This window comes from Silurus meridionalis, chromosome 27, assembly GCF_014805685.1.
Source record: "Silurus meridionalis isolate SWU-2019-XX chromosome 27, ASM1480568v1, whole genome shotgun sequence".
NCBI classification, from domain to species: Eukaryota; Metazoa; Chordata; class Actinopteri; order Siluriformes; family Siluridae; genus Silurus; species Silurus meridionalis.
The window spans coordinates 13,999,498-14,272,347 of NC_060910.1; the positions used below are offsets into that span (position 1 = coordinate 13,999,498).

Consider the following 272,850-nt stretch of genomic DNA (forward strand, 5'->3'; position numbering starts at 1 on the left):
GGGGCCCCTGCTGGCGGCTCGGCCCGCGGCCCGCGCCGGACGGAGAGCCGCCTGCATAGCGCACCGGCAGGTCGTCTTCGAAACGGGCCATTGTAGAAACGCACAGGTCTGAGCGCAGGAACGAGACTCGGTTTCAGACTGGGCATGCAGAAGGAGCATCACAACGCGCGGTGTAGTCCAAGCCACGAGGTTGCATCAGGATGAGGTCCGGCTACAGCATCCGACAGAGCAGCAAGCATCAGTCAGAAGATTGGAGCGAGAAGAAAAAGGCCCTGGGATTATTCCAGATAAAAACCCACTGTGCGCATCTCTTCTTTTACATCCATAAACACACACAAACACACACACACACACACGCACGCACACGCACACACACACAAATCAGGTGCCTACAGATCTGAAGTTTATCTTGTCATGTTGCACGATCCTTTCACATACACGCTCTCCTGGTGCTCATTTCCCTCAAAGATCTCAATGTGGTGTCCAACTGCAAAATAAATAAATAATAACAATAATAAAAACAAGCACACACAAGCGCGCGCGTCTCCGATCGTGTTACTGTTCTGGTGATGCAGGCGAGTCCGATTATTATTTTTTTATTTTTTTAAGATCCGGTACTGTTTGGAGATGTTTAGAGATGGAGATGCGTGGAGAAGGTTCTTCAGGTTCCGACTTCTATCCTCCTTCCCAGAATTGGTGCTCCTGCAGAAGATCTCCCGCACCTGATTCTATTTTCGGAGGAAAATGAAAGAAAGAAAGAATCGGAATAACAGAGAGCGACACTTGGAGCTCAGGCTGGAAGAAGAAGAAAAGAACCTGAAGCGCGTTAATGCAGCCGCTGCTGGTTCCAGAGTGGGTCACGTGACGCCACGGCAGTGGCCCCGCCTGTGTTTCAGTCTCCATGGCACCGGGAGGGGAAAAACCGGCAAAACACGGAAGTCCAAACGTGTTCCCACTGGATACCGAGAGCACTACATAGGCAGCGGAAGTCATTACCTCATACCCTGTGTAGTGCACTTCTAGAGGGAGAGAGGAGACGTTTGGGACTGCATTGACTGATGAGGGGGTCTCAAATTTGGGGAAAATCAAGGGATAGTGAGGAAATGTGGTTTATTATGCAGGGTTATGAATTTTCTGGAGGCAGATATTTGTTCAGATTATTTCGGAAGGCTTTCTAACACTTAGAGATGAAGCTGTAGGTTGATATAAACGTGATCTTTCAGGTTTTTCAGTATAAACAAGCTTGCTTTTCTGTTTACCTGTTTGTAAGAGCAGAGGAAAAGAGATGCAGGTGATGAGGAGAACATGAGTGCACACAGGAAGTAACTTGTCCTATGGATAATCCACAACATGAAACATCATTTAATCAAATGTAGATATTATTTCTTAATGAATCAGAAAATGGCATAACTGACACTAACTTTATTGTAACTGTAAAAAATGTATTCGGTGCCACCAAAGATGACGATGATTCAGTTTTGGAGTTTGGTTTCCTTCAAGATTTTATCCTCAGAACATCTCGGGGAGTTTTTCCAGGCCACAGTCACTACTGGGGAACAAACTTATAGGCACTAAACTCATACATTCCATTTTATAACCTCGTAATCTCTATAAAGCTGAATTGAAAATGTGTTAACTAAGAATGTAACAGCGATTATGTTTTGTGTCATTGATTATTTTCCTGACAACAACCCCCTAAGTGTGTTATTCCTAACATGACAACTGGCAACCCTACAATGTCTATTCAGCAGCTTTATTTCCACAATTGTTTAAATTACTGTTATAAACCTATTTAGAGCCCCAAAAGAATCAATGCAATAAAATAAAAGGAAACCTGCCACTAAAATTCAGGTGAATGAAGTCATAATCGCATGCTTTCATTTATGATATAAATTGTGATTATTGGTGCATGTTGAAAACTGTTTTAACTTTGTAGCCCAGAAGGCTATTAAGATTTGCAATGATGCTTTAACTGGGACACACACCACTGACCATGCGTTTACAGCATTCCTGTGGAAATATCATGTTTAGTTTTGATTCGGGATAAAAGTTAGCAATATAGATTTTAAAAGTGTGCATCAGATAGAAGTTGGCATTTGTATTGCAATGCATCTTTCTTAGCGTATTTGCATTGGTGAAAACCAATTTATTTATATATAATCGTTTTTAGATGCTCTTTATTTGTATTATTTAGAAAGCGACCAATAATTTGTGACCAATATTTAATATATAGACCGATTTCTCCTCGCCAAACTGTTTCTCGAGCACGTTCTCTCAGCACCACCGATGCTACGTGAATGTGACGCATCGCAACACTACAGAGACAGAATACAGATTAACATGGCAGAGGTAGAGCTGTAACTTCCCAAAGACAGAACAGGAAAAGAAATTTTATTTTTTTACTTCTTGCACTATAAAGGCTACAAAAGTTTGTGAAAGGGGCCATGTGTTAGAAGTCAGAAGGCACTTAAGTAAATTTATGATTTGCTGTCTGTCTGAACCACAAAAAATAATAATAATCTGTACCATATTGAATTGCATAGCATATTTTTTTTACTGCTTTGTATCGCATTGAATAAGATTGTGTTGAATCAAATTGAAATCAGATCGCAGTGCATGTATCGTTGGCTGTGCAGTGAGATGCGAATCGCATCGGCCTTATTTATGAGGATGAGCATTCCTATTGCAAAATAACTCATCAGAATTGTGTGGTCCACACATAATAGTGTGGACCACACCACCGGGAGGATGCAAGGAATACGGCAAAACTGCGGTGTTGTCATTTTCTTTGCTTGGATAGACACAGAAACGTTATTGATCACTAAAAGAAGAGAACCTTAAAATCCAACAGCTCAGCAATCGACTTTTCAGCCTGCATTAAAACAGTAAATGGTTTAGGTGTGGAGCAGGTCTGTGTTATGTCGTCTTTGTTTTTATTTTTTGGAAAGTGTGCAGGATTTGATGCAGCTGGAGGCAGTGCACTCGGCCAAGCACTGATTGAAAGTGTCTGAACACTCGATCTGGCTGTTTGCCTCATGGGAACAGAATTGCAGGAAACAGTGTGTTAATTGCGCAGTTTTCTTTTGTAAACCTCATGTTCTAGATGAGTATAGGATTTAGTGCTGGCAATGCAGGACTCACCGAAATGATTTCTCTCTAATACAACATCGCTCTCAAACACTGATGTATCCTTGCTTTCATAACGTCAGCTGTTCCTGTAATTCATCTGAAAGCCTTATCTGATCATTCTGCTCAGTTCCTGTTCAGGTAAGTGTTCGAGTGTCTAAACAGTTTCACCTATTAAGAATCTGGCATGTAACCAGCTGTTAATGCACGGAAAGCTAAAACACATCCAGGAGAATAATCTGGAACAGTGCATGGTTATTTTGCAGCTGTTTAATTTCACCAATCGGTGCTTTTCGCATTGCTCAGCAATTTTCTTAGTCACCGAAACAGAAACTAATTAAACGCTACAACGTTAAAAATACAGAAGTCATATCCAAGGAATAGCAGTATTACATGGAAATGGAATTTTTGTTCCAATGAAACAAGGAGTAAAACTGAAGGAATACAACAACGTCAAGCATATAATAGAAAATATCTACAAAAAATGCTTTAATCGGCATGTTTTTCATAATTGCAAACAGCACTGAAATAAAATTGGGATGAGTAAAACAAAAATCTTAAAATGGAGGCAAATCCTCTGCCTCAGGGGCTTAAAAATCAACACTAATAAAATATATACTGCACGTTCGTATTTTTCCTTTTATGATGTCAAAAAAGTTATTGTTTTTCTAGCCATTCAAAATGTAGCAAAATTTTTTCACTTTAAAAAAATTAGCCTTTTTTTTTCTTCCATAAAACATCCTCTTTGTAGATTTAAATAACAATAAGAAAATACCCCGTGGTAGAATGCTACCAAAAAAACACATGAACTGGAAGTGGTACATGAACAGTTCATGTTTGCAGTGTCCTCACAGAGGCAGGTCAGGTTTGGCTTGCTGCTTGTCCTGTGTTGGCTGAGCGAATGTGCCGAGTGCTGGCTACCTGAGAGGAACTCCGGACAGGAGGCGTTTGAGCCGAGCTGTCCACATGGCCGTGTCCCAAACCTGCCCCCGAGTGCCTACAATTAGGAGAACTGCACTGACAACTGAAGTACTTCTTTTTAATCTCCCAGTACTGATCGCCGTAATCAAACCTTGGGTTAAGAGAAACAAGAAATAAGAACAGGGAAGTGTGAATATAAATTATATATATATAGTGATAGAGAGATAAAAAACCCTTACCCCAGCTCGTCTCCAGCTCGTATGGGTTTGCAGGAGAACAGTGCGATTCGTGGGAAGCGCAGGTCCTGGTGTTTGGTGAACACTCGCACAGGAAACAGATTGGGCTCACACAGGTGGTTCATAAACCTACTGACATTGCCATAAAATTGGGCATCGATGCAGTAGACCTCGCCAACCTGAGAGGGGAAAATAAAAACCAACAAATTAAAAGCATTTATTCCATCCAATTGGATGTAGCTGAGAATCTACAGCACAGCCTGCTGGCCAGATGCGGCTCAAAGCTCCAGCACCTGTTTACCATCAATGGTACACAACTGACCTTATTATCCAGGTTGAACATGTAGGAGTCGTTGTCTCGAACGTTTGCTTCGCCGTCTGAAATGATCTCGCCGGCGAACCTGCACACACAGCAACACAAAAAATAAGATTTGGTCCAAACAGCAGGAAATGAATTACAGATGAATAATTGATAATAACTATTATGGTTCTCTTTCTGTGCTCCATTTCATATTCAATTAAAATCCCTTTTCTGGAGAGGAGATTATTTAAAAGTAGTACTCCAGAATTTGAAATCCAACCTCTATCAACAGGAATGTATCTCCAGAGCATGTGATCAACAAAATACACATTTTCCATCCACTGAGAACAGAACAGCTCTAAATCTGTATAACTAATTATTTAACAGATCAAATTAATGCGAATGGCATTGACTGGGTTGCCTTCACCGCCTCAAGACCTTTTTTTTTTTTATTAAAGATGTATGCCTTGAATAAGTGACTAATTTTTGGATCAATTCCAAAATGTAATCATTTATCTTGTGGTAGCAAAAAAGGTCAACAAATATCCATAATTTAATTACTTACTTTTAAGATAAAAATCCAATAAATGAACTGATAGAAGAACAGCAAAATAAATAAATAAATAAATAAACAGTGTCATGGAATAAAAACTATTTAAGACATCTGTTTGGATCAATTTCAAAAATCCTCTGCTGGCAACTTCTTAATTGCTACCAAACCTTCACACATTTAACCACTGTTTTAAGATTTTGCTAATGATGACATGAACACACTCACAGCCCGGGAAACATTATGTCCTCTACCACCTAGTGGTGAAGAACTAAATAATACGAGACTGAATAATTAAAAGTCCATTGCTTCCTAAACAGGTTCGGTATAAAGTGCAATCAGAAAGTATTCAGACACCCTTCACTTTTCTTGTTGCAGCCTGATATGACAAGGTTTAAATAGAATGTTCTTCCTCGTCAATCCACACTCAGAACCTTAAATGACTAATTAAAAACAGCATTCTAGAAATGTCTCTTTTTATATTATATATATATATATATATATATATATATATATATATATATATATATATATATATATATAAAGAACTATAACATGTACATAAGTATTTAAAACCTTTGCAGCAATACTTAGTAATTAACTCGGGTGTCTCCCATTTCTCTTGATCACTGCTGAGATGTTTCTACACCTTTACTAGAGTCTACCTGTGGAAAGGTTTATTGATTGGGCATAATTTGGAAAGGCACAAACAATGAATTTCAGAACATAAACTAAGCCATGAGGTCAAAGAAACTGCCTGCAAAGCTCAGAAACAGGACTGTTGTAAGGCACAGATCTTGGGAAGGTAAAAAGAAAACTCTACTGAAGATTCCCAAAAGCACTGGAGGTAGAAGGGCCTTAGTTGGAAAGGTGACAGAGAACCCTTTGGTCACTCTAACTGAGCTCTGGAGATTCTGTGCGGAGCTGGAACACAGTTCCAGAAGGACAATCATCACTGCAGCCCTCCACCCGTCTGGGCTTTATAGCAGACTGGTTAGACAGAAGCCTCTCCTTAAGGCAAAACCCATGGAAGTCTGTTTGGAGTTTGCCAACAGGCACCTGAAGGACTCTCAGACTGTATGGAACAAGATTCTCCAGTCTGATAAAACCATGATTGAACTGTTTGGCCTCAATTCTAAATGTTATGTCTGGAGGCAATCAAGCACTGCTCATTATCTGCACAAAAGTAAAGCATGGTGGTGGCAACATTATGCTGAGGGGGTGTTTTTCTGTTGCAGGGACTTAGCAACTGGTCAGGGTTGGAAAGCTGAACGGAGCAAGTACAGAGTTATCCTCAATAAAAACCTGTTCCACAGTGCCCAGAACCTCTGTCTGAGACGAAGGTTCACCTTCCTACATGACAACTGTGTGTGGATAAATAAGGGAAAAAAACAATTCTAAACAATTATAGCATCAATTGTAGACTGCAACAAAACTGAAAAAAGTGTCTGGGATCTGATGGGGTCTCTCTCTATATAAATATATATTCTTCTAAACAACAGCATTATTGTGTAGGTCTGCTGATGTACAAACATGAGAGAATCTTAATAAATCTTACTAAAAAGAGATTGTCATTCTAAACTTAAAAAGTTTGAAGTTTGGATCATGAGTTTATCAGTAAAGGATTTTCCATTTATTTTCAAATTTTCAAGTATTTTTTTTCCTGGTCGGAGTAGCAAAGAATCTGGAACTGAGGCTGGAACACAAGCATTTACAACAAGGGGGATTTTAGCATAGTTCATCCACCCACCAAGTTATTTTAGGAGGTGGAAGGAAACTAGTACCTGGAGCAAACCAACATTGACAGAACGAGGACATGTGAAACTTCACAGTCAGTAACCTGAACTCAAGATAAAACATGAGCTGTGAAGCAACAATGCTTCCTTCTGCACCACTGTGCCACACACTAGATGTTTTTCACGTTTTATGAATGGTGGAAATGCATGAAGTGCCTTTTGACCTTTAGTGCCTTTGAAAGTTTTAGCTTGAAAATGTGTTTGATTTATTTTTACAGGTTATTAACAGATGCTACAGAAGAGATTTCCGTCATTAAAGACTTCCGAAGGATGTGATCACTTTAAAAACCTTACTCGCATATGAAGGCTCCTTTAGGAACATCCTGCAGAGCTCTCACACCCCAGCCCATTTTAGCCGTGCGAAAGACTTGCAGTCGTGCCCTAACGACACACAAACACAAAGTCAGGAATTGGACTGTAATAAAAACCCGTTTATAATACACACATACACAGAAATATCATTGCAGGCAAACGTGACGAGCAAACACATTGTTACCGCAATCGGTTTTGCACCACTCTGTTCCGGCACGTTCTCCAGCACGCGCAGGCATGATTGCATTCAAACAGAAAGGGTGGGTCTTCTCTACAGAACTCCTGCAGCAGACGACCTTCCTGCACACACCACAGATGATTGGAATAACAACCTCGACGTGGCGATCATGCAAAAAAAACGCTTTCTCTCATCACACAGAGGAATAGAGCAGCTGGACACTGACTGGTTCTGTCATATAGAGATCATTTCTAATAATTAGGCAGTTAGTACCAGGAAAAAAAGATCTCATCTCACCCTGTCGTACCAGCAGCGTATACTAAGCTGGCCACAGATGCAGCTGCTGGATGAGCAGTCGTCTTTACATGTGCAGTGCTTTGACCCAGACACAGAAACACACAGAAAAAATGTAAAAAGCATAATTAAAGACTGCATTAATATACCTGTGCATGTTTGTGTCTGATTTTCTCACCTGTAAGTGTGTGATATTTTCATCGATGTTCACCTGAGCGGTGAAACAGTTTTCAGGGACATATTTGAAGCTTGGACAAGGCTCCTGGTCCACTCCGTTCACACAGGTCACAGGGATGTCTTCATAACCCCGAGACAAATCTCTGTGTGACGAGACATTAAACAAACACCTGAAGACACTGCAAAAGACTCTGCCTGTGAAACATCTGAAATCTGCAAGAATGCTATTTTTGCAATATAATTTTAAACTATATTATTATTCTTTTTGCCCTTGTTACTGTATTACATTTGCTTTCAAGTTTTTTTTGTTTTTTTACCTATTGTGTCTTAATATAAGCAAAAAAAAGAAGAAGAAAATATTTGTCTTTTTGGTGGATTTCTTTTATTCTGCCTTCTTTCCTTCCTCTTCCCTTCTTGAATTTTTTCTTCTTCACATTTTTATTTATTTTTCCTTTCTTTCTCGTTGTTTTCGTCTTTTCTACACCCCATGTTGCCTTCCTTTATTTATATCCCTTTTTTCCCCCCTTTTATCCCCTCAAACATAACATTTCCGCCAGATCTTTTGTCTGTACAATTGAAACATGATAGAGTGAGATTGCTATTCCTAGAGCTACCTGCAGAGAAGCTGCTCTCCCTGTCTGTCTCTGCCATTACGGGCATCAGTGAGCTTTTTGCTGGTGTTAAGGATGCTCCACATCTTGGAGTTGATGCTACAGCAGTCTAAAGGGGTTTCTCCATCTTTGTTCTTCAGGTTCACATCTGCTCCTCGGGACAGAAAGAGCCTGTGTACAGAGCAGTTCATTACGACAATAAAATACTGCAAAAAAATCTGCAGGTCTGAAAAAGTACAAGACGTCGAATATCAGACTAATCAGTTGTAATAAAAAGAAATGCCTGATAGCGGATAATCTGAAAACAATAATAATGATGTGTCTCCATCTGAGTGGGACAAACCCCACAGCTCCACACTCACATGACACAATCCAACTGGTTCTGTCTGACAGCAATGTGCAAAGGCGTGTCCCCGTGTATGTTCATAGTATGCAGGTCTGATCTGTTCTCCAGCAGAAGTTGAGCGATGTCTGTACAGCCAGCAAATGCTGCCCAGTGCAAACAGATATTCTCCTCCTAGAAATAATTAAAGCACCAATAATGTATAATAGGCTGTATATGATACGTTAATAAGCTCTTTTTAGTCTCCAAAACGTTATAAACTCTTTAGAATAAGGAAATGAAATACAATTACATCATGAGAACACAACTGCACTGCCTACCCTGACATTTCATCTGCACTGAAAAGTCCTTCTCTTACTCTCTGACCTACAAGAATACCTCAAATGTGGCAGAGCTGATCAGCTCCGCTGTAAATCTATGGTGGTCCTAATTTGAGACCCATAAAATCTAAACAGGGGGAAAAAAATGGCCAGACTGATTTTATGATTTAACTATCTGTCTAACATTGCAGGATTGAAATCCTTCAGCCTCAGCCCTGCTCTTCAAAACCAGCACCCACCTTATCTCTCATATGGATATCGGCTCCACGGGCAATCAACAGCTTTGCCTGCTCTGTGTGCAAATTTTCAGTTGCCCAGGTGATGGGGGTCCAACCGCCGTCATCCTGAGAAGTTCACATATAACAACTTACGATCTGTTACACAGGTCAGAGCTATTTTTAAGTCCCTCTCTCAAGTGCCTCTCTCAAGTGCTCTGACACCTGTCTCAGGTCAATATCAGAGTGAGTGTGAGTGTGTGTGTGTGTGTGTGTGCGTGTGATATATATAAGAGCTGCACACATGAAGTGCACATATCACTGCATACCTTACAGTTAACATCTACAGAGGCAGCAGATAGGAGATGCTGCAGAATACCGATGTGGCCTCCTCGAGTCACCATGTGGAGACAAGTAGAGCCCCTTATATCCTGGGAGAAGACAGTAAAATGAGAGTTTGATACAGCACAAATCAGCTACACAATGGAATGTGTCTTCTTACCTTGTGTGATGTTGAGGCTCCGGCCTTCAGTAGGTACTCTACTGTCTCCATGTGGTTGTTCTCACACGCGTCCATCAGAGGAGTGCGCTGCTGGTCATCACACGTGTCCAGGTTTGCCCCCGCCTCAAAGGAACACACACAGAAGTGCACTCAGCCAACACTTATTCAGAACGAATGACTGGGTTGACAGGTTAATGTTGGCAGCCTCGTGAAGCTTTATGGTACCTGGACCAGGATGTGGCAGATCTCTTTGTAGCCTTCAGCAGCAGCTGCATGGAGTGGGGTACGCCTCCTCTCACTCTCCATTTGCAAGTTAGGGTCCGTTCCTTCCACTTATAGGCACAAAATCGACAAATGATTTCATCAGTGTTTCACGTGGGCAATAACGACGCTATGTAGCTCAGGCAGTGTCTGAAATTATTCTAGGTGATTATTCATACAACCCCTTACCCAGCATGTGCATGACTTGTTGAAGCTCTCCTCTTTTAGCGGAGAAGAACAGCTGCTTTGGGGGAAGCTTTGATCTTTTATATCTTAGAGAACAGAAAAAAAATTTAATGCACATAATCAAAAAATCTCCAAAAATCTCATGTACCGCAGATGAAAATCTTTAAATAATGAATAATAAAGTATTCGCTTGCAACTCTTGCATCTCTGTAACTCTCTCTACATGTCCCACTTTCCTAATGTGACCCAGTGGAATTACATGATCATTACCTACTAGATCATAATAAGTTCTATGCCCTAAAGATATTTAATCACAATAACCTGTGCTCTAAAATTTTGAGCAATTTATATACAGCTTACTTTCCATCCTCCAGTGCTTCCAGAACCGTCTCCAGTGACTCTACAGCATGTTCCACAGGTGTATCATCAGGTGAAGAGACCTGTCCTGGCTTTCTACAAAATATAAATCAAATAATACTATATAAAAGCAATAAAAATCATAGACAACTCATAGAAGAATAATCTCCAGTTAAAACAGGAATGTTACAGCTGCCAGCCTACTCTGCCAAAGCGAAGTCGTCTTTATCTCCAGGTAAAGCAGCTGCAGTGACTGCAGTAATTGGAGAGGCTTTGGGGATGGTGACCTCTTTGGCCTGGCTAGCCTCCTCACCGCAGTGAGGGCAGAAGAGCTGACCACGAATCGTCGGCGCACAGCTCTGGTGGAACCGGTGAGAGATGTGCCCATCTGGCTGGCATTCCATAAACGTTCCCTGCGAAAGAAAATTAAAAAAATACAGCCATTAATAATTAGAAACATTTCCACATCAACTTCATTGAATTGTCTTTCAGATTATGTATTTCTGCTATATGAAACACTCTATATTTAGTCCCAGAGGACTGACTGTTCCTGCCCCTTTTCCCTCTATGGATCTTCCCACTCCGTCCAGGCCTGCCTCTGGATAGTGTTCTCTTCGATTGGAGGCCACTCTGTGCAGCTGGGGACGGTTTCTCATCAACACCTTGGGTGGTTCCATGGAGTAAAAATAGGAGCTTTGAGGATGGATTGACTGTAGTTAATGTCAACAGTCTGCTACACTGACTCAGGACTACAGTTTGCTTCTGATAACCATCACTGTACCTCTCAGGGAGTTTTTCCTTGCCACAGTTACCACCGGCTTGCTCATCAGGGACAAACTTACTTATAAAGAACATATTAATTTTTTATCACCACATTATCTGTGTAAAGCTGCTTTGAGACAATGTTCATTGTTAAAAATGCTATACAAATAAAAATGAATTGATTTGAATTGAATTGACTGGCTGTCACAAATGCCTTCAATAAAGACACAAAGATTTTCACAAAAATCTTTTTTTTTCTAACGCTTGTTCAATGACGCATTATCGGATCAGACAGTAGGCTTCCAGTGTACATTAGAAACATGCATTCTTATATTTATTTTCTAAAAGAGTGCACCAAACAGAGTGTGAACCGTATATGTGCACCAGTCTCTATACTACTGTCGCTATACTCTAAGAAAATAGCTTCCGCTTGCACAGCACTGACATTCCAGTAACCTGGAAAAATGGAAATCTGTCATTTTCCATCAGTATAAATCCTGCTGTAAGATTAAACAGGACACTGCTGAGTTTCTGTGTATAGAGTATAGAGACACTATTTTTAGGTGGTACCGAGTTAGTACGATAGTACAACACCAATAAGCTGCCAAAATAATCTTTAAAACTTGTTGGCTGGGTAAAGACAAAGAAATACTTATACATTTTTAATGTCTTGAGTGGCTGCTCGCACAGAAACCATTAATCACTCCTGTTAATCAAATAAAGTCAATGCTGAACATGCTACGTTTAACAAGGTGAGATAATTAGAGGGTCTCTGGCAAAGGAGCTTTACATTACAACCAAAAATAATTAAGGTCAGGTACAGGGTCTTTATCAGCATCAGACACTTCTGACCTTTTATTGGTGGTGCCTTTAACAATAATGTAATGAAGATCTTTTGAAAGAAGACAGAAAACACTAAATATTCTTCTCCACTAATGACAGCCGAGGCTGTACTCACAGCTCTGCAGAAGACACCACAGCCTGGGCAGCTCTGATGTTTGACCATGCCGGCCCGGTGATCCTCACACAGCACCAGCAGTGGGATCCGCAAAGACGGGCGCATCATCTCCTGCTTCTGGATTGGTCTTCGACATAAACTCAGCTACGTGTGGAGAAAGAGAGAGAGGAATTGTTACGATTTGTAGCAGACAGGAAGAAAAAAAACAAAAAAAAGTAAATAGAAACATTTGCACTCAGGTAAAAAATTGAGAGACACTGAGAGGAAGTGATAGCTGATAGTGAAGTGTTAGACAAAGAGAGCAATACCTTCCCATCTACACCTTCTACAGCCATGCACTTTCCCTCTGCCAGCGTTACTACGTCCTGGTTCCTGGGTGTTTCCATGCGGCAGCTGCACAGAGGCGGCTCCATGGTCTCGTCTGACTCCATATTTTCCTTATCCTCAGGCAAACCTGGAAAACAGCAGCTATTTCTCAGTTCTTCAGCAAGATACAGGCACAAGAGTTATTGTTAAAAGGCTTCAGGAAAATGCAGGTGCATAAGGGGACTCCTGTGGAACCCAAAACATATTATATACATATATAAATAAATATATTTATATTTAGTTTAAAGATAAAGTGTGTGTTAAGAGTTTAGAAATAGTACTTTACACTAGAGCAGCACAGAACTGTGTATTAATCATTGCATTTCATTTAGTCAATCTTTGTTTTGTGATGTAAACACTGCCAGCACTGATTTTGTTTACTAAATACAATACACCAAGAGAGAACCTACCAAGTGCCCTACATTTGGGATTTATCCATATTTAAGTTGTATTTTATTGTCTGTAAAAGTTTACATTTAAATGTCTCAGTTATTATGTAATATATACACACCAGAAGCGTGCACTTGACACAAAAACACCAACATCTTTCTGTTTCTTGGTGACAATAGTTGCACAAGAAGTATGAGGTAAAATGAGTCACAGATTGTATTATTTTTTGGCAGAAAGAATTCAACACTGATGTAAAGAGCAGTGTAAGTGCCTTTACTGAGTACCTGTGTGTATAGCAGTGAAGACACTCTCCTCTGCCAGCGTGTGTAGAGGAAGCTCTGTATATTCTTCTTGGATGTTTTCTGGAGATTTGACACCTTCACTCTCGTTCTGGAATTCAGCCGAACCTTCTTCAGCCGCTCTTCCACTCAGCTTCTCGCTGCTGTCCATGTTTGTTCTGGGTTTGAAAGCCTCCTCTAAGGGCAGCTGTACCCCTCTGACTTCACGTGACACCGGTTTCTAATGACAGGATACGATAATCCTTATTAAGACTTAATATTCAGATGGAGTAGAATATTCATAATTTTACAACACCATATATAGAACGAAACAAAAATAGCTTTCTACAGTACCTATTCAACACTACACACTAAACTAAATAAGTTGGTACATGGTGTGAAATGGTGTGACCCATGCAACGAATTGCAAATCTCATAAACCTAGATTTTATTCATTATAGAACATAGAAAACATATAAATGGTTCAACTGAGGAAATGCATCAAGAATATTCTCAAAGCTCATTTAGAACGCACAGTGGAAAAGTGTAAAAGGAAACGCCGGCGTTTCTGGATCACGTTCACGCATACCTTCTTCTTTGCATGATAAAGATAAACCTGCATTTGTGGGACGACATGGCAAACTGTTTACAGAGAATGATTTCTGGAGTATTTATCGAGGTGTGAATGAGCCCATTCTGTGATTTCTTTTACCGAATTATGTCTGTTTTAAATGCAGTGCCGTCTGAGGAAAAATCACGAGCCTCCATTGTTGATTTTTGCCCATTTGTCCCCGTGTGGGCAGAGATTCTCCAGATTCCTGAAAACTTTTGATGATCTCATGTACTGTAAATGATGGGATATTTAACTGTTTTGCAATTTTATGCTGAACATTTTTCTGAAATAGTTTTTTGTCTTTTCCAGATTGATGAAGCTCTGCCCCTTTTTTACATCTGGGAGACTCTGCCTCTCTCAGGTACACTATTTATACACAATCATCTTACTGACCTGCTGTCAATTAACCTCATTAGTTGCAAAATATTTGTAAACTGTTTAATCTTTATAACGTACTTTTCCAGCCTTTTGTTGCCCCGGCCCAACTTTTTTAATACGTGTTGTTTTTCCCTTAAAATGGTACATTTCCTCAGTGTAAACATTTGATATTCTATGTACGATTGTGGGTTTATGAGATTTGCAGTTCATTGCATTCTGTTTTTATTTACATTTTACACAGTGACCCATCTTCTTTGTACTATATAAAGTGAATAATAAGCATGGTTGTGATGTAATCAGTTAAAGCCACTCACTTGGCTGTTTGAGGTAGGTAAGAGGAGGTTCTGCTGAGCTGACACTTTGGTTTTCTTTTTGGGAACAAAGCTGTACAAGCCCATCTTCCTCTTCTTCTTTTTCTTCTTTGTGACTGCGTATAAACAAAAGAACAGAGAAGAGTAGTGTCGGTTTATGCTCCAGTTGACATTGGATGGCGGAGAAATCAATACAAGGAGGAGAGAAACACTGACCTGTTTGCGTTTTTGCGGAGCCTTTCGGTCTCTGAGGGAGCTTCAACTGAGTAGACGACATGAACTTCAACTCTGTGTCTTTCACTTTAGTGCTTTTTTCTGCGTTCGGGTTCTTGACATGTGAACACAAAAAGGTAGAGCAAGACAATTGGATGTTAAAGCTGTTGCCAACACACTGGTGATTTTTTCTCTCTTGCTAAATAATGATACTATCATAGAAAAAAAAAAACTGTGATGTATATTGTATCTAACCTTCAGATCATCCACAACAGGAGCAGGACTGGCCATGGTCTTCCACGCTAAGCGTGACTGCACCAGCGTAGACCCTTTATTCCCCTCTGCAGAGCTTTTTGAGCTAGTATCTCTCTCTGTTCGCCAAGATGTCCTGGAAGAGCTCTGAAGAGACTTAACTGCATGAGTCTGAGTTGGTGCAACATCAGAATCTGAACTCTCAGTCTTCTCAAGTGAGCTTGTTGCAGTGTCTGACACCTTACTGGTGTGAGAGGATGTGGTTTTTGCTGCAGTCTTTCCAGAAAGCAAATGAAGGCCTGTTTCTGTGTCTTTCTGTGTTCTTTCTGACTCCGAGGCTCCACCCTTGGGCTTGAGTTTCTTTTTCCTTCCTCGCTTTGATGCATCACCAGGCTTGTCCACACCTAGACAATTATATTCATTTAACAAATCCACAGTAACGTATTTATGTCTTTTAACCCTAAATGTATTCATTCGTAGAGCTCTACACTGACACCGTGCCGTCTCGACTGAAGGACAGCGTCTACTCTATGCTTTAAAAATGCTCTCAAAGTAATCATTAACAGAAATGCGTTTATATTCGATTACTTTAACTGAAGTTGTCTCTCTAACTTCATAGCAATACTGTAAACTTGACAGTACAGCAAAACCCAAAAAATGTAGCTTGAGACAGGAATGAGAAACAACAGTAGCTGCTGTACCACCGCGATGTTCTTGGTGTATCTGGAGTGGAAAAAAAAACCTCCTAAAAAAAAATGTTTCCGAGCTTCAACAGCAGCAATCCGGTTCTCTTCTGACCTCTCAACAACAAGGTGTTTCTGCACAGGTGCCTCTCACTGGATGCTTCGTTTGTAAACTCTAATGAATGTTGAGCATTCAAATCCTAAAAGACCTGCGGTTTCTGAAATACTAACACAGCGCAAACAACTATACCAAGATAAAACATCAAGATTTTCCTCATTCTGATATCTGTTGGAAACAGACCTGCATCTACATGATCCTTCTGCCCTGCACTGCTGCCACATGTGGATCTGATTGGATCATTTTATGATGTAGATCATATTGGTTGGTAAGGGCATGCCTGAAGCGTAAGAACTGAATAATAAATTATGGGGTTGATCAGTGATTTTTTTTTTTTTTTTTTTGATTAAAAGTAAATATGTTCTTTGTAAGTAAGTTTGTCCCTGATGAGCAACTGTGGCAAGGAAAAACTCCCCGTGACGGCATAATTATGATATTTTAATGATTTTTATAATATTATTATGTAATTATAATGTTTTTTCCATCTATCATCACCCTACTGAACTCTACCCTACACTGCTAGGACACTAATGGACCATAAAACTTACTGATCTCACTGCCGGTAATCATCAATTCTGCTTCACTTTGTACATTTTCGTCTCTGGATAATTATAACTGCGTATTATTGTGATTCATAGAATATCTTTTGCATATGTACATATGTTTTGCATACGCACCGTGTATACCTTTTGTACAGGTGAACACACAAAGTGCATATTTTATATTGTAAATGCAAATATATCCCATATCTCTTTACACAAATTCTCTTAAAATAAACTTCTCTTCAATAGATCATATGTTTCGGATTCACTGAACAGTGATTCGATTCACTGATTCGCATCGGATACATATTTTATTTTTTATTTTTTAAATTTGCAAAAATATATATATTTTTTAGGGATGCACCGAAATGAAAATTCTTGTCCGAAACCGAAAACCGAAAAAGAGGAAAGCAAGGCCGAAAACCGAAAACCGAAACACCGAAAGAAATTGTGCTAATTATTATTACCAGTGCATTTATGTCTATGACTGTGTACTAAACTTACTAAAATCAAGGCATTTCATTTGCATAAATTAATATTAAATTTTCAAAGAATAAATCAATTACAAATTATGAAAATATTTATTTATAGCACGTTGCAGCAATGCACAGGATAAAATAAATTAAAATTTAGTCTTAAATGTTTAACTTTAATGCACTCATGTGTACATTAAATAATAATGTACAGGCCCTCTGGCCTGCTGAAAGGTTGTAAATTAAATATGTTCTTTCATAAAAACAAAGTGCATTCAGAACAAGTGCAACTGCTTAAAGATACAATACAACACTATCACTGGGAAACTTCCTGCCTTTTTAAAAACCTCCACCACAGACGGTGGCTGAATATTTGGTGCATCCCTAATATTATTTTTTTTTTTACATATAATAATTAGTAGTTTCATTCTTTAATTCTTTCATTCTTTAAAAAGCGAAACACATGACTATTGCAGCACTACCACAACCTGTAGGCGTGTCCCGAGAGCCACATAGAATACAGATTAACATGGCAGAGGTAGAGCTGTGACTTCCTAGAGACAGAACAGGAAAAATAGGTTTTAATTTAATCTTCTTTTTTGAATTACAAAGGCTTGTTTTTAAAAGGGGCCATGAGTTAAAAATCAGATGGCACTTAAGTACATTTATGAATTGCTGTCTGTCCATACCAAAGACATAAAAGCCAGCAATCGGTACTGATGAATCGAATTCCACTGAATTGAATCAATCAGAAATCAGATCGCACTGAATCGTAAAACAGGGGTGAATCGTATCGCATCAGTAGCTGCTTTATGTGCATTTCATCCATCTAAACAGTCTACTACTATGACCTGGGACTGCAGTTTTGATTTATTCACCCATCACTTAACAAGTGCACCACAACAATGATGGAACTGAAATGAATTGACATTCGGTGTCACCCAGATGATAATGGAGTCGAATTTGGAGTTGGGTTCTTTTTAAGGTTTCTTCCTCATTGTCCCTCAGGTTGTTTTTTCTTTCCACTGTAAGCCACTGGCTCATTCATTAGATATAAACTTATATTAACTAAGATCAAAATGCATATTTTATAACCAATTTCTCTCTTTAAAGTCGTTTTGGGACAAAGTATATTGTTAAAAGTGCTATAAAAATAAATTGCTTTGTGAGCATTGCATATGAAAATATAGACACATTGCCCTAAGTTCATGTTATGATTTGTGCTCTTATAATAATAATAATAATAATAATAATAATAATAATAATAATGATAATAATGATAGAACTTACCAGGTTTTTTGGATTTGGCCATGGCTCTCAGAAGTCCAGTCAGAGGAGATGGAGATGGTGCTGAAGTTTTCCAGTTTTGCAGACTGGCTGAACAACTGCGATCAGATTGAGCTCTCAGATCCTCAGTTACCTCCTGTTTCCTAACTGACACAAGTACATTTATTAGCGTTTATAGTTACCGCTTTAAAACATCACTGCATCATAACACACAATTAAACCAGATCATAGGTGACAATTGTGCAAGCGCACAAAACCACACAGGGACTGATGCTAATATTGCAAAAAAGAGAAGTGGAGAAGGTGAGAAGTCCTCCTGTGAGCCCACCGCACGACCACCAGCTAGGCTAAGCTAACGCTAGCGAAAACACCATTCATCAAAAAACACCGCGGTCTGACAGAACCAGTGCGGCTTTTAAAGCCTAAAACGAGTCCGAGGTGTTAAAGAAAACCTCGAAATGGTCAAAGAGGTTCCTACCTGTCAGAATAAAAGAGGCTTCATGCTCAGGAGGTTAAAAACAAAGAAAGTTTAGAGGCAGCGCTTGACTCACTTCCTCTGGCTCTAGAGGAGCCTGGAGCTCTAGAGCCGCAATAGTGATCTCGAGCGACTCCTGGTGGCTGCTTCCTTAAACACCTCGAGTCGCCTACTTTTTATTTCTGTTGCAAATCGATACATTTGAAATCGAATAAAATGTATAAAAGTACAAATATTAGTGTGAACACAATTTATTATTGTTAATATTGTCTGTAAGTAATGTGTTTGTACAAGTGGCAACAAATCTCTGATTTGGCATCTGTATCAGCATCAGGAACCCTGAGAGGAACCAGAACCAGATTCACAGGTTGGTCTTCAAAGTGACCACGGATTGTAGATCATTACATACAGTATCTCACATAAGTGAGTACCACATTTTATCAACCATTTTATTATATCTTCTCAAGGGACAATACCATAGAACTGAAACTGCCCTCTGAAAAGAACTCAACATACAGCCATTATTGTCTAAATAGCCTGCAACAAAAGTAAGTACACCCTAAGTGAACATATCAAAACTGTGTCCAAAGTGTCAAAATATTGTGTGAGCACCACTGTTATCCAGCACTGCCTCAATCCTCCAGGGCATTTAATTCTGCACAGGTTGTTGCTGGGATCCTCATCCACTCCTCCATAACGACATCACGGAGCTGTAAGACACATGGAGCTTCACTTTCTGCTTGACGATGCCCCACACGTGCTCAGTAGGGATCAGGTCTGGAGACATTCTTGACCACTCTATTACCTTCACCTTCCTCAGCAAGGCAGTTGTTATCTTGGCGGTGTGTTTTGAGTTGTTATTATGTTAGAAAACTGCCGTTCGGCCAAGTTTCCGAAGGGGCCCTTCCCTACATGAATCAGGTTCTGCTTCAGAATGTCACATTACATGTTGGAATCCATGTTTCCTTCAACAAACCGCAGCTCTACAGCAGGAGCAGCACTCATGCAGCCCCAGATCATGATGCTACCAGTAGGCAAGACACATTTTTCTTGGTTCTCCTTACCAGGGCGTTGCCACACACACCATCTGAGCCAAATGAGTTTATCTTTCTCTCATCAGACCACAGGACATGGTTCCAGATATTTATGCTCCAGGAAACAGGTTGTCTCCAGCAAACTGTTTGAGGGTTTTTTGTGAGCAGCTTCGGAAGAGGCGTTCTTCTGGGAGAACGGCCTGCAAACCAACTGGTTGCAGTGTTTGACTAAGGAATGTTAAAAAATAAAATCCATATAGTTGCCCTCTGCAGGTATTCTTTATCTGACCTCAGCCCAATATGCTATATATATATATATATATATATATATATATATATATATATATATATATATATATATATATATATATATGCTTCATGCTTTATTAACAAGTACAGACTGCAACCTATCTGCTGTTATATAAACTTCATCACCTCTAACCTATTCATGAGTAGAAGTCAAAGATGATGAACAAGTACTACAGAGCATTTCCAGTGCAGTAGTGTTACTGAATGAAACTGAAGGGCTAATGATAAAAAAACAATCCATGCGGTAGTATAAGTGTGTAAACTTCCTCCACTGCTACTTAAGAGACCGATCGATTTCCATGTAATGTCTGTTAGTGTCTTCCTCGAGGTTATCATCAGTGGCAGCTTCTTGTTGTGCATGGTGCCCTCATACCACATCAGTTACTGCTGTGAGGAAAATTGTGCATACCCCAAACATTTGTTTAGCAGTGGTCCAGATTTTACACTTAATTGATAAATGATAGCGCTTTTACTCACTTATTGTAACTCTAAACCATAAAGCACTTCAGGCAGCATATTTTGGAGCTGGTTGTCAAACTAAATGAGAGGGATCATAAACTGCAAACTAAACTGAGTATATCTATATAGTGTGGTTACTGAATCAGAGTGGATTTTCATGAACTTGTCCCGGTTTTAAACCAATATAATGGAAGATATGATATCAAAGTTTGGAAAACAACTAGGTATAGTTTTGCCAATTCTCAACTATCCAAATTCCTATTCTCGGCTAACCGAAATTAAACTTGACATGGTCTTCTGCTACTGTATCTACATCAGGGTTACATTATGAGAAGCCTCTTTGTGAAACACTTTAAATACTGATCTCCTTAAACCAGACTATTATCCTCTGACCTTAATAAGGCAAATAAAAAATCTTCCAGCCTCAGTATTTCGTGTAAAACCAGGAAATCAGGAGTTTCAGAAATACTCAAACCTTTACTGCAATAACTGTACTCCATGTTCTTAAAAAAAGCAACAAAGATGGTGTACAAAACTGTTTTATTACAACATAAAATTATTTTGAAAATATTCTGTGATAAAAATGAAAGTAATGTTTGTATAGAAGGAAATATACTAGTTCTTTTTTTTAAAACAATCATCTTCAATAGAAGCACTGAGGAAAAAAAATGCAAATGAAAATGCCAGTTCCTTAATTTCTTAAGAGTTTTTGTAGCGAATTAAAAAACGTTTTCGATCAACCTGTAAAATCTATAAAAAAAAAAAAAGGAACCACGCATGAAAAGATTTTCTGTAATGACCGGCTTGAATGGATGAAATAGTAATCACATTTATATACAATTATTAATTATTATGAAACTAATTTAAAACAAGTGGGCTATACACAGATGTATACATGAATACAAATGAACACAATATCTCCCATGAACAAGAAGAAGAAGAATTAACAAAAAAAACAATCCAAACACGTAGGATAAGTAAATGTGAGATGCCACTCCAAGCGTCACAAAAAGATCTTTTAGTATGTTTGTTTGCTCTGATCATGGTTTTCCGGTGTAACTACAAAGTCCAAAAAGTGCATTAAATGTGGTTATGGATGAACATTAGTCCCAAAATAAATCATCGGCTGCTATTCAGTACAGAGCAGAAACCACTTATGTGGTGAGAAAGCTATCTTCATAAGCTGGTGGAGGATCTGAAAGAGAAAACCAACCAAATAAAGCAACTCTCACACACAACACTATACAACCAAACTGAAATACCACAGTATTTTCAGCTAAATGTCTAAAAGTAATTTTGTTGTAATTATGCTCATGGAAATCAACAGAATTATTACTAAGTAGTTTACACGATATTCTTTTGGATTTTTTTTCTAACTAAAACTCGTTAATTATTTACTTTCATTTCTGCTAAACCTATGATTAGCATTGTTTCTTTATTCTCTAAAAATAGACATGTATATGTATGTGAAAGCTATGTATATGTACAAGGAAATGTATATATTTTTAACATTTACAGCATATTTGCACTCTATAAATCATACAACAGCCTGTGGGCCTCACCATGCGGTTGTGCTGAGCTTCTGTAATCTGGAGGCAGGATGAACGGGCAGGAGGTGGGCATGGGTGGGCCGTTTCCTTCAGAGAAGTAGGGGATGGTAGCCCCTGTGGAGAGGGAGAACTGATGCGCTGACGGGTTGCTGATACACTGGGGGAACACAAGGCCCGGGGCATAGCTGAAGGCGCTGGGAGACATGGGGCCCTGTTGCTGAGAGTGGAGCTTTGTAGGAATCTCTTCGCTCTGACGATTCCCAGCATCTATCATGTCTGGGTCTGCTGGGGGCGCGCTCGGAGTGACAATCATGCTGCGAGGACGTGGTCGGGGGACGGGGCGAGGAGGCAGACTGGGGGAGGTGGATGGTGGAGAAGAGGCAGCGGGGGCGTTGAATGAACCTGGAGATGCTGGGTTAATTCGTGGTGCTGGGGTGGGAGCCGTCTTGGAGGCTTTGGCGACTTTAGGAGGAGGACGGAGACTTGGATCAACCGCAATGTTCCCAATATGAATTGGCATCGTCAGTAAAATTTCCGGATACTTCAAAGAGACCTGGTACATAATATATTTTTATTATTATTTTTAAATATATATTTTATATAGAATGGAAAGAATACGTGCTTTGAGAATGTTGATGGAGAAGTATAGAGAAGGTCAGACGGAGTTGCATTGTGTGTTTGAGAAAAACATTGCATTGCATTGTGAAAGAAAGCATACGACAGGGTACTGAGAAAGAAGTTGTGGTATTGTATGAGGAAGTCAGGTTTGTCAGAGAAGTATGTGAGGGTGGTGCAGGACATGTATGAGGACAATGTGACAGCAGTGAAGTGTGCAGTAAAAAAGATTCAAGGTGGAGGTTGGGCTGCATCAAGGATCGGGTCTGAGCCCTTTCCTGTTTGCACTGGTGATGGACAGGTTGACGGACGAGGTCAGACAGGAGTCTCCATGGACTGTGATGTTTGGGAATGATATTGTGATTTGTGGTGAGGTTTATGGATGTGGTGAGGAAAAACATGAAGGTAGTTGGTTTGAAAAAGGCATATGTAGAAGACAAGGGGGTATGGAGACGGATGATCCGCTGTGGTGACCCCTAATAGAAGAAACGAAAAGAAGAAGTAGAAGATTGTAATTTGTGGTGAGACTAGGGAGCAGGTTGAGAAGAGCCTGGAGAGAGGGAGAATGAAAGTCAGTAGGAGTAAGACCAGAGTACATTTGTGTGAATGAGAGAGAGGGCAGTGGAGTGGTGCAGTTGCAGGGAGAAGAGGTGAAGAAGGTGGAGGAGTTCAGGTACCTGGGGTCAACAGTGCAAAGTAATGGAGAGTGTGTTAGAGAAGTAAAGAAAAGAGTGCAGGCAGGGTGGAGTGGGTGGAGAAGAGTGTAAGGAGTGATTTGTGATAGAAGAGTATATGCAAGAGTGAAAGGGAAAGTTTATAGGACTGTGGTGAGACCTGCGATGTTGTATGGTTTAGAGACAGTGGCATTGACTAAAGGACATGAGGTGGAGGTGGAGGTAGCAGAGCTGAAGATGCTGAAATTTTAATTGGGAGGGACAGGATTAAAAACAAGTTTATTAAAGGGACAGCGCATGTAGGACGTTTTGGAGACAAGGTGAGGGAGACGCGATTGAGATGGTATGGACATGTGCAGAGTAGGGACATGGGGTATATAGAAGGAAGAATGCTGGATGGAGCCACCAGGAAGAAGGAAAAGAGGAAGACCAGGAAGGAGGTTAATGGATGTGGTGAAGGAAGACATGCAAGTGGTTTGAAAAAGGCAGATGTAGAGGACAGAGTAGTATGGAGACGGATGATCTGCTGTGGCGACTCCTAATGGGAGCAGCCGAACGAAGAATAGAAAGAATTAAGCTGCCACACTCACTTGGATGTAATAGCTGATCTCGATAAGATTACACCCTGACAGAGACGACTGTGGAAGAGGAGGAACGATAATCTGTTCTTTCCACGCAGCCTGTTTGCCTGCCTTCACTCCAGCTCCCTCCACCTCCGCGATCGTTCTTAATTCATGAGTCGGCTTTTTCGTTTGATAAGTCACTCTCTGCAGGACACAAGTAGAGGAAGATGATACAGCTTTCAAGAACAGGACAAACAAGTATTGTTACAAGTTTATTGATAAATAATTGATAAATAATTACCTGCATTAAACAAGCCACCACATGGCCTGTGTTCTTCCCCGATTGGTTGTCGATCTCTGTGGACACTTTAATGATCTCCCCTGCAGTATAGCCACGCTGATTCGTTTTAGCATCCAGGACAACTGTCCCATTCTTCATCAGCATATATGTGAAATTCTTAGTAATTTTTGCAGAGTTTAGTTCCTGTTAAATCAATAATAATACAAATAAGTATTTATATAGCATCTTATATATAATAAAAAGGCAAATGAAGCAAATAACAATAATAATAATAAATTGAAGCAGGGCCACTCAAATTTGTTATTGGAAAACAACATGCAATCATGTGAAAGCTTTTTTTTTTTTAAAGCATAAAAAAGTTGCAATGGATTTCAAATTGACAATGAAATTCAGATGCTGATTAACTTTTTCAATTGATCTTATGCTAGGGAATCACAGGAATGTAGGACTAGTAACATGTAATGGTAATTTTATCACATGTTCTTAAATTTGATTAGAAACTGATGCCTGTCACAGATTTAGACCAAAGGTAGCACAGACATTAAATGTTTTGAGAATAATTTCTTGAAATGTTCTGAAGATCAAGACAAATGACAAAAGTATTACTGACCTACAGCCTATCAACCAATTTCACAAATTTCCCAGTCTGTTATGAGAGAACATTTTTGAATATGAAAGTTCCACTGATAACATTGTGTTAGACAGTTCTCAAGACCATGTGAGACCAATTTAGTGAAGATTGCACAAAATTTGAGTGAGGAGTGTAGTAGCAGTTGGATATAAGCATTTTTAACACAATATTGTAAACTTTTGACCAGTCGGTAGCAGTGCCACAAAATGTGTTGTATAGTCTAAGACAAATGCCTACCAAGGTCCTGAAAATTCCTACCAAGATTTATGTCAGTGTGCAAGGTCCTTGCTCAGATACAGCCTCAGGACCTGTTTGGCTTTGTAGTTACATTTGTTGGCACGTTACGGGCAAATAGTTTGGAATATCATTGTAATAATAGTTTTAGTATTTAATGCTTCCTAGACATATTTTGTAAGACAAAATACAAGATTACAAGAAATGTAATTAGTCATTTCATAGAGAAACTGATGTACTACCACTTTCACCTTTGGTCAAAATTTTCCTTTGCAAAATTAGTTGGTTCCCAGGCATATTTCCCAATGTTTTACCCTATTGTTTTATCAGCCACCGCAGACCCCTTCGCTAGTTAAAGAAAAGGCAAATGTAGAAAAACAATTGTGTGCCTGCACACATTTGGTGCTTCTCCTAATAATAATAACAATAATAATTACTAATCTATAAAAAACAACACTAAAAACCAAGTACTGTAAAAAAAAATAAAAATACAATTTCTACAATACAATTAGCTAAATGTCTGCATGATTGTCCATTCTGTAGATAAATAAAAGCAGAGGTGTGGTTCAGCACATCCTTCATTGTTGATTTTGGGTGTGTCTGCTATTCTGGAACTGACTGGATGTATATTTAGGGACATGTAGAGACAAACACAAGCTGATCTATTCAGTACTTTAAAACTGACATGAAGTCAAAATAATATAAAGGTCATTTCAAGAGAATTAGTGTAACATAGTCTCAACACTTAGATCCTGGATGATTAGTTTCTTTTGCACCCCAATAAACAGTGAGTTACAATAATCAATAAGAAAAGGGAAAAGCAAAGTGTACAGAAATCTCACACACTCACATAGATGTCAGGCACTTCATTAAGATTAATGTTGTTCAGCATGTAGAAGGGCTTCTCTGCTTTGTAGTCTTTTGAGAAGCGAGGCGTGTCGATGAACGCTCGGATTTTGTACATAATCTTTCCATATGGCCCTTCGAATGATGTTGGAGCTGTGGCTGGAAAAAAGTAATTAACAGTAAGAAGAAATATTATTAAAACAAAAGGACAAGTCTCAGAAAGCACATCATTGTATATTTGGTACCAAAGTTATTTATATAGAATCATTTTCTAATATTTTGAATATTATAATTAATATATATTAATATACGGTACATATATATTAATATACGGTATATATATTAATATATATGAAATTTTTTAGGGATTCTTTAGTGTCGGTGCTTAAGAGCCTGTTTTCTGCTACACGAAACTCTTCCGGACCGATGACACTGTGCTTTTCTTAACAATGTGAAATTTGTGTAATTTTTTTGGCCTATTTATAGCTGCTATAATGCATGTAACAGGAGGAACTTGTTCAACAGACAATATAGAAGATAAAATGTAGCTTAAAATGATGGAAAAACAGAACATGCTTCTCTTTAATAAAAAAAGAGCCTACATGCTGCAATAAAATTTTACTAAGAGGGAAAAAAAGCACTACAGGAATTGCTTATATAACTGTACAAGAATAACTAATGAACTATAAACCTCAATTTGATCAATGTAAAATTATGTACTATTGTTTTTTCTTATGTATGAATCATATGATTAATAATTTTATTACATTTACTGCAGAGGTCCCCCGATCAACGGGTCATAGCCCAGAACATGGCCGTGGAAGAGTCGCAAAAACACACACACGTGCATCTCACCAGCCGGTCACCAAGAACATTTTCAAAACCATACTGGTATGTGGTTTACAAAAAGTTGGAGACCCCTGATTTACAGCAATTAGCACATGCCTTTATCCCGAGCATATTCCAGTGAGTCCCCTTAGCAAAAAACCACATCGTCATGCTAGTTCACTTGTTCATGTATAAAGAACACCAGAACATTCTATAAAGCTCATTTTATTATTGCTATTATATGAATAATATACAAAAAATGAGCCCATACAAACCCACAAATTAAGAAAGATTAAACTAATTGTTTACTTGAGAATAGTGCTGTATAAACGGAGGAGTAAACTTTTGCGCATAGCCGTAAACAAGTGCCTCAGCTGATGGGAGATCATGATCGTACTTGTAAATGTTAGGATGTGACTAAGAATGAAATGTGAATTACAATTTGGTTCTCTTTGCTATAGCGTCTTCTAAAACCACGTCACTGGGCATGAGACAAATAAAGCGGTTTTAAAATAGCAGTTTCCTGTGTGACCTGCTCAACATGCTTGATTACCTGGATAGAGTGTAGCATTGTTCTCCAATGTAATCATTTCAGACCATTTTCGTCACATCACTTTACTTAATTCAAAGCTAATTCACCTTTTGTGTATAATTTGACCTTTCCAGATGCGAATTATTTTTTCTGGAATAAAAATGAGTTCAAATGACTTCCACTTTTGCCTTTCAAATATATTTCATATGGTTTGGCTTCAGCAAACCATATTAATACACAATGTCAATATAAAATGGATCACATTGCCCCATGTTCTTAATTAATACACCATAACCATACACCTTTACATCCCACTGAAACCCCCTGTACATTAGGATGCTGATATTTATGATATTTGTTCGTCCATTTTCCCTTGAAATTTATTGCCACAGTCTGAGATGCGTGTACTTTTAGTTTTCTGAAATATCAAAATGTGATTTCAAAGTTTTATTGCATTTCTTCCAAAAAAAGATTTTTGGTTTTTGATTGTAAACAGAGTCGCCTTGTTCCTTTACACATTTCCTGAACTTTGAAGTAGCACAGAAGAGGAAGTTGGTTGACGTGACGTACAAATACTGCTTTTTACTGTTAGACTGGATGTTTCTGTGTGTCATGCTGTTTAGAATGAGGAGTCGATTTCTATGAGCTAAATATTTGATAAAATCTTAATTGCATGACAAAGTAATTCTGCTGAAATACATCTGAAGGAAATCTACACACTATGCTTCATCAATGTTTTATTACTTTGAAAAACATTTAAACACAATTGATGTTTTTTATGCTAGCAAAAACTGATTTAGCGCCATGACCTGGCATAAACATTAGCATCTGAACGAAGTTACGTGCCTGTTATCTGGTTTGACGGGTTGAGCTGGATCATGACTAGCTTTATTAAACAATTAACATGTATTTACTTTGCTTCTTAGACAGTTTTTTGTTAACTACTTTAACTCAGAGGGGACACACATCACTATATCTTGATTTCGTAGCTTGTGGTGTTTTTTTTTACTATGAGCCCTCATTTCAGTTATTTTTTTCTCCATTCAGAACTGGTGGCTGCTTAAACACTTGTTAAATTTGGTTCCCCTTTTTTTGTGAGCCAGGACATAAGTGGGGAAATGATTGGGTAATATTGATCATTTTACAATGAAGAATCACTTTTAATCTAGTTAAATACTGTCTTTTTTTTTTACTGACATTTAGCTCAAACAGTGTCAAATCCACCAATCTGCATTCTTCCTATTCCTAATAGACATGTGTCTTCCTTTCACTTTCCTCTAGGACTAAACCTACAGGAAGTATAGTGCTCCATCTTTCCGAATATCAAGTTACATTTTTTTGCTCATATACAGCAATCGCGATCACCTCCTACTTTCCAGAGTGCGATTATGTGACACAAATTGGAAGGAGATACTCAAATTGGGTGCGGATACTTCCTGCTTCAGGTGAAAAGCATTGTCACTACTGCAGAACTGGGTAGCACAGCTTATACAGTTAGTTTTGCAGTAGGAACTAAAGAACATTTAATAATAACTGAGGAGGAAGATGAAACTTTTGTGTGTTAAAGGCAAAAGTAAAGATTATTAGGACCATGCCTCATCAAAGTTCAGTGAACCGCTGTTGCTACGGTAAATAAACACAGCTGACGTGTGTCTGTGTGTAAGAATGTGGAGAAACAGGTGTGTGTGTGTGTGCGTGTGTGTGTGTGTGTGTGCGTGTGTTTTGTAGAGTCTTACCGGGTATAAGGAACTTAAAAGGGAAAATGTGTTCACCCTGTTTCAGAGTGCCTGGGAAATAAAACACACACACATCAGATGCCACAGCTGAGTGCAACATGAGATTGCTACAACTTGCTGTAACAAGTTATTAACAGAACACTTGATTATGAACCATGTGTTCCAGTGAAAGCATTTTTAACCAAGACAATTTCTGAATTAGAGGTTGCGGTCTTCAAATGTAAATGTAGAAATCTCTTATTTCTATCTGTTTCAACAGGAAGCTACTGCTAAGAAGCTGCACATGTCGACTAAAATGCTCCTAACATTCCTTACTAGCATTATATCTGACTAGACAAGTGCTCATATTTAAGCCTTTTAATGGCCTTTTTCACATTTGTGCACAATTATGCAAACTGAAACACTCCTTCTAAGACTTAATTATCCATTAGCAATTGTTATGCAACATGGCAACATACTGCTAAAAACGCTAGTAGTACAACTTTACTGGCTGTGGAATCTGAAATAAAAAAAACATTAATAAACTGATACAAATTGAAAACAAAGTGAAACTGAAACCCTGAAAAAAGGTTCACAAAATTCTTTTTTAAATAAGACCAAAATCAAAGAGAAACCGAGGAGCAGAAACCCAGAAACAGAAAACCGAAACAGAAAACAAGGCAATGAGGATCGACACCAAAATAGATAAATGAAAGAACAATCTGAAGGAAAGTATAAATCAATATAAAATGCACAGATAAAGAACAAAATTAAAACAAACTGAAAAGAACAAATGAAGGAAAAACACCAATAAATTTAATTAGATAAAAAAAATGAAAAAGTAAAAAAAAAAGAGAACTTTAAGAAACAAAAAAAACCACAATGAAATTGTTAAACCAAAATACAAATTATATTCGAAATACTATTACAGAAAAAACATTTGAGAGCAAAATTGAAAAAAAATATTACTAGGATTTCTTTTCTAATAGAACATGGTGGTGACTGCAGTGTGGTGATAATATAAGAAGGTGGTATTGTTTTTATTTCAAGACATCCGGAAATGAAGAGAGTTAAGTGTGTGAGAGAATGAATCGTACCTTTATCAGCCACAGTCAGAGAGCTATTGAAGTACTGCTCCTCCTCGACCCAGTCCGTGTCGTTCACTTTGTTGGACACACCGCAGGAGCCATGGCAGTTCACCTTAATTGCTGAACAACAGAAGGAAACAGACAATAATGACTGACTGCTTACAGACAATAAAGCAGCTTTTCACCACACACCATTAATGCCATAAGACACTGGGGCTTGCATAGAATCATGAAGATTGGAGGGGTAAACATAGAAAGAGCACCATGTTGGTGCAAAGGGACATGATCACATGACCATGGTGTTAAGGGAATTAGGATGAGTGCATCACCAAAAACGATCTTCCAATGATGTAATCTAAAACAGCATTGAAAACAATGACTTCATCTTTTGGAACTACAATCCCATGAGCATCTCTCTCTCCGTCTCTATATTGGGATTGTGCTACACTTTGCTCATGTCTTAAAAACAAAATGGATGCTGTTGCAAAAGAATCATGCATTGTCGCTTATTTTTGTCTGGTATTTTGAACTATAGTATCAATTGTTACCTTACAGCATTAAAGTCATCAAACGTAGGCCTACTAAACATTTGGAGCTTCACACATGTGGGTTCTCCAGTTTCTTTCCACATCTCATAAACATGCTGGTACCTCCAATGGAAAATCCAGTATGAATAAGTGTGTGAACGAGAGTATGATGCACTATGGTAGACTGAAGCTCCATTCAAGGTGTACTGCATCCAAATAGGTCATGATGCAAAAGACATTGTGTTTGAATTTCCATTTTGTGGCCTTTAAATGCTAATGGAGAGCCAATAGGACCTGAAAATGCTGACAGAGAGGCAGCAGAACCTAACAATACTGATTAAGAACCAGCAGGACCGGACAATACTTACAGAGAGTCAGCAAAACCTGGCAACACTGATGGAGAGTCAACAGGACCTGACAGTGCTGACAGAGAACTACTAGGATCTTACAGTGCTGATGGAGACCCAGCAGGATCTGACAGTGCTGAAGGAAAACCAGCAGGATCTGACAGTGCTGTAGGATCTAACAGTGCTGATGGAGAACCAGCAGGACCTGACAGTGCAGGGGTGAGAACAAGCAGGATCTGACAGTGCCGAGTGAAACCCGGCAGGACCTGACAGTGCTGAGTGAAACCCAGCAGGACCTGACAGTGCTGAGTGAAACCCAACAGGACCTGACAGTGCTGAGTGAAACCCAACAGGACCTGACAGTGCTGAGTGAAACCCAGCAGGATCTGACAGTGCTGATGGAGAACCAGCAGAACCCGATAGTGCTGACAGAGTCAGCAAAACCCTCCACTGTGCAAGCTGATCCACGAAATCTGAGCTGACTGGAGTTACCCAACCTAATCGCAATTATGCAAGATGATCACAGTTAGAATTTCATTCATGGTTACTGGAGTTATCCGTAACAGTCTCTGTTGTTTGTGACTATTTTAACCATTTTGATCCATTTACCCTTGTACATATCAGAGTTATTTGAATTGTACCCCTATTTTTTAAAATTCTTTCCTCTGTAAATATAACAAACATATTTTATTTCAAATGGTGTATTTTATTAAAGATTATTTTTTTCAGCTTCAGAAAGCTTTTTATCCTGGTCATGGTCACCAGGTTTGAACATGGGCTGTGAAACTGGAAGTAACACCTGATTGGTTTTCAAGGAAGCAGTAGGAAAAATGAAGACCACCAAAAAAGCCTAGAACAATCCAATTCAAATGAAACTCTTTTAGCTCTGAAGTTAATAGAACTGTACGTTGTCTATAGACACAACTTTTTTTTGTTTACTTCTAGCAAACACTTAGAGTTTGATGAGTATCGCCCACGTTTGCCAATTCTCTGATTAGTCATCATGAGGTAAACTAAAGAACGTAGTTGGTAATATTTCTCAATATATAGGCTGCATGAACTTCCCTATTATATTTAATACATTGTTCATAAGCACCTAGATGCCTGTGCACACAGTAACCAGGCTAAAACATTGACCTTGTTCCTTTACATTGAGCAGGTTTAATTTTCACTCGTTCTGTCACGGTAGGAATGTCAACAAGCCAGTCCTGCTAAACGCCCCGCCCCCGAGCTGGTTTCCCTTCAACTTCTCACAACAACAAAAAGATAACACTGAGTCATGTGAATATTAGGGCTTAGGTGGTGTCCCAAACACTTTTTCTTTAAATAAGATACCTCTATAAAGCATAGGAACACCAGACTGAGCCGTTATTTCCATACAATAGAGATGCACTTTAGTCAAGCGACAGGTGCAACAACGGCAGCATTGTGTGAGGCTCAGGAGTTGCTCGCTCGCTTCTTTTCTCGGTCCGGGTTTGATTTTCCCCTACGTGTTACCGGTATAATTTTTATGCAAGTACAATTACAATTTTCTTTGCCAATTGCAGAAATCTGCATTTGCTTTACAGGGAGTGCAGAATTATTAGGCAAATGAGTATTTTGACCACATCATCCTCGTTATGCATGTTGTCTTACTCCAAGCTGTATAGGCTGGAAAGCCTACTACCAATTAAGCATATTAGGTGATGTGCATCTCTGTAATGAGAAGGGGTGTGGTCTAATGACATCAACACCCTATATCAGGTGTGCATAATTATTAGGCAACTTCCTTTCCTTTGGCAAAATGGGTCAAAAGAAGGACTTGACAGGCTCAGAAAAGTCAAAAATAGTGAGATATATTGCAGAGGGATGCAGCAGTCTTAAAATAGCCAAGCTTCTGAAGCGTGATCATCGAACAATCAAGCGTTTCATTCAAAATAGTCGACAGGGTCGCAAGAAGCGTGTGGAAAAACCAAGGCGCAAAATAACTGCCCGTGAACTGAGAAAAGTCAAGCGTGCAGCTGCCAAGATGCCACTTGCCACCAGTTTGGCCATATTTCAGAGCTGCAACATCACTGAGTGCCCAAAAGCACAAGGTGTGCAATACTCAGAGACATGGCCAAGGTAAGAAAGGCAGAAAGTCGACCACCACTGAACAAGACACACAAGCTGAAACGTCAAGACTGGGCCAAGAAATATCTCAAGACTGATTTTCTAAGGTTTTATGGACTGATGAAATGAGAGTGAGTCTTGATGGGCCAGATGGATGGGCCCGTGGCTGGATTGGTAAAGGGCAGAGAGCTCCAGTCCGACTCAGACGCCAGCAAGGTGGAGGTGGAGTACTGGTTTGGGCTGGTATCATCAAAGATGAGCTTGTGGGGCCTTTTCGGGTTGAGGATGGAGTCAAGCTGAACTCCCAGTCCTACTGCCAGTTTCTGGAAGACACCTTCTTCAAGCAGTGGTACAGGAAGAAGTCTGCATCCTTCAAGAAAAACATGATTTTCATGCAGGACAATGCTCCATCACACACGCCCAAGTACTCCACAGCGTGGCTGGCAAGAAAGGGTATAAAGAAGAAAATCTAATGATATGGCCTCCTTGTTCACCTGATCTGAACCCCATTGAGAACCTGTGGTCCATCATCAAATGTGCGATTTACAAGGAGGAAAACAGTACACCTCTCTGAACAGTGTCTGGGAGGCTGTGGTTGCTGCTGCACGCAATGTTGATGGTGAACAGATCAAAACACTGACAGAATCCATGGATGGCAGGCTTTTGAGTGTCCTTGCAAAGAAAGGTGGCTATATTGGTCACTGATTTGTTTTGTTTGGTTTTGAATGTCAGAAATGTATATTTGTGAATGTTGAGATGTTATATTGGTTTCACTGGTAAAAATAAATAATTGAAATGGGTATGAATTTGTTTTTTGTTAAGTTGCCTAATAATTATGCACAGTAATAGTCACCTGCACACACAGATATCCCCTAAAATAGCTAAAACTAAAACTACTTCCAAAAATATTCAGCTTTGATATTAATGAGTTTTTTGTGTTCATTGAGAACATGGTTGTTGTTCAAATTAAATCCTCAAATAAAATTAATCCTCAAAAATACAACTTGCCTAATAATTCTGCACTCCCTGTATAATGTGCACTAGAGCTGAATGATAAAGGTATATAATATATATTTATATTCAGATAAACAGACATACAGTACAGATTTACTGTCCTCTAAAAATAACTCAACATACAACCATTATGGTCTAAATAACTGGCAACAAAAGTGAGTACACCCTAAGTAAACATGTCAACATGTCTTAAGTGTGAATATTTTGTGTGAGTATCATTGTTATCTTGCACTGCATTAATCCTCCTGGGCATAGAATTCACCAGAGCTGCACAGATTGTTGCTGGGATCCTCTTCCACTCCTCCATAATGACATAATGGAGCTGCTGGATGTTAGACACATGACGCTTCTCCACTATCTGCTTGAGGATGCCCCACAGCTGCTTAATAGGGTTCAGGTCTGGAGACATACTTGGCCACTCCATCACCTTCACCTCACCTTAGCAAGGCAGTTCTCATCTTGGCGGTGTGTTTGGCGCTGTTATGTTGGAAAACAGCGGTTCGGCCCAGTTTCTGAAGTGAGGGCATCATATTCTGCTTCAAAATGTCACAGTCAATGTTGAAATCTATGTTTCCCTTAATGAACTGCAGCTCCCCAGTAGCAGCAGCACTCATGCAGCCCCAGACCATGATGCACCACCAAGCTTGACTGTAGGCAAGATACAATTTTCTTTTCTCCTCACCAGGAATAAACACACAAGCTGGACACCATCTGGGCCAAATGAGTTTATCTTAGTCTCATCAGACCACAGGAATTCCAGTAATTCATGCTCTTGGACAGGTTGTCTTTAGGAAACTGCAGGTTTTCTTGTGAGCAGCTTCAGAAGATGCTTCCTTCTGAGAAGTCTGCATCCTTCAAGAAAAACATGATTTTCATGCAGGACAATGCTCCATCACACACGTCCAAGTACTCCACAGCGTGGCTGGCAAGAAAGGGTATAAAAGAAGAAAATCTAATGATATGGCCTCCTTGTTCACCTGATCTGAACCCCATTGAGAACCTGTGGTCCATCATCAAATGTGCGATTTACAAGGAGGAAAACAGTACACCTCTCTGAACAGTGTCTGGGAGGCTGTGGTTGCTGCTGCACGCAATGTTGATGGTGAACAGATCAAAACACTGACAGAATCCATGGATGGCAGGCTTTTGAGTGTCCTTGCAAAGAAAGGTGGCTATATTGGTCACTGATTTGTTTTGTTTGGTTTTGAATGTCAGAAATGTATATTTGTGAATGTTGAGATGTTATATTGGTTTCACTGGTAAAAATAAATAATTGAAATGGGTATGAATTTGTTTTTTGTTAAGTTGCCTAATAATTATGCACAGTAATAGTCACCTGCACACACAGATATCCCCTAAAATAGCTAAAACTAAAACTACTTCCAAAAATATTCAGCTTTGATATTAATGAGTTTTTTGTGTTCATTGAGAACATGGTTGTTGTTCAAATTAAATCCTCAAATAAAATTAATCCTCAAAAATACAACTTGCCTAATAATTCTGCACTCCCTGTATAATGTGCACTAGAGCTGAATGATAAAGGTATATAATATATATTTATATTCAGATAAACAGACATACAGTACAGATTTACTGTCCTCTAAAAATAACTCAACATACAACCATTATGGTCTAAATAACTGGCAACAAAAGTGAGTACACCCTAAGTAAACATGTCAACATGTCTTAAGTGTGAATATTTTGTGTGAGTATCATTGTTATCTTGCACTGCATTAATCCTCCTGGGCATAGAATTCACCAGAGCTGCACAGATTGTTGCTGGGATCCTCTTCCACTCCTCCATAATGACATAATGGAGCTGCTGGATGTTAGACACATGACGCTTCTCCACTATCTGCTTGAGGATGCCCCACAGCTGCTTAATAGGGTTCAGGTCTGGAGACATACTTGGCCACTCCATCACCTTCACCTCACCTTAGCAAGGCAGTTCTCATCTTGGCGGTGTGTTTGGCGCTGTTATGTTGGAAAACAGCGGTTCGGCCCAGTTTCTGAAGTGAGGGCATCATATTCTGCTTCAAAATGTCACAGTCAATGTTGAAATCTATGTTTCCTTAATGAACTGCAGCTCCCCAGTAGCAGCAGCACTCATGCAGCCCCAGACCATGATGCACCACCAAGCTTGACTGTAGGCAAGATACAATTTTCTTTTTTCTCCTCACCAGGGAATAAACACACAAGCTGGACACCATCTGGGCCAAATGAGTTTATCTTAGTCTCATCAGACCACAGGAATTCCAGTAATTCATGCTCTTGGACAGGTTGTCTTTAGGAAACTGCAGGTTTTCTTGTGAGCAGCTTCAGAAGATGCTTCCTTCTGAGAAGTCTGCATCCTTCAAGAAAAACATGATTTTCATGCAGGACAATGCTCCATCACACACGTCCAAGTACTCCACAGCGTGGCTGGCAAGAAAGGGTATAAAGAAGAAAATCTAATGATATGGCCTCCTTGTTCACCTGATCTGAACCCCATTGAGAACCTGTGGTCCATCATCAAATGTGCGATTTACAAGGAGGGAAAACAGTACACCTCTCTGAACAGTGTCTGGGAGGCTGTGGTTGCTGCTGCACGCAATGTTGATGGTGAACAGATCAAAACACTGACAGAATCCATGGATGGCAGGCTTTTGAGTGTCCTTGCAAAGAAAGGTGGCTATATTGGTCACTGATTTGTTTTTGTTTGGTTTTTGAATGTCAGAAATGTATATTTGTGAATGTTGAGATGTTATATTGGTTTCACTGGTAAAATAAATAATTGAAATGGGTATGAATTTGTTTTTGTTAAGTTGCCTAATAATTATGCACAGTAATAGTCACCTGCACACACAGATATCCCCCTAAAATAGCTAAAACTAAAAACTACTTCCAAAAATATTCAGCTTTGATATTAATGAGTTTTTTGTGTTCATTGAGAACATGGTTGTTGTTCAAATTAATCCTCAAATAAAATTAATCCTCAAAAATACAACTTGCCTAATAATTCTGCACTCCCTGTATAATGTGCACTAGAGCTGAATGATAAAGGTATATAATATATATTTATATTCAGATAAACAGACATACAGTACAGATTTACTGTCCTCTAAAAATAACTCAACATACAACCATTATGGTCTAAATAACTGGCAACAAAAGTGAGTACACCCTAAGTAAACATGTCAACATGTCTTAAGTGTGAATATTTTGTGTGAGTATCATTGTTATCTTGCACTGCATTAATCCTCCTGGGCATAGAATTCACCAGAGCTGCACAGATTGTTGCTGGGATCCTCTTCCACTCCTCCATAATGACATAATGGAGCTGCTGGATGTTAGACACATGACGCTTCTCCACTATCTGCTTGAGGATGCCCACAGCTGCTTAATAGGGTTCAGGTCTGGAGACATACTTGGCCACTCCATCACCTTCACCTCACCTTAGCAAGGCAGTTCTCATCTTGGCGGTGTGTTTGGCGCTGTTATGTTGGAAAACAGCGGTTCGGCCCAGTTTCTGAAGTGAGGGCATCATATTCTGCTTCAAAATGTCACAGTCAATGTTGAAATCTATGTTTCCCTTAATGAACTGCAGCTCCCCAGTAGCAGCAGCACTCATGCAGCCCCAGACCATGATGCACCACCAAGCTTGACTGTAGGCAAGATACAATTTTCTTTTTTCTCCTCACCAGGGAATAAACACACAAGCTGGACACCATCTGGGCCAAATGAGTTTATCTTAGTCTCATCAGACCACAGGAATTCCAGTAATTCATGCTCTTGGACAGGTTGTCTTTAGGAAACTGCAGGTTTTCTTGTGAGCAGCTTCAGAAGATGCTTCCTTCTGGGACGACGGCCTGCAAACTGACTTGTTGCAGTGTGTGGCAAATGGTCTGATTACTGACGAGCAGACCTTTCACTTCTGCAACATCTAAAGCAATGCTGCAGCACTCATACGTCTGGTTTTTGAAGCAACTTCTGCACCTGATGCACAGCACGAGGACTCAACTTCTTTGATGGACCCTTGCGAGGCCTGTTCCAAGTGAAACTCAGTTTCAGGGTGGTACCTTTCTTCTTATAGCCTCAGCATCTTTGTGGAGAGCAACAATTCTAATTCTCAAATCCTTAGAGAGCCTTTGTCATTAGGTGCCATGTTAAACACCCAGTGGTCAGAATTGTACTCAAAGCACCAAATTTTAACTGCTCTTATACAAGGTACACAAATTGGTATGGTTCTGTCAAGCAGACAAAAACATGACCATGATGAATAGGACTTGTGGCTTTGCACGATTACACAATGTACAGCTGTTATCACTTAGGGTGTAGTCACTTTTGTTGGCAGTTATTTAGACATTAATGGCTGTATGCTGAGTTATTTTCAGAGGACAGTAAATCTGTACTGCTGTACAAGCTGCACACTGATTACTCTGTACTCTGAAATATATCTAAGTTTAATTTCTAAAGTATTGTCCCTTGAGAAGATATAATGAAATGGTTGCTGAAATGTCAAAGGTGTTATCAATTTTGTGAGATACTATATATATATATATATATATATATATATATATATATATATATAGAGAGAGAGAGAGAGAGAGAGAGAGAGAGAGAGAGAGAGAGAGAGAGAGAGAGAGAGAGAAATAAACGTTTTTTATTATTCATCTTAACTATGAAACCTTTTACAGCGTATAAAATTATACCGTGTGTGTATCGTATTAAACAGAGAGTAGGCTCTGACACAATGCGGCGATACTTTTGCCACCATTAACAGTGTTAAATAAACAAAATGTCCTGGAGTGGGTTCTTCCTCAACAATAACAGTATTTATTTTTTAACACATACTATTTTTCTCCCATTCGAAGTAATGTTACATGTTGTGAAACAAGCACAATGCAAGTTTGTTCCTGTTATAAACAGTCCTGCTTGAGGATACTAAGGTATTACAATTCAGCTCGTCATGAACCGCAAAGTCAGGAACAATAACTGAAACTATAGGAACAATAACGGGTTAATGAACTTACTCAACAGGACCAATCACAATCGAGAAATCTACAACAATGTGGTGGAACAGTGCATGTTACAATACTGAAATAAAGATTCATCTTATCACATGGTCTCATCAGAACCAGATAACAATCTGAAGAAATCATATGATATGATATGAGCAAGACCTCCTAGCGTTTGTTTCAGAATGTCCAATAAAAACTGCCTGCTCAGTGAAAGAGCAGTGTGAACTTTTTAACTGCAAAATGTGAGATAAAGTGACCATTTCAATCACAAAAAAACAGAGAGAGGGGATAAACACAAAAATTACACATCCCACACCAAACCAATGTAATTTAGTATGTAATTTAGTAAAACGAGATTAGTGGTGTTAACAGTATTCAAGAGATATCACTACACTGTGTCTCTCTACACTGTGTGATTGCAATCCAAGTCATGCTTTCTTGGGTTTCAAAACTACAGGGAGGACGCATGTCAACAAAAACATGTTCTCCAAATAGCACGACACACAACATTTGGGATGCTTCAAGAGATTTATAAAAGCAGACAAGCAGGTGTGCTGTAGTTACAAGATGAATGATTAACCATCCGGACTGGTTTCTGAATACATATGAGCCACCTGGAAAAAAACAATAAAGGCAAAACAACACAAAGGCTAGACTCAGAGATCTCAGAGATTTTAGAAAGTAACAAATACACTTCAATATAGAAATTTGTAAAGAGATCAAGAATGTTTTTGTCATTAATAGTGTTAGTATTAATAAAAGCTTAGAGCTGACTCTGCGGTTTCATAACAGTGTTAAGGTTTTATAAGGGACACTGTGAGAGTTCACATTTCTGTTTAAGCTCTAAATATAAAATGATGTTATGGTAGTTAGACACAGCTTGAATTCATGTTTTAATAACTAGACTAAATGACAGATACTCTGGATCAACAGATCTAGATCAGATTTGTTCAAGTTTGTTTGTTTGTTTGTTTGTTGCCTTATTTCCAGGCCCAATACAGACCACAATGTATGCAGCTTATCAATTAACATGTTTATTTGTTTTGTGGCATAATATCAACTTGTATCCTTTAACAGTAGTGTCTTTAACAACTATAAAGGCAACTTAGATACCAGGATTATACTGTATGGTATATGGGAAACACAATGCCATGGCTCAAAACAACTCTATAACCTCACCTTTACACTGGATGGGTTGAGCAGTGGAGATTTTCACCGTCCCGGAAATCGACTCTCCTGGACTATAAACCACTTTGTTGTCTTTTAGAGTGATCTGAAATTCCTGAAGCTTCCCCATATTCCTTTTTTACTTTCCACCTCGTTCGGGTGGCTGAAACAAACTGATCCACAAACACACACTCACACACGCTCACGGCCAGAGTGGGAACAGGAAATTCCACCTGCGCACTCGACTCTCGGCGTGACGTCACATCAAAAGGGCGTTCTACACCTATCACCTGGACAACTTCCGCTCCACTAGAGGCGCCCGAGTACTAGATATTAGATTGGAGGCTAAACTCCATTATGAAGTGTATATAGTAATACAAGTTGGGTGAAAAGTAACTAGGTATTAAAAATTGGTAATGAAGTCCATATTTCTAATACAAATTGAAACAAATAGTACATGTATTTTATTACATAGGAAAATGAAAGCAAATCTGTAATTCTCAACGTGGCGTCAGCGGAATAAAATGCACAGTCGGTCTTCTGAAGAAAGTCATTTGGAATATTGCTGAAAACCTTCTGAATCCGTGCCTCTAAGTGTGCAAGGCTTTTTCCTGTACACCTCCTCCTTTGCGTAGCCCCGCAGGAAAAAGTCACATGGAGTGAAATCTGGACTTCTTGGAGGCTATTCATGAGGTCCGGGTCATCCCAGCCAACGTCCTGGACAATTCTGGTCTAACCACCACACACGAGCAAAATGCTCGAAAATGAATGAAAATGAGGTTGCCTAGTTACTTGTAGCAAACACAGTGCCATCCAGGTTTTTGGTCATGCTCAGAATATGGTAACAAAACAAATCTGGCTTTCAATTTATGAATCATGACAAAGTTTATATATATTTATAAATTACGGTTCGGTATAATTTCGGTACATTTGGGGAAGACACTTTTTATTATAATGATTAAAATGAGTGATCAATTAAATTGCCACAAATTAAGTTGATTAAATAAAATTTAATAAGTAGAAACAAATGGGGTCTAACATTTGTTAGACCCCATTTGGGTAATTTGCCTGTGATTAAGGTAAGAGTGCCTGTGTTTGTGTGTGTGTGTTAATTTTTAATATTTAATTTTCTAAAGATATATTTCACTTAACAGTTCCACTATTTTCCAAATATTTTAACAAATGTCTTTATTCCTTCCATCCTTCATTCATTAACTCCCTCGTTATGTGGAATTATGAGGATTTACTCCTGATAATTCTCCTTATAGCGCTAGCGTTAGCCGCAGGCCACTTCCTGATTAACGATTAACTAGCACTATGAATGCTTTAGCGTCTTCAAACAAACAAATCTTTTTTCTGGTAAGGAGTGAGTTGCCACAGTGACACTGCACTGTTTTGTATTTTTTAAAGTTTCATAATAATTTAAAAAAGAGCTTAAAATGCAAGTCAGACAATAAATAAACTTGTGATCCACCACTTAATACTTTCCTGAAGGAACTTAAACTATGTTCCACGTGTAAAAGGATTGGACCGAAAGCCCTGTACCAGAAAATGTCCTGTACCATTACACCCTTAATAAATATATCTATATTATATTGTGTAGGGCATTGGGCTTGGATGAGGGGCCTCCATAACCCTAACAAACCTATACACTAGTTCACCAATCAAGACGGGCAGTAAGAAAAGGCTCTTCATCCATTGGATATAAACAACTGTCACTCACCTGAAGTGGAACCAGTTAATATCTGTAATATCTATAATCCGAGTTCCAACCATCTAAATGCATTTCGGTGTTGCCAAAATGAATATATCCCTCAGAGGTTGCTAAGCGAGAAGCTAAACAAGCATGCAAAGAAACCGCAGCTTGTGATGCAGCTATGTGAGCTGTCCAGTGGTGGACACAAAAGTACACAAAACATGTACTTGAGAAAAAGTACAAAAACATTTCCCTTTAAATGTAATTAAGTATCCAAGTACTATGATTAATTATGTCTATAATGTTTATTAAACAAATTCATTAAGTGAACATTTGATCTGTTAACTGGTTGCATATTTTACATTTATTGCGAAACTCAGCTGAGGTACAGTTAATTATGTAAACAATGTTTGATAGCAACAGCTTTTCTCAGGTCGAGTTACGCAATAAATCTGACATTTGCAACCAGTTAACAGATTAAATATTTACATACTTAATCCCTGTGTCCTCCCAGATGAAGGTTATTTTTAAAGTAACCAACAGTTTAATGTTTAACAATTTGCAAATCAATTCATAATTGTATCTTAATTAAGTTTCTTAGTTTCTTGGTGTTTGGTAACAAGGGGCCTCAGCAACACTGACTCAATGACAAACAGATTTGTGTGTATATACCGTAATTTCCGGACTATATAAGCCGCACCCACTGAATTTGACAAAGATTTTTATTTTAAACATAAAAAACCTACATTGAAACTAATGAACTTTACACAGGCTTTAATGAAAGACAGTGTCTGTTACACGGTGTAACGGGTGAAATATGTTGCGCTTCCTTTAGGAGCATAGCGGTATTTTGGGAACTGCCTGGCACTTTTTTTTTGCCGCTATTACTGCATGTGTGGAGACCGAGGAATATGTCGTTATTATTTTCTGATGCTCATTTCTAAATTTCTTTGACAAACTCGTAACGCTGTTGCCAAGAAAAATAAAAAAGCACGAGTTTTGGAAACCTGTCTGTGCTTATATGATTTCTGTTGTAACTGGAGTTAGTGAGCTCTCCCTTCACCCAGACTCAACACGTTACAACGGCTTGTATCTAAACAGTAGCCGACCAAGAAAGTCATTGTTCACTGTCTTCCTCCTTCCTTTCACAACTATTTCTCTCTGGAGTTTATCTTTTGGCATCGTCGTGCGTTTAAAAAAACGGTTTTTCTCCCGATGTCGTGCAGCTCAGAACACAGGTGAGGTGCGTTTTTTCGTTTCCGTTCGGAAATTTCATTGGTCTAATGTTATGGGGTTCAGTTTTTGGCTTGAAGTTTGTGAAACCGGAAAAACCCAGGAAAAATTCATAAATAAGCCGCCGTTGTTTAAGCCGGGGTTCAAAACGTGGGAAAAAGTAGCGGCTTATAGTCCAAAAATACGGTGTGTGTGTGTGTGTGTGTGTGTGTGTGTGTGTGTGTGTGTGTATATATATATATATATATATATATATATATATATATATATATATATATATATATATATATATATATATATTAATATATACAGTTAATATACTGAATATATTAATGTTGTATTAATAATAGTTTTACTGTATTTCCCATTTTTTTTATTTACAAAAATAGTATATTACTTTAGTAAATAAAGTGTCCTTCATATGTGTGGTTGAGGTCATACTCAGAAGATGGTAACAGAACCAAAAACCTGTTCGTCAATTTATTAATCATGACAAAGTTTTTAAGTCTTCAAGTGAACCCACATTATTTGACTGTTTATTAGTAATATATATTGTTTGTTTTGTTTTCTTTAAATCTGCTGGAAAAATTGCTTGTCCCAAAAACTGGCTGTACTTCAGAAGATGTTTGTGTAAATATATTTAAAAACTATTCCATTAATAAATGAAAAACAAAACACATTTGAACACTTATTAAACCATTTTATGGAGAAAATTTTAAAATAATGTTTAAAAAAGTAAGATACAACCTAGTTACATAAGTGTGTACAACTTAACATTCTTAGGAGAGGTGTGTCATTTCTTTATATACACTGTAAGTATGAGGTCTTTCAAATATGTTTATTGGTAAAATAAATAAAATTAAACTGATAAATGAAACTTAGTAAATAGGTAAACATTTTTAAATAACCCCTGCATTTTAAAAACTTGCATTGTGAAAGCATATAAACTGGGATAAGTGCTTCCACGTTAGAAGAATGAGCAATGTTCAGCTGTCAACCTCTCGCTTCACTTAAATGATTAATAAACACATTTTACTCTACACTCTATTAATTATCACTTCTTAACTCAGGTAACCAGCGTTTGGCAAACAGGAGATGATATAAGAATCAAACTCAGGATTCTTCCCAATGAAAACACGTTGCATTACAGGTGCATCATTTTTCCCCCTTTAAATCTTAATGATTTACTATTACTATCAATGAATTACTATTGAGCTTCCTCCAGGTTCTTTGAGTTCCTCCCACCTCTCAAAAAAATGGATTAACTAGAGGATTGTCTAGAATAAATTACCCCTGGTGTGAATGAGTGTGAAGCGTGTGTGCTTAGTGCCCTGTAATTGACACGTATCCTACCTTATGACCAACGTTTCCTTTTAATCAGCACTGACTCCACCTCGAACATAAACATTATACAGCAGTTTCTGATAAAGAAATATTTATATTTAAAGACATGCTCCATGTCAAATAAGGCTCTAAATAAGTGCTTTATTTAAGGACAGTGCATTTGTTTGGTAAAATGTATATGCCAAGACTGTAAGTTTACTTGAGGTAAAATCATTACTTAAATATATTATTTTTTTATAGTATTTAACCAGAGTCTATTTCTCAAACCAAAAAAAAAGGGTGACAAAAAACGAAACTTGACTGCCAGTGTACATCGTATACATCATTTCACACTGCACTTATGCACATGCATATTAGTAAACTGCATACATCATATTTTTAGAGTCTTTAGTTATTCTTAAAAACTTAATAGTATTCTGCTTAAATACCTTCCGAAGATAAGCACCCCAAATTAAACTACTGAAGAAAACCAACTAAACAGCAATAAAACAGCAAAACAAAAACATTTCACTAATGTATAACAAATATGGAGAAGTATAGTTAGGATATATTTTACACTTTTGTTCCTCTCTGACGGCTGCACAGAAAATACTTGAAAGGAAATTGACTTAACAAATTGACAGTTAATAGATTGCAATCAAACATGCCTTGTTTTGTAACTATGAAATCCTATGATTGCACTCTAGAAGATACGGTATAGACAGCATTCCTGTTTGCACTGTAACTTGTTGTCTCTGATTCAGTCCTGTTCTCTTGTTCCTGTTGACCTCTGCCTATTTTCACCGAACTTCTGAAAGCTTTATTAAAATTGTATGAGCCAAAGAAATAGACAAGGGGGTCCAAGCAACAGTTGATTCCTGCCAGGACATATGAGACGTAGTACGCCATTTCCACTCGTAGCAAAAACTGACAGTTTTTAGGAAAGTACTTTTTAATGATAACTGCAACAGTACGGGTAACATTAAGAGGGAAGAAGCAGAGCCCAAAGATAACCAGACACATTCCAATCATCCTTATTGACTTTGTCTTGATTGACTGACCTTGAAGCGAATTGACGTTCACCTGCGCTACTGATCGAACCAGAAAGCTGTAGCAGATCACTGACACAGTGAAAGGCAAAAGAAAGCCAAAAACAAAGAGTACAAAGTTAATAGTAAAGTACACACTGGTATGTTTGCTTTGATGTATGGAAAGGCATTGCTTGTGTCCGTCTTCATCGGTAACAGGCAGCAGAATCCCATACAAGATGCCACCAGCTAATAGAAAACACCACACTCCAAAACATAGCTTCTTCACGAATTCCTTCCGTTTCATCCGTGATGATCTTTTGAAGTGAACCACGACCACATAGCGGTGAATGCTGATAAGTGTGAGAAAGAATATACTGCCGTAGAAGTGAGCAATGATTAAGGCTATCTTCATCTTGCACAGAAAGGTGCCAAACTCCCAGTTGTTCCCGTTGATAAAGTAGACAGCCATCATTGGGGTTGCAGGAGCGGCGAGGGCATCACTTATTGCCAAGTTGAACTGCAAAACCGTGCCAGCATGCCATTTAGAAATCCGGAAGATAAAGACCCAGAGGCTAAAGCCATTAAGAACAAGTCCTATCAGGAAGACCACGCATAGGATGATTGTTAAGCTGATGTGCAGGGTTTGTGGTGGACAGGACATGGTAGTTTGTTCCTTCATCTTCGAGAGACTAAAATAAATATGCACATGAAACTGTGTGCTCATCTGGTGATACAGCAACTGCTAAATGGTGCAGAAAAAATGAGGAAGAAGAACATGGGCAGTTCTTCTTTTTTTCTCGCTTTTTTTTTTTTTGTGTGGATCAGACAAGCTAAAGCATTATTACATCGATTCCCATTAAAAACATTACATTCTGAAAATACTACAAAATTCTTTACAAGAGCAGGGTCCATTAGGCTCAGTCAGGTAGGCTTATTAAAAAAGTGTTAGAGTGAATTAGAGCCCAACATTATCATTGTTATATTTAATATTTAGCTTTTTTACTTACAGTCACTGCACTGTTTAAATATGTACAATCACAAAACTGGGAAAAAAAAGGCAGCTTTTTACTGCTAACAATGTTCACATTGAACCTAAAGTGTTCTGTCAAAGATCTCCCGCTCTAACAAATACCTGTAACTGAGCAAATGAGGTCGGCTATAGCAGCACAAATACTAGAATTGAAATTGGTATAGAGAAGACCATCTTTTTTTCGATTCTCATGTGCAAGTGAAAATGTGATATCACTATCGTCACTTCAGCTGCCCAAACGTCGACTTAGTGACGGCTGCAACCCACATATGCATAAATTAAACTTCCTTTGTTGGTTAGACTGTTTCATTACAGTGTCTCCAAAGCACTAAAAGAGTATTTGCAACATAATAATTTATTCATTTAGCCAGACTGTGTAAAATAATAAGCGTTTTAATATAATTATAAGAATGTAACATAAGAATATAATTTAATATAATAATGTTTAATAGTTCTGCAAAACACACTATATGAAATGTACATATATGAAAGTAAAATATATACAAAATACCACAATTAATCAATACAGTGATTTTAAAAATAAACTTTGTAAAAGAAACATTAGGAAAAAGGGTTGTGTTAGCATCCTGATGGATATCAGCTTACTTAGCTTAAGTTTTTTCACATACCAAAGTATAAGGACTGCATTTCATAATGAAGGTTTAGTAATTTGTACTGTCTCTTAGGTTTCAAGTATTCCTGCTCTATAAATCAGAATCTGCTGTTATATTTTCCTCTTTTATTCCTCACAAAATAATGGCAGCTTCATCTGTTAGCTAGCATCTGGCTTTTCTAATGAAAAGCAAAATACTTTTTACCTCAGTAACATTTAGGGGAAAACTGTCACTGCTTGATTCCATGCAGTCCTCAGAAGTGTGTGTCTTTTGTCCTTTCATTATAATTCGTTCACCTCAGATAGGGAATTGATTAATTATTAAAAATGTAAACCAGAAGCTGCATATAGTATTTGAAAAAATGCTCTATAGCTAGAAGTCTAAATAAATGTTTTTTTTTTTTTAAATCCCCAATCATGTGGCCTATTTAAAATTCATAAATCATCATAATGTTATCTGCACAGGACTGAGCTCTGGAAAAACTATATTTATTTTCATATATATCTGTTTATTTGTCGACCATCTGTCCTTTCTCTCACCATTCCTTCTTCATTCCTTTCTTCCTTTCTCCATTCCTCACTCTTTTCCTTCCTACCTTCCTTGATTCATCTACCATTGTTAATTTTTGCCTATATTTACCTCTTACCTCACCCCCATGTTTCTTTTTAATTATTTGATTGTCTTTCCATTTTTTCTTTTAATATCACATATTTGTTTAATCACTCTTGGCTGTAACACTGTCTCAATTGAAAGTCCCCTGAGAAGAAAAAAATCAGCTGATGTGTTTAAACAATTCCACATTACTTACAGGTTTCATAAATCACACTTTTAACATCACAACATTTAAAATTTAAGATCAATCCTGATTTTATGAACATTTTAGTAATGATGCCCCATGGGTGTACCTTAAGCCATGAAGGTACACTCTCAGGTAAAACTTGTGTACCAAAAGTTTTAAGGCAGAACCCATGCTGTCCCACCTGAGAGAAGTTAAAAATGGGTGGTGGTCGTATTTCCTCTTTTAATCGTCCTAGGAGTGGGGACAACTTGTGTGGTCAGAGCGCTGTCATTCTCAACGTCCTTATCGGTTGTTTGCATCCTGACTCCAATTTTCCTCAGGGAGCTGCGAAAGGCTGCCATGAAGTTCTGTGACGCAAAGCAGTAGATCAGTGGATCAAGACAGCAGTTGGCTGAAGACAGTATCCAGGAGAGGTAGTATGATGTTTCCACTTTTGAAAGCAGATGGCAGTGTTCAGAGGAGTTGATCTTCTTGAGGACCACCAATACAGTACGTATCACGTTAATAGGCATAAAACACAGTCCGAAAATCAGCAAACAAATGGCCACCATTTTGCGTGACTTACTCTTCATGAGCCTGCCTTTGTGATGGCAGAGGTTGATGCCTGACACAGACTTTGCCAAGCGGATGTAGCAAACCAGCGATACTATGAATGGGATCAGGAACCCGGGCAAGAGGAGAGCGAAGTTAATAACAAAATACTTCTCGGTATGTTCTTCCTGGTAAATGCTGAGACATAGTGTGCGATTCCCTACTATGCTTGTGTCCAGAAGAGAACTACACACCACGCCTTGAATCAGCAACACGACCCAAACTCCTACGCAAAGCTTTTTTACAAAGTCCTTTTGTTTCATGCGGAATTCCTGACTATGGTAGACTACGGACACATAACGGTGGATACTTATGAGAGTAAGAAAGTAAATACTACCATAAAAGTGGGTGGTCAATAGAATGATCATGAATCGGCATATCAGACTTCCAAAAAGCCAGCGTCCCAGCGCAAAGTAAACTGTTAAAAAGGGTGCTAGAGGGCATAAAAGGAGATCGCTGATGGCCAGGTGGAACTGGAGCACCGTTCCTGACTTCCACTCTGAGGTGCGGTACTTGAAGACCCACATGCTGAAGATGTTCAGGAGAAGTCCAAGCATAGGGACCAGGCAAATCAGCACAGAGATAGAGACAGGCTGGGACTCCACAGTACATGCTTCGTAGGAACTATTTGTGTAGTTCATTTGGAGATTAAAACTGATTGAAAGAAACGTAACAAAACTAGATGTTATGCTCTTAATTTACACATTTACATGTATTTGTGTAGATATTGATTTTAAATTATTTGCAGCATGTATTTTTTTTGTCTATAAACAAATCTTAGAAATGCTCTAAACTAAATTTGGACTAAAAATATAACAAGATTTTTACTTACATTCTCTCAGGGCTTTGAAGACGTAAGGAAAGAGCAAGCCAATTCACCGCTCTCACTAATCAAACTTACCTCAAGCGTTGTGCGATTTTCTGAGACTTCCTGTCTGCTTTCATATTCATAAATAGCTTTCAGAGGATGTTCTAAAGAAGTCAAGCTGACAGAAGGAGCCTTGCACTGTGAACATTCAGTATATAGATGCTCCTGCCCCTTTTAAAACTATATATGTAAATCTGACTCTATATGTATTTTTCATGATGCCTGACTCACGACATGAAGACATGAAGAATTTTCAATTTCAAGAATTATGTCTCTCAGTTTGCCCTTGTCTTGCCTGTAACCTGACACAAAACCAGGTATTAAGATAATGCTCAGCATTTTTCAATGTTGGCATCGGAGTGCAGGTAACCAGTCAAACCATGTACTTTCCCATGATATCAGGCCTTATTCTACTCTTCATATTACACTCAGTTTCCAATACAATGTTTATTATTTTCTTTGTTTCTCTTTTAAAAAATAGTTTTATTTTAATGTAATGGTGTAATAATATTTGAGTCAGATTTGTACTATTAACTGAATAATTCATTATTTTATTAAAAAAGATAAAAATAATAACACCCCTCGTGTTATGCACTTCCCATTGCACAGCACCTTAAAAAAAAATTTTTTTTAAACATCGAGCCCTTTATTGTGTTTAAGACACACATGCATAAACATTTTGTGTATAATCAACAAACAAACTTATAAAAGTATAAAGATTTACTTTTAAATACACAAATATGCTCAACTTTATTTTCATTGAAACATTTACATGCTCTTGGCATCCAGACAGTTCGTTTCTCCAGTCATTCAGCTGAAATACTTTGCCTCTTGTCAAACTTGCCAAAGGTTTTCTTCACTAGTTGGAGATTTCTTTCTGGCCTTGTGTTCTAGTTCATCTCTGAGCAGTTCAATAGGATTTAGGTGCAGTGACTGGGCAGGTTATTCCATGGTAGATAACACTCCAGCCGACTGTTTGCTCTCTAATTAATGCTTGCAGAGCTTGTTTTAGCTCATTGCCTTTTTGTATGGTGAAGATTCCAATTGACTGCAGTCCAGATTCAATTGCATAGTGTTGAAGTATAAAATGGTAAAGCTCTGCCACCTGGAATAAGTCTAAACCTTCCCTGATCCAAAACAATCCTAAGCCACTGAGATTCCTCCTCAATGTTTGACTGCAGTTTGGTATGACTGCAGTCTGCTCTCCATCTTACAAAAGTTCTTCTGTTAGAGCCAAAAATGGCAAATTTGGATTTGTCTGTCCACAAAACCTTCCTCCAGTCATTCACTATCCAGTTCTTCTGTGGTTTTCCATTTGACCTAATTTATGTATATAAACAAAAGAAACAATTAAAGACTATAAACATGTACAGAACTCAATACTTGATCGGGACTCCCTTTGCATGAATTACTACAGCAATGCGGTGTGGCATGGAGGAGATCGGTCTGGGTCACTGCTGATGTGTTACGGAACCCCAGGTTGCTCTGATAGCAGCCCTTAGCTTTTCTACATTGTTTGGTCTGGCGTCTCATATCTTCCTCTTTACAATACCCCATAGATTCTTCATGGGGTTTAGGTCAGACTAGTTTGCTGGCCAATCAAGCACATGGATACCATGCTCCTTAAACCAGGTATTAGTATTTTTTTTCCTGTTGGAAAATGAAATCAGCATTTCCATAAAGCTGGTCAGAGGAGGGAAGCATTCAGTTGCTCTAAAACCTCCTGGTAGATGGCTGTGCTGACCTTGGACTTGGTAAAAACACAATTGACCAACACCAGCAGATGACATGATGATCCCCAAACCACCACTGACTGGGTAAACTTTACACCTCAAGCAACTTACATTTCTCTGTTTCTCCAGACTCTGGGACCTTGATTTCTAAATTAATTGCTAAATTTTCTTTCATCTGAAAAGCCCACTGAGCAACAGTCCAGTTTTTGTCCTTTGCCCAGGTAAGACACCTCTGGTGTTGTCTCTGGTTCAGAAGTGGCTTGACACAAGGAATGCATCAGTTGTAGCCCATGGATACGTCTCTGTGTGAAGGCTCTTGAAGCACTGACTCCAGCTGCAGTCCACTCTTTCTGAAACTCCCACAAATTCTTGAATAGGCTCCAGTTTCACCTTTTTCTACTGCATTTTTACTTCCATTCAACTTTCCATTATTGTGCTTGGAATGTGCTATATAATATACGAGTTTCACGTTTTTTATTGAATTACTAAAATAAATCAACTTTTAAATGATATTCTAATTTATTGAGATGCACCTGTAGTTGTTTTTTTTTTGTTTTTTTTACCCAATTTGGTAATCTGCCAGGTCCCACCGAGCAGCCAGCTCTCCACAATCATACCACAAGTTAAAGCAGAAGGCTGATACTATAGTTTACTAAAATACGTGAATCCAGTCAACCACATCTTTTCAAACAGGTGCTTATTCTGTGTCACAGAGTAACATAATCTTCACATGAGCCTCTACATAAATACATTTTGCTAGTCTTACAGATATCAGCAATGGAAAAAGAGAGAGAGAGAGAGAGAGAGAGAGAGAACATGCTGTCCTTTGTAACCGACCAACAAGGACAAATTTACTCCGTTTGCTTCCCTTCAGTGCCAAGTCCTCAAATATGTGGGGTGGGGGGGTTTCCTTGTGGTTGCTATGTTTACTCGTGTTTATGTTGAAATGTTCTCATGGGTAAAAACAGCAGTGCTGTGAATATACGTTAAATTGCTTGCCTTCCACCTCCAGTGCAATCTGACGTGCAGCCTGACCAGTCATATCAACTCTGTAAACAACCTGTTGCTATTTTGTGGTTAATAATGTTGCACTGTGGATCATGATCCAGTCCTGAGGATCGGGAGGAAGGGGAGAGGATAGAACATTGCATTTTTTATGGTTGTTGATATTTTAGGTTTTTTAGCAAAGGTTAAATCGTATCTTTATTTATTTATATATTGTAGGAGTTCAAACCACACAATGAGACATCATTCATATTCTAACACCCAGTCATGATTTCCGGAATAAGGTGCGAGATCGGCAAAATTTCCCTTCAAAGTATCAGAAGTGTCCAGGGGAATGCCCATGAATGACTGCCTTGTGTAAGGACAAATAAATACATTTCAGTTTCTAATAAAACTTTCTAAATTCCTGTTTTCGATTCCTGTTTATTTACCAATGGGTAGTTCCTAATTTAGCTAAGAACAATACAAAAGAAGAACTTTTGTTTACATATTCAAACTTTTTTTTTAATTAAATGTACATGCTTTATTAGGATTAAATGAAGGCAAACACTGGACATTTAGAAATTTGAATTACTGTATAGCAAAATTTGATGATATATATTTTTGTAGGGGTGTAACAGTACACATATTCGGTGCATGTGTAAATCTTTTGCAATATTCTTTACGTGCGGAACATGATTAAAAAAATATGTTTCCTCACGATCGTATTAAAAGGCAAACTACGTTTGTTTAGTCTACAATTTGCACTTTCAGAGTAAAAAGAAAAAAAAGAAGAAAATAAATAAATAAATAAATTTCCCAAACCAACTTTAAGCGCAGTGTCACTGTAGCTGCTCACTCAATACCGGAAACACAGTTTATAGTGCGCACGTGTTCTGTACATGCGCAAAATCGCTGCCACATGTCATAGCAAAAACGTTTTTATGATGATCTGGTGATATGGATTCTTTAGTGTTTTATGTCCGGCTTCAAGAATTTATCTTAAAAAGAGAAAATCCTGATAATTCCACATATTAAGGGAGTGAATGAATGAAGGATTGAAGGAATGAAGACATTTGTTAAAGTATTCTGAAAAAAGTAAAACATATCTTTAGAAAATTATATATTACACATACAACACATTCACAAAAAGTTATATAAACATTTGTATTACCCAAATGGGGTCTAACAAATGTGAATTATTTAATATTTGCATTTATTTGATTTTATTCCATCAATTTAATTTGTGCCGATATAATCAATACACTAAAAGTGTAGTGTAATTAGATTTATTCTATTTTATTTTTTATATATTTTTTTTATTTAAACCTTCTTCTTTCGGCTTCTCCTATTAGTGGTCGCCACAGCGGATCATCCTGCTCCATACCCCCCTGTCCTGTACATCTGCCTCTTCCACCCCAACCACCCACGTCCTCCCCCACCACATCCACAAACCTCCGCCATGGCCTTCCTCTTTTCATCCTTCTGATTCCTGACTCGCATATTTGATTTGACACGTTTTACACTGGGATGCTCTTCCTAACGCAACCCTTCCCATTTATCCGGGCTTGGGACCGGCAGTAAGAGTGCACTGGCTTGTGCAACACTAATGGCTGGGCTATATTTTTTTTATTTAAACCAAGCAGGCAAAAAAAAAATTTTAAATGGTAAAACGTTGATGTTCACTAATGTAAATAATAAAGTGCATTAATAAAAAAAAAAAAAGCAATTTTATGTTTTGTATTTCTTCCCCATAACCTGTACCCTTATTTTGTCTACTGTAGCATGCCAACAAAAAAAACGTTTGCTTTAAAGCCTGAGAGAGTGATGCATAATCTAAAACTCAGGAATTCTGGGTTTTGTAATGATTCCTGACTGCACATCCTAACAGGAGAGGACAACGCAAGAGAAGACAAAAGACAGCATGTTTGTCTGTGGTGACCTGTGAGAATCAACTCCACTTTAAAATTAGAGGAAGAAAATTAAAGCACAAACAATGCAGCACAGTTCCTCAGTTCTAGTCACCAGGGTGACCTTCTGTGGCAGAGATTTCAGATTAACAATTTTCTGTTAATATTCTGTAATAATGAACAAAACTGGAAAACATAATTAAGATAATTTTACATTTTTATTTATTTACAACTGGGCTTGGCTACAAACAATCCATACACCATACAGTCAGTCACAACGGTACTGTACATATACATAATCACTTTTAACTGATACAACAATGAAACCAAACCACATGTTAAAATACTCAGTCATAACAAAAGCTCTAGTCCTCAGCGGTGCCATTCTGGACCACGTGTTTTTTTAAAACGACCTCAGGATAAGAAAAAAAGCGAAACGAACAAATTACGCTACTGAAATGCAGCTGCTTCTCCGTCAGTCTCTGCAGGACTGTGAGGATCAGAGAGGAGTGGTGGGCGTGGAGGGGACGCTGACTGGGTGCAGTCCCAGGTCCAGGCTCGGAGCTTCCTCGGGTTCAGGTGGACTTTGTTTAGACGCCTCGATCTTTTCCAGCAACTGTGTGTAGAGCTCTTTTAACGGCTCACTGCTCTGTGGACATAAAATAGAGCAGGATTACAATGATGATGGGAAAAGCCGTTTTTGACTTGTGTGCTTGCACTATAGACTCCTACAAAAAAACTTTAAACAATCAGGAATTAACAAGCAAATTTGGGCTTATTTTTATTCTAATTAATAAGAATGTTCCTTTCAGACACAGCAAGTGTTGCAGCTCAAATCACAGCAAGCGCATCAGCTCACACACCACTTTTTCTTTTTTTTTACACTACTCCATCTCCACCTCAGTCATTAGCGCTGTTTCGTTTTGTCTTTGACATCGCGTACAGGACCATTTTTTAAATAGCAACATTACAATAAACAAAATGTATTAAACCTTTTATTCAAGGACCTATATTTGTTTTAATATTTTCCAGGCCTTGAATCCATGTGTCTGATTTCAAGTACTTTTCAAGAAGTGTGGGAGCCCTGATTAGACAAACAAAAATCCTTTTTTTTTTAATGACGATTGCAAAATAAATATAAAAGCATGAACAATATACTGTATGCAATGTTTCTCTAGACATTGTATCATTTTAGTATTAGCTACAAAAAGCTTTGACTTTGTCAGGAGGAGGAAAGAAAACAGAGATATTACTTAATATGCAAAAACACCAAACACATGTAAAGCATAAACTTACCCTACTTCCACATGTAATAATAATAATAATAATAATAATAATAATAATAATATAAATGCATTATTACGGGCTTGTCTAATGGAGCTGTACCTGCTTGGGTGGCTCGAGTGTTTTCATCAGTGCTTCCATGGAGGATGAGTGCACTTTCTGGTGAAGATGGTTCAACAAGCGTAGTGTGTGTCTGTGCACATTCTCCTTGCTGAAAATAGTGTTATACAGATGTTGTGAGTTAATTAAGAACATGACGACCGTAAGAGTCTCAGTCTCAGAAAGCTTTTATTCTTTCTTGAAAAGCTAATTTGCTTATAAATGTACATGGTCCTGGACAGAAAATAAGCAAATGTGCTTATAATAAGTGTTTACAAATATAGTCTATATTATCCTACATGGAACAGTTTACTAAAAATTTTTATTAAAAAGAAAGTAAGCAAATTCTCATTACCGTAATTTCTGGACTATTAAGCGCACCCAAATATAAGCCACGCCCACTGAATTTTACAAAGATTTTTATATTAAACATAAATAAGCCGCACCTGTCTATAAGCTGCAGGTGTCTACACTGAAACTAATGAACTTTACACAGGCTTTAACGAAAGACAGTGTCTGTTACACGGCTTGTATCTAAACAGTAGCCTACCAAGAAAGTCATTGGGGGAAACAAAAGTCTGAAAAAAGTAAATGTTAATAAAAGTAAACAGTTGAAGAAATATTTTGCAACTAATGAGGTTAACTGAGGCATATTGGAAAACTGTTCGGTGGTCAGACTAATCAAAATTTGTATTTCTTTCTGGAAACCATGGACACCACATTCTCTGGACTAAAGAGGAGAGGGACCATCTGGCTTTTTATCATCGCTCTGTTCAAAAAGCCGCATCTCTATGGGAGTGCATTAGTGCCTGTGGAATGGGCAGCATTTGGAAAGGCTCCTTCGATGCTCAATGGCTGAAAACATATTTTCAGGGAAGTTCTTGCATATTTGAGCAAAACAATTCTAACTGCATACTGCATCTATTACAATAGCATGACTCTGTAGTAGAAGAGTCTGGGTGTGGAACTGGCCTGCCTGCAGTCCAGACCTTTCATCATTCGAAAACATTTGGTGCATCATGAAACGAAAAATAAAAACAACAAAGGACATCCAGAAGTGTTGAGCAGCTAGAATCTTGTATCAGTCAAATATGGGACAACATTCCTCTTCTAAAACATAAGCAACGAGTCTCCTCAGTTCCCACATGTACAGTATACAGAGAAAAGACGTGACGCTACACAGAGATAAACATGGTCTTGCTCAGACTTTTTTTACAGAATGTCCCAACATTTTTGTAATTGGGGTTGTAAAATAACCGACGTGACGGCACAGATACATAAATGTGGCTGCCACAGGGCCCAGATAGAGACCGCGGGTCTGAGTTGGTAAACCCTGATATGAGTCACCACTATATATTAAGTCAACCGCTATAAATGTGTAAAGGAAGTACTGCAGCAGAGCAAAGCCCAGGCTTGTTCACTAGAAAACTGACCTGGAGGAGGATGTGAGCAGGAAGTTGTCAAAGACAGACGTGCAGAACTCCTCGTTGCCGAACTCATCAGATAGAAGAGTCACATGGCCGGTAAGGAGATGAAGAAAAATGTCTCCAAATGCCATATCATTGTATGTCTCAACTGCAGGGATGGAGAGAGATACACACACATTACACGTTGGACCACTTCAGGGAACCATAGCAGTGATTTCATAGCAGTGTGTAAATATATAAAATACACATTTACTGTACTTGTCTGTATATTTAATAGGTGGTAACAATAAATCACACCGGCAATGTGCAGGAACATTTTTTTACTATACTCGATTACTTATAAATGGGTTCATATACATTTATTTGGGAATTATTTACTTCCTCCTTTTCTTTTTCCCAGTAAAAGAGGTGTGGTCTCTGAGTATGTCAGTCCCTCTAAAGAAGGTGTGGTCTCTGAGTATGTCAGTCCCTCTAAAGAAGGTGTGGTCTCTGAGTCTGTTAGTCCCTGTGAAGGAGGTGTGGTCTATGTGTCTGTCAGTCCCTGTGAAGGAGGTGTGGTCTATCTGTCTGTCAGTCCCTATATCTCTATATCTTATATCTCTAACATACAGTATTGTAACAAATACAGAGCATGTACCAGTAGCCATCTTACCCAGAGCAGGAAGCAACCTCTGTAGAGCATTCTTATTCCTCTGCTTAGCGATATGGAGAACATAATACAGACCCATCTCACACGCAACTCTGTTTTCCTGCAGATATCTGAGAAGATCACAACAAAAGTAATAACTGGGTAATAGACGTGTAAATGTGGGTACACACTGTGGACATAGTGTCTCTTTGGAAGGTGTGTGGAATTACCTGGTGAAGGTGTCAGGGAGGGTATTGGGGTAAGTGAGGGAGCTCTTCTCTTCACTGGGGAGCTTCTGTTCTACAGTGAATGTGTAATCGTCCACCACTATGGACATCATTGCTGGCAGGAAACGTGTAACAACTTCCAATTCCTAACAAACGATACGTGACAAACAAACAAAACAAATAATGCGTTTATTTCAGATTTCCATCACACACACACACACACACACACACACACACACACACACACACACACACACACACACACACACACAGTTTTTCCCTGCAGTGACTGCGGCGGCTTATAAGCAGGAACCGCTCCACATTTTTATACAACACAGCTGCCAGATATGGTAATATTATTAACATTATTAACTGAAGAACTTACCAGGCGTGGCTCTTTGAACACTTGACTGTCAATCATGTCCCAGGCTCCCTGACCGAGACAGAGCATCCTGAGGAGTAGCAGTAGGTCTGGACTCTCCTGTTCATACACAAAAACTGCTTTAATACTCTGATATAGGGGTGCAGTGGTATACGCATTCGTACTGATCTGGTTTGGTACAGGACTCACAAGTGTACCGAATGCAATGTTTGTGTTACGTGCGAAACGAACATATTAGGTGGTGAACGGCAAGTTTTGTTTAGTCTCGTGCGTGAAATCGACATTTCCTGTCAATGTTTTTGCCACAGTCTATAGATTTATTTGCGTTTTATGTACAGCTCATGTATCGAGGGAGTGAGGGAATGAAGGAAGGATGGAGGGAAGGATTTCATTTATGAATAAATAAATATTTTGTGTTTCTTAAATGAAGACGTTGGTTAAAATATGTTGAAATAAGTAGAACAGTTGAGTAGAACATATCTTGAGAAAATTAAATATTAAAAACGTAAAAAACGCACACACACACATACACATCTGTATTTCCCAAATGGGGTCTAACAAATGTAAACTATTTAAATAAAATTCACTAAATAGGAAGATTTAATTTGTACCTATTTAAAACATTACTCAATTTAAATCAATATAATAAAAGTGTATTGCATTAATTTCATTTGAATAAATAAGGCCTATTTATTCGAGTTTGATCTCCCTGAAGAACATCTGTATAAACGTTCTAAATATATCAAAGGATCTCTTAGGCACAGACACAGGCTCGTTTTCAACCACCACCATTATTATTATACTCTGTTCAGAAACTCGTACTCTGGGCAGGGCATCCTGGCTGAGCAGCTCCTGCAGGTTCCTCACTGTGCTCAGGACAAGTGTGTTACTTGCAAACGGATCACACAGGATCATAGAGAGGTCCCTGTGAGAGACAGCCGTACACAGAATGACCACAGTGCTGGAAAACGTTTTTGTGTACATCAAGAGCAAATTGCTTTGTTGCTTTTATTGAACTGGTCGTACCCCAGCACTTGCTCCTGGCCTTTCTTCATACTGTCCAAGAAACCCTGCAGCTCTCGGGCACGCTTGGCATCAACAAACTTTTCTCTGATGCAGGCGTCCAAGCACCAGGTGAACTGCAAATAAAATCACATGCATTCTTTTACATTCTGGTGTACTGTTTTTAAACCTGCTTTTTTACACAAACAATTATTGGTCCAATTGAAGTTTTTAAGCACTGAAAATACATCGACCAATTATTATATTCTCTTTTTTTTCCCTTTCTTTTTTGCGCTAAAATAGCATGTGGACCAAACAATACATCTCATAATAAATTGGATCAATAAATAAAAATAGTTATTAATTTTAAAATGAAGTAACCACCACGATAAACGGGGGATTACTGTATATTCCTTTATGACTCATGGAAACGTCATGAACCAGATCGGCCACAAGGTGGCAGTTCAGTGCAGTGTTTTGAATTTTCTAAGGTCCCAAAAAATTCTCTTGGCATCTGCAAACAACAAAGCCTTGATCTGCATATGCAAAAATGATCTCTGCAGTAAGGAAGAATAATAACCCAGTAAGTACCACTACAACCAGAGGTGGACATCAGCTGCTCACCTTGTGGCAGGGGTCGACGGAGCAGATCTCGCTGACGTCCAGATCGTGCAGGGACATGAGGAGCTCGGCGCGCAGGGTGCAGTAGTGCACGTTCCGTGTGCGCAGGAAAAGTGTCCTGAGGAATTGCAGCACCATGTCGTACAGCTTGACGTTCTTCCCGATCATCTGGGTGAGCTTTTGTACAACCTGTTACGAGCAACAAATTCGCATTTATCCCCAACCCATTCTCCGTTTCAACTCTTTAACGTATCAAAAAACGATGCGTTTAATGAGCGTGGCGGCGTGTACCTCTCCCTGTCGCCGGGTTTTAGGAGAAGGGCTGAAGAAGTTATGCAGGAAGGAGAGGTCGCTGCTGAAGAGCGCAGACTCTTTCTCCACAATGTACTGCTTGAGCAAAGGAGAGACCTCATCACCAAACAGAGCCTGGTTATCTTGCCAGATCTGCCTCTTTACCTCCACGGCACAGACTTTATACAGCTCCTTATCAGCCATCACCTGCTTCAGCTTCTTCTCTGGAACCTGCACGAACAGGACAAAAGAAATGAGACGGAAGTGACAGACCCACTTTACATCGTTAATACCAGAAAACATGACACCATTCGTCTCTCACCTTTGGTAAATGTTTCATAACCTGCATGACCACCGGCTGAATGGACGGCATTTTGACCAGCGGAAAGCTCTTGTCTAGAAGTTCCTCCAGCTTGTGGTATCTAAGTCGGATTGAATATACACAGTGTTCCAGATTAATATACACATGCCATTTTTGTTCGTGTTTCCAAAACAGTCAGTGTGTGTGAAGATTTGTGTTGTTTTTTTATCCCCAATGTGGATGTTATAACACGTGTAAAAGAACTGACGACATCAACAGCTGTATTGACAGTCTTAGACCATCCAGCGTAACATGCCATTAATCAGTGAACAAAACAGTGTAAAATTGGTCTTTATGTGTTTCTGAGCCACTGTAAATCTTTCTCTTTGTGCGCTTTGGTTAGAAGTGGATGAAATACAACTGTATGCACATCTGCCAGCCTCTGAAGGATCCTGCATCGAGAGCTTCTTGGGACTCCAGAGACACCAGAAGCTTCAAATATCTGTTTGCTGCTAAGCAGTGGCTTTATTTTTTGTAGCCACCCGTATAATACTATTAACTTGTCTGACAGAAATCTTTCTTAATAATAATAATAATAATAATAATAATAATAATATATCTTGAGAATATAAGAATAATAATCGTGTGATAGTTTGATGATCTCTGTTCGGTTTCTGCGATATATCGAAACGATTCCTCGAGTAATGCCAATAAAAAAATGTATTGAGGCAAATTATTGAACCACACACGGAGCATTGTGTTTCCTCACGGACCGTTATTACTGATGCACCACTCGCTAAACTCAGAGACAGAAAGTTTCCAAAGTTTGGGATCATTTCAACTAAAACATAATGAAAATTAAATGTCATGCCAGTGCACTATTTCAGGTTTGTCTTGTAAAGATCTAGAAGTGTAAATCTTGTTTGAAAAATAAATACAATAAAAAAGAACCACAGGATAATGTTTCATCGCAGATGTCGTGTTCTTACCTGTCCTCATCTTTGCCTTCAGCAATGACAGCAACTCGCTCCATCAGCTTCTCCCGGAGCTCGTCAAACACAGACTGGTGAAACTCCAGGCGAGGAGTGCCGTGAAGATCAAGGAAAGGAAGCGCAGACTGCAGCGTCGGTAACAATATACCATTCTCCGTCTGCACAGAACCATATCAGCTGCTGTGGTCAAGCAGAACCTTACATAATGAGTTTTATCCTTCTGATAGTATTAAATCGGGGACTAAATTAATCCACCTCGAAATACCATCATCATCATCACACTACGCCTTTAGGAACCATCAACATTAGAGAGAATCGCATACAGTTAAAATGAGCTCCATTAATAAAGCAAAAAACTCAATCAACACGATTCAACAAGTCTCCTTTCACTGTAGCCACAGCTGCACCCCTGAAGCTGGACTGCAGCCCACATACGTCATCTCTAGCAGAAGCATCAATATCAATCTCAGAATATGACCTCGGGTTTTTCATGTATTTTTCATGGGGAAGTAAAAAGTAAAGTATAAATGTACACTTTTTTGACCGTTTTGGCCGACCTTTCCTCACAATGTCCAGCTTTTCTTGAAAAACTCTTCTTAAAAATGGCCTTGTAAGTGTATCGGAGACCAAATCAATCTAATTTTCAGCCACATAGAATCAAAAAGCTGCTATTAAATCCACACAAACATATGCGAGTGACCTCTCTATCAATCCAGTCGAACGACATGAAAATGCCAACGTTATTGCGTGCCTGCTGGATGGCCTCGCCAACTCACATTCTGATTGGTTAAAGCAACAGCTTCAAGCAACATGTACTTTACACTACAGGCGCTCGAAGTGCTGATTCTGAAGGCCTCATGGCAGATTTCTCTGACTGGTAACACGTGAAGTGCTGAAATCTGATAGAAACTCAAACAGAAGCTCACACTACTTGGAGCAGAGCAACCAAGAGAAAAGCTATGAAATGAAGTGACTACTGGGAATAAATTTAAACGTATTCATGATAAACCTGATTAAAACGTAAGTCAGTGATTCTGATAGTGTTTAGGTCAGCAGAGTAGGTCTTGCTGGCCCTGATGGTCCGTCGTCGCAAATGTCAGTCAACCTAATCCATGCTCGGAAACACAAACATTTGTTAAAGGATATACAGTAAGTAACATTTTTCAGCATGTTTTCTTTATGCTTCAGTATATTAATCACTGTTCTCAAGGCTACTATTATTAAAAAAAATATTTAGTGCTCTCGTCTTCTTCTTCTTCCAGTCGCCACAGCAGATCATCCATCTCCACACCCCCGTCTTCTACATCTGCCTCTTTCACACCAACTACCTGCATGTCTTCCTTCACCACATCCATCCATACCCCATGTCCCTCCTCTGCACATGTCCAAACCATCTCAATCTCACCTTGTCTCCAAAACGTTCTACATGTAATAAATTTATTTCTAATACTGTCCATCGTCATCAATCGTAACAGAAATCTCAGCATCTTCAGCTCTGCTACCTCCAGCTCCACCTCCTGTCTTTTACTCAATGCCACTGTCTCTAAACCATACAACATCGCAGGTCTCACCACAGTCCTATAAACTTTCCCTTTCATTCTCACAGATAGTATATGCTTTGATATACATTATTTACAATAGTTAAACATATGCAATGTTAAGCAAAATAAAGCTTGTCAGTAAAATGAGATTAGACTTTGGATCAGATTTATAATGTTTAAGTAGGTTCTAGATTTTGAATAATCCCGCCCATATTCTCTAAGCCCCGCCCCTATAATCAGCAAATATCGAGTGATTGACAGGAGGCGCATCCAAACCAATACCAGTATACACAGACGGGATTTCTCACTGGTTTAACACACGTTTCTGAAATCCACGTCTTGATACACTAAAAAAACATCTTTCAGGTTAAAATAAAAGAAATTGATTACTGCACCTTTAACGTGTTCCGTTTAAATGAGCCAGTCTGATCAACGCATCAGTTTCACATCTCTCACACACACGCACTTTTTTGTGTGGAAAGCAAATCACTTATAAGGAAAAAGTCTCACCGTATTCCCACAATGGAACCAGTGTGCTAATAACAGTTACCTGAAACTGGTCAATAGCTTTCAGAGGCTCAGTGCAGTTCGTCAAAGTTTCCTTCAGATCTTCGCCATTGGAAATCCCGAGCTCAGGCAACCCGGCAAACATCTTGCGCTGACTGTAGTTCTGCTCTCCTGCAATACTTTTACTCTACACGCTGATGCGCGTTGGAAAAAATGAAATAAAATAAAAACGACACTCGCTGAAAGTGTATTATTTTTAGAGCGCTTTGCATTTACACGCTTCCTGAGCGCGCAACAAAACCGACCGTGTAGCTCTGACCTGCCAGCTCAATAGTTCCGCATGCAAAAGGTTCCTACATACCCAGTAATCGTGCACCCTCCACATTCTGTTCTGCTGTATTTACTGTACTGTACTGTACTGTCATGTAGACATTTTATAAATATAATTATAGTGTAAGAGTAAACACACACACAAAACACGTAGAAAATACAGTTTTATTTAAATTCCAATTTTTCTTCACCATCATAGTTGTGTATAAAATGCACACATTATAAAAAATACTCTCTAAACATTTCATTTAAAAACTGTTAACTAAAACCAAATCCACAAAACTATTTATGTTAAAATGACCCTGAATGTATTTATTAAAGACAAACAAACAAAAAACATTATTTATTTTTCTTCGTATTTTAATGGCCCGTTCCGGGTTTGTTTTCTACTGAGCTCATTCTTTATGCTACATTTGTTTTAAATTTCATAGTTTCAGTGTACTTTTCGTTTACCCGACCTACTGAAATATTGACGACACTTCAGGGGTCAAAAACAGCCCTTTACCACCGTCCTGTCTATTCAGTGCATAAAAACCAAAAATAAAAACATTTTAAACAGTCAGAATTATATCCCAGCAGCATTTCCTTTCTTCTTGCGACACATAATCACCAGTAGAAAGACGACTGCTAGGATGAGTAGGAGCGCAAAGAGGAAAACAAGCATGCTCCAGGCTCCTGGATGAAGAGCCTTTCTCAGGGATACGCTCTCAGATGGCACAAGGTTGCTCAGGTTCAGGATGTAACCAAGAGCCCAACCAACTGAAGTGTCCCCTGCCTAGAAACACAGCAATCAGTGAGTTACAATCAGAGAAGAAATACACAATAAATCATCATAACACAACAGTTAAGAACTTTAATAGACTGATGAATTCTATACATTTTAAAAATCAATCAATTTCATAATTCATGTTCTTTTAGTGCAGTAGGAAGCTCAGTATTTATGATGTTGAACTCCTGATCAAAAGGTTGTGAGTTTATATCCCAGCACCACCACGCTGTCACTGCTGGGCCCTTGAACTGGGCCCTTAAGCAAGGCCCTTAACTCTCATCTGCTCAGTTCTATAAATGAGCTCTATTCTAGAGGTCCGATTGCTGAAATTATTGCACAAATCCATAACAATAGTTTTTCCAGGTGACATTATACATTATGAGAGCGACCTCTAGAGGCAAATTACTGCCATTGTGTGGTGTTTATTTGTACTGTTCTCATATATAATTAATATATATTATATATATATATACACTGTATATATATAATTTTGGATGTAAATGTTTTTATTTATTTGGTGTTTCTTTTTCTTTGTCTTTTATTTTCTACAATATTTATTAATATAATGAATATATTAATTTTTGTATAAAGTTAGTACTATTTTACATTGAGTGTTATGTATGTTTGTTTTAATCCATTATTAATTTTAACAATCTGTTGATGAATCGGCAAGTACGGTCCAACCAAGCTGTGGGTGTCAGTAAAATCCACTATCGTTTGACCTCTATTCTATTCTATTCTATTCTATTCTATTCTATTCTATTCTATTCTATTCTATTCCTCTGGTCTGGAAACCTGTACTCAGAGCTTACCTTCTTCTGGAAGGAGATGTGGGAGAAAGCTTCGGGGTCAAATTTGTAACCTTTCAGAAATAGCACCTGCATGAAGACCGTGGCTGCGCAGTAGTCGTGCAGTCGGGTTTTTTGATCTGGAACTATTTTCAGCATCTTTAATACAGAGAGACAATACAGTGCATGGATCAAGAACATTGTATACTTAATGTACAGAAAATGCAACTCCATTGTACACCTAAACAGCAGGTGTTACATATTGTAAACGTAAACACTAGAATGTAATACAAGATATTTTTCTCATCTTTGAGCGATAGCAACATGCTTGTAATTGTCATGCTCTTTGAGATCTATATTCTCCAGACTCCTTATAGTTCCTAAAATAACCAAACCTTCACTAAAGGTGGTAGAGCATTCTCACCTTTAGCTAGAACTTTGAAATAGCCTTCCTGACAGTGTTGAGGCTCAGGCACATTCTCCCAGTTTAAACGCAGCAGTTTAAAGAAGTATCTTTTTAGCGAGATCTACACATATACACATAACACTTATCATAACCTTGTGCTCCAACACATACGATTAAATGCACATTGTCGATTTTGTGCCTGTTAAAATTATGAACGCAGCTACACTAATGCCTCTCATTTCTTCTTTCTCTACCATCCCGAGGCATCCGGAGATTGGGGCAGCTCCAGTTGTTCGCCACCTCATTAAGTTAGAAAATGCCGACCCCCCGCATGGATCCTGAGGCATCTAGAGGTTGCGCCAGCTCCAGTTGTGTACCACCTCATGAACATTTCAAAGATGCTATAGTCTATAGTCACCCCAGGCTGCTCATCAGGGATAAATACACATACATTTGAATATAAGTGAATATTGTTCTATAATTGTATGTTCTATCATTTTGTTCTATAAATGTCCATTGTAAAAGGTGCTAGAGAGATAAACTCCAATTGAACTGAATTAATTGTATAGTAATGTGTATAGAGTGAAAAGTCTTTTTTGGCACTTACCCTGAGAGCAGGTGGATTGAGTTTACAAAGAATCTGCCATTGTTTTTTTTATGTCAAACCAAACAGAAAAACATTTGCAAATATTTTGCAAAGAACCCAAATATTTTGTTATAGTTGACAGCAGGACACATTTTGGAATCAAATAGATTTTGGTGTGTAAGAAATAAAATATATTTAAATGGTTGGAATGCTTATTGAAAACCTGCTCTGAATCATGTAATAGAGAAGAAGCATGTTTTTGGCATGTCGATAAATGCACAAAATTGTACAAGAACCTCAAAAAGAATCACGAGGCACCGCCGCTATCTGGACAATTATGTTCTGACATTAAAAGGTCCTACTCATTCCTTATATACCAAAATAAAACAATCAGTTTAAAATGTGAGCTACATTCAACAAAAGAAAAAACATTTGCATACTTTGAATGAAATTTGCATTGATTTCTTTGTCATGGAAATGTCAATATAACCTTGTACTACATTTACTAGCATTATAATACTAATACTACAATGCAGATGCTGTACTAAACTTCTGCTTGCTTTCCTTTACAGGTCTGAGAAATGTGAATGTTAAATATGTAGATGGATAGCCTTAAATAGCAGGGGACAGAATTAGCACAGAAGAGTCGAACCTCATGGAAGCTCATGTTGCAGACGGTGAAGGCGGCCTGGTCTAGGAGCTTGGGGGAAGTGATGGTTATGCCTGTGGCCTGTTGCAGGAAGTTGTAAATGTAGTAGAAAGCAGAAAATGCCTGATGCAAATGAGAGAGAGAGAGAGAGAGAGAGAGAGAGAGAGAGAGAGAGAGAGAGAGAGAGAGAGAACATACGTTACTCTGTTTTACAGATTTTCTACAAAAACAGAAATCCATGCAATTCATAGAATTTGCTTTTTGGCTTAAATATGACAGCAACTAAGTTCACATCAAGTCATTTTTAGTAGCATACTCAAAATCCTTTGTATCCTTCTCTGAGCCGCTCCAGGTAAATTATTTGAATGTGCTTTGAAACTGTGTACACAGGATTATTTTATTAAAGTTCAAACAGGATCCGACTTTCAATTTGTTTGCTGTGAAACAAGTTCATTTGGGATCACAAAATTAATACTGTGGAAAAAAAGAACTCACAGTATTTAGTCATCGCAGATTTAATGCCAGTTTAGGTCCTGTTTGTACATGCCGCCATTTGATCAATGTGTAATAGGTGACTGACAGGCTTCATACTGTCCAGATGATTTCCATTTTGTTTATTTAATTTTTACATTTTTATACCGTTTAAATTTTCATAACATTGTAATAGATGCACAGCAATTACAAACTTATAAGAACATTTATATGGTCTTTATAAATGTGCTTCATTAATAAAGCTCCATACTGCTAAAGCTTAATGATTACCACATATAGTATATAAATATGTATATATGCAGTTTTGACACAATGTAAACCACATAGTCTGTATTTGAAGTGAATATTTCGACAAACATTAATGTGGTGAGTGCTGGAGTGCATTTAATGCCACCTTTTGTTACAGGGCAGTTCGGAGGCAGCTACAGGAACAGCACAAGAGATAAACTATATACAGCTCTCATAGGTACCCTTGTTTTGTTCCCTTGCAGCTACAAGACCTGCACTGTGGTGTTCATGATGAGACACGTTGGTACACAAATAATCCACTGTTTCACACTTTATTTGCTCAACAAACATAATACACCATCTGGTTCTTTTTTTTTTTAAACTGAACTGCATATGTTCCTGTTTGTACAGTATGTGTGAAAGAGCTATATACTCTACTAAAAGCATCTGCCAAAATCATCAAACCTACCATAAATTTGCCAGCAACATTGGGCTGGAAGACACCGTTAAAAGAGCAATTGGTGTAGTTGCAGGACTGGAAAGAGAAGATTTGCGTCATGTTCCCCAGGCAGTGCTGGTAGTTCCCAGAGCCTACAAACTGAAGCTCTTTGCCACGGTTAATCGATTTGTTGACATTGGTGCACGGAGAATCTAACTTATCCAGTGTTATAGACACATTGTAATCCATTGGATAGCAAGGGTTGATCAGGGGTTTATCTGTTCCCTGGGACTGAAAGAGAAAAAGAGATAGATGATAGATGAGACTGATTACAGAAACATAAAATACAGTCTATTCAGTGATCATCAGGAACGTCTTGATCATGATAGAAGTCAGAAAGTTTACAGTGACTTAAGAACCGCCCTTTACAACCAATAATGAGCAGAAAAAAACACCTCAGAACACATGAGCCTGAAGCTGATAGGCCACGAATGAAGGAACCATATCAGGTTACAACTAATAGTTTAGGATTTTCCTTGTTTGGTTCAATTTCTGTTTAAGTCACAGTGACCACGTTCTGTGATGAACATGTGTCAGACAGTGGGATGGCTACGTGCAAGATTGCTATGAGAGCCAGGAAGCCCAAGATTCCAGACCAAAGGGTTCACAAAGGAGTAACACCATTATTTTGTTCACATGGAATTGCCCCGATAGTGGGCCTGTGAGGACACTCAAGAACAGGAAGCATGATTTTGCTTGTTTTCTGAACTGTGCTACTGCCAAATCATACAAGCAAACTAAAAATGCTGAAACTACTGTTTCAGCTGCAATGGGATTAAACCTGTAAATATATTTGTGAAAATATGTTTTATTTTCTCACTGGTTTTAAACTTGCTCTGTTTTCTTGTAACAATTGTAACATAACAATTTGCATGTAACACACAACATTTACAAAGCCGCTAATATAAGTCTCAATGATAAGTGTGATTACTGTGGTTTGGTTTGTCAGGCCAGTTTAGTCATGCAATCCCCAAGTTAGTTTAGTTTGGGGAGGATTTGACTTTATAATAAACTAGAAAAATGTTGATTTGTTCAGAAAAAACTAATGTTGCATTCTTGCACGGTTAAGGAATCTATAAAATCTATATTTTTTTGATGGAACTAGAGTTACTGTTTGACCTTTCAGGGTGAATTAGTGAAGTGAAAAACACAATCATATCTCTACTGATAAATTAACAGTTTCACTTTTTAATACATTCTTGAAGGCAGTTGAAAGATGTAGTAATGTAATGTAATGCATTCGTTCAGGATTAGAAGGCAACAAAAAACAATGTTAAAAGACAGATAGTTGGTGAGATGTCTGCATGCAAGACAAGAAACCACAACGCTTGCTTCAGATCACGGTACAGTCGTCTCATGGCACTAATGTCTTTGCTAACTTGAGCCAAATGTCAGATATAATCTATAGTGTCAGAAATTTAAATAAAAATGTGTCGAGTTTATTTTTCCAAGGAATTTTATTTTTATTGTTAGAAAGATTTTTTTTCCCTTTCAGCTTTTTGTCGTTTTTTCTTTCGTTCTCTATGGTTTCTTACAATACCATAAATGTTTTTTGTAAAATGTGACCACAGACTCTGAGCCTTATATTTATATTAAATGGTATATACTGCGCAAACCAGCCTCTTTTATTCATCTCTGATTAATCATATACCACATGATCTCTAGTCTAGTTTTAGGCTTGACCATCTGAATCCATTTAATGCACTATTCCCTAAAAAGAATGACTTTGTGCTTATGAAAGAAATCTATTGAGCTGTATTATGCAATACACAAAAAGATTGAAGCAATAATTGTAGCGAGATCAAACTCCTAAAAGACTGCTGGATCTGAAGAAGAGCTGAAAACATATAAAAATCAGATTGCAGCTACTTCTGTCATTTAAGGTACAGTATATAAATATCCCCTGTATAACCGCTGCACTTTTTCTTCTGCAATTTAATTGAAATGGCGGAATTCAATATTAAAAACCATTCCTGTGAACTCAGATAGCCAGTATGTAATACTGATTTAACTTGTTTACTGGATGCCACAGATCGCTATGGCAGAGCCTGTTTACCTTAACCAGCTGAGCCAGGAGTTTGAGCAGCATCTGGTCCCTGCCGTAGCACAGGAAGCTTTGAGTGTAGATGCTGTAGTTTCTGCCGTACAGCCGCAGAGTCATCAGGTTGTCCTTGTTCTCCACTTTGTCCTTGGTTTCGAAGGTAATCTGAGTAGAGGCACCACCAAAATCTAGTGCACCAACCGTCTCTTTGCCAGGGGAGAACCAGTGGCCCACAAACCCATACTGATAACAGATAAAGGGCAAAGGAACAACAGTGAAGCAGAGCAGGCAATACATTTATAATAGGGTTTCAAAAATATGTTTAAAACACATCTAATGAGTTTTAAACAGATACAAATTTTAGGTTAAAATAAGTGCCAAATTAGCAGGAAATGGCGATGCACAAGTGGTCAGACATGCAGCTCACAGAACAAAGAAAGTATATTTATTAATATACACCATCCTGGTCAGGCTGCGTTTATAGGACTGTGGTGAGACCTGCTATGTTGTGTGGATTAGAGACAGTGGCATTGAGTAAAAGACAGGAGGTGGAGCTGGAGGTAGCAGAGCTGAAGATGTTAAGGTTTTCGTTGGGAGTGACGAGGATGGACAAGATTAGAAATTAGTTTATTAGAGGGACAGCGCATGTTGGATGTTTTGGTAACAAGGTGAGGGAGGCGAGATTGAGATGGTTTGGACATGTGCAGAGGAGGAACATGAGTTTTATTGGTAAGAGAATGCTGAGGATGGAGCCACCAGGAAGGAGGAAGGAGGAAGGAGGAGGAGGTTCATGGATGTGTTGAGGGAAGACATGCAGGTAGTTGGTGTGAAAGAGGCAGATGTAGAGGACAGGGGGGTATGGAGACGGATGATCCGCTGTGGCGACCCCTAATGGGAGCAGCAGAAAGAAGATGATGATCCTGGTCAGGTTGCAGTGCTTTAAAATTAGGTTTTAGGAAAACTAGTTATTTTGTTTTATTTGTTGTCTATGAAAAAGAAAAAGAAAAAAAAATTAATTGACACCAGGTGAAGTGTTCGCTGAAGTTAAGTGTCTGACCAGGAAATTACACATATGATGACAGTGCTAATGTTTCCACTTCCGCTGTTTTTCTCAGCATATCTATTGCAAAACAGCATTGTTTTTATTGCAAAGCAGCAAAGTGATACAACTTCATGCCAAATACACTAAATTATTGAACTACAAAAATGTTGACAAATTGAACACACAAATATACAAGCATTGCTGTACATTCCAATTAGAGTTTACAGTTATTATGACATAGGAGTAATGTCATTAAAATGATAATTTACAAACTGTGGTGTAACCATGCTTAATATGACTATTATTTCTTCAATTTTATTTTTTATTCCTTCGATTTAGATTTTCGCTTTCAAACTCTTCCAACTCTTTCAAACATGTTTATACTGTATCTTATATTATCGATTATCAATTTATTAAGTCTTTATGAAGCACTATGAGCGGCACGATGAGATACAAAAAGAAAAAAGTGTAAGCGGTGATGATGATGATGATGATGATGATGCTGCTGCTGAAAATATCGATTATTAGTCTGATTACCTTGATAAAGTTCTCTAACAGGTAGTTAACAGTGACCCAGCCATATGCACCTTCCTCTTGTCCTGTCAGTATGGTTGCCCCTTTAAAATGAAAAGGATAGCTCTTCATCTTCTCTTGTACTTCCTTTAATATCTTTTCTGACTCTTTGGGTTGAGAAATGCTGTACACAAAACAGACAACAATCATTTCTGGAAAGCATTTACTCGCTGGAAAAGACCTGATTAAATCTTCTGGAATAGATGACTCACTTTAGTAATCTCATGCCAGCAGTAGCTCCAAGATATAAGGGTGTGGCTTTATGTCTTGTATCGGGGATGACCTTCATAGCTTGCTCCATGCAGTGCTCCAGACTATGAGCAGCTCCTCCTCTCTGACTGGCATAGCTCGATATTCCTAATCCTAAATAAACAGTTTCAAAATAAACCCAAACTTATTGCTTCATTTTAATTCATGATTTAAACTGAAACTTAAGTTCTCTTTCCAAAGATGCGAGAGTGCAGTGATAAAGGGAACAGAAGTTGATTTTTGACATGCCATATGTTTCCTCAAATCATCTCTTAGCAACAATCATCATAATAGAATCATTAAATCGAGCTTCTTTGTCATGTGGTTGTGCCATCGAGTCAACGTGGGTGATGGGGAACCTGAACTGAAAGTGTTGTTGGTCAAGTCTTTTTGAGAATACTAAACAAAAAATAAGGACCTTTTCCTTTAAAGAACCTGGAAAAAAAATGAAGTGAAAACAAGATGAAATTAGATGTTCTGTGACCTGTGAATATGACCTCGACTGACTGAGGAAGTTTATGAATGAACATCTGTTGAGGTTTTAAACAGTGTAATTTCATTAGAATTAGGTACACTAAAAGTTCGAGTTCAATATTTAGGAACCTTTCATTTAGTCAAGCTTTCTTTATAAACCTACCAAATCATCGCAATGCCTCCATAATGTTAGATTGTGTTCTAAGAACATCTTTAATAATAAAAATAAATAAATAAATAAAAAAGTACAAACCTGAATTGTTAGTTATGTAGTTGAACCGGAGCAAAATAAAAAACATTGTGTTCCACTTACTGTATATCGCTTCAAATGTAAAAAGGTTTAAAATAAGGATAATATTAATTGTAATAATAATCAGATGTAGAAAATCTAAATGCAGTTTTTGCTGGAAAAATCCAATGTCAAATTTTTCAAGTTCAGATTCAAATTCTTCAAAATCTTTTGCAAAAAAAAAAAAAAAAAAAAAGAAATAAGCACATGGAAGCGAGCCATGGCAATTTCAGCGCTAGATAAGCACGTTGACTAAGTGTTTGTAGAAACCTTTGTAGCATTCTATGTCAAATTTGTGTTTCAATTTCAACATACATTATTGGGATTCTAAAACTGAGATGAGATTTCTCTAATATTTACTAAAATATATGGTATATTAGGTTTGAAGGACTGAAATGAGATTCAGCTCAGTCTCCCACCTGTTTGTAGCCCAAAACTGCTTCATTTGTAAAATAAAAAAAAAAAAGAAAAGAAAAGAAAAGAAAAATAACCCCTATAACTGTTTCCACATCAGGCAAACGCATCTCAATCTCAGCTTCACTGAAATACCATTTTTCCACACTGTCTCAAATGTATATACTTTTGAACTCAAATCACTGCTCGTACAACATTTTATGAATTTTTTTTAAATGTCATTCCTGTGTGTAAAATTCTTAAATGAATAGGAGTTATTATTTCTTTCTCCCTGGCACATCTGTGCAAGCTTGTACATGCACACATTCTCTTGTACTCACCTTGCACATGGCACTCGTCATGCTGGCTGACGATGCCAGTGTCGTTCTGTTTGTCTGCAGGCCATTTGTAGATAAACATGGCTGTATGGGAGGATCCAGCATCCAGGACGATACCATACTGCAAAACACGTGGAAGGTTGAATTTGGTATCAGTCAAACAACTTCGAAGCCCGATAACTTTACAGAATGCCAAAACTGAGCAGGGGCCGGGGTTTGTGAAGATACAAATCTTTTACTGTTAGAAAGACAATTTGGATAGTTTTGGACCCTCCGACAAAACAATCTTGTTATTTGTGCACATTATTTGAATTACAGAACAAATCTCAATGTTCGCTTTTGTTTTGGGAAAAAAAGTTAATTTGCCTCAAGGGCAAGGCTGAAGCACAGGGGCTTTTCTCCTTGTTTCTGGCAAGATCACATGTACAAGACAATACATGCAACTAGAGCAGCATTCCCGTTTCAGACCTGCACTCCACCCTTCTGTTTAGATTGTGTACGGCTTCACTCTATCTGCTGTGTCTTCACACTGACAACTGAGGAGAGCGAAGGCTTTATATTGAGCACCAAAATTCAGGGCAAAAGAATCAAAAATAAGTTTCAAATTGAACTAAAAAATATAACTTAACAGTGGGACTGTGTGTGAATGTGTTTGGCTAAGATTTTCCATTTCTATATCCATAGCTACTGATAAACGCTCCTGCGAATGTTACGGAAACACAAACAACCAGATAGATTTAACAAGATTATGTCACCATGGATTAAGTTGTCTCAAAACAACTTGCACCACTCCCTTTTGCTCCACTCACCCTGTTATTGGACCTGCTTTCATTTCCTATAATGCTGTGTCCGTTCCTGAAGGTAATAACTGGTAAGGTCTACCACTTTGCAGCACTTTGTATGAGTTCAGTCTTCAGTGTGATTTTGCACACACCAAAGCCAGAGGCAACACATTCCATCTTCTAACTCAAGCAGAATGGCAAGCACTTTCCTTATTTTCTTTTTTAAATAAAGAGATAAATAAATACAGTACAATAAATGGGGGTGACAGTCGTATCATTTCCTTTATTCTCATGAACTGTTCATCTTAAATTAAATGAAACACAATACATGTCTATCAAACAACACTAAAAAGAATGACACAAATCACTAGTGAACATTACACTGATCAGAGATCTTTTGCATAAAGATGTACTGTATTACACACATCCTACAATTTAAGCTGGCTTTTTACCATTCCAGGTTTGTCTCATCACACCCTTCTTCTTCTTTCTGCTGCTCCCATTAAGGGTCGCCACAGCGGATCATCCGTCTCCATACCCCCCTGTCCTCTACACCTTCCTCTTTCAACCCAACTACCTGCATGTCTTCCTTCACCACATCCATCCTTTTCCTCCTTTCTGGAGGTTCCATCCTCAGCTTTCACCTACTGATATACTCCATGTCCCTCCTCTGCACATGTCCAAAATATGTCTTGCTATTATCTAACCTCATAAATAAATATGCAAAGCTCACACTATGCATTTGCACCAGAGCTCAGCTGCAAAGCATTTGATAATCATGAGGAATCATATTTCCCTTTATTTTAACTGGGTCACAACACCATTTTAGATTGACACTTAATGCTCTTAACTGAATGCAACAAAGCCACATCAATGGGCACACATGCGGGTTCAACTTCCTTGCCTTTTTGAATGTAATGTTTGCACTCTTTATTTACAGCAAAATATATATATTTTTTACCTCAGTATTTGTTAAACCTTAATCACATTGCATTGTAACTACAAAATAAAAAAATTTTCAAGTTTCACTCTAGCTAAGGTTTTGTCTCATATTTGCTCACATTTATTTTTACGCTCAAAGAAACACCTATTAGTGTAGTGTAATCTTTCTGTTGTGACTGGAAAATCATATTTCAGTGTTAATCAGACTATTAAAAACTATAAAGCTGGTGTAATCATTAAGAACCCAGGATTTTGTTGTTAAATTACTTCAGAGAGGATTAATTACAAGCTTAATAAATATTGTCAGACCTCCTCCTTCACTTTCTTCACATCCTGATTAGATTCCCCCCTGATTAGGATTCCAAAGTGAGATGAAAACTAATCATGATGAATATATTAATAGACATTATAGAAACTGCTCTATCTTTACAACTTAACCTATCAATCAATAACACCATAGATCAGACGTGATTTAAAAATGACTTCTGTTTAACTCAAGGTTGAAATTACTAGTCCACTTTTGTGGTAAAGGACTATTTCAGATAATTGGGATCCAGAATGTGACTGAGCTGCAACAGACTGTTCAGAGGGGCATCACATTACATCATATCACTCCACCTCACTCTTTTGAGATTTACATATCTAGAATCTGAATTTGAATCACTTTGACGTGTTTTGAATACATTTCACATTTCTTTACCGCCCATGCAAATGGCACTCTGTCTTTTGGAAGGAGTGATGAATGGGGTTAGGGAAGAGTAAAGGAAGCTGCTCAAGCAAAAACATCAGGCCAAAACCAACGCCCTAAACCGCATGCAACCTTCTAACAGTGTGTGTACACTTCAGTGTAATCGTGTGAAATATTTTGGATGTAGTCCATTACTCAATTAGTCACTGAACAGCAGCAACCAGTGCTGTAAAAAAATACTTGTGCCAGTAATACAACCCCCCCCCATGCGCATATATACCAGGTCTTATGGTAATATGATTGAACAGTCAAACAAGCGAATCTTTTATTTTAATAATTTTAAGCCAAGATTTTTAACCCTTGGAAGGGATAAAAAAACAAATTTTTCTCTCTCTATTTTTGTGTATGTGTGCTTAAATAATTCAATCCTTTCCCCAAATGTTTACAGCAAACCTCATTCATATACAATCTATTTCAAGATGCAAAACGATTAGTATTTACTATTATTTGGTGCTAATAGGTTGATCCATTATTTTAGGATTACAGTTACAGTATATTATGTTGATACGCATACATTTCTACAATACAAATAAAAAAAGACGAGGAAATAGATATTATATTATATCGCCCTGCTCGTTTATATTACCGTAAATGTGGATATATAGGCGCAATAAAAGTTAATGAGTTAATCATTAAAATCACGAAAAGCTCGTCATCAGTTCGGCTTTAAAGAAAGTTCGTATCAAATAAAAGCACGTTTATACATTTAGAATAATCTAAACGAGGGTAAATGTGATGAGTGAAGATGTTTTTCTTTTTACCATGTACTGAGCAGGTTCCTTCACGTCCTCGGTGTTGATGGAGAGCAGAAGAATGCCAACAGTCGCCAGCAGTAATATGGCAACTGGGACGCCAATGCGGCATGACTGGTGTTGATTCGCCATGATAGCTGCCGTGTGCTGGTGTGTATGTGTGTGAGAGAAGGAGAGAGTGTGAGTATGCGTTTGCGTGTGTGTATGTGTTTTTCACTCGGAAGTTGAGTTCACCTGTTGCAGAGAATCGCGCCGGAGTGTGTGTGTGTGTGTGTGTGTGTGAGAGTGTGTGTGTGTGATAAGATTTGCTTGAGTGCGATCCATAAAAGTGGGCATGGCCCTCATGTGGAATGACATACTGATGTTTTGCAAGGTCAGCAGAAGTGTCCTCACGAGCACTGTGTCCCAGCTGCTGCAGTTAATAACACCCCCCCCATCAAAGACTCAATGGATGTCCAAAAGTTGGTTTCATGTTTTCCTTTAACGTTGACTTTTAGATCAGATTAAAGAGACATGAAGAAAGAAAGGTGGATTCATAAAAGAATTGGGTCATGTATATAAACACCACCTGCACAAGACAAAAAACCTTAGGATGAACTTATTGAATCACTGAGACAATAAGAAACCAAAACCAAATTGACACTGTTGTAAAATCGCTTTATGTTGAATCACTTGAAAAGCTATTCAGCCTTTAATTTCCTCTTCACTGCATGCTTTATCTTGTTGGTATTGTGGAGCATGGTTAGAGTAAAAAAATCTATTGAACTTGAAAGCTTTAGGCTAAATGTATTTTTATTTTTGTCATTTTTAGGGGATGTGCATTTATGCTTAACCTTCTTGTAAGTGTGAGCAGGTGCTGCATTAGCACACAACACTGTAAAACCTGTTGCATTCTAACTAGGAAATGGCTGGTAGCTCTGGAGATACAGTAGAACCACAGGATGGAGAACTTGTAGCTCTTCTCAGACTCACAAAAAATAATGATGTAATCATTCAAGTCAATTCTGCTTTAATTGTATAGTGCATTTAATAAAGGACATTGTCTCAAAGCAGGTTTACAGAGATAAAGAGGTTATAAGGTTGGAATGTGTATGTTAGTGCCTATAAGTTTGTGCATAATGAGCGAGCCATTGGAGACTGTGGCAACTACCTGAGATGTTATGAGGAAGAAATCTTGAGAGTAACCAGACTCAAAAGGGAACCCCCTATCATCTGGTTATTTTGGCAAATAATCAGTTAACATATACTTGATGGACATTCGGTGCGAATGTCAATCAAGTATATGTTAACTGATTATTTGCCAAAATTAAAATAAGGTATAAGCACACACTTTTATAGAAATCTAATCAACAATGCTGATGTCAATACAATAACTAGTGTATTTACATTACAGCACTGTGACACTTGCGAACATGACAGTTTCAAGAATGTCAGCATACATTATATCGGTTTGTAGTTACAGGTAATGCTTTGGAATGTTAGTGAAGACAAGAGAGTTCCTTATATTGATTACATTAATACAGCGGAAAACATTTTGAAGACATTCTAGAGTTGAACAACGTACAGTTAAATCTTTAACTCTGACTGTTACGAAGCAATGATCGATACTGGACACTCCTTCTAAAAATGCTAAATAATCATCAGACAGGAAACTGTCAAATATCAATTATTGGACACTTTCTGATCTGTTTATGTGTAGTATCTGCCATTTAATAATAATAACTGCCTGTAGAACTACAACTGGGGGCATTTAGTACATTTAAAAGCATCTGATAGTTCGGAACTGGGCTCACTATGTACAAAGCATGGTTCTTCAATTTGGCCTTCTGGTGGAGGGGTTAATAATCTTATTTAGGACCCTTCATGTTGGAATTTAAAATAAGAGATGGTTTCCAAGTGGAATTCCTATAAAAAGCTAATAGACCTTATCTACTGAAAGAGCCCTTGAGGTAAGTCCCTTTTTCCAATATGTGGATGTTATTTGGATAAAAGCATCCACCAAATAAATGAATGTAAATAATTGAATATGCTTACAATACAGTTTCTTCTCAGGTCTCTTCCTTGTTTTAGTGGATTTTCCTGATTTGGACTGATATGGACTGCTGCAGTAATCCTAAAACCCTTTCTTTGTTCATCCCGGGTCTCTTATTGACAATTCACAGAAGCTGAACTTTAATTTCTAAGCCGGTATAAAGTACTGATTTATAAGCAGACTATTGTGTGTTACTCTAGAAAAGGTCTGGATTTATTTTGTGTCTGGTTCCACTGAAAGTGTCTTCATGTGATTCCAGAGAATTTGCCTTGCTATTGACTCTTCCTTGCTAAGTAAGCATGTAAATATAAATCTCCAGATTTCTATAAAAGTCTTTTGAGATGATATCTGTTCTTACTGCTATGTAAATTGGCTGATGCTTGAGAACAAGTAGTACAAAACATTTTTTTCTAAATCTTTAATCAAAACTTTTATGCTGAAAATTATTGTGTGATTGGTGCATTTTTCAATATGGTATATCTCAAAGAGAACATTGTTTCTGTCAGCCATCTCTAAGTTAAATAGAAGGCCTTTTTTCATCCGTGATAAAGTGGACATACTCTGATCCATCCTGCTGGTCCTGGCACACTCTTGTGACTATGAAGCACTGATAGTTCCACAACAGTAGCAGCACCATGACAAACAGAGCCAACAAAACCAGAGCCACCACCAGGAGGCGCTGTGTGTCCAGCTGGGAACCTACATGTTTGTATCTCCAGAGCCATGTTTTAAGCGGTGACTCAGAGGGTGGAGGTGGTGAAGTCACAGAGACGTCTCCAGTGTGAGCTGAACTCTGTGGCTTGTACATGGTTCAGGTTTTACCAGCTCACCTGCTGAGAAATCAAGAGATTAGGTCTATAAAGCAGAGGTCTGAAAATAGACTGAAAAACCACATTGTAAGTATGTGTGTGTGCATCGAGCACCAGATTGCAGCACCTGTAAGAATGTAATATGCATGCAGTCCTAATATGGATTGAAAATTGTGTCAAACGTTCTTTATCAAGCATGATAAGGAACTTAAGTACCCAGATAAAGAACGAAGAATGTGGTTTACAGCAGTCTCACTTTTTTACTTCTTAAGTCATGGATGGCCAAGGTGCACTAATGTACTGAAGGGTTAGGTTTAGCATGTCTTGTTAGATCCTATAGAAGAGCTACTATACAAATTGCTCTAAAAGTTAGTGGAGATGCAATAATCCACCTTTTAATAATATCATTATGATGCCACAGCTACAAAAAAACAATATTATAGAGGAACGTAGTATAACAAAGTGCTGCATTACAGACTGTTATCTCATGCAGTGAGAATGAATGCCATTACTAATGCAAGAAACCCAATTAAACCACAATTCAACCAGTCTCCTTTCATTGTAGCCACAGCTGCACCACCTACATACATCATCTCTAGCAAAAGCTTTAATATTCTTCTTCTTCTTTCTGCTGCTCCCATTAGGGGTCGCCACAGCGGATCATCCATCTCTTTATACCCCCCCCTGTCCTCTACATCTGCCTCTTTCAAACCAACTACCTGCATGTCTTTCCTTACCACATCATTTTCCTCATCTGCACATGCCCAAACCATCTCAATCGGGCCTTTCTCACTTTGTCCCTAAAACGTCCTACATGCACGGTCCCACTAATAAGCTCATTTCTAATCCTGTCCATCCTCATCACTTCTAATGAAAATCTCAACATCTTCAACTCTGCTACCTCCAGCTCCGCCTCCTGCCTTTTACTCAATGCCACTGTCTCTAAACCATACAACATCGGAGGTCTCACCACAGTCCTATAAACTCTCCCAGATACTCTTCTATCGCAAATCACTCCTGCTATCACTCTTCTCCACCCACTCCACCCTGCCTGCACACTATTCTTCACGTCTCTAACACACTCTCCATTACTTTGCACTGTTGACCCCAGGTACCTAAAGTCCTCCACCTTCTTTCATTCTCCCTCTCTCCAGTGCGTACCTCCACTTCTCCAGGCTCTTCTCAACCTGCTCCCTACTCTCACCACAAATCACATCTGCAAACATCATAGTCCACGGAGACTCCTGTCTGACCTAGTCCAACCTGCAAACAGGAAAGGGCTTAGGGCTGATTCTTGATGCAATTCAGCCTCCACCTTGATCCAGCCTCCAGCCATCCGGCCTCCAGCCCCTGTCGTTCCTACTGCACACTTCACTGCTGTCACACTGTCCTTATACATGTCCTGCACCACCCTCACATACTTCTCTGACATACCTGACTTCATCATACAATACCACAACTCCTCTCTTGGCACCCTGTCATACGCTTTCTCTAAATCCACCAACACACAATGCAACATTTTCAAAGCAAATAATGCATCCTGTAGTCCTCTTCTCTCAGTCTGGCTTCCACTACTCTTTCTCATAACATGGTGTGACTGATCAACTTTATTCCCCTGTAGTTACTGCAGGTCTGCACATCTCCCTTATTCTTAAAGATCAGTACCAGCACACTCCTTCCTCATTCCTCAAGTCCAACCGACTTTCCACTCTTCATTTAATGGTGTTTTTAGAAACATGTCATGTACACCACAATCCTGATGTTCTACTGCCAGTTCACCATGACTAGTGTTGATGAGATGCATCATAGTAGTTCATTGCTTAAATGCATAAGATATGCAAAAAGAGCTGAACCACAAAATTATATAGAAAATATTTACTGTTAAATAATATAAAGATATACATTTTTATGCTTTTGGACACTAATTAGTTGTGTCATGCAGTATTTTAGACATGAAATCTTTACACATTGCAAGTGTTATTTATTTATAGTTGCCAGAATTTAAATATGATTTAAATGTGCATGCATTATTGAATAATTAAACCATCTCCAATCTGGATTTGTAGGCACTTAAGAGTTAAATAACAAGCTTTAAAAGAAAGAGGTTAAATGTGTTATAGAAATGGGTAGAATTTATTTAATTATTAATAGGCCCCTGACTGCAAAACGTTTTTGTCCCTGCTAAAATGAGAAATCTTGCATACTGCACTGATGTAAGAGTTTCTCATCTCCCAATGGTCTAAAAATACACACGGAAATGAAAATGTCACAATACCCTACCATTATGCATCCACACAGCCATGCTGTGAGAGAATGCACTTGTTCATATTCTATATATGAAGTAACTTTTATGCCTGAAATCATTTGTAGTCACTGCGTTTCACCTTTTGCATGGCAGCACATCCGTTGCCCGAGGAACGGCTCGGTCCTCTCGAGTGTCACTTTGACGACTCGGTCAGCGTGCACGAATCAGCCATATTGTCGTGACATGAGAAGTGTGCACAGCTTGTGCTGTCACTTCACACTGCTGATTTATTTCACAGCTTCATCCATCTGCACTGAACATATGAAAGCCAGCAGGAGAAATAATGAAGTCCTACCTCTCTGCTTGTCTTCACACACAGATAGAGACGATTCCTGTTTCTGTTTCTGCAGGGTGGGGAAGTGGCTTAGGACGTGTCCGCTGTCTGAGCAGATTTGGTCTGGTGCATTTGGACTCTTCCACAGGTCAAATCAAACAGACACAGGCACACAGACTCTAACTCCACCCTTTAATTGCCTTTGACTACTAAGCTCTGACACACACCGACCCTTAATAATGTTTTTTATACAAATCATACTTGTAAACCTTTAATCATGTGTACATTTTATAATAATATTTAACAATTAACTAAAAAGACAGACAGTACAGATGCTGGGCCTTCGGAAACAGCGAATAGCTTCGAGTCATCTGCTCAGATCAACACTTCCTGACTGACAGCACTATACAAAAGTGTTATGTCTTATTGTTCAAAACTCTTTCGACAACACAATGTTCCCAAGATAGACACGGTGTTGAGGGATGTAGATGATTGCTCCCTGCAATGTATTGTGATTTCAGAATTCAAGTCATGTTGCAAAGACATTTTTGCTAAAATGGTATCAACCTTTTATCATTTTAAGCCAGAATAAAGCAATTGTATGCTCATTACTGTCCCTGTTTAAACTAATTACTTATTCAATCTCTTTATGTACATTAGCAGTAAAAGGTTTCGACACATTTTCTCTTTCAGCGTTTTTTTTTATTATTTTCAACATTGTACATTAATACTGAAGTAAAACTATTAAAGAACACGTATAAAATTGTGTAGTAACCAAAAAAACCAAACAACCCAGAATATGTATAATATTTTAGATTGGCCAAAGTAGCTACATTTAGCTTTGATGACTGCTTATCACACACATGCCATTCTCTATTCAGATTCACAAGGCAGTCAAATGGAATGGGTTATCAATTTATAGCTGTGCCTTGTCAAGAGGCAATTTGTGACATATCTTGCCTACTTAATGTGCCATCAGCTCTCTTGTGTAGAGAATTTGTCAATAACCCTATTAGTATTATTGAAAATGTACCAATCCATATTATGGCAAGAAATGATGCAGTCACCAAAACCATCAAACGCTATGGCAAAACAGGTTCCCATGAGGATTGTCCTAGGAAAGGAAGACCGAGAGCTACCTCTACTGCAAAGGATAAGGTAATTAGAATTACTAGCTTCAGAATTTGCTAATTTACATAATTGCTTCTTGAGTTCAAGTGACAGACATATTTCAACATTAACAGTTCAGTTTATCCAAGCTGTAATCAAAGATTACATTATATTTGTACATTTTTACAATAATTACATGAAATTTAGATACTTTGGATAATCTAAAAAAATAAAACTTATTCTGGGTTGTGAAACACCTTTTTTACTACAAAATTCTACATATGTTCTTTCATAGGTTGAAGGACTTTAGTAGTAATGAGCAATGTTGAGAATTATTAAAAAATAAAATCACTGAAGGAGAATGTGTCCAAACCTTTGATTGGTACTGTACATTTTATAATTTATTAGTTACTGTATTTGTATTATTATTTTTTTCCTTTGGAGCTCTATACACCCAGATATGCAAAGAAACTTAACCTACATATTTAAAAGAAAACAAATTCAGTTCTGAAGTTTAAAGTTTGCATTTTTTTTATGAGTTATTGTAAACTTTCTGTCTGCCATGACAATAAACCATAACCTCCTCTGCACCATTCTATTTCAGGAGCTAACTAACACTAATATTTTCTATTCTGTGCATTCAAATGAGATGGAAATGTGATTATGGAATTGCTTTCTTTTTTTTTTTAAACAAAGGCATCCCATAATATACAGTTTATAATACATTTTAAAAGCATATATTTCCTCACAGTCATTTTAGTCTCTTTAAGGTCTGCAGCACTGAGAGTTCTATTTTTGTCCTGCTTTATTATCTGTGCTTTCAGCGTTGATCGTTTTAAATTGTTTAAATCATTTATATAAATGAAGGCATCCCTTGAGGAATTGTGGTTAGGCCTCGGTGGTCTCACAAAAACAGTCCCAGGTTTGAATCCCAGCTACCCGAGCTAGTGGGGTTGCACAATGCACTTTATTTCCAGTGCCAGTCTGATGACTGTATAAATTGAGCAGTTGTGCCAGAAAGGACTTCAGACATAAAATATGTGCTAAATGGATGCTAAGTGGATAAATTATCTAAACCATGAAGATTTTCCAGCTGAAGAAAAATGCACATAAAAATGTGTTAAATGTAGGAATCATTAAAAATCTTTTCTTGAAAAAAGTGCGTTTATGTAAAAATTGTATAGTCTTAGTTTAGTATTTATTTAGCATTTAAACTTATTACAACTGGACTAACTTTTTTTAGCTTAATGTATAGTGTTATTTTCTGATTATATTTGAAGACACACACATGTGCTCTGTCTTACTCCTACTGACTTTCATTCTCCCTCTCTTCAGTGCGTACCTCCACTTCTCCAGGCTCTTCTCATCCTGCTCCCTACTCTCACCACAAATCACAATATCATCCGCAAACATCATAGTACACGGAGACTCCTGTCTGACCTCGTCCAAACTGCAAACAGGAAAGGGCTTAGGGCCAATCCTTGATGCAATCCAGCCTCTACCTTGAAACAGTCTGTCGTTTCTACTGCACACTTCACTGCTGTCACACTGTCCTCATACATGTCCTGCAAAACCCTCACATACTTCTCTGACATACCTGACTTCATCATACAATACCACAACTCCTCTCTCGGCACCTTGTCATACGCTTTCTCTAAATCCACCAATACACAATGCAATATTTTCAAAGCAAATAATGCATCCTGTAGTCCTCTTCTCTCAGCCTGGCTTCCACTACTCTTTCCCATAACATGGTGTGACTGATCAACTTTATTCCCCTGTAGTTACTGCAGGTCTGCACATCTCCCTTATTCTTAAAGATCAGTACCAGCACACTCCTTCCTTATTCCTCAGGCATCTTCTCACTTTTCAAAATCTTGTTGAACAATCTGGTTAAAAACTCCACTGCATCTCTCCCAAACATCACCATGCTTCTGCTGGTATGTCATCCGGTCCAACCGACTTTCCACTCTTCATTTAATGGTGTTTTTAGAAACATGTCATGTACACCACAATCCTAATTTTTATGTTTTACTGTCAGTTCACCATGACTAGTGTTGATGAGATGCATCATAGTAGTTCATTGCTTAAATGAAAATAAATAATATAAAGATATACATTTTTATGCTTTTGGACACTAATTAGTTGTGTTATGCAGTATTTTAGACATGAAATCTTTACACATTGCAAGTGATATTTATTTATAGTTGCCAGAATTTAAATATGATTTAAATGTGCATGCATTATTGAATAATTAAACCATCTCCAATCTGGATTTGTAGGCATTTGTAGGATTATGTTTGAAGACAAAGATAAAGTAAAGATATAATATACTCAAAATGGCAAAAGAATACTTGACTTGAAGTAATAGTACGTGTGAACATCTACTGTATATAAAGCCCAAAAATTGTGTAGATCTAAATAAGTGTAGGAATTAAGGGTTAATAAATCTGCCCACTTTATATTCCCATCATGCTTCTCTGCTGTATATCTGTACTTTAAATATTTGCCTGTTGCAGTTGAGCAGTCACACACACCTGCCAGAAATTCTATAAGAACCTCAGTATGAATTAAATATAGCATTGATTTCCTTACATAATGAAACAACAAACCTATTCCCACAGCAAAGTGTGGTAAAAGGTGAATCGACTGGTTTACAACAATAATTCAAACAGCAACATATATATGTATATTTATGTATAGAGAGAAAGAGAGTTCGTTTATTGGCACATAAGAGTATAATTTATGAACATATACAGTATATTTTTTATCATCTCACAGAGTAAGACTGGCCTTCAAAAGCACATTTGGTGATTAAAAAAACAAGAAGACCTGGCTGTATCTATTCAAATAATTTAGAGATCCACAAAATCACAATGTTTGTGTCAGATTAGACATGTTACATAGCTGTTTGTTAACACATTATTTACCAAATCTGTAGTGCATCCTCATGGATTTCCACTACATTCACAATAAATATAATTTCTCCTTATGTAATAAATCAGGAAAAGCATTTTAATCCATTGCTTGTACTCCATTTTTTCTGACTAAACTCAAAAGATTGAAGCATCGCAGGGATTTCACAGTACAAGCTTGGCAACGATCTGACGTACAAGCGTCCACTTGGTACAGTCTCTACACTTTATAACCTCAGCAAAGCAAATCATAACAAATAAATGAAACACTTTATGTAATATTTCCAGCTTTCAAAATATATTTTCACATCAAAGCCCTCGGGAAAGATTGTTTTAGAAAAAAAAGTGCTATACGGTGTCCTAGCATTTCCATTCACTGTGTGTACTAGTACGAAGTCACGAAAATACGTATGATCATCCTGTAGTTGATCATTCAGCCCAGAAAACAAAAGCTGAAACCAATTAAAGGAACGTAGAAATTAAATATTACTTTCAGTGCCATCGATATCAATAAACATCCATTATACAACACTGATTACATAAATACACGATCCTGTTTGTAAAATGAAAGTTTCCATTTGGGTAGAAAGACGTCACACAACACTACAGAAATAATTACAGAGCATTTTAGGCGGAATGAGAATAATAAAAACTCTTCACTCAAAACACCCTGTAATAATCGCTGCAGGATTCGATCTATCCCACTTTTTTTGGGTGCCTTTCATTTGTTTGTCGAGTCTCAAACCTTTTAAAAAAAATAAATAAATACAAAGATCTGCTACATTTTGCACTTTCTGAAAAGACTCGATCACTTATTGTTTCAAAAGCATGTGGAAAAAAGTGTAAATAGAATAAAAAATAAACCAGAGAAAAAGTAAATTGATCCACAGTTTTGTTGGCTTAACAGATCCAGATTTTTTTTTTTTTTTTTTGGGAAAATGCAATGGACAGAGTGAAGACAGAAGTGTCCCAGGACCCCATTAATACCTACAGCATTATTTACAGTAGTGCATAAAGAAAAGCCCCACCCTGAAAGAATTATATTAGCAATATTCTAGTGCTAGTTTGTTGGTTCGTGCTGTATATTTGTTATCTTTGCGGCGAATTAGGTGTCGTTGTGCAGAGACAATAATCTAAAGATACATACAGATGATAAATGATAATGATCAGGTTTATAGGAAAAAAGGAAGAGCTTTTCTCCAGCATTTTCCACATTTACTTTCATATTAATGAGAAATCGAACAAAGAAGTGGTAGATTCCAGAATAAAATGCAGTTATATGTGTCTCAGCTCAGCCAGTTAAATGGAACGATGAGCATTGACATGTTTATTATCATGAAAAAGCCGGAGAGACTTATGAACTAAAGCATTGCTCTTTTTAAGTCTGGAATTTGAAGGGTTAAATCCCACTACAGCTCTATTAGCAGGTAGTCAAACTGGGTGGTAAAAAAGAAAATTCAATTGAATTACATGAAAATGTCGACAAAATATAACTCATGACAAAGCGTTATTGAAGATCGTGTTCATTATTAAGGAAAATAAATTGTCCATTGTGGATTTATCCTTTAATCTATTCTACATGTACCATTAATCTATTGCCTAGTCTAGTAACAATACGAAGAGCAATTAGAGGTATATTTTACATTGGCAATATACAAAAAATATCCTTGCAAATGAAACATGAAATTTAGTCAAAGTTCGAGTTAAAATCAGCTACATATATTTTAAATATGCGAAGAAGTGGAGGTAGAGAGAGACCACTGAATGATTCAAATGTAAGTATGGTAGCAAAGCCTAAGATAAAGAAGACTAACATTATAATAGGTTTATAAATAACTTCAGGTTCGAGCATGCTTCAATGAGGATAGAACGTGTGGGAAAATCAAGCTGGGTATTTCCATGTGTGGGGAATGTGAGGGCGTATTGCGGCAGTACATTTCATCTCTGAGGGCTTTTTATTTTTTATTTGGCAGTTTCTTTCATGTGTCACAGTCATGTCCTGGGCATGTTCACAGAGGCCTGGGGAGAAGGATGGAGCAGGAGGATAGAGGAGGGTACAGGACTGTGTGTTTTGTGTGTTGGTTTATTTATTTATTTATTTATTGTTCCAATGAGCATGTGGTTTGCTTAGACAGTGTTGTTGCTGTTGTTGTTGATCAAAAGGGATCAGTGGGTCTGGCACAATTTCAGTCGACCTCCACCAGCCATCTCTTCCTTTTCTAGTCTCCCTGTCGCACTCTCATTATGTCAAGCAATTGGTTTTTTCATGCTCTCGTGTCTCGGTTCACACCACCGTGCTGACAGAGGGGTCGGACAGGTTGAGCTGGCCGGTGATGTCCGTAGGATATGGCTACAGATGAAGGGGAGAAAAAAAGACGACAGAAATAATAATTTTTCATATTAATGTTCATTTGTAAATAATTTCACTCGACCATTTGGTAATCATTTTTTCCATTAGTGAGACAAATCCCACTTCCACCACAGGCTGTGTTTGCCCCAGATTATATGTGAAATTACTGAATGGCAGACATTCTAATGGCATTTTTTGGACTTCTCATTGTAGAGCTTTTTAAAGTGCATTGTTTTATGAATGCAGTCAACATCTACAAGAGCACATGAATTCATTAGTCTCTCGAAATGTCTCTCAGAGGAATGGCATAATGCAACTGCTCATGTCTTCCAGCCCTTAACTAATAAATGTACCTAATTTAGAAGGTTGATCACCATAGTAACTGTCCAAATTAAATCAGAAACACAGAGCACTGAAATGTCATTTACAGCCAACATTATTACAATATAACCTTTTGGATTATTGGTTTCACATTTCCCCTGACAACTAAGTACACGATTATGTAATACAGTTAAAGATATTTGAAAATGGTTGCTAAGAATTTATGGTTTAAAGATGAAAATGGGTTTTAACTTTTAGAATGAGGCTGAAAAGTTCTACCTTGGTTTTCATTAGACTATGTATTTAACTACATAGCTTTGGATTTATGCGAGCATGGATGTTTCCTGTCCTGCCATACCCTGTCATTGTGAGTTCCAGTACATGCTTTGTAAGCTCTATGTGGACCATGGCTTTTAAGAACATGGATCTGTCTCCATAAGCGCAGTAGTTCAGTAGTCAGGGCACTGATAAGGGAGTCTTCCACTTGAAAAGATCTCAGTGCACTGGTCCCTAAAAAATCCACACTGCACTACATAAACCAGAGATACACACTATGTTCCTTTACTGGAAATGGTGACACATTTTCTTAAACCTCTCAACTCAAAAATCTATAAATTTATTTCAGTGGTTTGTTCTCCACACTGTAGCCCTCAAATGATTACTTACATTAATGATTATTCTCTCCCGTTATCACATCATATTGTGAGCCACCGTTCGACCCAGTGGCAGAATTCATGTACATTTACATTTACATCTATTCATTTGGCAGACGCTTTTGTACAAATTGACTTTCAATATGGCAATAATCACGAGAAGTGCCCATTTTTACAAGGTTTTAGTCATCGTTCATAATGGTAAAAGCTAGGACAGGAAAGGATGTAGGATAAGGATAAGAGACAGTTAGATGCTCACGGAAAGGATGTTTTCACTAGTTTCTTGAAGATTGTGAGGAATTCGGCTGTGCGGAAATGATAGGAGCTAGGAGGTTGATTAAGACCCACCCAGAGTCAGGATCTATTTTTGGTTAATCTGAATGGCTTTACTAATTTTAGGTGTTTAATTATAGATTTGGAATTTTAATAAAGTGTTCTGAAAAGGGTTTTGGATAAAGGATGGTTGACTTGATTCAGAACCCAACCAATGAACTTTCCATATTTACCTTTTAATAGTATAGATTTAATCTCTTGTTTCTATTTTCTATATAAGTTTTTATTTACAACCATTTTTACAAGATTTAAGTGCTCAGTACAGATAAGGTTTCCTCAAGCTTTCTATGTGTAGGTATGCGTTGTAGTTACATTAAAGACTATTATGCATTTCTGATAGGGAAACACAGTGTTGTAAGGTTTTAAAAAGAAACTTTCACATGTGACAAATTGAGAATTCATCTTGGACCCTTAAATATTTTTTTTTTTCCTCGGCATGTTGTAGAGTGGAGGTAAATTGGGGCAGGGCAGCATGGGGTGGTGGGTGGCCTCACTGATGTTTGTAGTGTGAGCATTCCCAATCACAGCCTACAGCGCCACCTGTCTACAGACAGGTGAACATCACGAGTCTACTTCTACAACAACCACAAGAGTCATGCTGGTAAAGACGAAAGAGGCAGTGTGGCATGTGGCATAGACACCGACATTTACAAGTCCATTTAAATCCATTTATAAGAAAGAAACACACTGATATAAAAGAAAAAGGATGATTAGGACTGAAATGGGTAAACATCAGTCTAAAAAGACTTTAGTTGTTTTGTACTGTTTGTCTTTCCGATGACTCTTTCCTGCATTCTGTGTGTGACGTTCAACGAATCTACAATCCTTAATATTTCTAGAAGCAGGATAAGCCTTAAATATAAGAAGTAGATTTCTGCCTGGTCCTCATTTCCTATTCCTTAAATCCAGATGGTTGAACTTATTTGACTGTATTCTTTAAAAAGATTTGAGAGGTTTCAAAACCGACAACAAAAGAGACATGAAGACCATTCCTATATGTTGGATGTTTCAAATGCAAAGAAAAAATTAAATGAAGCTGGTATCAAATTCAGGAAAAAAAACAATGCTCCAAGATGTTGAACGTAAGAACCAGAACATCAAATCCTAAAAACGGAAGACAGTGTCACCTAAAAAGCAAAAGAATAAAGCAAGAGAAAAGTGGAAAACGTGATGATCATTATTGTGAGATCTGTTGTATTCTGAACCTGTAGAAAGATACAAAGTTTGGAGTAAATATAACGGGATGTCTATCAGCTGGGAGGCATCTGTGGAAAGAATTGAAGGGCGAGCTTGAAAAAGTTGAAAAAAACATCTAAAGGTTAAAAACAGACCCTGCTTAGGAAATAACCAAGGTGATTTTAAAGCTTTTAGTTTCCTCTAGCTTATCTTTCTTTAATTAAACATGGAATGTGTGACATTGACCACATAAAAATGGGAGAATACAAGGGCGGTGGAAAATAAACATAGAAATACGCTTCGGTTAACAAGATTGAGCAGTGAAAGGGAAGACAAGGCACACATATAAAGAAAGGACGTAAATTAAAACAAAAAATGTGAGAGCATCAACTTAAAGTCCCATCCAGGTTAGGCACGGGAGAAAGTCCAGCACAAGACTTAAAAGGAGAGTCTAGCTTAGCCCGGTGCAAGAAGGGCTAACTTACGAGGTGAAAACCCACAACCCCTAAACTCACACACTTCCTACGACTCTACTCACTATGGTCCCTGATTGGGCTTTCCCAAACAAATGTCTGGATGGAGCACTGATGGCTGACTGACAGACATGTGGCCATGACCGTAACTCTGTAATGTGTGAGGGGTGAAGAGAGAGAGAGAGTCTGTGATGAGAAAGTTTTTTTTTTCTTTTTGCGAAAAGGGATGGAAAAGATGACAGGAAGAGAGGAAGCAAAAGTAGAAGCCAGAGGAACAGGAAAGTGGAAAGATAGATAGAGAGATAGAATCAGAAATGGTTAAAAAGTACAGGGCAGGGTGTCGTTTCTTCATCTCCTTACCGTGTCTTTGGAGGACCTACGTCTCTTGATGTTGGAGGCCAGGTTGGTACTGATGGACCTAAAAGAGGCTTTCTTTTTGGGCTCAGGCTCTGCTCTACCACTTTTCCTATCCTAAAATAAATATACAGTATATTGTTGAACAATTATCGGCGTCCAATCTACTACTATTATCCTACTTATATTACTAACCTAATACTACTACTAATGCCACTACAGCCAAGTGTTTTTATTTTCTCTCTTTTTTGCCGTCATGTAAGAAACATGGTGTTTCCTGCTCACTCAGCATCTCCATCCTGACATAGTGCTTTCATGCAGCCTTAGGCTTCTACAAAGCAAAAATGACACTTATAAGCACTATATTAATATTTAAAATCTACACGTACCATAAAATCCTCAGGCTCTCGAGGGGGAAAGACCAATACTGAGGATGGCATGATTCAAAATTAGAGCCCTCCAGAGTTATTTCTTAGCAATGGTAAGCAAAAAGCATTAGCAAAGCAAATGAGCAAAATGAGAAGCAATAAAGACAGAAAAAAGCAGCTTTTGTTTTTTTTAAAGGGAGGAGTGTTTTATTTAATGGAGAAGAGTGAGGGGAGGAATGGACAACCAATTGTGAAAACAAAAAGAATCTAAATTGAAACTCAAGTCTGTCCCAATGCATTATACCCGACTTTGAGTATAATGACTAAGAGAAGGCTAAGGAGAGATTTGTGAGGGCTCATAATTGGGCAAAGATAATACCAAGAAGGGGAAGTGACTTTAACCAGAGGACATGCAGTACATGGAACCGAAAGGAAATGCGAAATGAATGACATGACCGTTGACCTCTTCCGGTACTGTTAGGAATGTCCTTTACAGACTGCAGACCTGTTTTGGTGGCCTACTAGAACCTCATTCCATCTACTTTCAACTGAAAAGCTGCAATTGCACTTTATTTTACAGCATTTGAGAATAACCAGCATGCCAGTCATTATTATTATCCCAATAGGATTACATGATTGACCTTGTGTTTCCGATTATAGGAATCTCTATAAAGCAAGCTAAAATAAATCCTGTAGAATAAAGTGCACTTTATTATAAAGTATTTATAACAATATAACATTTGAAGGATGTTTCTGACTCTGAAGGTCATACTTGTTTTCTCTCAGACAGAATTTCATCACAATTCATCACAGTGCAACCAAGATGACATTTCAAGTCTTTTTTCAGTAGGTCAGTGGAAGAACTTGGAAGAAGCATGACTGTGTTGGTTCTTTCATGCGTCTGGGCTTTTATCTGCTGCTTTTGAAACCCCTCTGATGAGCCAGTGTCTCAGCGCCGGAGAGCTGACTCAGAGCGCATGGGTTCTCGAGCTGCACCTGGTATGCGCTGTTTGAAGTGCAAATGCCAAGGGCAGATCGGAGCAATCATGCATTCAGAAAGCCACGGCATGAGCGAGGCAAGCTGTTTCATACCACACCATGGGATGTGTTTTGGACTTTTTGGGGTTTGAGGGCAGATTTTCATTTCTTTTCTTTTATTGCCTCAAAAAACCACCACATATTCCAATCATCTCATGTACTGGTTTGGTTCATATAGTGTTGTATTTATATGAATCCACAAATTGTCTTATTTGGGATTTTTACTGGGTCTTTTTCTTCTTTATTTAACTCATAAACCACAAAGAAAAGGAATCCAGAAAATCCTGATTTTCTTAAGGACAAACAATAGTGTGATTATACACCCTCAACAGTGCTAGTCCCGTGTCTCCATGTGGGTAGAATGTGTAGGCATCTTAACCATAGTGTCCTTGTAGGCGTAAAGAGCCTTCAGGTCAAAACATGTGTAACCCAAGAAAGAAAATCAAATACAAATATTTATGCCTTAAAATCCTTGAGATAAAATTGTTTGCTTTGTTGCTGTGCAAAATTTGTAATCTTTGCCTGATGTATAATAAATAGATAATTGCTATAAAACAAAAATTAAAACAATTTTAAAGTACCCCTAAACATGTTTAAACCGTTTCATGATTCTGGTGATAGATAGCAAAGTCATATTTTTACATTTCATGCTAACAACCTTTTTTTCAAAATGCCTCTAAAATTTTTTATTAAGCATCACTTTATAATCTTGCAAAAAACAACCAACCAACCAATCAGACAAAAAAACTATAGATTTGAACCCCATAAACCTGCAAGGAACGCCAGCTAGACCAAAGCCATGGCTGTTATGCTAACAGTAGATATTAGTTGTTAATACTTTTATAAAAAATCTCTGAAAATAAGAGGATGCTGAGGTTCAGGTTGCATAGCCACTCATAGTCATGATACCAAATTAGCATCTTCATTTGGGTTCATGAGCACAAAGAAGCAGTAAGATTCTACACTTAAATCTTTATTGGTGTAAATAAAAAAAACTCAACAAAATGAGTTCAACAGTGCATATATATATTTTTAAAAACACGTTCAGGGGTACTTTTTTTGTGTTAGAGTCCAGCTAGCTCTAGACTAAAACCGAATTCCATGTAGTACCTCTCTAGCACAACAGCTGGGCTTTTTTTATGTGAGAAGGACAGGCCATGCTGTTTGCACCAGCTTTTTGCTGTTGAATAGGCTGGTGACTCAGCATGTACAGAGCCAGAGGCCAGCAGTGAAGGAACAGCGATCTGAACACACGCAGGATGAGTCTCTGATTCCTGCTGGACCCCCACTGAGACATTAAACCCCACTGAGACATTCAGCTAGCATGGCCTTTCAGAATGAACACAGCCTAGTGTGCATCTGCCCCACTCCACCATAGAGTGTGCACTGTGTGTGTGTGTGTGTGTGTGTGTGTGTGTGTGAGAGAGTGGTAGTTCTGCATTAAGGAGCTGCTTCCTCATAATTCTCAAAGTGGAAGACGGAAGAGAAATGGATTCCTTAGCATGCATTTGCACCTTCTCTGTCTTATTCTGTGCTGCTATACTACTTATTCCTAATAATCAGGGGTTAAATTGGAATTTAGGGAGGTGATAACTGAGATCCCATCTTCCTATGTATCTATGATTATGCATAAAATCTCTTCCTACTACAAAGTGGGAACACTTTTCTCCTATTGCATTAAATTCTCACCACTAACATCAAAATGTGCTTATACCGATTGTGTAATTTTTCTGATTCCGACCTAAGTGTTTCATTTAGCTAAATACAATTTGTCAATATTTTTTTTGTTTCTTTCTTTAATATGGTTGATGTACAGTACATGATACAGTAAAGCATTTTAACTGTAAACTGATATATATTATTGTCATATTCAGGCATATCTTACTCACTTCTTGCCTTCTAAATTAAGGAGCTGATTTTTACTTATAAAGCTACCATAGCTAGCCACATAACTAGCTAGGTAAGTTATATACTGTAGCTCATGTTAGTATTGATTTGTTTCTTTTAGCACTTGCCTCAAATATTAAGCGTTATAAATTGAACAATGTGAATACAAATCAATTCTTATAAAGACATTCCTGATTTTGTGTATTGAAAATGGCAAGAGTAGTGGAAACTAAAAACCTGGCTATTTAAAATGGGCTATAATGCTAGCATAGCTACTGTACCATGCTAAGCTATCTCAGTGACAAAAAACTTTGGGAAGTCTAAACACAAGTTAAAGAAAAAGGTTTAGGATTCAAGGTTAATTGTTAACTTACTGTAATACAGTGAGTGGTAGTGCTAGTAGAAATAATACGGAATAGAATGTTACAGACTTTTGATGCTAGGTGCTGTTTCCAAATATCTAAATGCTATCTCAAAAAAAACCCCAAAAAATAAGGAAAGAAAAAGACCCTTATATACAGTGTAAAAAAAGAAAGAAAGAATTTAGCAGGATTTTTTTCTCTTTTTTTTGGTGTTGTTACAACAGTTAGATCAACAAGAGATTGTTTTATTCTTACTATCCTACAAGAGAAAGTCAATGACACTTTCTCTTAAGAAGCCAAAATACTGTATCTGATCGATCAGCAAATAAGCCATAGGGTGCCACCAGAATTATTGTCAACCTATGAAAAGTTTAAACGGTTGCATAAAATACAATTCCATGATTATTATTCAGTGAGAATAAAAAAAAGAATGTGTTCCTCAAGAATTTACTCCTATTAGAACTATTCCTAAGGTCTTCCTAAAGTCTTACTTCATATTTAAATAGACCAGTGGTGCTGGAGCTCCACTCCCATGCACTCCCACCCTATTTAACCCCTGATTTTAACTACACTACATAATTACTATATTCTTAACTATTGTTGTAAATACAATACATGTAAAAAAAAATATTTTTTATTCAGCATGCAAATTAAGCCCACATGCATTAATACATAGATATTTTGTGTTAAATGTAACCTGTGGTCTAAATTATTCTATAAGTTCAAAATGCCTTTTACCAACTTATTACTACTAAATACTGCTTATTTAATACCGATAAAATATTTGCCTTAAAATGACTCTCATATTGAGTTTTCTAACTCAAACCTGGAAGAACTCAACCATTTGTTTGCATTCAGCGTTCTAACTGAAACTTCACAGGTAACAGCAGTAGGTAGCCGTCTAGTAGACTCTTATGTAGACTCTTATCCTGTGGGAAGAAAAAGGAAAACAGAGTTTCATACCTGCAGGTTCTTCCTCCAGACATTAACCGCTGCAAAGGCCAACTGCATCTGCTTCCTGCGAGCATCCTTGTGTCGTTTGTATGCAATCTCGATGAAGATGAGGAAGATCCCGGCGACGATGCCACCAGCCACCAACATGAACACGCCTGCAAAATGAATGCCGCAGTATCTCACTATTGATATAAAAGCTTAGACCATAACCTTAATTGCAGAATAATGTGTATTCATTTCTAAAAAAAAGACTTCTTGTTATTAAAAAAAGTCTACCATACCTGCCATATTCTCAAAGGTGAGAGTGGCTGGGGCATTGCTCCTGGAGTCACACTCCTGGTATCTCACCCAGGTTTTATCCAGGTCCTCCATAAACCCATTCTCATGAGAGCTGTTGATTTGAATGAAGACAAAGTGTAAACGTAAAGCGAATCCTACATGGCAGATTTGATGCATTATGAAAGCATCACCTGAGAATGGCCAGGGAAACATTCTGCTTCCAAGGACTGTCTTTACGCATGCCGATTCCAAAGCCTGAACGGAAGAACAACTCTCCTGTAGTGACCAGGTCGCATTTCTGCGAGGCTTCAAACTCCAACACAGCTGAATCCCAGATAAAAGCATGGAGTTTGCTAAAGTAAGGAGAAGAACTGGGTGTTAGTGCTGATGGATTCTTACCCTCCAGAGATCCTACTGACAAGGCATTAAATTTTTTAGGAATGATTTTCATTATTTTCATTAACAGAAAACTCAAGGATTGCATAAAAAAAAAGAATAATCAACTGTAGGCTCACATAGTGCAGCCAGACATAATGAGGAGTAAGAAATTACAGGCTGCATCAAGCCAGATTTCACTCCATAAATATTTGTCAGAATGAGCTCATCCCCCAAAAATGCTCAAATATCATAGAGTTAGTTATGTAACTTTCTATGTATAGAAGAATTGATAAATATCTTTAATCAATATTTGTGTGGGAGCGGCAGCAGGACATCTAGGACTGTCTGTGAACTAAAGGTGTATGTAACAAAGATTACAATTTGAATGATACTCAACCATTTGAGTAAAAACTTCTGTACCAATACCAAGCAAAGGTGTATATTACCGAAATTACCATTTACAGACATTCGACTAGACAATAGTATCACCCAACCATTTGGGCCATTACTAGATTTGTACACTTAATTTGCATTCAACGCTAAATCCCATTAAATTCATATTGTGTCAATTTTTTTCTTACAACCCTGAGTTGATTATTTTGCTATAGTGTCATGCTTTTAATCTAATCAGCAAAAGACATATCAAAAAGTTTTGAGACTGGTTTTCTAACACACCAACAGATGGCAGCACAAGACTGCCCACACAGTCACAGGGAGCACCAACCTTCATAAGTCAATGTGCTAAAAGACATTGTTCTGTGTTCATCGGGAGCTGTGCAACTGGTGAAGTTCTGATCATGTGGGTTACCACGTCTGTAGTTTCACCATGAACAGCCTCACACGCTGCGTTTCCCGCCAGAAACAACATTATCTCATGAACTTCAGCACCCACCCTACTCGCCAGGTTTGTTTCTTGCTGACTTTGCCCTCTTCCTGAAGATGAAGATTCAGCTTAAACATCGCTGTTTTGACACCATTGCGGAGATCCAGCACAAATTGCAGAAGGTGCTTGACATGCTTCAAAAAGAAGACTTCCAGGACATGTTCCAGAAGTGGCAGAAACGCTGGAAATGCTGTATTGCTGTGCAGGGGGACTATTTTGAAGGTGATAGTGCGTAAACTTAAATAAATAAAGTACTTTCTTGTAAACAAAGCTAGTCTCGAGGCTTTCTGATACCACCTCGTACAAAATTTACTTTCTCACACCACAGTAGCAATAGCTGCCCTATCACTCAACAGCTACCCCTAGAGGAGGGTACATGCTAATACAGACTTCCTCCAAAACGTGCAGGTCTGGCACTGCATCCTTTTAAACAGCTGCTCATGATGCATCACAATGCAGTCCAACACACTTGAAGGAAGTGCTAATTGCACACTTCCATATACATGAGCTCACAGACACCCACAATTGGCTAGTATTGTTCTGAGAGAGTAATGTCATTCCTCCTACACAGATCACACTGCCTGTTTTGCTGTCTTGGACTCCTGGCAACGGATGTCTGCAGTTAGGATTAAAAATTCGGAGTTGCATCAGTCTTCATATACTTTGTGTTCATCTCTAAAGATCATTGTACTGTATATCAAGGCAAACAAATCAGCACAAATGGCTGAGCTGAATATAAGAAAATCTGTCTCACTGACCCGTCTCGCACAGCCTGGATGGCCTCAGCGGCACTTTCATAGTTGTGCTTTTCCATGTGGCGGTACATGGTGCTCAGCTCAACTTGACGCCGGAAGTAAATGTCCACAGAGCTCTGCTTCACCGTGGCGTAGATGAACTTATCTGATGGGTTTCGCAGCTGCAAGACAACAGTACCACAAAAACTGTCTTCTGTAGCTGCACAATTCAATGGTACATCCCAAACAATTATTTAAACCTCACAATTGTGAGGATCAGTAACCATATGGTTGTTTTTATTCAGTAAATTTGTGTTTTGCCAAATAAATCATTTATTATTATAAGTATGTCCTAAAAATGTGTCAGAATCTGGCTTTTTCAACACCGCTGTATGCAAGCAACATGCTCTTCTAACCTTTAGTGTAATGACATAAATCAATTTATCCTACTGCATAATTTTCTTAGCATGCCCAATGTAATTTGATGCAGGGTCCAACTATGCCAAAAAAATATTGGGGTCTGTAATTTTATTAACAGCTAATTTGAATAAAATTGGGATCACAAACAATGCTAGTCACTCTGATAATGTCAGCTTAATCATAATGCATAATAATGCCAGTATGATCATAATGCATACATGCTGTCAGTTTGAACCAATCTACAAGAAAAAAGCTAGAAATAAATGTATAAACGTTTATATGAAATGCTGTAAATAGTGTAGACATGGAAAAATTTGGTATAAAAACCTTTCAGCAAAATAAATGTTTTGCTCATATAGGGGAAACTTTAGTTATTTAGAAATTAATGAATCATGAAAACACATAAAAATAAAAATGACAGTGCTTGTCAGAAGTTATCAGTGCATGTTCCTTTTGTTTATATGCAACAAACCATGTAATTTATCTAGGTATAAAGATTTACTTTGACCAAATAAATATTTAAATGTACAGATGTTAAACTTTATTTTCAATAGAAACTTTTCCCTGAAAAACAGTATGAATAACAGCTTAACATTTTCTTGGCATTTGGACAATTAGTCTCTCCTTTACAACTTGCCGAAGATGTTTTTCACTAGTTATAGATATTTCTTTTTGACTTCTTGATCCAGTTCATCCCAGAGCAGTTCAATAGGATTTAGGTGCAGTGGCTGGCCAGGCCATTCCATGATAGACAACACACCAGCTGACTGTTTGCTCTCTAAATAACACTTAAAGAGCTTGGACATTGGTTTCAATTAGCTGCAGTCTAGAAGAAATTGTATGGCGTTGAAGTACGGAAAAGTAGCCAAGTTGGTTCCGTATTCCTTTCAAATGGAAAATTCTCCAATCGTCCCTGCTCCAAAACAAACACAAACAATTGAGCTGCCACCTCCATGTTGGACTGTGGCAATAAGGCTGGTAACATCTTTTCTCTTGATCTTTATCTTATGTAGATTCTGTTGTTTAAAGAAAATGTCCACAGAAAATTATTTCAGTCATTCACTGTCCAATTCTTGAGTTTGTGGCATATATCCCCGTGTTTTGAAAATCACTGAGAAAATAGGTGCGTCCAAACCTTTGACAGATGCTGTATGTGAAAATGAATGTATCATAAAAAATGTTTTTATATATATCTTCTTGTTTCGGCTGCTCATATTAGGGGTTGCCACAGTGGATCATCCATCTTCATACCCCCCTGTCCTCTACATCTGCCTCTTTCACACCAACTACCTGCATGTCTTCCCTCACCACATCCATGAACCGCCTCCTTGGTCTTCCTCTTTTCCTCCTTCCTGGTGGCTCCATCCTCAGCATTCTCCTACCGATATACCCCATGTCCCTCCTCTGCACATGTCCAAACCATCTCAATCTCGCCTCCCTCACCTTGTCTCCAAAACGTCCTACATGGGCTGTCCCTCTAATAAACTCATTACTAATCTTGTCCATCCTCGTCACTCCCAACGAAAACCTCAACATCTTCAGCTCTGCTACCTCCAGCTCCGCCTCCTGTCTTTTACTCAATGCCACTGTCTCTAATCCACACAACATCGCAGGTCTCACCACAGCCTTATAAACTTTCCCTTTCATTCTTGTAGACACTCTTCTATTACAAATCACTCCTGCCACTCTTCTCCACCCACTCCACCCTGCCTGCACTCTTCTCTTACACACTCTACATTACTTTGCACTGTTGACCCCAGGTACCTAAACTCCTCTACCTTCTCCACCTTTTCTCCTTGCAAACACACTGCCCTCCCTCTCATTCACACACATGTACTCTGTCTTACTCATACTGATTTTCATTCCTCTTCTCTCCAGCACATACCTCCACCTCTCCAGGCTCTTCTCAAACTGCTCCCTACTCTCACCACAAATCACAATATCATCCGCAAACATCTTAGTCCAGGGAGACTCCGGTCTGACCTCGTCTGTCAACCTGTCCATCACCACTGCAAACAGGAAAGGGCTCAGAGCTGATCTTTGATGCAATCCAGCCTCCACCTTGAACCAGTCTGTTGTTCCTACTGCACAATTCACTACTGTCACGCTGTCCACATACATGTCCTGCACAACCCTTACTTTCTTCTCTGACACACCTGAAGGCTGCCGACATTTTCTCAAACTATGTACCTAATATATACCGTAATTTCCGGACTATAATATATATAACATATATAAGCCGCACCCACTGAATTTTACAAATATTTTTATTTTTAAAAGAAATAAGCCGCACCTGTCTATAAGCACCTGTCTACACTAATGAACTTTACACAGGCTTTAACGAAAGACACATTACACACAGTGTAACGGGTGAAATATGTTGTGCTTCCTTTAGGAGCATAGCGATATTTTGGGAATAGCATGCCACTGCATTCTTCCGCTATTACTGCGTGTGTTCAAGACGAGGATTATGTCCTTATTATTTTCTTATGCTCATTCCTAAGTTTCTTTGACTAACCCGTAACGCTGTTGCCAAGAAAAATAAAAAAGCACAAGTTTTGGAAACCTGTCTGTGCTTATATATGATTTCTGTTGTAACTGGAGTTAGCGAGCTCTCCCTTCACCCAGACTCAACACGCTACAACGGCTTGTATCTAAACAGTAGCCTACCAAGAAAGTCATTGTTCACTGTCTTCCTCCTTCCTTTCACAACTATTTCTCTCAGGAGTTTATCTTTTGGCATCGTCGTGCGTTTAAAAATAACATTTTTTCTCCTGAAGCCGTGCAGCTCAGAACACAGGTGAGGTGCGTTTTTCGTTTCCGTTCGGAAATTTCATTGGTCTAATGTTATGGGGTTCAGTTTATTGGCTTGAAGTTTGTGAAACCGGGAAAAATTCATAAATTAGCCACTTCGTTGTTTAAGCTGCGGAGTACAAAGCGTAGGAAAAAAGTAGCGGCTTATAGTCCGAAAAATAGTTTGAGAAAATGTCTGAAACATAATATTTGAAGTGTATATATTTCACATACTGTGTGAATCATCAGCCACTAATCCAATATGAAGCTCATATAACTCAAAGGGTTCTCTGACGGTTTTATAGGCACAGACATCAGGAGTGAAGCACTGAAATAGCTCCTGATGATTCATATTTACTCATGAGTTTTTATTGAGATATCTTTATAGGAGTAATCTGTATTATGTTCATGCATGTTTTTTCATGTCTGTAGAAAGACTCAAAAACACTTTGCTGGTAATATATTATAGTAAAAGTGATTTTTGCAGAAAGGTGTCTAAAAATATGCTGAAAAACAGAGAGGTTTGCTGTGTCCTTGACCGACTTAATTGTTCATCCTGATTCTGTACTGTGTAAAACATGAGACTTGTTTAGAGTGTAGATGTGTCTTGCTCCACGACAAAACCATGGTCTCACCCTAGGGTCGTTGATGCCGGTAATGCGCTCCTCAGGCCGATCCAACACTAGGAAGGCTGCCAAATTTGCAGTATAAGATGCAACTATAATCATAGCAAAACCAGCCCACACCATACCTAAAATCCTTGCCGAAAAGCTCCGTGGGGCACCTGGGGGGAGACATGGAAGCAGTTAGGAGTGGTAAGAAAAGACCATCATATGTTGTGTAAATTCTCATGAGACAGATTAAGTGAGTAATTCTGTTTTCTGTCAGGTACCTTCTCCAATACCAGAGTTCAGAAGTACCCCCCAAGAGAACCACATGGCAGAGGATAAGGTGAGGGCATCCTCTTCTTCTTCTTCACTGTTCACTTTAAACCTTCCAAATGGGCTGCAGAGGAAAGCATATCTCAGCTCAAGATACTCTCACTGAAGATAGCTTTATCAATTTTATGTATAGTACATGCACAAAAGTTTCATGCCCATGCGTTCTTACTGAACATCCCAATCCAAACCTATGGGCATTAATACAGCGATGATCATGCCTTTTTGCTAAAACAACCACCACTATTCAAGATTTTGGACAATCAATGTGTTGATTTTGCCACAAGAGCATTATAGGTCAGGCATTCATGACGACTGTCTGGCATGCTGTTGCCATTCTGATTCCTCCCAATGGAGTTCAGTTGAGATGAGGTCAGGGTTCTGTGTAGGCCACTTGAGTTCTTCTACACCACCCCATGTTTTCATGGAGCTTGCTGTGTATAGCGGCACTTTAAGGCTAGAGCAAATTTGGGCCTCTGGGAAATCTTTAATTAATAGCATGCAAAGACAATTCTGTGCTTCTAACTTTTCAGTTTGGGGAAGGCCCACATATGGGTCTGATGATTACATGACCACATATTTTACTTGTTCATAATTTCACATGTACTGCATGCTCATCATGATGAACCAAGCAAATAAATTAATTAAATAAACCAAATGGCTTCTTTACCTGAAACGGTCTAACAGGTAGAGCATCACCGCCACAACATGGACCGAAAGACCCACCAGTAACCACAGAGTGCTCTGAAAGGGCTGCATGAATGAGTCCAGCGTACTGCGAGGTATTTCCTGCGTTCAACAACATGGCATTACTCACCGCCCAAATACACACCACCCACACAGGCAAGCCTGTCACCATATGGAGCAGCCAACATGTTCTCTAGATAGATAATTAGATCCTTAGATATAAACAAGTTTCAGTTTTAAATATAGTCAAAGGAGGAAACATAGTTAATAATATATATAAGTATCAGAATACCACATGCATTGAGTTAACTAGGTGCCAATGAATCGAGATCATTTTCATTTAAACTTCATCCTAAAAGAGTAACTGAAATGTAATTAATTTTTTCCTCCGCTGAGAGCAGGCCTAGAAATCTGCCTAGAAGTGTTTTACAGTTCCTCCTATTAATTACATTTCCTTCTTTGACTATATTTAAAACTGAAACTTGTTTAGTAACTAATAAATATACCCTTTTTATCTATCTATCTATCTATCTATCTATCTATCTATCTATCTATCTATCTATCTATCTATCTATCTATCTATCTATCTATCTATCTATCTTTCTATCTATCTCTAAATATATAGAAAGATAAAAGGGTATATTTATTAGTAAATTTGTTACTGTACTTAAGTAGCTTTTTTGTGTGGCTATAATTATTTCTATTTAGGGAGACTTTTACTTTAACTTTACTACATTTCAATGTCAAATATTGTACTTTTTACTCAACTACATTTTGTTAACTCAGTCGTTTTACAGTTCAGCATCGGTTTAACAGCAATCAGAACATTTTGAGAGAAATAAATGGTGGATGAAACTCCTGCTACAACACGTGTGTCCTTATTTGTGCAATTTTTTAGAAATAGTTGAAAAGAAGGTTTGTTCTCATGATAATTGTAATAGATATCAATCAGTGTTTGACTAATTAATATTATTCTATTAATAGATTGGTGTGTTAAGAGTAACATTAGAGTCTTTTCACATAAACTGAGTTGATAGTCTTATGACAAAAATGATAATAGGAACATTATAGCTATAATAAATCATAGTTCTTTGGATACTTGAGTACATTTGAAGGCAAATACTTTTGTACTTTTTCTCAAGTGAAAGTTTAAAGTGTCACTTTTACTTTTACTGGAGTCATATTTTTCTGACTTATCTCTAAAGGCAACTTTCAAATAAACAGATTCTTCTTATTTTCTCCCAAAATTGTTTTTTTTGCAAATGTTCACACAGCAGCTATATTTCCCAGGTCATATGACAGCTATCACCTGGTGAATTCCTCCAACACATGAGTCCTCTAACATGAAGCCTGCACAATATATTTTTTCATTCATCACAGGGAAGTATAACACACTTCAAAGAAAACGCTGTTTGCCCTCTTCTGCATACTTCTACTGCATCTCACGGCTGCACACGTAATTATCCAATGTGGCTGTGAATGACAGGGAAGAGCGGGTATACCATCACTCCCACCCAGCATGCACTGGCACTTTCACAGTTAATTGGCAAACTTTCAGCCATGGCTTGCTGTGGCAGCATTGATGTAGCTCAGTGTAGAAGTCGAAGTCGAAGTTACATATAAAACACAGACAACTCAGCAGAGAAGGCCAGCTGTGCCTGGAAAATGCAGACTTTGCACAACTCATTTTGGTTTGTGGCTCCATATTGTTTTAGATTTTTTTCAATAACATAATTGAAACAATGACCTACATAATGAAATATTTGGAAAATAATCAATACAGCATTCTAGATCAATAACTATTAAGTCAATCATTATTATTAAGATCAATAATTATTAATAACCTCAATAAATCAATGTAGGTTTTTACAGTTACACTAATAACAGTATTTTAAGATCTAAACTCCCACAAATGCATAAGCAGAAAGGTGGTGATGTAAAATATTAGCATCTGCCACTTGCTACTGTCACAACAAATTTCAGGAACTCCAACAGCCACATCCTTTTCCAATCCCAGTCACTCAAGAACCTTTCCTTACTAGACTTTTAGACTTATTTGCTTTAGTGGATATATACTTTTAAGTTTATTTTGCTCATTGTCTTTTTCGCAGGTTTGTCCATGATTTGGGTTTTCCAATATACCTTTGCTTTATGTATATTAAATGTTATGTAAAGGTAAAAGATCATTAAAACACAGGTACAATGGCTTTAAACCAATGTAAGCATTTCTGCTAAATTAAGGTAAATATTGTGATTTTAAAAACTTAAAATCATAATCTATAGCTTCATATACCTACACTACTCATTTACTCATATACCGTATTAAAGGAAAGCATTAATTTTTCTCAGAACTCAGAACTATTCTGTCTAAGAGTGATCCGTTTTCTGTTATTACATGCTCCGTTTTAAAAATCATGACATCTTTTTTAACATGAAAGGAATGCTTCCAACAGAGTAATTAGAGTAAAGTTTAATAAATAACCATTTATTGATAGTAAATGATAAAGAATGATAAAGAAATGTCAGAAGCAGAGTACCTTTTTGACAAGGATGGTGAGCCCCTGGTACTTAAATGGTTTGGAGAACTCGATGTATTGGGCTCGCTCGTTATTGATGGTAAGTGGAGCCACAATCATGTCTGCCAGGCCACCCAGCAGCTCTCCCATCATGCCATTCCACTCCTTCTTATTGCTGTTGTTTACCTAATACATGGAGGAAATCACACTCTGCAATATATTCCGCTTGAAATGTTCCTAGCGCTGCAAGGCCTGTTTGTAATTACACCTGAGATCAATGACTCTGCAAACTGTAAATGTCCAGAGAGAAGCGAGCACTTTATGGCTCTACAGAGTGTGACCTTGTGAAAGACAAATAGGAAATTAGGAGATGGAGTAAATCAATAAAGTGCTCGAGTGTATAACTCACACGTTCCTGGGTGCCAAATTTGCCATCAGCAACTAGGTGAACCTCGTAGGTGAAGTTCATTGTCATTGCGAGCTTGATCAAGAGGTCAATGCAAAATCCATAGCAGCACTGAGGCACTATGGGACGACCTGTAGATATATCAAAGACAGCAATTATTTGCAGACCTGAAAAGTACAACAAATACACACCCACCCACACACATGCATATATAAATACATTCATGAATACATTCATATACATATATACATTTTGTGTGTAAAGCCTCAGAGAGTTAAAAAAAAAACATATGTTAGAGAATATTCATATCACATTCAGAAAGAGGCATGCAAACCTTTTTTTCAATATATAATATGCTATATGGGCAAATTTCCATGGACCCCTGGCCACTATTTCTGGATAAGAATCATCACCTAAATGTTTCTACAAAGTACACAGTTGTTCAAGTTGTACATTTACATTTATGGCATTATCCAGAGTGATTTCTTTACATTTATACAACTGAGCAGTTGAGGGTTAAGGTCCTTGCTTAAAAGCACAGCAGTGGCAGCTTGGCAGTGCCAGGATTTTAACTCGTGACCTGATCAGGAGTCCAACATTTTAACCATTTGACTACTACAGTATAATTGCCATTCACTGGAACCAATGAGCCCAAACATGTTCCAGCACAGGGTGTGGAAAATCTTGAGAGTCTTCACTGCAACCCCACTAAACACTTTTAGGATGAATCAAAATACCTATGCTCCCTGGACCTCCTCACCCAACATCAGTGTCTAATTTCACTAATGCTCTTGTGTTTGAATGGACAAATTCCCATAGCCATGTTACAAAATCATCTAGAAATAATACCAAATGGAAACTTTACTAAATAGGATGCTCAACAAAGACCTATTAGTATAATGGTGAGGTATCCACAATCATTTGGCAATATACTATTTTCACTTTTTTCTCTATTAATCTTGATTTAGTCTTTCCAGTGCCCACCCACTAGCTAACTCTTGCACATCGCATAACAGATTTGGAAGCACTTTTCCTTCAAAAAATAAAAAAACAATTTCAACATGTTTTTTTGCTTATGCAGTGTAAAAAGACAGCATAAGACCCTTAAAGGAAAGTGGTATCTTTTTCCTTTTCCACAGACATGCCAATAATTGGCTAGTGTTGCAATGACTGAGAGTGTGTTTTCCTAAGCAAATGCAAAAAACTTTAGCTTCACTTTATCTTTCATTGTAACTTGTATTACCAGGAATTGTCTCATTGGGCCCAGTGCAGATCACTTTTTTGATCAGGACTCCGTTCACGGTGTATTCCTCTTTACAAGTCCCGTCTCGCAGCGTAGGTTTCACGTACACAAATGGCTCTTGATGAATGGTGACAATCTTCAATGACACCAAAGATGATTAATTACAGCATAATAAAATGAGATGGGAATCCGTCAGTGTTTGAAGTGAATTATAATCGATATTATGCACCTTTAATCGTGTTGACATCTGATATCCTCTTGGCTTCTCAGTGTCTCCTCCAGGCCAAATGATCTTTCTTTGCGTGTTCATCATGACCTTTAAGTGGATCAGTAAAATACAATATTCACATTTCAGATGTCCTTTTACCTTTTACATATCAAACCGCTGTACGTTATTGTTTAGGGCGTACTTGTGAGCCGTTGTAGACACCAACTTGGACCAACCGGGTCTTCTGGTAGTTGAGGATGCTGTAGTGGGCGAACCTCCTGTCTCCGTCATCATTAAACTCCACGCGGCCTGTAAGGCCATCTGGATACTTGGATGACATCAATACTCTAGCACATTGAAGAGGGTTGAGTCAGACATTGTGTCAACAACCATTGCCCTCTCTCCACATTTACAACAGTGAAAGACTGACAGGGTGGATGGGAATTGCAAGATGGAGAATAGTGCAGCATGACCGAGGAGGGAAGCGTTTACTCTCACAAGAAATGGATGAACTGAATAGATATACACATTGACTGTGGGTGTGATATTAGAAGGATCGAATAATTGTTGATTATTGTTGATTAATAATTGATTATGAGTAGCTTGACATTGAATCGCTGCACCTGAATCCAAATGCACCACTAACAAGAGCTCAAGCATACTAGTTTTCTGTATGAGGCTGGACTCATGGTATGTTACTGTACATTCTCAGTGTACATATACAGTGCAGGACAAAAAAAAAACATTAGGAACAGCTCTCTGAATTAAGGTAGCATTAAAAATGTTACTTTGATATAAATTTACTTTCTATTTATATTGCCTTCTGTTAAAAGAGCATGTTTCGCAACAGATGGCATGGCCTCCACAGTGCCGTGATTTTATCATCATGAAAGCTGATCTGATTTTTTTTTTACCTGCAGAGATAGAAGAGAAAGCCAAAGTATGCAGCGGAACTGTGATGCTTGGAACAATGTAACAGTCAATTTCTTTATTAAACTGTGCACCTACGAGCACTGATGCAATTTCACATCACATCATTACTTTAATAGTATTTTCATTCTACAGACATATGTACAAACAAATTGAACTCAGTAGCCTCAATAATAATAAATTATAAAAAAAAAAAAAAAGAAAAAAAAAAGACTAGACTTTAAAGTTAATGCAAAGATTTAGTTGTGGTCTATCTCTCAAACTTCTTGTAGGAGATCTGTTTTACCCTTGAAGGCATCTTAAGATGCAAATGTTTCTATTTCTATGTGTTTCTTTTGCATGAAGCTGTACTATGCAACGTTTCCTTTACAAAAAATATTCAAAAAACAAAATAATCTCTTGACTAATCTAATCTATACTGAGTTGAAATCAAATCTTGCCCCAACTCTTTGTGGCATTACAAGCAACAAATCACAATCAAGTCATTTAAGCATATTGCATACCTTCAAGGTGTATTCACAAATACTGTTTGGAAGTTTTTTACAAAACGTTATTTTTTTTATTTCTCTGCTAGGGTGCTTTCTTATTTCAATATTTGTAGTGTGAAAGCTGTTGGTGTTCTCACCGTTAGCAGTAATGTATGGTAATGTATGGGAGCAGATGGATGATAGAGGCAGCACAGAGAGCCTCACCGTTTGAAGAGCGGGCCAGTCTTCCAGATGTTCGTGTTGCCCACGCAGCCTTTTGGAGGCTCTGTGATGTTTTCCTTCTCAAAGAGCTCCTGAATGGACTGGGCCACTACTGCCACTGCATCGTAGATATGCGCAGACTCGTTCTTGCCGTTGATCAGCTGGAGGCCAAGCAAGCCTGCCCAATCGATCATATGAAATGGTGTATTTTTTCCAGTGCGAGACACGTAAAAAAAAATACATGACGTGCATGGAATTAGCAGAAATCTTGATTATCGGACAGGCTAGAAGAGGGGTGAAGACAGAGCACACTGATGTCACTGATGTGAAGAAGCTTGGACATTAAGGAATGTAGCTTACCATTGTATTCACACGTCAATGCAGACGAAGCACTTACAAATAAAAGTCAAAGCGCAACAAATGCACGAACAATCAAACCATTATGGAATACCACAACTCTCTATTGCATCATTTGTAGTCTATGGAAAGAAAGGACACACACTTAAAAGATGAGATCAAGCGTTAGACAGAGAGCACAATACAATGAGAAGAAGGTCACAGTGTTTAAAACCTTTAAACATCCACATGTTTAAACATTTAAACACATCTACTACTGAAGTACTCCACACACACACACACACACACACATCACACACACACAAACTGGTTTTCTGATGTACATTGCAAAAGTGTAATCATATAAAAAAACGTAACAGAGTCTATAAGTTGAGAGGAATGGGGTTCCGGGCCAAAAGTACATACCATCTGGAGCTTCACTTAGAGCTTTACCAGACATCTCCCTTTCTCCCACCAGCCACACGTATCCCGAGCCGGTCATATTCAGCTGGCGAGCTGCTTTGTAAATGGCTGCTGCCTCGTCCTCACTGCGATTGGACAGAGATTTTCACTGCTGGCGTTGTTACAAACACTATTAAGCTGATGGTTGAGCTACAAATGCCGGAAGCGCCTTCTCGCATGCGGTGTGACATTTTGCGCAAAAATCTCCCACTGATCCAAAATGGATGTCAGATGGTATCACTGAATAACACAGATGGTAAAAGTGTTGTGTAGTAGTGTGAAGGCATCGATGCTCTGCCAGATCGCTGGCATTTTCAAGTGCTGTGCTGAGAATCATTAAAGCACACCAGAGAACAAATTCTAGCAAAACTATACAAATATCATCAAGTGTAACATAATATCTAACAATTACACTGATTAGCAGTCATATAGAAATTTAAGTAATTTTTATGTGCAGTAGAGTTTGCATATGTGCAAAAGTTTGCACACAATTAGGATCAAACAAATTGGACAGAAAAAAGTTAATAAGGTGTTTAGCGTAAGTAATATATAATCAATCTCTGAAAACATATGTTCTTCAAACTATTTTCTATCATCTGAGTTGCTTTTCAATCCTCCCAGTTGCAGTATTTTCAAATTGTATACACACTGATTGGTCTATACACCTGTTGATTGCATGCAATTATCCAATCAGCCAGTGGGGGAGTGGTAGCTCAGTGGTTAAGGCTCTGGGTTACTGATCGGAAGGTCGGGGGCTCAATCCCCGGTATTGCCAAGCTGCTACTTGTGGGCCCTTGAGCAAGGCCCTTAACCCTCTGTGCTCCAGGGGTGCAGTATCATGGCCGACCCTGCGCTCTGACCCCAGCCTCTGAGCAAGCTGAGATATGCGAAGAACAAATTTCACCATGCTGTATATTTCAACACCATGTATATGTGATAAATAAAGGATATTCTATTCTATTCTATCTGAATCAAACATCTGAATAGAAATGGATGTTGTCTGATTTCTAAACTGTCTACTTTGGTGAGATGTAGCCGCAGTGTCATGGTAGACAAGAACATAGAAGATTATAATGTCTTCTGCTTCTGTAGCCCCTCTGCCTCAATGCCTCAAAGCTCAGATAAGTTAAGATAAGAGATGCTTTTATGCTCAATGTGAATGTATAGAGTGATTATTTGTGTTGCCAGTCTGATTCTCTTCTACAAATCTATATTTCCCATTAACACATCGAGAGATTGTTGTTTACTCAAACAAGCATTTTCGTCTTTCAAAAATGTAATTATTAGAAGGTTGGCCAGTGGGGTGGCCGTGGCCCCTGGCCATCTCCTAGCTCTGGAACTGGCTACATGACTGACTGATTGGATAACTACATGAATGAGCAGGTTGGCCTAATAAAATGGCAGGTAAGTGGAACTGAAAGTTATCTTTTTCTCCAACAAACATTTACTTTCTGCTCTATGCAGACGTATTGATAAGCAAGTTCAGAAGGATCACATGGTCTCACCTGGCAGACAGGATGATGACTCTGGCCTCCAGCTCTCTGGCCTCTTGTAGCAGTGCTGTCAGATTTGTGTCTTGGCTGAACAAGAGCACTTTCTCTGCCTGGGATTAGGACACAACATCAGTCAAGTCGTTGACCCATCACCAACCTGAACCATGCTCTGTTCAGCGTTCTCACAACTTTTATTTTTCCTTCACATTTTTTCTCATATTTTCGAAGGGAATCAGGAAAAAATGGATTTAAAAAAAGGTTTCCGTGACAATCTGATTGAACTGAAAAAAAGTAAGCTTGGAGGAGGAAAAATCGTTTTGCATTGTTTTTGCATGCAAACTGAAGGGAAACAAGACTCCAAGGAAGAGCGTGCATGTTAGAGGAAGAGGGAGAAGAAGATTGATGCAACCGGAAAGCAAAAACCGGGTGGAGGAAAGGGAGCAGGGTGGTCATGGTGGCTTCTTTCCCAAAAGTAAAATAAAAAAAAAAAAGGCAGTAATGCTGCAGAAAGGTGGGAGTAACATCTGGATTGTGCCTGTCCCACACGACCAGATCTCCACGCACTGTGTCAAAAGAATAGACTTGCAAATCTTGCTGGCTTCAGTACATGCAATTCCTTTACACCAAAATAAAAAAGTGGGAGGTAAAGGGAACGATTCTGTTGTTGAAATTATACGTTTTGAAATAAAAAGAAAGAAAGAAAATAAAAGAAATAACCCATTCTCGATTGAAATCATAAATAAACATAAATAGACGTGCTAGCAGGTAAAGAATCTCTGGAATCAGGTTGTTGATTATTTTTTTTCTTTATTTTTTCTTTTTTTTTTGGACTGGTTTCTAGTTGCTACTTTCAGATAACTGTTGGGCGGCGTGCATTGACCATGCAAATATACCTTGGGTCCTCGCTTGTTGTCATAGGACAGTTGGTCGAGGTTTTCATAGTTCCTGTTTTTACTCTGATGAATAATGTGCACAGAGAAAATATGCAGACACAGAAGAATATTATAAACAGGTATAAATGGTGTGCAGTAAAGCATTCCAACAAATCTCCACTTTTCTGCTTCAAACTGGGAAACTCTAATCCTGGGGCTTGCAAAAAATGTAGAAAAAACTTTGACTACAGTGAGACGTTATTATAATCCTTAGTAAATGTCACCATGCGGTTTAAAAAACAACACACACAGATGTTAAAACCAATCCATTTAACTGTCACACTCGTTTAATATCTCAGCACGATCGAATTCTGTTTCTATAGTAACATTTGTAGACAGAGGGATCTATTGTGGACACTCCACACAAATGAATAGAAAAACGTGTATAATGTTGATATAGTGACATTTTCTACGAGGAGATGTATCTTTGGCATTTAAAAAAAAAAGTCTCCAGTGTCAGTGCTTTGTTACAGTCAGCGATAAATCTGCAAAGTTTTCAAAATGGTAGAATTTGTGCTTTGTATATGTATATTTGTATATGACAATGTGGTATATAAGCTTTTGGACTCCAGAGAAAAGAATGCAAGGCTGCTGAGGGAACGAGTGTTTATATAAGTGATATAAGTGAGTGGATGTAATGTAATGTAACGTAGCAAAAACTGGAATTTGTTTCAAGAACCTTCTGTGATGTTAAATGAAACTAGAAATAGTACACAAAAATATATGTAATTGTGGCATAAGAGGAATAAAATTCTCTCTACTTCCCTACAATAGCATGCCTCTTAGGGTTTTATTCCTTATATAGTGGAGTGCCATATTGTATTACTGCTTTATGCCTATTTAAATATAATTATTTGTCTTGGATAGTAGTCTTACACAAAACCGGCGTTGATTTACAATCTTCAACTAAACACAGAAAAGCTTTTCTCAGCTCAAGCTTAACACTGCAACAACTCTAAGATCTGTGGAAGCAGAGAGAATGTGGAGTGCTTAATCAAGAAAAACATAATTTCTGTATATTTCTCAGCTGCAGGCACACTTCATCAACTTTACATTTCATTGCTCTGGATGTACATCTCTCGGCCATAACAGTCCTCCGTATTTCATGCATTTATATGGGAAATACTGAAGCACGTTTAGAGCTGCATTCATGCCTGACGGTATGGTGAATTAAATATGCGCATTCCGCCTATGCCAGGAGAGGAAGAAGGACAAATTTGTGTGTTGACAGCTTTATTCCAAGCTACAGATTATTACCTGATAATAACCAGGGTTGATTTGTGTTCTTAGCATTGTGTTGAATGGTTTCTGTATTTGGCCAGTTTAGTATATGATTTTGTTATTTAAATCAATGGGTTTTCTTATATATTTAAATATATATAAAAAACCCAAGCACTTCATTAATTTGAGCTTAAAATGCAAGAAATTGAGTGATACTAAGTATAATGAGATATATTACATTTACCTATACTCAAGATATCGTTCTGCACAAAAAAAATACATAATGTTATATGGATATGATTTGCATAAAAAGCTGCATGATCACTGCTCTTAAAAAATAAAGAAAGATCACAGCTTATTATTTGGTTATTTGTTCAAAGCATATTATTCCGGGAAAATGGGAAACGTCTAATCACTGAATGTGCAATATTTAATAATTCACCGCACATAACAACAGCACGAAGCGTGATGTCTGGTGAAGCTCTGTTTTATGAGCTTCCCTGATGAGGATTTGGGAACGGAATTAGAGGCAGAATTTAGCAGGAGCAGAGCTCGAGGCTGCCATTACTACAAATGACATTCTAATGACATTGAAGTCATTCTAAATATATATATGTATGTGGTGAACACCAACCCCATTACTGCAGTAACCAGGTTAGATTTTAACAGCCGTGGCTCTACTGTGTTATTGTGATGCTCTCTGACAGGCAAATAAACATGAACAATCCTTCTCAGTTAGAGGCTGAAAGGTGACTGACATCCAGCCATTAGTTTTCTAAGCGAGAAGAGCTCTAAGGGAAAACATATCCCACACACTACACCTACACGTCTCTGTTGCTGGCGCACACTGTAATTAAACCCTCTTGCTATTGATTTTTTGCACAGCCCCAGGTTAAGTCCCTCATTTTGCTCCTCGTTGTGGATCGAGAGACACGTAGGAGAATTTGACTATGGCAAAAAGCAATGTGAGATGAGTAGAAAAAGTACAAAGTTTTGCAGGTAAACCACTTAAGACGCTGTTGATGCCTCTGGCATAAATAATGTTAGCCAACGGAAAGAAATGCGTTTACACCAACAGAAAAAAGGAAACAGTTAACATACATAGAGGACCTCTGAGGTGCCGGTTACAGGAACACACACAGACACAAAACAATCTGTGCACACGCTGGAGGAAGCACCCAGTAAGACCCAGGGACTCTCACCTTCGTCTCTCTCTCCTCCAGGAGTGTTTCCAGCCTCTTCTGCGCTGCCCGACCCTCATGGTCATCGCTCACGATCAGGATGATGTGATTCCAGCGAAACTCGCGCATCATGTCAAACCACACCTGGGCCTGGTGGGAGTACGGAGGCACCGTGCGCAAGAATGACAGGTGGATGCTCTGAGGAGAAAAAACAATTAAATGGAGGAAAATGAATAAATTACATTCCAGAAGAAAACTTCATTTAAGTCCAGGAACCTGTCATTGCTTATTCAACAAGACACAGAAAGCTTTCAACTGCTACCCATACAGAATAATCACATAAACCACTTTTTTTACTATTTTTTTTTACATATAATTTCTTTTACATTATTTATTTATTTTTTTTTTTTATGTGATGATTTTTATTTCTTCAAGCAAATTTATTTACTTGCATTTCATTCATTTATATTTAGTTTTTACATGTGGGACATGTGGTTTAATAGATAATATTTTTTGCAGGACATAGTATGTTCATGTGCAGTCTTGCAGTGCATTTGAAATACATTTTGAAATACACTTGCATGTTCTTCAAAGGTTTCTTCCTCATGCAATCTCAGGAGTTTTTCCTTGCCACAGTTACCAATGGCTTGCACTTTAGGGATGAACTTACAGTTAAAAGGAAAAAACATATAGGCACTAAACGTATACATTCTTTTATTCAACTTTATAACCGCTTTATCTCTTTAATGCAGCTTTAAGGCCATTGTTAAAAGAGCTATACAAATAAAAATTGAATTCAATATCAAAAGTATCAAAAGTCAGTAGTATACTGTAATACATGTAGCCACTGTAATTTGTTAAACTGTAAAATAACCATACATGCGCAATAAATCTGCCTTCTGATGTTGTATTGCAGTAGGAAAAAATTACCTTTTGGGTGGACAATTGTTCAAATCAGACAGTGAAGTGGTAAATGGCTTTACAAAAATGACAGGGCTAATTGGCTAGGGGGCAAGAATAGACCTATTTGTAAGTGTTTTGATGTCATTTTAAGGTCAGTGTTTGGCTTTTTTTCCTCTTACCTTAATTGTAATGTAATTATATTCAATCATCTAATCCAGTCAGAAGCACAGAAATTTTAAATATACTCAAGTTTGCTTGTCTGAGAAAATCAAGTTACTGAAAATGCATTTATTTGTTTATTTGTTTGATGTTAGAACATAAACATGAGCTCTGGAACTGTATCTGCAGGATGTTTTACATTTCTCTGCTTCCACTTGACTGTCTAAATGGATAATAAAGTGAATAGGGTACAGGATTTTATAATAAAGTGGTAATAGGAAAGGAAATACTAAGAGAATTATAGGGGTGTAACGTATTCGTCTCGAAATTTTGCGGTACAGGGCTTTCGATTTTGGTGCACATGTGTATCAAACGCGATCCTTTTTAAGTGCGGAACATAGGTAAAATCTAAGTTCCCTCAGGAAGGTATTATGTGGCAGACCATAAGTTTGTTTAGTCTCTGCCCCACACTTTAAGCGTTTTTTTTTTATTTTTTATTTTTTTAATTATTATAATTTAACTTGAAAACATACACAACAATGCCAGCGATATAAAAAAGAAACTAGAGTTAGCACAGTGTCACTGTGGCTACTCACTCGGTACTGGAAATAAGAATTGTTTTGCACCTGCATGAAATCGCTAAAGAATTTTATTAATTCTATTCTTTATTATTAATCGCTAAAGAATTAATAATTTTATCAATATAATACAAAGGTGTATTGCATTCATTCTATTATTATTATTCTATATTTATTGTATTTTATTTTTATTAAATATTATTTTATATATATTTAACCAAGCAGGTATTTTATTTAAAATTGTTAAAAAAATTGTTCAAATGTTTATCACAAATGTTATTAATAATAATAAACTGTGTTAAAAATGACGAGCAGTTTTATGTTTTGTATTTTTTCATCTAACTGTGCCAAAATTGAACCAAACCGTGACTTAAAAACCGAGGAATGGACCGAACCGTGAATTTTGTTATACCCATAGAGAATACTGCTGAAATAGATTAATAGAATATATAGTTAAATAATACACAGATTGGTGTGTATTGTTTTTCATAGCAAATAAATTCAAAACTTCTACAGTCTATTAGACTCCAAATCTACTAGCCATTCAAGTACTCTAGTAGACTCCTGTTCCTTTTACTTTTACTGTATTGATGAACCATTCACAGGAGTTGCTGAATAATATGATTTAAGACAAAGCCAAGAGTTAAAGATAAATAAATGCAATCCCAAATTCTCCCTCTATTCAGACTCTATTCTAATATAATACACACTGATGGTTCATTATCCATGAAAGACTTTAAACCTTTACAAGGAATGGAGACGAGTGCAGACTATGCAGTTCTACATTTCAGTACACTCTTTTAAGCCTTTTTTCTTATTGAAATAGGATTTGGATATACAATCCAAACTAGGCACATTGAAAAAGAAACCAATACTAACAGAGTTTTAAGCATGGAGAGCAGAGCACTCAAGGAGCTTTGAGCTCACCTTGTCTGAATAGATGGACATGCGAGTGGTCAATCCCACTACAGGTATGCGATAGAATCCTGCTGTGTAGGACACTGGTGTTGGGGTTAGATGGTCATTAGACTGAGGAGGATGGCTCACCAAAATGGCATAGACCTGAAAATGGAGGGGAAAACAGATGACAATTATTTAAACATCAACAGAAATCAATCAAACTATTTTTTCTTATTTGAACATAGTATATCAATTAATATGTTAAAAATCTTAATAGATTATTGATAGTGTGTCTGTGTGTATAAGAAAGAGAGAGAGAGAGAGAGAGAGAGAGAGAGAGAGAGAGAGAGAGAGAGAGAGACTAGTATGTTAATATGTTAATCTTCTTTGATGTGATATGCACATCAGAATCAGAATGCATTCTCTCTCTCTCTCTCTCTCTCTCTCTCTCTCTTTTTCCTCTCACTCTGTGTCTCTTCACCAGAACAAAGCAGCCGGAGGGCTGACGCCATGTTGGCCTCATTTTCAGTAAAAGCGACCAGTCGGACTCATGATGACCACTTTTGGAGTTAACAACATTGTGTCCATTTACTTGAAGTAACAATCACAATAATGTATTTGGTTGAATTAAATTATGTCCTGTGTGTTTGTGTGTGTGTGTGTGTGTGTGTGTGTGTGTGTGTGTGTGCATGTCCTGAATGTTAATTATTCCCAAATGAGTGTGAAAACATAATTGCTTATAATCAGTCTGTAAAAGAAAGAGAAAAGAACTTATTTACATTTAGAAACTAATCAACAGTCATTAACTTGCTGAGTGTCCTCTGTTACCCTCCTATATACATGGTCACGTTGGTACCCTGCATGTCCTTTACTGAGTTTTGGTGGTCAATGAAGTCAGAAAGAAAAAAGTCTGATTTTGTCTAATTTAAAGTTTTCATTATTATAAAAATGCAGTGCGGTTTAATTTTGCATATTGAATGAGATGCACTGAAATATGAATTATGTTGATTTATAAATACAGAAAGCTCTGTCCCTCTGTACTGTATATCTATACTTATGTCCAGTAGGAATTTTGCAATTTTTTTTAAAAACTATTTGATCAAATTAAAAATGTATACAATTATTTTGTTGAAGTGCAAATGAGTAAATAGATAGATAGATAGATAGATAGATAGATAGATAGATAGATAGATAGATAGATAGATAGATAGATAGATAGATAGATTAAATTGTTTTTTTTTCAGAAAAAATGCAATTAAAAGCAATTATAGAATACTCTGTAAATTATTATTTGCTTTATTTTAACCTTATCTTTTATTTTATTTTTTCAAAATGCGCATGAAAGTGCGTTTTGGGTGGACTCTACAGGTAGACACAATTATTTTTGAAACAGTACTCATTAGTTCTAGCGAAAATTATTTGCGGGTTCTGGTGCACAGATATGGATTCTTTTTCTACCTGGTTTGAGATGAGGTCTTCACACACGGACAGGGCCATCTGAATGGCGTTGGGTTTATGCGTGACGGAGATCGCGTTCATCTTGAACTTGTCTTTGCCATAGATGTTGTTGGCCTGGGTCACCGCGTCCTTGAACACCTGTTCGTACCGCTTTTGGCTCAACACGGCGCCGATGTTGACGATCTTGGGCTCGCAGCCGCCCCGTGCACACGAGCAGGACACGAGAAAGGCGAAGAGAACCAGACGCATGGTTTTGTCTGCCTCTAGAGCCGCGCGGATTAGCGAGCTGTCATGCACAGGTTCTGTCGATGAGACCTGAAGCACCCGGGTTCCTGGTGAAGCACAGGAATGCGATCACATTGACGTGATCTGGTTGTGCGCGTGCTTTCTTGGTCTTTTTTTTTCTGCTTGTAAGAAAACGCTGTAAATCACAATCACTATTCTGCTTCTTGGACTGACGCTCCTGTTGATATTTTCCTCAAAGAATCATATAATGAACTGGTAGAAATAAAGAAAATAACGATTATATGATCTAAAAAAAAGTCCACAGCGTTGGTTTACTCGGATTCGTTTCTCCTTATGTTATAAGATATTTTTTGTCTCGTCGCTTTGGTGTGGCTTCATTCGGGTCCGGTGACCTGAGGCTCGCAATGATCTCCGCTGTCCTTGGTGCTGAACGCGTGCGCGCTCTCGGATGCGCGCTCCCGTTTAGATTCCTCCTGATTAACGCTTTATAAATCACAAACCCAACAGCTTTTCCTGCTTACCAGTGTGTGTGTGTGTGTGTGTGTGTGTGTGTGTGTGTGTGTGTGTGTGTGAGACACTGTTATTATTAAGCTATTTTCGGTATTCTTACCCTATCATTAGAATATCTTGCTTCAATTAATTCACATCCATTCCCTAGCAACGTCAGTGCATGCAATGGCTAGTTCCTTTCTAGATCAAGCAGGTCAACCTCAGGTTTCAATTCAACATATGAAAGGCCTTTTATATATATTTTAACAAGACCCTGGGAACACACCTTCTACCCATCAACTTTGCGCTTTATTTAACCTTCCATGTCAATAAATCAACCTCTTTTTTATTTCCTAGCATTTACCATTCATCACGGACATTATAGACGGACAAGGTGTTTTTCACCTTTTCCTTTTTACACCAGGAGTGAAGGATGCCTCTGTAATCAATAAGATCCGCGCTCTGTCCATCACACGGCGCGAGAACGCGGATATGCCGCGGCAACGCGCGCGCAAAAAAAATCACCGAGACCCTCGTTACCAAGGAAACAAGCTTCTGTGTGTGTGTGTGTGTGTGTGTGTGTGTGTGTGTGTGTGTGTGTGTTTCATTCTCTTTTAACCAGCCTAACTTAGTATTATGAATCAACCCCTAAATAAAGCGGTTTTATAAACAAACATATTTCGTGTTTTAGTGTATTTAAATCTTCTATTAATAAAAAAAAATAAATAAACAGACAAAAATTGTAATCACTTGCAAATCAGCAGATGAAAATGCTTCTTTTGGTTGTTGCAATTTGATTACATCAGTAGTTATTCCTGGTTTCTGGTTGGGAATGCATCACCCACAACCACAGAGAGAAAAATCTTACTATCGTCAGACATGGATAGAATTTTGATGACCTGCTCTTTCAGTCCTTCATCCCACAATCCCCTGGTACATCAATAATCCACAAAATACCAACTGTCGGGCATTCTGTCCTCCTTATTCCCTGATTGCATAATCAATACTGGCAGATGAGATTTTGGGAATATACTATTTATTTACAGATAAAACACACATGGACAGATGGAAGGAATATTAGTCATACAAAAGAAGCATGCACATGTGTACATGCTTGTGTACTGCATGTTGGACATGAAAAGAGGTGTGAAAAGATTGGCATCAATAGGGCTGTAAATGTACAATGCACATTTGAGACTATCACTTCCACTTCATTATCTGTTGAGACTGTTCCCCCTGCATCATTTGTGCACTTTTGTTTCCAGAAAAAAACCAAGGCAGGGATAAGAGAAGGTGGCAGTTTCATTGCTCGGGCCCTGAGATGCTTCCAGCTTCCAATAAATGATACGCGTGCAGTCATTTTCAAATTGAGTCTCAGCTCTCAAAGTGTCAGCTTGGATCAGGCTGCATGGCTTCACTCCCTGTACAATTTCAGCAACTTGCAGATCTATTCATAGCAATGGATTGCACACGTCTAATACATCATCTACCTTCTTATTCTGGTTTTAATCAATTTTAAGGTAGATTTTATTGTAGCTATTTTTGAGGTAGATATGTTGGAGATAATCAGAGCCTTGCCTAATTTACATAATAACAATAAAAGATCTCCTACAGAGCTTGGAGGAAAGCACAACATGAAGAAAAACAGAAGAAAAACAGCTACTTTGCAGAAGAAGCATGCATGATTATATTGTTGTAGCATAGGTTAAATGCATGCTTAATTTGAACTGCTCTGCCCTGTGTAAAGGCTAAACCAGAAGGATGCCGATTCTCGATTGTCTAGCACAACAAAAGACCTTTAGAGCTTGTGCAGTTCCTTTAGCACAAGACCTGGAAAGGACAGTTGGAGCTTTAGCAATGGACACCTTTTTAATACTGTAAATAGATTTCTGTGCATACTGTTAGCTTTCTTTAGCATGCTTCCTGAACCTGTAGTACTAGTCTGCACATCTCATTTAAAAAGCACCAAAATTAAACAAAGGAAAACAAATACTTCTGCTGTGAGTATTTTAAACAAAAAGATGTTCCTGTTTCACCCTTCAACTACAAATCAGAAATCAGGATACACTTTCCAAATGTCCTTCATGCATTATGACATTGCAGTTATTCTCTAGCACGTACAGGTACATGGATCAGACGTGTTTGTAACACTAAAAGGAGGTGACTGTGTAGAAGGCGGCAGATTCGGAGAAACAGCGCCACATCGTGGATATGCTAAACACAACTCTTCACAGGGGCAAGGAATGAAATATAAACAAAATAATCAAATAAACACAGATATTTATGGGAAATTAGGATTGTGCTGTTCAACAAATGGCCTGGATGAGGCATAACATCATGACCACATGCTTAATTTTGTGTTGTTCTATGCTCGTATGTTGGATCGGACTCGCTCAAATCCTTACGCTTGCTCATTTTTCCTGCTCCTAACACACCAAATTTTAAGACAAATGTTCACTTGCTGCCTGATATTTCCCACCCATTAACAGGTGCCATGATAATCAGTGTTATTCACTTCACTGGTCATAATGTTATGATGTCATTATGTAATGCTGTTCAGTGTATTTTTTTATACAAATTATAAACTAATGTTGAATGCTCTATCAATTACAACTCAATTAATGAACATCTATTCATTAAATGTTCTAATTAATTGAAAGCTGAATTAATAGTTGGTTCAACCTGGGTATTCTGTATGCTTTCGGAAGGTGGGAGGAAAAGCACTGGGATTAAAGTGAGACCCTTGAGCTAGGAGGTGGCCAAGCATCTCGTTCTTTTACAGTCAATTAGGATAAATGATCAATGCTAGTTAGTTTGTAGCATTGTGACTCAGTAGAACTGTAAATGTGGTCAAAATGAACAAATATGATGACTAATAATTGTGTTGCACAATAGCTTAAAGTTGGACCAGCTGATAAAAGCAGTGGTGAGCCTTCTCACTAGGAAATATCAGAGGTACTGAATAAAATCCTTTCCAACTAGAATTACTGAGTATTTACATGTAATTTTCTGCTGGCAAGCAGAAAAGTTTTGAACTGCTCAGAGCTCAGCACAGGGCTGTGTGGGAGAGTACAACATACGCTTTGGTGGCTTTCTGGTTAATTAAAGGTAAATCCCTGCCAGAAAAAAATGACTGCTTACACAGTTAGAGCCAAAGACACAGACAAACATTGGCAGCTTTATGAACTAGTGTTCTGGAGCGAGCTGAGAGAAATCTGCTGCAAATACAAACGAGAGATCCAAATGCTAGACTATGTCTCAAAAGCAGAATTCACAGCCGAAATACTACTTAAATCAGTTTTGTAGCACCACCTAGCTGTGGTACAGTCAGTAGACAAAATCCTATAAAATATGTAGAGCTTTGAAATATTTCTGCATAGGCTCCATTTCTATTCTGATTGCAGCAGATCACTGTGCAAGCAGCTGCCACACATCAGGTATGTTTATAAATGATTCACACATATAAATCTATAATCAAGCTGTTCTGAGATCTTTTATTCTTGATTAATGTGGGATTCATTTGGGGGGTTTCTGAAGCACAAAGAGTGTGTAAGGTGACACAAGCCATGAGACACAAACCTTATTTCTAATGAATGTTTCGAAATGATCAGTCACTCGACTCCTTTTTGTTGATTTAGACCATGATACATTTGCAATGTAGTTTAATCAAAATCCGAAAACAAATTCAGCACTCTGAAGAACTGGTCAAAATATTGCAGAATTTGTTTAGGCAAGGAAAAAATGCTATCGAACCATTTGGCCACCAAAAGAGTCGAATTTAAATGGTAAACTGTGCCAAATGATCTGACTCTATGAAAGAACAAGTGCAAATGAATGATGTTAAACACAGTTTACACAATGTAAAATTACTTATATTTATAATGCAACATTTTAATATTATTTACAGCATTTATAGTGGCATGTATACTGACACATTATATATACACAGTAACACACAAAACTAAGTACACCCCTTCCATTTTAGCAACCATTTTAGTGTATCTTCTTAAGAGACAATACTAAAGAAATGAAACTTGAATATGTTTTATGAGTAGTCAATGTGCAGCTTGTGTAGCAGTACAGATTTACTGTCCACTGACAATAACTCAACATATAGCCATTATTGTTTAAATAACTAGCTGTGTGGAGATGGAAAGACGTGGAAGATGTTCCTCGGTGCAAAACCCATTATAGCTCGCTTGGAGTTTGCCAAAAGGCACCTGAAGGACACTCAGACTATGCAAGATTCTTGCAAAAGGTTTGAATACTTCCTGAATGGACTCTCTTTCTCTCTCTCTCTCTCTCTCTCTCTCTCTCTATATATATATATATATATATATATATATATATATATATATATATATATATATAGTCAGTGAATTTTAAATCATCCCTCATTTAGTGAGCTCTAAATTGTCCAGTTCCTTAATTATTGTTGATAATATTGAAATTAAATGTTTTTTAATTATGTCTCAATTTTTCTCTTTATTCCAGGTATAAAGTACAATATGCCTACCAGCTCTGGGTGGTGAAAGAAACCCAAGATCGAAGAGGAAACCCACACAAACACTGCCAGAACAAACAAAAGTCTGCATAATCAATAATCCAAACCCAGGAACAAGGAACCCTGGAGCTCTGTGGAAGGATGAGAACTTAGATGTTAAAGTTACATGTTACCCTTTAATAGTCCTAATAACATGACTTCAGTTACTGATAATAACAGAAAACCCTTATTTTTCTAAACGGCAATCTAGCACGATGAAACAAACTAGCTAAATTCAGATAGCTTACTCTCACAATCCTTATTCTTACATGCCATCATAAATACAAAGTAGGTTTACATAGATTGTCACCTGTTGAAGATGTAGTAGGTAAATTTCAAACATTTTAGGATTAAAAACACTATGAACAAATCAGGTATTAATATCTAGAAATTACATGAAGTTTATCTTGTAAAGAAATTCTACTTTTATTTTATTGTATTAATGTTAAAGTATTTGCACCTTCCTATTCTACCTGCTGATAATAGTGAAGTGGGATTTATTCTTTGCTTCAAAAAAAATCCCACATCAACTTTTAGGCCAATACCAGTGATGCCATTGTAATTGTATCAAATTCAAAAATTAGGATCTGAAATCTGGAAATAAATATGAAGGGAACAGGCCATACCTGATTATGGAACTGCTTATCAGTCAAGCTTCCAATTACTTTTAAGACTGTGAACATTTAGGGACTATAAAAAAATGGCTGTAATTCCTACATATCATTATCCTTGTTAAAACTAGAATTTATGCTGCAAGTCTGCATTTCAAGCTTGATTAAATCATTTCAAATTCACTGTGCTTGTAAATAAAGAAATGAAGGGTTCTTAAGTTAAGAATCTGAAGTGTTTTGGTGAACTGGGATGATTGGATGCTGTCATCGCCCCACTCTTACTCATTCACTCAGGTTTGTTTATGTGTGGCAGGCTGTCTCTTATCCCAGAGATCCCTCATGTCTGGGAAATCTTTTGGCTCTTTGTTTTAGTAAAGCTTGCTATAGCCACTGTACAGTGTATTTAACTTTTATGTAACAAAAAGGATCTATACCAATAATCCATGTTTCTTTCTCCCTGTCACCCCTACTCTCCTTCTCTCTCTCTCACTCTCTTTTTCTCTCCAGGGTACCAGTGACCAGCAATTCTGTCACTTTTTTCTTTCTGGCTTTGCCTGATTCATCCCAATCTGGATGAATCTTTCTTTACCTGGAGACCACTCTTTGCAGCTCAGGATGGTTCCACGTGAACAGCCTAATGATCCACGAAGTCCATGAGCAATTTAAGAACTATGAGGGTGGATTTGGTCTGTGATTAATATAAACAGTCTGCTACAATGGTTTAGGACTGCAATTTGCATGAATAGTTTTGCATGTAAGTGTTTATCACTGAGCGGTGCACCTCAACAATGATGAAACTGAAATGAATGGACATTCAGTGCCACCCAGATAAGGATGGGATTCCTTTTGTGTCTGGCTCCTCTCGAGGTTTCTTCCTCTTACTGTACCATCTCAGAGAGCTTTTCTTTGCCACGGTAAGCCACAGCCCCTCATTAGGGATAACTTATTGGCACAAACATATCAATTCTAATTAAATTGAATGTTTCATACCTATGGACTGATGGACCTTACTGTACACTAAGAAAGTGTAAACTTTTTACTCCACATATGTAATAATATGTAATATGTAATATATTTCCTCCCCAAACTTTTTTATACTGCTTTTTTTTCAGGCATTGCTTTACAGAAGTAAATATGTATATCTGCACAGGCTAATCTCTATATCTGTAGAGGATCAAGTTCTGAAAGGAAACAACACTAAATATCTATTACATAACATGGCATGATCAGGTTACCTGCCGCTGCCTGGCAAACCTGCAGGTGATGAATAAACATCAATGACGTGGTTTGTTTTTAATACCGCGCATGCGCACTCGGGCACTGTCGCGCTCTATTCTTTCCTTGGGAACTTCAATCACACAAATAAAGCAGCAGATATGCATGCTCTATTCGTGTAAGGGGTTGATTGTAAACCCTGTGCGCGCCCTGTAGTAGTAATCGCCGAACTTGTATTTGCACTAGGAATCATTGCGAAATCGCTGTAGGACTATTTTTTCCCTCCGCGAGGCCGCGCACGGGGTCGTGAGGTGTCCAAGATGGCGGCTACGTGTAACGTCCAGGCTTTTTAAAAGGTAATGAAATAAATGGTTTGAAATCATGGGGTGAGCTACAAACCCCTGCGTTGTGTTTACGATATTTTCGGTTGTTGGAAAGGTTTGAGGTGGGAGCGTGTCATTGGTGTTAGTCCGGGCTGAGCAGGGTTTTTTTTATAGCTTGTTAGCGAACTAGCTAAGGTTTAACATTAGCTGGGATGTTGCTGTCAGTCAATCGCTCTTCTGGATTCTTATGCAGAATGTTTCTTATTTAAAAGTGCTTCATTCGAACGCGATCTTCAACTCCTGCTGTCTGTTTTTCTGTGTCTCATTAAACTGTACTTATATTTGATCACGCATTGAGGATTAGCTGCAAAAAATGGCGTTAAAACGAGCAACAAAAAGCTTAAACTGGAGCTCATGGTGGCTCCATGCACTACAGTACACACTCACTACAGTAAAATACACTGCTGCACGTTTCGCTTTATTAAGATCAGATTCACGATTCAACTTGTGTTCATTATTACCCGTGTGTCAGCACTCTGATGCATGCACAGCTCTCATGCTTAAACTCGATCTGTATGTTTTGCCCAGGCACTCCATGTTGACCCAACAGAGCTTTAGGATCCACTGTGACAAAGCCTGTCGTCCTGCCATCTGTCCTGCACTAACATGGCCAAGGACCAGCCAAATGTGTTTGACCTCCTCCCGCATCTGGAGTCTACAGACCTGCATGAGCTGGAGCAGGTCAGAAGTGTCCTACAAGAGAACCTTAGTGCAGGTTTGTCATCTCCAACATCACTGTGCGAAAACATTAGCGTGCACATGCTTGCGCTTCTTCACACTTGGGTTAGATGTACGATGCACACTCGGTGGCCACTTTCACATCATGCATACTGCATGTGTTTTAGAATCAGAGGTGTAAATAGAACCTGGAAATCACACTTGGGTAAAAGTATACCTTACTGCAAAACTTACTGCATTCCAAGTCTCCAATCTGATTCGAGTAAAAGTCTTGGAGTATCTGATTTGAATACTGCTTGAGTGTTTTACTCATATCGAACAGTGTGGACAATGCACTAGTCCTCAACACTAAGATGTGTGTTGGTTTAAAAAAAAAAAGGCCAAAAACAGTTGATTTGTGAGGTTTTATTGCCTAAAATACAATAAATTGTACACCAACACTGCACTAACCAACATCAACCCAACATCCTGTTCAACGTGCCAGAATGAAACAAAAATCAAACAAGTCAATCAAAAAAGTAGTAAAGGGATCTTTAAAAATAAAACTCTTCAATTAGCAAATGAAATGACAGTACAGTCGTTCCCCGTCTATCGCTATAGTTACGTGCCAAAACCGACCGCGAACAACCAATTTCGGCAAAAATAGACACCACCGCAAAAATGCTTTTTTTATTTATTTATTTATTTATTGTTTAAGCCATAAATCATCCTCCCACACTCTTTAAACACACAGAAAACATTTGCAAGAATATAGCGAGATGAATTCTGTGTACATTTATAGAAATGTCACATTCATTGTAAGTACAGAAGTACCGTAGCGTAGCCTTTGCGTAGTTTCTCTGCTTGTTTATTGGTTGAAGTGTCTGATGACGTCAGAAAAGGGGCCGAGTTAAAGATACACGTCACCGCATTCTTTAATTTCATTGGCTAAATCTTGTGATGTACGTCTTAGACTTTTTTTCTGGGCACTACAAAGAATAAATAAGCGGAAACCGGCGGTTTCTTTTGATGCTACTCTTTTCCTGTGATGAACTGAAATCGGGACCATTCACGAAACAAAGGTTATTTGAAAATTCTAAATCTCTATAAAGTGGGACTGCGAGGATCAACCCAAGATAAATTCGAGGGACGACTGTTTCGTGTCACAAAGTAAAATAAACATTAGTATTCAATCGACAAATTAAATGAAACGAAATAATTGTAGACAAAATAAAAACAAATTTTTAGAGCTGAGGTTCAGTCTCCAAGAGGGACAAGATTTGGAAATTTATTTAACCTCTTTTTGGACTTTAAATGAGGCCAGCGGTGCTAAAAAGTCACTCACAGGCAGCAGATGCAGGTAGGAGAGTGTCGAGCAGAAAAACTAAGCTGCGGCAGTTTCCCAAAATTTTGATAATAAGTACCGGTCATTGTCGAGTTAAAAGTACAAATATTAAATCATAAATGTAGTGGTAGAAGTTGCTTATTTATTTATTTTTTTATGCTCTTGAAAGTAACCAAAAAATAGTTTAAGTACCGTAGTAAAGTATTTTTACTCAAAAACTTTACATCCCTGTCAGAATCAGCTTTAATGCCAGGCATCATTACATGCACAAGGAGTTTGTCATTGTGGGCTGGTGCTATAAAAACGTCAAAACTAGTAGTAGTCATGGTTGTTTTGTGGTTATGTAACATGTATGGAATAATAATGCGGGGTTTATTTTAATATAAAAGAATCGATAGAGAATGCAGCTCTGATGTTCATGAGCTCCTGGGCCCGGTTTTTCAAAAGGTTTAATCCGGATAAAATTGATCCGGATTTAGTAATCCTTTTTTTTTTGCGATCCGTGATCACGTAATCCAGTTTACTTCTTGAGCCAGTTTTTCAAAGCAACATCGGATTGGATAAATCTGATCCGGATAGGAACTTTTCAGGATCACCAAATCTGGATAACCAGTGCTTAAACAGGATAGGAAATCACAATGTAGAACTATAGATATGTAAAGAGCAACAAGTAGAATAGGCAGTGTGGGGTCAATATAAGTTTATTATTATTTGAAATGAAAACACACACATTTAAAAGAAACTAAACACAAGAAAAAACCCACCCCATCCTCTTCCAGCAGTCCGCTCATCTGAGACCTACAACACAAACACTGTACATTTGAGGATATTTATAACAAGTTTCAAATATAGATGTATTGAATTAAAAAAAAAAGACTTAATGTCAAATACTCCACAATAATTTCAGACTTCCTCATCTGATGTGGAGAGACCAGCTTGTCTGAGCATAGCCTTTAGGAGGCGGATCTCAAGTCTGGCCTTGGTTTGCTGCAGTTTGGTCAGAGTCAGTTGTTCCTCTGCCAGATGAAGCTGTGCTTCTGCCATTTCAGTCTCTTTTTGCAGAAGTGCCTTGTAATCATCATCTTTGTTTGATGAAGGGCGCTTCAAGCCTTTGCTCTGAGATCCTGTGGCAACTACCACTGGCTCAACCAATGAGGATCCAGCTTCTTCCTCAGGAACAGAGCTGAGATTCAATATAAATACGCCTCTGGATCAGCCTCAGGAGGAACTGGCAGATTCTCCTCCTCCTCCTCAATCCAAGGCTCGCCATCCCCTACAACACCTTGAATACCATGGAGAGCTTGCGACTTCTCACCTCCAATGATGTCGAGGACCACATCTGTGTAATCTCCTCTTAAATGGCTTGTTGCCTGTTTGTGGGTTTTGGCTTCAGCATGGTCCTTTGTTGCCCTGGCCTTAAGATTCTTCCACCGCAATTTGATTTGGTCTGTGGTCCTCCTCTGGCCAGACCCTATGGCATTCACATTTTCTGTGATTAAAATCCAAACATCATTTTTCTTTTTGTTGGTATCCTTAGCAGAATTAAAACTTCCCACTATTGTTCCATAATGGCACCGAACACCCTCTAGTAGTGCATTGGTTTCAGCAGCAGTGAAGTTACAGCTTCTTGAGTCCATGGTTCCGTTGCTTTACTATAGTGAACATTGTTCATCAATTATAGGCCTTGGGTCCAATTGCCTCAATTGAACACAAGCCAAAACTAATCAGTTGTAATAGGTGTGTCTGAAAAGACCAACTACACAGCCATATAAATCAGCCTTTCTCAGAGGATTCACAGAGAGACAGTGAAATGGCAGGTGTTGTCCACCGCCACCACCACTTTGCCAGGAGAGGATACCGTCAAAGGGTGTATGTTGAACGTACCAAGCCACTGGAGCAATACACCACTGAGGAGCTGTATGTCCGGTTTCGCTTTGGGAAGGCTGATATAGAGTACCTTGTGAACCTTCTCAGGCCAAAACTTCAACACAGAACCCAAAGGAGTCACGGTCTGTCTGTGGAAGACCAGATCCTCATTGCTCTCCGATTTTATGCATGTGGGACTTTCTATCAGGTTGTTGGTGACTATATGGGAGTGGTGAAATCAGCTGTGTGTGATGTGGTGAGAGATGTGTCAATCGCACTGGCCAGCCTGGTCAATGAATTTGTTTCTTTTCCAAAGGACAACCAGATTGCCCAGGCCAAGCGCAGCTTTTTTCTTTTGGGGAATATGCCCAATACTATTGGAGCAATCGACTGCACACATGTGCATATACAAGCACCTCGTGAGAATGAATGGGAGTTTATAAACAGAAAGGGGAGGCACAGCATCAATGTCCAACTTGTGTGTGATGCTGACCTCATCATCACCAACTGCGTTGTCAAGTGGCCTGGGTCTGTCCATGATGCATGCATCCTGAGGGAGAGCGCTCTATATAGAGACCTCCAAACCAACCGACCGGATGGCATAATATTAGAAGACAGTGCCTACCCACTCCTACCATGGCTGATGACTCCTTTTCTAACAGCATATACACCGGCGCAGGCACGCTTCAACACTGCTCATTGCAGAGCAAGATGTGCAATTGAGCGTTTAGATGGAGTTCTTAAGAGGCGCTTTGCATGCCTTAACTACCTGAGAGCGGAACCACAGAAAGCATGCAACATAACCCTTGCCTGTATTGTCCTGCACAACATCGCTACTAAGCGCAATGTCCCTCTCTGTGCTGACAATGATGCACCTGAGCCCCTTGGAGACCCTAACCAACCTCCTGCATTCTGCCAGAACGAGCAAACAGGACGTGCAACAAGGGACGCAATAGTTAGACACTATTTCTGATTTGGAATTGTTTTGGATTTCAAAAATCAGTGATTGCCATTCTTTGCATTTTTGGGGTTATTCTGTAATCATTGCATCCATCACTAATAAATATTCTAAAAACGAAAATATTTTCGATTGTGATGAATATATATTTATCAATTAGTGACAGAATAAAATTTGTTTTTTGTCAATTTTGACAGCTGTTTGGGGGATTATTGTATGAGGCCAAACTCTTTCTACTTTGCTGTAGGCCTATACTGAAAGGCTGAATACGTTAAAGCCTACCTAATCACTGTAGCCTGACGGATGAACAAATAAAATTAAAACCTTATGAATAAATAGGATATCTTGTAAGATACTGCATGATCCAAATATAGTATTATTTGATACATTTTTAAAGTTTTCATTACATTTTGGGCATGGAATCCACGCTGAATCCACCCTTCTGATGGCATCAGTTTAATCCAGATTTTTTGGATCAGAGTGATCCAAATCCTACAAAAAAGTTCTGAAAAACCCAAACTAAAGGTTTGATCCGGATCAAAACCAAGATTGGATTACATGATATAATCCGGTTATGTAATCCGTTTTTTTCTTTTGAAAAACCCATTTTCAAGATTTGATCCAATCTGTTATTTAAAATTACTTGTGAAAAACCGGGCCCTGGTGTCAACACAGAAAATTAATTAATAAAAAAAAAAGCGCAATACACCAAGCCACCTGCAGTCTCGGATTCACCCCAAGAGGAAATGCTAAATTATACCCCAAGAAAATATAGAAATAAATAAATAAATACACCTTTATTGTGGGATAGTGGTATTTAAGTTCAAGTTGTAGAGGTTAGATGATTTCAATATTTCTTTCTTAAGCAGATCTTGATAAGCAATCACATGGTGACCACAGTTACCTTTTATTGCTATTAATGTTAATTTATAGTGCTAATAAAACAGTTTGAAGTGGTTGAACAAACGGTGCTGGTGGAACTGTAGCTTTGTACTTAAAAATGCGTGAAGAATTGATGTTTGCGAAAAAGACAATTATTTTAATGCCATAAAACTTTAACATTCAAAATCGACATTCTGTCAGAGCTTGTATTGTTCTAGGTAGAAAAAATATATTTTTATACTGTAATACGGTAGGGGAAAAAATTATTTGATCCCTTGCTGATTTTGTGAGTTTACCCCCTTACAAAGAAATAAAAATAAAAAAAACATTACAGAAAGCTTATAAATGAATTTGTATTTGATGAAGTGAAATAAGTACAAGTAACAAATTATCAAGAATTCTGACTCCCACACACCCAATTTAGTTCTTTACCTTTAGGAAGGTTCTCCTAATATCAACTTAGGTGTCTTTTATACACATAATATCACAGACTCAACCTCTTCTATTCCTCTTCTCTAAGAAATGTCAAAGGATGTCAGGGACAAGATTGTAGACCTGCACCAGGCTGCAATGGGCTACAAGACCATCCGATTGTTGCCTTGGCTGTATGTTTTTGGTCATTGTGATGCTGGAAGACCCATCCACAACCCATCTTTAGTGTTCTGGCTAAGGCCAGAAGGTTCTCATCTAAGATTCTACAGTGCATGGCCCCGTTCATGCTGAAGTCTTCCTGTACTGTTAGCAGAGAAACATCCCCAAAGCAGAATGTTTCCTCCTCCATGTTTGACAGTGGGGACGTGTTCTTGGGGTCATATTCAGCGTTTCTCTGCCTCCAAACACAGCGAGTCGAGTTGATGTCAGAAAACTTAATTTTGGTCTCATCTAACCAACATCACCTTCTCCCAAGCCTTCTCTGAATCATTCAGGTGTTCACGGCAAACTTCACACGAGCCTGTTCATGGATTTCAGTGTGTTACTGATGGTTTTCTTGGTGACTGTGGTCCCGGCTCTTTTGAGATCATTACCAAGCTCCTCCTGTGTAATTCTGTTCTGATCCCTCACCTTTCTCATCATGATTCATTAAAGAATCATCTTTAACCCATGAGGCGAGATTTTGCATGGAGCTCCAGAGCGAGGGCGAATGATTTGATCTTGTATTTCTTCCATTTTTGAATTATCGTGCAGTGGTCTCTTTCTCACCAAACTTCCTTTTGATGGTCTTGTAGCCCAGCCTGGTGCAGGTCTACAATCTTGTCCCTGACGTCTTTTGACAGCTCTTTGGTTTTGCTCATGTTGGTGGAGAGGTTTGAATAGAAGAGGTTGATTCTGTCACGTGTCTTTTATACACATGTAGATATTAGGAGAAAGGTACAGGACTAATTTGGGTGTGTGGGAGTCAGGATTCTTGCTGGTTGGAACGAGATCAAATATTAATTTCTCCCTATCAAATACAAATTCATTTATATATAATATTAATGTATTATTTTCTATATTTGATATTCTTTCTGTTACCTTCCATACAAATTCTTAACTGTTCATTTTCTTTGTAAGGGGTAAATATATCAAATCAACACAGGATCAAATAATTATTTCCCCTGATGTCTCTCAGAAAAGTGTTATTATTTATCACAATCTTTATTTTGTCTCAATATTTTAGCTTTTAATTGTATACAAAAAAAATTCTATAGTGGTTGAATTGTATCGTGTGTACGGTAAGATTTTAGAGTGTTATTAATATCTGGCGATGTTTGTGTCAGATAAAGGGTCTGTGCTTCTCAATGGCCTTGTGGATTACTATCTGGACACTAGCTCTCCTCAGGCTTTGGACCTTCTTTCCTCCATCAGGGAGCCTCATGACAAGGTAAGGACACAATCTGTGCTCGAAGTGAAGAAAAACTCTTCTACACCTTCAGGCTCTTTGTTTGGAAAGACATTGCTGTTCATATTCAAACATGAGTTTTAATGCCTAGGATTGCTTTTGAAGCCAACTTCCTGTATTAAACATTTTTGACCCGTGTGTCTTTTTATTGAAGCATCTTTTGGACAAGTTGAACGAGTGCATGGCGAAGCCGAGCAGCCGACTTCTGACCCTCAGTCTCCTCGGACATGTTGTTCGCAAACAGCCTTCGTGGATTCACAAGATCTCGCTTCCCTCTGCTCGCTTCACTACTCAGATGCTTGAAGGTACTAAGCGAAAAGGCTTCCAAACCGGTGGTTTAGAGAAATAGAGATTGTCCTACATCTGTTCAAGATACGCTTTAGAGTGTCATTTTAATTCCTAAAACCTGCAAATGTCTTACACAATTACATAAATAAACACTTTAGAGATATTTATGAATATTTATGCCATATTTGGATTAAATCATATTTCGTCTTGTGCTGCTTTGTGTTTCCTCATCAAAAGACTGAGTCAGATGTTGTGGTTCTTATAACTGGAGTGTTGGTGTTAGTCATCCTGCTACCCGTGATACAGCAGACCACTAAACAGCTCCTGTTTGAGTTTTTTGACATCTTTGGACGTCTTGCAGCTTGGAATCAGAGAAACCCAGGTCCTTCACACACACACACACACACACACACACACACACACACACACACACACACACCTGTTTGTTTATCTGTAATATGTAGTAATACATATATGTTAGATAAGTAGTAGAGGTCGACCGATAGGGGATTTTACCAGTCTGGATAGTTAGGTTGGATCATACTTCCATTGTACAAAAACAAACGCTTTATGTACAATAGTAATAAACTTTATTTAAAAAAAAAAAAAGTGCTAAATAAAAATAATATAAATATATACATTAAATTAATAAATATTCAAATTGAAACAAATAATAACACTTAAAATCAATAAAAACAGTTACATCCAAAATGAATAAAAAAGACGGTTTAAATAAACATCACATGGCGTCAGTGATCCCTCTAGAGGCCACTCTCGTACTGTGCAATGCAACACGGAAAAACAGGATGGATTGCTGGTACGGATTTTTATATTCGATTCATCGGTCGACCTCTAATAAGTATCTAGCCAGCCACACTGTGCAAGCAAAAGATTTCTATACTTGTTTGTGTAACAAATATACAGATTTTTAGGGAACTGTAAGAAGTAATTTAATGTTTTTCCACAAAATAAAATGACAAAACAGACAATGACAATTGTTTAAATTGGCTACTTAACCAGAGACACTGCTAACTGTTGTTGACTTGATTTCCGTAGCAACAGCGAGAACAATAGTTGAACCAGTTCTGAGCAGAAAATGTTTGCACTCAGACACTTGTGTAAAATTTCTCACAACATAGTAAATATAAATTTAATGTCCAGAATATTACTATGTTGTGTGCATCTTCTAGGCCATGCTCAGGGAGCGTATGCAGTTCACCTGCACGCCAGCGTGTACTCGTTCTTTCATCGCCTCTACGGCATGTACCCCTGTAACTTTGTGTCGTACCTGCGTGCCCACTACAGCATGAAGGAGAACGTGGACACTTTTGAGGAAGTAGTTAAGGTGTGTTTGCTGCTCTTGTGTTGTTCTCTATTATTCTTGATTTTGCTGGGCGTTAAATCAAATTCCATATGCTCTAAATATCCATTTTGCAATTAATTCCATCAGCCAATGCTTGAACACGTGCGGATACATCCAGAGCTCGTTACAGGAACCAAAGATTATGAACTGGACCCGATTAGGTGAGCCTGATTGCGTGTGAACAAAATGTCAGAGATGTTTTACGTATCAGCGTGTGGTCAAGCGTTCTGTTCCTGTGCTCCAGGTGGAAGAGGTTCGAGACCCATGACATCGTGATTGAATGTGCCAAAGTGTCCCTGGACCCTAAGGAAGCATCTTGTGAGGAGGGCTACTCATCTCTGCCTGACCACGTGCCACGGCGCCTCATCGACAGCAGCAGGTCCTGCTCAGAGCTCAGCACCCCTGGTTAGGAAGCGCTCATTTCCACATCAGTACATTTTTTTAATTCCCGGTTAAATCAGTTTTGATCATTTGTGCATTGTGTGTCTTTACAGGAAGCTCACCTTGCACTTCGATGGCCACAGTTCGCCAGTCTCTTTCTCTTTCCTTACCACATCTGACTGTCACTCAGCACCCAGGCCACAGTCCACAGACCCTCAGGCCACAGGTAAATCATCCTTCTCAAAGCTCACATAAATAACCCTGAACTGGAAAATGTAAAAAACTGTGGATTGTGTTTCTGTTTCTCGAGCACGTTCTCTCAGCACCACTGCTGCTACATGAATGTGACTCATCACAACACTACAGAGACCGAGGCGTGTTCTGACAGCCACGTAGAATACAGATTAACATGGCAGAGGTAGAGCTGTAACTTCCTGAAGACAGAACAGGAAAAGAAAATCTGGTTTTATTTGATCTTTTTACTTCTTGCACTACAAAGGCCTGTTTGTGAAAGTTGTTGATGAGTTAGAAGTCAGAAGGCACTTCAGTCAATTTATGATTTGCTGTCTGTCTGAACCAATGGAAATGTAAGCGAACTATCTGTACCATGATGAAATGCATTGCATCATGTTTTTTTCCATTGCGTCGTATTGCATTAAATCACATTGTGATGAATCAAATCGCACTGCATCGTAATAGGAGTGAATCATGTGGCACTGCATCGGTGGCTGCTTCACATTTATCTTTAATGTAGCGTATCATTGACTATGCATCAAGATGCGTTTCACATCAGCCTTAGTTATGGAGATGCACATTCCTAGTTCAATCAAACCAACCTGGTATATAAAATGATTTATGTTTTTTTTTTTTTTTTTTTACAGACCATTGAAGCTCATTGGAAGAGTATCGTATAAAGTGTCAGTTTAATATTCTCCTACTGTGAAACTTGGTGGTTCTTAGATGAAACCTTCTTAGACCAACTTGTTAAACTGTTCTATGGCCTTTAAACGGTCTTTGCTGTGCACGATTGTGTTGACAGGGTCTTGAGACGATGTCCACAGGGATGAAGGAGGCCATGTGGAGCCCTTCCAGTGTGTGTGGGATGAGTACCCCTCCCAGCTCTAGAGGAATGTCCCCCACTACTGTCTCTGATCACTCACACAGTGCCTCCCAAGTCTTGGGGCGGGTCCCGAGCACACCAGGTCAGAGGGCAAAAGTGCTGTGATGTGATCTGTATTAATGTATGTATGTAATATTAAGGTGACTTAGATTTTAGTGTGTAAAGCTAAGTCATGTGTGTTTCACAGTGGATGGGAAGATTCCATCTGCCTTCATGCCCTCAGGGTCCTCCCCTCTCCCGTCACTCTCAGGGGAACTCGAGCACACTGCCCAACACACCAGCATTACTCTCTCACATCCTAAGGTAGAAATGGTATAATGGAAGGGTATTTATACTTTTATGTGAAATTCCTAGAATTTGTAGTAGTAACAAGAAAACTTGTCATCTTGGGAATTACCTTCTGAATGATCTCTCTCTCTCTCTCTCTCTCTCTCTCTCTCTCTCTCTCTCTCTCTCTCTCTCTTTCTTTCTCTCTCTTTATTTAATTATTATTCTTTTTTTTAATCCAGACGAATCAAGAGATTAAAAATAGCAATCACACAGCTATCAACGGCAAAGGTGAGCATACAGCATGTTCAATGTAGAGCAGTTGTGTTTTTTTTTTTTTTTTTTTTGCTGTAGTATTTTGAATTTGCATTTGGGTATAGAATCTGTATATTTGATTTAGCACCCTTTACCCTGGATGCACTTCTTAACAGAACCCTCCCTATTTATCTGGGCTTGGGACTGGCACTGAGAGTGAGGCAGTTAACCCTAATGGCTGGAAGAAGAGTAGTGGAAGTAGAGTAGAGTAGTGGAGGCCAGGTTTAGAGAAGAGGTGACCATCTAGAGCACCACAGACACATTATTTGCTTTGAAAATGTTGATGGAGAAGTATAGAGAAGGTCAGAAGGAGTTGCGTTGTGTGTTTGTGGCTTTAGAGAACACGTACGACGGGGTGCTGAGAGAGGAGTTGTGGTATTGTATGAGGAAGTCAGATGTGTCAGAGAAGTATGTGTGGCAGTGTGGCAGCAGTAAAGTGTGCAGTAGGAACAACACACTATTTCAAGGTGGAGGTTGGACTGTATCAAGGATCGACTCTGAGCCCTTTCCTGTTTGCAGTGATATTGTGATTTGGGGTGAGACTAGGGAGCAGGTTGAGAAGAGCCTTTAGAGGTGGAAGTACGTGCTGGAGAGAAGGGGAATAAATGTCAGTAGGAGTAAGACAGAGTACATGTGTGTGAAGAAGACGGAAGGCAGTGGAGTGGTGCGGTTGCAGGGAGAAGAGGTAGAGAAGGTGGAGGACTGTAGGTACCTGGGTGCAAAGTAATAGAGCATGTGAAGAAAAGAGTTGCAGGCAGGGTGGAGTGGGTGGAGAAGAGTGGCAGGGGTGATTTGTGATTGAAGAGTATCTGTGAGAGTGAAAGGGAAAGTTTATAGGACTGTGGTGAGACCTAAGATGTATGGTTTAGAGACAGTGGCATTGAGTAAAAGACAGGAGGTGGAACTGGAGGTAGCAGAGCTGAAGATGTTGAGGTTTTCGTTGGGAGTCACGACGATGGACAGGATTAGAAATGAGTTTATTAAAGGGACAGCGCATGTAGAATGTTTTGGAGACAAGGTGAGGGAGGCGAGATTGAGATGGTTTGGACATGTGCGGCCGAATCTTCTTCTTTCGGCTGCTCCCATTAGGGGTTGCCACAGATGGATCCGCTGTGGCGGCCCCTAAAGGGAGCAGCCGAAAGAAGATTCACCTATAGAATATGGATGTCGATTCCAGACTAAAGTTACTCTGTGCTATTTCTTAGGTACAGTTGATGGTCTTAGTCCTTTTTCATTGAACGAGCTCTCTGACTTTGTGAAGAGGACGGAGAAAGAGAAAGAGGAGGGTGGGTGTTTATATAACTATCAATTTGAAATGTCATTAAATTGTATATGAAATGTATCGTATGTAAAATAAGATTGTTATGGACATTTCATGTTCAAGAAAATACAAAAATGAACATTAAACATTGATCCTTAATAAAAGTGTAATGATCTCTGTATGAGTATACGTAACTGCAGAAAATGTTTTGTAATAATAAATCATTTTCACTGTGTTTTTTACACTCCAGATGCCATCACAGCAGAGCTGCTGACCATAACCCAGGGTAAACCCGACCCTCTCCCCACACCAGCCTCAGACTCCTCCTTCTCTGGCACAACCAACACGCCTCTCCCATTAAACGCCAGCATTTATACCCCACATCAGAATTTGGCCTCCACCCCAGACAGGCCAGTGAACACCACTTCAGAAGGAGATCTGCAGCCGTCCTGGAACCTGTGGCCCTGTTTCACTCCCATAGAGAACGTCTTGAGCCCTTCAGCAGCTGAGGACGTCTCTCTGGAGCTGTTTAAAGGTTCATTTCCTTATGAACATCTCTTTGACCTGGCCTTGCCCAAGCTGGCCTCTCTGTTTATGGAGAAGAAGACCATTGAGTATGAGCAGAAGGCTGGCAGAGAGGAGGTGGAGGTGGGGGACCTGTCGGCTACTTCGCCTCTGGAGGTTCTGGATCGTCTCATTCAACAAGGTCATGACCTTCATGAAAAAGTATTGAGGTAAATAAGGTTATAGGTTTATACATCCAGGTTTATAATAAATTGTTTGTGAAAATAACAATGTTGAATATAAATATTTGATGTCTTTCAGATCTCCTTCATTAAACCTCTTGACTGAGCCACACTGTGGAGGTAAACATCATAGCACTAAAGGAAAAGGTATACAGTATATAATATACACATCGACTCTGCAAACTGTTATAAAGGTCTGTCCTTCAACCTGTCATTTGGATCCACTTCTTTCCTGCCTGTCTGTATCCATTCATTTTTAATTATCTTTTATAATTATCTTACCTTTATATCTTTCCTTTAAAATCTCTTCATGTGCTATTTATTTTCCTCATTCTTACATTTCACTCTGGACATTTTTTTAAATACTACATTTAATATCAAAACTGTATTGTATTATACATGTATTTGTATATTTATATATTTATTTATGTCTGGTCGATTTGATTTGCATTCTTGATTTGAATTTTTTATTAAAGTAATCCCCGGCTTTACCGTGGTTCGGATCTCGGCCCCCGGTTTATCGCGGAATTGCGTTTGCCACATAACTAATTTGATCTGCTGATTTTTCTCGTGGAGAGCACGACAGACCAACAAACCTTATAGGGAATTGTTTTTATGAAGTTTAATGTTGAAATAATGAAACGTATTAATAAAAATATAATCATAAACTATAAAATGAAGTAAAATGTTAATACTGTACTGTATACATAAAATAGCATTTTGGGGTGGCGTTCTTTTATCACGTTTTTTTTTTTTTCCTTTATCGTTCTGGTTACGTTCCAAAACGGGGAGAGAGGGAAAGGAGGGAGGAGAGAGAGAGTGGTCAGCTGAAACAGAAATAAAGCTGCAGCTAAAGTCAGCTAAACTAGCCCTTTTCTGCAACATCATTTTCAGGCAATGTAGATGCCAGAGGTGTGTTGAAGTTATTGTTTAAAAGCCACTGAAGAGCTCATTTTAATTGTGCGCAGTGCAAGTTTTAGCAAATGATCTCGCCCTTTGCAACGCGTCACAGTGCATCATTATCACTAAATCAGAAGAGTATTGTAAGATTATAGAATTGTTTTATGGTGTTGATGATGGTGTATTTTGTGTGTGTAGGCGCCGGCGCTCCTGATGAACTGGCCACGTTGCGCAGTCAGCTGCTGCTTTTGCACAACCATCTGCTTTACGAGAGGCACAAAAGAGAGCAGCATGCACTGCGCAACCGCCGCCTACTCCGCCGTGTCATCAACGCCACCGCACTGGAGGAGCAGAACAACTCGATGGTGAGGAATCTGAGTGTCACACATACTCAAAGAAAGAAGCAGAGGTGTACAGGAAAAAAAAATGATACCTCAGTTAAAGTATATATGCTTTAATGCAAAACTTACTCCATTACATGTACATTCCAATATGACCTGAGTAAAAGTCTTAGAGTATCTGATTTGAACAGCACTTGAGTATTTTCCTCATATTGAACGTAGGCTCCAAGATGCACTAATACTCAACACTAGACACACATTAGTGAAAAGACAAAACAGTTAATTAATACGGTTTTATTTCCTAAAATACAAATCTTTTGTCCGTGCAAATAGCAATACATCATTCGAATCTGTAAAGAGTCTACTTTCATTTGGATACACACAATAACAACAAAACGCTGTGCTTTTGTAAAATAAAGAAAACAGACAGGGGGCGCTCTCTGCCCAAAACAAATATAAAATTACTTTAAAACATTTACAAGAATATTTTGTCTTAATGCTCTACACTATGTTGAGTTTGGATTTACTAATAATAAACATACATTTGCATAAAGCATCCGTACTTGTCCATGTTGATTAGAGTATTAAAAACTTAAAAAGTATTTCTCTAAGGTACATTTTGAACAGATACAAATGACCGATTGAGTTGTGATTAATCACGAGTTAACTCATGACAATCGTGCAAATAATCGCAATTAGTTATTTTAATTGATTTAAAGCCATAATATATTTATTTTTGTACTGTATTATTTATATTATATTATTTTATATTATTTAGTTGCAACACCTAAACAGTAAACCTTATAATGGAATTCGTTGTCACTGAATGCCGTTATCGATCATACTTATGTTTACATACGTGATTTACTGTCTTTACTCTTTACGTTTACTTTGTTTAAATGTTCGTTTGCATATTGAATTTATGCATATATCATTTAGTTATTCTACAAAATTCATTATATATTCTATATGCTTCTATCTTTACAACTAAACAAAATGTCTTTTTTTTAGTTTGTTGTCAAAACAATGTTGTATTATATTTTAAATAGATTTTTTGGTTGTCAAATTGGCATTTAAATCAATGCAAATGTTGATTTACACACATTGCTTCACCTTGCATACTCAAATGCTGTTTTTGTTTTGTTTTTGCACAAGTGAATTTGTTCAAGCAGAAATCTCACATGGCACTATAAGCTTTATTAAATGTCTAAATTAAAGGTAAAGTGAATGTGGCTTTTGCATTTTTTTTTTTAAGCAGACTTTTATACATCAATACCCTGAATTAGGCTTTTATATGATTATCATAAGCAAAACATAAAAAAAAAAATCTGATTAATCGAAGGAAGGGAAAAAAAGCGATCGATTATCATAATCATTAGTTGCAGCTCATATATTCTATTCTATTCCATTCCATTATATATGTGTTACTTTAGAAGCTGATCATGTTGGATCAGTCCATGCTGCTAAGTTATCGAGTGTTTGTGTGCGGTGATGTTGCAGAGGGCCCAGCTGCGACTGCAGGAAGTGGAGATACAGACTCTGCGGGCGAGTCTGCAGGAAGAGCAGCAGCGTTCCAAGGATTTGCAGCAGGATGGAGAGGCACAGGTGGAGCAGCTCCACAGCCAGCTCCAGAAGCTTCAGCAAGAGAGGAACGACTACTGTACAAAGACTCAGGAGCTGCAGGTCAGTGCATTCACTCAGAACTGAAAACGAAACTAACAAAAGCATGTGCCCGAGTTGCTCATGCATTTAGGCCAAAAATCACACTTGATTGTGAGCTGAAAGTGCATTATCATAAAATTTGAAAAAGTTCCTATGATTAAATTTATTTATAAGGTAATATTAAGGACAGTAGGTTAGGTTCCCTGGTGGTCTAGTGGTTAGGATGCGGCGCTCTCACTGCTGCGGCCCGGGTTAGATCCCCGGTCAGCCATTAGAGTTGCACAAACCAGTGCACTCTTAGTGCCAGTCCCAAGCCCGGATAAATGGGGAGGGTTGCGTTAGGAAGAGCATCCAGCGTAAAACATGTGCCAAATCAAATATGTGGCTCATGAATACGGATGATCCGCTGTGGTGACTCCTAATGGGAGAAGCCGAAAGAAAGATTAAGGACAGTAAGTTAATAGTAAGTTAATAATTAGGACACATGACTCTAATATCCTAATGCACTTTTATTTTCCAATGTATAATACAGCTGTTCAGTGATCTCGAATCAGAGACATGAAACAAAATCTTGGAAAATAAATGTTTGAATATGTTTTATCCTTGTCAGAGTGACTTGCACGAATGTAAGAAGAAAATGGACAAGATGGGGGCGGAGCTGCAAAGAGCCAATAACAAAGTTTGCAATACAGGACACCTGCTTAGCCAGTTGTCTATCAAGGTGAGACAAATATTTATATATAAAACACCACATAATATTCATGTGCAATAGTGCAATAATTATACAGTATCTCACAAAAGTGAGTACACCACTCACATTTCAGCAAACATTTCATTATATCTCCTTAAGGGACAATACTATAGAAATGAAACTTGGATATATTTTATACACTCTGGACACAGTTTTGACACGTTCACCTAGGGTGTACTCACTTTTATTGCCAGCTGTTTTGACAGTAATGGCTGTATGTTGAGTTATTTTCAGAGGACAGTAAATCTATGCTGCTACACAAGCTGCACACTGACCAAAATATATCCACGTTTCATTTCTATAGTATTGACCCTTGAGGATACACTAAAATGGTTGTACTCAATTTTGTGAGATGCTGCAAATTTATTTTGTCTTCTACACCTCCCAGCTCAACAACAGCGAAAGCCTGGAGCAACAGATGGCCTTCTTGAACAAACAGCTGTTACTGCTGGGCGAAGCCAATCAACTGTGTGTACAGGAAGTCCAGCGACTTGGACCCGACTCACATAAAGTAAGCATGAAGCTTTGTTTTTATATTAAAAGTTGGTTTTCGTTTTTTATTAGTAATCCAGTTACAGGGTTTTAGATCATTACATAATTAGTTTCTTTTGGTTAATGTTTAGATTCAAGTATGAAAATGTTCAACATGTACGTTATCATGCTTTCCTAAATTCACAGTTTTGTTTGAGGCAGTGTATTGAATTTTCTATGACCTGGATCATTATGCAGGCCAGATCTGAACTAATCAATATTTACTTGATAGTAGGTGTAAGTATGTGTATAGTGGATATAGCTATCTGCAGGTGTATGTAGGTAGGGGTAGGAACATGAGTAGAACCTACCTTTTATCATTGACCAGAATGTATGTAGTACTAGTTGAAATAGGTATGCATAATAGTTACAAGTAACACTGCATACAGCACAGTTAAATTTAGAACAGGTTTAAGTAAAACTGCAGTTTTTCTACATTTTGTGTGTGTGTGTGATCTCTTTTAGGAGCATAAGATGCTGCAGATGTGTTCCACACGAGAGACTGAGAGGTTGAGGCAGAGCTCCATTCAGCAGAGCCAGAGGCTAGAAGCTGCCCAGCAGCGCATCACCGACCTGGAGACCCAGCTCACCAAGAAAGAGCACCTTATCCTGGAGCAGAAGAAACTCTTGGAAAATGTCAAAAATCAAGCCAAGTACAAGCTTCTCACTTATCAGACGTTGAGCTTTTCGCATGAGCTTTAAAGTGCATTGTTTGCATTTTTATGTCATAAGCCTTCATTTTCATGAACATGATTTATTGAGATTCTTTTTGTTTATTCCATCTGACATGCCCGTGTGTTCTCTCCTGCAGAGGGCAGCTGCAAGCTTCGGAGAATAGGTATCTTGCCCAAAAACATGTGACTCAGGCACTACAATCAGAAATGCTTCAGCTGTACAGTCAGCTTGAGCTTGCCAGACTCTCAAACAGCACACCAGCAGGAGGAGCAGTGGAGCCAGGCAGCCCTCCAAACCAGAAGTGAGCAGAACATAATCTTTTTAACAAGCTGCAAAAATGAATTATTACATCTATTACAGCATTTTCCTCCATCTTTTTTCAACCTGGGGTAGGGGTAGCTCAGTGGTTAAAAGATTCAGTGGTCAGAGTTTCACTGTACTGTAATGTATATATGACAAATAAAAGCTATTATTCTATTCTTCTTCTTTACATGGGGAAAATAAGTCCCACCCTGCAGAAAATAGTATCAGTATACAATGTCTCTTGTGAAAGCAAAATGCAGATTTATCAGATTTTATGTAGGAGCTTCTCATTCTCATTTAAAAACTCAAGAAGGCACTCAATCATTAGTTAGCTATATGTTTATGGGTTGCACACAATTTGTTAGAAAAATGGCTCTTTAATTTTAACTGATATTGAGAAATTGATCAAAGATAAATCTTTTTTACTCAGTGCTAAAAAAAAAAAAAGATCAGCACTGAAAACATTGTCTGGGATATAAAACAGAGATTTGCAAAATATTCTATTAAAAATGTTCCATATTTAATTCTCGAGTAAAGTTTGATCGATACCGATCCCTAGATTTGCTCGTACGTGACGATAACCAACCAATCAACTGATAGTTTCTAAAATGGATACTGGATTAAAAAATAAACATAACACTCAATGTAAAATAGCACTGTACTTAATCATGAAAATTATGAAATACATATTAATGTTAATTATATTAATAAATATTGAGGCAAATAAGACACACAAATTGAAACAAAAACCAGCCTCTAAGTAAATAAATAGTTGCGTCCAAAATAAATAAAACAGACACTTTAGATAAACATTTGGTGTCAGTGTTTTGCCTCTAGAGGCCGCTCTCGTACTGAATAACAACCTGAAAAACATCTGTAAGGATTTTTGCAGATTTTTCCTGCAATCAACTATCGTTTCCAATTAATTGACAAAACCAATGAATTGGTCGACGACTTCTCAAGAGGACTGTGTATTTTTATTAAAGAATTTTCATTTGTTTTTATTCAAGGCAAAATGGCAGTAACGCATCCACTTCAGCTCAAACCTGTGAGTCAGTGAAAAGAGAGGACACTTCTTATGCATGTGTGAACGGTGAGTTCCTGCCGCCATCTCCATCATCCACACCATCCGCTGCACTAATCAACGGCAGTCAGGAAGAAGGCCTTCCCATGCTGTCCTGCAACTCTCCTTTGGCTGAGAGCTTCCTGGGAATGCACAACCAAGTGTTGCTGAAGAAGACCAAGAGTGCGTATGAGGAGGAGCACGCCCACCGGCTGCATGTCCAGAGCTCGGATCCTGCTGAGAAACGCACCGAGCTCACCGGGTCCCACAGGCTGGCAGAAGAAGACCCCGACCTCCGGCCTGGTGATCGACACAGGACTCGCGCTTATAACATACAGCGGCGCAGACAACAGGACCTGCGCATCATGGATTACAATGAAGCCCAGCAGGAGAAGACATAAAGGAGCCAGGAAGGTTGAGTTGGCAGGACTGCCACTGTAGATTTGCTTGCAACACTAGAAAAAAAAAGAATTCACCTTTGCAGCACTTTTTAAAATTAAGAGTGGAATGCATTGTTTTAGCAACAATTTTTAAAAGCTCTACCGTATTACAAAACAGACAAAAAAAGGAGAGACGAATGTATATTATAGTGGGCTTAAAGCTATATATAGGATCACTGTGTTTTAGGGTTCGTGTTTGTTTTTGGGCTGCGCTCACAGAAATGTAATTCAACTCAAACCTAAAACATACTGATTGTAGCTTTAGCCTGCACATCCACACTTATTAGTCTTGTAACCACCAGTGGTGTGAAATAAGAGCCCCCTTAAAAGTACCCTTGAGACCTATTCTTAGCAGTTCAGATTGGGTTTATTCCTGTATCGGATTGTTTTGTTGACATTTCAGCTTCAGATGTGTGTAAAAGCACGCTGCAGTGGTGGTTACGTTGTGTGTGTGGATCGTGTTCGGCCCGCATCGTATTAACTAGAACACGTATTGCTTTAAGTGCCGTGTTTGCTTTTGCAACTTCACGATTATTTAATGGGCTCGTACACATTTGTCCAAGCCAAAGGGTCTTTGCGAGTTGTAATTAGACAAACAACATTGAAATCTCATTAAGCATCATATTTTTTTTTGTCTCTTAGCTGTTGTTGTTGTTTTTTTGTTTTGTTTTTCCTCCCCGACGAAACAAGCACTGTAAATACTCTGTGCATCATTAAAAAAATCAAAGCCGAATACTCAGATACAACTGTGAAAGAAATGCAAAAAAAACGAAAGTTATGATTGTTCACTTGATAGATACGCAGGACAGATGATGTCATAACCTTGCTTTGGGTGCTTCGCCTGTAGAAGGAAATAATGAAGCAAGTGTTCAGTGATATAGAATTTATTTTTATTAATTCAGTTTAATACTCGGGCTTCTAAAAAGCCCAGACATTAGTGCAATACGTCTCTTAGCATTACACTTTAATGCCAGCTCAGAAGCATGGAAGGTGTCAGTGTGGTGGTGGTGGTTCTTTTTTTTATTTTTTATTTTTTTTTAAAGCTCAGTCAGAGACATCACACCCCAAAAACTCTGCTGCTGTTCGTCCTGTAATCAGGTAGTGCCTCAAATTTGAAGTGCTCCAGGCTCTTCAGTGAAATGTGTTCGATTTTGCCTTCACAGTTGTGTGGGGAAGAAGAAGATAAAAAAAAAAAAAAACACAAAAAAAACCTAGCTCCTTGGATTGTATGTGAAATGTGAATGTTTCATGGTAGCAATGTATAAACTACAATCACAAATACACTAACACACAACAGCTGATACCCTGAAATCTGAGTTCTTTGCGCTTATACAGTCACGAGTAATACGACTTTTGAATCTGGATATCAGGGATGTTTACTGATCTCTTATGGTTTTAGCTAAAAAAAATGTGAAACACTGATAAAACCATTGAGCAGTAACTGAAGGAAACGACGTTAGGAAGGACATTCCGGAGACGATCGTGGACTGTTCGGACTTTTCAGCGAGTCAACCGCAGAACCCCGTGCATGATGATGAGCCGACTCTCCTGCTCACTTTTAAATCTTGCAGCTGATATTTCATTTTAATGAAGTGTATCTGTCGTCATGGCTCCCACTGACATCTGAATAATTCATTATGTTCACAAAATGCCTTAATAAGACAAACAATAGGACATCTCTCCTTGCCCCAGAAGCCAAATTCCAGTTCTTACAACTTATGGTACCATTTGACAATAATCTGGAGTGGAGGTAGATGTCCTCAGGGAGAAAGAAAGAAGTATTGATTCTAAAGACACACACAAACAAAAGGTATTCTACTTGTTAAGCTATGACCAGAAATAATAAAAAGAATTATATGTTTTGCATGTTTTGCTTTGATTGATTTATTCATTCATTCATTTGTTCACTGGAAAACAATGGTGGCATTCCTCACATTCCAAAGCGTTCATTTATATTTCAGGGAATGGAACAAAATCCTGGTGGTTTTTTTTTTCACATTCAGTTGCGCCATGGGGGCCTCCATAACGGTTTCCATCCACTTGCTCCTTTATGCATAGCCTTGTAGGAATGCTTGGACGAGTGAGGGTTTTCACTTGCGTTTGTGAGTGTGTTCTGTTCATGAACGGCTGCTGTTTTCTGTGTAATATCCGTCTGAGAAATCGGCTCGTTTCTGACTTGCAGCATTTGTGAGAATGCCATACTGAGCAGGTCCAGAGTCACAGGAATCACGCTGACGACCCCGGAGTAGTAGTTTTCGGCTTCGGTGCAACTCAGACGATTCACCACATCATGCGGGTATCTTTAGAGAGGTTAAAGAGATAATTAGTACCATGAAGATGCTGAACAAACATTTTCAGTTTTATAAAATTTTACCAAATCACTGACTGTTTTTTATAATGGAAATACTGAATTTAATTTCCAGCAGCCATATCACCCTGTAGCCCAAGACAGCTTGCCCACTGAAGCTAAGCAGGGTTGAGCCTGGCCAGTACTTGGATGGGAGACCACCTGGGAAAAACCAGGTTGCTGCTGGTAGAGGTGTTAGTGAGACCAGCAGGGGGTGCTCACCCTGTGGTCTGTGTGGGTCCTAACACCCCAGTATAGTGACAGGGACACTATACTGTAAAAAAATAAATAAATAAATAAAAAAAGCACCGTCCTTCGGATGAGACGTTAAACCGAGGTCCTGACTCTCTGTGGTCATTAAAAAATCCCAGGATGTCTTTCGAAAACGAGTAGGGGTGTGCCCCGGCATCCTGGCCAAAACTTGCCCGCTGGCCTACTAATCATCCCCTCATATTAATTGGCTATATCACTCTCCTCTCCACTAATATGCTGGTGTGTGGTGGGCGTTCTGGGGCAATATGGCTGCCGTCGCATCATCCAGGTGGATGCTGCACATTGGTGGTGGTTGAGGAGAATCCCCCTTTCATATGTAAAGCACTTTGAGTGCTGCAGAAAAGCGCTATATAAATGTAACAAATTATGAATTTAATTTCCAGCTGTAATTCGAGTATTCTGTTCATATTATCCTACTGGTTCTACCCAATACATTCTTTTATGGGACAAGATCTGTATGGTAAATAGATAGTTAAGATGTACACCAATCAGGCATAACGTTATGACACAACATTATGAGCGGTGGAGTGAATAACACTGATTATCTCTTCATCATGGCACCCGTTAGTGTGTGGGATTTATTAGTCAGCAAGTGAACATTTTGTCCTCGAAGTTGACGTGTTGGAAGCAGGAAAAATGGGCGAGCGTAAGGATTTGACAAGGGCCAAATTGTGACGTCTAGACGACTGGGTCAGAGCATCTCCAAAACTGCAGCCCTCGTGGGATGTTCCCAGTCTGCAGTGGTCAGTATCTAAAGTGCTCCAAGGAAGGAACAGGGTCATGAGCGGCCGAGGCTCATTGATGCACGTGGGGGCGAAGGCTGATCTGTGTGGTCCGATCCAACAGACGAGCTCCTGTAGCTCAAATTACTAAAAAAGTTACTGCTGTTAATGCTTGACTGGTCAGAACTGGCCCGACACAAAAAAGAGGAACCAACACAATATTAGGCAGGTGGCCATAATATTATGCCTGATCAGTGTATAAGGAGATTCATTATTTATAACGAGTTTATTTAGCATACAGGGGACGGATTTTACAGTGTCATTGCTTTCCAAATATCTATATGTGCATTTTCTGACACATGAGAGTTCGGAGCTTCTTGATAACAGGGCAAGTAGATTTGGTGAGGAAATACACTATATGCTCTATGGAGAAAAGTATTGGGACGCCTAATTTTTCCACCCAAATGAGCCATATGCGGTTATTTGCCAACAATACAACAATGTTGGAAGGCATTTAATTGTACAGAATGTTTTTGGATGCGATAGAATAACCTTTTAGCTTCACTTGAACTAGCAGACCTAAACCTGTTTCAGCATGATAACGCTGGTGAGCAAAGCAAGCTTCACAAAGATAAGCTTCACATGGTTTGGAGTGGAAGATCTTAAGAAGCTCTGCTTTGACCTCGACCTTAGTGAACACCTGGTGTAAAATGATGGTGTGTGTATTTTTTCTAAATAATAAACAAATTGTAAACAGTAGCAACTGAAATGGTGTAAGAGGAATAAAACATGCATATAATGATGTCGGAAATTAGTCAACTACATAGAAACAGTAAATGTATTGTATTTTGGCTCACATTCTTCTTGTAGTTGAATATTTTCCTGTAAGAGCACTTCAACAAAAGTTTTATTTCTGACTTAATGTGCATGTGTGCATTGTCTCTTAACTGTGCCTGTAACTCGCTGAAGTTACAATCAGGGCTGAGAATATTCCTGCACGTGTCCAGAACTCCACTTGAAAAGTTTTTGGCTGATGCTAAAGAGTCGATCATTTGAAACAACACCTTGAGATCGGACATGAGTTCCAGGAAGAGTGAGAAGGCCCGCTGGTCTGTGGAATTGCTGCAGTGGTGAGTCATGTACCACTGCACCTAAACACATCATGAGGGGATTCAGTACAACGCTATTTATAAAGCTAAATTTGTATATACAGTGTGTGTATATATATATATATATATATATATATATATATATATATATATGTGTGTGTGTGAGAGAGAGAAAGAGAGTACAGTGGATGTGTTATACTGATGGAGGATGAGTAGAGAGTGTACAGTGGATGTGTTGGACTGATGGAGGATGGGTAGAGAGTGTACAGTGGATGTGTTACTGATGGAGGATGGGTAGAGAGTGTACTGTGGATGTGTTGGACTGATGGAGGATGGGTAGAAAGTGTACTGTGGATGTGTTGGACTGATGGAGGATGGGTAGAGAGTGTACTGTGGATGTGTTGGACTGATGGAGGATGGGTAGAGAGTGTACAGTGGATGTGTTATACTGATGGAGGATGAGTAGAGAGTGTACAGTGGATGTGTTATACTGATGGAGGATGAGTAGAGAGTGTACTGTGGATGTGTTGGACTGATGGAGGATGGGTAGAGAGTGTACAGTGGATGTGTTGGACTGATGGAGGATGGGTAGAGACTGTACAGTGGATGTGTTGGACTGATGGAGGATGGGTAGAGACTGTACAGTGGATGTGTTGGACTGATGGAGGATGGGTAGAGACTGTACAGTGGATGTGTTGGACTGATGGAGGATGGGTAGAGACTGTACAGTGGATGTGTTGGACTGATGGAGGATGGGTAGAGAGTGTACAGTGGATGTGTTGGACTGATGGAGGATGGGTAGAGAGTGTACTGTGGATGTGTTATACTGATGGAGGATGAGTAGAGAGTGTACAGTGGATGTGTTGGACTGATGAAGGATGGGTAAAGAGTGTACAGTGGATGTGTTGGACTGATGGAGGATAAATAGAGAGTGTACAGTGGATGTGTTATACTGATGGAGGATGGGTAAAGAGTGTACAGTGGATGTGTTATACTGATGGAGGATGGGTAGAGAGTGTACAGTGGATGTGTTGGACTGATGGAGGATGAGTAGAGAGTGTACAGTGGATGTGTTATACTGATGGAGGATGAGTAGAGTGTACAGTGGATGTGTTATACTGATGGAGGATGAGTAGAGAGTGTACAGTGGATGTGTTATACTGATGGAGGATGAGTAGAGAGTGTACTGTGGATGTGTTGGACTGATGGAGGATGGGTTGAGAGTGTACATTGGATGTGTTGGACTGATGTAGGATGGGTAGAGAGTGTACAGTGGATGTGTTGGACTGATGGAGGATGGGTAGAGAGTGTACTGTGGATGTGTTGGACTGATGGAGGATGGGTAGAGAGTGTACAGTGGATGTGTTGGACTGATGGAGGATGGGTAGAGAGTGTACAGTGGATGTGATGGACTGATGGAGGATGGGTAGAGAGTGTACAGTGGATGTGTTGGACTGATGGAGGATGGGTAGAGAGTGTACAGTGGATGTGTTGGACTGACTGATGGAGGATGGGTAGAGAGTGTACAGTGGATGTGTTGGACTGATGGAGGATGAGTAGAGAGTGTACTGTGGATGTGTTGGACTGATGGAGGATGAGTAGGAGTGTACAGTGGATGTGTTGGACTGATGGAGGATGGGTAGAGTGTACAGTGGATGTGTTGGACTGATGGAGGATGGGTAGAGAGTGTACAGTGGATGTGTTGGACTGATGGAGGATGGGTAGAGAGTGTACAGTGGATGTGTTGGACTGATGGAGGATGGGTAGAGAGTGTACAGTGGATGTGTTGGACTGATGGAGGATGGGTAGAGAGTACAGTGGATGTGTTGGACTGATGGAGGATGGGTAGAGAGTGTACTGTGGATGTGTTGGACTGATGGAGGATGGGTAGAGAGTGTACTGTGGATGTGTTGGACTGATGGAGGATGGGTAGAGAGTGTACAGTGGATGTGTTATACTTATGGAGGATGAGTAGAGTGTACAGTGGATGTGTTATACTGATGGAGGATGAGTAGAGAGTGTACTGTGGATGTGTTGGACTGATGGAGGATGGGTAGAGTGTACAGTGGATGTGTTGGACTGATGGAGGATGGGTAGAGACTGTACAGTGGATGTGTTAGACTGATGGAGGATGGGTAGAGACTGAACAGTGGATGTGTTGGACTGATGGAGGATGGATAGAGACTGTACAGTGGATGTGTTGGACTGATGGAGGATGGGTAGAGAGGTACAGTGGATGTGTTGGACTGATGGAGGATGGGTAGAGAGTGTACTGTGGATGTGTTGGACTGATGGAGGATGGGTAGAGAGTACTGTGGATGTGTTGGACTGATGGAGGATGGGTAGAGAGTGTACAGTGGATGTGTTGGACTGATGGAGGATGGGTAGAGAGTGTACTGTGGATGTGTTGGACTGATGGAGGATGGGTAGAGTGTACTGTGGATGTGTTGGACTGATGGAGGATGGGTAGAGTGTACAGTGGATGTGTTATACTGATGGAGGATGGGTAGAGAGTGTACTGTGGATGTGTTGGACTGATGGAGGATGAGTAGAGTGTACAGTGGATGTGTTGGACTGATGGAGGATGGGTAGAGACTGTACTGTGGATGTGTTGGACTGATGGAGGATGGGTAAGAGTGTACAGTGGATGTGTTGGACTGATGGAGGATGGGTAAAGTGTACAGTGGATGTGTTGGACTGATGGAGGATGGGTAAAGAGTGTACAGTGGATGTGTTGGACTGATGGAGGATGGGTAGAGAGTGTACAGTGGATGTGTTATACTGATGGAGGATGGTAGAGAGTGTACAGTGGATGTGTTATACTGATGGAGGATGGGTAAAGAGTGTACAGTGGATGTTATACTGATGGAGGATGGGTAGAGAGTGTACAGTGGATGTGTTGGACTGATGGAGGATGAGTAGAGTGTACAGTGGATGTGTTATACTGATGGAGGATGAGTAGAGAGTGTACAGTGGATGTGTTATACTGATGGAGGATGGGTAGAGTGTACAGTGGATGTGTTGGACTGATGGAGGATGGGTAGAGAGTGTACTGTGGATGTGTTGGACTGATGGAGGATGGGTAGAGAGTGTACAGTGGATGTGTTGGACTGATGGAGGATGGGTAGAGAGTGTACTGTGGATGTGTTGGACTGATGGAGGATGGGTAGAGAGTGTACAGTGGATGTGTTATACTGATGGAGGATGAGTAGAGAGTGTACAGTGGATGTGTTATACTGATGGAGGATGGGTAAAGAGTGTACAGTGGATGTGTTATACTGATGGAGGATGGGTAGAGAGTGTACAGTGGATGTGTTGGACTGATGGAGGATGAGTAGAGAGTGTACAGTGGATGTGTTATACTGATGGAGGATGAGTAGAGAGTGTACAGTGGATGTGTTATACTGATGGAGGATGAGTAGAGAGTGTACAGTGGATGTGTTGGACTGATGGAGGATGGGTAGAGAGTGTACAGTGGATGTGTTGGACTGATGGAGGATGGGTAAAGAGTGTACAGTGGATGTGTTGGACTGATGGAGGATGGGTAGAGAGTGTACAGTGGATGTGTTATACTGATGGAGGATGAGTAGAGTGTACAGTGGATGTGTTATACTGATGGAGGATGAGTAGAGAGTGTACAGTGGATGTGTTGGACTGATGGAGGATGGGTATAGAGTGTACAGTGGATCTGTTGGACTGATGGAGGATGAGTAGAGAGTGTACAGTGGATGTGTTATACTGATGGAGGATGGGTAAAGAGTGTACAGTGGATGTGTTGGACTGATGGAGGATGAGTAGAGAGTGTACAGTGGATGTGTTATACTGATGGAGGATGAGTAAAGAGTGTACAGTGGATGTGTTATACTGATGGAGGATGGGTAGAGAGTGTACAGTGGATGTGTTACTGATGGAGGATGAGTAGAGAGTGTATAGTGGATGTGTTATACTGATGGAGGATGAGTAGAGAGTGTACAGTGGATGTGTTATACTGATGGAGGATGGGTAGAGAGTGTACAGTGGATGTGTTATACTGATGGAGGATGAGTAGAGAGTGTACTGTGGATGTGTTGGACTGATGGAGGATGGGTAGAGAGTGTACAGTGGATGTGTTGGACTGATGGAGGATGGGTAGAGAGTGTACAGTGGATGTGTTGGACTGATGGAGGATGGGTAGAGAGTGTACTGTGGATGTGTTGGACTGATGGAGGATGGGTAGAGAGTGTACAGTGGATGTGTTGGACTGATGTAGGATGGGTAGAGAGTGTACAGTGGATGTGTTGGACTGATGGAGGATGGGTAGAGAGTGTACAGTGGATGTGTTGGACTGATGGAGGATGGGTAGAGAGTACAGTGGATGTGTTGGACTGATGGAGGATGGGTAGAGAGTGTACAGTGGATGTGTTGGACTGATGGAGGATGGGTAGAGAGTGTACAGTGGATGTGTTGGACTGATGGAGGATGGGTAGAGAGTGTACAGTGGATGTGTTGGACTGATGGAGGATGGGTAGAGAGTACAGTGGATGTGTTGGACTGATGGAGGATGGGTAGAGAGTGTACAGTGGATGTGTTGGACTGATGGAGGATGGGTAGAGAGTGTACAGTGGATGTGTTGGACTGATGGAGGATGGGTAGAGAGTGTACAGTGGATGTGTTGGACTGATGGAGGATGGGTAGAGAGTGTACAGTGGATGTGTTGGACTGATGGAGGATGGGTAGAGAGTGTACAGTGGATGTGTTGGACTGATGGAGGATGGGTAGAGAGTGTACAGTGGATGTGTTGGACTGATGGAGGATGGGTAGAGAGTGTACTGTGGATGTGTTGGACTGATGGAGGATGGGTAGAGAGTGTACTGTGGATGTGTTGGACTGATGGAGGATGGGTAGAGAGTGTACTGTGGATGTGTTGGACTGATGGAGGATGGGTAGAGAGTGTACTGTGGATGTGTTGGACTGATGGAGGATGGGTAAAGAGTGTACAGTGGATGTGTTGGACTGATGGAGGATGGGTAGAGAGTGTACTGTGGATGTGTTGGACTGATGGAGGATGGGTAGAGAGTACTGTGGATGTGTTGGACTGATGGAGGATGGGTAAAGAGTGTACAGTGGATGTGTTGGACTGATGGAGGATGGGTAGAGAGTGTACAGTGGATGTGTTGGACTGATGGAGGATGGGTAGAGACTGTACAGTGGATTTGTTGGACTGATGGAGGATGAGTAGAGAGTGTACAGTGGATGTGTTGGACTGATGGAGGATGAGTAGAGAGTGTACAGTGGATCTGTTGGACTGATGGGGGATGAGTAGAGAGTGTACAGTGGATCTGTTGGACTGATGGGGGATGAGTAGAGAGTGTACAGTGGATGTGTTGGACTGATGGAGGATGGGTAGAGAATGTACAGTGGATGTGTTGGACTGATGGAGGATGGGTAGAGAGTGTACAGTGGATCTGTTGGACTGATGGAGGATGGGTAGAGAGTGTACAGTGGATGTGTTGGACTGATGGTGGATGGGTAAAGAGTGTACAGTGGATTTGTTGGACTGATGGAGGATGGGTAACAAGTGTATAGTGAATGTGTTTCTGACCTCACTGATAGAAGACACAGATCGGGTCTGGCAGTGTGCACTTTCTCGGGATCGCTCCAGCGCTGCTATGAACCTCAGCTGCTGCTGCTTGAAGATCTGATGTTTCTCCTCAGCGAGCATCAACATCTCTTTTACTTCCTTCATTTTCTCATTCTCTCTTACAGGATACATTTTATAAAGAGATCACACAGCACCGTGTTTGTATCGCTGGCCAAGAAATCCAATACCTACACACATACACACACACACACACACACACACACACACACACACACACACACACACACACACAACACAGGCTTCATACAAGACCTTATATAAAGTTTTTAAAACGTTTTAATAAAACGTATTAAAATCATACTCTAAAATGACTTACTCACAAGCAGTTGACGCTGCCTGATTTCTCAGAATAGACTCCGTGCTTGTTTTACCAGAGTCCTTAAACACGGCCGCGTTGCTCAGCAACCGTATACATATGACGCGCATGCGGACTATCACGAACTCGCTGGAACGGTAACCTTGGTAACCAGTCCTATAGGAGACGCCGAACTTCAGCAGTGCAGCCGTTTGTAGGGAAAGTTTCTATATGATTGAAAGTCATTTGAGCTCGGAATCATACCGGATAAACTTCAGCGTTGTGTAAAGACCGCTGAGTGACAGTAAGTAAATGCGACTCAGACGTATCTTACAGTAACACAGGATTCGCCACGCGTGCTAGATATTACACACACCAACACATCCGCCATCTTGGAAAGGGCCAGAGATCAAGTCTATGGATAAAGACACGTTTACAGTCATTCAGCTCTTCTGTCTATTATTATTATTATTATTATTATTATTATTATTATTATTATTATTATTATTATTATTATTGTATTTTTCCATGTCTCTGTTTGAGTAAATGTAGCAAGTAAACTGAGTAAATATTCATGCATTAAATATATAAATATTCTTACTGTTATTCACACATTTAAGTACAATGAATATTCTCTTCTCTTCTCTTCTCTTCTCTTCTCTTCTCTGCTTTTCTTTTCTTTTATTCTCTTCTCTTTACTTTTTGGTTCTCTTTCCTCTCTTCATTCTTTTTTCTTTTTTCACTCTTTTCTCTTCTCTTCTTGTCCTTCCTTTCCTTTTCTTTTCTTTTGTTTTCTTTCCTTTTCTTTTCTCTCCTGATATTTCTCTTCTCTTCTCTTCTCTTCTCTTCTCTTCTCTTTGACAGTAAATCGTCGCTGCTAAAGATGGATGCAACCACAAAACCTTTGAGAATTCCCCCTGAATTGTCAATTTATGCACAGAAGCATGAAATATTCGACCTTATGCAGGTACGCAACATTCTGACACTCTGTACTATAAATAAATTCACTAATATAAACACTAATCAGATGTTTCGTTTACACAGAGCCTAGTGAGAAACCTGGTGATAGACAAGCCAGAAGATCATATTCAGTACCTGATAGGACTGCTGAAGAGAGACAGTATAGAAGGTGAGAGCTCTACTAAACTCAAGATTTGCATTTATAAAATAATTACTGGTGTATTAGTTACGGTTTTTGACGAGGGTGTCTCCTAAAGTTAAATAAATAGAGTTAAATAAATAATAAATAATTATTTTTTAACTCACTTTGTACAGAAAACTTTGACCCCCTAAAAGATTGTAGTTTATATTTATTTAACGCTGTTGGGGTCATGGCTATTTTTCTTTTTTTTGCTTTTTCTGACACAACAGCATAACATTTATATATTTTTAAAATCCTTTCCACTCAGTTCAATAGAAATAAACAAAATGTAGACATGCACCTTGGGGAATTGGTTAAGGCTCTGGGTTACTGATTGGAAGGTTGGGAGTTCCCGCCCTGGTATCCCCAAGCTGCTGCTCCTGGGCCCCAAAGCAAGGCCCTTAACCTAGTGTTCTCCAGGGTGTTGTAACATGGGGACCCTGCTCTCTGACCCCAGTTTCCTACATCACTGGGATATGCAAAGAGAGAATTTCACTGTTCTGTAATGTACATGTGACAAGTATAAAGCTTTCTTTCTTTCTTTCTTTCTTTCTTTCTTTCTTTCTTTCTTTCTTTCTTTCTTTCTTTCTTTCTTTCTTACTTACTTACTTACTCTACTGACTGGTCTGAAAAGATGAACCTCCTAAATTTACCAGCAGGTGGCAGGCTCTCTATGTAATTGAATAAAAGGTGCTGAGATTAAATATCTCTGTGGATCATAAATCACATAATTGAGCTGCTGTGTTTAGTGATATAATTATTTTTTTGTTTAGTGCCAAGAGTTTTGATACTGGGTCCACCAGCATCTGGAAAAACAACAATCGTAAGTACATTTATTTATTTATTTATTTATTTATTTATTTATTTATTTATTTATTTATAATATAGTAGATATTATTTATGGTCATATTTTTACATCACCTTATTAAGCATTGTAAAGATTCATTTCCTGACTTATTTCCTACTCAAAATGACTCGAATATAATTCAAACTGTAAGATATAAAATATATCCTAAAAAACGTTCAGCAGAACTAGAAATCATTACAGGATGTTTTTCAGGCTATTATTTAGCATTCTCCGTGATGCTCTATTACTCACTATTAGTGTTTTCTTTTCTTTCTTATTCTGTTTCAAATTGATCACGCTCTGATTGACAGGCTAAAAAGTTGTGTGAGCACATCGGTGCTGTTCATATAACCTCTAACAGCATCCTTGAGAATGACAGTGAACTGAGCAGAGCCATCAAGCAGTACACAGAGCAGAATCAGGTGAGACTTCAGCACTCACATGAGATATCATGAAGATGTGTGAGGACATATCATAAAGATGTGTGAGGAGATATGAAGATGTGTGAGGAGATATGAAGATGTGTGAGGAGATATGAAGACGTATAAGGAGAAATCATGAAGTTGTGTGAGGAGATATGATGTGTGAGGAAATATATAGATGTGTGTGGAGATATGAAAATGTGTGAGGAGTTATGAAGATTTGTGAGGAGATATGAAGACGTGTGAGGAGATATGATGTGTGAGGAGATATGAAGATGTTTGAGGAGATATCATGAAGTTGTGTGAGGAGATATCATGAAGTTGTGTGAGAAGATATCATGAAGACGTATGAGGAGATATCATGAAGATGTAGGAGATATCATGAAGACGTATGAGGAGATATCATGAAGACATATGAGGAGGTATCATGAAGATGTATGAGGAGATATCATGAAGTTGTGTGAGGAGATATGATGTGTGAGGAAATATATAGATGTGTGTGGAGATATGAGAATGTGTGAGGAGTTATGAAGATGTGTGAGGAGATATGAAGACGTGTGAGGAGATATGATGTGTGAGGAGATATGAAGATGTTTGAGGAGATATCATGAAGTTGTGTGAGGAGATATCATGAAGTTGTGTGAGAAGATATCATGAAGACGATGAGGAGATATCATGAAGATGTAGGAGATATCATGAAGACGTATGAGGAGATATCATGAAGACATATGAGGAGGTATCATGAAGATGTATGAGGAGATATCATGAAATATATGAGGAGATATCATGAAGACATATGAGAAGATATAATGAAGATGTATGAGGAGATATCATGAAATATATGAGGAGATATGAAGATGTATGAGGAGATATCATGAAGATATATGAGGAGATATCATGAAGATATATGAGGAGATATGAAGACGTATAAGGAGAAATCATGAAGTTGTGTGAGGAGATATGATGTGAGGAAATATATAGATGTGTGTGGAGATATGAAAATGTGTGAGGAGTTATGAAGATTTGTGAGGAGATATGAAGACGTGTGAGGAGATATGATGTGTGAGGAGATATGAAGATGTTTGAGGAGATATCATGAAGTTGTGTGAGGAGATATCATGAAGTTGTGTGAGAAGATATCATGAAGACGTATGAGGAGATATCATGAAGATGTAGGAGATATCATGAAGACGTATGAGGAGATATCATGAAGACATATGAGGAGGTATCATGAAGATGTATGAGGAGATATCATGAAGTTGTGTGAGGAGATATGATGTGAGGAAATATATAGATGTGTGTGGAGATATGAGAATGTGAGGAGTTATGAAGATGTGTGAGGAGATATGAAGACGTGTGAGGAGATATGATGTGTGAGGAGATATGAAGATGTTTGAGGAGATATCATGAAGTTGTGTGAGGAGATATCATGAAGTTGTGTGAGAAGATATCATGAAGACGTATGAGGAGATATCATGAAGATGTAGGAGATATCATGAAGACGTATGAGGAGATATCATGAAGACATATGAGGAGGTATCATGAAGATGTATGAGGAGATATCATGAAGATATGAGGAGATATGATGTGAGGAGATATCATGAAGACATATGAGAAGATATAATGAAGATGTATGAGGAGATATCATGAAGACGTATGAGGAGATATGAAGATGTATGAGGAGATATCATGAAGATATATGAGGAGATATGAAGATGTATGAGGAGATATCATGAAGATATATGAGGAGATATCTGTACGCATCTTTGATACAGATCAAAGTGTGTAAAAAAGCATGAATAAATATAATGATTCTATACACACAGCAGCGTGTTGATTAACATCAAAATGAGCTGCATTTTGGAAAGAGTACAAAAACACATCGAGTTAAAAAGTAATTAATTAATTGCTCTTGCAAAAGAGGTATATAATATTTTAAAATTAAGCTTCGTTACAAGATGATTGACACAGCTGTTGACTCTAACTTGGTCTATATCTGAAAATGTAGTTCTGGACAACTACTTTAACGAACAAAGTGAGTAATAAAGTAAGAAAATAAATTTTAGCTAGCTAACAAACAGCTAAATTCTGTTTCAGCTCGCTAGCTCATATTCAATTTAGATGTGCTTCTTTGCTTCATAGTTAGCGATTCTTTTTTTTCTATGATAAGATTTAACACATCAGGAAAGATGAAGGTAAAATCTTCAGTTTGATTCTGCATGCACTAGAGATAATAAAATAATTGTAGCAGCTTCTGCGGGTTGGAGTTGTGCTGGTGTTGAGTTGTGAAATGCTGATTTCTCCACTTTTTATGTTTAATAAAATTTAAAGATCATTATAATGCAATTATTAAGCTTTAAAAGGCTGACAATATCTGAGAAATGGAATCAGAGGTACTCATCTCTATCTGCTGTTTGAAATTGCTGCTTTTGACTTCCAAGCGGGAATTTGAAAATATGCACATACTGTCTCTTAATTGTCTTCAGACCAATACTACTATTATTACTACTAATCACACATACACAAATAAAATTGGAAGTGTCTGTATTTCAGGAGATCCCACAAGACCTCTGGATAAAGCTGGTTGAAGAGCGGCTCTCAAAACCCGACTGTGTTAGACGGGTAAGAAATTTATACCTTTACTGATAGATCAGGGATTAATGTTTAATTCTATTAATAGTTGTAGTTATTAATTTATTCATCGAAGGTTTACATACATTTACCATGTCCCGTAATTTTTCCATTAATTTTAACTATATTTAAAATTATTATAGTTACAATAATTATTCGTTTTTCATGAAAGAATAACATTTAAGGTAAATAACTAAGTGATAAACTGAGAATTTATTTCTGAGTATATTTTAGAATAGCTGTATTTTTAAATATTTTGGAAAGCATAGCATTTTTTGTAGGTTACTAGAATAAAACAATATACAGTAAATATGTACTTATATTATAAAGTCACAGTCTAAAACGTTGACTGAATTATTGCTGCAAAATTTTGATATAAAAGGTTTGTGATTTTAAACACATCTAAAATGTTTTTTCCCTCTTTTATTGAAATGATTGCAACCTATGGTAAATGCAAACATCATATAAAAATTGTGAACTTATTTTATTAGTAGATCAGTTAGAATAGAATATAGTGTGAATTACACTTTAATTAGAAATCAGTTATATATGAATATGATTGGATGTGCTTTTATCTTACTGCAGGCCAAAACCAGGGTTAAGACCATAAAATCACAATTTCCACCACCTGAAAGAGTTTTTTGTTCAACTTTCATTCCTACTTTCATCCCACCTAAATCTAAGTGTCATGAGATCTCCTGTTTGTCCTTCCAGTCTCTTTTGTGTTAGCGTCCACTGTGAAAAAATATGTAAATACCGAAAAAATATGGATTTTCTTCTATTTCTTTTCGAACCTTGCAAATGTTTTTGCTTGGTTTCTTTGAACTTTGTGCTTTTAATATCAGTAGTTTGTGGTTAATTTCTGCTTTTAATCTGGTAATGGGTGTTTATCCCTGCAGGCAAACTGTCAGATGTTATTTATCATCTCATTTAATGATATCGTATGCCCCGTGCTGATCTGCATAAGTGCAGTGAAATGAGAGGAAAACTGAGATGATTCTTTCTCTATACATGAACACACCTGGCAACTCAAACAGTCAGTATTCTAGTATAATTTAGCATCATTTTAAAGTAAGAACATTATAAAATATAATTATATCATATGTATCTGGTGATTACTGACTCCTTTTTGTTAAAATTCTGAGGTTTTTTCCTATTACTTGCAGTTGTGTGTCTTGACGATGTCACAGTGGGACACAGTTATGGTTAGTGCAGTTATGATGTGTTTAACAGGAGCAGAAATGTTCCTCATTCTCACACGCAAAAGATATCCGTCATGCAACTTTCAACATTGTATTAAAGAGAAATCAGACACAAAAGTAGTGACACATTCATGGTGCAAAGTAGTCATAGAATGCACTTTAGCAATTTTTGATAAATTACAGTTCTGCTAGGTACAAAGATCTATAGAAAGTTTGGTGATGAAAGTGATGTTGGCATCGAATAGCATTCAGGTATACAGCAATAAGCAAAAGTGAATTTCTTTTGCAAAATAAATCTTGGATGCCACTGAAGACACATGTTCATTCAAAAGATTAATATGCAAGTCATTCAGGTGGATTTTTCCTTACAGGCACAAAGAAATTCTTCACGCCACCACTGAGACACACCAAGCTAAGCTTAATTGCTGTATTTTTTTGCTACGTATGTGTTTGTACCTGAGTTTTTTCCCCCAACTATGAATGTAACAATGTCTAATCTAGGTCATATAGTTTATCTCCTCCTGTCAGCGCTTCTTACACTGTGTTACTGTAAGTACACCGTCTCACGCTCTTTCTCCCTCTCTCTCTCTCTCTCGCTCTCTCTCTCTCTCTCTCTCTCTCTCTCTCTCTCTCTCTCTCTCTCTCACGAGACTGCTGCTTGCAAACTCGACTTGTAATCTAGGGGGAAATCAAGAGAGTAGGGAAAGTTAGGAAGCGCAGGTAATAAATAGAGAATTAGTGTGAAGTCGCAAGTTAATGAACGCCCTCGCAGTTGCACACAAAAAAACACGAAAAGTAAATTGGGAAAAAAAAAGGCGAAGAAAGAAAGAATGAAAGATCATGTAGCAAGTGTGGCAGTCATCCAGATCCCTAATGAGACCTGCAAATAAAGTTCCACTGTCAGAATTTGCATAATGCCTTTAAATCTATATATAGGGAGAGATGGCAGAGATGTGCAAGAAAGTTAGCAATTGAAGTAGATTTGGAAAGTTTTATGTGCACGCACACGTGTGTGTGTGTGTGTGAGTGTTTTGCACAAATAATGGATTTGAAATGAAGCTTTGCAGGACCTTTGTGTGTGGAGCTCAGTTGGTCAGGTGGGAATTGTGTCAGGGTTTGGCTCTCGGTGTCCTGCCCTGCCTGCTGTTGAGCTGGTGACATCTGCTCTCTGCATGTCTCGCCTGTGATCGGGAGCATCACTGCAGATGTTCCAGTGTAAGGGTCTTGGTCGGAGCGCAGCACCCCGAGCCCCATGTCGTCTTTTTGATGTGTGGATGAAAAGGAATCCTGCAAGCCACTGTGGGGCTCTGGGGACAGGAGGAGAATGTGTGCGCGCTCTTGTGTGCGCGCTCTTGTGTGTGTGTGTGTGTGTGTGTGTGTGGTGTGTGTGTGTGTGTGTGTGTGTGTGTGTGTGTGTGTGATGTTCAGAGGCAGTCTCATTACAATTTCAATCAGGCCTGGGACCTGGCCTGGAACTCTCCTCCTGCCCTCGGCCTTCCAGAACTAGATGCTTGAAGAGCCACTTCATTCTTTTCGGACTTACCTGACTTCACCTTGTACACGAGGAAAAAAAAGTGTACTGATACCTGGAGAACGGTTCCTTGCATGTATCTTGCATTCCTGCACATGTATCTTGCAGTGGTTCCTGTGCATGTATCTGTTTCTGGTGTAGCCAATGTACAGTCTAAACTTTGCAAACTTTTAGCCTAAGCAGGGTTGAGAAAAAAACTGAGAGTTTATACTTCAGTGTAGAAAATCTGTACAGTGGACACCATGTGAAAGTTTGATTAAATTAAACATAGGAGCATGCAAACAAATTTTTAGTCCAGTAAATGTAACAACAAAGTAGTACTATAATTAAATCAATAATATTTTGTAAAGTCATTCTAAAGTACCGTATTTTCCGGACTATAAGTCGCTACTTTTTTCCCATGTTTTGAACCTCTTAAACAGCTTAAACAACGAAGTGGATAATTTATGGATTTTTCCTGGGTTTTTCCCGGTTTCACAAGATTCAAGCCAAAAAACTGAGCCCCATAACATTAGACCAATGAAATTGCCGAACGAGCATGAAAAAACGCACCTCACCTGTGTTCTGAGCTGCACGGCATCGGGAGAAAAGCTTCACCGGTGATGATTTTTAAACGCACAACGTTGCCAAAGATAAACTTCAGAGAGGAATAGTTGTGAAAGAAAGTGAACAATGACTCGTTGAGTCTTGGTGAAGGGAGAGCTCGCTAACTCCAGTTGCAACAAAAATCATATAAGCACAGACAGGTTTCCAAAACTCGTGCTTTTTAATTTTTCTTGGCAACAGCATTACGGGTTAGTCAAAGAAACAGAAATGAGCATCAGAAAATAATAAGGACATATTCCTCGGTCTTGCACACATGCAGTAATAGCGGAAAAATGCGGCGGCAGGATATTCCCAAAATGCCGCTCTGCTCTTATAGGAGCCACAACATATTTCACCCGTTACACTGTGTAACAGACACTGTCTTTCGGTAAAGCCTATGTAAAGTTCATTAGTTTCAGTGTAGACAGGTGCGGCTTATTTATGTTCAAAATAAAAATCTTTGTCAAATTCAGTGAGTGCGGCTTATATATGGGTGCGCTTTATAGTCCAGAAATTACAGTAATCATTTGTTATAGATGAAATGACGTTAATCATGTTTTTTTGTAAAAACACTTTTAAATTTTAAACTTTAACTTGCTTTCGAGCCAATTTATACAAGTCTTTAAACAAGATTTAAACAAATGTTCTAAATCTGCCTTACCTCAGCATGTGCTTTCAGATTAAGTTAAATACATGGTTTCTAGGAAGGTCTTTGCTTACTCCAGCATAATTAAATTTTTTGTACTGAGGTAGAGTAGGATTTTCTCATACAAGTTTCACACTGTAGCTCAATAATGTAAATATCGAGCTTTAATACACACTATAACATTCGATCACTGGCTAGTTCATGAAAAGAAGAGACATTGGAGCTGTGAAACAAGTACATTAATTTCCTACATAAAATGTAAAGAGTAAATATGAATCATGTGCATCTCCATAACTGAGGCCAGTGGAATCTCAAATCATAGCCAATGATACAATATATTAAAGATACATCTGAAGCAGCTACCGGTGCAATGCAGTGCAACACGATTTAAATTAAATTCAACACAATGCGAGCAAAAAAAAAGATCAAAGATTAAATAAAACCAGATGTTTTAGCCTTTTCTGTCTAGAGGAAGAAAATGGCGATTAACATGGCTCTACCTCTGCCATGTTAATCTGAATTCTGTGTGATTCTCAGGACACTCCTCGGTCTCTGTAGTCTTCATGTGTACGCATCATATTCACGGAGCAGCAGTGGTGCTGAGAGAACGCACTTGAGAAACAGTTTAGGGAGGAGAAATCAGTCTATATATAAAATATTGGTCACAAATGAATGTTCACTTTGTAAATAATAAAAGTATAGCACATCTACTAATAATTGTATATAACTATATTGTTTTTTACCAATGCAAATATGTAAACAAAGATGCATTGCGATACAAATGCCACCATGTTTCCGATGCACACGTGTTTTAAATCAATGCATCACATCGTTATCTCTTATGCCAATGCACTGATGCGACTCGATGAATCTTACCATTCCTAGTAAAAACTTTTTATTGTAAATGTAATGTTTTTACAAGGTACATTTATGATATTTCATGTTTACTTAATTGATCCTTAACACTTGAAAAGATCATGTAGAAAACAAATACTTGTATGTGAATAGATGTGAATTATCAAAACAGAAAATGTGAACTAAAACATTAAGTGAATCAAGTGATTACTTAGGTGATGTTTATGTGACTTTTCTGTGAGAGGAAAGCATGGATACACTTTAGCGATACACTGTAAATAATAACAAGCATCTAATATGCCAAATAAATCGATTTTTAAAAGGTCTAGTGTATTTATAATGCTTTTAGATGCACGACTTCCCCAAAAATTTTCAGTTATAATTTGCTGACTTTTTAAAATTCAATCTTTTTACCAACTCTCCGCAAATACTGTTCAGGATGTGTTAATAACACTCCTGAGCCAGTCTCCCTTCTGAGTGTAAAGTTACTAGGCCTAGCCCTTGGACCAAACCACTACACACAGGTGAATTCATAGGTTTAATAGGAAAGTAAGTGGAAGGAAACTGGCGCTCTGAGATTACCCGAAATCAGGGTTGAGCTTTCTGTTGTAGATCAAAGCTGCCAAAAACAAAGACTGATTTCAAACACGCTCTGGAAACTCTGCAGCAAAAACCCACAACTCATCTGATAACACTTAGATCTATAAATGTTTGCTGAATATACTTATTTGTTTGAAGATTATTTGCCACGGTAATAAGTTGGCCCTTAACAAGCCCTTCAGGGAGACACTTTTCTTTGAGGCTTCTTTATTTTGCCGCACCATTGAGCAGCAAGCTTTGGGATTTAGGAGACTATTAGAGAGAAAGGCTTTTTTTTATGGATTTGTAGTTAATGAATGATATGCATGTGATTTTTCTCTTCTTATGTTCTTCTCATTGCTGTGCAAGATGGGAAAAGAGAGGCTGGAGAATTAGGCACATTTTAAAGGTTTCATGGTTTTAACTGTGCTTCTGCCTGAAAGCCCATACAGGCCAATTTAGTGTGTATTTATATTATTATTTTATGCATTCATTATTTTTAAGGATCAAGGATATGTTTTGTATGAATTCATATGGTTTGTATGAATACAAATGTTAAAATGAAAATAAAAAAAAACAACAAAAAAAACTCCTTGTCTATGTTAAAATCTCAATTTTTTGCCTATATCATTGTGTGTGTGTGTGTGTGTGTGTGTGTGTGTGTGTGTGTGTGTGTGTGTGTGTGTGTGTGTGTGTGTGTGTTTTATATGTATAGGGTTGGATCCTAGAGGCAATCCCAAAAAACAGACAAGAGGCTCTGTATCTTCAGGCATGTGGCATCGCCCCTGAGCATGTTGGTCAGTGCTACATTTCTCTCTCACATACACACATTCACACTTGACCCCAAATGCTTGAGAATGCTCTCAGGATCTATTCTATGCTTGGAGTTCAGATTTCAAGCAGTCAAATTCCTTCCAAACCAGGGTTTAACTTCGCAATTTGATCTGTCACTCCTGTTGCATCATTTCATCATCATGAATGTAATATAATATCATCATTAACAGAAGCACTGAATCCATCATGAGTTGTAACATCTGGCTTTGAAAACGTCTTTTACACTTGATCAAAACTCTTAATCACTTAAAACTGCAACTGGGCTCAAATAAAGTGAAATCCTGCATGCACAAATCAAGAATCATAATAGCTGGAAATGGAAAATAATTAAAATCATACAAATGAAGAAGAATGTGCAATTTACAGTGATTTATAGCAAAAAGGAAAAATAGATTAAAGAAATATTTTGTCTTGACTCTTTCAGTCATGAGACCTGATTTGAAGAGGGCAATGAGTTTGAGCATGAAATATCTAGAAATATTACAAAAGAAAGGGTTGGAGGATATTCCATTTTATTTAATGTTCATAAAGTAGTGATGCAACTTCAGATAATTATATTAACAGCCATTAATCTATCAAACGTACGGAAATGGTCTTTATAGCATACAAACGTTCGTACTCTGCTGTTGCAATATCTATTAATACCTTTGTCCAATTATTTATTTTTTAAATGATCCATGCCAGTGGGCACGACTATCCTTGTTAAAGTATTTATTTTACGTCTCAGTGATGCTGCAGGCCCATGATGACGTCTTGACTGAAAGGAGTCTGGGCAAGAGGATAGACCCTGTCACAGGAGGTAATGTCTGCATCATTACTGCAATTTTTCAGTTCAGAGAGCCGAGCGGAGAGACAGACAGCCGAGGCGAAACCTTGTTAGAATGCATTTCATGAACCGTAGGACTCAACCAAACAGAACCTGTTCTCTGAATCCCAACTATGCTAGCAAGTCCTTTGGGTATAACAAAGGTGCACTATAATGAACAAAAAGCTCTTCCTCCCTGTAGAATTTGTTCCAAAATGTAATTGCAATCTTTCACTTTTTTTCAGGCTCGAACTTTGACACTTTTTTATGGAGCGCTAGTATAATTTTTATTATTAATATTTTTTTTTGTGAATGTATCTTATAATGAAATTCAAAATGCAGAATAATGAAGACACATTTAGGGAATAAAAATAACACAATACACAATATTGTCACATTTGGCATTTGGCATCTGGAGCAAATGATATTAATTGAGATTTTGCAGAACATATAAATATATATAAATGTTGCAGTGCATCTTTGGATTTTTTGATGAGTAAAAAGTACCCTTTTTATTGATGATGAGTCAGATATACTACAGTACATCTGTGTAGTCATCATTTAAACTACAGTAAAACTTCAATTGCACCATACTAACAGAAATTATGCTATTGCGATGCAACATGTAGAGATAAATTAAGGGTTTAATAAGGTTTAATTAATAGGTTGAATCTGCTGTATGCTAATGCAAGTCAAATTAACGTAGGTCTGAGGTGAAGCAACATTTCAAAAAGTGAGTTAGTGAAACTTTTTAATGATTTTTATGAATTAAGTTTTTCTGTGAGTAGTTCAAGGGAATTTATTCACACTTTTGTCCTTTGGTGTTACTGTTTGTATTTCTTTTTAAGTAGGTAAAAATATGTTTTTTAGTAAGTTTTATTCTTATTTAATTGTTTGTTATTAAAATATGAAAAAGGTTGGCAAAAGTCCAACAGAGCAAAGCTGCCCATGCCGTCTGGGTGGCAGGAATGACATAAAATCACTGTCAATCTCAGTGAAACTAGCAAATTATAGGCATATATACATAATATATATATAATTACTGTGGTCTAAAGTTGGGTGGATACCCTTTTGGGTCGGGAGTTATACATGAATAATTCCTGAATAATATTGTTTTTATTCCTGGCTGTTATTGTTTTTGTGTTTTACAAAGCTCTATTATAACTGGAGTTGGCCTTATAATATGAAATATTACAATAATTATTTTTTTACAATAATTTCTAGAAAAGTTTTAGTGGTTTTTTTTTAAGTACATATTTCAGGTGATGTGTTCTGTCTTTAGATGTGTACCACCTTACCTTCATATGGCCTGAGAATGTCGAAGTGTCTCAGCGTCTTGAGAAGCCAGATTGCCTAATGGAAGAAGAAGAAATAGCCCATCAGCTGCAGGCGTACCGCCGTGTGGCCCAGGGACTACAGGACACTTACTGTAACAGCCTGAAGATCATCAATGCGGACCAACCCCATGTTGATGTGTTTGCTCAAGGTGACCACACATTCAGCTTCTCTCCTCTCTATGCATTTCAGCTGGTATTTATTCATTCAGACTGTAAAACAGACTGTAGCAACTTTTTTGTGAATGAACCTTAAACTCCAATATGTTATTCAGTATTTACTACAAATGATTCAGTAATTACAGTGACACAGGAATTTAAGTCTGGATATACTACATGGAATTCTAAGGGTTTTAAATGCATCACAGGGAGGCTTTAAATTACATCCTGTTGTAGATCTTTGTATTAACACTCTCTAGCTGAGTGCAATGCCCTCTTATGGCTACGTAAAAAAGACAAGTAATTAATAAAAAAACGTCTGAACGAGCTGCTATATAAATATAATAATAATGTATTTGAATAAAAGCTGGCACTGCTGTCAGAGCTGCTTTTACTGAAGATAATCATCTTCTGACCCACCAGACTCATAGCATGAGAAATGACATTATAACATTATAAAGAACAGCCAGGTATTTAATCCATTGGGTTTAATAGACATAAAAATATATAGCAATAACTATTTGTAGAAGATCATTAAAAATAAGAAATAGTTTCATCCAAAAGTTTGATATAAGCTCATGATGGCTTGTTCTACTTTGTTTGGGCCTCTTAGCAATATTTGAAGCCTCTTGCCCTAGTACACATGTTGCAAGACTTCCAGGTATCATTCTGTGATAGTCTATCCCTACTGTGCTGACCCGAGCTGTGGTCAGAGCTCAGCAGTGCAGCTGCTCCGCTGAGAGCCAGTGATTGGCCTGGTTAGGGCACTTCGCCTCGGGCAGTGCTGCAGGCACCTAGTGTCCCGCGAGGACTCGATCAACAGTGTGCAGCCTCCACCAGTGCCATTAAAGCCGTCCCAGTACAACCTGTCTCAATATTACACCACTCAACTTGACAAAATAATAATGCACTTCCTTTTGTTGTGGGGATAAGGAGAATGCTGTCTGCTGCATATTTTAAGTCTTTTTTGCATATATCATCTGATTAGCATGTGCGGATAGATCTTTTGGGGGTTTGAAGGAAAGTTGATGTTTAGGGCCAGAACCTGAATAGTTCATTTTTAATAGATTTCTTTTTATTCAAATAAATAAATAGGTCCTAATATATTTATACCTCATCACTAAATTAATGAGAGATTCCACTTTACTGGCATTTTGTGCTCTCTTTGTGTAGCCTGATTATGGTCTTAATTCATATTCATATTCTCTAAGTGTCTTGTGCAGCTGATAAAGAGCTCATTTTGCTATTTTAGCCAGCACGAGTGCATTAGTATTGCATTCACACCGCCATTTCGAGCACCAGGAGACCAATTCCACACTCATCTTCTAATGGTTTAAAGATTTTAGCTTGATTTTTAAATGTGAGGTTTGGGCTAACGTGCTTCCGCACATCCGTCTTTATTTAATCACGCTCAGCATGCTTGATTAAGTTAAACGGTGGAAATAAAACAAATATTTGCAATCTTTCTCCTCTATAAAACATTCATGGCTTCAAGACCGAGCAATAAACTGCAATAAACATGTTGCCTTAAATATTGATTATCGCTAATTCGGCATGCGGTTTGATGGCGACATTACTAGCCGTCCCCCCCGACGAAGCCTTTTAACACATTAGCATGTTTTGCATATTAACCATTTATCGGCGCCGTTGTCTGGCAATTAGCGTAAAGCGTAGCACAAGAGAGACTCATTAGTTATAATTAGGCCACTGTTAATTATCACACATTAGAAGGAACAGATGAAAGGCATTGTCATGGGTGAAGCCCAGCTGCAAACAGATGTTCACTGCCCTTGCGGAGCACCGACGAGGCCTCAAATGATTTATTAATCAAGCTGGCTTCCTTATATTCAGATTAGCCATAATGGCTGTTTATCATCTGGGCATGTGGCATTTAAAAGAACATTTTCACTGCTCCTACATAAACGCTGTATTGTTCAGCTCCATTAAACAGCTAAAGACGATTGTTTCCATTCTTAGTGAAATACACAGAGAGACCGAGGTCCAATTTTGGGAATAAAACAGGCTAAGTTGAAGCTTTACGAGGACCAGTGGCTTTGTTTTGTTTATAATTTAATCTTATCTCATAACACATGCACATGAAGATGTGTTATATATGTGCTAGGTTTAATTACAGGAGTCATTTGTGACCTGTATAATTAGTGCACTGACATATTAACTACAATTAAGTTTACAGCATTAATGTTTTATTATTGATTACTTGCATTTGTTACATGGCACATTTGTTTATCATTTGCTAGAAATATACTATAATCCCAGGATTAAGCCTCAAAACCCAGATTCGACTTTGACACCGTGATAAAACTTCAAATCAGAAAACTTTACTTGAATAAAACTGTTTGTCTCACTCTGTCTCACTCTGTCTCACTCTGTCTCCCAGTGTTGAGCTACGTTCTGTCCAGGCATCGTTCTGATGCACCTCACATTCCCAGAATCCTCTTGTTTGGACCACCAGGATGTGGAAGGAGTCTCCAGGCTAGCTTGCTTGCCCAGAAATACGGCCTAGTTGATAGTAAGCAAATGCACAGTTTTCTACTCTTTTACTAATTAGGTCACAATAAATATATATTTAAGTATAAAGTAAACATAAAATAATATTCTAATAATGTCAAATAATTAATATTCATTAACATCTGAAATACTTTTGCCAGTGATTACTTAATTAAAGAACACACATAATGTACTTTTTTGTTTGTTTTCTTATATTTACATATTTATTTGTTTTTATTTCATTTTGTTTCAGTTTTTTTTTTCCATTTCTTTATACTTTTTAATTAGCTAATATTTTTTCTGAAATCCGTATGTTGGCATGTTGATGTTCTTGGATACAAGCTCAGTCCCGTCCCTTTTTCATGCCTTCTTTTTTTCTGACTTAAAGGTCACTCAGAGAATTGCACATTCTGTTTATTTAAAGTTTAAAGCCATTCTATTTCTCTGCGTTTCCATCTCTTGCTCGCCCGATTCTTCTCCTCCTCTTATTTTTCTTTCACATTCTCTTTTTCTCTGTTGCTTTTTCTGTCTCCCTCTGTAGTTTGTTGTGGTGAACTTTTGAAAGCAGTGGCGGCAGATGAGAGCAGTATGGGAGAGCTCATTAAACCCTTTCTGGAGTCAGACCGGCGAGGTAAACTTCTTCACCTCCTCACGTACACATGCTGTCAAACAGGTCACGCACCGAGGAGAGCTGAAGTGTAAGGGGTCTATTTGGAGTCTGCTGACTCTGTTAGAGTTTTCTGCTTTCAGGCAAATAATTAGACCACCCACGTCACGCACAGTGTGGCCGATTCTATCATGATGTTTGCATATGTATAATGGTATGGTAAAAATAAACCTGCAGCATCAATCTCTATGGTTAATATTACAATTCCATTGGCTTTTGAAAGAGAACACAGGCTTGTGCTACCCTTATTAAGTAAAATAGCAAAATAATGTTTTGCTTTTTTATCAACCTTTCTGATTTAGTGTAGCGCAGTATTAATTGGGGCCTAGTTTCGCACTTCGGTGAAAACACAAAAAAGATTTTTTTTGTGTAAAAAAAAAAAACAAACAAAAAAACCCCGGAAACAACATAGAAAACAACACGACGATGTAGGAAACGCATTAATGTGAACATAAGAGAAAGATATGGAAAATGAAAAAAGAGATAGACGGAGGAGAAAATAAAGAGAGGGAATAAGAGAGGGAGAGGCTGGAAAACCTTACAGTGTACAGGTCCTTTAAATGTATAAGTTTTAATGTAAAGCTGCTGATTGGTCATCTGTAAATCTCACTGTGTCACTATAAGAAAATTCTAATGTCATATCATCTAGATTAGAAAAATAGTCTATATTAATTCAAAATTACAAAAGATTATACGTTCTTGTTGAAAAGATCTACAAAAGAGTTTAAATGGAATGGCGCAGAATTCTTCTTTTAAGATGCATTTAATGCAAGATGATTTTATGCATTAAGTATTAATTTATATATTTGTATACTAATCACATTGGTCTGAATACAAATAACCTTATGTTAAATTATATAGATTAATATCTTTTAGGCTAATAGTTTATTTCTTATTATGCGTTTATTTAAATCAACATACTTTTTGTTGTCTTTTACTCCATCTCATCCCTTGTCCACATCTCCTTGTGAAACCCCAAAGGAAATCTAATTCAATCAGGGGAGCCACTGTGCCACTGTGTCCTATTCCCATTTAGATTATCCAAACAGACCCACCCCTCGCATCGCATCCCAGTCTGCTGTGCCTGCCAGTCATCGCCGCCAAGTGTCTAAACTTGCCTTGAGCAAGATGTGATTAATATAAAAAATGTCCCTCGAGAATGGATGCGCTACAAAAGCTCATGGGCGTACACATGCGTTTAATGAGACTGACACTTGAGCGCCGTATCACAGAGGTGCTGCCTCTATAGCGACTTTTCTTTTCACACAACTCTCTGTCCTCAGCATGGCCACAAAGAACGAGCTGAACGCTGACAGCTGAACTGAGCTTCCTGCAGCTAGCTCTTCTCCCACTGTGTGTGTGTGTGTGTGTGTGTGTGTGTGTGTGTGTGTGTGTGTGTGTGTGTGTGTGTGTGTTGACACAAAGCCAAGAGATACTTCAGGGCTTAGAAAACAATTGAGTGGATCACATTTAATGAGCTAAGATTGTTCTGAAGGAGTAGATAGAGACCCGGACAGTTTATTAATGCAGCCCATATTTGTGAATTATTATGAATGTATGCTGTATTGTATCATCCATAGGGGTATGAGGCAGAGGGCAGCAGCATATATCAGCCTTTCAAGAAATGTTAATCTTCATAAAGTCCTCACATTACTAATACATTTTCTTTTTGATCTTCTAAGTACCTCTTGAGTAAAATTGTTGCTATTTGACAGTTGATTTTGCATCTACTTGCTCACCTTTTTTAAATGTCGCACAGCCGTGTAGCAATTTAACATCAAAGACTAATTACTGGTCAAAAATGGGAACTGCAACAAGTACTTTTAGATGCCTGTTTGGGAGGGAATCCCACTGCCCCATGTTTAGTCAATGAACATTTAGAGTAGAGCTGGAGCAGTAGACAGGACAGTTAATGAAATAGGGACAAAATGAAAGGACTTGATGGCCACTAAGCTGTATTGTAGTTTTAAATTACTTAGTATTATAATATAGAATTTCTGCAAAAAATAAAGTATATGTTAGTAAGTAAGGTATAGAACCAGTAAGGTATAAAACTGCTTATTGTGTGAGATGCTGCTCATATTGTATAGCTTGGGAGAGGGATAGTGTGATTATGGAGTGGATAAGAATGAGAATCGTCCAGAGGATTCTTGTGCTTTACAGTTTCTTGATAATGTGACAAGCTGCACTTTTGTCTTTTGAAATAGAGTAAAAAAGAAAAAAAAAGAGAATTATGAGAGTATAATTGCTCGTATATGTTCTAAAATCAGTGACAGCTTGCCTTGCAGATGTTCTTCTATAAACGTAAATATAAATTATTCAAACATATGATGTGTTATTCTACAATAGAGACAAAATTGCAATTGTTGTCATGGTATCACAAAAAGTGTCCAAATAGTTGCAAAGAAGTGTAGGATTAAGATGTGTGTCAGTGTGAGATTTGTAGTATCAAAAAGGTGTAAAAATTCAGGATGCTTTTAAGAGTTAGTAGTTTGATACAGGGGCTGTGACCCTCTCATGACTTTTTGTACACATCTGATTGTAAGTCTACAATGCTGCTTGTTGACTTCATGCTAAACTGCAACAGTGGATGAATTCATGAATTCATGCTTGCAATGAAGAATGCATAAAAAATGTAATGTAAATGTTGTGTTAGTTGGCACTCGTGTGTCTTGTTGAACCGAGCTTTTTCTTGTCCTAGGGGAGAGCTTTCGGCTCGTGTCTGAAGACTCTGACTCTGTCCCTCTCCCTCCCTCTCACGTTGTGACAGTGAAGGTTTCAAGCAGAGACACTTGCCTAAATAATTTACGAGTTGATTAATGGGCTCGCTGGGGTATAATTAGGCGATGTAGAGACGGTGGCTAGTGGAACCAGAACAGTGCTTTGGGGATTTAGGGAGCAGGATTATTAAGGAAATGAAAAAACAGTAGTCTTACGAGAAGAGAAAGAGAACAAGGAAAAGAGGAGAGGAGCTCTCTCCAGGCTGCCTGCCGTTTGAAGAAGAGCCGGGGAGAGAGAGGCAAGAGGCTGCGCTTGTTTGATGTGGAAATTGGACAGTTTGAAACCGTCAACTTTAATTTTTCAGCATCCACGGAGACCCCCCCGAGTGCACACTCACTTTCCTTAAAGAATGTTCTATTTTTTCCCTCACCCCCATTATTTGTTTGTCCTCTGCAATGCTCGTCGACTTCACTTTCCTTTCAGTTCTTCCACATGCTGTCCCCGGCTTTTGTGTTTTTATTCTGCATGTCAAGTGCGAACTGTCTTCTTCCCGACTTTATAACGGCGTCATCCTCTTAAACAATTCACTTATGTTGCCTGTCAGGACGCTGTTGACTGCTTTTGTGCTCAAAGAGAAAACCATGGAAAAGCTTCACAAGACAAAATGTACATACATGAATTTAAATGACAGTATTCCTACTCATTTATTTATCATTTGATTTCTTCTTTGAATAAAAATTCACACAAAAATCAAACCAGCACAAAAGAAACGACCGCCATACATATGCTGACTGATAAGATCACTTCTACATCGACTTCATTCCTACTTCCATCTTTTTTTGTAATTCATTTTTGCTTTGTGTCAGTTTTGTGTTCCAGTCTTTCTTATTCCAGTTTCTTATTAAAAGTTTTTTTTTGCTGATCTGTTTATCTGTAAGTTTTCTTACGTTATCTGGAGGTAAACAACATAATTCGAGACCTCAGCAGCTTCAGCTTTGATGTGCAAACTTTTAACCCTGTGCAACTCCCATAGAGACACTATAGATACTGCACATTATAAAATAGTACAACATAAAATATGTTTCTGTTTACTGTATCTGGAACAAGTGTCATTCGGAGTGCACTTTTTATGTAATTGTGAAAAATAAAGTTGGGGAATAAAATAAACAAAAATAAATAAAGAATGACTGATTTTTTGGGCCTATTTTGTTCACGCAGTAACAAAGTATTGTTGTTTCTCCTGGTTCATCACAGTTCCTGACAACATGGTGCTGCAGATCCTGACTGAGAGACTGAGCCGACTGGACTGTACTGCACGCGGCTGGGTCCTACATGGATTCCCTCGAGACGTAGAACAGGCCGAGAGACTGCAGGAGTCTAACTTCCTTCCTAGCAGGTACTTACTGTACACACAGACCAAGAATGTGTCCAAGTGATCCAGTCAGGCATAGCATTATGACTTTTAAAAATTATGACCAGTGCGTGAATAACCCTGATTATCTCTTCATCATTGCACCTGTTAGCAGGTGGGATATATACGTAAGTCAGCGAGTGAACATCTTGTTCTCAAAGTTGACGTGTTAGAAGCAGGAAAAATGGTCAAGCGTAAGAATTTGAGCGAGTTTGACAAATTGTGACGTCTACACGCAAAACTGAAGCTCTCATGGGCTGTTTCCGGTCTGCAGTGGTCAGTATCTATCAAAAGTGCTCCAAGAAAGGAATAGTGGTGAATCAGCGACAGGGTCAATGCCAATTCTAATTGATTTATGTGGGGCTCAAAGGCTGGTCCGTGTGGTCCGATAAAACAGACGAGCTCCTGTAGCTCAAATTCCTGAAGAAGCAAATGGTGTTAATGCTCGAAGAGGTCCGAAATGTTTTGGCAGCAAAAGGTGGAACAGTAAAAGGTGGAACAGGTGGTCATAAAGTTATGCCTGATTAATGGCCATAAAGTTATTCCTGATCGGTGTAGTTTACTTTTCAAATGTTTTACTCAAGACCTAATAGAAACTGCTTTCAAAGTGTATTTGACTTGACATTCTCCTGACATTTATGTTTTTCAAGTTGTAAGACTTTTAAAAGCCATCAGTAAAACATAAATGCAAATAGAAATAAATCCAGCTCATATTCAGCAGACCTGATGGCACTGTTTGATTATATGGACTCTGAGCCGTTCAGAAGTCCCAGCCAGAACATACTGAACTAAAACCACCAGGGTCACAGTTTAGATTTTTTACTTCTAGTTCTAAGACTTTTGACCCTGAATTTGTGTCTTCCTTTTATTTTATGTTGTGAGCATGTGTGGACTATTTAGCATGGATTAAAATACTACTTACTCGAAATCACCTGGAAATTTAGAGTATGCTGGTGAACTCCGGTTTAGGTCACGTCACTTAACTTTGTTCAATCTAAACCCCACATAAATTAGTCATCACACTCCTGCCTTTCTGTATTACACCTCTGTGATCTCCAGCTACTCACCACACACCTTTAGAACAGAATGAACTGATGGACCTCTATTCTAAAAGAGTAAACTATAAAATACCAGTCAGGTACTGATTGGAAAATCACCTCAGTAGGTGTCTCCATTTACTTTATTGGCGGCCCCCATCGTATCCTCTAATGGCAGGAGACCTTATTTACATAGCATTAGTGTAATTGATTTCGGGGGCCGGCAGTAAGTGGAAAGGCCAGGCCTTGAAACAATGAGGAGAATGTTACTGACGAACTGCTGATAGCCGACAGCCATGTTCTACCTGACAGCTTTATTAATGAACAGCTATCCCGTTACTCAGGCTTTAGAGAAGATGAATAAGCCGAGTCAGCACTGTGGCTTGGTGCCAATGCTGGGTATGTAATATCTGCCACCACTGAGCATTGAGGAGAAGAGTAAGGAGGGTAAAGAGCCATGGCAGAACTGGAACAACTACTTAATCGGAAGGATCTCTTTACTCATTTCTTGAAAGGGGATCCAGCAGCAGGGTTCATTGGACTGAGAGCTTGTGTGAAATGTTCAGCTTGTACAGGCTTGACTACTGGCTTGTATGTTTTTTAAAACCCTGGATGACTTTGCAGGAGAGTGACAAAATGAACGTATACAGAATTTCCTCCGATTATTACAGCGATTTTCTAAAAATCCTCAGCAATGATAAACGTTTCCTTTTGAATGAGAGTTTCATCATGTGAAAGAAGTTACCTGATGCTGGAAAAAAGACAAAAGCGGAAGACAGGAAACAGGATCCCATCATCTAAATGAGAAGGACCTTCTAGTTACCTGATCAATCCTGATCAAAATCTGATCAGTCACTCACAGCCCAGTGACTACACGTTAACATGGTCAATACAATTCTTACCCATCATCCTAACACACAGCTAACTCATACGTCATGTGTTAATACAAGAAAAAGCAGCCAACTGCATTTTTGCAGTTATCACAGGGAATTACACTCTGAGGAAACATGATCTCTGCTGTTCTATATGCACACGCTCATACATGCCCATGGTTAGCTAGTGTCACTGTGATTAACAGGAGTATGACAGATTTCCACAGGCAATTTTGCTCTCTTGCTTGAGACATCTTCAGGATTTAAACTTGCAGTGTCCCAGTGACAGTGTTTTTCTCATACACTATCTTTAAGAAACTGAAAAGATCTGCAATTCTCTTGAATGGAAAAACATTTAACCAATGTTGACCTATAACATGACTTAAACAAACGAAGGGGCACACTTATTTGATGTTTTAGATCCGAGATGCCCTAACTATGCCCATACAAATTTGTCCCATGGTCGACCCAGATTTGGTCGCCAGGCCACACATGAGAGGTAAATCTAGGAAAAATGCAACAAATATTTAACATTTTTAAAAAATAAAAAAATTTTGTCGCATTTTTAAGCTGCAAAAACATCGCCATTGCCCCTTTTCTGTGAGCAGACTTTTAGTCTTATAAACTTGAACAAGTGTAAACTGAGAATCGAACTAACTGGCTTTCTAATACACAACATCCTGAGTTTGTCAGTATGTTAGCTGCAGCCCAGTTTAAAAAAAAAGTAATTTCTTGTTCCTCATTAGAGGTCACTGATATTACAAACATATGGCTGTATTGCTTGTAGCTTGAATAGCTGTATTAGGCATTGAACTCTTTTGTACTATATTATGTATGAATATGATATTATAATGATAACTTAAATTTTTATACACTGCCCGTCCCAAAAAAAAGTCACATGCTCTAATATTTCATTGGACCGCCTGTGGCATCAATGGGGTTACGGTCTGGACCCTGTGGTGGCCAATCCATGTGTGAAAACGATGTCTCATGCTCCCTGAATCACTCTTTCACAATTTGAGCTCGATAAATCATGACATTGTCATCTTGGAATAAAAATCCATTAATGGAATAACCTGGTCATTCAGTATGTTCAGGTAGTCAGCTGATCTCATTCATAACGCTGCTGAACCGAGACATGACCAACTGTAGCAACCCCAGATCATAGCACTCCCCCACAGGCTTGTACAGTAGGCACTAGGCATGATGGTAAATCCGTTCATCTACCTCTCTTTTTACCCTGATGCACCCATCACTCTGGAACAGTGTAAATCTGTGCTCATTTGACCACATGACCTTCTTCCATTGAGTCCAATTTTTATTGAAGCCTTTTTTTCCGATTAGCCTCACTGATAAGTGGTTTTCTCACTATTAAACATAGCCGTGATTTTCTACTGTTTTTTTTTATTTATGATTTAATTTAATTGTAATGTTTGAAACAATGTGATTGTGACCCTTCATAGGAAAAAGTCTGGGCACCTTTATTATAGATGCTAATACAGTGTGGCACAGGGAAACCTCTTGCTTTTAGTTATAATAGAGTAGTGAAGTGGTGTGCAATCAGCGTTTGCTGTAAATAAGAATGTTGATAGTGTGAGTGCTGTACAAAGGGAATTTTGGCATCATTACCAGTTAGGACGTCATGACTGTATCCTGACTGCTAATTTCCAAGAAGCAGGTTTAGCCTTAAAAAAGACGTCCTCAGGTGTTTTCGAATGGCCCGCACACCATACAATATTGAATCTGTTCTAGCTACCATTGTGAGGAGCTCTCACCACTCCGTTCAACAACACTTATCATCACTGTGTTAAGCTGTTTCTTTGAAATTACACACATGAGCAGACGGGACAAAATAATGATGTCCTAACTGGTAATGACACAGAAATTCCCTTTGTGCAGCACTCACACTATCACCATTCTTGTAAAAGATTTTACAGTGAACGCTCGTTGCTCACCGCTTCACTGCTCCATTATAACTAATGGTAAGGGGTTTTGAACGAGGTCATATTGGTTCCAAACCATTGCTGACAGTTTCCCTCGCCACCCTGTATGTAAAGAACCTTTATAATCACTTTTGTGGATTATTTATAAACAAAACAGAAGAATAACTGTCTAAAACCATGTTATGTGATTATATAATCATCTGCACTGTATATTTTACTTTAAGTGGATATGATCAAACGTTTGAGAAATGTCATAAAGCATTTAATAGACAGTTTAAACCCGAAATCCCCATAACTACGGCTGCATGTAACTTTTAAAGGGTTAATAGATAATTTTTAAAGATCATTTCTAGAATAGTGTCAGAGTCCAATACAGTACTGAAGCCTAATCAGAATTCCTGATCCAAGCTCTTTGCTAAGGTTCTAAAATCCACAGGTTGATTATCAGACAGAAAGACAGACAGACAGACAGACAGACAGATAGATAATTTATTTATCCCAATAGAAAATTTACCCAATCAGAAATGTATTAATGCAATAGCATAGCTGTAACCATAAATGGTCTGCATTTTTCTCTCTTTCTCTCGTCCTGTCAGTCTTTAACTACACTCCAGTTTGGGCAGTCAGCTACCTCTTACAGCCCTGACACGCTCACAAACAATCAGAGTCTTTGGAACCACTGAAATATGCATAGCTATCCGTGACAGGCAAATAAAGCAGGACAATTAGCCAAGTAATTCTAGAATAGGCCAGCCAATCACAATCACCTGCTTGCTCTCTCGCTGCTTCCTGTCTCTCTCCTTCTCTCTCATGCTATAGTTGAATCTCTCTCTTTCTCCCCGTAGCCATGCTCGTCTCTTGCTACCTATTAGTTAAATGTATTTCATGTGTCCTCTTGCCATCAAATCAAGCAACACTTCCACTAATTGGCTTATGAATTATACAGCAGGGGCCACATTATAATTTAATCAGTGGTAAACATTGCCGGGCCGCCTGTAAAGAATCTATCTCTCATTAATTACTTAATTTAGGGAGATGGAAAAGGAGGGAAATGGAGGCAGGATGTGTACAGAGACCTATTCGGATCATGCTGAGAGGATAGTTACGAAGGGAAGTGTGCACTTATTCAAGATAGCAATTGAACAACATTCACACTACAACACACACACACACACACACACACACACACACATTCTGTCATATTTATCATGTATGCTGTTTGGATCATTTGTAGCAGCAGAGGACTGACAAATGCTTGTTAGCTGCCTTGTTTCAGTTCGTCATTTGTTTGAGAATATCAAGCTGTCATGTAGGCAACATCAAGTGTAAACTCTACACCCCCTTAACACATATACACACACACACTTCGAAAACGAGGGGATGGAAAGGATACACACACAGAAGTGCACTTTTCTCAGACACCCCAACCCCCTTTTTCTCTGCTCCACATGAATATTTCATGTGGCAGCATTAATATTAATTCTAATAGCTTTGCAGAGTAGTTATTATTTCTTTTTAAAGACAAATATTCATTAAAAATTGAGCAATGCCTTTTCACCGAAATCGTCACGCCTTGGCACAGATTATGAGCTTCAGGAAACCCTTCAAATGTGACATGAAATAAGGACAGTGGTCAGTTGACGCTTGCTCAAAGGGATCCTTTGTCCATTCTAGAGGGACTCATGATTTCACAGCATCAGTGAGAGCCAGAAGGACAAACGCATTTAAATATTTTATCAAACGCAGATCTCAGATCTCTCTTCCCTTCTTTCTCCTTTTCTCTCATCAATCCTTGCTGGTCTTCTTCACCTCCACTGCAAGCGGGTTGTAAAAATTGTATGATTTTGTTGATAGGATTCTGGTGTTCTCTGGAGGCTCATGCTCTGATGGGGGTCAGTGGTGACGAGGCTTGATGATTAGTGCTTCCCCACCTGACTCTACCATTAAAGCCATTTTGTGTCTGGAGGCTGTGCAGTCAGGGAGACCCCCCTGAGTAAACACTCCAACATTCCTCCTGTGTTAAAGTACCACTTTTTGCCCATCATTGAGCTTATCATTTATTCAGCCCTTATATACACGTCATAATTATTCCATCCTTAATAATTCGTGTCTTACCGCTTTTTTCCCTCATAACAGCCTTCTAATTAGCATAAAAGCATCACTGTCCTTAGTTTTATTACAGACATAGAAAACGGATGCCACCTTAACAACCAAAAGCTTCTAAAGTGATTCCTGAGGAGGTCAATGTTTTGATGATGTTTTTTCTCTTTTGAATAGGGTCTTTTTTTTGGAGATAAGTGATGATGTTGTTCTGGAGCGACTGACGCTCAGGTCCACCGATCCTGTGACTGGAGAAAGGTAACATTTCAATCTAAATATCTATCTACAACATTTAGTATGCACGCTCACCATCTGCTTTAAAATGACACCTGCCCAGATATTTAACCATGGAAACCATGGATTAAATTATGCACATTCAAGTCAAATGCTGCATTTTAATTTTCATACGATATGTTGGGACGTTGCCAGGATGTACTCATCTCCTGCCTTGTGAGAGGCCTCTCGCCTATCCACCTTCGCCAGCGGGTCGACAGAGTTCAGATGTCTCTGTGTTAAAGCGCATATTTTTTTTTCTGTGTCTTCGGGTTTCAAAGCCCAGTTTAACTATTGTCTCTCTCCATTTTATTCGCGAAACAGTGTGTGATCGGCACACGTGCACGCGACCACTGTCATAAACATATATATATATATATATATATATATATATATATATATATATATATATGTGTATATACACATGTATATGTATATAAAACAAAGCAATTTACATTACCATAATGTGTATATATACATACAGTGAGGAAAATAAGTATTTGAACACCCTGCTATTTTGCAAGTTCTCCCACTTAGAAATCATGGAGGGGTCTGAAATTGTCATCGTAGGTGCATGTCCACTGTGAGAGACATAATCTAAATAAAAAATCCAGAAATCACAATATATGATTTTTAAACTATTTATTTGTATGATACAGCTGCAAATAAGTATTTGAACACCTGTCTATCAGCTAGAATTCTGACCCTCAAAGACCTGTTAGTCTGCCTTTAAAATGTCCACCTCCACTACATTTATTATCCTAAATTAGATGCACCTGTTTGAGGTCGTTAGCTGCATAAAGACACCTGTCCACCCCATACAATTAGTAAGAATCCAACTACTAACATGGCCAAGACCAAAGAGCTGTCCAAAGACACTAGAGACAAAATTGTACACCTCCACAAGGCTGGAAAGGGCTACGGGGAAATTGCCAAGCAGCTTGGTGAAAAAAGGTCCACTGTTGGAGCAATCATTAGAAAATGGAAGAAGCTAAACATGACTGTCAATCTCCCTCGGACTGGGGCTCCATGCAAGATCTCACCTTGTGGGGTCTCAGTGATTCTAAGGAACGTGAGAAATCAGCACAGAACTACACGGGAGGAGCTGGTCAATGACCTGAAAAGCGCTGGGACCGCCGTTTCCAAGGTTACTGTTGGTAATACACTAAGACGTCATGGTTTGAAATCATGCATGGCAGGGAGGGTTCCTGCTTAAACCAGCACATGTCCAGGCACGTCTTAAGTTTGCCAATGACCATTTGGATGATCCAGAGGAGTCATGGGAGAAAGTCATGTGGTCAGATGAGACCAAATAGAACTTAATAGCACATGGGACAGGGCGACTGCACTGTATTAAGGAGAGGATGACTGGGGCCATGTATTGCGAGATTTTGGGGAACAACCTCCTTCCCTCAGTTAGAGCATTGAAGATGGGTCGAGGCTGGGTCTTCCAACATGACAATGACCCGACGCACACAGCCAGGATAACCAAGGAGTGGCTCTGTAAGAAGCATATCAAGGTTCTGGCATGGCCTAGCCAGTCTCCAGACCTAAACCCAATAGAGAATCTTTGGAGGGAGCTCAAACTCCGTGTTTCTCAGCGACAGGCCAGAAACCTGACTGATCTAGAGAAGATCTGTGTGGAGGAGTGGGCCAAAATTCCTCCTGCAGTGTGTGCAAACCTGGTGAAAAACTACAGGAAACGTTTGACCTCTGTAATTGCAAACAAAGGCTACTGTACCAAATATTAATATTGACTTTCTCAGGTGTTCAAATACTTATTTGCAGCTGTATCATACAAATAAATAGTTAAAAAATCATATATTGTGATTTCTGGATTTTTTTTTTTTTTAGATTATGTCTCTCACAGTGGACATGCACCTACGATGACAATTTCAGACCCCTCCATGATTTCTAAGTGGGAGAACTTGCAAAATAGCAGGGTGTTCTTACTTATTAGTTATTTTCCTCACTGTATAAACACACATTATACATTATGGTAGTGTAAATTGCTCTGTTTTGCTAAATTATGTACTGCAATTTACATAAACAGTTTTTTTCTACCCCACATTGATCATCATTATTAAGGACTCCTGGGTAGGCTTGGCCATGTCTCAACTTATATATTACAATATTTACAAAGTTACGATGTGTCATTGGAACACAGATCCATTGTAATTCGGTGACTGCCTGTACAACCTATAGTTTACACAAAATGGTACACAAAGCAAAAAGAAATAGAGCTTCTGCTGGTGGTTATGGTAACTCAAATATCCACTCTATAAAACCGTGGTGAGCAGAAAAGCATTTCAGAATGCAACATATACATATTCATACCTTGAGCTAGATGGCCTATGATAGAAGAAGACTATGTCTGTCATTAACAGGAATTCCACTACTTCCCTAATAGAATAGGTATTCTATTATAAATGTGTTTCTTTTTTTTACCCAGGTATCACTCATTGCACAATCCTGCCCCGGGTGCAATAGTGCAGGCTCGGCTTCAGTGTAACCCACGGGACACGGAGATTGAAGTCTACAAGAGGCTGAAGGAGTACCGGAGCCACGTGGCTGCCCTGCAGGCCTTCTACCCCCAGGCTGTTCAGGTCAACGCTGATCAGCAACCACACACTGTGTTCGAGTGCCTGGAGAGCGGGATGGTGGGCCGTCCTTCCAAAGTCCTCCCTGAATTAAACATCCAAGCGCTCTCTGGCTCCTCTAGTCGGTAATCACTCCCCGCTTGTTGACCCCAGCTGATCACAGGGGAGTACAGCAGACCAGCTAATTATATACATGTTTAATTAATGTTGCAATAAAAGGCAGCCTGTCCGGGCTCTTTGTCAGAGGTAGTATTAGTCCCGCTTCAGTAGTCTCATGCTAAGGAACAAGAGCTGCTCTGATTCTTAAGCCCTCACCCACAACCCCCTCTTTTCTCTCACTCCACATGCAGAGGTCAGTCAACTGGCTCCCAACAGAGAGGAAAGGAGTTAAGTGCACTGGTTAGCAAGACGTGTTAACAGCCAAGCATTCAAACTCCCCTCAGATACTGCGCCATGACAGGCAGACATTGACTTAATTAGAGCGAATGAGCTCCAGAATATGCATCAGCTCTGAATACATAAACAGGGAGTAAGCAGAAGAAATGGCATGTATTTTAAATAATCTCCGCTCGCTCTGTGGCAGGAAGAGTATGTTTACTCTCCAAACAAAGATTTTAGAGGATATCTGAAAGAATACAGCATTGCCGATGACGAAATAAACTTTACTAAGTGAGAAATGCTTTTCAATTCTTGGGTATTTTCTGCACAAATGCTACAAATATTTACATAAGCCTGCAAACACATTTTTGCTCTAAATGAACCATCTGGATTGGTCTCATCTGATTCTTGACAATACATTTTATTCCGTCTCTTTCATTAAGCAGCTTAGATTCTAATTATGCAGAATATGAGATTGTACAATAATCCTTCCTGTTCCTGTCCTGTATGCGGTGAGTATTAAGCAGGGGTATGTGTGATTCTAATTTCAAAGTGTTAGGTATTAAGAAGTGAAGGATGATTAAATCCATCATAATTGGAAAATCATTAGGAGTGAAAAGGTGAAAAGTAGAAACTCGCACTAAACGTCGCTTCATTACCAAATGTTTAAATGAGAAATTAAATGGTTCTGGATTGTGATGATCTGGTTTTGTCTTGATGGTGTGTTTTTGTTTTTACATCAAATAAGCATTGCCTGCTTTTAGATTATTACCTCGGAGTTGTTTGCTTGTTTTTTTTCTATTAAACTCTCCTTGCATTAGCATCTGTTTCCACTTTCTGCTTATTGACAGTTTCATTAGTTTTTATAATTAATGTACACCGACCAGACATAACATTGTCATTTTAACATTAAGAGCCGTGAAGAGAATAACACTGATTATCTCTTCATCATGGCCCCTGATAGTGGGAGGGATAAATTAGGTGGCAAATGTTAAAAGCAGGAAAAATGGGCAAGCGTAAGGATTTGAGTAAGTTTGACCAAATTATGATGTCAAGACCCTATGCAGTTTGCGTATTGTCCAAACTGCTCCACGGACAATGCCATCTCCACAACCCCCTTACCTGGCCCTCACCCACCTGGAAAACAAGGACTAATATGTATGAATGCTGTTCATAGACTTCAGCTCAGCATTCAACACAATCATCCCTCAGCACCTGATTGAGAAGTTGAGCCTACTGGGCCTGAACACCTCCCTCTGTAACTGTAACTGTAATCTTGGATTTCCTGACTGGGAGACCTTAGTCAGTCTGGATCGGAAACAGCATCTCCAGCACCACCACACTGAGCACTGGGGCACGTCAGGGCTGTGTGCTCAGCCCACTGCTGTTCACTATTCTGACTTATGACTGTGTAGCAATGCACAGCTCAAATCACATCATCAAGTTCGCAGATGACACGACCGTGGTGGGTCTCATCAGCAAGAACGATGAGTCAGCATGCAGAGAGGAGGTGCAATGGTTAACAGCCTGGTGTGGAGCCAAAAACCTGTCTCTGAATGTTGACAAAACAAAAGAGATGGTTGTTGACTTCAGGAGAGCACAGAGCAACCATTCTCCACTGAACATCGATGGATCCTCCATGGAAATTGTTAAGAGCACCAAATTCCTTGGTGTTCATTTGGCAGATAACCTCACCTGGTCACTCAACACCAGCTCCATCACCAAGAAAACCCAACAACATCTCTACTTCCTGAGAAGGATGAGGAAAGCCTCTTGAGCAGCATCATCACTGCCAGGTTTGAAAAACTGCACCGTCTCGGATCCCAAGACCCTTCAGAGGATAGTGAGGACAGCTGAGAAGATCACCTTCCTGCCCTCCTGGGCCGTCACATCCAGACTGAGCAACAGTTTCTTCACTCAAGCCATCAGGCTCCTCAATAAACAGAACTGAACTGAAACACACGCACACACACAACTGTGTGACTGATCTGTACAACCCGGACTCAACACACAATTGTACCTACTTCACACATCCATGTCTTCAGCACCACTCATCACTTACATCAAAACATCACTGCATTACTACAAACTGTTTACATGCTGTTTTTGCACATCTTTTTTTGAATTGCTGCTATTGCTCTTTTGCACAACATTTTGTTTAATTACAATGTTCACTTCACTCTTTTACACACCACAATGTGCAATATACAACAGGTTTACCGGCGGCGCTGTTTTGTGTTTTGTGTATTTGTCTTACACTTTCTTGTGTTGTCTTACTGTCCTGTAATATCTTGCACTGACTTGTGTTGTCTTTGCACTGTTTGCACCAGGTTGCACACAATGCACTTTATGTGGCGAGGACACTTACTAGTCCTTTGCCCTGTGTTTTCTGTGATTGTTGTTGTATGTAGCACCAGGTTTCAGGAGGAACGTTGTTTCATTTTACTGTGTACTGCGTCAGATATATATATATATATATATATACAGGGAGTGCAGAATTATTAGGCAAATGAGTATTTTGACCACATCATCCTCGTTATGCATGTTGTCTTACTCCAAGCTGTATAGGCTGGAAAGCCTACTACCAATTAAGCATATTAGGTGATGTGCATCTCTGTAATGAGAAGGGGTGTGGTCTAATGACATCAACACCCTATATCAGGTGTGCATAATTATTAGGCAACTTCCTTTCCTTTGGCAAAATGGGTCAAAAGAAGGACTTGACAGGCTCAGAAAAGTCAAAAATAGTGAGATATATTGCAGAGGATGCAGCAGTCTTAAAATAGCCAAGCTTCTGAGCGTGATCATCGAACAATCAAGCGTTTCATTCAAAATAGTCGACAGGGTCGCAAGAAGCGTGTGGAAAAACCAAGGCGCAAAATAACTGCCCGTGAACTGAGAAAAGTCAAGCGTGCAGCTGCCAAGATGCCACTTGCCACCAGTTTGGCCATATTTCAGAGCTGCAACATCACTGGAGTGCCCAAAAGCACAAGGTGTGCAATACTCAGAGACATGGCCAAGGTAAGAAAGGCAGAAAGTCGACCACCACTGAACAAGACACACAAGCTGAAACGTCAAGACTGGGCCAAGAAATATCTCAAGACTGATTTTCTAAGGTTTTATGGACTGATGAAATGAGAGTGAGTCTTGATGGGCCAGATGGATGGGCCCGTGGCTGGATTGGTAAAGGGCAGAGAGCTCCAGTCCGACTCAGGCGCCAGCAAGGTGGAGGTGGAGTACTGGTTTGGGCTGGTATCATCAAAGATGAGCTTGTGGGGCCTTTTCGGGTTGAGGATGGAGTCAAGCTGAACTCCCAGTCCTACTGCCAGTTTCTGGAAGACACCTTCTTCAAGCAGTGGTACAGGAAGAAGTCTGCATCCTTCAAGAAAAACATGATTTTCATGCAGGACAATGCTCCATCACACCGTCCAAGTACTCCACAGCGTGGCTGGCAAGAAAGGGTATAAAGAAGAAAATCTAATGATATGGCCTCCTTGTTCACCTGATCTGAACCCCATTGAGAACCTGTGGTCCATCATCAAATGTGCGATTTACAAGGAGGAAAACAGTACACCTCTCTGAACAGTGTCTGGGAGGCTGTGGTTGCTGCTGCACGCAATGTTGATGGTGAACAGATCAAAACACTGACAGAATCCATGGATGGCAGGCTTTTGAGTGTCCTTGCAAAGAAAGGTGGCTATATTGGTCACTGATTTGTTTTGTTTGGTTTTGAATGTCAGACATGTATATTTGTGAATGTTGAGATGTTATATTGGTTTCACTGGTAAAATAAATAATTGAAATGGGTATGAATTTGTTTTTTGTTAAGTTGCCTAATAATTATGCACAGTAATAGTCACCTGCACACACAGATATCCCCCTAAAATAGCTAAAACTAAAACTACTTCCAAAAATATTCAGCTTTGATATTAATGAGTTTTTTGTGTTCATTGAGAACATGGTTGTTGTTCAAATTAAATCCTCAAATAAAAGTAATCCTCAAAAATACAACTTGCCTAATAATTCTGCACTCCCTGTATACAACCACTGTTTTCCCTCCTTGTAAATCGCACATTTGATGATGGACCACAGGTTCTCAATGGGGTTCAGATCAGGTGAACAAGGAGGCCATATCATTAGATTTTCTTCTTTTATACCCTTTCTTGCCAGCCACGCTGTGGAGTACTTGGACGTGTGTGATGGAGCATTGTCCTGCATGAAAATCATGTTTTTCTTGAAGGATGCAGACTTCTTCCTGTACCACTGCTTGAAGAAGGTGTCTTCCAGAAACTGGCAGTAGGACTGGGAGTTCAGCTTGACTCCATCCTCAACCCGAAAAGGCCCCACAAGCTCATCTTTGATGATACCAGCCCAAACCAGTACTCCACCTCCACCTTGCTGGCGTCTGAGTCGGACTGGAGCTCTCTGCCCTTTACCAATCCAGCCACGGGCCCATCCATCTGGCCCATCAAGACTCACTCTCATTTCATCAGTCCATAAAACCTTAGAAAAATCAGTCTTGAGATATTTCTTGGCCCAGTCTTGACGTTTCAGCTTGTGTGTCTTGTTCAGTGGTGGTCGACTTTCTGCCTTTCTTACCTTGGCCATGTCTCTGAGTATTGCACACCTTGTGCTTTTGGGCACTCAGTGATGTTGCAGCTCTGAAATATGGCCAAACTGGTGGCAAGTGGCATCTTGGCAGCTGCACGCTTGACTTTTCTCAGTTCACGGGCAGTTATTTTGCGCCTTGGTTTTTCCACACGCTTCTTGCGACCCTGTTGACTATTTTGAATGATTGTTCGATGATCACGCTTCAGAAGCTTGGCTATTTTAAGACTGCTGCATCCCTCTGCAATATATCTCACTATTTTTGGCTTTTCTGAGCCTGTCAAGTCCTTCTTTTGACCCATTTTGCCAAAGGAAAGGAAGTTGCCTAATAATTATGCACACCTGATATAGGGTGTTGATGTCATTAGACCACACCCCTTCTCATTACAGAGATGCACATCACCTAATATGCTTAATTGGTAGTAGGCTTTCCAGCCTATACAGCTTGGAGTAAGACAACATGCATAACGAGGATGATGTGGTCAAAATACTAATTTGCCTAATAATTCTGCACTCCCTGTATATATATATATATATATATATATATATATATATATATATATATATATATATATGGTTGAAATTACAATAAAAGCGACTTGACTTGACTTGACTGGGTCAGAGCATCTCCAAAACTGCAGCTTTGTGGGATGTTCCCAGTCTGTAGTGGTCAGTATCTATCAAAAGTGGTCCAAGGAAGGAACAGTGGTGAACCGGTAAAAGGGTCGTGGGCTCACTGATGCATGTGGGGAGTGAAGGCTGGTCTGTGTGGTTCGATTCAACAGATGAGCTCCTGTAATGTTAGATGGGTCAGGGGTCATCCCTGATCAGTGTAAAAAAATTTTATATATATATATATATATATATATATATATATATATATATATATATATATATATATACAGTACAGACCAAAAGTTTTTGGTTCAGTTTACATAATTCAGTTACACATCCTGCACTGAAGTGCATTCCGAACTGAATCATTTTCTCACAGCAAATGAATTGTACTAGATTAAGTTTAAAACGTGACCAAACTCACATCACTAAGATTATTTTAAACCAGTGACTCATGCACTATATGGGCAAAGAATATGAGGACACCTGTCTTTTCCAGCCAGATGTGGTTCTTTCACAAACACTTACCACTAAGTTGGAGGCACACAAGTGTATATGTTTTTGGATGCTGTACAATTAAATTTTTCTTTCATTGGCATTAAATATGTCCGTTCTAAATACTGTTTCTGTTTTTTTCTCTAGACATAGTTATTTTAAGTCTTCCATTTACAAGTTGCAAAACTATATATATATATATATATATATATATATATATATATATATATATATATATATATATATATATATATATATATATATAGTACAGACCAAAAGTTTGGACACACCTTCTATAAACTATGAATTAACACATGTGGAATTATATATGGAATTATATACATAACAAAAAAGTGTGAAACAACTGAAAAATGTCATATTGTAGGTTCTTCAAAGTACCCACCTTTTGCTTTGATTACTGCTTTGCACATTCTTGGCATTCTCTTGATGAGCTTCAAGAGGTAGTCACCTGAAATGGTCTTCCAACAGTCTTGAAGGAGTTCCCCGAGAGATGCTTGGCACTTGTTGGCCCTTTTGCCTTCACTCTGCGGTCCAGCTCACCCCTAAACCATCTCGATTGGGTTCAGGTCCGGTGACTGTGGAGGCCAGGTCATCTGGCGCAGCACCCCATCACTCTCCTTCTTGGTCAAATAGCCCTTGATGCCTTCAGTGTGACTCTACAATTTTCATAGTCATGAAAATAAAGAAAACTCTTTGAATGAGAAGGTGTGTCCAAACTTTTGGTCTGTACTGTATATATATATATATATATATATATATATATATATATATATATATATATATATATATAGTTTTTGCAACTTGTAAATCCATCTTATGGAAGACTTAAAATAACTATGTCTAGAGGAAAAAACAGAAACAGTATTTAGAACGGACATATTTAATGCCAATAAAAGAAAAATTTAATTGTACAGCATCCAAAAACATATACACTTGTGTGCCTCCAACTTAGTGATAAGTGTTTGTGAAAGAACCACATCTGGCTGGAAAAGACAGGTGTCCTCATATTTTTTGTCCATATAGTGCATGAGTCACTGGTTTAAAAGAATCTTAGTGATGTGAGTTTGGTCAAGTTTTAAACTTAATCTAGTACAATTCATTTGCTGTGAGAAAATGATTCAGTTCGGAATGCACTTCAGTGCAGGATGTGTAACTGAATTATGTAAACTGAACCAAAAACACACAAACTGAATGTTAGATTTCTTTCTCTGATTCATTTTTGATTGTATATGATGATGAATAGATGGCAGACAGAGGCAGATGGCAAAGTTTCTCTCAAAGTTTATTCACAGAACAAAGAGTAAATACCACAACAAAACCATGTATCCATGATGATTGGCTCAGACGGTGGCGTTTGTTTTAAAACAACTATTCATGATACATGCATGTATAGGGAACACTAATAGGACCAACTGTGAGCAATAAAGAAAGGAGCATAACCAATAAACAGAATAAATGAGATATAATTGTCCAAACTTCTCTACAAATCTGATGGATCTGACAGAACTTCTTACACAGCTGAATGTTCTGGATATTGGGCTCAATAAACAAATGAATAAATAAATGCTGTTTGTAGTCCACAAAATTTTATAATATATCATTCTGTATATTTTATGTGTTTATTGGCCACATGTTTGTTTGAGTGCTGGTAATCTTTAAGCACCCTTACTTTTATTACCATTATAATAATAGTTTTTTGACCAATACATTTCATGAGCACGTTTTTAAGCCTTTGCTAAAGAGTCAGTGTTTTTGTACCTTTTTTTAAAATTAAATTAATATTTAGTGTAAAACAAAACTACACCAAACAGCAAACAAACCAAAAGTGTTAGTGACAGGATCCTAAACACGCCACAGGCTCAGAGTGCTTCAGGGGTGGACTTTTACTTTGACACGCGCCGGAACCCGGAAGTTCTCTCAATGCTGTTTGCACGCGGAGAAAGAGCATGTGGATTTTCAGGGACTGTTAGTAATGTTGTCCTGAACTTAAACAGAGAACCGTAGTGTAAGTTCATTTATGCTGAAAACACATTTTACATGCTTTTTCCCCAGACAGTTTTTGTATTGACGTACAGTTTGAAGTTTATTTATTTGTTTATGTGCTTAGATCACAGCTGTTCACATCTGGACTTATCTCATATTATAGATTGTTGTGGTGTGTTATTGTGTTCATCATGGCTGAGGATCTGCTGATGCTCAACATCTCCAACCAGGAACCTACTGATTCACACTTCTCTGAGAGAAAACACAAGTACTCATCAGGGCAGAAATGGACAGCAGTGAGTTATTTGATACATACATACACACACACACACACACACACACACACACACACACACACACACACACCAGACACCAGACAAAAATTTTGACACATCTTCTCTTCTCGATTCTTCAAAGTAGCTGCATTTTCCTTCAATAACAGCTTTGCACACTCTTGGCATTCTCACTCCTGGATCTCATTCAGCCTCACCTGGTAGTCACCTGGAATGCTTTTCCAACAATCACGTGGAGTTTTAAGAGGTGTTGAGTGCTTGTTGGCTGCTTTACCTTCACTCTCCTGTCCAACTCAATCCAAACCATCTCAACTGGATTTAGATCAGATAATTTTGTGGAGGCCAGGTCGTCTAATGCAGCGCACTCCATCACGCTTCTTCTTGAACAAATAGCTCTTATGTAACCTAGAGGTGTGTTTTGTGCAAACCAGATGAGATGGTATGTCACTGCCAAATGCTTTAGTAGCCATGCTGGTTAAGTGTGCTCTCAATTTTAACTAAATCACCAGTGTCTCTAGCACAGCATTCCACACCATCACACCACCTTCTCCATGCATTTCTGTGGGAACCACACATTCAGGAATCGTCTGTCCACCTTTTGGAACAGAAATCTCAAATTTCGACTCATCAGACAAAAGGACAGTTTTCCACTGATCCACTATCTATTCTTTGTGCTTCTTGGCCTAAACAAATCTCTTTGCACTCTCATCTGAACAGTGGATATTGAAAAATATCTGCCAATATTCTGAACAATATTCATGTAAATCATTGGTTTCTGAAGCTGATAATTCTAATATAATTATTCTCTGCAGCAGAGGTAGCTCTTGGTCTTCCTTTCAATTAAATTTATTTTCAATTCATTTTTATTTGTATAGCGTTTTTAACAATGAACATTGTCTCAAAGCAGCTTTACACAGCTTTACCTCTAATGAGGATCTTTCCTTAGATGGTCCTCATTAGAGCCTGTTTCATCATAGCGTTTGATGGTTTTAATCGTCTAAAGCACATTAAGAAATGTCACAAATTAACTCTTGACAATGAACCCTTGTGAACTGAAAACTATTCCAAGTGACAATTTTATCTGATGAGAGAATGCCACGAGTTTTCTAAGCTAAATGTAGCTATTTTGGATTGAATTTTTTGTTCTGATTGTTAGGAGGGTGTTGATTCACAGCATCTCTCACATTAGTGCCAGCAGTGATTCAAACTACAACTTAAATATTGTAATGCACTGGTTATAATAATATATTAATATCTTATAATAATAGTAACAGCTCATTCAGAGTGATTTTGTATGATAGCAACTCCACATAATTAAAACCTACTAATAAACACATTACTATAGTTAATTAGCAAAAACCTCATCTTTAATATGGAGATTTCTATAAGAAGAATTTTCTAATTATTTATAGAAGTGTAATAGCTGCTGAATTACCTTCCATGGGAATGTTTTCATCACAAATGAGTTTGTGTTTACCTCTAGTTTGTGCATCTACATTTTTTTGTATTTGTTGGACTTTTTAATGCCATGATACAAGAATGAACACAGCTATACACAATAATATTGTGTAAAATGCAGCGGATTAAGACGTATAAAATATTACAGGACATTTGGTTACTCAAAAGTGTTCAACTTTCACTTCATATTGAGCCACATCACGCCATCCTGGTTTTATAATCTGCCCTCTGCATTTGTGAGTTTAATGTTAATGGGATTTACATCGAAATTTGTCATTATAAAGTAAATGAGAACTTTTGAAGGTCTCTGGTCTGGTGAAACTGAGATTCAACTGTTTAGTTTCAATTATAAACATTAGGTTTGGTGGAAATCAGGCACTGCTCATCAGCTGCCCAAAAACATCTGAAAAGTAAAGCATGTTTGTGGCAGCATCTTGCTGTGGTGGTGTTTTTCTGCAGCAGGGACTTGGCAATTGGTCAGGGTTGAGGGAAAGCTTTATGAAGCAAAGTACAGAGATATCCTCAATAAAAACCTATTCCACAATGTCTAGGACATCAGTCTGGGCCGAAGGTTCATCTTCCTACATGTCAACATCCCTAAGCACTCAAGACAACACATTAGTGGCTTAGCGACAACTTTTGAATGTCCGAAAGTGGCCCAGCCAGAGCCCTGACTTGGACTATTAAACATCTCTGGAGAGACCTGTAAGAGGCTGCCCACTGACGATCCCCATCCAACCTGCCCCAGCTTGATTATGAATGGCAGAAAATCCCTCAATTTATGTGTGCAAAGCTGTGGCATACTCTAAAAGACTTGAGGCTGTATTTGCTGCCAATGATGCTTCAACTATGTACAGAGTAAAGGGTCAGAATAATTATGTACATGTGATATTTCAGTTTTCTTAATTACAAAAAAAGTTACAGACATTTCTATAACTCTGTTTTCACTTTGTCATTATGGGGTACTGACTGCAGATTAATGAGTACAACCTCCTTCTCATTATGCTCTCCTGCACTTCCTCATTCCACCACCATGTCTCTTTGTCTTCCTTTCTATTTCCAGATGTCACACCAAGTACCTTTCTAGCTGCCTCCCTCATCACTCCTGCAGTAGTTGCCCAGTCATCCAGCACCTCTTCACCACCACTGAACCCCTGTCTGACCTCTTCCCTGAACCTCACACTACAGTCTTCCTCCTTCAGTTTCCACCATCTTATTCTTCTTTCAGTCCTCACTCTCCTCTACTTCTTATGCATCTCCCAAACCATCCTACAGACCACCATCTGATACTGTCTAGCTACACTGTCCCCTGCCAACACCTTACAGTCTCCAATCTCCTTCAGGTTGCATCTCCTACATAGAACATAGACCACCTGTGTGCACCTTCCTCCACTCTTATATACCCTCCTTCTTAAAATACGTGTTTACCACTGCCATTTCCATCCTTTTAGCAAAATCTACCACCATCTGCCCTTCCACATTCCTCTCCTTAAGGCCATACCTACCCATCACCTCCTCATCACCTCTGTTCCCTTCACCTACATGCCCATTGAAGTCTGCCCCAATCACCAATCTTTCATTCCTAGGTTCACCATCTACCACTTCATCTAACTCACTCCAGAATTTTTCCTTCTCCTCCATCTCACAGCCAACTTGTGGAGCATAAACACTGATGACATTTATCATCACCCCTTCAACTTCCAGCTTCATGTTCATCACTCTATCAGAATCTCTCTTCACCTCCACTACACTCTTACTGTACTCTTCCTTCAGAATCACCCCTACACCATTTCTCTTTCCATCCACACCATGAAAGAACAGTTTAAACCTCCAATGTTCCTGGATTTACTCCCTTTCCACTTGGTCTCCTGAACACACAGCATATCTACCTTTCTCCTCTCCATCATATCAGCTACCTCTCTCCCTTTACCAGTCATAGTACCAACATTTAAATGCTCTGGGTGCTCTTCCTAACGCAACCCTCCCCATTTATCCGGTCTTGGGACCGGCACTAAGAGTGCACTGACATGTGCAACTCTAATGGCTGGGTTTATTTAATCATAACCTGAACTTTGTTTTCACACAGTTTCTCCATTTTGGCTTGATTTTTGTAAAAAATAAATAACAACACGGTGTAACATGTCATTTGTTCTTTACCTGAAGGATGATTTTTTTTATGATGGCCTGATACATAAAACCATAGAATTCCAACTGGGAATAAGTTCATTTTCATACAACTCTGTATGTACTTATGTAAATCATTTCCCTATATAGATACATAAATCTTTGTTGCTGTTTTATGCCTCTTTTTCTCAGAAAAAGACAGCGAATGGAAAAAGGAAGTACTCGTTTGGAAATCAAGATTATTCTTCTGCTAAGCAAAGGAAGCCAAATGCTAACATAAACACAAAGCACGAAGACCAGGTAGCATCAAAACTAAAAACATCTCCAAAAAAAGAACAGGAGGAACAGAAGGGACATGACAGGCCTTTTATTAAGACGTCTTCTCTCTTCCGAAACAACCCTGAGATCCCTGATGTGCTCAGGTCAGTGAAAGATCTTCTGTTTTTTTACATACCATATCCATTTTCCATCTGTATGGTCCATCTGAGATCATTCTATTTTTTTCCCTGTAGTCCTGCTGTGATTCAGGTGAAGGAGAAGGTCTTTACTAGTAACTCCTTCCAAGAACTAGACCTGCATCCTCACTTAGTAAGATAACTTTGACTAATATAATACAGTGGTATAGTTAAATTAGAGTTAATTAGCCGGTAATAACCCTGTGTTGTTGTGTCTGGATCATTCCACAGGTGGCTACGCTTAACAAAGTGTTAAACATAAGCAGTATGACCAGGTACACACATTTTTTCCAGGCAGTTATTAAGACACTCTAACAACTTGACAACAAGCTGTCGCTTGCAATTTTACATGTTGTATGTGTTTGCAGTGTACAGAAGCAGACCATTCCAGTGCTCATGTCAGGAAAAGATGCTGTTGTTCGATCCCAAACTGGATCTGGTATGTTCTAGATATGTTTTATCAGGTTATCACTTATTTTCACTGTGGGATAAAAACAGGCCATGTTGTTCAGTTACAGACAGACAGACAGACAGACAGACAGACAGACAGAGAGAGAGAGAGAGAGAGAGAGAGAGAGAGAGAGAGAGAGAGAGATTTCATTCATCACATAGGAGAATTTACATATAGCAGACCAGAGAGGAGAAATGAAAAGTATACTAAAATAATTTACGATTAATGAAAGATAGCAGAAGAATAAATAAATATAGATATACAGTATAAAAAGGAGAAACAGATACAGTGTAGTGATGTGGTAGTGTGTGTGATTGTGAAAACATTGCTGATACAACAGTAGACTTGAGGTGAATTAAAGTCACATTGCAGTGCAGACATTATTAAAGGATTAATTGTAAGCAGTTTTACAGTAATTACAAGAGGGAATGTCATTAAAGTGGCAGTGCACATTGGAACAGCTAATCTGTCCTGTCTCTCAATGATCTTTCAGGGAAAACACTGGCGTATGGAATTCCTCTGGTCCAGTCTCTGCAGGCAGTGCAACCAAAAATCAAGGCCAGTAAAAACCTGAATTCTGAGAAATAAAATTGTCATGTGGTTCTTTAGGTATAGTGGACTGAAAAATTATCTATTTTACATATATTAAAGCACTTGATGGTATAATAGATGTTACATAAATTGTAACTAATGACTAATATTAACTACATCAAGGTATAAAATGTAGTTATTCTAGTGGGCTATACAGTGCATTTGTATTTGAGAATATTATGTTTCATAAGCAGAAAAGGTCAATACTGGAGTACAAAACTAATACATACAAACTATTAAAAAATGTAAATACAACCAAATTCACAAAGTGACCTCTTGAATGGCAAAGTATAGGGTTTCTTTCCTCTGTACCATAAAACAGCTATTGTTTCTGTTCAAGTATGTTGTGCTGTAGTTTAATTTCCTGCTTGTATATATAATTTGATTGAAATTCCTATATGTTTCAGAGATCAGATGGGCCACTGGCAGTTGTGATTGTGCCTACAAGAGAGGTAGGTTGTTCAAACAAATTCAATTCAACGATACATTATAGTCACAATGCCATCCCATGTTTCTAATGTCTTTTTCCTGATGTTCAGTTGGCACAACAGAGCTTTCAAATCTTCCAGAAGCTTCTAAAGGTAAACTTTTTTCCCATATTTTTAAGGTTTCTTCAATATGCCATTTTCTTCATATAAATGTCCATTAAACAGTTTAAGATTTTGGATCCATTTTTTTATAATCAGATTTAGTAGGAAAATCTTTATACTTGTGCAGTTAACCAAGCAGCCAGACACGAGGCAGCAATGCAGTGCATAACATCATACAGGTCAAAAGATTCATTTAAGATTCACATTGAACATCAATAGCGTGGTTGTTGCTCGATGAGCTGGTTTCAAAAAGTTTCACATCCATTTCAGAAAGTGCAGATCTGCCCGAATTAATTTGATGTTGCCCATCTGCTGTTGTTACTCATTGACCTGAAGTGTATGTATATATTCTGCTTTCCACTGTTGTACATTTTATGCATTGCAGAGCTGCAACCTGGTTGGTTGATTGGGTCTTTTTTCCCTAATGAAGTGTATACTGAATGTGATATAATAATATATATTTGGCCAGTTACTTATTTGATTTTATAGAAACTCATTTGTACAATTCCTTTTCCATTTATAGCCATTCACATGGATTGTACCTGGTGTCCTAATGGGAGGAGAAAAGAGGAAAGCAGAAAAAGCCAGGCAAGAACATCACACTGAATGGGTTTCAATACTTGTATAGAATTGATCCTAGTATTAAACCTGCATTGTTCTCTTTTAGATTGAGGAAAGGCATAAATGTTTTGATCTCCACTCCAGGACGGCTGGTAGACCACATCAAGAACACGCTTAGTATCGCTTTTAGTGCTGTACACTGGCTTGTTCTGGATGAAGCAGACAGGTTTGTGTGTGTGTGTGTGTGTGTGTGTGTGTGTGTGTGTGTGTGTGTGTGTGTGTAATATTGACGACAATCTCAATTCCCATTTGTTTAATCTTCAGCTCTGTCAGCATCCATGATGTTTGTTTTTTGGTAGGACTCTTGACCTGGGCTTTGAGAAGGATCTCACTGTAATCCTGAATGCTCTGAATGCTGCTAGCTCCGCTAGGCAGACGGTGCTGCTCTCTGCCACACTCACTGAGGGTAAGCCAGCCTCTGGTTTTGTGGTCCCAGCTTAAGGGACCAATTGAAAGTAATGATGCTAAGAGGTGGGTCTAACTATATTTAATGCTGATTAGTTACCCGAATCAACAAGCCTCTTCATAAACCAGGTGTTTAATCCAGTCAGACAAAAGAAACGTATTTTAATCCAAGCACCTGTTTCAAATGTACTTCAATAATGCATGTCTTTTTTCTTTTCCTTTTTTTTTTCTAGGACTGTCCCGGTTAACCAGCATTAGCATGAATGACCCTGTTTACATCCAGGTCTCCGATGTTACTGATCACGGCGTGAACACATTGGAAACCTCTCTCACGTCCCCGTCTCCGCCTTCACAGCAGGGTGACAGCTACACTGTGCCTGACAAGCTGCAACAGTATATGGTAGTGGTGCCTAGCAAACTGCGTCTGGTCTGCCTTGCAGCATTTATACTGGCCAGGTGTAAGGTAACTGCTGACATGCATACTCTGATGTTTATAATTCCCCTTCATGTTGATTATCCTGATTTAATTGGTAGTTTTTATTTTTAATTAATATATAAGTGGTTATTATTGCATAGTGGTGGACAGTAATGAAGTAAATGTAATTAGTTGCTGTACTTTAGTAGCTTTTTAAAGTATCTGTACTTTACTGAAGTATTTCCATCTGGGGAGACTTTAACTTCATTACATTTCAAAATTAAATATCTTGTGTTTTACTCAACTACTTTGGAAAATTAGTCATTTTTATTTTCTAAAAAGTTAACTGGTCAAGTACACGGCAAGCCACTAATCCTATTGGAGCACGCGCTCTGGTTTGATTGGCGATTGGTGGTATCTACTTATCACGAACATCCAGTTCAGCATCAGTTCAACAGCAAGCAGAACATTTTGTGAGGAATTAATGATGGAGGGAACTCTTGACTCTTGTCCTTATTTGGCAAAACTTTTTGAAAAGAAGGTTTTGGGTTCATGCTAATTTTATTGGATATCAATTAGGGATGCACCGAAATGAAAATTCTTGGCTGAAACTGAAAACCGAAAAAGAGGAAAGAAATTATAATTATTATTACCAGTGCATTTATGTCTATGACTGTGTACTAAACTTACTAAAATCAAGGCATTTCAATTGCATGAATTCATATTAAAGTTTTAAAGAATAAATCAATTACAAATTATGAAAATATTTATTTATAGCAAATTGCAGCAATGCACAGGATAAAATAAATTAAAATACAAACTTAAATGTTTAACTTAAATGCACTCATGTGTACATTAAATAATAATGTACAGGCCCTCTGGCCTGCTGAAAGGTTGTAAAAATAAATGTGTTCTTTCATAAAACAAAGTGCATTCAGAACAAGTGCAACTGCTTAAAGATACAATACAACACTATCACTGGGAAACTTCCTGCCTTTTCAAAAACCTCCACCACAGACGGAGTGCGCGTGCTCGGAGGAGTTTTGCTTTTCTGTGCCGCGTTAATCTCATATTCAGCTGATAAATTAAACCCGACGTGGAGAAAGTATTTGCAGACGCACCCCCTCTTGAAATTTTGGCATTACATGTTTTGCAAATCGCTATCCATGGGTCTTTCTCAGATATACTGAAATACGTCCACACCGCAGACATGTTGCTTTTAGACATGCACGTGCGGGCCGTGGTTTCTGTTTGCGTCATCACAACAAACTGTTTCGGCCGTGTTTTTTCGGTGCTCAAAGTCTTTCGGTGGCCGAATATTCGGTCCATCCCTAATTTCAATCAGTGTTTGACTCATTGTCATTCTATTAATAGATTGTTGTGATGAAAGTAACATTGGAGTCTTTTTACATAAACTGAGTTGATTAAGTAAATAGTCTTGTGATATAAATTATATTAGGAACATTATAGCTATTATAATCCTTATATAGATCCTTACATTGAAGGCAAATACTTTTGTACTTTTACTGAAGTGGAAGTTTAAAGGGACACTTTTTCTTCGACATTTTACCTACTGTATCTCTAATTTTACTTAAGCACATGCTTCGTGTACTTTATCCACCACTGTTAGTGAGCCAGGCATTTTGCAATTCAAGTGTAAATAAAATGAGTATTTTCGGGTCAAACTTTGGTTCCAGTTATTTTTTAAACCCCTTTTCTCCTTGTCATTGTTAGTTTGAACGGGATCAGAAGGTTATTGTCTTCATATCCAGCTGTGAGGCAGTAGAGTTCCTCATCACTCTCCTCTCCACTGTCCTGTGTGGCAAATCCAGCACTGAAAACAAGCAGCAGCTCTCAATCAACTTCCTCCGACTCCATGGCAACATGGAACAAGAGGTGGGATGTCCTGTATCTAGAAATGTTACCGAATGTTTTACTAACAAAGAAGGGCTTAGTTATTCCTTAATCCATTATTAGCCTGATTTAACCTTGCCCAGTTTCTAAACCTGCCTGCATGTCACAATTTGCATTGCGGCCATGTACTCCTCTACATTCCTTGCTAGTTAGGTGACTGTAGCAGCTGGCAGAGTGGCTGCAACAGTCGGGTGCCCTGCGGCAGTGCCATGGGACCTGAAGATGAGCCACCTTTGCCCGTATCTCAGACCTCATTCACCCATGCTAATGGACATGACCAGGGCCGCTCACATGGTCCAAGAGTGAGTTCAGGGCACAGCCGCTTCAGGCTTCCTTGTCTCCCCCTTCTTAGATATTAACGAGACGCATTCGGCAGCTTTATGGATGGGTTTGGTAATGTGACAGCGCTGGCCATCTTCTCAAATGAAGGAGACGACAGGAGACACACAGATGTTCCAGCACAGTTAACAGATTGTGCTCTACTTACCAGAAGAGAGAGAGAGAGCGAGAGAGAGAGAGAGAGAAAGAACACTGTTGGCTGGACAGTCATACTTGGCATTGCACCTTTGTTTTTGGACAGAATTAGCAGGAATCATAATTCTCTTACTGGGCAGGCTTCTATTACTGGCCTTAATATACCGAACAGTGGAGTAAAATATATCTAGGCCATTTCTGACTTTTGGATAATTTGTCCCTGATTGACACGTTTAATCACAAACTGTCCACAAATTGTCAGTAAAATAGATTAAAAGCAATAATCCTTCATGTTCCCTCATCAGAAATGAGGGAAATATAACCAGCTATTTAGTAACAAGCTGCTATGTGCAAATTTTAGTTATACATTATTCCTTTTCTAAATATAGTTTATTACCCTTCTTTTACATCTCAGAGATTAGTCAGTGTGTATAGTGTGGGGTTTTTCCCTCAATAAATACATGAAGTGACACGATTAGAGAAACCGGCTTTAAAAGACAATCTATTATATTCATCATGCGTTAGTTGACATTGTGTGTTGCTTTGTGAACAGGAGAGGACGGAGGTGTTTCAGGAGTTCTCTCAGAGTAAGACTGGTGTCCTGCTGTGTACGGTGAGTCTACCTGTAGTTCAGCCTTTACACAGGTTCTTATTTAATTTAATGAAGTTGAAACTCCATAGGATTTAATTTTATCGCAATGCTGGAATTGAACAAATTGTTCCTTTTGCTGTGAAAATTTTTTTCATGTAATCACAAATACATTATATATGTTTAGATTTAATGCTGCCTGCACTGCAGAGACAGGATCTGTGTTTGAGGACCGTAATGAGACTGTCAGACAGTAGATGTCTGTCTGACTGAAAGTGTTTGATAATTACAGCCATAAAAACTGCACCTTCAACTGATGTCTGTCATCTTTGGCAGAGTCTTAATACATAGTAGCCGTCAATTTCTCTATATATCTGTCTTCCTCTGTTCTTTACCTCACTCCCCTCTGGCACAGCTGTTGGCAGTAGGGCCATAAGGGGAAGCCCTGAGGGAGCGAGTGCTCCGTTAGCCCTGGCTTTGAGTGTGGATTGTCTCTCCAGGCTACAGCTGCCAGACCTGGCCTGCTCTCTTCAGCAGCAGCAGTAGTACTGTTTCCATCTCACTGCATGTGAAAGGTCTCGCAGACAGTGTTGGCTACAATGCTCACTAAACCACGTGTCCTCTACTGTCTGACAGTCTCACTACTGTCCTCAACGCATCCTTAATTATAGATCCTGTCTCTGGGATGCAGGTTGTATTAAATGTAAAGCCACCACTTTTATAGTGTATTTTTCCTAAGACAGACGTGGAAAAAAAATTTTTTACCACAAAAGTAGGAATTTGTTGAATTCCAGCATGAAACATTTTTAAGAAGCATATTTTATACTTTTTCTCTGAGAGATTAATTTACAGTTATCGGTTGACAAATTCAGTGTAACTCAAATCATACGTAAGTAAATTTATTACACTAATGTGGGAAAATCAGAATTCAGTCAGATCCAATTGGCTACTGGGTTTTTCATGCAGAATAAAAAAACGTGAGACTTGTTTTCTTAAGCAATTTGTTCATTTTCTTTTATTAACTTTAAAAAAATAGTTATCACACTTTTTGAAAGCATAATCTCTTTGCATGTACAACTTGCACACTGTGTTGTATATTTTATACATTTAGTACAGGGAGAAATGTACTTGTCTGTGGTGATCATGCAGATTCTGCACTTGCTGTAGATTGACATTCCTGGAGCATTTTTGATAACACTTTCTTGTACAAATAGTCAGTGCAGCTAAGCATGCGGCGTCAAATTTCATAACTGGCTAATTCCTTTCTAATTAAAATGAATCAAACAGGATTTGGCTGCTATGCACCAGTACGGCGTGACCTTCATTACATTTTGGAAGATATGGTTTATTATTACATGTTTGGGATGTAAATGTGACCGGACAGAGAAGTAGTATTCTACTGTCGGGCATCAGCTTTAGACCAGTCACTCTGTAGCATTATTCCTGGATTAAATGAGTCGTTTAAATGGCTCTGACAGACTTTTCTGGCCCTGCATCGGCCTCCATCTGCACTCTGCCCAACTCTGGCTTATCCCAGCTGGGCCACAGGACCAAGAAAGGGAGGAGTGAAGGCCCAGAGCTCAGTACTAGTCTTTCAGTCTTCTATCAGTTATTAATAAAGAGCTTATCTTGGCTGGGGACCACAAATCTGTAAAGGATAATGGGGAGAAATCGAGAGAGTAAACAGTCTTTGTTGAGAAACAGAGCCGTTTTCTTTCGCACTGCCTGTGTTGAGCTACGCCTGATGTCTGTTTGAAGCGGTCACATCTGTTCCACCAACTTATTATTTGTTTTGTGAAGGATGTGGCAGCACGTGGGTTGGATCTTCCTCAAGTCACATGGATAGTACAGGTACATCTGCTTTCCACCTCCCTTTTTATTCTACCATTATAGCGTTAGTGAGACTAGTGTGTCGTTTAATAAAACAGCGTGTTGTAGAAATTCCTCCATATTGATTTTTGGTATGGAGAATTGCATTTGGTTATTGTTTTGCTGTCTCACGTTTGCATTGCAGTTTAACCCTCCTACGTCTGCAGCCGAATACGTGCATCGTGTCGGCCGTACAGCTCGCATCGGTGCTCAGGGAAACGGCCTTCTCTTTCTCACCCCTTCAGAAACCGCCTACGTGGATGTCTTGGCCAGTCACAATATCAGGTCTGTGACAGTTTAACTCATAGAGGTTACGTAAGTGACCATAAGTGACCAGTTTTTTGCTCCTGATTAATTTTGTCGCAGTTTGTTTGATAGAGCAGTGTGCTAATGGTTTCTCTCTCTCTTGCAGTCTCGGTGAAATGAAAATGGAAGTCATCTTGTCGACCCTGATGCAGGATGAGCGCTTCAAAGGCAGAGGAAATTGGGACAAAAAAGTAATTATTTTGACCCTGTGATCCTAAATGCTGTTGAACACATTTGCTTTAAGTCTTTTATTTTGATCTCTGGACACTTAAAGCAGAAGACAGATGTGCTCTTGTAATGTGTTAATGTGGCACTGTTGAGAAAGACGTCCCCCACCTCGCTCCTCTCTCTCTCCACTCCGTAGCCCAACAATAAGAGTGGGGGGGGCGACGGCCAGCTCTCTTAATCCTGATTTAATTTCCCCCTTCGTCTCTCTAAACCAATCAGATTTCTCCACTAATACCCCCTGTGGGCACTTTTCGTCTGGGAGGGCCAAAGGTCAGGGGATGGTAGAAGGCTCAGAGAATACAGTGTGTTTAACCAATGTCCTTTTCTTTACATGAACGTCTCAGAGGTGAACAGCTGTTTATACTAATGCTTTATACTGGGTAGAGCGTAATACAGCACACTGGATAAAATTTACATATTCATAAATATGATGCACATTTTTACAGCTAAAAGCTATTCCTTTCACAGAAACATGTTCCATTAATATGCATTAGCAATATATATCATTTTCTTTTTGATCTTGAGGAAAAAAATTCAATTTTGGTATTAGTTTAGTTGGAAAACCTGCTCAGTTTGTTTTTTGTGTATTAACAATGTGTTGCTCTGTGCTCAGAAATCAGCCGGTGCCCGTGAACAAGATATGCGTGAAAGAGCTACAGTTTTACAGACGGATTTTGAGAACTACGTCCATGGCAGTGCAGAGTCGGTGCAGGCTGCTAAGAAAGGTGAGTGTAATCCAGTCATCAGGCACATTTACAGTGTAAGTGGGATTTCACGTTATTAATGTGATGATTACTGTACTGATGTTTCAGGCAGAAAGTAGCCATGCAAGACTTTCTCTTCCACCGTATCTCGTATCTAAAGGATAAAAAGATTTTGATGGTCTTAAAACATGATAGATGAAGATCTGATTTTATAAACCTTGTGTGAATTAATTTCCATTTTCTCGACATCATAGAATTTCCGATTGTGGGCTTTTTTCGGTTCCATCATTTCTGACGTCTTTTCCTTTCTTTTTTTATTCCTCCAGCCCTGCAGTCATTTGTGAGGGCGTATACGGCGTACCCCTCTGCGCTGAAACACATCTTCCACATCCGTCACCTCCACCTGGGCCATGCTGCCAAGAGCTTTGGCCTACGAGATGCACCACAGGGTCTTTCTTCCACCATCACTGACTCCACAGCTAATGGAAAATCCAAGAAAAAAGGAAAGGATAATAAGAGGTATGTTGATGGATTTCATTTCACATGCATCCAAAGGTGTTATGTTTCTCAGTACAAATGGCACTATGAATTTCACATCAGTCCTTTATTTAAAGATTTATTTTAACATTCATTTTTGAATCAAAAAAATGTATGAAAGTGTGTTAAATTGTATTTCGTGTATTTGCATTTATTATATATGATTAAAATGTAATACATATATATTTTATTTAGACATTTAATATATTTTAATGATGTATGTATTCACCTTTTTTTATTGTAAAGTCTGTAAATTTAATTGAAAAGGCATTTTCTTAAACAGACACCAAACAAACATCTTCATCCACGTTATTGCACTTGAACCATATAAAACGTCTTGCTATTGATGAACATAAGAACTTAAATGTGTTTTGTAAATTATACCTCATAATACATTTTTTTTTTTAATACTTAGAAACAAGCGTTTCCAAGACTTTCTCTTTTTAGAAAAGTGATGCCAGAAATAACAACTTATGTTCATCTCTGATACTAAGCACCAACTTAAATGTTTGAAGTCCAAAATCAACATTTATTTGCTTTTTTATTTCTGAAGAAACTTAAGTAAATATAAACACATTAATATCTCTCAAAAAATAAAAGATTTCAGCACTGCAGACATCTGAATCTGAATCAATACTTATTTCCTCTTTTCTATTGTTTAAACCAAAATGATTAAATTTCAATATTGATTGATTTTTTTAAATTAATTACCAGTATAAAGCCTTTGTATTTGTATTTACAGTATTTTCCCTCTGAGTGCTGTATAACGTATGATTTTTTAAAATGTTGGACAAAATAACAAAATGTCGCATTTTTTTCATGATATACATGAATCTCTATTTATGTTCACCAAGATCAGACAAATGCTGTGATTCTTAAAGGATTAATCAAAAGTGACTGAGGTGAACTGAACAGGGTCATAAATAAGGAAAACTGTTGGGAGGATTTAAAACCTATGATTGTTTTTTATTATATTGAGTAATTATTCCATTATTTAATGTTATAGAAGTGCTGAGTATTTACATATCCGATCTATCTATATTCATATAACTGTGCATAATGACACAATGCATGCTCTTATAGCAATAAAAATCATATAAAATACTTATTTCAGAGATTTCTGATACTCAATATGCATCACATAGCTGAAAGTTGTGTTCAAAATTCAAGGACGGAAATACGAAGATTTTACATTTTTCAAATGTGGAGCACAATTTTAGCATCTGATCAGCTGTGTCTGACCTGAGTTTGAGATCAATTGAGGCAGGTTTCTGGCAGTGTTGCTTACTCTGGCATGGAGTGAAGCTCTTTGCCAGTACACAAGCAGGCTTGGCAGCTGCACGTCTTTCCCGGTCCTGGGGCCTCAGAAGGTCAGAAAGAAGTAGTCAAGCCCTGACCTTTACCTGCTCTGTTCTCTCCCTTTCTTTCCTCTGTGCTTTTTGGCAGTTGTTACCCTTCTCTTCTTCCTTCGTTCTTGTCTTGTGCGTTTAACACTCACCAGGGCCAAGAGGAGCAGCTTTCTGGCACAAATCGTGTGTGTCTGGCCGACATCGCTCTGTTCTGGCTCTCACACCTATCACTCGCTTATCGCACAGATGACTTAATCCTGTACGTGAACCTGGTTTAATCCAGAGAAGATTTCATCAGAAGGCCTTGTTAGCGTTTGTGACTTCAGGCAGGTTCTGCAGTACAGGTGGCACCGATCTGTTGCTGATCTGTTGTGTGTGGACATTGCAGCTCGGTTGCTAGGTGGACACAGCGAGTTCTGGCCATTGCTTGATGCTGGCAGGTTATTAGTGGTCATCAGATTGGCTTCCCTTAGGATTCAGAATGCACAAGCTGCAACCTGAGTGTGGTCAGCTGGGCTGTGTCCAGGCCGGTCCCAGAGTGTGTGAGCATGTGTTTGTGGTCAGTCATTCTGGCTGGCTGTGGTCTATATTACCCTTGCCCTCAAAGCCAGAGCACATGGGCCAAGTTTGTGTGTGTGTGTGTGTGTGTGTGTGTGTGTGTGTGTGTGTGTGTGTGTGTGTGTGTGTGTGTGTGTGTGTGTGTGTGTGTGTGTGTGTGTGTGTGTGAGAGACTTCTTTCCGGACTTGTGTTAGGTTTGTAGCAGGTTTATTTAACCTGCCTTTTTATTATATTGTTTAAATCTAGCCTTATTTACTGCACCAACCAATTTACCATACCCATGATGTTTTTCTGTAATTCCTCATTCATCTCGTCTTTTGTTATTTAAGCATTTCAGAAACAAGAATAAAAGCCTTTGCATTTCGTCCCTTTACTATAAACAGGCACCAAATTTTATAACATTTTTAAAAAATTTATTAAATACATTTATTTCTTTATAAATGCATTTGTAATCAGTTGATCAACCTGTTACACTGAAGGAAAAATCCGGAACTGAAAATGTCGTGTATAATTACGTTATATGGACAATAAAAAAGTAAATTATCAGATTCGTCAATTCTTTTAAAAGATTCTGCAAAACTGTGCAGAACATAATAATTTATATAGATGACAAGGTTTATTTATTTTATTTTTTAAAGAGTATTAGTGTGAAAATGAAAATAAAATGGGCGTTTAGCCAAAATTCATGTATCCTTTAGGAACTACTTTCCTACCCAAAATAAATAAATTAAATTAAAAAACTGGTTAATAAATGTTTCCATTCAGGTTATATTTTACATATTACATTAATTTTTTATTTTTTACATCTGTAGATTTCTCAAAGTGAAAAAAGATTTCTTAAAAACATCACGTCTAAATTGTCACACACGCCTTAAAAAGGTAACTCAAATTATAATGAAATTAAATGAGATTTATAAACACATAAACAGGGATTTTCTTGTGTTTAATGCCAGAAAAAAAGGTTTGTCTTCACGTCTAACCCCTTAAAGCCTCATTGTGTTGTTAAAGTCTATAAAAAGGAGAATTTTCCTATTTATTCAAGGAATTAATATTATGGTGTCTTTTTTAGTTGTGTGTGTCCTTGTATGTGTGTGTGAGTGTGTTTGTGTCTAACCACTGGTAATTGGCAAGTAACCTGCAGCAGGACCTGTGAACTGAACCCATGGAGCAGGACAATTGACTTTGTCCCTAAGGGTCAGACCCCTAAGCACCAATCCCTCACACACAAACACACGCTGACGTCCAGACAACAGATGATTCTCATAATATATTCTTCAGCTGTCAGAGCACAGAGTCTACATCTCAGTTTAACCAACACCACCACAGTCGTCTTGTACGCAGCTCGTGTCAGTGCTAAATTGTTCCAGGACTGAGCAGAACCGGCGCCGATTATAGCATCTATCTCCAGTCTCGTGTGTGTGTGTGTGTGTGTGTGTGTGTGTGTGTGTGTGTGTGTGTGTGTGTGTGTGTGTGTGTGTGAGTGTGAGTGTGAGTGTGTGTGTGTGTGTGTGTGTGTGAGAGAGAGAGACATGTACAAGTGTGAGTGTGTGAAGTTGTCTTGACATGGTTGGGACTGACCGCCATGTCAGCGGAGACTTCATTACGGCTGTCTGTGGCGTTCACTGTCCATGTCCAGACAAGACTTCTTTAATGAGCTTCATCACACCAGTACCAACATTCACATGCAAACAAGGGCAAACACACACACACACACACACACACACACACACACACACACACACACACACACCATAACAACAAAGACCTCTAGAGCTCAGGAGAGTGTCCATTATCAGCCCTATCACTGTGACCAGCTAAAAATACCCAGCAGCCCCATGGTGAGGTTTGACTTACTGCTGCTTGCTTTGCTTTGTGTGTTTTTTTCTTTTTCTGAAATAGAAGATATGGTAACGTGTGCGTGCGTGCGTGCGTGTGTGTGTGTGTGTGTGTGTGTGTGTGTGTGTGTGTGTGTGTGTGTGTGTGTGTGTGTAAACCTGTTTGAGGGTATTTTATGCAGCACTGAGTGGAACTGGTTTGTAACTGGTGTAGGTAGATAGTATACACACATACACACACACACACACACACACACACACAATAAATGTATTTATTAATTATTGTAATAATAAAATACTGATGAGCTATTGCTGTTATTCTAACACACTCACACACACACACACACACACACACACACACACACACACATTGTTTTTGTGTCTTGTGCAACTTAATTGCTTTCTGAAACGATAAGCTCAAGAATACATCACAATTGTCTTATTTTTTAAGAATATTATTTTCTACAAATGATGTTTGAAAGGTTTCAGAATTAGGATTCTTTATTTCTCCAGTCATTTTTTAGTGTAAAATTTTATGCCAGATCCACAATTCCTCCTCTATCTTCAACTCAAACATTTGTTTTAGATGAATGGATTTTGTCATTAAACCTTGTTTTCACATTCTCTTCTCACTGTACAATGTGTCCTGCACTGATGGTGTGGACTTTACACACTGCACAGGAAACGGTGACTCCTGTATATTTATTATTAACCAGTAAGATGGCCTCAGACTCTCCAATACCAGGTTTCAGATCAACTGAGATATTTTGTCCAGTTTTCTGGCACTGAGCTTTAGAATCTTGGAAGGCTTCACTTTAAAGCATGATCATTTTGTGTGTTTGCTAGAAGACTTTAACTTAAGGTCTGTGGTCATTTTGTTGGTATGGTTGATTATAGAAAAAAAAAACGGACTTGCCACAGAATGCTAGAGAAACCAGATTGTGATGTCTTTAAATGCGTCATATTAATGTATATGGAGTCATATATTCAAGTCTTGGATATATAATAAGTCTAGAATGCATGCCTGGTCCATTTTTAGGAAATTTGTTCATGGATTCATATAAAAGTATGTATAAATCCTACATGACTTGCTGTTGTGTGATTGAACATTTTACTTACTCGTGCTCTATTAACTTATTATTGATATCAGGGATTTACCATCCTTCCTTTTAGGGGAGATTCAAAAAACAATAACTATATATTGGATGCCAAAGTTAAATATTTCTTATTTTTCATATAAATAAATAAATAAATAAATAAATAAATAAGGGTTAAATATGTTGTTATTTTAATCATATAACCTTTAAATATATCAATTTATGCTGCATAGAATGTGTGGTGATTATCTTCAGGGTTAGCCTAGAAGTTTAATCTGAAGATGATGCCACATTATTTACATTTTAACCCAGACTGTGATCAGCTTTTGTGTTCTTTGCTTTTATTCTGGCCTCGATATTTTTCGTGTGTGTGTGTGTGTGTGTGTGTGTGTGTGTGTGTGTGTGTGTGTGTGTGTGTGTGTGTGTGTGTGTGTGTGTGTGTGTGTGCGCTATAAATTGCTGTAAATATTTGTATAAGACCTGAGGAAGTACAACATTGGGTGATTGTGATATTTGCGTAATGTTGATTAGCGTGACTGCACATCCACAGCGTTTGTGTCCATGTCTCTGTAAAGTGCGCAGGGATTTTCAAAAGATCAATAACTACAATCACATAGCTCCACTGAGCCCTCAGGGTAGTGCGTATATGTTTGTGTGTGTCTGTGTCTATGAGAGAGAGTGTGTGTTCTGTCCCCAAGCAGCCCCAGAGGGACAATGCACAGCTCGAGGCTGCAAAGTTATTGATTGGATAGAGACTGGTTTTAAACTGACTACATGCCTGTTATTGACAACTGTGGGAATCTCTCTCGGTTGTACTCAGCATTTCCACACCGTCCCGTCCCAGCATGCATCAGTGCATACCTCTAGCCTCTTTCAGAAATTCCAATGTACTTTGCTTGGTTATTATTGTGCATTTCTGATGCTCTCTAATCTCTTTTTTTTTTTTATTCTTAAGTTTTTACATGTGCTTATTAAACAATTTTACTAACAAGACAAACGTGTTGTATTTGTATAAAATAGATTGATTTATTGTTAAATGAATAGTTATATATGATACAAATGATATAACTGTATATGTCTCTATATATGCTAAAAATAATAAAACAGTTGGGCTGAAAAGTGTTAATTTCAACTCAATAACACCACTGGAGATTATTCTAATTATAAATGTCATTGTATTACAACAATTCTGAGAAAGCTGTGTAACACAAGAACAGCATTTTATAAATAAGGACTTTCTAATTATTTAAAGCAGATTGTTCATTTACTCCTCATGTTCACACACTAACCCTGTATTTATTTATTTAAGGCCCACTGCTAAGCTCACAGCCAGAGAGCGAGTGGCCAGCCTGATCCGCTCCGAGTACACCAGCGGGATCCAGCAGGAATCCAAGTCCAAAAAGAAGAGAAAGAAGAAGAAGGGAAGCACAGAAGATGAACTGACCGAAGGGTGAGAGTGAAGCAATGTGGCTGAAAAACCCTGGACTCAACGAGGCAGCTTTGGGGTTCTGTGTATTCAAAACCTGCTGCTAGACTTTTTTCTTTTACCTGTGCCCTAAAAAAACCAACATGAAACTTACCGTTCTCTTCATCATCACCATCATCACCACCAAGTGCCCAAAGCGGAGCTGTGTTTTGGTGTGTGGAAGATTTTTTAGTATGTTTAATTTGTATAAACGTATTAATGTGTTTTGTGTAAAAGCTGTTTGCAGAGTTGGATCAAGTTTAAAATAAAATGGCTGTAAATTTGCTCACTTGTGTTTTCTCAGCTTTTTTTCTGATTAAAAACCAAGAAGTTGTAATTTTTATAGCAGATGACTCGCTCATTCATTAATAACCGTTATAACTATTTTTTTGCTTTAGTTGTTTTGATCAGCTTTTGTGCTCTGCAGTGTGTAAAACTCTGAAAGAGATGGGGTGTGTGTGTGTGTGTGTGTGTGTGTGTGTGTGTGTGTGTGTTTGGCACGGAGGAGCGCTCTTAGTTTCGCTCACCAGCTGCTCCTGCCTTTAGTGCAGCTCGGTGCCGCTCACCAGCTGTTTCCCAGCGGCTCTGATGCAACTCGGGAAAAAAGTGAACTGATCCCAAACCTCTTCACCACTTCCTTATTTACTCACCTTCAGACTGTAATGTGCTCAAATCCTGATGTCATTTTTACAGACTACAATTTAATAGTAAGAACAGAAGTCGGTTATCAGAGGTCTGAATGTCGTCTGTGTTTTGGAGCCTCTGGGTAGGTTTTTTTTGTTTGTTTGTTTTTGTGAATTTTGACAATGAATCAAGAGCATTGGACAAAATTAGACTTCTGGGTTATGAAAAGCTTTTCATTTCCATTTTTCTTTTTTTAAAAATCGGAATTCACCAAGCTTAAAAATCCCGTTTATAAATATAAAAACAATGTAACAATTAAAAAGAAGAAATTAACAAAACACAAAACTACATTCGCAATCAACACGAAGAATCGCGAGTATTAATTACGATATAATTTTATTTATATTTTGTTTTTTTACAAAAAAAAAATAAAAAAAAGGTTTTGGCGTCAACAGAACCGTTTATAAACTACTGATATCCACGACACAGGGACAAACAATTTCCGAAGTATTATTCCATTAAGGGTATTTTTACAGCCCCGAAAATTCAAATAAATTAAAAACAATAATAATAATAATAATAATAATAATGATGATAATAATTAGGGATGTTTGTGGAAAGTGGTCGCAACTGTACTACGAGAAATAAAAAAGTATGTAAATGCATGTTATGTTAACGGATTGTCCAAACTTTATTATTATTATTATTGTTATTGTTATTATTATTATTTACAATTCACGTTCCTCTATCTTGCATGTTCGTTTTTGTTGTTATTTTGAAGTATTTGAATGGTTGTTTCTGGTCATCAGACAGCTGAAATCTGTCATTTTTGGTTTGTCGGACCTTCAATTCCTCCTTTACAGCCTCTTTTGTGTCCACACGCTGCGCGAGGCTTCAGCAGCAGTCATTTGGCTTCGTCTCGATAAAACTTTACACAACTTTGCACTCAGGTTTGTCCTCTGGGGGATTTTTAAGAAACGCGTCCTGCTGCTGGTCAGTTGTGGCTCGTGGTAGTCCTTCATGAGGATCCTGATCCGTTCACCGCTGCGGTGTGGGTCTCGGTAAGGAGGCAGAGAGCGGGGACATGTGCGTGGACAGATGCGGGGACAGTTGGGTCTCAGCTCCACCCTGCAGCAGAACTCTGGGTACGAGGGGCCTCTGCAGTGCCGGAGGTACCGCTGTGGGTCCTCTGTATAAATACAGTCCCGCTGCAGGGTCCAGACCAGACACCAGGCTCTGTGGGTAGAAATATGGCGACGGGAACATCCTCTGAAGAGCAGAATAGTTTCCTGCTTCGGCAAGCAGCTCCAAACCGACTGCCGTCTGTCGCTTCCACTTTGTCCTTAATCATTAAAAAAAAGGAAAAAATAAATCTTTATATGAACCCTGTTGGTTTCTTTTATTCTTTACGCAAAAGTAATAAAGTTTCGTCTTATAAACTCTTTTTTTTAAACCATTATAGAGCTTTTAAACACTATAAATGTTTATATTTGCATGCGTTAGTTTTATTTTGTTTAGCATGTGTTAATCCCGTCTATCACTCAGCAAAGAGCCATTTTCTGATCAATAATTAATCATTCTAGCAATTGTGTAATTACAGCTTGGCGGCTTAATTATTCATACGCACGCAGTAATTTATTATTCATGCCCAAATATGTGGCTTCCTTCTGTAGCCTGGCAGTTCGGTTTATACAAATGTTACAGCAGGGAAATTTTCATTTCATGCGTTTTTTTTTTGTTTTTGTTTTTTTGCAATAAATTGTACATTGTTATAATTTATAGTTTGTATTTATATGAATATTTTTTATTTTTTTAACGAGCCGCTCAGAGGTTTGTATTGAGAAGCAGACTACATGCACGACTTGCACGTGTTGCTCACCTGCGGTTCTGATACCACGTCTTGACCTGCGTGTCTGTGAGGTTGAGAGACGCCGCGAGCTCCATGCGGTCCTGCACGCTCAGATACTTCTGACGCTCAAAGCTGCGCTCGAGCTGCGCGAGCTGGTGGTCTGTGAAGGCCGTGCGTGCTTTCCGGGGCTTCTTCAGGCGTGAGGACGGACTCTCTCTGCTGCTGGAGATTTCCCTTTCGGGTTCATCTTTAGCTGCGAGAGAGAGAAATATGAGTTTAACTAACATTTCGGGGGAAAGTCTCTATAAAAGTAGATTCAATTCCTCTCGATTTTTTTTTACTTTTTGATTAATTTTTTTCTGATTAATTAGTGCAAATTTGAGTCAGAATTAGACAAGCAAAAAATAATCTATTTAACTGGGTTTCAGGAGGATGAGGAGCTCAAAAAGTCTACAGAGTAAAGAATTGTAATTTTTTGATTTATGAAACAAAATTTGCAGTCAGTCCAGAAATTTCTGCACTTAAAAAAGTGTCCTATTTCATTATATCTTCGGAAAAAGTTACATAAATAAACCATAAAGTAATATTTTAAACAAAGCATGTTGTTTCAACGAATTTATATTATAATTAATAAGAAATGCTTTATTTATTTACACGCAATTAAATGAACTATAATTATTATTTAGTTTATTGTTCAGTGTTTATATTGAAGTTTATTTGAGCTGCAGTTTTGCGTGTTACTGCTTAATATGCGTTTATTTAAAACAGGTGCTTTTTAAAAATTGGTTATAAATAATTTACTGTACTTTAACGAAACACTGGAGGATTTAATTAAAATGTAAAAAAAATGTAACATCAAAAAGAAAAACTGAAACGTTTTAATTGTTACATTGTGTGCTTCATAAAAATGTAACCGTTTTAATAAAGTTTTGATTTTAGGGGTTTCGAGTTTCGATTATAGAGCATTTATAATAAAAACAACAACAACAACTAATAATAATAATAATAATAATAATAATAATAATAATAATAATAATAATAATACATATTTTACAAAAAACATTCTAAAATAAAATGCACAATAAATATTTTTTTATTACTTCAAGACAAAGATTACAAAAAGCTTTATATATCAAACACTTAAAGCGAATTTATTTTTGGAATTGATTTGGAATGATAAATAAGACAAGTTCAATAAATAGAAATGGCACAAGTACTGAGTATTTAATAGGAGAGAAACATCTACAATTGTAGTTTTTTTGTTGTTTTGTTTAATGAATGTAAAATTATGATGAAACATTATGCTGAAGTATTTTCGGGTCTGGTTTTGTCTCTCACCCCGGTATTCACTGTCTGATGATGAGTTGCTGTGCAGTCTGTCGGTGTAGTCCTCGGTCTCGCGCGCTGAGTCTGCGCTGTTGGTGTAAGGTGCGCACGCGGCGAGCGGCCTGCAGTCCGCCAGAATGTCCCGGATTAAAAAAGAGGAGGTCACTGTTCTCGGCTGAGACATCACTAACGGAGACCCGGGCTCAGAGTCTCGTCTTGGGGACGGTGGAGAAGAGCAGTCACTGTCTATCTCTGAGCGCGTGCTGGACGCCGGTGAGCGGCAGTCTCCCGTTAAAGTGCGCGCTGTGGAGACTCGCGGACTCGGCGGTCTGTGCGATAGCAAAGAATCGATCCCAAAACTTGAGCCGTTTGTTGGCACTTCCATTGTACAATAAACACAGCGACGAGAGAGTGAATAAAAACAGTGCTTTCACTCGAGCATCTGCGCATCAGGTGACGTGTAATCAGTGTCCTGCGTCTGGATCGACCTTTAATCGAGAATGAGCTTGATGTATTTATCCTCTTCTTGAGAAATCGTTTAGATAAAAGATAAAAGTAGTAAAAGTATAAATAAAAGTATTTTCCAAAATCCCAAGACTTTCTCCTAAATTGTTCAGATCCGGTAATACAAGTGCAAACCAATCTGTGTGAACCAGAACCGGAACAGCATGATGCTTTCAGCACCATGGACAGGCACCAGGTACTGCACCACTAATACGCCAAATCGACCGAAATCTCCGAAATCGTCTATATGTCAGGGAAAAAGTGCCGTGCAAGTCGTGAAGAGAAGGACATTCAAACTTCTGCGGTGAGTGAACCAGCGTAATAGCGCGCAAGAAGGCAGCGATCTCACAGGACCTCCGGTGACATCCTTTCTTAAAGAGAAACAGCCAATCACACTAGAGAAGGATGAGTTTAAGGAGCTCCGTTACGCGCGTGTCCGGAGCGCCACGTCCCGATTGGCTGATTTTTTGCTGTGGGTGTTGGGTAACTGATTATAGACATGTTGAGGGAGGGGTAGTTTTCCTTTAAAAACACACACACACACACACACACACACACACACACACACACACACACACACACATATATATATATATATATATATATATATATATATATATATATATATATATATATATATATATATATATATATATATATATAACCTTCAGCACGAACAGACTGAGCACTGTTTTAAATACACCTGCAAAGTACTGTACAATTTATAAATTAAATAATGTATATCTCACTACATATTCATTGGTCATGAAGTGAAACCTGTAAGTAAAAAAAAAAAAAAAAAACGATAAGTAAAAAAATTAATTCCTGAAATGAAAGTACTTCTTGTTTTCCTGGCTATGAGTAATGTAATTTATTCACCAACTATTAAACATAACAGCAGGGTCACAACTTTAAAAGTGTTGAAAAATATTCACACTAACAAAATTAATAATCGCAAATTCTTTGGGATTTGAATTATTTAGTAAAATGTATGACCCTAGATCATTTCTAACCATAACCTAGTCAGAGTATTTACAAAACTTTTAACATTTATATACTTATAACATTTTTAAATGAGAGTACTGCAAAAAAAAAAATGAGTCTGCAATTTAAAATGTATGATTTATTGCATCTCACAAAAGCTTACATTACATTTTATATTGACAATATGAAAGTGAAATCACTAATACTGTCTACATATACAGGCTGTAAGACAAAATAAAATCTGATCTGAAGGATAAACTGGCAGATTATATGGATAAGAATTGGTCTGTCAGTCCACATTGTAAGTGCCCTGTCCCAGCAGCCCCCGTCTGGCTACTGAGTCCATGTTATGTGCAGCCAAGGCCTTCCTTCGTGCTTCAGAATCTCGAAAGGTGTCCAGAGCTGGTCCAATCTACAGGAGGTGGAAAAGAAATAATCACATGACACAAGAGTATAAACTCAGTAAAGCACAGTGAGGTCTGTGCAACATGCTTCTGTACAGGCTGTCTGGATGTCCTAGACATGGTACACTAAATTGGACTGTCAGTAAGGATTCTCATGGAAAAACAAGTCTCTTGGCTTGTCAGGGAATAACAAACTTTTTGCTGTGTAGATGTTAGGTATAGTGCAGGCTGCTACTTTTATAATAGCAGACAGGTTCAGGGGAAGTCTTGGCTGAAACATGTTTTTGTACAATGTGTTTGAGTGTGAGTGTGAGTGTGAGTGTGTGTGTGTGTGTGTGTGTGTGTGTGTGTGTGTGTGTGTGTGTGTGTGTGTAGGGGGGCATCACAAGAACGTGATGAAGTGCAGTCATTCTGGTTTGTGTTCTGCTGAAGAAGAGCTAAAACATACACTTATTAACCTTGTAAATATGAAAAGTCTTACCTATTCATGTTTAATCAGCCAATCATGAAGAAATCATTCAATCACAGTGAATAAAATCTTCAGATACAGACCAAGAGCTTCGGTGAATATTCATATCAAACAACCATAGGTAGAATTTAATGCACATAACTTGGGTGCACCAGAACACTACAGTGACTGAAATAACCATTTACAACAAAAGTGTCTCAGAGCACACAACTCATTAAATCTTAAAGCTATAGTGCGCATAGGCTAATCGTAATTGCTTTCAGTGAGATTGTTGTGCTTTAGTATAATAACTGTCTGATTTGGAAGCCATTCAGTCTCTTAATAAAAAATATTCAAGATGATATAAACAAGTCGTTGAAGGTGGCAAATTCTCCTCACAAACATTAATTCCAGTGAAGCAGCCTGAACACTGTCAAGGAGGCAACAGGAAACTGCTTGTCAGTCGTGAGTATATTATTCTGTTTTCCTAAATGTTAAAAGCAAGCTTATATTTGTAACACATCTGAAATGCTTGATAGATGCTTCAAACGCTGCAAACATTGCTTCACTAAGCTCTCTTATCAAATCTAAGGGAACAGCTTGTTTAAAGGAGACAAAACCGTCACTGTATCTCTACGGTTTATTTATATAATTTCCTTGTTTTGTTGTTTCTTGCATTTTTTTCTAGGAATCCCTTCGTCTCTCTCCCTCTCGTTTTCTCTCAAACAAGTTTGGCACTTCAGTGTATTTCTTTTTTGAATTACAGAACAAGAACAAGCGTCCCACCAAAGGCAGAACGAGAAAGGCTTGAAGGAGAACTGCAACACAAACAAACAGATGATGGAGGGGGAAGCAGAAAAAGTGTTGCACACAGGAGATGCAAACGTCGAACCTCGAGCCATCGAGAGCGCGAGCTGACAGGCCATAATGAGTGGAGGTAAATCTTTTATAAGGTTAACGTTCCCTCCTCACCATCAGCTGTCATACAAGGCAGAATTTAGCGCAATGAAAACAAGATGCAAGATACCCGCCACCCCCCACCCCATCCAACCCCTCAATCCCCAACACACTCATTAGAGCCGACTCAGGCTGGACGACAGGACGGGGGAGACCGCGTGCACCCAGCTACGGGATGTGTGGATAAATTTCAGAGAAGATGCATGCAGACAGGATGGGATGAAGGTGAAATGAAAGCAAGGGAAGAATAGAGGTGTAGGGTGGCAGACAAGAGCTAGTGTGTGCATGCATATGTATGTGGAGGTGGGGGGAGGACTGTGTATGTTTTGTAAGCATGTGTGTCCTTAGCATGTGTGTGCGAGAGCCGGGTAGCTCAGCAGGAGTCTGATTCCCTCATAATTGGAAGCACTGGGTATTGTCAATGGAGGATTTTCAAGCTTCACCAGCAGCCAGAGCTGTCAGGATGATCGGCTGCACGACAGCGCAAAAGACCAATGGAGAAAGAACACTTTTGATTTAATTGGTGGCTTGAGCCGGGCAGCTGATAGGGAGGGTGAGAGAGCTGGACTACTCCACTGGATGTGTGTGTGTGTGTGTGTGTGTGTGTGTGTGTGTGTGTGTGTGTGTGCACGTGCGTGAGTGTGTGTGTGTGTGTGTGTGTGTGTGTGTGTGTGTGTACAGCAACAGAATCTGGTAAGAAATCATTACTTTCAATTCATATTTTTCTCCCATGCGTCCTATGACCTCAAGCTGTCTTGTCAAACACACACACACACACACACACACACACACACACACACACACATACGGACAATAAAGTCATTATGCATTTATCCAGTCTTTGCCCCCATCAAATCCAGGCTTGTGTATATGAATTAAACACTAAGAGCAGATAAACTAAGGATTATCTTTGCTGATACACACCTCGCTTACCTGGGCAAACCATTCAAATAATATATAATACTTATATATAATTTTCTTATATATTCCTACTTAGTAGAGATCAGCACACCTTAAATACAAGGTAAATGTAGAAATATGTGACTCCTGAATCACTATTCAGAGAACGAGAAGGCTGAGTTAACACTGAAAGTCTTACCTGCTGGAAGCGAGGCAGTTTCCATGTGGATGGTGGTTCCTCCAGAGGGCGATTCTTGCGGAGGAGGGTGGTTCGAGTGTCCTGATTCCTTGTTAGTTGAAACTGTGAGAAAGAAATAAGTTAAAAAAAGATATACAACTTGATAAATCAGGCAATGTAATGTGATAGCTCACTGCCGTGCCTAGCATAAGTATGCATGCCCTTGGATTTTCTGCACAACTACACAGAAATAAATTCAACTGGGGATTTTATGGCATGAATCCACACAAAAGACTATATATAATACAAAATTAGAGGGGAAAAAAACAGTATAGTCCTCAAAAGTATTTACAATAACAAAATACACTGTAAAAGTGGTTAGTGGATATGTTTTTACTCCATTTACTGTAAAACTCTAAAATAGAAGTCATTGAGTTCATGAAGCGATCAAAACAAGTTCAATCACTGTTTAATTATAAAAAATATACTCAAACTGTGAACCACAGCACAGAGAGACAGTAGATAAAGTGGAAAAAAACATGCAATAACCATGACACTGCTTAGAGTGACGAGTAGAGTTCAGCAATTTACTGTATTTGAGATGCTCATCACCCTGATTATATATGCTGTGATTTTACCTTCTTATTCTGGTGCTCCAGCAGTGCTCTGTCTTTGGCCAGTTGCTCCTCTAACCACCTCTGGCGATACCTATACTCCAACAGTGCTGAGATCGGAGTGGAAGGCCTGTAGAGAATAAATAAATGTGCTTTTAGTTGATCGCAGCATCCTTTCCGTCCTTTCTCTATTCTTTATGCCCATCTAACCGTAAGCGACATTGCACACCACACCACAGCTGAGTAATTGGGGCCTGTGATATATCTTACTTATGATCTCTGGTAAGATGCCGATCTGGGCTCCACCTCCTGCTGTTCATTTTATTGCATCATTAGTACACACCACATGTCTCAGTGAGCACTAGATAAACATCCTGATGACTTTGGACAGAGACAGCAAAGAAAGCCATCCAGGCCACCATTTCATCCACGAATGGAAAATACCACCAAAACACTGGCTAAGAAGGGTGTGTTTGTTTATTGCTACCTTTTTGTTAGCAGTGAAACACTGAGAAAACAGAGTTTCCACAGATACACGACTCTACATTTGATATTATGAATACCTGATATATTAGCCAATGTTATTGTTCAGTGTCTATGAGTGGTGTTTCCTAAAAATGTTTTATTTCAACATTTTAGTGAGCAACATGTAAGAAATAAAACATACTGGCACATGCTGTTAGTAAAATATTCAGTGACAGCATGATGAAATGATTTTTCGCAACATCTTGAGGTTTTCTATTCCTTTTATGCTACACCTTTTATACAGTTGCAGAGATCTAGCCTTTTATTGTTTCTGTTCTTTTTGTTTATATTTAACAAACTAGGTAAAAGACAGGTATTGGACAGCAAGTGACTGTAATAAAGTTCTGTGGACAGATCTACTGAAGAACTAATGTAAGAGGGAGGACAGAAGAGAAGATGTCAGCAGACTGCCTCACACTGACAGTCAAACATGGAGGGGAAAGCTTAATGGTTTGGGGTTGTTTTGAAGTAGGGAAGGTTGGACTGTGGCTCGTTGGAACCTACGTCACCATACAACAATGATCCAAAGCATATGTTCAAGCTCTGTAAGAATAATTTTACGGAGCAATGAGTTGGCTGGATTGTTGTCTATCATGGAATGGCCTGCCCAGTCACTGGACCTCCACTGCTGGGCCTTGAGAAAGCCCTTAACGTTTATCTGTTTCGCTGTATAAATGTAACTATTAGGTGCTCTGGATAAGGGCATCTGCCAAACATCATAAATACAAACAAGTACCGGTAACCAACTGTCAGAATCAAGAGTTTGTATAGCTGTTATTCATGTTAGGATTTTTTTTTTACAGTGAAAATAAAGTTTAACGTTGGTACATTTATATACACCGACCAGGCATAAATTTATGGCCACTAATCATGCACAACATTATGACCACCTGCCTAATATTGTATTGGTCCCCCTCAAAACAGTCCTGACCCGTCAAGCAATGACCCTGTCGCCGGTTCACCACTGTTCCTTTCTTGGACCACTTTTCATAGATACTGATCACTGCAGACCAGAAACAGCCCACAAGAGCTGCAGTTTTGGAGATGCTTTGACCCAGTCGTCTAGCCATCACAATTTGGCTCTTGTCAACCTCACTTAAATCCTTACGCTTGCATATTTTTCCAGATTCCAACACATCAACTTTAAAGACAAACTTACTGCCTAATATATTCCACCCACTAACGGGTGCCATGATGAAGAAAAATCAGTGTTAAGCACTTCACCTCCAAAATGTTAAAATAACATAATGTCATGCCTGGCCGGTGTATTTGATTGGTCAAATAATTTAAATTACCTAGTACCTGTTGCATATAAACAAAATGACTATGCACTTGTCTCTCAAAAACACTAAAAGACTAAGTGTTTTCCAAAATTTTGGCAGGCACAGTATATATACAGTTTTAGTTACCAAAGAACAAAACTCCATATGTTCAGAGTTACATATAATGTCCTTACACTATCAAGAGCTATAAATCAATTAATTATAAGTCTTAACCATAACAACAACAAAATAAGTTACATGTTTTTCTTATAACTATAACATCAACATTTCTTACCATTTAGAAATTTAATTTGAATTAGAATAAAGAGATATTTTAGTAATATATAAATTATTTGAGTTATTTTTATCCAATGTTATCTAACAATGTCCAGTCTGATTATTTATTTATATTACATTTTTTATTCTTAATTTCTTATTTCTTCTATTTGCCTAAATCTGATGAATAATGTTTTTTTTTTTGACAAAATATGTTAGATCTTTAACAACTAAAAGAGAATTAATTATCACTGGAGCCAATTAAAGTGATGAAGATTATACTCACAAGAATGTATAATAATCCTGATTTTTATTTATGTATCGTCATGTTGCCCTAGTTTTTAAATGATTCAAAGTGCAACCTCCAGTGGTAAGCTAAATTTTACAATGAGCATATCAGTAACTTTCCCCAGTGTGTGTGTGTGTGTGTGTGTGTGTGTGTGTGTGTGTGTGTGTGTGTGTGTGTGTGTGTGTGTGTGTGTGTGTGTAAATTTGTGTGCATGTTTCTGTTTTATACATGTGAACATACACCATGCATAGTGTGTATTCTGCATTATACATGTAGAGTGCACAAGTAAATATGGCTGGGGACACTCTGCTTCCATTGTAGCACTGCATCATTAGGGCTGACCTTGGCATTGGTGAATAGCATTTGATGGATAGAGAACAGGACCAAACAAGTCCCTGAGGAGCCATGATCTTATCTTTTATTGCTCCATCCCTTCCTCCAGACTGAACAGACACACGCCGGGTGCTCTCACACCCCATGCATCAAGCGTGGAATAAATATGACACAGAGTAATGTGTGTGTGTGTGTGTGTGTGTGTGTGTGTGTGTGTGTGTGTGTGTGTGTGTGTGTGTGTGTGTGTGTGTGTGAGAGAGAGAGAGAGAGAGAGAGAGTGAGTTCATGTGTGTTATTATTTTTGAATAATTCAGCTCCGCTGCAACACCTATGTGTTAGAGAAGGAAAAAGTAAGGGTAGATTTATAGAGAGAGGGAGCTCGAGGCAGCGTTCGCTCTGGTTGCTGCTGTGATAACCCTGTTTGTGTGTTAACTACAATCCGTGTGTATCTATGCACACAATCTCAGTCACATGTTTTCCTCTGTTGTTTTTTCTCTTTTCTCTTTCCAGAAACACACTGTCCCCCAAGCCACTTCTCTCTTTCAGTCTCACGATTCAGGAGGTACCCCCAGGAGCATGTTACACACTATGAACACCCATTTAACTTTGGTCTCCAGAAAAGATTCTGATAACATGCATAGTAAATAAGTAATTCAATTCAATTTAATTAATTATTTATTTGTATAGCACTTTTACCTGGAAATTGTCTGAATGCTGCTTTACACACATACTGTGGTAATAAAAGATGAATTGATTGTTCTTTATAATTGTTTGTCCCTAATGAGCAAGCCCATGTAGCCATGTACCCAGGATCTGACCTAAAACCAGTGTGTGTGTAAAAAATGTACACTCTGCAGAAACATGTAGTGTCTAAATATCATTAAACTCTTTATGTAAGAATAAATTCTTACATTGAAATAGAAGGAAATGAAAGAGAAGGATAGAGTACACTTCTTAACGCAGCGGAAACCTGTTATGTAGCTACATAATTCCTGAGGATTTAAATGTATTTCTGAAAAAACATCAGGCTCGCAGTTAAATACTGATTAATAATTTACAATCAAACTTTAGAACACACAGTTACCTACCGTGTAGGAATGCCAAATGTGATGCCTTCTGGTATTTGCACTGGAGCATACTTGAAGACTTCGGTAGCCACTGGGCGCCTGATATCATGAGTAGCACGATACTGCTGCAACTCTTTGGCCGTGACCAGGCCGCACTTTACACCTTCACGATTCAATGCCACAAAGTCCCTCTCTGTCTTCCCGCACTGAGCAGAGTGGGAGAAAGACTGCACAGGAGCGTGCCAGCTGGAAAGTGCTGAGAGTAGAGAGACACAAGCCAGAGATCAGCCGAGCAATAACCATACACATGATGACAGATAAATAATGTTAAATGTACTCATATTTTGGAGTCACAGACCGGATACAATGGTCTCTAGTATCTCTCTAGTATCTCTATAGTTATACAGATGAAGTTAAAGAAAATTACAATTAATTTTTCCAACCATGTATACAAAGCTCCGCCCCAAAATATATATATGTAGTGCTTCACCTAGTATTATTATTAACAAGCACAGTCACAATGTCACTTTTTTAAGCGCACTCAGACATTTAACTACATTATGCATTGAGCATTATGAGTATTTAAAAGGGTACTTAAAAGCATGTCTAAAAAAGTTTTTTTGTATTTAAAACATTATTTCACATTGTTTGTACAAACAAGAGACCTAAATACATCCTTTAAGGCCAAAAGTCTTTTCAAGTTTTAACTCGCAAAAATATGCAGTTATATTGATTGGTTACTATAAAGGCAGCATATCTTTCAATTGTTTTCTTATTAGTCTCGAGCGTCTTTGAGAAATGTATTTAAGTTAATAAAAACATTTATAGATCAATCACAGTATTCATTCATATGAGCCTCTATGTAGGTTTGGTGATTTATTTCGGGAAATTAGGGAAAGTTTTTTTCACATAAACTACACAAAAACAAAATTCCCATTCTCTGTTTTTCTTTAACATTTCACATTTGAAAAGAGTCTTTTGTCTACTGGTAATTACAAATATATTGTACTAAGTTTAGTAAAAAGCTAAATTATCAGCCATTAGAATACAAAGATTCACATATATGTATTTTTTACATACAAGGTCCTTTTTGTTATCAAATCTGCCAAATATGCCTGAAATACATTTTATTTCTGGAACTAAATGAACTGTATAACTATAAAGCCTGCAACATTTTCACTTTACATATGCATTTTAGTAAATAAGAATCATCATTAAATTGTTCTGATTGTTCCACAGAAGTTTAAAAAGTTTAATCACTTACCCTTTGCTACTCCACCATCTTGGCGGGTGGTCACTATACCATAAACAAAATCTGGTCCTGGAAAGGTCAGTCCTCTAGATATAGGCTTCCCAATTTTAGGCTGTAAATAGTAAGAAGTAAAAAAGTTATATAACACACACAGACACACATACGCATGCACAGACAAATCAATATATTTCTCTAATGTATTACATAATGCACAATGTAAAGCAAAGCTCTGCGAGATGAAACTGTAATAGTTTAGGATGATTGTGGAACTTGTGGAAAAACCTTAAGGAATTTTGATTACCCTGAAAAGGAACAAACTTAAATGGACTAAACTTATACATTTGTTTATAACTGCGTAATCACTTTAAAGCTGCATTGAGACAATGTTCATGGTTAAAAGCGTTTTACAAAAACTAAATATGAATCGAATTGAACGATAAAAAAATTTCAAATGCACTGTTTTCATTTTAACTCTCTATATGTGAAAATAGATTAAATATCACTGGACCCCCCACAAAGGATCCCCAATCTGCAGTTTTAAGAATACCCCTCCTGCACATCATAAAGGTAATGGTGACTTGTGGGTAGTGACCGAAAGCCACAGGATCTGCAGACCTTTTCTGATTTACACCCAGACTGACCTGTCCAAAACCTTTGGTTAACATTTTTGCTGAAACATATTTCAATCTTTCTTCACTTTTAAAAGGCCAATTTTGTGGGTTTGCGCCACTGTGCTGTGCTCGACCAGCCCTTTAATCCTCTCAGCAATTTCAATCTGCAGATTGTTTTGAAGGGATCATTTAGAGATGCTTGAAGGAACGTGTTGACTGCTGGCGCAAAACGGCTAATCGGACCCCTCCGAACATTATTGTCCCTTTCAGGGCCAATAAAGGCCTTGAAAGAGAAGAGGACAACAAAAAAGGCAAATCAGGAGGGGGATTATGTTAAGCAAAAGCTCCTTTTATATTCTCATTTACTGGTGATCTGTCCCTTTATTGTGTTTTGATTAACCAGGCATGGACCTGCTGAAAAAGAAGGGAGAATGGAACTGCTCCACAAGTGGGGTCAGTGGGAGCATATTATTCACACAGTCTTAAAGGGACAGAGAATAGGGCACATAATCATCCCTTAGTGAAGACACCCCTTCTGTCTGTCCTCAGTCTATTCCCTCTCGCTGGTTTTAATTTCGCCACGCCTTTGTCCCAGTCTTACTCGTGTATGCTTTTAGGATTTGGCTCAGTTAAGCTTAGCTTAGCACTGACCCTAAGAGTTTATCTGTGCAGTCTATGGTCACATCACTCTCCAATTTTCTCTCTCTCTCTCTCTCTCTCTCTCTCTCTTTCACACACAGACACATACAAACACACACACACACACACACACACACACACACACACACACACACACACACACACACACACACACACACACACACACATTCAGGTCCTCATATTGGCCTATCTTTACACAGGCTGTCTCTTTCAGATGACATCTGTGACTGTCTAAGCAAGATTTAGACATTTAGACAGTCATAATCATCCCACTTGTGGACTCCAGACTGCTGTGTGTCTTTTTATTACCAGCCCAAATTTACTTTCACATATCAGCTTATTTTCCTTATTAATCAATCAAATTTTGTTATAATTATTTAAACAGTTAACCACTTAATTCACATCATTTAAAAACAAACAGTTACCCAGACTCAGACGTCTGGATAAAATAAAAAGGATTTGTCTTTTAGTTCAGGGGACATCAAAATTGCAATATACTCTAGATGCTTTACCTAGAACTATAGATAAACATGTTACTGTATTTTAGTCTAAAAATAACTAGTACTTTGTACATGCATAACGTCGTGCAATTATTTATTCATTCATTCATTCATTCATTCATTCATTCATTCATTCATTCAACTAGTATATGCCTGGTCAGGGTTGTGTTCATAGGATCATGTGTTCATTCTGCTAATTATGGGGGGAGGGCAAGAGAATACACTTTAAATATTGTGTAAATTCACGATGAAGCTCCGTATACACACAAACACACACACACACACACACACACACACACACACACACACACACACACACACATTCATTAACATTGAGGAGCAATTAAGTGTAGTTAATCTGCCTATTGCATGCTTTTTTGAAATCACATCCCACATGGAGGAGAACAAGCAAAACTCTGCATAGACAGCAACCCGAGCTCAGGATCGACCTGGGGATGCTGGAGCTGTGATTAAGCAATGCTACCCACTAAATAAACAAACAACTAACTAAATAAATAAATGTGAAAGAAAAAGAAAGAGGCTGGAAAACAGAGATGATCATCCTAAGATTCAACACACAGTGAGCCACGAGCCAACGTCTAGATTATGTGGTTTTTGGAAAGAAGGTCTCCAAAATGTGCCTAGTTTCAGCAGCCGCAAAGTTTGGTTTAATCCATTTGGTTATTGCCCCTGAAGCCTCTCATATCGTCTGACTTCTCCCTGACAGACAGGCACCAGGAATTTCCTTTCCCGAGTCCCATACTGAGATGAGGAGTCGATGGTGATGATTAGAAGATAATGGCGAGTAATGCGTCCCGATCTGTCTGCGCTCATTCAGATCAGCGCCATCTGGTGCCTGGCCAGAGCACAGCAGGCTTAAAACTAATCTCCAGCTCCCACTCAGAAAGTGGGACTGCATTACAAATAATAAATCCTATCGTTATATTAGAATTCGTCGTTGTTTGGAGATTATTGGTTTTCGCATTGGTTCTCTTTTACAGACTTCATGGAAATGAGCACAAAGATTAAAGAGTGTTTATAAACTTATCAATTTATCTATTATTACATCCAGCAAAAAGGCATTCAAATATTGATTTTCAGTAATAATCATCTATAATAATGATACAAAGTGTCAATCTGTGTTTTTGTTTTGTCTTCAAAGTCTTCCTTCCAATCTATTCAAGCCCACCAACCCCCAAAGTCATTCACACACACACACACACACACACACACACACACACACCCACACATGCACACACACATATTATGAGTGCCTAATCCTAAACCTCTGGGCATAATTGATGAGATGCTTCCAAGTAGAAAAGCAGCTAATTGGCATCATGTGTCTGGGTTACCTCATGCAGCAAATATGCGTATATAATGCATAATGTTTGTCAATAACTTTCACTGGTTTAGAAAATAACTATAAGATATGTTATAGAGTTAGGCCTATATGTATATACGTGCTTGATGGCATTTCTAAAAATAGACGGGAAAAAAAGGTAAATCTAAAATTACATGAACATCACACACCCCTAGTTGTTGGTAAGTTGGTAAATCACAATGATATATGCTTGTACCTTTAATTACTTCCTCATTACTCTGATTCATCAGGTACACACTCATTATGTCTCCGAAGCAATGTGACGTGTACGCTCCTGCACTCCCTCAGCTATGATAGACTGCACATGGGCAATGGTCACTTTATGCAGCTCATTTGCATGGGGTTATTTATTACGTGAGCACTTTATGGTTTATGCATTTGGCTTTGTGCTTATGTATCTGTGTCGCTGGGTTTGCACTTACCCAGGGCCCAGCTGGATACCATTAATAATGAACCGGTGCATCGCTGCAGCATCTTTATGAAAGATGAAATAGTTTGGCCTAAGAGTTAGTGAGCTTGTGAACCTAAAAACATTCCTGATGTGCTCTGCATTTATAAGATATGCAGTATTTTTTAGTTGCCCTTAATATAAGTTCAACTTGATTATGTCTAAGAAAGCTTCATGTCACATTGAGAAACCTGATAGAATTTCTAGCTTTTTGCAGGCTGTGTATGATGTATACTGGATTTGTGCTTCGATAGATGCGGTACATTTTGTTTAAGTACTGTATAGATGTGATACACAAATCGTCTTCTTTCTCCTGACACATGATACAAAGAACATTGTACTTAAGCTAATGCTAATGAGTATGAATAGGTGGCTGCGAATTAGACCCAGCAGGTCCCATTCAAGTCACTGGGAACAACAGAAGCTGCCCCCCTGGTCTCTCATTTACTGGCCATCAGGGAACGCCGGCATGAAAATGGGATGTATTGGCCATGCCTCATCAAAAGGGAATTAAGTGACGAAGAGAAGAGAAGAGAAGAGAAGAGAAGAGAAGAGAAGAGAAGAGAAGAGAAAAAGAGAAGTTTTTGTTCAGCACCATTTTATCAACAAATAAAATGCGCTTGCTTAGACATAAAGACAAAGCTCTGGTCTAGACACACATGCTACTCCATACAACTTCCAAGTCCAATCCATCTCTTGTGCACCCAGAGAACCATTAGCACTGATATATATTACTGTGATATATGCCTCCTTTCCCAGTGGGACAGCCATACATCAAAACTGCCTAAAGCACACAAAACTTCACTTATGATAAACCGCTCTTTGCCACTGTACCAGGAATCCCTCAGCAGCATGCATGTAAAACACAACATGCTCTTACAGTATTGACCTGTCACAATACATCCTATTTTTGGATCGAAATATTTTGCTACCAGGCAGCATGGCCCAGCGTCTTTTTTTCCCAAATAATTTTCATTTGATCAAGCATTCTAATATTACATATTAATAAAGATAGTAAAGTTATAGTAATGTTTCCTCATTGCTAATATTTTTTAATGTTTACAGTTCTTACCTATGAGGCATGCGGGATTTGTCAATTTTATTGGGTAAATTAAGCCAAATGAATTCTAATTCAGTTTTGCTCACCATGGTTGCTCATTACTAAGAATATATAGAAAAAAAACAACATACCATTGTGTTGTACATGAACAATAAAACAAAATTTCATATTCAGCCAATAAATTGTTTTTGTATTTCTTTTTGCACACAACATTCTGTATTCTCTAAAATCAATGCATAAAATGTAATTTTATTTATATAGCACTTTAAACAGTGGACACTGTCACAAAACTGATACCCTTGATGTTGTTTGGATCATTTTCCACCATTACTTTAATCTAACAGTATCTGTGTTCTTTCTAATCAACTATGTATAGATTCCTCTATAAGATCTGTTTTTTGTCGAGTAATGAAGAAGTTCCCGCAACCTTTAACCGGAGCGAATCTGTTGTTGGGATCCAACCTCTATCACAAAACACATATAGTCTTTGGAGGTCTGATGGTGAATGCTCTTACTACACCTCGAAACCAAGTCACAAGAGAGAAGAAACAGAGAAACATCAGGCAATGCCAAAGTGACAAAAGCCTTAATCCTCACAGATGACTGCTCTATTGTTCCAGAGCAAGGCCAAAAGCTGTAGCTAAAACGGCTCACAATTGTAACGAACGAGAAATCCTTGATCTTGTGGGACTATAGCAACACGCACACGGTTCATTATCATAGTCATTTAAATACAGTAATCCTATTTTCTGCATCAGTCAGAAGGGGCATATCAAATAACCCTGGAGAACGGTGAGAGGCAGAGGAGGGGTGCAACCAGGCAAAGACCAGAATGGCTGGAGGAGTGTAAACGGATGGAAAGGAGGTGGGTGGGGTGTGAGGGTTTTTTTTGGCCATGTCAGGACTTTATGTTTAAGTAATGCTTATAACGAATGGAGAAATGAGGGATTAAATTGGCTTGTTTCATCCTCCCTTCTGCTCCACTGGAAGAGTTGATGAAGAATCAATGAAGGCTATGCAATTAGATGCAGCAGCATATAAAAAAGGTTTGAAGAAAAATGGAGCTAAAAAAAAAAGGTGAATCATTGAATTCATAGAGGTGCACAGTGTTTTTAAGTTAAGGAAAACAAGTAGATTGCACTTTGCCTCTCAGTCTGGATGAACTTGAGAACCATTTGAAGACACTACAAGTACAAAGGTTTGTGGATACTTGACCATGAGATTCATATGTGCTTTTTGAACATCCCATTCCACACGTAGTCTCTATTTGGTGTTAAAGGAACCTCCACTCTTCTGGGAAGATGTTTCACTTGATTTTGGAGATTTGTACTTATTTAGCTACAAGGACGTCAGTAAAACCATGTACTGCTGTAGCTGAGGTGAGGAGGCCTGGGGTGCAGTCAGCATTCACATTTATCCCAAAGGTGTTCAGTAGGGTGGAGGTCAGAGCTCTATAGAGCTCACCTTGTGGACAGGGGCTTTGTAATTCTAGAACAGGATAAGGTCTTCTAGTTCAAGTGAACGAAAAAGAGTTTGAGGGAAAAGCACATATGGCTGGAAAAATCTGATTTTCCGATCATTTTGTCCTTCTATGTAGAGTATTTTAAGGCGCGTGATTTGAAGAAATATACTGCCACCTGCTGCTTGTATTATAGAAATGTATTTCTAAAGGCAGATGGATTTTTATCTGAAATAAATAAATCTATATTGTATATATTATTACTCGCAGAAGCGTGGAGTAAATGATAAAAACGTACCTTTAATAAAAGAGGATTGTTGGCCATTGAGTCTCTGAAAACTCCGATATGTACAGAGTCCATATCCAACTTCCTGCTCGGAGATTTTGATAGCAAAATAAATAAATAAATAAATAAATAAATAAATAACAAAATGTTGCAAAGTTAACTTTTTTGTTTTCACTAATTATATCAGGGTAAAGTTACCCAGCATGTAGTTAACACTGTTACCTGGTCGAGCTGGTGGCAAACCCGGGAGACGTGCAGTAGTCACTTATTTTATTACTTTCTGGAGATAAAACCATATCTTCGATACAGTTTGTATCTATTGTTTCGGTTGTAATTTTTCAGAAATAAATACGAAACTAATTTAAATTGTAAATAGTCGGAAAAGGAAACCTGCAACTCGCCCCACAGGCTTTTCGCGTCCTTTCCCCGTTGTCATGGAGACGTGACGCATGATGTATGACGTATGGTGGTGGGGGTTTTTTTTTATTAAAAGAAAAAAAAAAATCTAATAAAACAATAATTGACTTTAGGATGGCCACAAAAATTGAATAGATATAGAGTGAATTCAGATATTTTGAGGGTTTTTTAATTTTAAGTCTAAAAATTACATAACATTTTAAAGAACCATCATTTAAACAATTTAATGACTTTTTCGTACTTTAAAACACATTTTTATTTTAGACTTTTTACTAGATTCATCTTCTGTGACATTAAAAACCTTATTTATTAACAGCATACGTGAAAAATTGATCAACAAGTAACATGGCAAAGTAAAATGAATTCTTATTAAGAGGTTGTTCTGAGTAACATTTAATAATGAATTTATTCATATGATAACAACAATGTTTATTATTTATTTTCAGTAAAAGTAAAAATCGCAGAGAAAAATAATGAACATGTTTACCAAAAGTCTTTAAAATGAAATTAACTCACTACATTCTCTGCGTATTCAGTTTCAGGCTTAACAGCATATATTTCCCAGCATTAATTTTCTTTTCTACTAAAAGGTTTATTATAAATGTAATTATTTATATATAAACCATAAACATAGGTGTTTAATAAACTCAGTCATGCATCATTTTCTTCCTTCACTTTTCATCTCCTTGTATTTTAAGTTCTTCCCAATAAACACTGGATTTTGTATCTAATTAATGGTTATTTTCTAGTTGCTTTGATTTACTTTTGAAGAAATCAAGCAAGGATTGACAAGAACATGCATCAGACTTAAAACACATGTCACACATATACATATATACATGCATTCAATATGTAAACAAAAGTATTGGGACACCTGACTGTTACACCAACAGGGACTGTAATGACATCGCATTCTAATACAGACTTTACTAATACAATACTAATTCTGAGATTGGAACTATAACAGCTTCCTCTCTGCTGGGAAAGCTTCCCACAACATTTTGGATTGTACCCAGGTGAATTTCTTCACATATATCGAGGAAAAAATGTGTGCGGTCAGACATGGCTGTTGGACGAGATGGCCTGGCTTGCATGATGTATGACGTATAGTGTTCCGACGTAAGGTGTTCCATTCAAGTTCATACTAATGTTGTTTTAATGGGCCTGAGGCCGAGGCTCAGTGCGAGCCACCCAAATTGTTCCACACCAAACTCAGCCAAACATTACTTAATGGAACTTTCTTTGTGCACTGGGGCACAGTTCTGATTATATAGACAACGCTCTTTCCCAAACGGTTTTTAAAATCTTTCAATTCCAGACCAGCACAGGATTACTGATACCTCAGAAGCATGTTTGTCCTGAAAAGAGAGAGAGAATGAGAGTAGAGGGGGTGACAGGGAGAGGGACTACATAATAGTTAAGAACACTGTGTGTTAAAGTTTGTATCACAGTATGGTTGGGAATGGGACCTGTGCACAACACAACATACAACAAACACAACAGAATACAGACACGGAATAGTAAGGGATGTAACACTAGATATGAAAGCACAACTAAAAGGAGGAGACAAAAGGTAGCTCAGACAGGGATCTATGAGCTAAAAGACGGCCCACCACACCATCATCAACAAACCTGAGTGAACATACAAGAGTGGTGAGATTAGAGCGTCCAAACAAACAAGTTCACCAAAACATTTTATAATCATGGTTCCTTTCATATCTGTTCCTTTATCTAAACAAACTTATTCACAAAAGGCTTGATTAAACAAATATTTATTCTCAACTTGAACAATAAGACTGTATCTGAGTCCCAAACACTATTTGGAAGACTCTGTGGTGCTTTGCAAGATAAAGCTTTGCAGTCTTTACTATTTGAGGTACCAACAAATAGTCTGCAACTTTGACTGAAGTTATTTAATAATTATTGTGAGATGTGATAAGAAGTCAATGTAAAGTGAATAAGCAATGGCTGATGAGGTCAAATCTTATGATGAAGCTGCTGAACAACTACTACATTTGGTTTAAAGAACATCATGGTGAGGAAGGTCAGAAACTTTACCTTTTTTGTCGAACTCACACCCATCATCTTACTACAAGGCTCATAATAGACACATCTAGACCATCTCACTGACCCTGCTGTAGAAACAAGCCTCCCACCCATCAACACCATGTTCTACAGAGGGAATATCAAGCACATCTGTATCTGTACTTTTAACTTCTTACATTTTTAAAAGAGGCTTGTTACTTTGATTGTAAACAATTTGGTAAAATTCTAAATATTTTTTCTTCTCATTGCGTGCATCGGCCCATTAAGCTGTTTCTTGTCATTGCATGACTTTTTTTCAGCCTACCACTGGTATATTATTTTCTGGCTCTCACAGACGTGGCTAGCATATAAAGTTAACAATGAGCAAAGCAGAAGGCATAAAGAAGTTTGGGGTTAACAAGGATGAGACAGAGGGAGTCAGTGATGTAAACACTGTAAACAGAAACATTCCTGATCACCTGGTCATCATCTTTTCTCTGATTGTGTTTTATTTGGTGGTTATTCAATCAGGATTCATTCATTAGATAACAAAATCTGAAATTCTTTTGTATTAATATATTAATATGATGTGAGTACACTTTTGCCATTTCTAAAGGTTACAACTAGTGAGTTCATTTAATTGGAGGGATAGCCAACATCACTCTTTCTAAGACTATCACATCCTGCTGCATCCAGAAGCACAGGCCAAACTCTCCTCGACCATCATAATGGCAAAGCATGCAGATAGACATAGAGCCCCCATCATATCTGGGTCATGACCCAATTCAGGACACCATTATCTGTCTATAACTGTGACAGATTCCTTCCAGATCTGCTGTCCCAGTTTAAAATACTATGTCATGGTGAGAAAGACCAAACAATATACCTGGCAATGTGCTCAGGGATGTGCAGACCAGCTGACAGATGTTCTCACTAACATTTTTAAATCTCTCTATACAGTCCATTTGTTCCTACATGCTGCAAGTCCACCAGTAATGATACAAATCATTTGTCATCCATTATATCAGCAGAGGTCAATGACATCACTGACTCCAAGACAAACTTCATGTTTGCACATGGTTAGAGAATCTCCCAATGCATCTAGGACAGGGGAAACACAAAGGGCATGCTGAAGAGCATCCAGGTAATGACCAAGTATAGGATAACATTGCCTGCTTGTAACAGCATACCTTCTGTGAACAAATTGGTTTAAAGACCCAGCTAGAAATCTTTTAATCTGAAAATGTTATTATAACATTACCAGGCAGTAATGTAATGTTTTAGTGATGTTTTTAGCTGGTAGTTTTATTTTTGTTCCCCAAATGTTCTTCAAAAAGGCAAGATATCATTCTTTAAAAATAAGTACTGTTACTTTGATGAGATATTACTTAAGTAAAGTTACCGGTCTAAAAATCTACTTAAGTAAAACTAAACGTAGCTCATTTAAAAATGATTTAGAGTAAAATGTTACTTCTTTTAACAGAGTGTGGGGGAGTTCTAATATAGCTCAAACAGGACGAAGGTATATAAATCTTAATTGAAGGAAAACCTTTTCAAGTTAAAGTGCAATAACAAGAAATAAATAAATAAAATAAAACACTACAGTATAATGTAAGTTATGTGCTTTCTCAGCAAAAAAAAAAAACTGGTATGATTCAATTCAATTCAATTCATTTTTATTTGTATAGCGCTTTTAACAATGAACATTGTCTCAAAGCAGCTTTACACAGATAATGTGGTGATTAAATGTAAATATGTTCTTTGTAAGTATGTTTGTCCCTGATGAGCAACTGTGGCAAGGAAAAACTGCCCGAGATGGCAAAGGAAGAAACCTTGAGAGGAACCAGACTCAAGAGGGAACCCATCCTCATCTGGGTTGCACCAAATGTCCATTTGAAGCAGATATGCAAAGTTGCGGGGTACAGTGATGATGATCAGAAGCAAACTGCACTCCTGAGTCAGTGCAGCAGACCGCCGACACCAACTACAGTCCAATCCGTCCTCAAAAGCACCCGTTCTACTCTGGAATTATATGGAACCACCCAAGGTGTTGATGAGAGACCGTCCCGAGCTGCACAGAAGTGTGAAGATCCACGGAGGGAGAGGGCAGGAACAGTGGTCACTGGAGCCTCAGGAGCATGTTTAACTCAACCGAAAGAGAGAGAGAGAGAGAGAGAGAGAGAGAGAGAGAGGGTGACGGGAAGAGAAGGATATGGATTATTAAGTGTAACTATTGGTGTATGAAAGTTAATGTCACTGTGCAGTTTGGACTCCGGCAAGACTCGCTATGGCAGCATAACTAAAAGGGAGAACCAGAAGGTAACACAGACATGAGGGATCTCTGGGATGAGGCGACCCACCACACCACCGTCAACAAACCTGAGTGAGCGTGTGAATGTGAGGGGCGACAGCATACATATATCCCAGTTCACCAAACACTCTATATCCATGCGCCCTCCAGATCTGTGCCTTTACCTAAGAAAAATCTACTGATAAAAGGCTTGACTAAATAAATAAGTTTTCAACCTCGACTTGAACACTGAGACTGTGTCCGAGTCCCGAACACTGATTGGAAGGCTGTTCCATAACTGTGGGGCTTTATAAGAGAAAGATCTGCCCCCTGCTGTAGTCTTCATTATTTGAGGAACCAACAGATAGCCAGCACCTTTTGATCTAAGTAGGCGTGGAGGATCATACTGGTACAGAAGTTCACTCAGATACTGCGGTGCGAGACCGTTGAGTGCTTTATACGTCAGTAGTAATATTTTATAATCAATGTGAGATTTGATTGGGAGCCAGTGTAGACTAATTAAAACAGGGGTGATGTGGTCGTATTTCCTAGATCTAGTGAGGACCCTTGCTGCTGCATTCTGGACTAACTGAAGCTTATTTATGCACTTACTCGCACACCCAGACAGTAAAGCGTTACAGTAGTCTAATCTAGAAGTAACAAAAGCATGAACTAGTTTTTCTGCATCCTGTAACGACATCATATTTCTAATTTTAGCAATATTTCTAAGGTGAAAGAAGGCGATTCTGGTGATATTATTCACGTGAGACTCAAAGGAAAGACTCGGGTCAATAATCACACCAAGGTCTTTGACAGCTGTACACGCTGAAACAGAAACACCATCCAGAGATGCTACATAATCGGAAAGTTTATTTCTAGCTGCATGTGGTCCTAGTAAAAGTACTTCCGTCTTATCTGAGTTGAGCAGAAGAAAGTTATTAAGCATCCACTGTCTAATGTCCTTTACACACTTCTCAACATTGTTGAGCTGATCTAGCTTATCTGGCTTTGCTGAAATATACAGCTGTGTGTCATCAGCATAGCAATGGAAGCGAATCCCATGTTTATGAATGATTTCACCAAGAGGCAGCATATATAAAGAGAAAAGCAGTGGGCCCAAGACAGATCCTTGAGAAACACCAGACTTTACCTCATAGAGTGTGGAGAACTCACCATTTACATCCACAAACTGATAGCGATCAGTCAAATAAGACCTGAGCCAAGAGAGAGCTGTTCCTAAGCTGCACTAAGGTCGAGCAAAACAAGTAAGGAGACAAAACCCTGATCAGAGACCAATAACAGGTCATTTACCACCTTAACTAGCGCCGTCTCTGTGCTATGATGAGGCCGAAATCCTGACTGATACATTTCAAAAATGTTATTCATAAGCAGATGTGAGCATAACTGCTGTGCTACAACCTTTTCTAAAATTTTGGATATAAAGGGAGATTTGATATCGGTCTGTAGTTGGACAACTGACATGGGTCAAGGTCAGGTTTCTTAATAAGGGGGTGGATAACTGCCAGTTTGAAGGATTTAGGTACATAACCAGTGCTAATGGAAGAGTTAATTATTTTTAAAACAGGTTTGATTACCTCTGGAGCAATCTGTTTAAAGAAACTTGTAGGCAAGGGATCGAGAAGGCAGGTTGATGGTTTTGATGCGGAGATTAATGAAATTAAGTCACTCTCATGAATAGGAGTGAAGCTTTGTAGTTGATTGTCCGTTATAATGACACTGCTGTCTACAGGGTTACTTGTAAAATAATTTGGATTTATATTAACCGTCTGGATTTCTTGCCTGATGTTTTCAATTTTATTATTAAAAAAGTTCATGAAATCATTACTACCTATTGATGTTGTGCATGTGAGTGCAGTGCTTTTATTTTCTGTTAATTTTGCTACCGTGCTGAATAAAAATCTAGGATTATGCTTGTTATTTTCTATGAGGGTGGAGAAATATGCTGATCTGGCAGCACTAAGAGATTTTCTATAATTTAGGAGGCTCTCCTTCCATGCTATTTGAAATACTGTTAATTTTGTTTGACACCATTTACGTTCTAGTTTTCGAGTGTTCTGTTTTAAGGTGCGCGTATGATCATTATACCACTGTGCTTATTTTTTCTCCCTGAACATTTTGGTCTTAAGGGGAGCTACATCATCTAGAGTGTAACGTAACGTTGTTTCTAGATGTTCAGTGGCCCAGTCGAGCTCTGCGGGGTCTGACGGAGATCTATCTAATATCGTAATATCGGGAAGATTATCAATAAAACGCGCTGCTGTAGCTGACATGAAAGTACGCTTAACACGGTAACGTGGTGACGTAGAAATGCAATGACTAAGGCAAATTTTAAAAGAGATGAGATAATGGTCTGAAATAGCTTCAGACTGTGGAATTATGACTACGTTTTTTATTTTTAATCCAAATGTTAACAACAAATCGAGAGTGTGTCCACCACTATGAGTGGGTCCTATAACATTCTGATTAATTCCGACTGAATCTAGAATGGACACAACTGCTGCTCTTAAGGAGTCTTCCTGATTATCAAAATGAATATTAAAGTCTCCAACAAATAATGTCATTTATGATAGTGAGAGAAATCAGAAATGCAGATTCAGTATTCAGAAAACACTTTGACTGGATGCTGCATCCTCAACAAACGTGGTTATATAGTAACCACACGTTAAAACACTGCTATATAAAAAACTGCCACATTCTGACAGTAACATGCTGTTATTTCATTAAAACTGTCAAATACCATAAAAAAACAATGCATTCTGAGTAATTATGTTGTTTTTGAAACAGTATACAGTATACTGTGAATTAACAGCGTTAAGAGTCGACACTCAGAGACTGTGTCTGAAATCACACCCTACACCAGGGGTCACCAACCTTTTTGAAACTGGGAGCTACATCTTGGGTACCGATTAATGTGAAGGGCTACCAGTTTGATACACACAGTTTTCAGTTTGATCTGAAATAATAAAATTTGCTTAATTTAACTTTTATTATATGTTATTATTAATAATTAATTATATTCATCTATGTGAAGACACTGATCATGTTAATTATTTCTCATAATAATCATCAACAATGATTTAACAAAGTAGGAAACAGCTATTTTTAAAAAAGGCCCACGGGCTACTCATGTGGTCCTTGTGGGCTACCTGGTGCACCACGTTGGTGACCCCTGCCCTACACCCTCATTCACTATTCCCTACATTAGTTTACTAGTATAGTTCACTTGACAGAGTGAATGAATGCAAAAAAAAGTGAATTCGGACACTGATGAACACCAGCTGTTAACAAGCAGAATCACTGAATGAAAGAACAGGAAACAAAGCTAACATACAGTCACAGCCTTAGAGAAATCAACTGAATTAAAACAGGATGATTAAACAACTCCAAAAACAGCATTACCACCTTCACTTATTACAGTTTGACTTTATTTCTGTCATTTATCTACAAAGCATTATTTGAGACTTAACAAAAGTTTATATTTGAGTTAAAAAAATGTAGTTAGACCTCACCATTTTGGAGATCAGTGTTTGCTTTAGTTGGGCTTTTGACCTGGACTTCTGTTTGCAAAGTCAATTTGTTATAAGAAAAGTCAAGAGAAATAATTGTAATTAATTGTATTGTTTTTGTCTCTCTCAGGGCTGTCAATGGATTTTAATATTTATTGTGATTTGTATTGTTAATTGTATGATTGTCATGAGTTAACCTGCAGTTCATTACAAATTATATGCTTATGATTTAATAATTGTAAATAATGTAATTATATGTATATCTAAAATATATGATTAATTGCAAATTAATCACATTTTTATCTGGTTCTTCCTCCTAAATGTACATTAGAATACTACTTTTTTTAAAATAAGTTTTTAATACTTTAATCAACATGCACAAATATGGATAATTTATTCAAGTATATGTTGATTATTAGTAAAACCAAGGAGAAGAGTTATTGCTTGGAAGGTGAATCTCCTTCAATGAGAACACGTGGTCACAGTACTATAGTAAACAGTCTATTAGCCTTAATGCTGCCTGTATAGGGGATCCACGCCGATTGAGGACAATGAAGCTGACACGAACTCCCATTGTTTCATGCAGCGAAAGAAAAAGAACCATAGACGCTAAATTTTATTACTATTTTCGTAATTTGCTTTTTTGATGTTGTTTGGTTTGTTGTGACTTTTCAGTAGACTTTTTTGAGATGTTCAGAGTAGCCCTTAATAACAAATGTGGTAAACTTCAACCGCTCGCAAAAGCAATACCATCCAGATCTGCTTAACATCTCTTTTAGTTTAAAAAACTATTTCATAGTGAAGAAGACCAGATACTTGAGCTGGCTGGTGAGGAAGATCATAACCTATACACAGCAAAGTGCTAAAGGGCTGTACAGAAAAACTGACTGATGTTCTCACTGACATTTTTACAATTTCTCTATACAGCCCTGTTGCACACATGCTGCATGGCCACCATTATTGTGCTTTGCCAAAGAAGTCTTCAGTGTCCTGCCTCAACAAATACTGTCCTGTCATACTCACACCAGTCATCTTTGCTACATAAGGCTTGTAATAGGCACATCCAGACCCTGCTGGAAAAGAAAAGTCTCCCCTCTCATCCTTACCATGGTCTAGAGAGGGACTAAAGGGAGTCCTGCCTCAAAGAATACTGTTGTGTTGTACTCAAACTCATTATCTTTTTTAAATAGGCTTTTAAGGAACACATCTGGAAGTTCTGGATGCCACCATTTAGACAGACAAACTTGCCTTATTTTCACATTACATAAAAGAGCAGTAAAGATACGGGAGAGCCCGGACCCTACCGCTACTACTCACACCACATCTCTGTTATTCTAATCCTAGCACACAGATCGCTCATTAGATTCTTTTTACAGCTCTTCATTTTTGTGAATTAACAGCATCCAGAGTCGACACTCAGAGACTGTGTCTGGAATCAAACCCTTTACCATCATTTCCTGTTCCCTACATTAGTTTACTAGTATAGTACACTTGACAGAGTGAATGAAAACAATTACCTGAATAAGCAGAATCACTGAAGGAAAGAACAAGAAACAAAACTGACATACATAGTGTAGTGTATATAGGATGGTGTTCTCTTCGATTCAAAGCCACTCTGTGCAGCTGGGGACGGTTTCTCATCAACGCTCTTGTGATCCAAGGAATTACAGGAGCTTTGAGGATGGATTTAAGATAAGATCAACCTTTATTCGTCCCACAGTGGAGAAATTTCTTACTGTACTGTGGACTGTAGTTAATGCCAGCAGTCTGCTACACTGACTCAGGACTACACTTTGCTCCTGATCACCATCACTGTACTCCGCAACATCGTATATCTGTAATAAACCCAGATGCAACCCAGATGAAGAAGGTTTCCTTCTTGAGTCTGGTTCCTCTCAAGGTTTCTTCCTTATGCCATCTCGGGGAGTTTTTCCTTGCCACAGTCGCCACAGGCTCGTTCATCAGGGACAAACTTACACTTATGAAGAACATCTTATTCATTTTTATTACCACATTATCTGTGTAAAGCTGCTTTGAGACAATGTTCATTGTTAAAAGCACTACACAAATAAAAATTTATTAAATCGAATTGAACATACAGTCACAGCCTTAGACGAAATTAACTGAATTAAAACAGAGGATGATTGAACATCTCCAAAAACAGCATTACCACCTTCACTTATTACAGATTGACTTAATTTCTGTAATTTATCGAGAAAACAATGTTTGAGAATTAACAAAGGTTTATATTTGATTGTAAATGTGTTTTTGGAGATCAATGGTTGCTTTATTTTGGCTCTTGACCCCTGACTCTATAACCTTAATTCTTCTCTGGTTGTTGTATTTGTGTTTGTCAAGTAAATGTGTTATGAAAAGAAAAGTAAAAAAAACTGTAGTTAACTAATATCTATCCATTAATTCAAATATTTAATTGCATGATTGTCATGAGTTAACCTGCAATTAATAACAAATATTAGGGATGCACCGAAATAAAAATTCTTTCACCGAAAACCGAAAAAAGAGGAAATCAAGGCCGAAAACCGAAAAAACCGAAACACCGAAAGAAATTATGGCAATTATTATTACCAGTGCATTTATGTCTATGACTGTGTACTAAACTTACTAAAATCAAGGCATTTCAATTGCATAAATTAATATTAAAGTTTCAAAGAATTAATCAATTACAAATTATGAAAATATTTATTGATAGCACATTGCAGCAATGCACAGGATAAAATAAATTAAAATTCAAACTTAAATGTTTAACTTAAATGCACTCATGTGTACATTAAATAATAATGTACAGGCCCTCTGGCCTGCTGAAAGGTTGTAAAATGAAATATGTTCTTTCATAAAAACAAAGTGCATTCAGAACTAGAACGGAACATTTCCTGAAGAAAATGTGAGTAGTGCTTGCCGGGTGCAAAGCGCCGCGCCGCGCCCCAGCTGTATCGTAGTTAGTGCTGATCGGAGATGTTGTGCTCGGAGAGACGAGCGGTTCGATACCTTGCACTCTTGGGTTTGGGCTGTTATGTGAAGGGGCCGGGGCCAGTGACGTCACGCGACGTAATCATAATACGACTCCCTTCGCCGTGCCGAGTGATTAGATGTGTCACACGCCTGTGTCGCCCGAGTTGTATGGGTTGTGGTTTTGCACGTGTTCCCGCCCATGTGACGTGAGGTGCCGAAACGCGGCAGCGAAGCGGCACCCCACCGGCGATTCCCGGGACCGGGCAGAGCGGATTGATGTGTGACACGTCCGGGGCGGAGCAGGGTGAGCGACGCTGGAAGATAATAGGTTTGTGTGGTGATTGATTATGGGGTTCTAGCATCTCCCATAATGCAATTGCCCCCACCGGGCTGGTTAGATTGATGTGTGGCATGGCTGGGGTTTTTTGTGTCAATGTAAGTGAATCCTATGTGTTTTCCCATTCATTTCTATGGGAGAGATTATTTGCCCCCCTGCTCGTCGTGGCCGGGGTAATTCGACGAACGGGGGGTGTACATGTGATCTGCTCATCCTCCCGGACGAGATGATATGTCGTACGAGCGTGTCGGGCAAACGTCGGACGATCTGTGGCGGGTCGGATTCCCCATTCATTGTCTATGGGTGCCTGTTTGACACGTAATTCCCGGAATTCCCCTACGAGTGGATATGCTGTATGCGCATGTCGGACAATCGAGGGCCGAGCCGTGGCTCGATATTTAAATTCCCCATTCATTTTCTATGGACCACTTATTGCCCCCTAGCTATTGGCCCTCCGGGTCAAAATGTTCGGAAAAAATATTGGGACGTCCAGGGGGCCAGGCCGGACGAGTGGATATGCCGTGTTTGCGTGTCGGGTGAACAGGGGGCCTGGAAAAGGCAAAAAACTGAATTGATTTAGTGTAATCTAGAATTTTTGGGTGTTTTTGCCCATTTGCCCCATGTTGCCGGGTTGTGTGGCATCATTGCGATCAGCCCCGCACCCTGGACGAGTGAATATGTCGAAAACGCGTGTCGGACAAACAGCGGCCGATCAGGAATTTTTTCGACCGTTTGCCCCATTCATTGTCTATGGGGCCTGTTTGAGCCGGAATTCCCGGCAGTCCGAGCGGATCCGGAAATCGGGGTCCATGTAGTCGCGAAGGGCTTTGGACCCCGTTCGAGATGATATGCCGTACGTTCATGACGGACACTCGAGGGGCGAGATATGACGCGCCGAAATTTTACCCATTCATTTTCTATGGGAAAAAAAACGCACGTTTTGGGCACAAGATCGAAAGTGGGCGGGGCGAATCCTTATAAAAGTAATAGCACACCTCACACAAATGGGTTTGAGGTCGATTTGAGGTCTCACCCGTGGTGCAGGGACAGAGGGTACGACCCGCATTAATTGCCGAAAATTGGTCGGAAGAAGTAAGAAGAATAAAAATAATAAGCCAAAAACGGCACTTTTTCACCCCGTGAGCGAAAACCGGTGGGGGGATTGCTTAGAAAATATCATAGCACAGCTCACACGAACGGGCCGCACGATTTGAGGTATCAGTTGTGGTGCTGGGTCAAAAACTGCGGGCGTAGTGACGTGCTGAAATCCTAGTCCTCTGCCACGGCATTGTAAAAGTAGTGCTTTTCAAGCACTACTAACAAGTGCAACTGCTTAAAGATACAACAGTACAACAATATCACTGGGAAACTTCCTGTCTTTTCAAAAACGGAGTGCGCATGCTCGGAGGGGTTTTGTTTTTCTGTGCATTTGCGTTCCTCTGATATTCAGCATAGCGATCGGATGTTTGGATTTCAAATTAAACCCGAAGTGGAGAAAGTTTTTGCAGACGAAATTTCGGCATTACATGTTTTGCAAATCGCTATCCGTGGGTCTTTCTCAGATATACTGAAATACGTCCACACAGCAGACATGTTGTTTCAGACATGCACGTGCAGGCCGCGGTTTCTGTTTGCGTCATCACAACAAACTGTTTCGGCCGAAAATTGAAAATGCACTTTTGGGCCATTTTCGGCCGAAAACTTTCGGTGGCCGACTATTCGGTGCATCCCTAACAAATATTTGAATGCATATGGTATAATAATTATAATACATTTAAGGAAAAAAAATATCTGTTACTTCTGCCTAAATGTGCAGATGATACAGTTTTTAATACTCTAATCCACATGGCATGGACAAATATGGATGCTTTATGCAAATATATGTTGATTATTAGTGAAACCAAACTCAACATAGAGCAGAAATGCAAAATATTTTTGTAAATGTTTTAAAGTAACATTTACATTAGGAAAAATCAAAAGCAATTCAAAGCTAATTTTCTCATAGGAAATACTGTAAACTCAGATAATTCTCTCCACACACCTAAATAATATATATATATATAAATTTTTGTTATTGTATTTTTTGTACAAATTATTGTTGCTAATGTATCTAAAACAAATAACAATGATTAGTACACAATATAAAGTAAGAATAAAACAAATGAAACCGCATTTTAGCTTTGAAAAGTGTCGTGGCTGGTGTGAGGGGATGAGAAGAAGAGAAGGATGAGGAGGAGGAAGAGAAGAGTTATAATAAACAGTACATTAGCGTGAATGCTGCCTGTATGAGGGATACACGCCGAATGAGGACAGATACGTGTGAAGCTGACATGAGCTCCCATTGTTTCACGCAGCGAGAGAGAAAGAACCATCATCTCAATTCAGCATGAGCAGTTCACGTGTTGATGTTCTCAATGCAAGTTATTGTACAAAACTCCCAGCATGCATTGCAGGATAATTCAATTATGACGCTAAATGTTCTTGCTATTTTCGTAATTTGCTTTTTTTTATGTTGTTGGGTTTGTTGTGACTTTTCAGTAGACTTTTTTGAGATGTTCAGCGTTGATCCGACCCCCCCACACACACACATGCACATGCACACGCACACACACACACACACACACACACACACACACACACAGTCAGTTACTTGAGTAGATTTTGTTTAGATCAGTAACCATTTTCACTTAAGTAAACTTGAGTAGCATATTTTAAACCTCTTTCCACCTCTAAGAAAATGTCATCCTATCATTAAAACATGACTAAAACACTGCCTGTTAATGTTCTCATAACATTTTCAGAATTAAACATTTCTAGCTGTTTACACTTTTATCACATTTATCATAAAATAGTGGTTTTAAAGTGTTATCTTGCCTTTTAGGAGAAGATTCTGGGAACAAAAATAAAACTACCTGCTAAAAACATTACTAAAACATTACTGCCTCGTATTGTTATCGTAACATTTTCAAAATAAAAGATTTCTAGCTGGGGAACTACATCAACTACATTAACTACATTCCCATAAGTCCCATTCTGCATCTGCACACTGCACCTTACCTTCTCATAATCATTGTTATTGTTTTTGGTATGTTATACCTCTATTACATGTACTTTTTACTTCCTTTTTTGCACATCAAAAAATATGTGCAGTATTTATTTTTAAATAGTGCCGTATCATTATATTATATATTCTCTCATATCTTCTAATACCTCTTTTTTTTTCATATTCTTTGTATTTGATACTTATAGACCCTGCTGACCATCTCACTAACACTGCTAAACAAAAAAGCCTCCCAGTCCTCCACATCCCCACCATGTTCTAGAAAGGGACTATTAAAGGCCTCATGTGCAGCTGTATGACTGTATGGTGTTGGAAATGTGATCGTTAGCATTGTTTAGGGGTGTATTTGCTTTTGAAAGCAGCTGAAAAAAATACTAAAAAATATAATAATAAAAATATCTCATGCTTTTTACTTATTTACACAACAATCTGTATACATACAGCTATTGACATAGTGTGTATTCACACACACACACACACACACACACACCTGAAGCTGTCAGGCTGTAATATCCAGGCTGTCAATCCGACTCCTCAGTACAGATACTGGACTCACTTGCACACACATGTATGAGCAGTTACATTACTTTGATTAAGTAAAAACTTCTGGATGTTCAGGATGTCAGAATGTAAAAGATAGTCTTGCCTTATTTTAAATGTATACAGCAGAAATGCAGCTGTGGAGAGTTTGCAGAGCTCTATCCATACCTCTGCTACTCACACCACATTTGTGTTGTTTTAATCCCAGAACACAGATCACTCATCAGATGTTCTGAAGCATATGATACCCTGTTAGCCTGTTTTGAGCACACTGACTGGCACATGTTTAAGAAAGATATAACTAATGGTGAATCCACTAATTTGGAGAAATGCTCATGAATTACATGAGTTTCTCCATCACTTTCTCCAAGACCAGCACCTAAAAATAGATGGCTAAACTTTGCTACACCCTCAGAGAAGCAGAGCATTCACACTGGAAGAGAAACCACTAACACATCTAACTACAAGTACAAGACATTACCCACTTGTGACAACAATGCCTTCTGGCTAGATCTGCTCAACATCTACATTTGGTTTAAAGAACTACATCATGGTGAGGACAACTATACCTGGTTGAGTGCTCAGAGGATGTGTAGACAAGCTAACAGATGTTCTCACTGACTCATCTTTAAAATCACATCTAGGGCAGTGAAACACAAGAAGTAGGGCACCAAGTACATGACCAAACTATCCAAAGACATCCAAGCAAACATGCAAAAATCCATTAACAAATAGCAGAGTCTTCAGAGGATATGCAGACAAGATGACAAATGTTATCACTGACATATTTCAAAGATAGAGCCCTGTTTATCCAACATTCTGCAGGGACGCCACCACCACTACCATTGTCCCATTACCAAAGAAGTCCAATGACCTGCCTCAACAAATACTGTCCTGTCTTACTCACACCCGTCATCTTGTTACATAAGGCTTGTAATAGGCACATCTAGACCCTGCTGGAAAAAAGCACCACCCACTAAACCTCAACCTTGGTCTGGAGAGGGACTATCAAAGGAATCCTGTACAGCTGCATAACTGCTTGGCCTTAGAAGAGTAAAGTACAAGAATCAGTCACTCCAAGGGTTGTCTGTCCTTCTACCTGATTCTGAAGTTTTTGGAGAAAAATTATCTGGTCCCATTGTTTCTCCATTTTTGTGATCTTCTATATATGTGTGAAGTTGTTGATATTGTACATCACCCCACACGCACAAGTTTTCAGGCTCTCATGATTAGAGTATATAGTGGCGGGCGGTCAGGGCCAGCTAAGCCTTCTCTGCAGGCCTAAACACTATCAGAAACACTGACCTACATTTACAACCTAAATTCTAATATTTGTTCCATGAAATTGTATTAATTTATTCTTGACAGTTTATTCTTAATCATTTCTCTTGACTGCACTGCTTCCAGGACGTGTATGTGGATGTTAGATTTTTTGTCCATTCAGATTTTATCCTCTATGTGCTGCCATGTCAATCTAATCTGCCCAGGGCCTTCAATGTCAGTACTGCTGACCTTTTTAACCATAGAGAATATTAGCAATGGGTCTGTTTCTTTAACCAATCAGATTTCATATTCACCTCACAGGGCAGCTAGCTGGCCCAGAAAAGAGTCAGCTTTTTTCCATCCTTTGATTGGTTGGTCAGAAGAAAACTGGTACTTTGAAAACTGTGAAACCATCAGAAAAGTAATGCATGCTCGTGGGCAGCAAATACAAGACAACATCACCTGCTTGCAAAACAATACCTACCATCCAGATCTGCTGAACATCTAGTTTTAGTTTTAAGAACTATATCATGGTGAGGAAGACCAGCAACTAGACCTGGCTGAGAGCACAGAGGGTGTGCAGGCAAGATAAATGTTCTCACTCACATCCTCAAAATCTCCTCATGTAGCCCCATTGTTCCAACATGCTGCAAGGACACCACATTACTCCCTACATCCAGTGGTGATTCACAGACATAACCAGAAGCACATACCAATCTCTCATTCCAACAGCAGAAGAGCAAAGAACACTTATGTGAGAGAATCCCTCAGCACATCAAAGACATTTAGAAGATGCTCAAATCCAGGACATCTTGGTTAGTTTGTGACAGTAATAACTTCTGCTAAACAACTCCTATGTTTGGTTTAAAGAACTATCTCATGATGAGGGAGACCAGAAAATATACCTGGGAAAGTGCTCAAGGGATGGCCGACAAGCTGACAGATATTCTCACTGACATCTTTATAATCTCTCTATGCAGCTTCATTACTGCACACATGCTGCAAGGCCACTACCATCGCCCCTTGCCAAAGAAGTCTGCAGTGTTCTGCTTTAACAAAACTCAAACTCACACCCATCATCTTGCTAAATAGGGCTTGTAATATGCAAATCTACACCCATAAATATATGAAGAGCATTCTGCACAGCTGCTTCATTTCATACTTTTTGAATTGGGATGATTTGGTTTCCATGTAGTGGATCCTGAAGACAGCTGAAAAAAAACCCATCTGGGTTTTTCTTCCCTTCATTTACACCACATTCTGTATCCACTAAACTCATGGACGACCACACTCTTCCACTTTCTGGCAAAAGGTAACAAAACATTTAGGCCATCATGACCAGAGTGTAGCAGTTTCTTTCTACGAGTCATCAGACTTATACTAACACATAGAGACTGGTCTCTGTCTCATACACACAATGAACACCATTTACATTTTTCCCCCCAATATTGCCCACAAATGGCTGGAAAGGCAGTACTTTTATTCATATACTGTACATACTTCACTGTTTACCAAGTGGTTAATTTAAACGTTCATATTCCCCATGAACGTGGAATTCCCAGTCAACGCAGTTCATAAACTCGCGTTGATTAAGTCCCTATTTACATAGACATTCTGCCATGTTCTACTATGAACTACTATGAATGTTTCCCAACCCCATATTTCAATTTTTTTTATTTGTACATTATGTAGGATGAAAGATTTAATAAAAGTGTTGTCCAGTCATGATTACCTTTTATGTTTATTTGCAATGAGATGTATGAACCACTAGATGTCAGTGGTGTACGTTTATGAGGTATTTCTCGGTCTGGGTTGTTTTTTAGTGCTGGTTTGTGTGTTTGTGTACTGATTTGTTTATTAATCCGCCAATTAAAAATAATAAAATTAAACCCTTTAATTGTTTTAACATATAAAAATGCAAATAAAAAAAAATGTATCCAAATAATTTCTCCTAAAGAAAAAAATACAAATAATGGAGCCGGTTCTATCCAGCACACTGTGGCATTTAAGGTTTGCACACCATTTTTAAACTGGGTCAGAACTGGCCCATATGCAAACAAACATTTCTAATGCATGTGCAAAATTGTGATTTAGGGCAAAAGTGGCTCATCTCTACTGTACGTCATACCATTCCTGAGGCAGAACCTCATTAAGGCTGAGTTGCGACTTTGTTCTACTTGCAGGAGCCAGATATAGATGATTTCATCAGATGAGTGTATCTATAGCTAAATATCACTCTCCTTATGTGGACCAGATGAAGTTATCTGTTTGATTATGTAAGAAAAGAAAATTTCACACAATTCAATATTCTCTACTGTATTATCACTTAGTTTTATAGCAGAAGTGTTCAACTCTAGTCATACAAAAAGGGTCTGTACTCCAGCATTTCAGGAGTCCAAAATCTGACACAACCTTTGCTTTGAGTTGTCCATTATATTGTGTATTACCTTGAGCACATGAAGTAGCAAAATCTGATATTAAATATATCTGTTTTTATCCTTCATATTAATCACACTGTGCTCTTTAAAAGCTGGGGTTTGTTGATAATTAAAAGTGAGCATAGTTTATGTGAGCAACATCCTAAAACATATTATTAATATAAATCATAACATACTATAATGTGATAATGATATTAATGACGTTATATATTGTCATACTGATTTATAGAAAAAAATACTTTCATACGTTCTTTTTCATCTTCCATCTTCAAAGCAAATTTGCTGTGTATCTGAATTTTAATCATTAAAGTTTGCAAAATAAATGTGCACATATTCCAAGTTAAAAGACTTTACTGCATAATTTATAAGATAATTAGAAAATGTTGAAACTGACAAGAAAGGAAATCATTAAAGTTGTTTATCCAATTATATTTAATTAATTTAAACTCTTAGGAAAGAACCTAGTTTTAATCATGTTTCTATGACTATCAATGCAAAAATTAATATAACGACACATAGTCATCCCTTATGTCTGTGATTAGACTCTAGTTAGATCATCCAGACTTATGTAAACCTGTAGATACCCAGAGGTGTTCATTCTGCAAAAAAAAAAAAAAAAAAACAACCCTACAAGAGGGAGAATGAGAATGGAGGTGATATAATAAATTTTTGATGTGTTCCTCCATGTGCCCTCAGCCTAGTGTTGTAATATTGATGTGCCATGAGTCCTGTAGGTTGTGCTCCTAGCCTTAGAACAAAACATACACACATACACGCATATACAAATACACACAAACAGGAATATGTTTGTGGTTGTACAGTACAATGACCTTAATTCTGTCTAAATCAAGGACAATATTGACATCAATATTGACATCAGTGTTATCTCATAGGCTCATACTGAAACAAAACAAACACTTAAAAATCAGTGTTTGGAATGCGATGTACTCTTGTGTGCCTGGAAAAGACACCTAGTCCACAAATGCTGCTTTCTCAAGAAACATAAATTATTTCAGTAAATCTGTACAATTCTCAGGCTACTTTTCAACCACAAACCACCACCATTACCAATAGTGCCTAAACTGCCATATTTAGCATGGAGACTCCTGATATATGCGGTCGGTTTTATTAGTGCACTTAACTTTCAGTGTAAAATGCAGTATGCACAGCTGCTGTCAACAGTCACTTTACAGGAAGAAGTAGATAGTGAGGCTTAGAGCCAAGCTAATGCCTAAGCCTGTATGATTTATTGCTGTTGTATGCAGTATTATTGTCCCTATTACTGGAAAGTGCTTTAATAGTGCAGTGTTACAGTAAATCATTTTACTATGAAACAAATATCTTATCATCAACTTGGACGTTCCTCATCATCCCAAGAAATGTTCATTAAATAAGAACATTTTATTAAAAAAGAAAGCAGAACATTTATTTATCTAGGCTTTGACCTTTTAATGTGGTTTTTGGCTTTAGGTTATTTAAGGGAAGTACACGTCTTCTCAAGCTAAACCAGTGTCCTCAGCTTAATCTTAAAGCATTGAGCAAGACATTGACATACACACATGGAGGAGAAAGAAAGAGAATCAGTACATTCTAGCACGATGTCTGCACATAAATGCTACTCTATGTCAAATAATATTGTTTTCCCAGTAATTTTCCCAGTAAATTTGTGTTCTTTGTGATTAGATTGGATTGACTATTTAATCTTCCTATATATCAAAATAAAATATTCCTTCTGTTGTTATATTTAAATATATTTTACTGGGTACCAGTCTTAAACAGTCAGGATCACGCATACTTCCTGCTTCTGTATGAAAGCCAGATAGTTACACTGACAGGAGGACAAAGTGCCCAAGGTTTACAGCGAGGGGTTGGGGGATTTGAAAATAAAGTGCAGAATAATGTGCAGACCTGGTTTTATATGAAAAAAAGATAAAATGTAATTTGCCTGATATTACTAGCATCTAGCATTTCAATGTTTTCAGTCAAACCGTCATAAAGGCATTTTACGTCAACATTATTAATATGACACTATTAGTTGCCATTAATAATAGTCAGCACATTGCACTATACATTATTAAAATAACAAGTTTGTGTCATCATCACTCTTTTTCCTGTCTCATCCAGAATGCATGAGCATGTAACACACCTTAGATCTATTGAACAGATGAATGATTTTGTTTTAAAATATTACCTCATCACTCCCTTGCTATGCTCCTGTGTTCAAAAATCATGGTTATGCATGTCGTTATCAGTGAAATTTTGTGTTCTCCAACGTTGTTCCAGGATGTTTGGTGATGATATCTTCATGATGCTGTTCTCAAGCTTTGGGTTCTTCAGAGAACAGGTATATATAAAGTGGCACAATTTGCAAACAGGTCAACTCCATTTAATGACATATAACGACATTCATGACATATAATCACAATTAATACCAGTTCCAGGTTGTAACAGTTAAGCATATCTGCTTAACTGTATAAATAAAAGTATATCTGCTTCTCATTCAAACAATTATCCAAGCACAATGCATTAAATCATTTCGATCCAGGTCAAGAAATTGGTTTTATTAATTAGTTTATACAGAATGGGGTAAAAAATTAAAGTTTGCAATTGTATTTGCAATATGGCAAACATAACCACCTAACTGATGGGTGATGTCTGAAAGAAACAGTCAAATTTACATAAAATAAAAGATACATTAAAAATAAGAATATTATAACATAAAAATGAATGTAGTTATTAGCCATCACTTGAAGTACAGAGTACAGTAGTTTCGTGTAATTACACACCCTGTAAATGTCCTACATTTTGAATGAGAATGCAAATGTTAAGGGCAAATGGGCTACAGCATCAGAAGACTGCATCTGGTCCCCTTCCTCTCAGCCAAGAGGAGGCATCTGAGGCACAAGGTCACTGAAACTGGACAGTTGAAGTTTGGACAGAGACCAGGCAATGTTTGTACCAATGTTCGACTGTCAAGGTTGCTGAGCTTACGTCCACTGTGGATTTAGAATCCTGCTTTTGGCTGATATTTATTTAGCCTTAAATCTCAGGCTTATATGGTCAGTGGGGATTTTAAAGCTCATTTAAAATTAGAGAAACAGAAAAAGAAAAAGAAAAAGAAAGTTGTTTTGGCAGCGCATGCATTAACATGTTGCTTTAAGGAGAAAAGACTTCAGGGAGAACATTGTATTCAGAGGTGTTGTTGATGAAAGGAGGATGGAAACTAATGCCCCAAATGTGCTAGTGGGTTGTGTTCAGCACAAATATGATCCATACCTACTGTAGATGCACAGCATGAATGCAGCCACTGAGGAATTGTAGAATGGAAACTCAAAATGCCTCCTGTTTTTCAGTGTTTATAATGAAAATCAGATAAAAACAATAGTTTTAACCTGATACTTTTAAGCATACCTATTATATGTCAAGTCAAGTCAAGTGGCTTTTATTGTCATTTGTACTATACACAGTGGTACACAGTACACAGTAAAAACGAGACAACGTTCCTCCAGAACCCTGGTGCTACACTAAACAACATAGAGCTACAACACAACACAAAGCTACATAAAGTGCATCGAGTGCAACCTAGTGCAAACAGTGCAGACAAAAAACAGTACAGACAGACAACACAAGACAACACAAGACAACACACATAACCCAGGATAGCGCTGACCAGTAAACCTACTGTATACTTCGATTATACAGTACTGTGCGGAGAGAACTGTAAAAACTATATGATGAGAAAAGAAAGAGATGACACTCTTTTACTGAGGAACAGGTGTGTGTGTGTGTGTGTGTGTGTGTGTGTGTGTGTGTGTGTGTGTGGGTGTGTGTGTGTGTGTGTGTGTGTGTGTGTGTGTGTGTTATACAGTAAGAGGTGGAAGTATAATGTGAAACAGATGTCGATTGTCTGAGCCACATGAAGGTTGACAGATGCTCAGAACAAACACCTGCGTTTATATCTTTAGGGACCAGGCCTCCATCACCAATTAGTTCAACCGAAAGCACACACAAACACACACACACACACACACACACACACACACACACACACACACACACACACACACACACACACACACACACACACACACACACACACACACACACACACACACATACATACACACACACATACAATAAGAGAAAATACTGTTATATCATGGAAAATCCACTGAAGTATCCAAGTCGAAATGAATAAAATTGATGTTAATGGTATTTTCGAATGTTGATATGAATCAAGTAATAAGAAAATGTCCAAAAACCCATACTAAAAGTAAAATTTGTAATTAAATAATGAAATACAAAGTCATTTGGATTGCATTAGCTTTGTTCTGCTTGCTGAAACTGCAGTAATTTTGTTTGAACAACTCTATTAAACAATAGAGTTTTTTTTTTTGTTTCTTTTACACACATGGCCATAAGGTGTAACAGCTACCTGACCTGGAAAATCCAGTGACCTCTTGTTTTCAACACTACATGGAAGCTGGAAGAGGACATTTGCTCCAGAGAGGTTCACACACACTTCCCCCATGCCATAAGAGAGACATACAGACTCCCCGCTGACTGCCACGCTTGACGACAGCCCAGAGGTCTCTCCCAGCAGACTTTAGTCCTTTACCTCCAGTCTCTCCCTGCACACTCATTACAGTTATCATCATCATCATCAGCATCGCATATGAACAATTGTGTGAAAGAAAGAGACCTCAGCCTGTAACGTGGTGAAAACTCATTACTATCATTGCTAGAGTAGAGCTCAACCTGTGCTTAGCATTTTTCACTTACTTTAAAATGAACACCTGCATTGAACTAGAGCATTAGTTCAATGTTCATGTCAAACATCTGAATTGGTAAAAAAATCTCAGTTATTTCACTGACTTTGACCATTGAATGGTTGTTGGTACCAAATAAATTGCTTTTTAAAATGTAACCATTCTTGCCTACTTTGTTGATAAAGAAAAAAAAAGAAAAAAGAAAAAAGAAAGAAAGAAAGAAAGAAAGAAAGAAAGAAAGAAAGAAAGAAAGAAAGAAAGAAAGAAAGAAAGAAAGAAAGAAAGAAATTGTATCTGTATTTGCATTTAAAACAAATAATCAGTTTATTTTGATTTATGTTTTAATTGTACTATAATATTGTAAATGGTTACTACACAAAAGCTTTTATAAAAAGCATATTATATATATATATATATATATATATATATATATATATATATATATATATATATATATATATATATATATATATATATATATATATATATATATATATGATGCCTTGATATGAACAAATAAAAAAAAGAAAAAGGAAAAGCCCATGTATCTAAATCAAGCTGGCCAATAACAGGAATATAAGTGGGCTGGATCTCAATAAACCCACATGCTGTGAGTCCTGCAGCTGGAGAAAAGTGGAGGAGATTAATGGGTGTTTTTTTAGCCCACAACCTACCATTATTAGGAGCTTTTGAGGCAGTAGTAAATGCAAATCACACATAAAAACAACTGGCACATCACAGACAACTGGGGACATAATAAACATGTTCCTGAAGGAAAGAGCTTTTCAATTTACATAAAATGCCTGTTCAATTCGATTCCAACTGTAATTTAAGTCGGCAAAAAATGAGGGAGTGCAGTCATTTGCAAAGTAGACAAGCAAGATAAACATAAAAGAAAAAAGACAAAACTCTCACTCTCTCAGTCACCAAATTTCAGTAAGCACTTTATTCTGGTCAGAATCATAGTAAATTCATGGACACAGAAAACATCCAAAAAAAAGAAAAATAAAATATTACTGGACAATTACCTTAGTCAATAAAAAAGAAGAAATATAGCACAAAATTATAATTATCTATGAAATAAAAACGGCAGTAGAATAAATAAGAATAAATTATAGTCTTTGATTAAATGTTTGAAGCAGAACCTCAAGCCAATGATGCATTAACAAATAGTCTTTATTTAATTATATATTTTATATTATATATTTAAATAATTATATATGTATTTAATTATTATACATATAATTACATTATAATAAAAAATACATTTAATACATTACAGCAGTGAGTGACGCTATCTGACGACAGCGACTGCCATGTATTGCTAAACAGAGCAGAACTTCCTGGTCTTGATCAAAGCTCACAATGCAAACCGAGGTCTTGCCATGAGTAGCTCTAAATAAATCACAGCACCAGCACTTTTTTGTTGATTTATTTTGCATTGAACAGTCGTGCTGGAGAGGCCTGTTAGGAAAAGAAGAGTAAATGATGTACAAATTACACAATTGTTTCTTGTTTCATCATTGAGATAATGATATGTTGTGATATTTTTTTTACTTACTGATTCTTGACTTATTTATGTGTACACTACATTCATGGCATTTGCAGACTTATGCAAAGCAAATTACAAACAGACTAAGAATATCTGTAGTCGACAATCTCTTTTGAGAAGGAATGTAGTTAGAAATGCAAAGGTTGTTTCTGTTGTTTTTAATTGAATTCCGAAATTTTGTACTTCGGCAAAAGGTAGGACCAGCACCATCTTACCTCAGAGACCTCATCACATCTCACACTGCACCACGGTGTCTGAGATCCTCCAGCACTGCTCGACTGGTACCACCTTCTCTCAGAATGAGAGGTAAGTACACTTCAAGGCTCTTCTCTGTTCTGGCACTGAGGTGGTGGAATGAACTTCCCCTAGATGTCCGTACAGAGGAGTCCCTGATTATCTTCAAGCGACGATTGAAGACTTACCTCTTCCTGAAACACCTAAATTAGCCCTTTCCAAGTTTGCTTTGCAGAATTCAGGAGTTATATTTATATTAAGTTTGTAACCTTGCGTAACAGTGTAGATTTATTCATTGCTAGAGACCCAAAGCACTTTTGTACGTCGCTCTGGATAAGGGCGTCTGCTAAATGCCGCAAATGTAAATGTAAATGCAGGGATGAAATTTGTTTTCACTACCTAGATGCCAGGACAGAGTAGAGTCTAGAACCGGGGTCTCCAAACGTTTTTCTGAGAGGGCCACATAATTTTTCCTTTTTTTACTGGGGGGGCCGGGTCAGTCTGTAACAGAAAATTACATTGACTGGAGTGACCACCAGTATTATTTTATTATGATTATAAATTAATGCAAGATTAGTTTATTATTTTGTTATGCACAATACAGACAAATGATAATTACATTTCAAGAGATATATAACCTATTAAAACAGCATCATTACCATCATAATGACATGGTTTCATATTCATTGCTATTGAAATCAAAACATTTACGTTTAAGTGGTTGAATCTAACAAACAATTAGGCTATGTTAATAACTAAGGGAAAATTTAGTTTGAAGCCAACCTTTAGTTAATCAAATGCAGATATGATATGAGTAAAATATATTTAAAATGACATTTTTAAAAATATGTCTATGGCATTGTTCTAAGGACCATTCCAAATGTGGGCGTGGGCTGTTTTCGGACTATGGGCCATAGTTTGGGGATGCCTGGTCTAGAAGAATGCCTTCTTTTAGTCTGAGAGATGATTAAACCAGCTAAGAAGTGGTAGAAGATCAGAGGGAGCACGCTGCAATTTAAAATCTGATGCAGGCAGGGCATAGCAACTGGGAGGTGTGGGAGAACTTATGAAACTCATAAGCTGCATTCTGGATCAGTTGCATAGGGTGAATGTCCCTCTGAGGCAGATCTGCCAAGAGCAAGTTGCAGTAGTTCATTTTAGAAATGACAAGGGAGCAGAGAAGTGACTGAGTGGCCTGTATGGATCAAAATTGTCAGATTTTTCTGATGCTGGAGAAGTTAATCTGTCCGATTGGCAAATGGAAAATGGATTGCCCAAGGTTACCCCAAGGTTGCACACAATGATCAAATGTAAGATCAGAGAGTCTATAGATATCACAAATTCCTGATATGGGGAGGTGTCACCTGAGATTAAATAAAGTTAAATTACATTTTAACTGATGAGCTGTAATCCATTATGAGACCTCTGACAGACATGGCAAAATCTCAGCAGAAATATTGGTGTCTGAGGGAGAAATGAGGGAGGGGATGAGTTGAGTGTCATAGCAGTGGTATGAAATCCCATGTGTGGATATGACCTCACCAAGAGAGTGGGTATAGATGGAGAACAGGAGAGGACCAAGTACTGAGCTTTGAAAAACAGCACTGACTCCCCTCTACCTCACCTGATATGAGGTATTAAGGTGTCTGGTTTTTTTTTTTTTTTTTTTTTACATTTATGAAAGTGCTTACTGTTACTTTGCACAATCCAATTTTTTTTACATTTTATGTTTTCCAATGTAGAGGATTTGCCCCTTACAGTTCTTAGTTACATAACAAAACTGTATCATTGATCTTAATTTTAAGAGAGAAAAAAATGTATAGTCAGAATTTAAATACCTGCAGCTGCCATGTAATTTCCATTTCCTGGAACAATCATATAATTGTATATAAAGAGATCTATATCATTTAAACACATTTTAAAGGTTATATGTATCAAATATTGATGTTTGTCTAAATATAGGATGCCTTTAATAAAAATTTAATACAGATTTTGAGTTTTTTTCCTATGCACAAGAAGATTTAGCACTAGTCATGTGGCTTTCTCCCCACTTAATTTTTTTTCATTAAGTTCATGATGTACTATAATATATCGTATTATTATTATATATAATTAAATTTCTTCTTCTCCATTCCTCTTAGTATATTTTTCTTTCTCAGTCTATAAATCCTGATGTCATGGGCCATGATTTAACAAGAAATGGATCCATGGCATAAAGTTCAAGCTCCCTAAGCTAATCTTAAATTGTGGTGTGTGTTTATTTAATTTATGTTCCTTTATCACTGCCAGATATTAAGCATGCATTCACACATCCACACAGGAACACACTTCAAGTAGCTTATTAGGTCATTGTTGGGGCTTTTAACTTTTGAAGGTCTAAAGAGTCAAGCAGAGGAATGAGGTGAAATTAGTATGTTTTTGGAAAAGAATATGCTGCAAGATGGGGGAAGAAATGACCCAAATGTATACTCTAAATAATAAAAAAATAAAAATGTAATCTCTACTTACTTATATAAAGTGAATTTAGTGATCGCCAGAGGTGGGAAGTAACGGAGTACAAATACTTGGTTACTGTACTTAATAGATTTTTCTGGTATCAGTATTTTACTCCACTATTTATTTTTCAGACAACTTTTTACTTTTACTCATTACATTTTTACACAAATATCTGTACTTTTTACTTCTTACATTTTCAAAACAGACTCGTTACTTTAGTTTTAATCCACTGATTTGGTGAAAGATTTTTTTTTTTATTTTCCCTGCGTGCCGATTTCAGCCGAACAACCGATTTCCTGTTACTGCGTGTCTTTTTCAATCCGTTGGTGTATAAAGTCCTGACTCTCATTTACCACAGATGTAGACTAGTTTACGAAGCTAAGAATCAGCAGGCAGAAGGCAGTAAGAAGTTTGGGGTTAAGACAGAGGGAGTCAGTGATTAAACATGACTGAGATCAGACACATTCATGATCATCATCATCTTTTCTCTGCTTGTGTTCTATATGTGGATCTTCAGCCTGCATACATTCATTAGATAACAACATTTTTGATTTGTTTTGTATTAATATATATATATATATATTTGGCTGTCAAAATTAAAATTATTGTAAACGGCACTACATTTTTTTAGTTAACGGGCGCTCATTTCTGTTTTTACCATTTTTATAAAAAATGTAAATACATAAATAAATATCTAAATATAAAAGAGCGGAGATTAAAACCTTTGGGAAAAAATATTTTTTACTTAAGTACATGTCAGAGCCAAGACTTCTTTACTTTCACTTGAGTAAAAAAGTTTAATCAGTACTTCAACTTTTACCCAAGTATTTTTAAAACATGAGTATCTGAACTTCTACGTAAAGGATGTGTGTACTTTTGCCACCTCTGGTGATCGCTACAGAAAATCAGATGCTGTTTATAAAAACAAGGTTATTATTTTTTGTGCATAAACGTCAGTGTGTATATTCCACTCATTAATGTGTATAAGCACTTTCACACTTTTTCTCTCACACACATGCACACACATACACAAACATCCCAGTGGACCTGCACTAGTGTCTTGGGAGCACCAGCCACTGTGCCTGTGTGCTCCTGAATGACGTCTATGAGAGGTCTGGTGTGATCAGTGGGAAAAGTCACAAAACACACAGGTGATGCCGTCGGAGAAGAAAACCCCAACCTCAATTTTTTTTATTGGCACAGAAAAGAATTTAAATGAGTGTTGCTATTTTATTAATGTTTTAACACAGAAGAATATATTGTATGTAGAAAATTGTTGAAAATGTGCCTGTTCAGGTACAAAAAAGAACACTGCCAGAGGGTGTTTCAGATTGAGGTGTCCACACTAAGGTAATTGTCTAGCGCTCCCACAGCGCTTGTCACCTGCCCCACTGAGAGAGTGTGGCAAACACAATTGCCACTCTGGCCAACACTGGAAAAAATAACAGTTTGCCAACAGAGCAGGTCAACATCATGACCCATATAGTGCATGCCTCAGCAACCCTTTTGAAAATTCAACTACTTTATCAGGGGTTCTAATGTACAGATATGACACATTTTCATAATAAATATTTTCAGCAAAAACCAATAAAAATCAGTTCAATGTGGTACTTCACTGATATTTATGGTTAGTAAATATTGGATAACAATTCAACAATTTTTTTTATATATATTTTATATATAGATATATGTTTTTTTATAATTGTGATACTCACATATTTAACTGGTTTAATGTGACATCTTATTGTGAGTGTGGCTATTATTTGTGGTAGGGATGTACCACTGCTTTTATTTGAATATTTTTCAAATAATATGTATCTGTACCCAACTTGAGACATTTTTCTATGTGCATGCAACCATATTAAATTATCCCAGCTGCACAGAGTGGCCTCAAATCAAAGCGAACACTATCCAGAGGCAGGCCTGGACGAAGTGGGAAGATCCACGGAGGGAAGAGGGGCAGGAACAGTGGTGACTGGAACCTCAGGAGCATGTTTACCTCGACAGAGAGAGAGAGAGAGAGAGAGAGAGAGAGAGAGAGAGAGAGAGAGAGGGTGACAGGAAGAGAAAGATATGGATTATTATGTGTCCTTGTTGTTGTATGAAAGTTAATGTCACTGTGCAGTTTGAACTCCGGCAATACTTGATATGACAGCATAACTAAAAGGGAGAACCAGAAGGTAACACAGACATGAGGGATTTCTGGGATAAGAGACGACCCACCACACCACCGTCAACAAACCTGAGTGAACGTGTGAGAGTGAGGGGACGACAGCATACAAATATCCCAGTTCACCAAACACTCTATATCCATGCTCCCTCCAGATCTGAGCCTTTAGATTAAAAAAATCTGCTGATAAAAGGCTTGACTGAATAAATATGTGTTCAACCTCGACTTGAACACTGAGACTGTGTCTGAATCCCGAACACTGATTGGAAGGCTGTTCCATAACTGTGGGGTTTATAAGAGAAAGATCTGCCCCCTGCTGTAGTCTTCATTATTTGAGGTACCAAAAGATAGCCTGCACCTTTTGATCTAAGTAGGCGTGGAGGATCATACTGATACAGAAGTTCACTCAGATACTGCGGTGCGAGACCGTTAAGTGCTTTATACGTCAGTAGTAGTATTTTATAATCAATGTGAGATTTGATTGGGAGCCAGTGTAGATGATTAAAACAGGGGTGATGTGGTTATATTTCTTAGATCTAGTGAGGACTCTTGCTGCTGCATTCTGAACTAACTGAAGCTTATTGATGCACTTACTCGCACACCCAGACAGTAAAGCATTACAGTAGTCTAATCTAGAAGTAACAAAAGCATGAACTAGTTTTTCTGCATCCTGTAACGACATCATATTTTTAATTTTAGCAATATTTCTAAGGTGAAAGAAGGCAATCCTGGTGATATTATTTACGTGAACCTCAAAGGAAAGACTCGGGTCAATAATCACACCAAGGTCTTTGACTGCTGTACACGTTGAAACAGAAACACCATCCAGAGATGTTACATAATCGGAAAGTTTACTTCTAGCTGCATGTGGTCCTAGTAAAAGTACTTCCGTCTTATCTGAGTTGAGCTGAAGAAAGTTATCAAGCATCCACTGTCTAATGTCCTTTACACACTTCTCAACATTGTTAAGCTGATCTCTCTCATCTAGCTTTGCTGAAATATACAGCTGTGTGTCATCAGCATAGCAATGGAAGCAAATCCCATGTTTATGAATAATTTCACACAGAGGCAACATATATAAATAGAAAAGCAGTGGTCCTTAAACAGATCCTTGTGGAACACCAAACTTTACCTCAGAGAGTGTGGAGAACTCACCATTTACATCAACAAACTGATAGCAATCAGTCAAATAAGACCTGAGCCAGGAGAGAGCTGTTCCCTTTATTCCAACAACGTTCTCAAGTCTAGCAAGCAGCATAGAAATGATGTCAAATGCTGCACTAAGGTCGAGCAAAACAAGTAAAGAGACAAAACCCTGATCAGAGACCAATAGCAGGTCATTTACCACCTTAACTAGTGCCGTCTCTGTGCTACCATGTCCTCTACATCTGCCTCTTTCAAACCAACTACCTGCAGGTCTTCCCTTACCACATTCATAAACTTTCACCTTGGCCTTCGTCTTTTCCTTCTTCCAGTCATGTTATCAACAAATAATTTTATAGTCCATGATTCTTTAGATATTTCAGATCATATTTATTAAATGTACCAAAATCAGGCTTTTAGTTTTTTTTTTTTAAACTGACCAGTTTATCAAGCAATCAGTAGCTTTACTGTAAATACCCATCATTCTGTTGTCTTACATTATTTCACATAGCAATTTTAAGAACCTCTATAAAAACCTATTTTGAAATCTGAAATCCATAAATCTTTCAGAGTTTTACTGCTGTAGTGGTTTGTTTTACAGAATGCCATTTCTTTTTTTTTACCAGATAGCATTCTGGTTCATGGCTTTGATATACCTGATCAACAGCGTAATTACTTTACAGTACCATAAAAGTGAGCCAGAGATTTGCATGTGATAGATACATTATATATTACTTATAATGTAATTACATCATACATTAGTTAGCAACATGAAAGCTTCCAGAGTCTGTTACTCTCCACAGCCAAAACATACCCTTTATTTTTCTATAGCAAATCTTCCTTTCAGACATACTGCTTTATCCATGTATTATGTTTTCTAGACATCTTGGCATGTTTTCAAGAAAGGAATGGGTAAAATTTGGTTTACTCAAGCTTTGCAGAAAATTGCAACACCTGATGGGGATTTAACGTCTTCTGAGAAGCGCATCGGTTTCAATGGTTTCTTTTTGTATTCAGAGTTACCCCAATCAGGCGTTTAAAACAGCAGTGCTAGAGTATGTCTCGGATCATTGTCTACTGATTGTGTTGGGCCCCTTCATTCAAGTCTGAGCATTCCTGTTCAGCTGGCTGCAACGTGCTGCAATAACACACTCAGCATGGAAGTCTCTAAGCGACAGATCACTTACTAGTGGGCATAAACACAAAACCTGTGTGCTGTACCTCAGCAGTCTAGCAATAATTAGACCCTCTCAGCCCTCCTTGATTGAGCTGAGCCTTCAAAACTAACAAAATAGGCTAAGCCACTCAAAACACTGAGTGTATGGCTTGGGAACGAAACAACATTTAAAATGGACGGATCTCGCCAAATCATGCAAATGAATTCTGGTGTTTTGAAGTTTTTTTGTTTAAAATGGACAAGGGGCAATCATTTGTCTTTGAGTATTCACAAAGGCCTAAAGCAAATCCTGAGAAACATGACATAGTGTCTCTGTGAGCGATTTTCATCAATGCCAGGACTGCAGCAAAGATTCTTATGATTGTCCAGCATTCTCAACCTGTCATGCAGAGTCAGCAGAGATTTTACAACCGGTTCTCTAATGCATCATGAAAGGCTTTCAGAGAGCATGCTTTCTAGTGTAAACTGTACACAGACTGTATACTGCAAATGTGTAATGCAAAATAAATGAACATATATTTGTCTAGTAAGCTTGTGATGATGATTTCTAACACAACAATCACATTTTATGCACCTAACGATTTTATTTATATGGCCTGTAAATCTCCTGTGATGTTAAAAGAAAGCATTTGCTGCAAAGTGCTTCCTGGTAAGAACCTGCAATGAAAAGCATTAACCTCCATAACAACAATCAGAGTTAATAATACAGCAAGATGAGTAAATCTGACCATAACATAACACATAGGCTTGTATTGTCATCCTCTGTAATAATTGCCCCAACCTCTGCTTACATCAAATGAGCTAAAAAAATAATTTTAATTTCAGTTAAGAATTAATTGTATAAACAATGTTGAAATGAGTGTAGCTGAAAAGAGTGATCAAAGACTTTCGGTCAGCTCAAGTCTGACCATGCTCTTCAGAGATCTCTTATCAATAAAGTGTTTCTACCCAAAGAATGATGTCTTTTGTTTTTTAGATCATTCTGTACAATTAGAGATTGTTGTGTGTGAAATCACAAGTGTCTGAATAACGCAGCCTCAAATGAGTCAACAGACATCTGTTACCAACTGTCATATTACAGTCAAAGTTACTGGAAGCAACCTCTTTTCCCCTATTTGATGTGTGATGCTCTTGAACCATATCTGTATGTTTTATGCATACTACTGCCACCATCTGATTTGTTCAATGGATAATCAACTACAGGTTTCTTCAATGAAGCAGAGGCAATGTTTTAAAGCAAGGACAACTGACAATGTCTCTGCTTTGAGACAATGTGCACTGTTAAAAGCACTATACAAATAAAATGAATTGAATTAAATTGAATTATAGTGGTCAGTAAGTGTAGATTTGTGTCAAATCTCCAAATTTACTGTGAAATGTTAGCCAGCTGATCAACAGACAATAGTGTTGAACAAAAATATTTCCCAAATGTAAGGAGGGAATCACACACTTCCATAGATTGCAATACAATTTCAATATACACAAAGTACACAAAGCAAGCTCAGTGAAGGCATTGTTCGCCAAGTTTGGAGTAGAAAAACACAAGTGTTTCTGCACAGACTCCTGACCTCAACACCGCTAAAAGCTTTGAAGATGAACTGGAACACCAACTGCACCCCAGACTTTCACAACCAAGAACATTGCTGAATAGGCTTAATCCCAGAGTCATGCTACAATGAATGTAGGTTATCATAACAGGAAAGGAGTACTAAATCCTGAATGGGATGTTGAACAGGCACATCTTGGTTGATGGTCAAATGTTTACTAACTTTTGGGTATATAGTGCGACATATATGTGATGCATAGTTTGAAAAGTTTGACTCTTATAAATAAATTACTAAGAATATGATGATGCAAAAAAATGTGTCCAGGGGTGATTTAATGTCCTCACAATGTGTGTGTGTATTTGTGTGTGGTGTGTGTGTGTGTGTGTGTGTGTGTGTGTGTGTCCATGTGTCAAACCTCTAATTATGGCTCACACTTTTGAGTGACTGTTGGTTATTGGATCAATGAATAATTTATGACTTCCTAAAAGGTTGGCCTATTTTTATCCATTTTTAATTTTCATCAACACTTGTGAAAAAAAGCCTTTGATCTTGGCTGGTTAAATCAGGTAATTTCATGGCAATTTCATCTTGCAATTTATATGTCCATATTATGCAGCTTCAAACTACATAGAGAATAGTTTAAGAGCTAAAAAAAAATAGTACAGACCCAACTGCCAAATCCAGCGCGCATCACAGATACAAGTGAAAGAGACTTTGCGAAGAAAGAAAGCTCTAAATGAGAAGTTTAATTCTGCATCAGGTGACATAACGGGGTGAAACCTGAAATGACAAGCGAAGAATGCTACTCTGAAACTCACATAATGCTGCCTCAATGTCTTGATGCTCCAGCCGAGGAAGAATTCATAATAGCCTTTCTATCTATCCTCAAACTTGACAAACAGTCTTTTTTTCAGTGTCTAAAGCCTAGAATCAGCCCACCCTCTGCGAGTTTGGGGTCTGCACTCCTTCTCTTCCTTTCAAACAAGAAACAAAAAGATGATTTAATGAAAAAAAGAAAAAGAAGCCCCTTATTAAAAAAAGTAGGTAACTGAAAAACTGAAAAACAATTTAGTTGGAGCTGCATTTGAAAATATGATACCAGGAGAAGTGTAAACATCAAGAGAGTAGAGGAGGAAAGTAAATTCCTGAAATGGCACACACATGTTTGCAAGCCTTCATGAGAGACTATGCTTACTGCTGAGGTTTTGTGCTCAGGATCAAAAAGGAGCAGTTAAATAGAAATAAAGAAAGAACCAAATGGTGAGAGGCAAATCAGACAAGCTCTAAAACAAGAATGGGGGTTTGGGCTCCTCCCTCGGGTTTCAACGTAGAGGAGCAGTTCAAGACAAGTTCACCCCCCATGGAGCCTTTCCACACTGTACCAACTCCAGTAATGGAGTCATCCAAATGTGTGGAGAGGGAGAAGGGTGTGGTTGCTGGGGTACATCTTTGCATTCTGGCTCTGCTCAGCTCATATACTCCCACTGTTACGGTTCATATGGCTGAGGCAGATTACCACTCTGAAACAGCCTTTTGTCAGGGCTGTAATGGTATAATCTAGTTGAAGGAGAGGGAAGACTGCTGATCCAGGGACATGGTCGGAAGGTTTGCATAAAACATTGTCTCGATTATATTGGAACCAAGGTGTTTTTTTAGATTCAACATCGCACATAAGCTACTGCCATTCAGACAAATCATTGCAGGAAATTTCTATTATGAATTGATTTCCCACATTATAGTGAGTTGTGGCATGGCCCCCACAACAGACTGCACACAATATGTGTCTCAAAACACAATCAAGTATTTGTTCAGACAAATCATATTACAATTGATTTTTAGTGTTTCGAAAAAATAAACCCTATAAACATTTTTTATTTGAGTCACACCTAATGATAAACAACATCACAACAACAGCAGACATTTATAAGAGATTAGAGAAATGAACAGCACTGGTATGTTATACTTAAAATGTGAGACAATTATGCATTCCTGTTGCCAGACCTGACCTGTCCTCTAATGAATATTCCTTTAATCCAGAAAGTATACAAACAATTGCAATTATATATATATATATATATATATATATATATATATATATATATATATATATATATATATATATATATACAGTACAGACCAAAAGCTTGGACACACCTTCTCATTCAAAGAGTTTTCTTTATTTTCATGACTATGAAAATTGTAGATTCACACTGAAGGCATCAAAACTATGAATTAACACATGTGGAATTATATACATAACAAAAAAGTGTAAAACAACTGAAAAATGTCATATTCTAGGTTCTTCAAAGTAGCCACCTTTTGCTTTGATTACTGCTTTGCACACTCTTGGCATTCTCTTGATGAGTTTCAAGAGGTAGTCACCTGAAATGGTCTTCCAACGGTCTTGAAGGAGTTCCCGAGATGCTTGGCACTTGTTGGCCCTTTGCCTTCACTCTGCGGTCCAGCTCACCAATAAACCATCTCGATTGGGTTCAGGTCCGTGACTGTGGAGGCCAGGTCATCTGGCGCAGCACCCCATCACTCTCCTTCTTGGTCAAATAGCCCTTGATGCCTTCAGTGTGACTCTACAATTTTCATAGTTATGAAAATAAAGAAAACTCTTTGAATGAGAAGGTGTGTCCAAACTTTTGGTCTGCACTGTATATATATATATATATATATATATATATATATATATATATATATATATATATATATATATATATATATATATACAGTGCAGACCAAAAGTATATATATATAATTTAGCTAGATAGATAATTATAAATATTAATAATTAACAAATACATGTTTGTTATTTTCATTGACATTTTACCAGCATTACAAGTCGTTGTTATTTAAATCACTGAGGCAATGACAATACTGAAATCTAACTTGCATTGTCTTGACACAATTGAAAACAAGTTTGCAAGCAATTATCCAAATGACTAGATAGCTAGCTGTTATAGATGTCAGAAATATGACGCTATTTTCAATTTGAATGTCAAAAATATTCTTAGATCCTGGCATGGTTTACAGTGTAGGGAAATTTCAATAGCATTTAAGCTGTTTTCAGATGATGTCCAGATTAGGTGGGCTTTTCCACACTGTAGCCTCAGATTTCTGTTCTTGGATGATGGGAATGGAACCTTATGTGGTCTTTTGCTGTTATAGCTCATTCATTTCAAGGTTTCTGAGATGCTCACTACAGTTGTAGTCATCCTGTCAGTTCTAATCAATCAAGCCATTTCCCTCTGACTTCTTGCAGCAACAAGGTGTTTCTCTTCAAACTGGATGGATTTGGCACAATTTTGTGTACACTCTGGAAAGTAATGTTTGTGAAAATCATTAAATATCTCATTAGATTGTTGCTGAAAAACCATGATGGTGCTAGATGGACAGTCTGTCATGTTGTTGTACCACATTTAAAGTCAATTGATTTTAATCCCTTCCCTCATT

The 272,850-nt window shown here is 38.3% G+C and overlaps 15 protein-coding genes and 1 long non-coding RNA gene across 31 annotated transcripts in view; 4 read left to right on the forward strand and 12 right to left on the reverse strand.

Annotated features, from left to right (window-relative positions):
- cacna1ba (calcium channel, voltage-dependent, N type, alpha 1B subunit, a) overlaps positions 1–842 on the reverse strand; it is a 149,361-nt gene extending 148,519 nt beyond the window's left edge. For all 9 annotated transcript variants that reach the window (XM_046841367.1, XM_046841368.1, XM_046841364.1 and 6 more), the window contains exon 1: positions 1–842. This exon is cut by the window's left edge and continues 169 nt beyond it. In XM_046841367.1, coding sequence (XP_046697323.1) covers positions 1–91 — 91 coding nt within the window. In that variant the 5' untranslated portion in view covers positions 92–842.
- Positions 843–3,588: 2,746 nt separating this feature from the next.
- Positions 3,589–18,913, reverse strand: ehmt1a (euchromatic histone-lysine N-methyltransferase 1a). 2 transcript variants are annotated; one of them, XM_046842097.1, is made up of 24 exons: positions 18,789–18,913; positions 18,314–18,457; positions 15,211–15,611; positions 14,959–15,070; positions 14,746–14,858; positions 13,447–13,681; positions 12,715–12,860; positions 12,407–12,550; positions 10,891–11,099; positions 10,690–10,782; positions 10,333–10,415; positions 10,108–10,214; positions 9,883–10,005; positions 9,710–9,811; positions 9,405–9,509; positions 8,865–9,019; positions 8,506–8,673; positions 7,893–8,034; positions 7,718–7,795; positions 7,427–7,542; positions 7,225–7,311; positions 4,606–4,684; positions 4,287–4,462; positions 3,589–4,198 (listed from the first exon to the last, which is right to left on the reverse strand). In XM_046842097.1, the coding sequence occupies exons 2-24, from the start codon at positions 18,333–18,335 to the stop codon at positions 3,988–3,990; spliced, it is 3,207 nt and encodes a 1,068-aa protein (XP_046698053.1). In that variant the 5' UTR covers positions 18,336–18,457; positions 18,789–18,913; the 3' UTR covers positions 3,589–3,987. The 2 variants fall into 2 exon arrangements, with proteins under 2 accessions (XP_046698053.1, XP_046698052.1); XM_046842096.1 differs by having other exon boundaries at positions 18,314–18,453; positions 18,789–18,897.
- A 2,197-nt stretch (positions 18,914–21,110) lies between these two features.
- Positions 21,111–40,555, reverse strand: arrdc1a (arrestin domain containing 1a). The gene is made up of 8 exons (XM_046842103.1): positions 40,323–40,555; positions 30,174–30,284; positions 29,098–29,148; positions 26,006–26,160; positions 24,291–24,473; positions 24,017–24,193; positions 22,150–22,690; positions 21,111–21,782 (listed from the first exon to the last, which is right to left on the reverse strand). Exons 1-8 carry the CDS (start codon positions 40,438–40,440, stop codon positions 21,742–21,744), a joined length of 1,377 nt encoding a protein of 458 aa, XP_046698059.1. The 5' UTR covers positions 40,441–40,555; the 3' UTR covers positions 21,111–21,741.
- A 3,347-nt stretch (positions 40,556–43,902) lies between these two features.
- LOC124380668 (P2Y purinoceptor 4-like) lies at positions 43,903–46,420 on the reverse strand. The gene has a single exon (XM_046841859.1). The coding sequence runs from the start codon at positions 46,315–46,317 to the stop codon at positions 45,253–45,255; it is 1,065 nt and encodes a 354-aa protein (XP_046697815.1). The 5' UTR covers positions 46,318–46,420; the 3' UTR covers positions 43,903–45,252.
- Positions 46,421–47,101: 681 nt separating this feature from the next.
- On the reverse strand, positions 47,102–49,987 carry LOC124380706 (lysophosphatidic acid receptor 6-like). 2 transcript variants are annotated; one of them, XM_046841915.1, is made up of 2 exons: positions 49,529–49,987; positions 47,102–49,281 (listed from the first exon to the last, which is right to left on the reverse strand). In XM_046841915.1, the coding sequence occupies exons 1-2, from the start codon at positions 49,576–49,578 to the stop codon at positions 48,228–48,230; spliced, it is 1,104 nt and encodes a 367-aa protein (XP_046697871.1). In that variant the 5' UTR covers positions 49,579–49,987; the 3' UTR covers positions 47,102–48,227. The 2 variants fall into 2 exon arrangements, with proteins under 2 accessions (XP_046697871.1, XP_046697872.1); XM_046841916.1 differs by having other exon boundaries at positions 49,460–49,987.
- A 4,334-nt stretch (positions 49,988–54,321) lies between these two features.
- nelfb (negative elongation factor complex member B) lies at positions 54,322–63,749 on the reverse strand. Its single transcript, XM_046842408.1, has 13 exons — positions 63,468–63,749; positions 61,374–61,534; positions 60,406–60,505; positions 60,084–60,314; positions 59,796–59,981; positions 59,196–59,308; positions 58,992–59,094; positions 58,173–58,268; positions 57,791–57,933; positions 57,585–57,691; positions 56,939–57,080; positions 55,509–55,617; positions 54,322–54,771 (listed from the first exon to the last, which is right to left on the reverse strand). The coding sequence occupies exons 1-13, from the start codon at positions 63,567–63,569 to the stop codon at positions 54,622–54,624; spliced, it is 1,743 nt and encodes a 580-aa protein (XP_046698364.1). The 5' UTR covers positions 63,570–63,749; the 3' UTR covers positions 54,322–54,621.
- A 156-nt stretch (positions 63,750–63,905) lies between these two features.
- On the reverse strand, positions 63,906–77,254 carry LOC124380303 (ectonucleoside triphosphate diphosphohydrolase 2-like). The gene is made up of 9 exons (XM_046841160.1): positions 76,804–77,254; positions 73,574–73,691; positions 72,040–72,190; positions 71,792–71,951; positions 70,228–70,455; positions 68,142–68,402; positions 66,956–67,075; positions 65,336–65,470; positions 63,906–64,529 (listed from the first exon to the last, which is right to left on the reverse strand). The coding sequence occupies exons 1-9, from the start codon at positions 76,924–76,926 to the stop codon at positions 64,320–64,322; spliced, it is 1,506 nt and encodes a 501-aa protein (XP_046697116.1). The 5' UTR covers positions 76,927–77,254; the 3' UTR covers positions 63,906–64,319.
- A 1,632-nt stretch (positions 77,255–78,886) lies between these two features.
- On the reverse strand, positions 78,887–82,265 carry LOC124380717. Its single transcript, XR_006924718.1, has 2 exons — positions 82,020–82,265; positions 78,887–79,656 (listed from the first exon to the last, which is right to left on the reverse strand). It is a non-coding gene; the product is annotated as an uncharacterized LOC124380717 (long non-coding RNA).
- Positions 82,266–85,990: 3,725 nt separating this feature from the next.
- Positions 85,991–120,014, reverse strand: grin1b (glutamate receptor, ionotropic, N-methyl D-aspartate 1b). 4 transcript variants are annotated; one of them, XM_046841740.1, is made up of 21 exons: positions 119,236–120,014; positions 117,805–117,939; positions 115,259–115,435; positions 112,797–112,859; positions 111,916–112,013; positions 110,375–110,496; positions 109,616–109,790; positions 108,196–108,340; positions 108,015–108,101; positions 107,786–107,921; positions 106,546–106,673; positions 106,158–106,322; positions 103,604–103,722; positions 102,888–103,000; positions 102,631–102,779; positions 98,807–98,964; positions 96,979–97,140; positions 96,790–96,899; positions 96,518–96,663; positions 91,906–92,016; positions 85,991–88,589 (listed from the first exon to the last, which is right to left on the reverse strand). In XM_046841740.1, the coding sequence occupies exons 1-21, from the start codon at positions 119,482–119,484 to the stop codon at positions 88,524–88,526; spliced, it is 2,814 nt and encodes a 937-aa protein (XP_046697696.1). In that variant the 5' UTR covers positions 119,485–120,014; the 3' UTR covers positions 85,991–88,523. The 4 variants fall into 4 exon arrangements, with proteins under 4 accessions (XP_046697696.1, XP_046697697.1, XP_046697699.1 ...); XM_046841741.1 differs by lacking the exon at positions 112,797–112,859 and having other exon boundaries at positions 119,236–120,013; XM_046841743.1 differs by lacking the exon at positions 91,906–92,016 and having other exon boundaries at positions 119,236–120,012.
- Positions 120,015–126,437: 6,423 nt separating this feature from the next.
- tsc1a (TSC complex subunit 1a) lies at positions 126,438–148,582 on the forward strand. The gene is given in 23 exon segments (XM_046841707.1): positions 126,438–126,695; positions 127,251–127,437; positions 134,188–134,291; positions 134,464–134,573; positions 134,575–134,614; positions 134,835–134,979; positions 135,788–135,942; positions 136,048–136,121; positions 136,205–136,365; positions 136,455–136,567; positions 137,381–137,543; positions 137,649–137,764; positions 137,971–138,019; positions 139,249–139,329; positions 139,555–140,038; positions 140,130–140,170; positions 141,149–141,315; positions 142,792–142,974; positions 143,564–143,674; positions 144,093–144,215; positions 144,701–144,888; positions 145,047–145,211; positions 146,224–148,582. Coding segments are annotated over 22 exon segments (3,336 nt in total). The 5' UTR covers positions 126,438–126,695; positions 127,251–127,328; the 3' UTR covers positions 146,678–148,582.
- LOC124380584 (putative nuclease HARBI1) lies at positions 130,123–131,981 on the forward strand. The gene has a single exon (XM_046841704.1). The coding sequence runs from the start codon at positions 130,535–130,537 to the stop codon at positions 131,561–131,563; it is 1,029 nt and encodes a 342-aa protein (XP_046697660.1). The 5' UTR covers positions 130,123–130,534; the 3' UTR covers positions 131,564–131,981.
- A 132-nt stretch (positions 148,583–148,714) lies between the features above and the next one.
- spaca9 (sperm acrosome associated 9) lies at positions 148,715–157,262 on the reverse strand. Of its 2 annotated transcripts, none has more exons than XM_046841705.1 (4): positions 157,125–157,262; positions 156,749–156,975; positions 151,007–151,209; positions 148,715–149,016 (listed from the first exon to the last, which is right to left on the reverse strand). In XM_046841705.1, the coding sequence occupies exons 2-4, from the start codon at positions 156,917–156,919 to the stop codon at positions 148,716–148,718; spliced, it is 675 nt and encodes a 224-aa protein (XP_046697661.1). In that variant the 5' UTR covers positions 156,920–156,975; positions 157,125–157,262; the 3' UTR covers position 148,715. The 2 variants fall into 2 exon arrangements, with proteins under 2 accessions (XP_046697661.1, XP_046697662.1); XM_046841706.1 differs by having other exon boundaries at positions 157,129–157,255.
- A 31-nt stretch (positions 157,263–157,293) lies between these two features.
- Positions 157,294–188,004, forward strand: ak8 (adenylate kinase 8). 2 transcript variants are annotated; one of them, XM_046841702.1, is made up of 14 exons: positions 157,294–157,407; positions 157,968–158,070; positions 158,148–158,232; positions 159,018–159,067; positions 159,403–159,513; positions 162,067–162,135; positions 168,258–168,339; positions 169,104–169,175; positions 170,464–170,667; positions 173,073–173,204; positions 173,724–173,813; positions 177,825–177,966; positions 184,111–184,191; positions 186,659–188,004. In XM_046841702.1, exons 2-14 carry the CDS (start codon positions 157,987–157,989, stop codon positions 186,933–186,935), a joined length of 1,479 nt encoding a protein of 492 aa, XP_046697658.1. In that variant the 5' UTR covers positions 157,294–157,407; positions 157,968–157,986; the 3' UTR covers positions 186,936–188,004. The 2 variants fall into 2 exon arrangements, with proteins under 2 accessions (XP_046697658.1, XP_046697659.1); XM_046841703.1 differs by lacking the exon at positions 159,403–159,513.
- A 6,785-nt stretch (positions 188,005–194,789) lies between these two features.
- On the forward strand, positions 194,790–215,520 carry ddx31 (DEAD (Asp-Glu-Ala-Asp) box polypeptide 31). Its single transcript, XM_046842061.1, has 21 exons — positions 194,790–194,928; positions 195,070–195,202; positions 198,974–199,203; positions 199,294–199,369; positions 199,468–199,511; positions 199,605–199,675; positions 200,181–200,245; positions 200,686–200,730; positions 200,818–200,859; positions 201,392–201,456; positions 201,536–201,655; positions 201,789–201,895; positions 202,128–202,357; positions 204,044–204,205; positions 205,251–205,310; positions 207,087–207,137; positions 207,301–207,440; positions 207,568–207,652; positions 208,303–208,414; positions 208,720–208,912; positions 215,080–215,520. Exons 2-21 carry the CDS (start codon positions 195,098–195,100, stop codon positions 215,222–215,224), a joined length of 2,148 nt encoding a protein of 715 aa, XP_046698017.1. The 5' UTR covers positions 194,790–194,928; positions 195,070–195,097; the 3' UTR covers positions 215,225–215,520.
- Positions 215,521–216,344: 824 nt separating this feature from the next.
- On the reverse strand, positions 216,345–219,933 carry barhl1a (BarH-like homeobox 1a). Its single transcript, XM_046842031.1, has 3 exons — positions 219,047–219,933; positions 217,739–217,961; positions 216,345–217,201 (listed from the first exon to the last, which is right to left on the reverse strand). Exons 1-3 carry the CDS (start codon positions 219,417–219,419, stop codon positions 216,898–216,900), a joined length of 900 nt encoding a protein of 299 aa, XP_046697987.1. The 5' UTR covers positions 219,420–219,933; the 3' UTR covers positions 216,345–216,897.
- A 733-nt stretch (positions 219,934–220,666) lies between these two features.
- cfap77 (cilia and flagella associated protein 77) lies at positions 220,667–235,872 on the reverse strand. Its single transcript, XM_046841928.1, has 7 exons — positions 235,658–235,872; positions 235,448–235,520; positions 229,040–229,139; positions 227,797–228,031; positions 224,048–224,153; positions 223,431–223,532; positions 220,667–220,934 (listed from the first exon to the last, which is right to left on the reverse strand). Exons 1-7 carry the CDS (start codon positions 235,729–235,731, stop codon positions 220,812–220,814), a joined length of 813 nt encoding a protein of 270 aa, XP_046697884.1. The 5' UTR covers positions 235,732–235,872; the 3' UTR covers positions 220,667–220,811.
- Between the last annotated feature and the right edge of the window lie 36,978 nt (positions 235,873–272,850).

Excerpts from the sequence above, each read along its gene's own strand:
- ehmt1a (XM_046842097.1), bottom strand. The coding sequence starts at position 18,335 with ATGGCCAAATCCAAAAAACCTG. Across the intron at positions 10,783-10,890 it reads GACGACTTCGCTTTGGCAGA|AAAGCCAGGACAGGTCTCTT; the intron begins GTAGGCTGGCAG and ends TATATTTTGTAG. Across the intron at positions 7,312-7,426 it reads GTGGTGCAAAACCGATTGCG|GGCACGACTGCAAGTCTTTC; the intron begins GTAACAATGTGT and ends GTGTGTCGTTAG.
- arrdc1a (XM_046842103.1), bottom strand. The coding sequence starts at position 40,440 with ATGGGGAAGCTTCAGGAATTTCAGATCACTCTAAAAGACAACAAAGTG. Across the intron at positions 26,161-29,097 it reads TTTTAAGTTCCTTATACCCG|CCACAGCTCCAACATCATTC; the intron begins GTAAGACTCTAC and ends ACTTTTTTCCAG. Across the intron at positions 21,783-22,149 it reads AAGCTCAGCACAACCGCATG|ATCCTCCACCAGCTTATGAA; the intron begins GTGAGGCCCACA and ends TTTCTCTTTCAG.
- LOC124380668 (XM_046841859.1), bottom strand. The coding sequence starts at position 46,317 with ATGAGCACACAGTTTCATGTGCATATTTATTTTAGTCTCTCGAAGATG.
- LOC124380706 (XM_046841915.1), bottom strand. The coding sequence starts at position 49,578 with ATGAATATGAAAGCAGACAGGAAGTCTCAGAAAATCGCACAACGCTTG. Across the intron at positions 49,282-49,528 it reads AAAATCGCACAACGCTTGAG|TTTTAATCTCCAAATGAACT; the intron begins GTAAGTTTGATT and ends TCTTTCAATCAG.
- nelfb (XM_046842408.1), bottom strand. The coding sequence starts at position 63,569 with ATGTTTGCCGGGTTGCCTGAGCTCGGGATTTCCAATGGCGAAGATCTG. Across the intron at positions 57,692-57,790 it reads CTCCCTGACACCTTCACCAG|ATATCTGCAGGAAAACAGAG; the intron begins GTAATTCCACAC and ends TGATCTTCTCAG. Across the intron at positions 54,772-55,508 it reads CACTCGAGCCACCCAAGCAG|AGCAGTGAGCCGTTAAAAGA; the intron begins GTACAGCTCCAT and ends TTATGTCCACAG.
- LOC124380303 (XM_046841160.1), bottom strand. The coding sequence starts at position 76,926 with ATGGCGAATCAACACCAGTCATGCCGCATTGGCGTCCCAGTTGCCATA. Across the intron at positions 72,191-73,573 it reads TGACGAGTGCCATGTGCAAG|GATTAGGAATATCGAGCTAT; the intron begins GTGAGTACAAGA and ends CTGTTTATTTAG. Across the intron at positions 70,456-71,791 it reads TGTTAGAGAACTTTATCAAG|TATGGGTTTGTGGGCCACTG; the intron begins GTAATCAGACTA and ends ATCTGTTATCAG.
- grin1b (XM_046841740.1), bottom strand. The coding sequence starts at position 119,484 with ATGCGTCTGGTTCTCTTCGCCTTTCTCGTGTCCTGCTCGTGTGCACGG. Across the intron at positions 115,436-117,804 it reads TGTCCATCTATTCAGACAAG|AGCATCCACCTGTCATTCTT; the intron begins GTGAGCTCAAAG and ends TTTTCTCCTCAG. Across the intron at positions 106,323-106,545 it reads AATTTGGCACCCAGGAACGT|GTAAACAACAGCAATAAGAA; the intron begins GTGAGTTATACA and ends TCCATGTATTAG.
- LOC124380584 (XM_046841704.1), top strand. The coding sequence starts at position 130,535 with ATGGCAGGTGTTGTCCACCGCCACCACCACTTTGCCAGGAGAGGATAC.
- spaca9 (XM_046841705.1), bottom strand. The coding sequence starts at position 156,919 with ATGTATCCTGTAAGAGAGAATGAGAAAATGAAGGAAGTAAAAGAGATG. Across the intron at positions 151,210-156,748 it reads CTGTGTCTTCTATCAGTGAG|GTGCAGTGGTACATGACTCA; the intron begins GTCAGAAACACA and ends TGATGTGTTTAG. Across the intron at positions 149,017-151,006 it reads TTCAGCGAGTTACAGGCACA|ATACCCGCATGATGTGGTGA; the intron begins GTTAAGAGACAA and ends ACCTCTCTAAAG.
- ak8 (XM_046841702.1), top strand. The coding sequence starts at position 157,987 with ATGGATGCAACCACAAAACCTTTGAGAATTCCCCCTGAATTGTCAATT. Across the intron at positions 177,967-184,110 it reads TCTAACTTCCTTCCTAGCAG|GGTCTTTTTTTTGGAGATAA; the intron begins GTACTTACTGTA and ends TCTTTTGAATAG. Across the intron at positions 184,192-186,658 it reads GATCCTGTGACTGGAGAAAG|GTATCACTCATTGCACAATC; the intron begins GTAACATTTCAA and ends TTTTTTACCCAG.
- ddx31 (XM_046842061.1), top strand. The coding sequence starts at position 195,098 with ATGGCTGAGGATCTGCTGATGCTCAACATCTCCAACCAGGAACCTACT. Across the intron at positions 199,204-199,293 it reads GAGATCCCTGATGTGCTCAG|TCCTGCTGTGATTCAGGTGA; the intron begins GTCAGTGAAAGA and ends TTTTCCCTGTAG. Across the intron at positions 205,311-207,086 it reads CTGGTGTCCTGCTGTGTACG|GATGTGGCAGCACGTGGGTT; the intron begins GTGAGTCTACCT and ends TGTTTTGTGAAG.
- barhl1a (XM_046842031.1), bottom strand. The coding sequence starts at position 219,419 with ATGGAAGTGCCAACAAACGGCTCAAGTTTTGGGATCGATTCTTTGCTA. Across the intron at positions 217,962-219,046 it reads ATCAGACAGTGAATACCGGG|CTAAAGATGAACCCGAAAGG; the intron begins GTGAGAGACAAA and ends TCTCTCTCGCAG. Across the intron at positions 217,202-217,738 it reads ACGTGGTATCAGAACCGCAG|GACAAAGTGGAAGCGACAGA; the intron begins GTGAGCAACACG and ends TTAATGATTAAG.
- cfap77 (XM_046841928.1), bottom strand. The coding sequence starts at position 235,731 with ATGGTTTTATCTCCAGAAAGTAATAAAATAAGTGACTACTGCACGTCT. Across the intron at positions 228,032-229,039 it reads AGATGGTGGAGTAGCAAAGG|CACTTTCCAGCTGGCACGCT; the intron begins GTAAGTGATTAA and ends CTCTACTCTCAG. Across the intron at positions 223,533-224,047 it reads TGGAGCACCAGAATAAGAAG|TTTCAACTAACAAGGAATCA; the intron begins GTAAAATCACAG and ends TCTTTCTCACAG.